At 41.4% G+C, this 250,456-nt stretch overlaps 1 protein-coding gene across 36 annotated transcripts; it reads left to right on the top strand.

Annotated features, from left to right (window-relative positions):
- Window positions 1-11,101: 11,101 nt before the first annotated feature.
- On the top strand, window positions 11,102-236,587 carry DTNA (dystrobrevin alpha). Of its 36 annotated transcripts, none has more exons than XM_038127890.1 (26): window positions 11,102-11,340; window positions 64,963-65,036; window positions 66,352-66,477; window positions 138,985-139,052; window positions 144,828-144,908; window positions 167,959-168,172; window positions 175,256-175,341; window positions 176,836-176,990; window positions 181,185-181,290; window positions 183,272-183,438; window positions 185,890-186,014; window positions 189,171-189,179; window positions 190,634-190,714; window positions 192,595-192,684; window positions 198,176-198,253; window positions 198,889-198,981; window positions 205,583-205,670; window positions 208,134-208,231; window positions 209,629-209,742; window positions 212,996-213,092; window positions 214,377-214,394; window positions 218,350-218,509; window positions 221,311-221,400; window positions 221,907-222,075; window positions 222,809-222,941; window positions 233,045-236,587. In XM_038127890.1, exons 4-26 carry the CDS (start codon window positions 138,986-138,988, stop codon window positions 233,198-233,200), a joined length of 2,475 nt encoding a protein of 824 aa, XP_037983818.1. In that variant the 5' UTR covers window positions 11,102-11,340; window positions 64,963-65,036; window positions 66,352-66,477; window position 138,985; the 3' UTR covers window positions 233,201-236,587. The 36 variants fall into 36 exon arrangements, with proteins under 36 accessions (XP_037983818.1, XP_037983815.1, XP_037983817.1 ...); XM_038127888.1 differs by lacking the exon at window positions 11,102-11,340 and adding an exon at window positions 53,611-53,909; XM_038127887.1 differs by lacking the exon at window positions 66,352-66,477.
- Window positions 236,588-250,456: the final 13,869 nt, after the last annotated feature.

Genomic DNA, 250,456 nt, shown 5'->3' on the forward strand with positions numbered 1-250,456 from the left:
TGTTTTGCAAAGTGAATAGCTGAAGAGGAGAGTCTTGCAGATGGAAGACACAGATATAGCTACAGAAGAGATATAAAAAATAATTTATTTGATTTATAGTCTCTTCCTGCTTTTTTTTTTTTTTTTTGCATTCTTGTAGTTTGAGAAATGCTTGGCTGAGTGAAGTTCTACAGTTCTTTATTTTGGAGAAATACTTATTCTGTTTTAATAAATCAGGATTTTCCCATTTCCTCCATAAATCAGGGAAGTGAAGGAACCTATTACTTTTCTTCCATGAACAGCAAGATGATGGAGTCTCTATTGTCTGTGTTATGACTAAAGTCAACAGTATTATCCATGAAAAAGTTGCTTTTTGAGATGCACCCAGAGACCAGTTCTCTTCTGCAGCCAAGAGGTGTGGACTCAGTGCCCCTCAGCACAAAGGAGGAGATTGCTGCTCTCAGCCAAAGCTGCAGAGGCTGGGGGGGACATTCTCTGGGGTATAAGACTAACCAGCTCCTGTGTGATTAGGTGTTAACCTCCTTGTTAACCAGCTTGTTCCCCCTGCTGACAGACATTAATGCTACTCAACCCCGGGACCTCCACTTTTCTGTTTCTGTCTCTGTTCTCACAAGAGAAAATATAAAATGCTGTGCACTTCAGCTGACCTTAGCTTTGTGAGATACTGAATGTTCACCCCATTCTGTTATAATCCTAATGCAATTTGTTAGAGAAAATAGAGCCTTCTTTCCACTACCCACCAATAATGCACACCTAGCACTAGCATTGGATGGGGAATACTCTAACCATTTTCAGGGCAGATGTAACTACCCAGTCTTTCCCCCAGTGAGCAGTCCTGCGTCTCCATCAAAAGCAATCTCTTCATAAAATTAAATCCACTTTGTTCAGTGACTGAGCCAACTGCTGTCCAGAGCCAAAGAGTTGCTGCTGCTAGACTCCCACACCTTGCTGCTGTTCTCTTTCTTTCACAGAGCTGCAGATGACTTCTTTCTTACATACCATATGATTGTCGTGGAGATGATAAGGGTTAGCATGGTTATCAGAAGACTGGATAAGCACATCTAGACCAGCACTTACCACCCGCACTTAACCAGACTTGACTCTTGAGACTACAGTAAGAAAGAAGGTCAAGATGAAGGAAGGGAAGAGGCAGACAGAAGAGGCAGAGGGAGGGCTGAAGGCAGCCCCAGGGTACCATCCTCAGGCTACAGAATGGAGTAGGGTGGTTTGCTGGGGGAATATGAGAAGTGGAAGCCATGATGAGATCTGGGCTCCAAAAGGAGCAGCACCTTGTTTGTCTTTTTTGCTCATGTCCTCACAGCTCGCTCTGCCAGCTTCTGTCATCAGGGTTGCAGAAAGGATGTAGAGCAGAGCCCAGGTTTCTGCAGAGTACCCTGTGGAGCTAACCACAGGATCCTGCTCAGAAGGGACTGTTGTTCCTCCTTCACAAAGCCCTAATCTCAACCTTGCTTCATGAGGCCAGGAAAAACTCAAGCCTGAGCTCTGGGCTCCTTCCAGCCACCCTCAAATTACTACTTTTTCCCAGTCAGCTTTGTCCAAAGAAGCTGGGTTCTGCTACACCTCCTGTCCCAAGGGCCAGCCACAGCCCTCCCAGAGCACCTTAGGGTCAAGCTTAGCTGTGCCCCAGACAATATATTCCTCATGGGAGAATTCCTCTTGCAGTCCTCAGCTTCCTTTGGTAGCTGCCTGCCAGCCCCCCATATCCACTATCACTCTGCTCCTGCTCATCTTGCTCTAACCTGAATTCCAGCTAAAACTGGCCCAGCCTCTGACCAGCTTCCCCTATTGCAGGAGGTAATTCTGTGTTTTTCCCTGTCTGAACCTGGAACCTAAACCCCTAACCCTAACCCTAGACTGACCCCTCAGCCAGGCACCTAGCCATGGCCCAGACTGCCTCGAAGGAGAATTGACCTTACTGCTCTCAGGTTCTGGCCCTAAATTAAAGCCTTTCTCTCATTTCCTTTATTTGCTCTCAAGGATAAAGGGCAAAAATTAAACTTAGGGTAAGAAGAAGGCTTCTGGTTGAGGACCTGACAGACTTCTTTCCTAGCCCAATACTCTGCATAACCAACTGGGAATCTCAAATCTCTGCAGCAGTCTCCAGAGACTCCAAATGTCTCTTGGTACACTCACCTGGTCTCCAAAGCCCAAAGAGCTGATAATAGTTAAAAAAGAAACCAACCAGTGAATGAATAAGCAGCATTTCATGACATCTTGCTTGGTTTTACAGCATTTCCTGTACTCTCAAATCAAGGATTCTGGGAATAGAAGAGGAGGCAAAATGCTAGAACAGAGCGTACACAGCAAAAATAAATTGGGTCCTTTCACGATGCTATTATCAGAGCTGCACAACAGTACTGCAGAGAGGCTGCAGGTCAGATCCTCAGCTGCTGCAGCCCGAGCAGAGCAGGGCACAGCAGGACGAGCTGCCCACGCAGCCTGTGGGCCCCTCTGTGCGCAGGGCAGCAGCTGGCACACGCCGCTCGTGGGCAGCAGCAGCTCGCACAGTGCCCCCGCCACACGTGGAACTGGACCGAGGTTTGGTTTCAGATGGACTCAGTCCACACCTAAAGTGAAAAAAAGCCAATGACACACATCACCAGATTGAGAAAGGTTTCTGTGCTGTGCACATCTGTAATACACAAAGAGGCGAAATCCTTCCATTTTATACCGATGTGAGGAGCTTTTTTTTCTCCAGAGTAAAGATAAGATAATTATACAAAGACTTTTATGTAGATTCTTAGGACTGTGCCCTTTAGCGGAAGGAGCTGTGCCATAACAAAATATTATGGTATATCAGCTTTTTGGTTGTGTACACCATCATGCAAGAGTCCAGAATTTAATTGATTCACACTTTTTTGTATTGACTACACACTTTTATACTGAATTGCAGAATTAGGCAATTAAGAATTATGTTATCTCTAGCAATTGAAGGTGTTAGATGCAAATCACAGATACATAAGGTTGGAAGAAACATAAATGTCCTATCTCCATTGAGGAAGAATCGATTCTGTAGCACATTCGTGAATGAAGTTTGTCTGTCTTGTTCTTCTAAAACTTTGACAATGGGAATTCTTTAAGAAACCTCTTCAAATCCTGACATATACTGAGAAAATGATGATCTAACATACATCTCTCTTGCTGCAAATCAATTTTCATTTTTTTGTTGGCATGGAGACGACTTGATGTTTCTCTGCAAATCTTTTACACAGGTGAAGAATGCTACCAGGTCATCTCTTATTTTTCTTTTTTTCTAGATTAAATAAATATAATCACTCCTTTTCCTCTTCTCTAGCTAATTTTGCTTTATATCTTTTTCTATAGTATTCCAAACCGGGCACACAACCTGAATAATTAGTGCTGAGTAGCACGGAGCAATTATCCTTATATTCACCAGAATTACATTTGTTCAGCTCATGGGACAGTGAAGTCATTATGGGGGCGAATGTTTTTCCAGCAGCATTATACTGTTGACTCATCCTCAGTTCATGACTGACTGCAGGACCCAGAGCCTTGGCTCCAGTACCACTGCCTGGCCAGCTATTCTCCATTTCACACCTCTGCATTTGACTTCTCCCCCCTAAGAGGAGTCCTTTGCATTCTTTATTGAATTTGATCTTATTGATTTCAGAGCATTTTACCAGTGTAGCGAGATTGTTTTAAATTCTAATCCTGTTCTCCAAAGTGCTCACAAAGCCTTCCACCTCAATGTCATCCACAAATTTTACCCTCCATACAAATCATTACTCCCATTCAAGTCATTAATGAAGGCACTGAGTAAAACTGACCCCAGACAGACCCTTGTGGGACCTCACTTGCAGTGCTCCCCTGGTTTCACAGTGAATCATTGATAATTACTCTGAACAAGTGGTATTTCAAGCAGTCGTGCTCCTACCAGCCTGCAGAGCGATTTTAGCCTGGCCTCTTTTCTTTTTTCTTTTTTAGTTCAGCATGTAGCAACGTCATGCAGGACTACATCAAGAGCTTTGAAAAAGCCTTACTCACATCTGAGCTTGCCATATACCAGCAGCTAGGTCAGGGATGCCCAGTGTACACAGTTTATCCTTGCAGTATACTTGCAGTTAGATTGTGCAACTACCCTTGCAGTTAGATTGTAGTAGATTGAATCTGCCTCATCTATGCAGGCAGCAGATTATCTTCTCCTAACAACACACAGCAGGGTTTTAACTGACCACCTTCCCCCACACACAATCAAAGGGTAGGGAGGGATTCAACAGTATGCAGGATCTTTGTAGCACTTGTCCAGTAAATCCAGCACCCACAGAAAGAGGTGAACTTAATGCGCAGACATTAAGTGTTTCGTGGGGTAAAAACTTCTCAAAACAGAAGGGGAAAGCATGGCACCCTCCTGCATGCCTCTCAGAGACATCATGTCACCATCAGCAATAGAGGTAGGTGCCTATGGAACTAGGTTCTTTGTCCTAAAGAAGGGCTTAGATCAACTTAATTGGATTTATTTGTCAAAAGTCCATGTTGCCTCACTGTATTCTGCATGTTTAGGAACAAACTGTACTTGCTTCAAAATGTTTCTTAGTTACAGTCCTAGCTTGACTCCCCTGAAAGTCACCATTTTCTTAATTTTCACCTTTTTAATGACAGGTACTACATTTATCCACTGAGATTTTTCTTCTAACAGCTGTCAAAGATCACTGTTAGTGCTTTTAAGACCACTACAGTGCTTTAAATTTGCCAGTGTAAAGCTCAGTGGATGACTTCTACATTCCTGAAATGTCTAAAAGGTTTTCTGTCCTTGATTTTGGACTTTTCTACACACCTGTTAAAATGAAGCATGCTAAGTTTCTGGGTACCACCTTGATTGTGACAGGAAACCACTGAATGTGTCAATCTTCGTGTCACCTCCTTTTTTGTCTTGTTTCCCACTAAGCAGCAGACCTTTCTTTGGCCTTCCCCCATTTCTAACATCCTTTCAGACTCGTCATTACAATTTGTTCCCTCTGACTCATTTTGTGCCTTTCTGCATCCTTCCTATTCAGGCAGCCTTTGTCCCTGTGTTCCTTTCTGTGCAGTTGCTTTTGTGTGATCCCAGTACTGTTTACTCTGCAAGGTGAACCTTTAGTGCCAGGGCTCAGCGCAGTCACAAGGACAGGAGGGAGGCTGTTCACTCACACAGCATCTCCCTGACACGCAGCATAGTGCACACAACTGACAAAGCAGTTCCAGCTTCTTTAGAGCCACATGTAGATGAGTTCATGGACTTGTTATCCTCTCAAAATCGTACAGCTTCGCATTCACGTTCTGCATGTGCTCGTGTTTGAAGTGTGGGCTACCACTGTTTTAAGAGTCTGCTCCCAGAAATAACTGTCCTGTAACTATTTTAGGCAGGTATGGATACACCTGCTTACTACAAGGATAACTCCCATTTTTCCCTTGTAGGTCCTATGGCATTTACAAGGGACCACCACCTTTTCCTGTTGCAGGTGAAGGTACAGAAAGTAAAGGGCTGTGCCAAGGGCAACACAGCTCAGACTGGTTAGGAAGTCAAACCAGTTGCCAAATCCCCATCCCATATTCTTGCATGCAGCAGCATCACAGGTGAACCACTGACTTCTCTCAGTATGTGTAGAGGTCTAGGTGATACACAGGTAACTTCACTTCCATTTTAAAATGCTGCATAATATTTAGCTGCTTGGCACAGACTGCAGCAACGTGCTAATGAAGTTTCTGTAAAAAGCCTGTATATTACTCCATAGTATCATTACAATAGCCAGCTTCCAAACTCTTTAAAGTTACGCTTTACCATTTTCAGGAACACAACAGCACAGTAATGCACCATGCGACTACATTAATGCAAATAACACCCATAAACTCACTTATATTGGCTGACAATAATGGTCTAGCACAATGTTTTCACTTTCTTGAAAGATGACTTCCAGCTCTAGAATGTATAATTTATTTAATATTAATAAATAAAAGGGAATTAAATATTTTACTATTGTAACTGGTGATCTTTGCAGTTTTATCCTCTCAGACAACCTGAAATCCAATTGTTTGTAAGAATACTGTTTGGTGAAAAATCACTCAGCTTCCTCACAGCCTCCCATGGAATGCATTTGTCAGTCTTTTTCTCTCACACTGTTGTAGTCCTCTCAGATTCTCTTCAGACCCATTCTTTTCTTTGGCAGACGGGCTGGACTCTTAGGGTGAGGGTGGACGCCCATTGGAGCAAGGCAGGTATCTCCTGGCATTCCCAGCCATGAGTAACAGCCAGTCATACTCGCCACTGAAAACATTTTAAACTCTTCTTGCAGTAGAGTAAGTCATACTCTCAGAAGGTGCTTTAGAAGTGGAAGATGTGAATAGTCTCCTCATTTTGCCAGCAAATAAAGGTCTGTGGCAACATACTTCTAACACAGTGTGACGTCTCTGGAACTGCCATCACATTCTGAATAAAACTCACGCAACTACAACAAAGCTACTAATTTAGTAACAGACTTAATCACAATTCTAACTTCCAGGTCATTAAGAAAGCCCAATTAAACCCATAATCTGGTGCTAAACAGTCAACACAGTTTCCTTCTTCCAAGGAGCGCATAAACAAAATTATTAATGAAAAAAATTACAGTAAGACAGTGCGTAAAGTGTTTTGTAGTTCTCTGCCTGCTAAAATCTTCCATTTCTATGTAGCAGAAATCCTACTTCTTCCTTGTTACATCGCAGTGTTAAGCACTGCATTTTTCCAGAGTGAAGTATGGACTTTATTCTCTGGCTGTAATGAGTCAAGGAAACCACTAATGCACAGTGTCAGTATTTTTACCATTATTATCTGTATTCTGGCATTTCCGACAAGTCAAAGATCATACTAATGATGATGTATCCAAAGGTCCAGTTCAGATAATGTACCCAATGGAACAAATTCAGTTTACTATTTGATTTCATAGGTACTTAATCATACAAAACGATGCCTAGTTGGCACAGTGATAGATGAACTGGGAACAGATTAGATTTGTTAACACTGACATTAAGATCAGCACTGTCTGGTGTGATTCCTGCTCTCATCACACTCTTGGATGTAGGAGGTGTGATCTCTCATTCTTCAGCAGTGGGGGGATGTGAAATTAGGAACCCCAGAAACTGGCACTGAATGGTGGGAGTGCTGCTTGGCCAAAATATGTCATTATCATGTCTGTCATCTTTGTTGTTAGAAAGCCATTTATGTTATCCAAGAGGAAATCAGCTGAGCATGGAAAACCTGAGAGGACTGTTACAGATCTCACGGTTTTTTAATGTTACTAAATGCCAATTGTAGGAAAGACAGTAAAAGCTTTAGAAATTCCTTCATAAACTGGTGGCTGGAAAGAAGAGCTGGTCAATGTGTGATAGGACAGATTGTTTAGAAGTTGTGACAGAAAAAAGTTTAGGAATAAAGGAACTATTTTGAACTTCAAACAGAACAACAGCTAGCCATACCTGAGACACTTGCCTTGTGCTGGAGGGAACAAGACAAGCCACACAGTAGAGGTGCAAATTGGACTTCTGTTTTTTTATGGATGAGACCTCTATAAAACTCAAGGTGAAAGATAACAGGGCAACTAGGAAAGAACCTGTTGTTAAATTTGGTCTAGAATTACATTTTAAGTTTAAATTACTCCCAGTCATTCCCATTTTCCAACCTTGTAATTAGAAGCTTGACCTTATGCCTGACTGGATTGAACCTCTAATTTGATTAATGTTTGTACTTGACTAGTGTTGATGACAAGCCCAGGTGAAGTTAATAAACATGAGAGTGGTTTGTGAGATAATCCAAATGCATCTATATAAAGGGGCATAAAGGGTTTTCTGGAGAAATGGCTCCCCAAGATATTTATAAAGACTTGGTACATGGAGTGTGCTGCTTTGCAGGTACAAATATAATGGGGGGTAGGGGCATGTAGGGTGGGGACCAGAGTTTTCTCATCTTTGATTGCAGAAAGCATCCTGATCTGGTAGACACAGGCCAATGTCTCTGTGTCTCTCTGCAGGAGACGGAGGGCTGAAATATATCTCACGGTTGCAGGAAGCACTCAGACTGCTCCTTAACAACCCTGCATTACAATTTGTCCCACCAGCATGTCCATGAAACTGTCCAAAAAGGAGGATTTTCACTTTGCAGAGTCTTCCCCTTTTGGCTTGGTTTTCATTTAGTTTTCATCAATTTCAAGCAAACCCAGAAACATGTTTTTCTCCATCAAACTGGACATTTAAGGAAAGCTTCACTTAGAATACGTTGATTTACCCCGTACCCTAAACCAAACAACCTTCCTGATGCAGTAGTAGCTTTGCCAGGCAGGTACACTTGTCTGTCTCAAGACTGCTAACCACACTTAGAGCATCATCAACTCCTCAAGTCTTGTTCCTTGGTGCTTTGACAGGAATCAAAGCATTTTTCTATGGGAATTCTGCCTCCCATGTGACAACAGCTTGATGAAAAGCAGCTTGCTCACTGTAGTCTCAATCCCCCCTGAAAACATTTGTTCTCCTGCCACGCACAGTCCATCCCAGTCAGGTCTGTGACCTGTGGAGTCGGGAGTCCATTGCTCACTCAGCCTTGGAAGGGCATGTTCCAGAGAATGAAAGATTAAGATTTATTGTGGCAAAACTGCCTATAAGTGCAAATAATTTAGCACTACGTTAAAACAGTGATTAATTTAGCCCATAATTTCAAGAAATGAAGCAACACTCCCTGACAAAGCCTCAAAGCTATAATTTATAACAGCTCTCCCAGTTAGCAGCCTAGAGAGCTCTCCTCAGTCCTGTTAATGTCTTCACTGGACTCCCTACTGAGCATCAAGGTCTCCTGGTATATTCTCCTGTGAGCTGTAAACAGAGATTTTAAGGACAGGTTCTCCCGTGGTCTGATCTGTTTTACATGTCACTCTTCCTTTTCAGTAAGGTTACTGACACTTAAATGTCCCTGCTGGAACACAAGTCTTCCCTTACCTCATCATTACAGGGACAAAATCCCTGGTTACAGGCTCATTCATTTCATCCTCTGTGGTGCTGCCCTTCCGCAGCAAAAAACCTTCCGTGTTTTTCTGTTACATTGTGATAATAATAATCAGTTTCCATAACTGATACAATCCACAGCACAAAGACTTCCCTGCTGGCTTTCCATCGCCACCACATCTCATTCCAAGCTCCCATTTCAACCTCAGTGTCCTCCATGACCTCATACCTTACTTCACCTGTTGTGTCACCTCTTATACACTCCATCCCTCCCACGTTCCCAGTGCATCTCACCAAGCCAGAGGGTACCAGCACGCACTCTCTGTGGTACCAACTATGCCTGAATCAGGTTTCCATCCTTTTCTCACCTCTCCTTCCCACTGCTCCAGCACTGTGATGAGGCCAGTACCCAAAAAGTGCTATCAGAATGAGAATCCAGCATTGCCTGTGCCTTTCTCTTAAGACACTTTAAATGAGGATTACTATGCCTAATGTTTGCATGAAGGAGGGTAGTGTAATGCCCTAGCTATCTAACCAGGCATGTTTGAGCTTCCAGTATGATCCAACCTTCCCCTTTTCATTTTCTTGTTTGCTTGGGTTTTTTTGTTGTTTTTTTTTTTTTTTTTCCCAGTCAGAAATGCAGTCTCTTCATGTTGCTTTCAGATTGGACAAAGCATTGGTCCCAATACAGGACTATATCCCAAAAGCCTTCAGCCTTCCTGGCACCATGTGATTAGAAGCATTTAGACCCTTAGACATTATCCCAGCTCAAGATTTTAAGTATGCAGCTAAAGAGTTATACATATTGTTGGGTTTTTTTAAGTGGATGGGAAAATCTGTGAAAACTGAAGATGAAAAACCCCACCCAGCTTCCAAATGTTGTTGTTTTAAAGACTATGCATTGCATTTCTCATGCAGATAGTTGTCTTATTTAAACGTGATGATGGTTGAAGATGAAAGGAAACCTGAGGCTGCTACTCTGAAAGGTGCTGAATTTTCCTCTCAGGTACCTGTGTGTTAAGCCTACATGGTTAATCCCTATGGCTTATCTGACCAGTTAGGGAAAAATAAGTGGGTCACAGAAACCGAGCGCTGGAGACCATCCGGTTTCTCCAGCAAACCTAAATGCGCACATTTTGAGAACCGCAGGATGAGCAGAAGCCTTTGCTGCTCGTCACTCCCCGCAGCCGGGCTGCCCGATGCGCTCGGGAGGCTCCCGCACACCCACCCACACTCCAACCTCTGCTCTCAGCAGCGAGCCGCGCTGGAGCCCAGCATGTGCCCCGCCGCCTGCACCTGCAGGACGCGGCTCCCGGGGAAGGGCAGCAGCCGCGGCTCGCATCAAGGACTCTCTCCCCGATATGTCCCTGGCCGGCTGCGCCGCTGCCAAAGTTGCGCTCCGCTCTGCGCCCTGCAGCGGGAGCGCGGGGGGCTCCAAGGGACCCCCGCCCGGGGCTGGGACCCACAACGGGGACTCCCGGGGACCCCCGCCCGGGGTTGGGACCCACAACGGGGACTCCCGCCGGGTGGGGGGGGGGGGTGCCTTCCCCGGTGCCTGCCCGCGACCCGCTGCTGCGGCACGGAGCTATCGCCCCCCGCCGCGGGCACGGAGCCCATCCGGCCCGGGGCAGCGCTGGTTCGGACGCGCGGGTTCGGCACCGTGAGAGGCTGGCACCGTGCGCATCCCCCTCCCACCCGCTCCTGGGGGAGCCGCGGCGTCGCGCCCACCTCCTCCCGCGGACAGACCCCGCCCTCCCCTGGAAAAGGGGATGACATCATCCCTCTCGCCCCGCTCGCCCCGCCGCTCCCCCGGCCCGCCCGCCACTCCGACGGGGATGGGGGGGTCCCGCCCGCACCCCCTTGGCGGAGCCGCGCCCTCGGGGGGCCCGGAGGGGGCTCCCGGCCCCGCCGCCCGGCCTCGCCCCTGCCCCACGCCCCACTACGTCATCCCTCCCACCGCCCCCTCTCCGCCGGTGCTGGCGGGGGAGCGTCTCCCGAGGGGAGCGCCGGGGCCGGGCAGCGGCTTCGCGGCGGCTTCAGCTTGCGAAGGGCGCCGGCGCACCATCGCGGCGCCGGCGCGGTGCGGCGGGCGCGGCTGCGCATCGCGGCGGGGCGGGCGCGGCGGGCGGGCGGCGGGGCAGCTCCTGCGCTGACACCTGCAGCATGTGCCAGGAGCTGCAGCGGCAGCGGCCGCCTCTGCCTCTGCGCGGCGCGGCCGCCCCGCTCCGGCGCCGTGCGCGGCGGCGGCGGAGCAGAAGCAACTCCCGCTCCTCCCGGCGCGTCCCTCCTCCTGCCTGGCACCGTGTGCCGGCGGCGGGTGCACGGTGACCTTACGGAGCGTGCATTACCTCACAGGTAAATATCAGCTGATCCGCCCCGGCGGCGGCGGGAGCAGGCGGCGGCGGGAGCGCACGGAGCCTTCCCGAGGTAGCGATCCCGACCGGGGCAGCGGGTGCGAGGTGCCGGGCGGGGGGCGCAGCCGCCTGTTGCCCTGTGCCTGTGCGGGGCGGGGGGCGCCGAGGGTTCCCCATCGGCACCGTGGTCAGGGGGTGGGGGGCGGCCTCCGGAGGGTGGACCGGGCGGGGGGGCAGCCCCCCCTTGTCCCCCACCCTCCCGAGGCCGCCCCCGGTGGGGTCGCACGGCGCTCCCGCCTGTCCCCAGGCGCCGCTGAGGCGCTCCCGGCGTGCGAGTGTGCACAGGCATGCGGCACGGCACTCGCTCCCCGTCGCCCACCCAGCCGCTCCGTGCAGCGGGTCCCGGGGTCCCTGGAGACCACCCGGGGACCCGGTGGGCTGCCCCTGCTCGCCTGCTGTCGCCTCTTGCAGCCGGCTGAGGTAAAAGTGACGAGAGGACGGCGCCCCGTAGCGCAGCAGCGACTGCCTTTACCTGTGCGTTCACCGGCTCCTTGGCAAACTTTGGTGTTGGGCGGTGAAAATCTCGATCGTTGCAGCCAAACTGGCTTGTTCTACTCTCCTGTGCTAGAGACCAGCTACCACCCAAAGTGAAATACTGCTGGCGACCGCTGAATGACTGAATCCACTTCCCAGCATGGGTGATGGTTTTTTTTGGTAGTACTTTAGTAGTACTTTAAGCATGGGTGGGAAGCAGTGTGGTCTGGTAATCCTTGATAGTTACTGGTGACCCATATGTTAAAAGGAGAGGTTCACCTTAGGTTCAAGTATGTAAGCAGCATCACAAATTTGGTGCTAGTAGGCTTTAAATATATCGTGTTGTGTTTGAAGTTTTGTAACTTGCTGTTCAGTTCTGAACACTGTACCTCTGCTTCTCCCCTTGCATTTTGGATGTAGAAGTATTTTAATAATGGGGGTAAAGGTATGGATTCTGTGGTTTAACAGTGCCATTAATTATGGGGCTGTTTCCATAACTTTTACCTGGATACCAGATTGTGTCTCACACCTGTGACTGCCACATGACCAGACTAATAAATTTATGGCAGCCCAAGAGTAGTAAGTGCTAGGTTTTTGAGTCAGCCTGGTTTCTGGTTGTCAGAGGCTAAGTGAGCATAAGAGCCAATGCTATGTCTATTTTAAGTTCATTTCTTTATAGTGCTCCTCAAAAGAGAATGATCCTACTGACACATTTTTGGGTTTCACCTTCCTGTTGGAGTCAAGGTCCTGCATTTATTCAAAGTCTGAGTTCATTGCAGTGGACGATTTTATGGGGTTTTGTGGATTTGGTTTTTTCTTTTTCATAAGACTGAGGTAAAACTCAAAGAACTGAATGCCTCAGAATAAATCTTGCCTTCCTGTAGAAAAGCACACATACAATACCATCTCCTGCCTTGACCTCTCAGTGGGATATAAGTGTAGTCAGAATGAGATGCTGTCATCTTGCAGTGGTGGTAGTAAATACAAAATTACATACATGTGCCCTCTGCCATCACAAGCAAGTGGATGGTTTATGTATGTAATGCTCAGTATGTGTGGCTTCCCAGTGGTGTGTAATCATTTCCACGAGCAGTTTTCAGTGTGTTTCTGGTTGTGTGCAGTGCAGGCTGAACTGTGCAGGATCAACCATCATAGATTCAACTCTCTCTGCAAAGCAGCTCAGGACCCAAACCTGAACAGAAACCTGTGGCAGTGATGTCTGTGTTCTAGAGTAACCCATTGATTCTGTGACTAAAGAACAGAAAAAAAAAAGCACAAGGTACGTTATGGTAAACTGCTAGATACCAATCCCTTAAGGTTTAGAGCAAGGTGAAGGATGAATTGTTTTGTTTGGCTTTTGAAGGTTTATACCTTTATTAATTATTTCCTTGATTTCCACAGTTGTATGCTGTCAGACTGTCGATTGTCTCCTCTTACACATTTTGCCCAGTATAAATCCATTCAGAATTGCCTATAAGGGTCAGCACTGATCTGACTTCCATTCCAGGCAAATAATCAGATATAATTGCACTGAAATCAATGAATATATACAGACGTGAAGCTGTGAGAAGAAAATGGGCCTCATGGTGTTTTATATTTGTATCGTTGAAAGCTAAAAATAGCTGTCGTAAACACAGCGTGTCCTTTTGGAAGAAACAGTCAATGCCTACCTTAGAGTTGTTCGAAGTTTCTTGCGTTTCAGCAGCCTTGGGTTAGAGAAGTGAAAGCAGCAGTCTTGCAATGAGAACTTTCAGAGAAACTTTTTGTTCCAGTGACTAATCTCCTTCTCCTTAATTCTATGTTGTTAATCTTAGTGCCCATATCGAGACTACTTACATTTGGAAAGGACTGCTTTCTCCAACAGGGTTCCTTGACTGTTTTGCCAGGTGTACTAGGGTTAATTCCAATGACTACATTTTAAACTGCTTCTCTTTACATTAATTATATATATTCCTATCTCTAGGCTTAACAGCAAGATGCAAGTGGTATGGAATGTTATATTCCAATTAGTTTTGCAGTGCAAATGGGGATTATAGTTGATGGGTAAGTCTGACATGTACTGCATGACTTGTCATGTTTTTCCTGGAGAGAGGGGAGTCTTGGGTCTGAGTCACTACGGAAGAACATGGAGCCCCGTAGGCATAAAACTGGTGCAGTGGAGTGATGAGTCAGATCTCTTATCATGAATTTCGGTATTATGTGGTATTCATGCATGGGCTGCCTCGCATTCATTGTGCACCTAGGCAAGTAACTAACAGGCAGGAAACTCACCTAATCAGACCTCTGACTCGCCTTTTCTTTGCAAAGTTGGTCCTACTTCTGTGGAAATAAAAGGCTGCTGGTTAGGATCATGTAGGAAATCATGGTGTATTAACCTGTAGAACAAATCTGCTCTGCCAGGCTATACCCCATCATTTCTTACATTGTTTCAAGTCCACATAATACAACCTAATACTTAAATTTTCACTTTTAGTGCTTTAGAGTTGAACCAGCTTTTTCAGACTTCTGGAACTGGATAAAGAATAGTAGAGCAAGAGCGGTAGACGTAGCATCTTCATAGACCCCAATATTTGTTAAGCTAAATGATTTTTCATGAGCATTGCTGTGGAATGTCAGTATTGTTTCTTTTTTCCAGAGGAAACTGAGGTAACTGCTAAGCTAACGAAAATAATTGATATTTCTTAGAAGTGGTAGCCTCAGAAATATGTTAAACAGCAAGAGTGAAAATTTGCCCACGCAGCTGTTTTTGGAAACAAAACAAAGCTTTACATCAGAGGTGTCTTCACTTAGACACTTACTGTGAACTTCCTTGAATAGCAGCCATTAATAACGCTATCTTCTCGAGCTAATGGAGCATGAAGGTTCCTTGATTTATAATCATTTGGGAGCAGATGCTTGAAATTCTGTCCACTTACACAAACAGCACAAGAATGACACTTTTGCTGAAAATCGGGAGGAGGCAGGGGGGAAATTATGTCTGGGACTATCAGAATGGTTTGAAGAGTGTAATGCAATGTCTCCCTCTCCAATGTCATTACAAAAGCTACTAGAGGGACTATGGAAAAAATTACATGAGGTTTCTGTTTGAAAATCGTAGCAGAACATTATTGATCTGTATATTTTTAATCTCCTGTGTGTAGCCAGTTACCATATTGTGATCGCTACAGATGTTAGCGCTGGTTTTAGGGTAGGGGGTGTGTGTGTGTTCACGGTCTTGCAAAAAAAAGCTTCTGTCTTCTCACATTGCCTTAAATTGGGAAACTGTTACAATGAAGACATATGGAAAACCATATAGGAAAGATGTGCATATTTAGATCTAAATTGTACAAATTCCAATTAAAGTGTAAATGCTTCATCTGTTTTTAAGTTAGATGCATGTATTATATTCTTTAGATGTATAGATATCTAGTGTCATTTGTGGAGAAATCAGCGTAGGGAAGGTTTAGTGGTCTCAGCAATTGAGATAAAATGCCAAGCCACTTGTAAGAACTTGGAAATTTCAGTGGTCTTTGTGTGCTGGTGTGGAGGTTACCAAATCTGAGACTAATTGCCCTGATGCCGTTCACTTCAGTAGAGCCAGGTTTTTGGCCTGCTGCTTAACACAGACGAGGGGCACATCTGGGGGCATGTGTTTTGTATGGGGCAAAATCCTTCCCTCAAATACAATGACATAAATCCAGTCTTTGTGTGTTTTCTCTGTCCCACTGAAGAGAGGAGATCACAACTATTCACCTTACCTATGGCATATCCTCAGCTGCTGCTAGGGACTGTAATTGTTTCGTGCAGTGCCTGTACTATGAAATGTGTGACGTCATCTCCTCTTGGAAGCGCTGTATTTGTACTGATTATGTGAGAAGCACCACTGACAGTTCACATGCCTGTGCATATGCCACAAGGACCCAGAGGGAAATCCTGAGCAGTACCTTTTATTGTACAGAGGCTGCTGCATTTTTATAGGTATGCTCTCTCTGTATAGGCAGAGCAGCCTGTAAAGGGAAATACAGAGATTTCTATAATTGTTCAAAAGAGATTACAACTTAACAGAATTCCATCCTATAACATACAAAGTACAAAAATAAAAGCTCTTTTCAGTTAAATCTTTCACCAGATTGATGTCAAGAAGCAATGCAATATCTCAAATGATTTGGTCTTTTTTAATCTTCTTAGCTGGAAGAGATGTCAGAAGAGCCATTCAAAATTGAAGTAGAAGATACATGTGGAATTTCCTCATGTAGTGGTCTGGATGTCTGCTTATTTTGCTTAAGAAGAAATTCAGACTTTGAAGCACACTTGATTTTCTTTTCTCTTGGCGCTGACAAGCTCTGCCTTGGCTTAGTGTCTAAAGAGGTAACAGCAATTAAAATGTCATGTGACTGCAATGTCTATAAACTGTTTTGTGATGTAATTATCATAATGTAAGATTTTTTTGACCTGATTAATATCAGCAGGGGAAAGAAACTTGCAGCATTGTCTCCGGCTTTTCAAAAGTTCAGCTGGGACTTTTTCCTGACCACTAAGTCCTCTCACACAGTGGGTGTAAGTGGAGGCTCATTTAACTGGTCAAACTCCTCCATAGTGAAGTTGGACCATGTTGGTTTAAATAAAAGCATGATATAATTTTGCCCTTGGGCATTCCTGGGGAGCAGAGGAGCTGCTGGTTTAGTGCCAGAATTTGCTTGTCATACTTACGGGTGAATAGACCCATTGAACAGTGAGACCACATTGAACTGTTCATCTTGGCTCGTGCAGGGAGGCAGAGCTGTGTTTGCATCCCACTTAACACCTGTGAGGGTGGGGTAAGCTGATTCCAGCCATGAGGAACAGCCACATTGAGAGGTTCTAAAGCAGGCTCCTAGTGGCCAAGTTCACAGGTGACTGGAAGAAAAGAAAAGCAGAAGATAATGCAACATTTTCTGGCATGTTCTTATTGTCATTGAGAGATTAAAACCCCAAAGCAAACTATGATCCACCTGTGTCTTCGTGCAGTGCAACTGTAAAAGTAAAGGTCAGCTTTAAACAGAAATGTGAGCAGGAGCAGCATGTGCAAGATGATCCTCCTGGAAAGAGCTGGGCTGAATTGAAGATCTGATGCATGTAGTTCTGATCTTGACTACTGGTTCCCGGGCAGCTGGAGTTACTCACCATGTCTGCTCGCGTGTTGAAGGAGCTGCCTTTTGTAGGCCATTTGTCTATGCCCTTATGCCTCGCCGAATCGCCCTGTATAGTGGCTATTTACATCTATTGAGTTGTCTCACAATTACCCTGTTGTACTTGATTGGTGCCAAAGTCAACGTTAAATGATGGCTGGCCTGTGCTCAGCCACAGCAGCATTGTCCACCATAATCACCTCCACAAAGTAGGGCTGGATCACAGTCTGAAGTACCAGTCAGCTCTCCTCTTTTCTATCCTCTTTGAAATCTTCTTTGCTTTGGCGTGCGTGCCAATGGACGTGCTCCCGTGGTGTGCCACACAAACTTGAGTGGCACTGGGAGGCTTTCGTCCCTGGAGAAAGGAGGGCTCTTGGCTGCCCACCAAACTCCATCACCGCCTGACAGTTCCACTTTAGTGAAATGGACCGACCAACGTCCCCGTGGGCACAGTGCCAGCCTGGCAGATGGGCCTCAATGTGGGCAGCCAGCAGAGCACATACATGTGTGTAGATGTAGATAATTGTATGGATGGGCATAATAAATAGGGATCTCTGCAATTTGGAAAAAGCTGCCGAAGTGAACGGCTGAGTAGCAAAGCAACGAGCCTGAAGAGAGACTTCTTTTGGACTGGGGGCATGTCAGAGTGCTCAGAGGAAGGATCTGTGCTTTCCTTGTTGCGCTCTGCTTGCAGTTCTGCAGATTATGTAATAAACAAAGGAGGCTATTTAGTCTTTTGAATCTAGGCACTCTTGTAACAACTGGGAATGTGGAAAATGACACTTCACTGCAGTGAATTTCCTTACAAACCACTTGGAGCTTGCTACCAGCTCAGATTCTACCAACACAGTTACTGGTACAGCGTGAGATCAGTGGCAATTGGTGCATGCCACACTTTTTGTTTTAAATTGCCTTTTAAAGTGTGAAATACTATAGTCAACGAGAGCTGTGTGGAAATCAGTTGTGAGTACAAAATGTACCAAACTTCCTTCGTAGGTGATAGTTCTGAAATCTTTGTGTAGTTAGCTAGACGCCCTAGCTAAGCCCCTTCCATGGATGGCAGTCAGCTAACACATGCATGCCATATATTATTTGATAGTTGAATATGTAGAAGTCTTTTGAAGATGTTAACATTAGCTGCATCTCTGCAGAAAGGACATAGGAAAGCTAGGTGACTTGAACTTGTCTGCACATGGATTTGGTTGCAGCAGCCCATCTCCCTTGAGCCCATTTCCTTAATTTTACAGATGTGATGCTGGAGAATCACCTGGCCTTGCTGTCTTAGGTGCAGACAGGGGCACACAGCTGGACCTTGCTTGAAGGTCCAGCTCTCACTAGGAGAGAGCACTTGTGGATTGCAGGATGAAGAGCATCACATACCAGCTGGAAATTGCTGTGGTCTTCTCTTAAAATTCTGGGAGGTCTGTAAAATTCTCTTAAAATTCTGGATGCAGTATTTTTGAGCTGGTAAGGCAAACCAAGGATCTATGATTTTTGGCAAAATCCGTAATGAGCTCTGGATACTCTCAGTATAAAAGTAGAGATTCAGCTTTATCTTTCTAGGATCCTTAAGTTAGGTTATCTGGAATTACTGGGATAAGAAAAATCTTTTCTCAAATCCTGGAAATAAATGACATTTGCCAGATCTAATATAATCCCTTTATGCTTAACCCAAAGATATGGCAACTGCCTGTGTGACTCCCAGATCAGGTACTGCTGATTTCTAAGTGCACACAGTCCACAGAGAAATTTTGCAAGCCAGCACAATAAATGCATGGGGGCAGACCTAGGGAGTGTGTTTTGGCTTAAAAAATAGGACCAGGCTTTTGTTGGGGACTGACCTACCTGACAAGGTGTCCAAAATGAGTGTGAGGAAAGCACTATTCTGAAGAGGGGAAATAATGAGATAATTTCTTAGGGCATGGATTTTAAAAAGTGATTAAAACTTCTGCAGGTTTCAGAGGCAGGTGTTTGCTCCTGTAATGGAAATGATAACACCATTCCTGGTCTGGGTATGATGTCTGATGTGTATACACACTTTTATTAACTTCTTATTCTTTTTTTTTAGGCTTCCAGACATGTTTGTGACTCTGCTCATTTTTTCCCTTCTTAAATATTAACCAGAACAAGCAGTTTAATGGTGGTGTGCACTAGTTAATGGGAACTACAGAAATTTAAATCCCCTGTGTTGGAATTCTGCAAGTTTTGACTCATTTAATCCCTCTCTCCTTAGCCCACATCTACCATTTCCCTTTGTGCAGGCTAGTAGGAATACAGCCTTTAAGTCTCAAGGGGTTTTTATCAGTTTCTTATCACTTGCCTTCAGCTGCTTCTGGTGGGACTGTTAGAAAAACACAGGTGTAGTCCTTCAAAGGACTGGGAGAGGACAAAGGGATAGGAAAACAGGATGCAGGAGGAGGAGGTGGATTGTTGAAAGGGGAAAGTGGGATGGAGAAAAATAGTGTGTGAAAGAAAAAAAATGCAGAAGGGAAGGGTAGAAGAAAAAAAGCCTGAAAACAGAAAAAAGAAAAGAAGGAAGGAGAGGAAAGGAGAAAAAAACTCCAACCAGATCATCTGGTGAGAAGGATGTACTGTTTTAATTAAAATTAGTACATGTTCCAGCTAGGTTCCTTTTCTCTTAACATGACAGAGCAGAACTGATTTTGCAAAGGCTTATTTGGCAAAGAGTCTCATTTGACCTTACAGGACTACTTGCAGGAGGAATTCTCTCGAGAGGACCAGTGTTAGCAGTAGCAGGGTCAGTTTGCTGGGTTTTTCAAGCCCACAGACAGGACATTGGAAGCCGAATTGCATCAGGCTGTGCTCTGTATAACCTTCTGCAGAGAAAGGTGACACATATTGTAAATACTGCAATATTAAAGTGACTCAAAAAGTAGTCCCCGTTTCTCTAGACAGATGCAGAAGATTTTAATGCAGTCAGTGTTTGTGAACACTACAGTTCTTCAATGGCACTTTGCTATTTTTTCCTTCATGACTGCTCTTCATCTAGTCATATCAAGACTCAAATTATTGTGGACAACTGCATGGAACTTTTTTGCTCAGAAAAGGTACACAATAGCTATTGTACAACTTAAAATGCAGCTTCTTAGTACATTTCTCTGCACTAAGCATTAGCCCATGATCCTTAAGCAGAAGAAGAGGTTTCACCTTCATGTTTTGGTGAGAGTTAAGTTTCATTTGTCCCATTGTAGTGGTCTTCTGTATTTCCACAGGGAATGCTACCTTTCTGATACCCTGGGAGCCCCATATTATCCCTGCTATTTGCATTTAGACATAAGTGTTACCTGTCTTCATTTTGAAGACAAGCTGGCAGAAAGATAATTATTCTTGCACAATTTGTGGCTTTTTTTTTTCTTGCAGCGTATGAAAGCACATAGCAGAGCTTACAAAACTCTCTTGATTTGTTGTAGGCAATCAGACTTTTGATGGTGCACTTGACTATCAGAACAAATTACTTCTTTACCATAAGCTCCGTGCCAAATAATGAATGTAATGTTAGTGGGCTTAGTGAAGCAGTGGGTTATATTACAGTGACTGCAAAGCATGAAAACCTACTGTGTCTTTCTGTCATAAAAAGGCCCTGCCTGTGCTGTAGATCCTGTGAAGAATTTGTAGAGATACTTGAAAGGATAAAACACTGTATAAATTCCTAAAGTTCAAAGAGAAAATACCACTCAGGATAAAAAAGGGAGCTTAGCCTAGCAGCAGCTTAACCATATATGACAGATCTAGTGCTAAGTCCTGCGCCATCAATGCAAATGCTTCTGGAGTTCACCAAGTAGCCAAATGGAAAGACAAGAAGAAAGGCTTTGAGGATACTGACCTGGGGAGAGGGGCAGAAATAAAAGGCACCTGCTTCCCAATAAATGACTCCTGTTCTCTAGGCAGGGTGCAAACAGGGAAGGTTTAAGACATGCACAGCTAGATTTGTATTGCATTTCCTGTGAAAATTACTTTTGAAGGAATTAATGTGTTTGTCTGTATTTCTGTGCAAGTATTATGCTATAAATAAAATTTGGAACCATGAAGGTTGGGCATCCTGTTTGAATAAGATAGGGAAAGGTGACACCAGGCCTAAACAGTGTTTTTGAGTGTTGACAGTTTAAAAAAAAAATCATTAGCTATGCCTTCCTTTGGTTGCCATATAATGACGTGAACATTTGATCAAACCTGATCACACTTAGGCCATAAGGGTAATCAAAAATACAGTAAGAAGGCTGGGTTAGAGGTCACACTACATCTAGATACCTTCCTTTGACCTTCAATTGCCTCTGTACATGTCCTGGACCCAGCTGCACACAGAAACATCCCATAGTACAGTCATGCCTCACGCTGGCCTCCCTCCTTCCCCCTGCAGCTGCTTCTGTGTGTTCTCGTCCTCTACAAGCCCAAGGATCCTCTCCTGTCCTGCCAGTGGCACCTGGGTTTCATCTGCTCTGTCCTAACCACTGCTGCACACTGACTGTGGATGGCCTGTGAACATGCAAATCATCTCAGTAATTATTTGCATTGTTGTCACACAGAATGACACGAACCCTGGTGGCTTAGGCAGGTTGCTGTTGCCATAGATGTGCAGGGACAGCTTGTATGACTGTCCGAGGAGAGGGATGACAGAACAGCGTTTTAGCAGCTCTGCTGGTACCAGGTTTCAGACTTTTTACCCAGTGCTCAGTCTTGTTTCAAGTAGTGAAGGCAGGAAGTGATGTATCTGGAAGACCTTAATGCTAAATAAAATGATATGGACACATTTCATGCTAAGTGCAGTCCTAGGACAGTAGATGTGAGGTGCTGTGAGATGAGCTTGCTTGTTACAGGCAATATTGTGGCTTTCTGGCCCTTGCTGGTGACCACAGGGGTAGAAGTGGTTCATACTGCTTTTGTTTATTCATAGGAAAAGCAAGAAAGATGGAGCTGCATCTCTGTTCTGAAGCTAAAGTATAGGCTAAAGGTGTTCTTTTTTTCCCATGGATTTAGGGTTTTTTTAGGAGACTGCAGCAGTGTATTCTAAGCAGTCACAGGAGCTTTAACGACAGCTGTTTTGCTTGAAAGCCTGTATCTGTCAGTGTCTGTAACATGGTTTGATGTAATCCTTTGGATTTCCTCATGTTTAAAAAAGCTGCAGAGTCTTCTTTGCCTACCAAAACACATTTAACAGTTGAAATTTTAGCAGTGAATATTTCTAAAACCTGCCATTTTGTACATACTGTGTTTGATGATCCTGCTGTTTATGTATTTTTAATACATCTCTCACCTTAATCTGAGCATCCAGTTAAGGACATGGATGAAGAAAATAGGGTAGTTTTGAAGAAAAAGAAACAGAAATAAAGTAATACTAGCAGAAACCTCAGTAGTCCCATATGTCTATGCCATTTGCTGCTCAAAGCCAAGGAAAAAGATTTAAAAACAAAGTTGTCTTTCAGAGCAGACCTTATGCCAATGAATCAATGTCATCTTACTACTCAGGTGTCAAGAAGATTTGTCCTTGAAACCCAGATTTCCCTTACATACACTGACGTGTGTTTTGCAAGACCTTGAAATTACACAACGGAAGGAGAGCTGGAAGCTGCTGCCAGAGCTACAAATGGTCACTATTATCCCATGAACCTTCAATTTCCTGAGCTCTGGTGCTGCAGATGGGAACCCTGGGGCTGCAGGCAGGGCACTGCTGGAGTGGCTGCCCCTTTGGCCAGGTGGGGAAGTGCAGGAGTACCACTGAGGGCAGGATGCAGATGTTATCCTTCCTTTGACATCAGCAGCTAGGCTGTTGCTCACCTCCCTTTTTTTTTTCCTAAAATTCTGCACATTTTCTCAAGCAGGAATGCTTGAGAGGGGATGGTGTTGAATGGTATGGTGGGTCCTGTGGCTGCCTGGTCGCTCAGAATGCAGAGGAGAGTGGGGATGTAGGACCTGACCTTAGCACTCCTGAGTTGGCTGTTAGGAAACCAACCAGGGTACTTTAATTAACTGCTGTTTTTTTTCCAGGGGATTCTCTGTGGCCTCTGCTTAACAGAGAGAAAAAGTGATGTTGACCCATTAGTGTTAAGACCTACATCCTAATTTGTTGAAACCAACATGTCAGGCTACAAATAAACTTGTTTCATCAGATCCAGTTACCCAGTATTATCAGAATCTAGCTGGATGGCTCTCAAGGGGCTCTGGGAGGCAGGAAAAGGTGTTTGGTTTTTCATGGTGGTATTCTTCCTCTCCTTGCTTTTCTTTGTTTTAACTTATTTCTGCTGAAATGACAGCAAAGTTGGCATGTTGTTGTAGTTAGCTCTTCACACATCCATTTCCATTTAAGGAGTGCAAGATACTGGGTCAATCCACATTTTTCAAGCGGTCTTCAAACACAGTAATCAAGAACAATGTGTTGCTTTGTTTGCAAAACCCCAAACCAAAAGTTTATCACTTCCTTGTCTCTGACAGCCTCATAGCAGTGGAACTTCCTGGACCTCTTGCTGTCTGCTTGGCTAAGTCCAAAAAATCCCTTGTTAACATGGGGTTAAAAATTCATTAAGAGTATATTTGCTCTTTATGCTTTACTTCAAATTGTATTATACTTTTATTTGGAAAGAGCCCATCAGCAATTGGAACATAATTTAGGAAGAGTTTTTAAATGGTGTTAGAGTGTATAAATTGAAGCTCCAGCATACACTCATACACAGTCCTTGAATTATCAAAACATTTGTTTGTGCTCGTTATGTGAGCAGTGTGGCTGGAAGCTCAGACCTTGAAAAGACCTCTACTATTTTTTTCGCAGCTTATTTTCCAGAGTTTATTCCTTTTGTTTCCTTTTATTTTTGTTTTTAAAGAAGCCGATCTTCCCCTACCCTGCAAGAGCTGAGTGTTTGATGTGACTTTGTTTTGCAAAGTGGTAACACCCACTTGCATGCTATTTGTCAGTTGTCAATGTTATTATATATTAAGGTGTTTAGCTTGATTTGGAAATACAAGGTTCTGCTCTGTGTTGTCTGTGCATCTGTATTAACAGTCTCCTAACTGTTGTGTTTTTCTCCTTGGTAAGTATTCCTAGCAGCAACTCCCACAGCAGTTCCTTCTAAAACTTCAGCATTTGTAACTGTACTGTTACCATTAGGTTTTTTAATATTCTATTTTTAAATCACCCTTTTAAAAACAAAATACATGGAACAGTTATCAAGAAATGTAGCAAAAAAACCCTACCCTAGCTCCTAAGCTTTTTAAGCAAAATACAAAGCAGTACAGCTAATCTGTGCCTTCTCATACAAAAGGAGAATGTAACACACAATCTAGGCAGTAGATCCTTAGCTCCAGAAATTCATACAGCTCCAGTAAAGTCACTCTTAAGGGAATCTGCTATGCCTGTTCCTTGTGTGTTTCCTGTGAAGAATCCAGTGTGTGCACTGGGGCAGGATCAAACCACAGCTGCGCCAGAGAAGGGAAATAGATGCCTGAATATATACAAAAACATGCATGTCTGCAAAGGTGAGGTGACAGGATTTCTCAGCATACTGGGGAGAGTTGGTGAGAGAGGAGCCAGTGGTAATTAAAAAAAAAAAAAAAAAAAACAACCAAATAAAAACCAAACCTGAATGAACAACAGGCTTTCTGTAATTACTTGTAGAGTGTATCACAAAAACACAACTGTGAAGAGTAAGTCAGTGTCCTAAGAGCAAGGATTGCAATGGTCAGAGTCCCTTTCAAATGGTGTGGAGTCCATGCCTGCCTTAGTCCCAGAGAGACTTGTTGCAGTAGGGGAGGATATTTTGAAATCCAAGAATTGTTCTTCTCAGTGACCTGTCTGAGGATGAACACACTTCCCATTTGTAACTGGAGTATATTAAGTCAGCTCATAAGTCAGCCAGTGTCTCACTGTGGGGCTTTTAAGGTGGGAGTTCATCCATTGTTTTATTTACCAGCCATATTTATTTGTCTTTAGTATTTAACTATTGCATTCCCAGATAACACTGGTCACTGCTAAAAGTAAAGATTTGTTTTTTTCAGATTTAAGTGTATTTAATAACACTGTCAAACAACAAATGTTTCTGTTTCTGTCAGTACACCTCCTTTTTAGCTCTTGCAGCACAAGTAGGAAAATATGCTATCCTGAAAACTTTGGGAGCTGATATTAGAGCTGACTTTCTGTGGGAAGTTTTGTGTGCAGTCCCAGGTGGTTTAGCATGACTGAGATGCCAAGTTAGCCCCTGGGTGCAGAGGGAGGCTTCAAGGCCAAATGATAAGAAGTTATATCCTTCCATGTTTTGTACATTTACATCCTCCTTTTTTCCTATCTGAGCATTTCAGATGATCAAAATAACTCGCAAACATTTTTTCTTGTTTGTTTTTTAAGTGGTCTTGAACTGACAAGACAAGAGATCCTTAGACCAAAGGACAGTATTTTTGAGAAGGTTGCAAATGTCTGAAAGTAGAGATGCAGAATATATTTACCTCAGCTGTGATTTTACTGCCATAATAAGATTTTTTTTTTGCTTTGCTGCATACACCAGGACTTTAAGATTATGCTAGCTTATGCTGAGCTAAATCCAGATATGGGATTTGGTTGTAAAATGTACAAGGAGAGGTTTGTGCCTGCAAAAAGTCCCTACAATCCCCTTTCCATGAGAGGATATTAGCGGGTTGAAAGGAATCCATTGCACAGTGCTTCCATGCAATCCCGGCTGAATTAATTGTGACCTTGCTTTTCACACCCCTGCAAGGCTCCTGAGGAGCCAGGGGGTAACTTCACTGGGCTTCTTCCAGATGGCAGTGTTCTTTCCCTGCGGGTGTTCTGGTGTTGCTGAAGCTTGTGTTGAGCAGAACTATGTGAACATGTCGGTGAGCGATGCTCTCCTCTGCTTTGTGCTTCTTTGCCATGCTGTCCATGTGCAGGGGCTGCAGGAGAGGCACCTCCTGTGCCTGGACAGCCCACACCAAAGGTCACCACCCACCCCATACTCTGCGTCCTCCTGAGCAAACCCTTGTGCACCCCCTCCGTAGGAGCATCCACAATGGCTGGAGCTTAACTACTATCATTTGGTGATTCATTTGCAGTGCGTATTTTCTAAAAATTGCATAGCCTGTTCCCAAAAGCAAGGCGAAGAAAAAAGCAGCTGTTATGAAAAGAGAGGAAGAAAATCTCACACATACAAAACACAGAGCTTTAAAGAACCAAACCCACATTGTTGAGGAGGGGAAAAGACCCAAAATTTACCATGTCTTATCTTTGAAAAAGACCAGAAAGATTTTTGAGGCGGGATTCATATTTTAGACAATTAACAGCTATACTGGTGAATCTAATAACATATGGATTTAAAATCACTTCTGACTTATGTTTCTTACTTTTGTGGGTTTTCAGAGAGAATAAACCAGGAAATGTTTCCCTCTTGTAAAAAAGATGTGATTTAATAGTCAGTACTAGTGAATTTTAGACATGTGATACTGATACTGAAATAAACACTGCTTTGTAAGTGGCGTAAGAAGCATCAGAACAGACCAGTTCAACTTCTATTCTATCAGTGGATACAAAGAGCAATTTCATTGTGCCTCTCTTTATTCTAGCACAGCTTACATAGAATTTGATTAAAAAAGCAGAAAATTGACATGACTGAAAAAAGAAAGGAAAAGTTAATCTTCAGTGCTATGGAATGTTTTGCTAAAAGCTTTTGCTTTCTGCATAAATTGATCAACAAAAAACTGTAGCCAAACCCAAACCTTCCCATTCAGAAATTTAAAATGTTTCATTGAAAAATTCTTCATCAAAATATTTTAATGTTGCCAAATTCCTTATTTTCTTTACCTCAGACCGAACTTTTTTGTTTTCCTCCTGAGCCACTGCAGCACTTCATCCTTTCTGTCTCCTACTGTGTCAGGTTTCCCAGCCTGAAGATACTTTTTTTCTTGGCATGTCATCAGTATGCAGCTTCTGTGCCCAGTGGGGAGGTTGTATTTTGCTGTCCAAAAGCAGCTCCATAGTCCAGTCTACAAGTCACCAAAATTAGAAATCCGCTGAGATCCTCCAGCAGCCCAGAGAGACACAGCTTATCCCAAAACAAAAACACTCAGTCTGTTTTGAAAGTGATGCATTTTCTCTGCATGAATTAAACTTGGCTTTTAATGAAGTACTTCATTTGATTTTGCTGATGGAAGATTTCAGTTTTCAGCTCAAGTTAAAGCACTTCCGTGCTAAAATTTCTGCTGTTTGGTTTTGTTCTCCTGAACAAGTCTCTTCCAAGACTCTCAGTCTTTGTTGGCATGGCTTGCAACTGGGAAATATCCTTGTTGTAAAGGCTTCTCTGCTTCTGGGATGCATTCCCTGTTCTTACAAGCAGTGAACTATGGAACCAGTACTCTTTCTGAAAGTGGAAGAACCGTGTCAAGGTCAGATGATAAATTTCCTTGCAGGCTAATACACAGATTTCTGTTGAAGGTCCTGACCAGCTTGAAGCCCAGTGAAACAAAAACTCGTGCCTGTGTGTGTATTTAAGGAATAAGCCACAGATGAGTCATGAGTGCAGCATTACTAATGACCCTACCCACACCACAGCTGCTGAACCTTTCTGCGAGGCAGACCTCCCCCAGATGCCAAGAACACCTCATCAGTACTCTCTGTGTCTGATGGTTTCTGTCAGGCTTTCAAAGCTGGCCCCCACCTTCTAGCTAAAGAGATTGTGTAGAATCCCAGAAAAAAAAATCTGTTCCCTGCCCTATGGATGATGTGACCCACCCACATCCTTCCCTTGGCCTCCCCTCCTGGGTGATGAAATCTCTCAACCCACCAGTAATCTTGTAGCTCTGAATTTACCTCTAAGTCAGGAAGCTGCAGCAGAGAATCGCTGAATGAGTGAGTGAATGCATGCAAATACATGTAAACAGAAATACATGAAATTACATGTGGTAATTTGTGCAATCTTAATAGTCTGCCTAGATGTCTATTAGCATTTTCTTTGATGGATTAGCTTTCCTTTGACATACTTTTTAAAATGACCTCTGTAAAGGCATTTTATGAAAGTAAGGTAGGAATAGTTCAGTGTTGTTTTAGAATAGGCTACAATCCTTTTGTGGCTCTTCTCGTTAAACAAGCAATTTTTCTCCCAGGGCAACAAAATGTGAGTTGAAAGTAGGATGAGAGCAATTAAGATCCAGGAAGGGGTGTGTATAAAGGTAGGATTAAAGAAAGCTGAAAAGCAAAATTTCAGCTGAAAAAGAAAAGACTGATAAATATATGGAAAGTTTTTGATGGCTGCAAAGTATGTAGAAGGGCAGTTCATTTAATTTCAGCTTTTGTTTTAACTGCCAGTTTACTGCAAATGAAGATTTTGATTTCATTCTAAGAACGTTTTGGGGAATGGTATTTCTTCTGCCCCTGAATGTGATTGGCAAAATAAATTTGAAAGATTTGCCACATGAATGTGATTTCTCTCTGTTTTCTTTAAATCTAGATTTAATAGATTTTTGGTTTTTTAAATGAGATCTGTCATTCCTTTTTCTCCTATTTTTCTCCTTTCTATTTTGCTTTTCTGGCTGGCTACTGTTGTGTCTTCTTTTGGGCCATTGCAAGCCCTTTTATTAAAAAAAGCCATTTTCATAAGAATCTTTCTGCTTCCCGGTTTGGAAACCTGTACATGAGAGCTGCTGCCTTTTTAAGCCTTGTGCTGTCTCACAGTGGTGCCAGGAGGAGAGCTTGCTCTTGGATAGCTCCCACTCTCCCACTGCTAGAAGCTGCTCATCTCTCTGAATGGGAGGCACCTGAAGCTTTCAGGGAGTTGCTTCTCAATGGTTGTTTAGATGCTTGACCTGATAGATGCTTCTTAGAGCTGCTCAATCTGCTGCTGCATACTTGGAAAAGTGAGGGGGGTTTTCTGATGAAACTCGATTGTTTGGATAAAATGGTGCTTTGTTGCCTTGCTGCTGTGTAAACGAACAGTTCTGGGAGAGTTGTAGTGGTGAATTGGAAGTATGAGCTCAGAAATTTTGGGCTTTAGGCTCTTACTGATTTCTCCATAAGGGAGATGGAGTTCTGAAGCCCTGTTTCAACACTACCAACCCTCAGAATGCTGGTGCTTTTTTGAGTCAGTACTATGATTTCAGGGTGATTCGTGTTGATACTCTTCTCCATTTTCTTTTCAAAACTAGGTTAGTCTTAAAACATTTCTTTTTTTTAATTTGGAATTATATCAGGCACCAAACAAGCTCATCTGAAACAGTTCAGGAGTGCTATACCATAGACCTGTTTGATGTCTAGGGCTTATTAAAGTAATTTTTACCAGTTAGAAGTAGGAGTTACGATTAGAGTTGCCTATCCAGTAGTATTCCTTAGTCTGAATTAATTAATTCTAAAAAGTGCAGGTCAGGTGGACAGATTTACTTTATGAGCAAAGAGAGTGGATTTTCAGTTGAGGTGCTGGAGATACAAGCCAATTTACATCAGCATATGCTTATTAGTGTTTTTCATACTTTTGTTGAAAATTGTGTGATTTTATTCCTTTCTCTTCTAGCTTGTATATCTGAAAATGGGAATCACGTTGGTTTTCAAGCAGTGTTGTTCACTGAGCATCCAAAATCAAAAAGTAATAATCGTATTTTAGGAAAAAAGGGAAAAATCACTGCTAGCTCCTCCTTGTAAGTTATGTTGTGAATGGGATGGTTTGCATTGCAGAAATTTATGATGTGTATTTGAAAATTTTATTCAAGAAAGAAAAGCTGAAAACAGATTCAGCCAGCTGATTTGCTTGGTTTCATTCTGCCTTTATCTTTTGCTTCCACAACAGGAGGAAGTATTTGTAGTTAATCATGTTCTTCAATATTTGACAAAATATAAATCTGCTATGACTTCCAGACTTAGCTGAGGGTGGATTAGGAGTCAGAGAGCAAGAAGAGCTGCCACGCATGGTGGGAGTAGTGTGGAGAAGTTTAGCGCAAACTTGACCCGTATCATTCCCAATCTATCACTGTTCACAAACATGAATTAAAAATATAGCAGATTACATTGACAGGTATCCTAGTAGAGTCTTTCAGTGCTCAAAAAAGTTTATTTAATTCCTTTTGGAAATACTTTCAAGAATTTATAGTTCTCGTTGTCCTTTCAGGTATAATTAATTATAATAATTATAGCTGTGGACACAGATATTCAAGAACAGATGTGAGTAGGACAAGCAATCTATGGCAGCAATAACTTTATGCAAAGAGCTGTGCTGTCCTACATAGTGGAGTTTCTTGCTCTAGGCAGTTCAGTGCATGTGTCTATCCTCACTGGCTCAAATCCTGGAATAAACACCTTGATCTTCTTTTTGGACAGATAAAGTGGAGCTTAAAAATGTTTTCTGAGACCTTTCAGCAGAAAATCTAATACTAAATTGTTTCTGCTGTGCTTCATTAGAGGTGCTTGTGACTGGATTGGTATTGATTGCTTTTTGAATGTGATTCTGCATTTTAAAAAGTTGCAAGAGAAAAATGACAGTGATGGATGTGTACCTTAATATCCTTCTGTCAGATGTGAAGGAAGCTGCAGTTCATCAATGGCCTGTTAACGGCAGAAAAGCCAATGACTATTCACAACCCGAAGGCTCTGATCCTACAGCCACTTGAGACTTGTGTGTCTTTATTAGTGAAAGCAACTGCACTGAACATCTGGGATTACTCACATCGATAAAACAACCTGAGTTTGAGTGATCAGTACCTTAGAAGCTGTTCATGTAAGAAAAAGCTATGATCAGATAATCAAAGTCAGAAATGTAGGTATGAGAAGGGTATCAGTGCTTCTGACACGTAAGAGTTTCCCTGGGCTTTCCAGCTCACAGTAGCAAAACATGCAGGGTTGATAATGTAGAAATAATACACTTTGTGGTGTTAATCACTAGAACTTGCTTTGTCACTTTTGTGACAGCTCATTTCTGAAGGCTGGCTAAGGCCAGTGGGTTATGCCACTGAGGTGAGACAGAGAACTTCACTGGTTTTCACCCCATTCTGTGCTGCTTCTTTGCTTTGTGCAGACCTCACTTTTTTAGAGAAACATTGTTGATACATGTGAAGTTTCCTTGTCTTCTTTAGCTTGATATTTATATCAGACTGTTCTAGGAAGTGCTGAGGCATCTTCATATCCCGCTATGGAACAGGAATTAAAGGGGTGTTTAGATGTCATAGGGGTATTGTGGTCATAGATGCCCTGCCTTCCCATATTCTTTAAGCAACCCTAAACCACTCATTTGCAACAAGTACTCCCCATCTTGTACATGTGAAGTTGTCCTGGTGTGCTTGTGTGTACAGCAGAAGTCCACAGTTCACGTGAAGGGGGACCTTTAAGGACTGCAGCAACTGGAGTGAGAGCTCTGATGATCACACTCCTCATCCTCACCCTCCTTTTCACCCATCCTAACCCCACCCTGCTCTTCCCCTCATTAACCCTTCAGGACCACCCTATGGATTTGGTCACCAGCCCAGCATTCCAAGGTCCTGGTTCCTTGTGCTGTAGGAAGACAACAAAGCACTCTCTTCAACAGTTAGTGCCAGTCAGCCATAATGATAAAAGTTATTCCGAGAGTTTAGCAGCACTTGGGGTGACAGGACATCAAGAAATGTGTTTTGGCTTTTTGTGCCTTTCCAGATTTTTCAATTTTGTTATGCCTCCTGTCTTCCTTTATATTAGCTTTACCCCTTCTTCAGTCATAGTAGTTAAAAAGAGAAGAAACACAAAGTATGTTTTTGAAGGCAAATATTTTGAAAAGTGGAAAAGAATAGGAACAATTCATACAGCTTTCACTGAAAATAAAATTATTATCAGATAGTAATGTTTATCATTTCATTGACTGTGCTATGCACGTGTTAGGAGTGATCCTTTAACTGACTGTCTCTCAAGACATGTAGCTGCATCAAACCTCAATTCTCTAGTCCATGACTTTCTGTTCTAATTAGAGAAAGGAACCCAATTGACTCGGGCCAGTGCCCTAAGTGAGAAGTGATTGTCTTCAGGGACTGGAAGTGTTTGCTTTATAAATCTAGACTGCTATTTGCAATGCAGTGGATATCCACCAACATCTTATGTGGGTAAATATCTTTGATGTGCTACTGATTTTTGTGTTATTTCAGTTTTCCTGGGCTACTGTGAGAATGCAAGAAGGAGAAGTTACTATGTGCTGGTACGTGTTTTCCTGTGGTAAAGAAAACCAGAATTTTGTACTTTATGCTATATTACACGCACAGTATTACCCCTGTGTCATCTAAGCTGATTCCAATACCAAACCTGAATGTATAATTCTCTGATCATGAAGTTGTTTGAACAGTGACACACAGGCATAGCCACTCAAGGTGATTGGAAAATAATATTCCAGACAGCTTAGACTCTTTGGGAAGAGACTGCAAAGGCAAAGTAACCTGCTGGTAAAGGAAACAGATTGTTTCCAAAGTGCAGTAAGTAGCACTTGTTACTCCTCTTGTCCTCATTATTAAGCTACTTTCCATCCAGACAACATGTGATAGACCATCTTCTGCCTGCTCTAGTGATAGGATCTTTGAAGAAATATGGAGGTTGCTTTGTTTGTTTTTTTAATGAGCTTTTTTTCCCCAAAACTTGTGAAATACAATATTTAAAATTATTTTAATATTCTCCTACTCCTCCTAATTCCTAAATGGTTTGTGGAAAATTGCTGCCTTTGTTCTCTGATACGTTGTTTGCAAATTTGTAGTTGGAGAGGATTATTTAAAGAGCAGAATAATCACCACAGTAAGTTTTACTTTCTGTGATCCTTGACAAAAAGTGCTTTACAGTACTCTTTTTTATGGACAATCTCACTTTTAAAAAAAAATTCAGGCACATTGTGTTAGATTTATCCAAGATGCTGTCCTATATATAGTTTAAACTGTTGCTTTCCCCCTCTTTTGGTTTGCAAACCACTGCTGCAGTGGTGAATGTTTAACCCCCAGTCTGTGCTCTGAGCAGCACGTCACTGTCATGGCACAGCTCTTGTAAGGGCTCGATGTCACGTAGTGGCAACAAGGCACACGGGTCAAACAGCGAGGCCTGGAAAGATTAGTTCAAATAACCCTTGTTTCTCTACAGTACTTGAGAAAATATTGGAAAACGGAAGAATCAAATAAAAAGCCTGTGTTTCATTCTTTCTCTCAACTTTGATCAGGAAATATTGAACTTATACTCCGCAGATCAAGTGTTTGTCTTAAATATGCCTTCAAATAGAGAATTAATTGAACTCAAGTAAAATATGGTGGGATCTGAGACCAAAAATTCTTACCTCTGGTTACATGTAAAACACTGAGTTCAAAAAGTAGCTCCAGTAGCTTTTAGCTAAGGAATTTCAGTCCCAGCAAAAGAAGTGTGCATGCAGTAATGAAACTGGCATTGCTTTTGTTGTTTGGGGTTCAGGGGATGGTAAGTAAAGCATGCTATATGAAGTCTCTATAGAATTTAGGCAGATAGCCTAATAATGTGCACTCATGGTTTATGGTATATGATGAATTGGATCTTCCAACCATTGCCAACAATTACTGTGTGAGAGCTACCAGTTTGCCTTCCCATCTGTGTATAGAAACTCCAGTTTCTATACAAGCCACCACTGCACTTGTATGATTCATAGCTGTTTGAAAGAAAGACTTATTAGTCACCTACTTCATTCCCCATCCTGTATGGAATTATTTTTTATTGTGCTGTACTTTTGCTACTTTTTTGTCAGTCTAATTTTAAATTACCGAAGTAATGGAGCTCCCACTGCTTCCCTTGGGAAAATGTTCCAGAGCATTAGCAGATCTGCGGTTAAGAAAGATACTAATTTCCTGATATTATTTTTTCTTTTATTAACTTTATTTCATTGGTCTAATTACTGTCTTCTGTGCATTTTCCCATGTTCTCACTTTGAAACTCAAGCCTTGCACTCTGCAAACATGTCTTGTTTGTTTTCAGCGATTATAAACATGTGAACAGGTAAAACTTAACTGATACAGGCCTGTGTTTGGTAGGAGTAAGGCCATAAAACTGCTAAAATTGGTTTATTTTAGAGCAACACATCTTTGCAAGAGCTCCAGAAGTAATTACAAACAACAGCTAAAAGCTTCATGTGAGCTGAAAGTTGATTTCCTAGGCCTCTTTGTAAAAATAATGGTTGCACTTACCTGAATTAAGTAGACAGAGTTCAAGTAAAATCTCGTGTAGACATCGATTTTGATTTGAGTTTTCTAGTTTATCTAGAGGATTGGTTGGATACTTCAGCTGATTGAAGAACTTTCCATTTTCCAATGGAACTTACAGTCCCATGTGAGCTTCCTCAAGCTGTTTCAGTACAAACTTTGAACCAAAGACAGTGTTGGCTCGTGCTGCCGTGCAGTTCTGCCCTGAAATGGATGAAGAGCAGTTGCTACTCATCACAAGTGCATGGTACAAGATGCTGATTTTTGGTATTCCTTTCTGCTTTGCATTCCCATGATCATTGTTACCTCAGATAAGAGACAATAGCTTAGCTCAAGTTGTATCAGGACTCATCAGACGATCATTCACCTGACTACACTTTAAACCTATTTTCAGTGGGTATCAGTTTAATGAAAAAAGTAATTCTTAAGTGGAAATAACTCACAACAAGTTTGTGTTGCTGGATTCTGCATTCTGGAATAAAATCTGGCTTAAACGTGCAGCTTTACAGTACTTTGTTCTAAGTACACGTACTTAAATGGCTCTACTCAACAGAATGCTGAGCACGTCTTGTATCCACACTTCTTCTGTGAAACTTGCCATCATTTTTTATTGCCATCAATTAATTTCCTTGCAAACTTTAGATCACATGAACAGCTTTCAGATAGCTTGCATGCTTCCAGCATGCATCTCTTTTCACTCTCTCTTGGACTTGGACTGTATTGCACTGACCTTGTCCTAACTGCCAGCCCTCTTTCTGCCGAGTTTCTTACATAGTTCCAGTTCACAAAACTCCATCTTCTGCATGGGACGAAGTTTCAGCCATGATATCTTACCCTGGATGCCAGCTGGTATAGCAGGTTAGATTGCTTGTTCTAAAGTGTTTAGTTTGTCAGTTTTATGAAGGATCTGTCATTCTTTTCCAGGAAGTGTCAATGTTTTATATGATAGTATTTCCCTAGGAAATGCTTACAGTAGAACTCAAAGATTTTGAAAAGGAAATGTTTTCTGAGGCTAAATGAGGGCAAGAGCATAAATAGCACTTGATTTTACAGAACACATTCTGTAGTTGTGACTATGGAGAATGAAATAAATACATACAATGCAGAGAGTAGGATGGCAAACGTGGCTCTGCTCCTTGCTCAGCAGGAGCAAGGAGTGTGTCACTTCTTGAAATATTTGCATCTCAAATGGCCAGCCTGTCAGGCCTTTGAAGCCAGTGAGAAGACTGCAAATGACATCTCCTGTTGTTTTGGTGTACTCAATGTTCCTGTCTAAACATCCAGGGAAGACATGAGGGCAACAAGACAGAAGATGATCATACAGATCATACATTAATATAAACTGGCCATCCTAACTTCTGGCTTTGCCAGGTTACTCGTGGGTAACAGAAGGGAGACACTGCATTCTGAGACAGCAAATCCTAGTGTACTTTCTTAGCTCCTTTTCTAGAGTCAGTGTGTGATTTTGTTCTGTAAAATGGAATAAAATGATAATCAAAACCAAATCAGTCTTTTGGGGTTTGCCCCAATATTTGCTCAAATTGGCATTGCTGAGGTTACTGTGAATATCTTATGAGAACTGCAGTCAAATGTTGAGTGTTTGAACAGGTTTTTCCATAGCTTAGTTGCTCAGGCTGTCTTTACCTAGAATATGATCTTACTGCCCCTGAGTGATGAATCTGTTCGTTTTGTTAACTCAAGCTGTTATTTAAAAGGTAATGTTTTTTTTTAAAATTATAATTGAATCTTCAGACTTTATCTGATAAAGCTGACTGCAAAATGCATGAACCAGCATTAGGATTATTTTGTGTAGTATAACTGACCATGCATAAAATTCATGTAGTAAATTAGGCACTGACAAATAAGTCTTTTGTCCCCTTTATTCTCACTGGAGTCTAGGTGGGCAGAACACATGGACATTCCCTATATTTAACAGTCTTAACAGGATGTGTGCTGTAAAGGTAAAAAATATGGACTGGGTGTTTTGGGAGTATTTAGTTCTAGCTTATTGTTGTCTCACTTGAATTTGTAGATTTCTTGCCAAGAGATAGGTCCAGGTTGAAAATACCTGGTAGGAAGTAGCTGCTCTGCATGAAAAGCAAATATTAGTACAGAGAAAGGAAGTTTTCTGACGCAATCTAATAGATAGGTTTATTGAGATGAACGTCACTTTTGGGATTGTATCAACTAAGGCAAGAAGCAGGGACTGGCTTTGCAAATCAGAATGGAAGCCTTACTGTAAAAAAGTAGCATAGCAGAGAGTAGGCTGGAATACTGCCCTACTCAGAGTTTGCATTCAACTTCAGTCCTTCTATGTACTGCTACATTTGTGGTATATTGTGTCTTTTGCTATGCAGGTTTAATGATCTATAAAAAGCTTTTATATGAATTTGTCTTTGAATGTCTGCTCTAAAATGGTGACTTTACATATTTATGTGATGAACTCTACATTTATGTTGACAGACGAATTATTCAGTAGCTCTGAGAAAACAGTAAAAAGTCAACAAAAGCAGAAGACACGTCTGCAAGACTATAGAGAGCTGAGATTTCTAACCAGGAGACATAGCTGTCGTGTTCTGATGTCGTGTCTTGATCCTCAGATAGATCCCATGGTGAAGCTGGGTAATAAAAATGTGCGACCTCAGAACAGTGAGAAATTAAGATACAAGACAATGACATCAGTGGAGGTATGAGGAAGAGGGTCAAATTGAGAAAAGCAGTTGTGAAGACATGTTTATCTACAATCTAAAATACAAAATGGTTCAGGAAAAAATTGTTTATAAAGTAATTTTTTCTCTTAGTTTGCCTCCAGAAGACTTCTTGAGAAATTGTAGAACAGCTCAGTGAAACAATGAAAGCAATTGCCAACCTGGTCTGTAGAGAAAAATAAACTTTTTTTAAAAAGGAAAAAATTAATTATGCCACTTACTAATAAAGTATCATATTTTTGGATAGAAAAAACCAATCTCTTCACCTATTCACTTCCTTCCTCTAAACTTCTATGAATTTGAAAACTCTTCTGAACTCTTACTGGGAAGTTGACATGCAAGTTCTTGAGAGTTGTGTGGTAATACATAGACTACAGTTGCAGAGTTTGGGAAGCTATTTTAGTTTGACCATTTGGTTATTTTATGTGCAAACAGTCTTTACAATTAAGTGTATGCTGGTACTTCTGTCATGTCATAAATGCAATGACCCTCAACAAAAGAGGTTAATGGCTTTCGTGTCCTAATGCTGTTTGTCCAACAGAGATGTAAAACAGAGCACTAAAGTTGAATTTGTAGTGTTCTTTGTCTTCTTCATAATATTTTCTTAATAAACGGCAGCTGAGAAGGTTTTAGGATATAGGATACAAATAAATCTCTAATTGCCATCTTCATTATCTTTTAAGTGAAAAATACTTGTGTTCTTTTTTAATCATATTAAAAGTATTTTGAGAATAATTTAAGGGTAAGTAAATACTTACAAACTGATGCAGAATTTTAGTAAGCCACAGCAGAATTTTATTAAGAAATAACTTTATATTTAATGATTATGTTATAAACTTAAAAAAGCAATAATAGACTTTCAGAATATGGGTCTGTGACTCTCATTGCAAAATGGTAAAGGCTCTTATATAAGAAGATGTGGAATGGGCTAAAGGGAATGCTCCTGGGACCTGGCAATTAACACATTCTGAGCACACAGCTTTCACAATAGTGCTTACACTGCATGTAGCAGAAGCATTAGGAAAACTTGATTGTTTCACAGGGTTTTTTTCTAGTAACAAAACTCACAGAAGTTTAGTTTATCTGTGTATTAGAGGGAAAAGCTCTAGGCATTTGTGCATAAAACTATAGATAGTTTTCCTATCTATGAAATTTTCAGAGAGGGTCACCACTCCTGCATGATAGAATGTGTGCAGAGTAGTACTTCAGCAGGTCACTGACCAAGGGCTAGAAGAGATTTAGCACTTTGGGTTGGCTCTTCCACTGCTATTTTCATGGTTGGAGCCAGCTGCTGCTGGGAATGCTGTGCTCAGGACTAAGGTGGACTGCTGGGTTCTGTGATCCCTAGCCCGCTCCCAAATCATCCTCTATGGCAGTGTGTTTGCAGAGGACAAACTATCTCCTCGAAGCGCTGTTTGAAAGGCTGCAGAGGAGTATCTCTGGGTAGCTCCTCTGTCCTTGATGCTCCTTTGCATGTTTGTTGTCTTCTGTGAAGCCAAGGCTTTTGTGCTGGAGTTGTGAATGCAGGGGTGAGTCTCAATTCACCTGTAAATCCAGTAGTATTGCTGGGAATGGCACATGTACATTCCTTGTATGACTTAATGAGAGTTCTGTGGAGAAAATCCTTAAATACCAGGGGCCAAATATATCCTTAAGTATAAAGTGTTAAATTTAAATAAGCCAAAACATTTTAATTCCTCTACAGGTTGTTTCTAGCCCTCATTTTAGCCCCAGTAGCCTTCATCTTAGATCTGACAGCAGTTTAAGATACACAGATAAGTATTTTTGTGCATTTTCAAAATCCAACAGTAAGCAGAGTATCGTATATCTTAGGGAGCAACTGAAGAGCTTTGTTAGCTGAGTATCACTTGCATAATGCAGACATCTTTAGTCTCTTGGGTTTTTAAAGCTCAGATTGTTGTTTGCAGTTTTCCATGATTCATGCCCAGTGGTTTTGAAAAAATGTATCAAATGGATGTCAGCAGTACCTGTCCTGCTATTTTGTTAGCCCCTATGTGTCCTGAGGTTCAGACTTGCAACATCTTGTAGGATAGGAAAGGGATGGGCAAACTGGGGATATTGGTACCACTGCCCCTGGGAAAGTAAAAATTAAAAAGTAGCAACCTGTATTAGGTTTACAGTAAAGCTCCCATAAATTGAGCAGGTTTCTCAAGAAAATGGACCGCCATGCTTCTTGGTTGACAGGTCTCTCTAGAAGAGCACCACCATGAAAATGGGCTGGCAGCAAGATGGAACAGCAAAACAGACCATCAGCTGCTCCAACCAAATGGCCCGAGGACCAAGAGTACAGGCATGGGTTTTGGCACTTACCCCACAGTGACCTCCCTCTCAACAAACCTTCTCTCAGGACAAAATCTAGTAGAAAGAGCCCAAGCAGAGTTGCAACCTCCCTCCATTTACAGGATTTGCTGTAGGGGGGAAAGAGCAAGCCTGCAGCCATTATAGTCCTATTTTACTGCCCTGTTAAAAGTGATGTAATACTGCTATTTTTAATTTAATTCTTTTGTGAGAGTGGAGGCGATAAAACAAATTGTTTCTATGCTTCGTTCACACACCTAATGGGAGAACAGTGCAAGGAAGCTGCAAACAGTAATCTGCATGAGGAACAGTGGCACGAATTTCCAAATGCACTTGCTTGGAGTATGCTGAAAAGCTAAGGAATCCACTTTTCATCCCCATTTCTGGTTGTATCCAGGTATAATTTTTACAAGGGTACCTTGCATCGTGAACCCTTTCAGGTTCATTTGTGCTGTCCTGTGGCTTTCATTGTAAGCCAAAGAACACCTGACTATAAGGCATGGATATACATGACCTTGTAAAAGGCTCTTCGCTGTTTCAGCAGAGGCAGGAGAGACCACAAGTGAGAGCAAAGATCCTTATCAGGGGCTAGAAAAACAGACCAGGGGTTGGGCAAATTGTGCCCACAGCCATCCAGATAGAAAGCTAAAGGATTAAAGACCCCCACAAGCAGAGAGCCAAAGGGCTCGAGTTGCAGGGCTCACAGGGAATGATGAACAATGTGAGAGAGATTCACTAAACCAGACAGAGGATTGATGGGTCTTATTTCCCTCCAGATTCTTGCAATGTGAGCAGAAGGCTTCCTGGGTAATGTGAGACTACATGTGCTCCAAGAAAATGAGAATGCAAACTACCAAAAGGCATAAAGGGTAGACTGTTGATGAACCTCCTGGTAGGTAGGCAGTGAAAGGAATTACATATGCTTGCTGTGGATGCCTGATACTCAAGATTGTGTGCAAGTGGTATCACTGAGCCATGTGGGTCCCTCCCCTTTGGTGCTTCCTTTGTCACGCCACTGCTGTTCGAGAGGAGAAACTAAGGCAAGAGATGGGTGATCTCTTTATGTAAATACACCTAAGACCAGAGATGGGTGATTTCTTAATGTAAATGTACCTTTCTACATATTATATTGATGTTTGTTCACTGCTTCATGATTAGTTCTGCCAGCTCCTGGTTTCTGTATATTTTAAGAAATGACAGAATATTATCAGATTTACCTCTATTTATAATTAAATACTAGTAAACCTGTCTACCTGAAGAACAAATGATAAATCATTTTGCCCTCAGTTCTGTGTTGGACTTCTCTATATTCCTCACTGTTAAAGCTCCTATATTTTTTATGTTCTTCTATCTTACAAACAGTTATGTAAGTTTATAGTCCTGCATAATTTAGCTGTGCACCTCTTGCATTGAAGTCAAAGAGAGGAAATCATGACAAATTCTGTAGGAGGAGGATTTCCAGTTATTCAAGCCTTGAAGTGATGAAATTATATGGAGATTTATATTTTTATTAAGCAAAATCATGGTGTCTCCAGAACATCTCCATTGCATACGAGCTGAAGAAAAATCAGTATCACGGTCATGTAACTGAATTTCTTTTAAAAAATGATTATACACAGTTGGAAAATAACATTTAGCACCATAGCACGTAACAACAGAGGAAAAACCTCTTACGGTGTCCTACCATTCCAACTGAGCAGGCAGAAGACTCTTTCCAGGGGCTGCAGGTAAAGATCTGGTGTTGTGGACAGTGGTCTATTACCTATTTAGTGCAACTGCAAATAGAGTTGCTTTTTCTCCAGGTATATGGATTAATTCAGGGAGGGCTCCTATGTGGTTTGCCATGCCACAAAAAGTCAGGGATAAAGCTAGCAATGAAAGGAGCCGTCAGGCACTGAGATGACAGAGGGTTATGTGCCCACCTACCTTGTGCCACTGAGGCTGCCAGCTGGCTCTGGCAAAGAGAGGGTGGTTTTGTGCTTAGCAACATGCCTGAAGGTGGAACACAGAGCACGTTTCGTAGCCCTGGCTGTGAGGAAGAACTTAAACAGTTCTATCTGCTCAGTTACGACTCTGAAGCAGTGATGTGGTCATGGAAATATGGTAGAGGATTATCATGCCAAGTGCCATATGTCCTCATTGGCCTTCATGCTAAGGAGTTGCCAGGCTCTTGGAAGAGAGTTTTATCTTATCCTGCAAAGTTGTGTGGATGGTGCTGTAGAAATTGTTACTGTATCCAGGAAGGGCTTGGCATTGTCACCTGTTAGGGTCAATTACCCCACAATGCAAGGCAAGCTGTCCCTACCTGGCTTTGAGAGAGAAACACAGTGTTGGCTTTGCCTTGAACAGGCGAAAGCCTAAAAGTACAAGTCAGAATTATGGGTAAAAATCTTTAAACACAGGGTGCATTCTAACAGCCCATTACATTCACATTTGCCTCCTTCATACCTTTGTAGTCTTATTTCAGTCTCTCCCTGTAGCTCAGTTCTGATCCCAGAGGCCTGAAGTGAATAAATCCAAACATGCTCTATTTAGACTTCTACCCCATGGCCAGCATACACGATATGGCATTTCAGAGACTGAGGGAAGTGAGCCACATTTGCTCATGGGAAAAAGAAAGAACTGCAGCAATATAGTGACGTAAGGTTTACCCTGCAGGTTCACCTCGGGTTACAACCGGATCTAATTCAGCATGCTCTTGTCAGTACAGCTTAGTTCAGCTAAACCAAGAAAATACAGTTCAATTCTGCATACAGCTAATTCCCACATAAAGCATCAAAACATTTCCAATTGAATTTTTTTATTACAGGCTTTTTTTTCCTTGTTTTGAAGAGCTGTTGGGCCTGAATAACATTGGTTTATTTATCTGTTGGGTACCAAATGAAAGTAATTTTATGAGTTTGATAAAAGGGCCATTTCAAGGTAGACAGGAAAATCACACATTGAAATTAGATGTTCCTACCCATGAGATGCTAATGAGGTCACCAAAGAGAACATTTTATTGGGGGCCTCTACTTGTCCCCAGAGTGCCTGTGCTCACTGGGAAAAGGTCCTGCCATGCAGTCTTAATCTAGAGCATGTTTTGAAATAGCTCTTTCAGCCAGTGAAGTGCTAAACTGCTTCTTTATTTTCATCTTAGTAGACTGAGAAAAAAATGCATAACTTTCACAGCAGTGAGATTTTTCTGTATCTGAAATAACTTTACAGTTTGACTCTTATATGTGTGCAGTTGCAAGTTTAATCAGCCAGAGTACTCTGCAACTTCCTAGAACTGCAAATGTGCCTGGTACAGTGGCAGACCTGAAGTCAAGTTTGTGCTGAACACACCAAGCAGCTCAAAGAAGTGAAATAGTGTATCTTGACCCAGATCTAGACCAAAGTGGTTTTATACACCAAACCAAGTAGAGCTGATGTATGCTTGCTGCCTTAATCTTCAAGTGCTTCTAGCTACTGGCAGTCAGAGCAAAAAATGGTTTAAAAAATAAAGCTTTATGGTACACTCACAATGCTGTCATCTTTTTCCTAAAACAAGCATTTTAGACAGAAATCTTTTGACTGAACTTCAGTGTTAACCAGGCACTGGTGTGTTGGATCTGGGCCAGTACACTGTTCCTGACAGTGCTCAGGAACTGGCCAGCTGACAGTTCCGGAACAATGTGACAAGAAGGGGATTTTCTTAATCCTTGGGGATTCCCCTTAAGGGTGATGTCTTAATCCCTAACACTTAATCATTGTTTGTGTCAGGAAGTATAAATGTTTGTCTTCTATTGCTTAAAAAAAGCAAGGTTCATTAAGGATTATATTCTTTCTTTTTAAAACAAATGAGTTTCTAATGGGAACATGCAGGTATTCATTAACAGTCTAATTAATATTTTCTTTTATGGTCCTTTCTGGTTCCAATTATATTATGTGGCAGACAGCTCCACCGGGTAAACTTACATTTTAAGTTCCAAAATGTAGAAAAGAATTTTCCTTAATCTCTTTTAAATTTCTCTGTCAGCTTTAAACTCCCTGTTTAAATTACCTTTTGTATCTCTTAATTAATTTGTCTTCTGGCTTCAAGGTGTTCTTTTTCTTCCATTTTGAGAAAACAAATAAGGATGTTTATTTTTCCTTATTTTTATTATTTATAATTTTTTATACAGCTGTCTTGCATTGCTTTCTCATTTGACTCTTTTTTGAGTCTGTCTTCATACAGCTGATTTTCTGAGGCCCCGAGTGATTTATGTTCATGGGATCTGAACCCTTTCTGTGGCTGCTCTTTTTGCAGCGCTGGCTGCCTATAAGCATTCCGCATGGCAGATTTACAGGGTTTTTGCCTTTTTTTGTTTGTTTGTTTGTTTGTTTGCTTTGGTGGAGAGTGTTCCCCTGCCCCGCTTGAATATAGAGCAATTTGCTTGACATTGCCAGTGTCATCAGAAGTGGTATGAGCCGAGTTCAAACAGGTGGTACCGTCGGGCTGCTGTCACAGGGGATGAGATCATACATTCATTCTGTCTCTGTGATGGATTTGTCTAACTCTCTCCAACTCGAGCTGACTTTGATCCCATATAATGAAAAGCCTTAAAATAGAAAGTGGAAGGGAACAGAGAGGAGCTTTAATTATTTACTGGCTGGGTTGAATCCATACCTTTTGTAAAGAGACTTCTTTTGTTGTTTTTTGGTCTATTCAGTTTTCATTAAGCCAAATTTAAATCTTTATGTTCAGCTTTGGTTCAGATTCTGCAGCTGATTAAAGAGGCTTTTGAAGCAAGGTGCATTTTTCTTTGAACTCAGTTATTTTTTCCACTCACTAAATGGAATAAAAATGTTACTTGAACTGTGTTCAATATTTAGTTCCAGTAGTGCTAGGAGGTCAGAGGTACTCTCATGTTTTAGTTGCTCTGAGCACCTAGAAACATGACACCCACCTTAAAACTACTGAAGGCTATGCAGACAAAGCAGATGAGAAGTGGGAGGGAGAAAGTAAACATGTCAATTCCTAAACTGACAAAACAAACCTGTGGCATAGCTAAGACCTGGTCAGGTCTCTAGCACTGCTAGTGTGGTGTTTGACGACAAGCCCTGTCCCACTGACCTTTCAGGTAATGCCTGAGCAGCATGGGCATGATGTGGTGGTCTCCTGCCTGCACTTCAGAGTGGTATTCCCAGTTAAAAATGTGGACCCTGCCTCTCTGAGAATTTTGCTAGTGTATGTGTCTTTGCCCTTCTCTGGAAACAGCAGAGATGTCATCTCCCTCGTTGAGCAAGAGGAGTTAATGCAGGGGCATGAGCAAGCTCCTCTGTGAGCATCTTGCCCTGGCAGGTTGTGCAGGAAGAGGCTGGGTGCCATCCCAAACCCATCTTCTCTGGAGGCTGGATGGTACCTCCTGAGGGCATGAGGGCCAAGGAGAGGCTTTAGGTGCCCCAATTCCTTGCATCATTACACCCAGAACTAGCAATAACCTTGCAGTTACCTCTGTAGTCTTAAGCAAAAAGCTTGCCTGATTTATTTCGGAAGCTACTGTCTTCATGGTGTGCATGTCTGTAAAATCTGCATGCTTGAGTTGAGGCTCAAGGAACCCCGGTGCCTATCAATATCACTGCATCCACAGCTCCCTCACAAGAACAGACAGTAATGTGAAAGATGGTGATCGTTCAGAGAAATGTCCTTGCTTTATCCTCACTCTCTCAGTGCCTGTGGATACGTTAGCAGACTACTGTACATAGGGGAAAACATGCCTTTAATAGTTCTGTCTCAGCTGCTGTTAATTTGATTTCCCTCAGGTAGTCAGTGTTGTCACAAAGTCCTGGAGCAAGACTTTCTATAGCAAGAAGTACAAATAATTTACACTGGAATGTCTGGGGCTCTTGGATAAAGCATGTGCTTTTTTGAACAAGAGAAAAAAAAAAACCCCAGTAATTTCTTTTATTTGGGGATAAATATGATGAATCCAGTGAGATGGAAGGAGGTGCTGTAGAAAGGAACAGCTTTGTGGCATCTGTCAGTGAGGTTATGACCGGACCTGTGCTTGGTCTCTGTGCCTCACACTTGGTATATTTGTGGCTGTTCATCATGAAACTTAACAGGACAATGTCAAAATAATCTGTAATTATTACTGGTTTGCTACAGATAAAATGTTTTACAGTATCTCAGTTTTCCATTGAAGGTTGTTATATTTCAGCTCCAGTCCAGCTTCTTCTTGCCATATAACTTAGGCAGTTGGAATTAGGTACATTGTGTCAGTTCTGAGGTCAAACTGCATTTTTTTGCATTTATGAAAATCTGGAGTGCTGCCCTTGAAAAGAATGGGCTTCATTCTGCCCCAAATTGCCATGTCCCATTCTTTTGCTGGAGTCATTCATTTAAGGGTTGAATTTTTCAGCAGGACTCACCACTGCTGCAGCATTCTAATACTACTGTAGTATTGCATGGCTCATACAGCTGCGCAAAAACTAAAATTAAAGAATTTAGAGCAGAATTAGGTCATGAATTTGATCAAGTGCATTTGAAAATGCCATGCTAATTATTCGCAACTTTAAAATTACTGAATGGATTTCTTCCAAATTTGCTCTATTTCATAGATTCCATTGACATTTAAATATAATTCATTTTATCACCGTGCTATATCATAAAGTCTGGTTTCCCGTATTTTCATTAGCTGGTAGATGTTCTGTAATATGAGGAAGTAATACTTGGGGCATGGAGAAAAAAGTGAATGCAGTCTTCTCTATTAACACTGCCTTTCTGGAACTCACTGATTAATTTTTTTTAGTCTCATATTGCTATAAGGAAGGGTTGTTTTGTTTCTGGTTCAAGTTGCGTAAAGTTCCTAAGATTCTCCAGAAGGTTTAAGATGAGTGTATGGCTGAATTTTCGAAGCCCTAACCTGGCACTCTAGCCTTTCATCCCCTCTTTTATTATGGAAAGTGTCCACTTTTCCTGAAGATGCTGATTCTTCTCATCATTTCTCCCTATTCTGATGAGTGTGCACCTTCTCAGAGAAAAAGTGCTTGAGAGACGTTTCTTCCTTTGAAATGGTTTCTTCTCTAGCTTGGATTTCCATAAATTAGTGCTAAGAGGAAAGTGTGGAGTGACTGAAATATTGCTATGAAGATTGCGGAAGGCACATTGTAATGTTTGAATGTCTGAGAATATGTACTTTCCTTGGGGTACAAGTTTTCTCTGTGCTCAAACCAATGCTTTCATGGCAGCTGCTAATGTCTTCCATAGGTGGTATCCAGTTCTGCTAAATTCTCAGCCCTCAGAAAAAAGGTTAGGGTGGAAGTATTGACTGCAGTTGTGTTCAGGTGGTTTTTGGTTAGAAAAAGAACATTCTCTAGAACAATCAGATTGTTAATTACCACATGATTAATTGACTTCATTACCATAAGCCACTTTTCCTCTTTCCTTTCTGCTTTTTTTTTTTTTTCCCCTGTGTTCCCTGTTGTTTAGATGTGGCGTGGCACTGATGTGACTCGGGGTGAGCTCTTTTCCCCCTTTGCTGGGGGTGTTGCTGCCAGCATTCCCTAATGTGGGATTTGGCTGCTGCCCTGCCAAGGGAGCTTCCTGGGCCTTTCTCTGGGGCTGATCCCCGGACACCCATCCAAATCCAAAGATGAGATCACGATCTAAATACGTGTCCCAAAGCCAGGTGATGGTGCCAAGGAGAGGCTTTGTTCCCTGTTCTGGAAGCACAAGTGAAGCCCTGGCAGGTAGAGAGCCAGAGGGATTTGCTAGGTGGGACACACGAAGGTCCGTGCTGTGCCATCTCCCGGCAGTGGTGACGCTTTCTGCCTCGTCACCGGCGGCTTCATCTCTTCCCGGGGCCTGTGCTGCCTGCAGGCCGCGCTCAGAGCTGCCGTGCCTTATCCCAGCTTTCGGCGCTGACATTTGGGATTTGTGCGCAGGATGGGTACAGCAGAGGGAGCAGTAGGACAAGCTTCTCCCAGGCTGTCTCACCCTGCGTGCTCCCGCCCCGGCGCAGACCCTCGGGCTGAGCAGCGCTCCCTGTCTCTCGCTGTGCCCCAGCAGCTCCGGGACCCCGAGCCTGAGGGATGCGGGCATCCCCCGAGGGATACGGGCTGCCTTGGGGCCAGGACTCGGGGAAGGAGAGGCTGTGCGGCCGGGACACTTCCCGCAGCCCTGCAGGGCACTGGTGCATTTCAGAGAGCAAGTCAGGCGCTGCTGGCTTTTACATAACTGATCTGATGGGATTCGTGATGCTGGCCTATATATTAATGCTCCAGCTCTCATTAGCACTTTCTGAGACTTCCAGGCCTCCTTCTATGTTCTTGCTCTGCATTTTTTTTTCTTTATGGAGGAGAAAAAAAAAGTAATTTCCTTTCTTTTTCAAATTTTTCATCTGGAGAGTGAAACAAAATGAGTTTTATTTGAGAGCAGGAGGGTTTTTGGTGGGATGTGGGATGAATGAAAGGGAATTGTTCCTACCTTTAGCTCAATTGAACAGAGAATCGGTTTCGTAGATTATCCTCTTCCAGTTCTGAAAAAAGTGTGTGTGTCACTCCAGCCACAGTCATGTCTGCCTGCATGCTCACTTCACACAGTGGCTGAATTTCCACAAAAACTTGGAGTTGCCTGTCCAGGCAAATATAAGAGAGAACGCTTATGGCATTTTACTTACTGGAAACCAATTTCAGTGCAGAATTTAGCACTCCAATGAAACCAAGGTGCTGCAGTGAGACAGGCTAACAGAGCCATTTCCATAACAAAAATATCAATATATAATAATTTCAAGAATAAGGACTTTGTTTTCGAGTGAATGTTGTGACAAGACAGGTTTTGGTGTTGTGATCTTCACTTTCGCAAACATTTCACTTTTCCTGTTCAAGAACAGGATGCAATGAGTTCTGTTAATTAGCACTGTGTGCTACCTTTTGTATTCTTGGTTACACCAGACATAAAGCCTTTAAAGCAGCAGAGGGTTCTTATAATTGAAAGAGCATCTTCTGCTGGAGTAAAGACTGTACCACGAATGTTTGTAGCTGGCGTGTGGGCTGTTTGTTTATTTTATTCTCAGAGTTTGGCTTTTTAAGGGAACACAATCATTCCATGTTTGTTTGTCTCACAGTCCTGGCCACAGCCAGTAGTTTTGAACTCACTAGACACCTTCTGCTAAATTAAACACCTAGGAAGAAATCTCATCTATGCTGATTCTCCTTGATTCTCCTGAAGTGGAATCCAAGGTATCAACCAAAAAAAGAACAGGACATGCAACATTCCCCTGCTAAAGCAGCTCCCACCTGTGCTGGCTGCTCAGTCTGAGCACACAGAGCTCTGAATCAAGCTGTACAACCTGCTTGCTGCTTTTTCCACAGATAGGGAGAAAATACAGAAGGGGAAGTGGAAGGGAGTTGGGAATACTGATAACTGAGGGCAGTATCTAGAGGAACAATCACGGAGGCCTGGGGAAATTAAAAAGATAATTGTGAAGGTGGGCAGTGCAGGTTGGTTGCATGAAGCTGAATACATAGGTGGGCAGCTCCTGTCCTGAGAGGCAGGAGTGGTCATGAGAGTCAAGAGGAAACAGAGATTACTGTTGTTGGAAGCAATAAATAGCAGAGAATCATAAATCCTGAGGAAGACAATCTTCATTAGGTGCACTGCTCACTGAGCGACTTAAATGAACTATAGCTGTCGCTTCAAACCTTAAAAGTTCAGCATTTTCAGGTAGAGGACAAATAATAGATGAAATGAGGAAGTCTGAAAGCAGCCTTTTTATTTATCCGGGAGCACTACAAGTTCCAGAAAGACTTTTCCAGGCCTCAGCACTTTGTGGGCTTAGGTTTACCTGGGTTTTTTTTTCTTTTTAGAAAAATATTTTTCAGTCTGGTAAAACTATCCATTTACCTACAAAACTTCATTGTTTTAAAAGTTGCTCTTAATTTTATTATATCTCAGATCCTAATTTTGTTGATAATTTTGGGCACCCCACAAAAAAAGAGTAGTTTTTAGAGTAAAGATAAATGGAACCAGAATTGTTCTAGTTCTCCCCTTAGGTATTCTTGAATTGAGCTTGAAAATGCATCTGGTAAAGGCAAGGGTACAGAGTTTTTTCAAAAGTTGCTTAACTCTTCATAATTAATGTTAAAACTTTGTTCTTGTGGACAAAAATAAAGCCAAAGTCTTCATATCCTGGCTCGTGTACATGTGACATGCTTATATATGATGATAAATACTGGTTTAAGCCATGAGTTCATACCAAAAATTTTTACCAAAAGTATAAATGCAGGACATAGCAAAAAGAAGGACATGTTTAAAAGTAAATAATAGATTTTTCCTTTATTTAGTAAAATCGAATGACTGAAAATATTATTTATTCCTGAAGCTTCAGTTTGTGACTGTGGATGATCTCCTTTCTTTCCCTATGTCTTGAATCACAGAAACATAGAAATCAAGAACAGAAAATCCAGCACAGAAAATCCTCTGTTGCTGAAAAAATGATCATGGAGTATGCATTAAGTGTATTCCCTATTTACTTTATTAATGCTTATTAAGAGTTCACACAATTCGCATGTGTTTTACAAATAGCAGAGCTAACCCATCTGAACATGTTCACTGACTGAGCTGCCTGCCATTACCCAGTGAGCCTCATGGAAATGGTAGGAGTGTTGTGCCCAGACACTGGGGGACCAGGGCAGTGTTTTTCCCTAAGCGAGCCCATGCCCATCCCTTGGATTTCCTTCCAGGGCAGGTGTATCCTGCTGTGTTGGAGGCTGCATGGTGGGGGGGCAGCAAGGGAGTGGGTGCTTGGGAGCTGCCACCAAGAGCCCTCTGTCCCCACTGCTGCAATAGCTGTCCCCCATCTCTTTAAGAAAAAAAAAAAAAAAAAAAAAAGCGGGGGGTAGGCAGGAGAGAAGCAGCACATGGATCAACACTTGGCCAAACCTCTGCTGGACCATTTTGGGAAGGGCTGTTGGTGTAAGTACGTAGCAGAGTAGGCTTGGATGTAGGTCGGCTGGGGCAGTGAGGGGTGTGCAGGCTGAGTAATACTGAATAAACCGTGCTGAATCCATTGTGACAGGCAGGAACTCCGTGCCTGCCAGTGCAATTACAGTCCATACTCCAGAGCTCTTACTCCTGGACAGATCTTTGCTGAAATATCTGCAGAGGTTAACAAGATCATTCCAAAGAGGAAGAAATACTCTTGAGTAAGACCTAGAAAGATTGAGCCCGTAGGGTAGAAGATGTTGCTTGTCTCAGTAAGCCCAAATCTTAAGACTGCCAAGACTAATGAATTGAAGACACTGACAGACAAGGGGAGACAAAGAGCAAATTCTGTGCGTGTTAAAAATAGCTAAACATGAAGGGACAGATCATGCCTCTTAGGCACTTGGCTAAATTGGGAATGGGTAGGAAGTCACATGGCTCCAAACATGTTACCTCTTTACACTTGTCACTGGTACCAAATTACTCTTCCCCTCTCTGCCACTCCCTTGTCTGCTCCCATGCCAGCTCCAACTCGAGCTCCTACTCCTCCACACCTCCACAAGAACTTACTATTAATATGTTTTCATAGATCTCAAATCCAATGCCACAGAAGTCCCTGCTGTGTTTCACTTGATGCTGGCTATAAGCAACAGACCCTGTTGGGAGAGTAGTATTCGCTGTCACAGCAGTGGTAAATCCTGCAGCTGTACACTTTGTGTTACACATTAGACCCTGGTATTACTGCACAGCTCTTCATCTGAGGAAACTGGACACCTGTCTTCTCTTTTTGCTTGTGTGATACGGTTTTTGGACATATGACCTCTGGCTGTCTCATTCATGGGATTGGGATCATGCTGTCCATGTTGACATCCAAGGTTTCCCAGTCACTTCCAGCATCATTTTTCAAAGCTCTTCCCCTCCCCATACTCTCAGGTTTTTAAATACCCTCTTAGGAGGCACGGGAAGCAAACAGTGGCCTTTTAGAGGATTCAAAGCCAAATCTCTTTTCCCTCTGTATCTGCTAAGGGAAACGCACAATCTTAGATAAAAGTGTGGATGTACTTCCGTGGATTTCCCTGCCATTGTTTTTCCCAACACTTAAGCACTCTCTAGAGGTAGTTTGAAGTCCTATAAACAGCTCAGTCCTAATCTTTCCTGTTCATGACTTCATTTCTGAATCACCACATTTGTCCATCACACCTTCTTCCACGGGGAGCTTCTTTCTTCCTTCCTTGTTGCCCTAATTAGAAGGGAGCCCTCAGCCACAAAGGCACAAAGACTTTTCTTTGTTCTTTTGTCTCTCTGAGCATCTTAAGCACTGTACTTTTCAAAACCTAATGTTAACAGTCGGTCTCTGCTTCTAGTGATTGTCTGCCCTTCAAGGTTGACATCTTTAAATACAGTTGGGAAAAAGAATTACTTGATGTACATACTGCATAATATGAAGTTGCACCATTTGAACGGGAATTCTCTGGCTCTGATTTTCTGTGCTCTGAGGGTTTTATAAGCCAGCAGTGTTAGAGGTGGCTCTGTCAGAAAGCAGTGCCAGACAAGGCAGCTTTCCTGCATTTTGCTGCAGCTCCTCAACCTGAATAATAGACACATGCCCTGAACTGTTGGATCAGGAATCCTGAGAACAAGCAGTGAAGTGACTTCTTCCTCGACCAGCAGGAAGTCCATGGCCTGTTTAGCTGGCATGTTTAGCTGAAGTTTTAAACACGCTCTGGAAGGCAGGTAGAATGAGGTCTGGCTTTGCTAACAAATGTTAGTGATTCAAAAGAAAGAAATCTTTCAACTTTCCGGGAGTTGTCAGCTCATTTGTTATTTAATGTTTCTGTGTTGCTGGCAACACTTCCAGGCTTACAAACCTGAGCTCAATCCAGGTTAAGAAGAGCTCTTGCCTTTTAGTGTATGCAGAGTGACCATGACAATTGCTGTGGAGTTACTGTTTTTCATCAGACTATATATGCTATATGCGTTCTCAAACACACTTATTTTTATGCATGTTATCAAGCAGGCAGGAGATGTGGAGACTTTCTTAATATGCCCTATGATACAGCTCTTTGGCTGATTTTTTTACTCCCCCTTGAGGCCTTTCCAAGTTTGACCAGTTTCCTTCATTAGCCTGAAGTAAATGCTTGATCACTTTTACTACTGTATCAGTCCAGCCTCTCAACATTGGCATTCTGAAAAGTGTAATGCCCCATGAAATTGGGCATTGGCAAGGCATTTTTAAATCATGTTTTCAGCCAAGGGATTCTGGGCACAGCTTGGCCTTGCCCCCTCTGCCCCAGCCTGTGCTTGCTGCTTGCTTGGCCGCATCCCTACAACCCCCTCTTGGCAGCAGCTCAGACAAAGGCTGAAGATTCCAAGAAAAGAGACACATTTACCAGGTTATTCCGTTTGAATTGGTGCGACTGGCAATTGGTATTTTCCTGTTGCAACTGAAAGTGTTCAATAATTCATACATTTTACATAAAGTCTTGTGGCTTGTTCTGCTCCCACCCATGTCTGAGATAAGGCAGACTTGATGGCAGGCAGTGTTCAACAGAATACGCATTTGAGCATTAAAATCTGCTGCTTCAAAACGCTGATCTTAAGAGTCAGGGGTTTGTGTCAACACTAGCAACCTCTGGTAGGGATACTGACTTTCAGAGTTACATGGAAGGGGCTTTTTTCCCCACTTCAGTCACCTAGAATTCTATCATTAATCTGTAGTCTAGTTACTTCACAGTCTAAACAACATTGCAATGCATTGTTACTGTAAGGAGCCACTAACTAAGAGTGAAGTTTAGAAGCTTCGTAGTCAAGATCTGGTACAAAGTTTTTTTTTATTCTATATTTTATTTTGCGTTAGGTTTTTTGGTTTTTTTTTTTTTTTTTTTTTTTTTGTTAAAGTGGCCTTCCTCCATAAAGCTCCCTGTGCAGTCGGAAGTGCTGTAAGCTTGCAGATACGAGTCTCTGCCGAACCTCGTGCAGCCGCGGGTGAATTGCTGCCTTGCCCCAGCCCTCCAGCTCGTGTTGCCCGGGATCCCCTGCGGGAGATGCGCCCCGGGGGTCCCGCTAAGGACCGCGGCTCGGTCGGTGGCGCTGGGGCTCAGGGACCCTGCCTGGGTGGGCACAAGCTGTGATTTCAGGTACCTGCCCCGATTTCCGAAGGCTCCGTGAGGCGCTGCTCGCCGGGCCGCTGGCCCCGGTGCCCGGCAGAGCGGCGGGCGGGCGGGCGGCTCCCTCAGACGTGGGCGGGCAGCCGAGGCTTGGAAGCCCGTGAAATCCTGCCAGCCAACCCCCCCTCTGTGTGTGTGTGTGTGTGTGTGTGTGTGTGTGTGTGTGTGTGTGTGTGTGTGTGTGTGTCTGTGTGTCTGTGTGTCTGTGTGTGTCTGTGTGTGTGTGTGTGTCTGTGTGTGTCTGTGTGTGAGGGAGTGAGGAGAGGTGGGGATGGGGCAGATGGGGGTGGAGTGGCAGCTTGGGAGGATGGGAGGGAGGGACGGAGGTGGAGGGATAGAGGAGGAGAGGGGGCAGGGTGCCTGCGATTGGTAAAGCTCCACGGAGGCATCTGCCAGCAGGACTTCAGAGGAATGTGAAACCAAATCATTTAGAAGTTAAAGATAGACGCAGAATACACAGCATCTTGAGCCAAGGTTTAAATTCATCCCTCTCTGCCAGGCTTCTCGCAAAGTTCTGCTTGTCAGCTTGCCTCTGTCTCCTCTAGCAGCTGTAATATTCCCTAAAAAAAATAACATCATTCTGGATTCTTGGGAATTACTAAGGTGGCAAAAGAGATCATGGTGCATACAGTGGGGTAAGTAGGAAGATTGCCTCTGCATTTCCTAGGGTTGTTCCTCTGGGCTTTCCTGCTGCCTTCAGAGCACTCTGGCAGTTCCTCTAGCCAGAGGTGGATACTTAAGTAATGCGTACCCCGGGCGATTTAGTCTCCCATTTTCCCCATATGAAATGTTTGAACTTTATTCCTCAGCAAAGTGTTAACTCACAAGATTACTTTTCTTGGCATACCTAGGGAGTCTTGGGCTTTATTTTGCCATTATAGTTTGGAGTGCTGTTTTCCTAACAGATGATTTTTGTTATATACCTTTGCTCTTTTTTAGTGGGACATGCTGTTTGAAATGTTGCTTATTATTACAAAGTTGAAAAGTGAGTTGTTTTCCATGTTAGAGAGGATGTAATCAATATTTGCTTGCTTGTTTGGCCATGGTTTCATTTACAAACTATTTCCTCATAGGTGAATTTGATCATGGCACAGGGTTAATTAAATTTAAACTTCTTTGTTTGTTCCCCAATAATGCTTTGTTTGTTCCCCAGTAATTGATTGTTTGTTCCCCAATAATGCATTTTACTCAGAGTTTGATTTTTTTTTAAAGAAAAAAACAACAAACATTTTGGCTATCATTTTCTTTGACCAAAGTCCTTCTAGCAGTAATTTTAAAATCTCTGCATTTCCCTGGTAGTCCTCACTTAGATAATGAATTTGTGAGTTAAAAAAATGGAAATTCAGTCATGTTCTTTCTAGAATTTATCAGAAGTAATTTCAGTATCTGGCAGATACATTGCCTCATTGATCAATGTCTTTTTCAGGCAGTTTCTGAAACATTTCTAGTGAAGTTGTGGTGTTCCTATACCCAAAAGGATTTTGAAATACAGCAACTCATTTGGAAGTTAGATGTACTATTTGTTATATAGCAAGAACTTATAGTCTGAGAGTTTCATCCGAATCTGGGCTTTGAATGTGGGTCGTCTAAATGCCAGCATTGTTTTTATCTTTTTTTCTGGGCATGTGTGTTTTACACTCATAGTAGAGGAGCTCCTAACTTAGGATCTGGTGTCAGTTCACCCAAACATACTCAGAATTCCTGACGTGTTAGTACTGCCCATAATAACCATAGGAAATAGGTGCTGTCTGCGGATAACTGAGACGCCTGACATTTTTGGTTATAGATATCACTGCTGAAGAGATGCATATAATGGCAGTCTGTGTCATGCAAAATATGTGAAAGTGGGTGAACTAAAATAGAAACAGTTCCTCTGTTTCAGGGAAAGATGATGTGTCTGGTATCTTTTGGTATCTTTCTGGCATTTGATGGAGTTCATCCCTATTGGTCAGCTTGCCTGGATTTTGCAAAACATTTGGGTGTGTTTGGGTGAGCAAATCTGCTGTGAAGTGGTTTTTGTGTGATTAACTGTAGGGGATGGAGAAGAGACTGATAACCTTTAAGGTAACTCGGGCATAAAAAACAGATGTAGGGATGAGAAATGAAATCCAAGCCAGTTCTTTTACAGTTTGTAGTAGCTGGGTGTTTTTTTAAGTAACTCTGACTAGCTCAACACTTCAGTCCTCGGCTAAATTTCCAGGACAGCAGTTGCTTACATGAAGGAATTTTTTTACATTACATCAAGGAATTGCTGTAATATTTGTTTAGGTGGAAGTGGAAGACCTTTGAGACAAAAAATGTCAAGATGAGTAAAACTTGCAGTGAGTCTTGGGTGAAGTTGTGGTTAGTTTCTGGCTCTTGCCCAGGGTCCTGTGCAGCTTCAGGCAAGTCATGTGAGCTCTCAAAGCCCCTGCAGACCAGAAGGGGTTGGAAGGGGGTGAAAATACCTATATTATTTCTCTATGTTTGGTATCTAGGTAACAGTTCTTTGGGCTAGGCATCGCCTCTGATAAGGTTTAACACACTAGGCTTCTGTTTGCAGATGCACTCTTCCCATGGCTATGGCCTCCCCAAGAAGGGAGGGGGGATCCACAGATTTAGAAGTAGGGGTTCACTGCACCTTTTATAAGCTTCCTAAGCTAAAAGAGAAAAAATAGACTGACATTCAGAGGTGAGCAGAAAATAGAATTAATGTTCCATGGGAAATTCCTGAGTCAGTTCAAAATTTAATTGCATTTCCCTACCACAGTGTATTGCTTTTCAGAAGTTATAGTTCAGGAGCATGATGTTCCCATTTCATTATCTGAGACCCTTCTCCCATAATTAAATGTCCAAGAGGCACTGGAGAGCTTTGTCACAAAGAAGCATGCTTTGAATTCTGGGAAGTGAAGCTGCCTGAAAAACCTCGCTCCTGGAAGGGACTGAGCGTCTGACCCCGGAACAGGATGTTCCCAGGGTAAAGAACTACATTGTGGTATTAGATTGACTTTTAAAAGTGTTCTGGTCTACCTAATTCACCTGAAATAATATTTTCCAATTGTCCAAGCAATAAATGGAAAACGTTCAATAAAGTGATATTTTCCCACAGAAAATGTAGTTCTATTTGATACAAATTCAAAATTGTTATAATGTTGGCATATTTACTGAAGTGGAAAATCCTTGGCCAGCTGTTAGGATGAATTTTTCCTGATTAGGGTGAGTGTGGTACTGCACTCAGTGATAATGGTACTACACAGCAGTTGTGATACTGAGTGAGGTTTTTGGGTAAGAGTGTGGTCGCTTTATCAGGACATGACACAGGGACTAGAACCTTTTTCCTCTACTTGCCCTCCTCTCCCTGCCCCATTCTCCCTCACTAGCCTTGTGCTCCTTAGGTGACTGGGATTTGTTGGGAAGTGGGGAGGGAGGAAGGAGAGAGAAGCAGACATCACTTTCTTGAAGGCTTTTGTAACAAAGTGTTGCTAGGGATGGTGACACACTCTTCTTGATCTTCTGGTCTTCCTTCCTCACTGCAACTTTCCCTTCCCTTCCTCACATTTCCCAGAAACCCCAATAATCCCACACAGGGGGAAAATGGAGAAGTGCTGCTGAGACATAGGGGATGGGACGGTGAGAGGGAGCCTATCCCCTGCCCTTGCCTCTTGCTGCTGTAGAGAGAGGAGAGATTATGAAGGTGCTGATCTTCAGGGAGATCCAGCAGGGGTTGGAACATTGGGGAAACTGGTGGCTCCTGGTATTTGGTACTGTGTGAGTGGTTGAGGTGCTGTTCTGATACTAGTACAGTAGCATTGTCAGCATATGCCATGCTTTCCTGCTCTGAGGAGCTGACTGGTGTCTCCTAGGGAGAAGCACTACTTTGTCATGACTTGTAGCATGTGCCATTCTCAAGGAGGTTGGTCATGTCCCTCCCTTTTTGTACCACTTTGTTGTGGCTTTGTCATGAGAGTTTGAAAACATTGTTTTTTCTGAGGTGAAAATGGGTTTGCAGCATTTTTTCCCTTTAATAGATCCTACAATTTTTTTTTTGCAAACCACGCTAAAACAAGTAGCAAGCATATGCTTATGGGTATTAAAAATCCCTCTGCTAGATTTTACAATTACTGTACAAGATTCCAATTTTCTTTCTGTCATGATCTTTTTTGCCTTTGTAAAACTTTGCTTCTAGTCTCATCTTCAAGCTTTTTGCAGTAGTCATTTTGCCATAAATACAGAAATGGAAGTGTCATTAGGAGCTGGTTGGTAAGGACTTTAAGGACTGTTTCCCCACATGTGCTGGTGTTTTTCTGAGCTCCAAAGAAGCAGCTAATATTGATACAATTTCCTTTATTTTCCTTTCCCGATTCTTCTCCCAGTGATTTGTTTTGGCAGGGTATGACAGTTGTATGGTGCACCACACTGTGGAAAGCCTCAATTCTGTAGTTTTGTAATTCTGTAAAAAAAACCCAAACCTACCCAACCCCCACACTAATGCAATTATTATGTCATATGCAGCCATATTATCACCTCTGAGCCCATGAGTAGAAGCCCAAGGAAATTGCCTGTCCAAGTGATATTGGATCTCCTGCACTTGCTATTCATTCCGGCTCCTGCTGTATCGGGGAATAAAGGACTTCCTGGCTAATTATTATGGTATGCAGTGATTTACCTGGAAACACAGTGATACTTCCCACTAATAGGATGCTTAAAAATGCATCTAATTGCAGCTGTGGTAGTTGAGAGACTGCCCAACACCTAACAGTCTTGAAAAACCATCATTCCTGGCAGGGGGTGATACAGGAAACTGAGTTTTACTGTCTCCTTCCTGTGTCTGAACCAATTATGTGGCCTCTTGCTCTAAAAGTTGATTTGGGGATTATACTCTGAGTAATAAAGAGATAGGAAAGCAGTGGAAATGATGAATCTTTCTTTATTAATTCATTTGCTGCCGTGGTGCTAGCTGTTTGCTGAACATAGCCTTCCCTGGGGCAGTGGAGGGAACAAGTCAGCTTCTCTGTCTGTGATCTTTGATCTTTGTCAAGCCTTGGAGGGAGAGGGTTTGGCGTATCCCATTCTGAGAGAAGTGATGATGATACTGGCCTGGTTCTGTGAAGTGCTCCAGGATCAAGGGATGAAAAGTAGTACCCACATGCTGCATTCTTATTTTCTTTTTATGGTAAGAATAACACTAGTCTGGCATGAAATACTGAAATACCTCTTTGTAAATTTTTAAGAAAATTTGCACTAAGTGGAACCTTAAAAAAAAAAAGGAGAGAAAAATGAAACAGGGACAGAAAAGTCTGTCAGCAAGAAGCCTTTCAAAGCAATTTGATGACAATTTGCGACTAGTTTTTTTAAACACAATGAAAGTAAGCAAAGGCAAAGCACAGAGGAGCATGCTTGGAGTGAAGTTGTCCTTGAGTACTCTTTACCAACTAACAGCTGCAAATAGAATCAGTAATCTTGGGCTTTCCTGCTACATTTTAAAAATTCCTCCTATAACGGAAGTATGTGCTTTGTAGTAATTACTACCTTTTCAGTGCATGTTCATTCTTAATGCAGCATTGTTCTTGGAAGAAGATCAGGGAACACTGATTCTTTCCAGATTCATAAAGCAATGATTATTTCACTATCACAAGTTTCTGTCCCCCTGTTTCTTTCTAATTCACAGTTCATTTATATTGGATTAAGAGACCTACTGTATCATTTGTGTAATACAGAAATACAATCCATTCCCTGCTTTTAGATAATTCTTTTTTCTCCTATGAATTGACTTGAGAAGGACTACCTTTACATCTAAAAAAATATGTGAGTTGATAATTCTGAAATCTTGTCACTTCTTAAACATGAAATCCTAACTATCTTGTATGACTGAAAGCTCCCTCACCTACTTGAAAAATTAAAGTAAGTCTAGGAGAGCTGGCCAGTCCTTTATCTTGGTATTTGATGTACATTTTTAATTGGTCATATGATAGCAAATACTTAACTTTTCTTTGAATATACACCAACAATCTTGTTTCCAAACAGATCACACAAATTTCCAACCAGATCAAACAAAATACAAAGTGCTTTATGATTTTATTTTTGTTCTTAAAATTTGGGTCAGTTTTTCTGTCTCATTGGAGAAAATAAATCACATCAACTTAATGCAGCTATAAATTGTATCATGCTGATTGGTACAGGAATGCAGGGAGAACCTGACAAAGCTGAGAGTAAAGCTATGTTCTCTGCCAGGCTATTCTGTAAACAAGCCATATTTTTTTTCCTTAAAACTCTCACTTCTGATAATGCTGTCTATCAGGTTACTTTCCCACAACTTTTTCTGTGTCCTGGCTTCCCGTCTTTCTTTCTCTGCCACCTTCCAGGCCTCTTCATCCAAAGCTCTGAGTTGTCTTCCCCCTGATTCCAGTCGTAGAGTTGGGTGACCCATCAAACACAGTCACTGCAAGTGGGGCAGGCTGGCAGCACATTCAGAAATGGAAATTCAGCAACAGTCCTTGCTCCATCTCCTCTGCTTGCCTAGGGAGTCTTGGGGAAGAAATTTCTGGAGGAGACACCTCTTCAAATACAAAAGGTTGTATGTGGCTTGCAAGGAGCCCCCCGAGCATGTCTCCCATAGACCCGTGTCAGTTCAAAACAGAAGTCATCAGCAAAGGTGCAGACCTTCAGCTGCCAGAGCAATCACTTGCACTTGTAAGCTCTGAAGCTTCCTGTGAGCCATCCTGGGGGATGGAGTGTGACTTCTGTTAATAAACTCGGCAGCTGTTCAGTGATAGGGACAGAAAGTAACTGTTGTATCTGCCTGCGGAATTTTTGTGTGTGGTACAATGGAGGAATGAAGGCTTCTCAGCAATGGAATAATTAAAGATTTCTTTTAGCACAGATGAAACTCTTTTCATTACTTTGGCTTTGAAACTTGCTGAAAATGTGTAAATAATGCATTCAGCCTCACTCTGATATTTCATATATAAAGTTTCAGGTCAGCCATAAAATCTAGCAGAGCAACTGAAAAAATGGTTTTATAGTAGAAAGTGGGCGTAAACAGAGGAAACTTGCTAAAATGATAATGGCAAATAGCAATTATGTGACCCTAGGTGATAGTAAATAAGATTTCAGAAATCATACAGTTAAATAAATAAAGGTAGTGGATCGTTAAAGAGAATCCAAAATAAAAGTTTTTCATCTACATTAAATCTGGTAATGTATTCCTAAATAGAATTAAAAGTGTTAGAGATTAAAGACTTTTGGAAAATACAATAGTTCCAGGCTCATGTGAACTCTTTGCAGGACAGTACATTTTCATGGAAGTGGGAATAGGTGGTGGCTGATTGTCATGTGCAGTTACTCTTAACTTGGTGGTAACTTGGACTGAATGGGCCTAATCTTTGCTGCTACACTTTTTAATATCCACTTTTGTTGGAACAGTCTATTCTCTGTGAAAAAGGCATCAGCTAAGAAGATAGATAATTTTTCATGCCACTCATTTACAGGAAGCAAAAATAAATTCCTTGTGCACAAATCCTGAGCTTTTTGCTCAGTGCTAAAGTACAAAAGAAGACATCCATTGTGTTATGTCCAAGAGAAACCAAGCTTTGCCAGAAAGGAATCCCAGCCTAGCCAGGTTTGTTCATACCTATTTCACAGGTCACTGGTCCTGTCCTTTCGTGCACCACTGTAGATGAGTGCTTGGGTTGTACTAGCTTGACTGCCTATACTGACAGGCTCTATACAGGGCAAGGACATAAAATTGGTATTTCAGCCTTGGAAAAATAGTCCTACCTGGTTTTCCACCCTGCTTCTGGTAGACAGAGCAAATAAAAAGCGGGGAAGTTTATGCAAATACTGGCCCAGTCCTTGATGGATTTCCAGTGTTTTGCACTGTGTGCTGATGAAAAACTACCCACAACTTGGTGCCTTTTGTGAATCAGCAGTGCAAGGGCATTTTTGTCTTCTTAGGTGCACAGAGGCTGCAGTGGTGGTGAGTAGTTCCAGAAGGTTCACTGAGCTGTATCCTTGTAGCTGTTGTCACCAAGTACTGGGTGGGGAACATCCATTGGGACAGCAGCTCTTCGGGAGAGGACAGAGGTTACTGTGCATCTCTGGTTGAGCATGGATTGGCAATGTTGAGCTGTTGCACAATAGAAAGGGGAAACCGGAAAGCACAATATTGGGCTGCATGTGGGCCCACAGCGTGCAGGGAGCAATCCCCACATTGCTGAGCGCTCAGCTGGAGTTCTGTGTTCGGTTTGGAGCACTACTCTTGAAGAAAATGCTGACCACTTTGGATGTGGAGAAGAGGGCAGGAGAACTGACCAGAGATCCATAGGACATAGCCCAGGGGGAAACTCTGAAAGGGTTACGTTTTCTGTGCCCAAGGAGGAGCAGTCTGCTGAGGAGTGAGTAGGAGAAAGGCAGGTTTTCAGCACAGACAGCACAGTACAGGCTGTTGCCAAGACTGGCTAGTAATCTTTTTTCTGTGCCGTGGACAGAGAGAAATGGATCTAAAATGAAACAAGGAAGAGGAGGTAAACCCTACAAAAGTTTTATCCACAAAATACCCTGCTGGTGGATCTTGTGGAGTCTCCATCACTGGAAGTGTTAGGAATGACTTTAATAAACATGAACAAAATGTATCTGACTCTGTCTCACAGTGGGAGGTGGATTACATATCTTTCCTACCATCCCTATGATTTGATGATACTGGTGATAATACTGCTCATGGAATTATTTTAATGACAGACATTCTTTCAAAATTTTGGTTGCAAAGACCTCTGCCGAGTGGAATGTGTTTTGCTGAGGTGGAAGAGACACTTAATCATCATATAATTTCCTCATTTTGAAATGTTCCTTAGATAAGGCATAAACAGCTGGCCTTGCATTTCATCTCGGATATCATTGTCCTGAAATACTTGGGGACATCATTTTGTCAGCTGGCACTTGACAGTCCATCCTAAATCTGAAATATGTAATTGGATTCTTCGGATGAAATCCGAGTTTCCTTTGAAGTCATGGGGTTTCATAGGGTAAAAATTTCACACTGAGGACAGAGTGATGTCCACTTGTATTTGCTTAGCTTTGCTGTCCTAGGCAGGCCTGTTGTTTTCAGGACAAGGATACAAGGAGTGGGTTGTAAGAGCATGTAACCTTTGTTATGACAAACATTTGGCTGCAGAAGGGGGCCTTTGGAGTTCTTGTGTGGGTGAGTGAGAGCTTGCAACAGGCATTACATGAGGTGAATTAATTGTTTTTCTTTTTTTCAGATAATGTGAATAAAACTAATTTACACCATCTGTTCTGAAATAGACAGTAGAAAAGCAACATCCTTTTTTTAACATTTATTTTGATAATACTTTAGGCACTACATATTCTCTTTAGTGTAATGTAATTTCTGCCCTTTTTTCTCATTGAGGAGAGGGGTGTTCTCCCCCAAAATGTTTTTATTGCCATTTAGTATTTATTACTTATTTATTAGTTAGTTAGTTAGTTAGTTAGCTAGTTAGTTAGTTTGCATTTAGTATTCAGGTAACTACAGCTGGAAGTTGAATGTTTCTCCAGCTACTGGATTATCCTTCCTGATGAAATAAACGCAGAGAAATCTCCGGGTGCTATGAATTGAAGTAGTTCCATTAGAAATATTCTGGCTTTGTTTATGCCAGTGCTAATTCAGAGCAAGTTCACTGGTCACAGATTTGAAGGAGGTGATAGTCAGAATGTCACCCTAAAAAGGAGATCACATTGATGTAGAAGCTCAGTGTCAGTCTCAGAGCTGAGAGTTAAATTGTGCCTCGTAATGCATTCCATTTCACATCCAGATTTCTTTGCAGGATTTTCTTAACTGTGCCACGATGGGCCATGTATAGGAATTGCATGTGTATACTTAAGGCTAAAATAAGCCCACATAAGAAAGCACAAACACAGACTTTAGGACCACCAATACATCAGTTGTTAATAACCTTACAGTGTTACTATGCTCACACTAGAAACATAATAAAATTGGAATGATTTGAAACTGCCATTAGGGGAAAGAAGATGGAGGAAAACAGTTTCATCCTCACAAAATCATGTTTTCATTGACCTACTTAGAGTAGGGAGGAAAATGTGTCCCTTCCCTTTACAGCAGAATAGGTTTGTTCAGCAATTTTCTAATGCAAATGCACAAGAGAAGACTGGATTTCCTAACCACTCCAGGAAGATTTGGAAGGGAGAGTAATGTTATTTCACACACTTACGACTAAGATGTGTACGTTCCTGTTCAAGCTGTTATGTTATTAGTTTAATCAATTTGGCAGAAAGTGCTTAGAGGAAAAAAAAAAGGCGGAGGGAGGGAAAAAAATTCTTGTATTCAAAGGTGAGAAGAAAAGGGCAGTGCTTGGGCTGCAGCTGTGCAGAGGGACCTTCTGTGGGCAATGACATTTCCTTTGTCTTCATCTTCCCTGTTTAAAAGCCTTTGGGACTGCTGGGCTGGAAGTGGAGGGGTCCCAAACATGGGTGCAAGGTGCATCTCTGCACATCCAGCACCCCTGCCCAAGCCACCGAGTGAGGAGCCATGGCTGCAGCTAAAGCACCTCCAGAGAAAAACCCTGTGTGCTCTTCCTCCTCCACATCTGTGCCATGAGCAGAGAGCAGGATGCAGGTGTCTGGGTTACTCCAGCCATGGGACATGGCAGTGCTCATAGGGTGGGCAGCATGTGGGATTTGGGGTGCAGCCCTCCTTCTCTAAACCTAGGCATTATTGTGGTACTGCTGAATGCCTGAGTTACTAAACCATCTTTATCTGAAAATAAACACCTGCGGGTAGTCCTTTCTAGGCTGCTCAGGTCACATTCCTCCACAAGGTGTTGTTGGTAATTTAGTATTGTCAGAGGCATTAGTCACTGCCATAGTAGCTTAATAATGCATGGTAGGAGCCAGCTGGTAATTAACAAATTAGAGATATCATCTACATTTTCCTCAAATATTTCACATGTAGCAAAAATAATTAAACGGAGAGCGCTTCAGTGTTTAAAGCTGTTACGTATATTTAAAACATCTCATCGTGTTAGGAAATTATTCATTGTTTTAAAGGTCAGCTAGGCCTCATCTTGCTGCTGTCCTAGGATTGTAATTCACACTGAAGAGTTGTGAAGCAGGGGAAGGGCCAGACCCCTGTCTTTTCCTTTAACACTTTAATTCTGCATCATTTAGCAAATTCATGCCAGTGCCTGACTTCTGTGCCTGTTTTTAGGAGTGGCATGACTTTGTAGGTCTCAGCTGCTCTCTTTTGCACTTAACTTCCTTTCATATGAAAAGTGTCTTGAAATGGAAGGTTATGTTTATGTATATGTGATGGAAAGATGAAATTGGCTTGTAGTTGAAGCTAAGGAGGGAAAAAGTTAACACAAATTGTATGAAACTGCAACGCTGGGACAGACACCACAGTATGAATGAAGGTGATGATGGGTTTCATTATGTAGTGTAACTAAAATATGCTGGTATGCACAAGCTCGCGTTAACTCACTTGGCATCTCCATATTTTATCACCAGATGGTGACCAGCAGTTTCAAACTGAGATGCTCTCAGTTACCTATGCGTGATGATTGAGCAATAGTATACTTTGATACATCTCCCATCCATGCTGCTTCAGCCCAGTACTCCTTGGTCCTTCTGCAGCCTGGCTCCAGGACTCGGCTCTGAGTATCACAAGCCTTTGACTCTGCTTTTTCTCTGGGGCAGGATCTGATCTGGGCACTCTGAGGCAGACGAAGCAGGGAACAGAGCAAGCGATCGGAGGAGCATCATTTCTACGGGTAGGGTGTGGTGTTACCTGTCTTTGTGGGGAATGCTTGGGTGCTGGCAGTGGCTTGGAGAAATACAATTTATGTCTGAAAACATTCTTGGAGTTAAAAACTGCTTTTGAAAATGTGGTTGGGTGCTCTTTGATATGCAGTGCAGAGTTTTTGTCAGACAACAACAGTTTGTGTTCAAGCTTTGAACTCATGGTACAGATGTGAGCAGCTGTACAATGTAATGAAAAGCAGATAAGAGTCTGCCTGTAATACCTTTGCTCTTTGCTACATTTAGTCACCTCCACATTGACGGAAGAGCACTGGGGATTTCAAAGCATTCATTTCTGAAGCTTAAAAAAAGAAAATGAATTCCATATGCAATTTCTCTTAAGATTTTTAGCCTCTTAGAGTTAAGCTGAGATGTTTTGAATGCTTCCTAATACCTTTTGGTACTAAAGCTCAAAGGGTAGAGGTAGAAAAAGGCTGGTAAGTTGTTTACATCACTGTTAACAGTGTAGACTTGTTTTGTGCACCTTGAATTCTCTTTTGTTGTTCTGGGTGGCTTTTGCTTGGGGTCTTTCTAGTTGCTTTGTACTGACTGTTGCCTCAGCAAAAAACATTCCCTGTTTGTACTGTATAACAGCAGAGCATGAAGGTGCAGGCAGCACTGAGTCCCACAGCATGCAGACGTGGGGAGAGAGGGATGCTGCTGGGTGAGCGCTGACACCCAAGAGGGCAGGCAGAAGCACAGCAACATGCCAGCCTTTTCCTGCATTCCCACAGCCTCCTGAGAACCGGCCTCACGTGTCCCTGCCTGGTGCCAGCAGCACAGCAGGCACATTTTGCACATTTCCTGCTCCTTCCACTATCCACACCAAGGAGCCTGTTGAATGCACCACTTTTCTACTTCTGTTGATATTCCTGGATTTCCCTCAGTGCAGCACAAGGGCAGGGTGTAGTGGTTGTCCTACCTGGTTCTGTCCCAGGCTGTGGGGTGGCAGCTTGACACACGCACAGGCCTGGCAGGGCTCCTGGCATCCATAGCTCAGAAACGGCTGGGCAGTCTCACCTGCATTTCTCTCCCAGTGACAGGACAGTATTTCCTAGTGTAGGAGCTGTTCCTGCAGGCAGGGCCTTGCAGTTCATCCAAGGATTACAAGGCACATCAAATTTTACTACAGTTTTCATCCCCCTGAAGCCCTTCATATGCACAAACAATTACACAGACTTCATCATTATTATGGCCTGTTAAACTGCTGTATAAATATTGGTACTACATTTTTTGAATTATTTTTTGCCCTTCGTGTTAATTCAGTTCATGACCTTCACACTTCAGGTTTTAAAATGCCACTGTATCCATAGAAGACTAGATTGCTGTTGAGAGGAATGAAAATAACTACCATAGCAAGGGGAAAAAAAGTTTTATTTCTTCAATCTGATACAGTTCATGTAATCATGGAAGGTAGGTGATGTCTTTAATACCTGTCACTCCTTTGTGCTGATGCTTTCAAAATATTTGGACACAAGTCATGGAGCTTGCTGTTCACCTGGGAATGAAGAAGGCCCTTCTGTCTGAATGTCCTTAGTTGCTGCTTTTTTCACATTACATTTTGGGTTAGTATTTCTGCAAAGAGGCTATGCAGAAATCCCAGAGCAATTTAGGCCTCTAAGATTTCTCCATTCAGTAGTTTATTTTGACAAAATAATAGCCATATAGCTCTGTATTAATGGATTATTCTGATACTTGGATATTGCATTCAAAACACTGCCTTTCAGTACAATTGCTCAAACCCTAACTTTATATAGGTAGAATATGTTATTTGCTGCATTCCCTTTATTCTGAATAAATCTACAACATCTAACTCTATCATTTTATGGAAAAAAGGCCCCTTACTTTTGACACATTTTGCTCTTTTTCTCCACTGTTAAAGTCAGAATTAGTCTGTCCTCTTTGTGTTTTATTTTTATTTGATATTTGGGAAGCAATAAGCTAACCTGTGTGTTCTGTGTTCTGTCTGGAAGAGTGACTAATTCCACAAAGACTGCTGCTCACTGGCTGATCACTGCACTTGCAATTTACTTTTACTGTCAAAAATGCTGAAGCCCTGCAGCTGAGCATTTTGGTTCCAAATGCAGATGGCTAAGCTGAAAACCCTTTTTTTCGTAGTTTTTGGGACTGGTAACTGTGAGGCATTTTGGTTAAATTTGGGGGTGATCTGCTGTTAAGAGTTGTTCAGTGCTCTACTTCTACTTACTCCATGCTTGCAGAAAATAATTCCTTTTATTTCTGACAGCAAAGAAAAATTTCATTCTCAGCCACTGCCTCAATGTCTTCCCTCACTAAAACTAATCAACAGGTGACTAGATCTTGAAGTGTCATATCTGACTTATTTGGCAGTTGTTTCCTGCTTCTTGATAGTGCTGGGATATGAACTTGAGGTTATCCCAGCTGCTCTGGCCACCTCTGTGCTCACTGAAATAAAGACTGCCTGGTTTGATCATTAATATTTGCTGAGGCTGCTTTTACATGTGCATTTACTCTGTTCAGAGGATCCCAAACTCTGTGTGTAAAGGTCTGTGTTGGCATCTTGCAGTGAGATTTTCCCTGTCTATGGGGACCCAGGCTTGTGTATGTATGTTTTTGAATCAAAGGGCTGTGCTGGTATGTGCGGCCTTGTCTGCTCAGCCTTTTCATCTGAATGGAGCCTTCCACGATGAATTGACAGCATGAAAAATTCAGTCCATCCTGTTCAGAATTACATGTGTTTATTCAGTCCTTTGTTAAAGCTGGTGCTGTTATTCATGCACAATTTTTTGCTTCCATGTAAGTTTTATTATACTTTGATCTCCTGTAGCACCCAGCAAACTTTTTAAAACCACTTACCCAGAAACCATTGTTTCACTGCAATTATGAAAGAACATGCAGTGAATCACAAATGAGAATATTACCCAACAAGATATTCCTAGAAACAGAAGAGCACTTACATGCAATACAATACATTAATTATTTATAAGGAGTCAGTTATTAATTATTTTTTTTTTAATACTCTGGATGTGAGGATGTGGAAAGCCTGTTCATTGAGGATGTTTGTGGGCTTTTGAAACTTTCTTAAGTTTCCATCCTCACATTCTTGTTACAGATTTGAAAAGCAAAAGCTCAAATATAGGAGTTTGGGTGACTGCAGGTTAAGGTAGTTCTAGACTATGAGTGTATATGCCTGCATGTGTATATACACATATGTAGATGTATGTGTACAGATAAATTCAACAAACTTTTGTCTTTAAGAGAAATCCACAGTGTGCTTGGTGCTTCTTTATTTCTACAGAACTGCTCATAATCACAGACTTTGTCTACTGAGACACTTTCACAGTCAGGATCTGTGGTCATTGTAAGCAGATCTCTCAAATGAATGGAAGTCTGATAAATCTAGCTGAGCTACCACTTCTTCTCTGGGGTTGGCTTTAGACATACATTCTTATAAAGGACAGGATGGGGAAGGAAAGGGAAGGGAAAGGGAAAGGAAAAAAGCCTCAAGAAATCTTGGTTTGAATTACTTGTGTGAAGGTGTAATGTCCCCACGCCCTATTCAGACAGAGGACATGTATCAGCAGACAGCAACATGAACTGCCCTCTGTCCCTTCCCCAGGCTGGTGAGATGTGCTCCAATGCCAGTCATGAGCTGCAGAGTTCACTTAGCACCACACTGTGCCCAGTGATGATGCACAGCATTTCAGCAACTGCTGAAGCTGAAACCGACTCAGAGCTGCCTTGTACCTGCACAGCTCAGGGAGGAAGCAGAGAAATTGAGGTCTGTCAATCATGGCCCGTGGAGACATTCCTGGGATGGTGCACATTTGTGGTGAAACCAGTAGAGTGGGAGATCTTTCCAGTGCAGTGTCTGGTCTGACTCCTGCTTTTGGAGCAGAAATATTATCATTAAGAATTCTGTCACCACTGGGCAGAGATGCACTCTTCCCTGGGCATCTCTGCCTCTGCTCCCCTTCTTTGGAGGGGAAACAGAGCAAGGGAAAGGACCAGCTGCAGACTGTAATTGTTTTGAAGCAGCTTTCTACTCCATTAGTAGAAAGAAGGTACAGTCTGGGTCATTTAATTTCCCATGTTGATGTAGGCAACAAATCAGGTAGATGTGTTGGGGAATTATTCACCATGTCTGATAACTCAGCTTTTAAATAAAGAGCAGGACTTTCCAAATATTGCAGGAAGTGGCAAAAGCAGCAGCAGATAACAGATTAAACACTTCTTAACTGTCTTCTTTTTAAGTGCTAAAGTTTGGGCGAAAGAAACTGCCATTTTTCTAGAAAGAAAACTCTGTGCAACAAGTAAGTTGGTTCCAACCTAAATCCATTCTACTTGTCATGGAACAACTGCTGGAAATGCAGCAGTTGTGATTCCTGTAACAGAATTTAAAATGGCAAGCATATTTAAATGAGTTTGTCTAGTGAAACTTGGCTAAAACTATCACATCAGTGGGATGATACTGTGAGAGCTTTACAATTTAAACCAACTTTCTTTTGGCTTTGATGCCATCCTCAGCCCCATTGTGGTGAATACCCCGCATGGCTCATGCTCTGTGCTTTCAGATAATTTTGTAGTGATTCTTCTGTTTCTCCCATTTTCATGACCCCTGTATAGGCCAAAGTGCTGTAGGTATGTGCTGTTCACAGACCCTCTGCTTGAGGAGTGGTGAGAGAAAGACATTCCCTCTTGTTTTCACCAGGCCAGCTGCATTCTTGAATAAACTGGATGGTGTAGTTGTGGGGCAGGTAGGGGAGATGGTCTTTGACAAAGATCAAAATAAAGGTATTCCAAGATGGCTTTGTGGTTTAGCTTTCCTCATGGGATCAAATCCTAAAAGAGATCAGACTGTCTGAGTGTTAGGAAAGGAACCCCCCCCTTCTTCTGACAGCTACTGCCCTCTGCCCTAATGGCTTTTTGGAAAGCATGTCTGTTCATTCATAAATGCATTCCTATTTACTCTTAAATAACCCTGTTTATGCTCTGGAAGTATTGGTGTTAGGACACAGTGCATTACATACATAAACTTTCTATGCCTTTAAATGCAATATTACTCTTTGTGTCTTTTTTCAGAGATGTTGAGCATCTCTAACTCTGAAGGCCATGGAAAGTCTACATGGCAGTCACACATTACTCTCTTTACCAGGTATCTCCTGTTCTATTTTCAATGCCAGACCTTAGTACTCACAGTTCAACCGTTTATTGAAGGTGAATTCCTTATATTCCTTCTCCTATTTATCAACTCTTGTACTTGTAATTTATCCTTGTTTTATGCTGTCGTATGCATTATCCAGAACAACAGTTCTTTTGACTCTATAAAAAAATTGATGGGTAGAATGGCTCAAAAAATAATCTGCACTGGAAATCTTATTAAAAGTAAAATTCAACTCGTTATTACAAAATTGACAGTCCAATTCATTCACCTGTCCAGGACAGAATGGAAGGTCAACTAAAATTTAAACCCTTGGTAAGGAAGTGTCACTTCATATTAGTGTTAACAGGCACTCCAAAGATAGGATCACACATTACTGAAGGTAAGAGGTGCAAAAATCCACTTACAGACATAAAAGCAACATCCTGTACAAGTATAGTTATTGTGTAGAACATTGGTATTATAATCTCACAAATGACAGCTTTATCTGACTGTAATTCATCATGAAGTAGAGTTTCTGGTGTGTCAGGAGTTCTCTTGACCTGATGCAAGAACTTTACAGCTTAACTTTATGACCTCAGGAAATTAAATAGGTTATCACAATCCTAAATCTAGTCTTTCCCAGCCTGAAGATGCTCAAATTCCTGTAATACCCACTACTTATTACAATAGAAACTTAAAAATTCTAAAGCCTTGTCTTTTTGTCATAGCTCACACAATTGCACTGAATTGTCAACATATTATAAGGTACTTGCTTGTTGGTTTTTATTTTGGAGTTAGCAGAAAAAAAGTCATGCTCTTAAATCTTCACCAGTTTTCACTTCATTGGAGTTGTTCTGAGAATTGTAAACAGTACATTCAGAAATAAGCTCCTAGGTGGGATCTTTTGTGTCCTACATGTGTCACTGCAGAAACATTTTAGGTCTGTCCAGTGAATTTGGAAAGGAGTCTTCAATGCCAAGTGCTCTTTGTAGTCACATGGATAGATCTGAGGTACAGTCCTGACCACGCTGTCATCACATGGCTCTGAAATACTCATTTACTGCCTCAGAAGAAGGAACTATTTTGTTCCTCTTTCTCCAGAGGTTGGTTTGTGTGAAACTTGCTTGAGTGTTCCTTACAGCATGCTGATAGGATTGCCTGTTGCTTGGCCAGGGATCCTATTTCTTGCAGCTAATCTGAACATGCATCTCAGGTTTCTTTTCAATCTGCTGAAATATGACTGTGATAATTTTATCTCGACAGCCTGTACGGCTCCACTCGTATTCAAGCGTCAGTCTGCCTGGCTGTGGGTTTCAGGCACGTGACCCTGGGAGAGGTACAGACTACTCATGTTGTGGAAGCCTTGTCTGTGAGGGTGATGTGCATGTGCATGTGTGTGGTATGGCTTTGTAATGCCATGACACACACAAAAACTGTCCTTCGGTGTCTCTCACTGGCTAGACTGGCCCCAGAACCATTTTACTGGGCTTGTGCAGGTTCACCTGCAGCTCTGCCTGCTCTCTGATTCCCTCCTGGTTTTGTTTTACTGCTTGTTTTCAGCTCAATGGTAGTTGATAGTGTAGTCTGTGATAAATGAAATATATAAATTCCTGACTATGTAATAGATTGGTAGCACCACCAATTAGAAAAGTTGGCCAGCAGTTCCTATTATAGTACCTTAAAGTTTTTCAGAGTATTTGTAAAACTTTTAATGTCTGAACTGAAATTTTTCTAGCCAGCTGTTTTCCTCAGCCTGAGTATTTTTGGAATATTTCAGCAAAAGTGATTCAGTAAGACTGAGAACAAGATTGGCATAAAAATACGTTGGGTTTCTTCACATTTAAAGAAAACCTTGGGTTATTTTCTTTGGTGTACTTCAGTGTTCTTTTACATTGGAACAAGGATGTAAACTTCAGTAGAACACATGGCCTTTGCATGAGTAGTACTTCTTTTATTTGTCCCTGTGGAAATCTGCCCGTTTGGCCTATACAGTAGCCCTCAGGGGAAAATGAAACCAGAGCAGCTTATCCACGTTAAGAACCGGCTGCAGAGGAAGATCCTTGATGGAACCAGTCTCTCTGCAGGTGTTGGGGAGTCTTCCAATGTGCTCGTGGCACCCAAGTTGTTCCTTGGTCCTTGAGCAGTTGTCAAGGTTTCTGCTGTATTTGTCTTCACGTGGATTTGGGTGCACAGGGGTGTGTACTGAGAAGTCAAATGCTGTACCCCTAAGTCATGCACACACTGAGGGCAAAGCTGCAGCTTCACAGGCAGCCTGAACTTTGACATCTCCAGTCTCTTAAAACACTGAGGCTGCTAAAGCAAAGAAACACATAGCATTCTCTTTCCTAAATTCCTCAGGAATAATTCTGCAATATAGTGTGGTATTGTCCTTGTTTTGTGGAGTAAAGGTGACAGAACTCCGGTTTCTTAGTAGTAATTACACTGCTCAGCATTCAAAACAACCTTGATAGAGGATCCCGAAGCACACTGGGCTTTCCCATCTTTCTCACATGAAGTATGCATGACATCTACACTTCTGGCAGCATTCTGGTAGGACAGGCGGGGGGCGGGAGAGGAGCTCTGCTTGTTCTTGGACAGCACTGTCTCAGGGGAAAGAAAGTGGCTTACATTCTAAGTTCATTTCCATTTTAGTTTATGAAGCAACGCTTTTCAAAACTCCTGGGTTTTACCATACTTCCAGCCCTTAGCTGAACAGATGTCAGAAAAAGACAAACAGAAGGAAGAAAAATATGTGAACATTTCAAAACTTTTGTTATGGCACATTGGCCAGTACCAAGTAGAAAATAATCCTGCTGTCATTAGTGTGTTTGATGTTAGGATTACACCTCTGTTCAGCTCTGCATTTTTTGTTGTTGCTGTTCTCTTTTAGCAACCTCCCTTTTCTTCAGAAAGAGCCTTTTGATTCAATGTCTGTTTTGTTCAGTGTGGTCAGATGAATGTTATTTTCTACTTTAGTAAATGCCCCATGCTTACTGTATTTTATTCACATGAGTAGATTTGCTTGAGATCAATGTGAATGTTGCATGGTCAGGTTAGCAAAGAGTTAATATTTTTGACCAAGCTGCATAATACTTCTGGATACATTTCTCTATTGATCCTCCAATCCTCTTAGGTCTGCCTAAATAAGTTCTTTATGGTGGAAAATAACTTTGCAATTTATAATACTGTGAGATCACTTTCCCCTCAAAAGATCATCTCTATATAGTACTTCTTACTTTTAGACTCACTGGTCCTGCTCCACTTTCCTCTCTGATAGTAATTGTTTAAGGATAAATAATAAGCAAAGTTTGCAGGAAATCATGTTTTTTACAAACTCAACTTGTACCTGATGAAAACACAAACAAAATTCTGGCAAGTGGGAGTCATGGCATCCTAAAGAGATGCATAAATCAACAGGTCCTCCCCCCAGCTGTCTGTAATAACAAGGCTTTGGGATTTTTTTCTGATCTCCTTCGTAAGATTTTCTGTATTTGCTTGTCATGCATTTTGCTTCACTGGACCCCATGTTTTTGACTGCTCCGTGAGAAATGTTCTGGCCAAGGCATAAGGAGCATGGAGAGAGTATATCTCAGTGACTCCACTCTACAAACATTTTCCAAAGTTATAAAATTCACCAACTGAACAACTAAAAATACCATAGCTGAGTGGTTCATTAAAGAGCCTTTTATTAATGTGAGGCAGATTTTCCCACTACAGAGGAATATATGTTTGGAAACAAGTGAACAGATGACATCCTGCATCCCAGCAATTTATTCCAGACAAAGGTTGCCTTCCTGACGTCTTCAGGAAAACCATCAGTTTTACATACTCTAATTTGTGTTGTGACCCACAGGCTTTGGTATAGCAATGTATTAAGGGGTTCAGAAAGCTGTGCTGAACTCAGTCATTATTTCAGTTTAAATCCTACCTGAATAAATGGATTACCACCTGCTTAGACAAAAATATTTCAATTAAGGCAGGAGAGTAACCGCTAAATTCCATGGAGAAACATATTTTCCACGTAATAATGCAGGAAAATTGTTAACTTCACGTTACAAAAAGGAAGGGTACTGAACAGCATGAGCTGATGTGCAGATACGAGCAACTGTGAGTTTATATTGCTGTTGCAAGTGGTTTCGTGTGTACAGAAATAACTGCTGTGCAGGCCAGGCTGGGTGCCAGAGTCGTCATCTCTGCTTGTATGGTGCTGAGGTTGCCAGCACTTACCCTAAAACTGATGTAGCTGTTGGCATAACAGAGACTCGCAGTGTTCTCTTTGATGTCCGAAGTACAATGCAGTGTATAGGCAGTTCCTTCACAAAAGAAGCAGCAGAGATACAAATCTTCGTGTCTGTGATGAGAAGTAGCAGCTGGGTGTTTGCTGGAGGCCAGAGAGAGCAGTGGGAGAGCAGAGCACGAGCAGGATTTTTCTGTTTGTGTCCACTCACTTCCCAGGTGCTCTGACCAGAGCCTGACCACAGCATTTTGTTGGAGTGAGTCCAAAGAGGGGCCACAAAATTGGTGAGGGGACTGCAGCACCTCCTCTATGAAGACAGGCTGACAAATCTGGAACTGTTCAGCCCAGGGAAGAGAAGGTTGCATGGAGACCTCACAGCAGCCTTCCTGTACCTGAAGGGGGCCTACAGGGAGGCTGGAGAGGGACTCTGCATCAGGAACTGTAGTGACAGGACAAGGACTAATAGGTACAAATTGAAAGAGGGGAAATTTAGGTTAGATACATGGAAGAAATACATAGATGATGAAGCACTGGAACAGGTATGGGATGGAATTCTCTCCCAGTCGGCGGAATGAATTATGAGGAGGACTCCATGATATGAGAAGGGTAATTATTTACTTTATTATACTATATTTTTCTATACTATATTACACTACATCTAAATGAAACTGCACCAGCATTCATCTGAACCAAATCTCATGACTGTCTCCTGACCGACAGTCCAGTGATTGGCCCTGATAGGCCAAGGAAACAAAACACCATCACTTTGGGTAAACAATCTCCGTATTGCATTCAACTTTGGCACAACACAGGAGCAGCAAATGAGATAAGAATTGTTTTGATCATTCTTTTCTCTGCTTCTCCCACTGCTTCTCTCAGGTTCAGAGAATGTGAATCCCACAAACAGGTTGTCCAGGGGGGCTGTGAATCCCATCCCTGGAAGTGTTCAAGGCTGGGTTGAATGGGACTCTGAGCAACCTGGTGTAGCAGAAGGTGTCCCTGCCTTTGGCAGAGGAGTTGGAACTAGATGGTCTTTAATGTCCCTTCCAACCCAAACCATTCTATGATTCTATGATTTTGTTAGCAAACAGAATTCAGGCTTCCATCTACAAATGGGTTCAGAGAAAAAGGCTTGAAAGAAAGAAAGGAAAAAAAAATCTTCAGTCCAAAAAGATTTAAAATCTTGGCTGTGCAACTGAAAGTAAAACTCTGTGACAGAGTCATAGAGTCATAGAGTCATAATAATCTCTTCAGTCATATTAATCAAGTGGCCTTTAAACAACAAAACCATTCAGATTATCAGCTGGGAAGTGGAGTTGGGATGTCAGCTGAATAGACTCATTCTACTGACATAGACTGTCTACTGACATAACTTTGGAGATGAAACTTTGCCTCTGCATGATAAATGAACTAAAACTCCTGCTCTCTGAAAAACTATATGGTTCTCAGTATATGTGATACCATGAGATGTGCTCCTCATCCCAGGAATTTGCACCTTACACAGCAGTACAGAAAAAACAATATAGCACTGCATGAAGAAATGAGATACATCTCATTCATAAAAAGTGCCATGGCATATGTCATCAGTTCATAGGCAGCACAGCATGTACCAAAACTACTTTGAAAAATACTGTGGTTTTGAAGTTTTTCTTTCTAGCTAAAAGGTACTTTGAGTCCTTCGTGATCAGAGACAGAGCAAAGCAGGCCTCCACTTGCAAACAAAAGGAAAAAAAAACTTTATTATTACACAATTACAATAAAATTAACACACAGAGCAGAATGGAAAACCTTTTAAAACATTTCTCCTCCCCCCACTCAATTCTTACAGAATATTACAGAACCTTAGATCTTAATCCAGTCCATCACCCTTCAGATAACTCAACTCAGTCCATCTCCACCCTTCAGATAATCACTTCTCATTTCATTAAGGAGAGAAGGAGCCCTCCTTGTGCCACCACAGGTAAATCCCCGTCACTCAGCAACTACACGTCGTGACTTCTTCCTTCCATGTTCAGTGCTCTCACCACTGCACATGGACCAGAGCTGCTCTTAGGGTTTCCCCTTTCAAGGACGCCTTGCCCAGTTCCAGAAGAGAACGACAGTCTCTCTCACCTCATTTTGGGACACCAGTCCCCCCCAATATTTCACCCCCTGGGGCCGAGGGGTCTCACCATCTCTTCATCACCTGTCGTCTCCGCACACATCACTCCTTTGGCGCAGCCTCCCCCTAAAATGCAGTCTCTGTATTACAGGAGAGGTTCTATCCATGGCTAATACAAGAAAAGTCCAGCCAAAAGCCACTCCATCATCTCCTCCACCTAGGATTCTCTCAGCTTCTCCCAGTCTTTCTTCACTTGCACCCCTCTGCATCACACTTGCGCATTCCTTCTTATCCGTCTCTCTCCTCTCTCTCAGCTCCCGGAGGATCAACATTTGCAAGGTTTCCACCTTCCGCAGAAGGGTTAAAATCACAGTCTCTGCTCATTACGAACTCCCACACCAGTTCCGCACTCTTCACTGGGCACGGTTCCCATTGCCTCGGCCCGGCCGGTGCTATCACGTCCAAGATAGCACTGGCACCTCTCTCTCACTCTCTCTCTCTCTCGAGGAGGGGGGGGGGGGCTGCCCACTGCTTCTCTGAGTTCCTCCACCCCTCTGTCTCTGTGGGGAACTCACTCTTATCCAAGCCATCGCCTCCCGTCTCCGGCCCATGGCTCCGGCCTACCTCCCCCGGCCGCGTGGCCTTCCCCTCCCCCACCCAGCCCGAAGCTGGGCAGGGGAGGTCTGAACTCTTCCATCCACCGGAACCAAGAGGACGTTCCCGTTGGGAGCTCTCGCTTTTAACCCCCTGTGTTCTCAGAGGCGGATCCATATCCTCAATGGTCAAACCAGGTGCCAATATCCACATCTGGGCACTTATTGGTTTGACCATTACCACCTCCCAAAAACTCATTTCCTCTCAAACCACGACATTCCACCCTTCGCCTCTGAGAACACATTAAAATTCTATTAAAACAACATTAAACACACTCCTACCAAAACCATAACTTACACTACATCTCTATTCTTAGAATTCTGTTACCAATCTACTTTAACCTACTACATGCTTTGCTCTTATCTCTCTTTGATCCCATCTCACAGTCTCATCTCATCTCTGACCCAAAATTCGATTTCCCGGTCAGGGAACCAAAAATGTCATGGTTTGACCCTGGCCCAATGCCAGTGCCCCCATGAAAACCCATCCTCCCCTGGTGTCTGCTGTGAGATGTGATCAGAGACAGAGCAAAGCAGGCCTCCACTTGCAAACAAAAGGAAAAAAAAACTTTATTATTACACAATTACAATAAAATTAACACACAGAGCAGAATGGAAAACCTTTTAAAACATTTCTCCTCCCCCCACTCAATTCTTACAGAATATTACAGAACCTTAGATCTTAATCCAGTCCATCACCCTTCAGATAACTCAACTCAGTCCATCTCCACCCTTCAGATAATCACTTCTCATTTCATTAAGGAGAGAAGGAGCCCTCCTTGTGCCACCACAGGTAAATCCCCGTCACTCAGCAACTACACGTCGTGACTTCTTCCTTCCATGTTCAGTGCTCTCACCACTGCACATGGACCAGAGCTGCTCTTAGGGTTTCCCCTTTCAAGGACGCCTTGCCCAGTTCCAGAAGAGAACGACAGTCTCTCTCACCTCATTTTGGGACACCAGTCCCCCCCAATATTTCACCCCCTGGGGCCGAGGGGTCTCACCATCTCTTCATCACCTGTCGTCTCCGCACACATCACTCCTTTGGCGCAGCCTCCCCCTAAAATGCAGTCTCTGTATTACAGGAGAGGTTCTATCCATGGCTAATACAAGAAAAGTCCAGCCAAAAGCCACTCCATCATCTCCTCCACCTAGGATTCTCTCAGCTTCTCCCAGTCTTTCTTCACTTGCACCCCTCTGCATCACACTTGCGCATTCCTTCTTATCCGTCTCTCTCCTCTCTCTCAGCTCCCGGAGGATCAACATTTGCAAGGTTTCCACCTTCCGCAGAAGGGTTAAAATCACAGTCTCTGCTCATTACGAACTCCCACACCAGTTCCGCACTCTTCACTGGGCACGGTTCCCATTGCCTCGGCCCGGCCGGTGCTAGCACTGGCACCTCTCTATACTCAGGAGCAGAAGCTAGTATTTTTTAGAACGTCTTTGTTTTCATATTCTCCTAGGATGTATCCTACCTTATTACCACCTCTTTTCATTTGATAACCTCTGTTTGAAATTAAGGGGACTCGAATGTAAAATACTGATGCCTAGAGAAGCTTTAAAACTGAAGTTTACTTTTTATGAGGCAAAGCAGCCTACATGAGTTCTGGTTATGCATTGCTTTGGCTTGCCAAACAGTTTTGTTTGTATATATCCCAGAGCATGGCAATTTCTTGGACAGGGGTGATTTCTGCATTTGTTTCTTGCTCCAAGGGTATGGTCAGTGCTAGAGAAGAAGGCCTAACTTTGCCTTAATTGGGTCAGATTCTGGCTTCTGAGAGCACCTGAGTATTCAGCTCATTTAAAAAAATAGCACAGAAACAGTGAGTATAAAGGATATAATCTCTGTAAAAGTAGCTTTAGGTCTGAGCAACCTGTCAGGATTCTCACTTATGGCTATGGACAACATGTATTAAAGACTGCAAGGAAAGCTGCAATTCTTTCAGATAAATCAGCTGGTCTGATTACCATTATTATCAGTGGGAAAAACCTGATTTGGAAATGAGCTTTTTTAAGCAATATGTCATTTTTACATCATTTTGGAAAAAGCTCTGGCATCCAGATTCATATATCTGGCTGAAGAGGTGGAGACCTCAACATACTGAATAACTCACTGACGGACACTCTATTCTAGTAAACATACCAGAGGTTTGCCTCTGGCCCCAGGACAAACTGGGATGGCACAGCACGTGTTCATAGCACTGAACTCAGTCTCTAGACTGGGTGGCCACAAGCAAACAGCCTGCTGGAAATGTCCCTGGACTCTGCAAACTCCCAAGCTCTGCCCAGGAGCCCTCTGGAGGAAGGAGGCCCAAAACTGTGTCAGGGACACTGTGGCGTTGTAGCCGTGCAGGCAACAGCTCCAGCTCTCAGTGTCTTCCCTAGTGTCACTTACTAATATAGACATATTCTTATCAGGGAGATGGGACCAAATAAAGAAGCAGCTGTGGTTTGGTTGCTGTCACTCTCCATTGTGTTGCAAGACGTGGTTATGAACTCTGTTGAACACTGTAATAGGTTATTGAATAACTCTGGGCAACCTGCCCCCCTAACAGCTCCGGAGTTAAGTTGGAGCAAATCTGCCCTGGGAAAAGCCAGAGCCCAGCATGACTGCTTTTCTTCTGCTGGGCAGGATCTTTCTGTCAACAGGGTTTTTCAAGACACATTCTACACTTGCTTTCAAAAGCCATGAAAATATTTGCGGGGAAATCTTGACATTGGCTACAAAAAAGTTTGTCTCCTGGGCCCAGCACTCTACTCGCTGTGCTGCAGTAAATCACTGAAGCCCTAAATTCTGGCATTAAATTTTTTTCCAAAGTCTTCTATATCTGGCATTCTGTTTTCTCTGTTAACAAAGAAGTATTTTTATTGGTACCTTTTATTGGTACATCAGTATACATAACATGGTGATATTACTGTGGATTGGGTAGCAACACGTAGCTCTGTTGTCCCAGAGTTGCCAGATATTACTGATGCATGTGTGCAAACAGCTAAACAATCCAAATGGGAAAAAACTGGGTTTGGAAGGAGACTGAGCTTCCAGGGTTTGTCAGCATCAGTTCCAGTAGGTCCAAGTTGTGTCAGGATGTGCTTGTATGTAGATGTGAGAGAAATCACTGTCAGGTGGTGAACTGAAGGACAAGCACTGCACAGCTTTCATTCCTTTTCAGAGCAGTTTTCCTGAGTCATGGCTGTGAAGGAAACACTTGTTCATATGCATCATACTAAGTGTACAATTCATTCCACACAGACTGTTAAAATTAAGTGCCCAAAGTTTGTATCCATTTCTAGCTGTAACATGAAGATCTGTTTTCTGGTTGCCCAAACTGTTGTTTTCAAATACCATAATAATGGGCATTGTAGGAAAGCTTAAATGTAGTAGATCTGCCCATCCTGTTTCTACCTGTTTCACTGATTATCACAGGGGTGGAGCACCTCTCATATGAAGACAGAAAGAGCTGGTATTGTTCAGCCTGGAGAAGACTCCAGGGAGACCTTGGATCAGCCTTCTGGTACCTAAAGGTGACCTGCAAGCGAGCTGGAGAGAGTGAGAGTTTTTACAGGGGCGTGCAGGCATAGGACAAGGGGGAATGGCTTTAAATTGAAGGAGTGTAGGTTTAGATTAGATATTAGGAAGAAGTTCTGTACTGTAAGGGTGGTGAGACACTGGAATGGGTTTCCCAGAAAAGTGGCAGATGCCCCATCCCTGACAGTGTTCATGGCCAGGTTGGAAGGGGCTGTGGGCAACCCGGTATTGTAGAAGCTGTCTCTGCCCATGGCCAGGGGGTTTGAACTACATGATCTTTAGGGCCCTTTCCAAGACAAACCATTCTGTAGTTCTGTGTTGTCCACAATATCCAAAGGCTTAAGGAAAGAAAAATTCACTGCTGGTGTATCACTGGTGCATAGGCCAGCTAAAACTGCTGAGCGCTCTGCAGTTTAATCATAACAATAAACATTGTGACATTTTTAGGGAGGTAGATTTATTTCTTTTCTTAGAAATAAATTCTGTGCTGAGTAAGCAGGGTACTTCTGTAGTTTCCTTGACATAAATCAAAATTTTGATATGACATGTATATGAGATTTATGCTTTGGAGTAAAGTTTCTAGTTTAATTTGCAAATATTTTCATTTTCCTTGAGCACAAGAATCCTTCTGCTCATCCTCCTTCAGTCTGGTGATGTGGGAGATTTGGTTTCCAGTTCAGTGTTCATAGTTTCATGTTTCTATAGTTAACATGCCTATAGTGTGATCAAATAAGTTTTTGGATAATGGTTATTCTGCATGTAATTTGCCATCATTGGGCTTTTAAAGTCTCAGGCAGAGCAGAACTGTTGTATCCAGCTCAGGACTTGATCCACAGCCTAATATGGATGTAGAATGTCTCTGGCCTCAGCCTCTCTGAGCACGTTCAGAGCCTGCCAGGATCTCACTTTGGACTGTTTGCATGATGAATTCATCCTAAGCAGTAAACAAAATGTCGTTAATGCTCTAAATAGAATGCCCTGTTTCCTGGGTTCTCTGTGGTTCAGCTGTTATTTAACTTCCACAACACAATTTTTTTCAAATCAGAAAATTAGCGCTTCAGCTTTTTGTTGCGTCTGTGCAGGGACATATAGCTGAACTGTGGCACCGTGAAGCATCTGCTTTGCTTAAAAACTAAACTTTGAAGAGCATTTTAGTTCTTCTTTAACGTTGCTGTTGTTCCACCATTTACAAATTCCTTGCTTTTAAAATTTACCCTGAGAATGATGTTGTAAATGCAGTTCTATCATGCTAGAAAGAACTGACAAGTTCCTGAGTAGGCCATCAGTAGTCCTGGGCAAGGAGCTCTGAGTGGCCCTGTTGGAGCAGGGGGTGGGAGCAGATGACCTCCAGAGGTCCCTCTCAACCGCAGCCATTCTGCAGGTCTGTGGCACAGTTCAGTTGCTGCCTCTGCAAGATAGCTCCTTTTCCTGTGGGAGCAGACACCTGAACATGGATGTTAACCACCTACTTCATTTTTCTGCTGTTTATAGTTGTCAGAAAGAAGATTGAAACTCAAAGTCTCTCTCTGGTGGCATTGTCTCTGGAGGAAACCGTGGATCTGCATTCTCTGACCATGGTGTGTGACCATATGGGTCAGTTGTTACTGGGGCATCTGGACACTGCAAAACAGCCCACCTCAGTAGTTTTAAAAAGTAATAGTATCTGTAGGAAAAGTCCTGTGGGGTCCTAGAACATAAACCAATTTCAACAAAAATGTAGTCCAGAAAGAAGAAAAAAGACATTCCCTCTGGGATGTTATTTCTGGCCCTTGTTTGTTTATGTTAAATGGAGGAGACTTGTTTCTCCATTTTACCCAATGCCCTTGAATGGGTGGGATTCTCTTGCTAAGTTTTGTCTCTGCCATCTACAGCTGGTAATCTGTTCCCCAGGTCTCCCCACTTGTGCTTCAGTGTACTGAACCTGAGAGTCATCAAAGAATTACACAAGCTGCCTTTTTTGTTTGAAGGTCTGAATTACCTTCAAGGAATTGCTGGGCCTTCCCAAACAGTAAGAAACTCTTTCATAGTTTCATGTGGCTGATCTCTGACCACTGTTAATCATGTGCTTTAAGTGTTCTAGTTGCTTACCTTGTTATGGAATTAGTGACCACCGAGCCCTGTTGGTGTACTGAGCATTTCATTTTTAATGGCTTTAGAGTCATTACCCACTTAATTGCTATTAAGGCCAAATGCAAGGAGGGGATACACCCAACCATCACCACTACTCAGAGAGTGAGAGTTCAGATTGGAAAAATCCGTGTATATTTTTATGATTAAGATGGAATTAGTGCTGTTTCGGCTGCTATCCCCACCAGATTTATCCAAGTTACTGTTTAGAAGATGGGTAATGTTGGGGAGGGGGCTTGTATGAAACTCCATCTTCTGCTAGAGTTAATTAACTCTTGAGGACTAAATTATTTGGTAGTGCGTTTGGTTTCCAGGTTTTTTTGAAACTTAATGCATCTTAGATAGATCTAACTAAATCTTAGACTATTTCTCCCATCATTTCATTCTTTCCTGGTGTACCTCTAGCTCCAGACTAGACACCACTGAACATGCAGCACTGGTAGCAGATAAATACTTTGGAGAGACACCTAGTTTACTGTGAAGACTGTGAGACACTCCTGAAAATTAGCAGGAAAAAACATTTTAAAAAATTATTTTAAAAGTATTCAAATATGTTTGTCTGTGTAGTCCTTAAAAACAGCAAAGTAGTTCTTGATTTTATCCAACCATTAACGAATTCTTCTGTAGCACTAGGGGTATCCATGGTGTTGTAGGTATTTTTCTTTTGTTCTCCCCAAGGATCTTGTAAACACACAGGTATGTGCTTTACTCTGTTCAGGTAATTAACTCTGCTAGTAAAGAAGTGCTCAAATGCCCTTCCTAAATGTCATGTTTTGCCTCAGTTTCCTTGAATTAGAAGTTATTTATTTAGTACCCTCATTCACTAACCAATTGGAAATGAAAATAATTTATTTTCTCATTTTTAATATCAACTTTAAGAGTTTTTTTCATAGGCTGGGATTTGGGGCTCTAGCTCAGCCTTGGATATGCTTGAATGGTCTTACAGATTAAATGGACCAGGTCAGTTGAATATTCAGTGCGCAAAGCTAAATTTACCAGTCCCTTAAGTAATATGACATCTTTGAAAAACACAGATAAGGTGTTTTTGTAATTCAGCCTTTTCTCTTGACAGCATACTTTTAAAGGACAAAATAAATAGGCGATTAGGGAAAATCGTTTCTGACCGATGTTCAGCCTTGGAAAGCTTCTTACTGCCCTGCCTATGAATCAGGAGGGTACCAGGGTTTATCTGCTGGGAGCACACACGGACCTCCGCCTCCTCATAAATCTGCTGCTCAGTAGGTCGGCTGCCTGGGAGCTGGATCTGTCCTTGCGGAGCTGTGGCTGGCAGGGCTGCCTGGTGGCCTGGCTGTTCCTCTGTCCTGCTCTGGGGTTGGTGTGCCACAGCTCTTACCTTGCCTTGACCTTCTCCTCCCTCCCACCGTCACGGAGGAGATCTCCTAGCTGGGATTTCAGAAGGCTTTGGTCCTGGCTGGATCCTGCTGGCTTGGCAGCAGTAAGCCAGAGCATACCTACAGCTGGCTCCAGCTCTCCTCACTGCCCTGGGCTCTGCAGGCAGGCAGGCAGATACTCCTGGAATCGATGCAGGCAATCAGGAGACTCCCCTGCAGTGTTTCAGCACAAAGTATCCACACTCAGCTGCACTGGCGTGCTGGAAAAGGCTTCATACCACCATTTTGCATACAAGTAAGGTTTTACTCGTGGGGGAGAGATATACCTGGTGTAGGCTAAGGGGCTGGTGCACAGGGCAGTGTCCAGCTCTGGACACTAAAATGCCCCCTGCCTTTTTGGATGAGGGATGTGTCAGATCACCTACCAGCTCCTGTCTCGGGTGTGTGTGGAGAGCAGTGGGCATGGTGTGGAGGGAGGGGAGCCTTGCCTGTGTTAGATGCTGGGGCACTGGCAAAGTGTGTGCCTGTGATGGGGAACTGGATGTGCTTTCTGCATCCACTGATATGACAAGCACAGCAGGAGTTATTTGTTGAGGTGAGAGGGGCAGTATTTTCCATAGGTGGCCAATACCCCACACCAGTCATTTTTTGAACTTTCTGTACAAATTGCCAAGGACTGACAGAAAATAAATTGGAGCGAAGGATGAGTTGTAGCACAAAGCAGTGAGACACTGTTTCAAGTAACTGTTTGAAGGCTTGTTTTAGCGTCTTGAAAGGAAGCAGGAATTCACGTGTTTTATTTTTAGCTTGCAAGGGAAGACTTATTTAATGTTCCTTTGTATCTCATCTCTGAAAATGTTCTCACTGAGGCAGGATCTGAAGTCCTGGAGCTGGTTAACCCAAGACTTGCCTGCCTGTGGAAATTTATATTTTACAAAGGGCAATTACTGAAATTGTTTTTCCCATATAAAATTTTAAGTAGAGCTGAGTCCAAACTCCAAAACCAGTAGAGTGTTGAAATACTTTCTGCTGCTGGCTGTGATTTGTGATTCACAGTATATAGTCAGGTGAGTTTTGCTTTCAGGATGTATAAGCTTTTTTAGGTTTTCATTGTGCAGTTGCTTTTGTTGCCGTTTGGTTTTGGCTCCCATTAGGTTATGGGAGTGCTAATTTTTCTAAAGGAATGTTTTTATCTGAGATTTTAATGGTATTGCTGTGACTGGGCCTTAAATCTCTAAGCAGAGATGGGACAAGCTACTCACAGCTAGTGCTGAAAAAAACCTCTCTTGCATTTCCCTCTCCCCTCCTCCCAGGTCTGTGCATGTCAGTACCATGGCTCATGCTTTAGGTCCCTGAAAATCAATGAAATATTTATGATACTTGGTTTTCCTGCAGCTGGGTAATGAATGGGCTTGCAAGATGTTGCTGGTCAATACTTGCCCCTCTTACCTAGTACTCCTGGGTAAACAAACGTGCATCTTAACCTCTTTGTGAGACTGCTCTTATTTTCCTTGATTTTCTTTCCTGTGAGGCAGCAGAACAGTGTCAGCAGCCATGAAATGAGAGCTATCATTTCCTCGAATGGGTAAGACAATCTGCAAAGCATGTATTAAAAATAAAACAGGAAGTCAGTGATTATCAATTTTTAGCAAACACATTTCTGCTGATCTTCAGACTGATGCCTAATAGTAACAAAAGGAGAAGCTCTGCATCTGGGCAATGTAATTTGTAGTTATTTGCAGTATCTTTTCCCGTCATTAGACATGGATGGTTTTTATTTTAAGCCCCAAGACCTGTAAGAATAAGAGGCCTAGTGTTGTTGCTTGTAAACGGCGTGTGTTGAACAGCATGTCTGGGAAAAATAGGTATCAGGTTAAAAAAAAAAAAAAAGGCAAAGTCCTTTTTTTTGTGCATTTACAGTTTTCTGAAGTAAAAGGCAGCATATGGCACCCCTAGCAAGGAAGAAGTCCTGCCTTTCAGAGACTCTCCCCCAGCTCAAGGAGTTAGTGATTGCTTCCCACTCTGATAAAAGGAGTATTACCAGCATCCATGTGGGTGACGGGAAGTGAGGCTTCCTCCAGACCTGGCACCTGCTTGTGGAGCAGCGATGGTGGTGGGAGGGGAATGCATCTGCCAGCAGGCCACGAGTCCTGATGGATGTCTGTTCTCACTGCCAGAGAGGAGCCAGTGCTCTGCTGCACGGGTGGCTTCTCCTTATTGCATCTCTTTTTTCCTCGAGAAGAGTCAGGAGTGTTCATTTCGACCCCTCTGCAGAGGAGAGGGAACAACCTGCACACCTGCCAGGAAAGGGAATCCTACACAACTGCTCCTGCTCGGAAAAGATTGGGAGCTGGGCCAAACATTTCATACGTGGGTGATTAAAATTAGACTCCTGCATCCATATGTACGTTCTCATTTTGAAAACACTGCCTGGCTTACTTTTCTCTCCTGTCTTTTATGTATTCCCCTAATGGGAGAATGCTTCCACCTTTCCTGTGGCTTTGACAGTGGCCCTTGCACTCACTGAAAGTACATTTATCTTTTCTGTCTGTAATCATACCTGATCACAGGCACAGGAACACAGCTCTGTCTTTCCATTTCCCACTAATACTCCCTTGACAAGTATCTTCTTGAAAGGGGAAAAAAATGTGATAATCTCTCCTTTGGAATAACAGCCAAGTTCTGTAGCGGACTTGGCTTTCTGCCTGTATTCCTGTGCTACTTCAGCCTGAGCAAACTGAGACCTTCCTGCAACCCACGCTGGCTGATCCAGAGAAGTCCAGGTCTTGCTGGAAAAGCATCCTGAGGATGAAGGGGAGAAGGTAGGCAGACTGGCACAGCATTCGGCTGTGATGTGCTTGTCTGCAGCCTGTTCTGTTCAGAAGCACCAAAACCACCAAAGGATAAAGAAGCAATAGGGCAGTGGGTGCATGGCTGCATCACCTCTGATTATGAAGGATGGAGACATGCACATACTAAACTGTGTTGGTGCAGGAGGACTTGGTGCAGAATTCCAGCTTTCAGTGTCAGATGCATAAGATCACAGAGATGCTTATCATCATTTGATGATAAGTGATTTGTTCCTGAGAGTTCTGAACCATTCCAAGGCCTCAATACTTCCAGAAAGAAATCCTTATATTTCTAAACACTTTTGAGTATTTTTGATGTTCTCCTCATAATGACTCTTCATAGGAAAAAGAAGAGACTTCCTGGGATTACCAATTGCTAGGAAAACCCTATTAATGCTGCTACTTTATAAGCAGCCAGATGTCCGCATTCTCCTGCTTCACACCATGTACCCACTGCAGTCTAAGGGTTACCAGTGGGGAGAGAGCAGTGGGGATCCATGTTGCCCTAAAGGCTGATTAGTTGGGTCAAGTCATGCTTCAAAGACAGAATTATTCCTTGGGTAAACTCCTCTAAGCAAGGAAGTAGCAGAGCCTCCACTGTGCCATGTGTGCTTGGGAGGTGTGGGCTTGCTCATCACCCTAGTAATTGCAGCGCTGTCCTGGTTCTGGCCCTTGCCCATGGACATGTGCTCCCATGCATTTCAGCAGCCACCCTGTACCTTTCCTTGGGATAAACCTGCTCACACAGAAATGCTGAAATATTTTCCTTGTTGGAGCACATCTTTGATGGTAAATCAAGGCTTGAATCCTCCCCACATGGTCCCAGCTGGGGCTTGGTGAGGGTGCGTGGGATCTCCCTGTGCTGGGTTTCCTTTCCTTTCCTCTGGAACAGCTACAAGCTGCTGGGTGCAGGCCAAGGCAGAGGCAGAGGAGGCAGCTGATGCACACCCTGTTCTTGCCCTAACATGGAGCGAGGACAAGGCTGCAGGGCACACGTAGATACAAAAGCTTTTTTTTTTAATATCAAGACTAAGAACAAAGCACCTTGTATAGCAAAGTGAATTTTATAGCTTTTTCCAGCCTGGAAAAAGGCTTTTCAGAGCAGATAGTGCTGGCAATGTCTCCTAACAAGTCTGCAGGCTTTACTCGAGGTAGTTTATCTCAAGCTGTTTTTTCATTCCTGCAAATTTTAAATTGTCCTCCCACACTCACAAAATTAAACAAAAGCAGTGACTTTAAAGCAAAATATCCCAATAAAAAAGCCCAAGTGAAATTTGTACATTTTTACAGAGCAGCTTCAAAAAACTTGCCCATAAATGTAGTTTTAAGAGGACTTGCAATTTATGCATAGCCTCTAAACATCTCCATCAGTTAGTTTTCTGGTGCCATGTGGAGTACAGGAGTATGGCACTGCTAACACTAGAGATGCAAGAATTCACTGTGTACAAGCAAGAGGACGAGGTATGTATAAAATACTTACAGAATTATGCAGCAGCTATTACTGTCTTAAAAATGTTGGCAGCTGAGCACAGGGGAGAAGCCAAAATATGTTCCCCAGAGAGCAAAAGAGGAGCAGTTAGATGTTGGCTCTGGGAACTGAACCATCCCTATGTGTGTAGCCACCGTGCATGCTGTCTCTTGCCTGGGAACGCTGCTGCAGCCTGTCCCCCCACAAACAAAGGTGCAAAAGCCCTTACATGAATGAGAGGGGAAGATGGAAATTAGCTACAGAGGAAGGAAGTTTTTTGAGAATTACATCTCACTGTTTCAGCTGTTTAAGGAAAAGCTTGTTTATAATAGTATCCTGTCAATAGGAGGTGTCTGTGTAGGTGGGTGTATATATGCACAGAATATATGTGTATGAGGAAAAAGAACTTTCACTGTGGTCTGTCAGCCTTAAGCACATGGCTTCTATTTTTCCTTAAACCCTGCAACTTCATTAAGAAATGAAAAAATAAGACATTAAGAAACTCCCATGGTAGAGTGCCTGTGAGTGTGTGTGTGCGAGGGAGTATGAGTAATTTATCTTCACATTTAGCTGGAGCCTTGGTATTGTCAAAGCAGCTGAATCACTGCCTGAGAGCTGCCATCTTTGCCATGGTGATAATTTGTCAGAGTGCCAGCACTGCTGCCTACTGTCTCTGAAGAGCTGACCTTGTAACAACATCAACACTCTTTCTTTGGCTTTTGCTGACATACTCTAGGCTCTGGAAACTGTTTTCAAAACAAATATATAATCAAGTGTTGTGCTTGTAAAAGCAATTGTGTTTCTGTCCGTCAGATTATTTTAGGGTGTCTCGCCTGCCAAAGGGCAAAGCAAAGGAACAAACAGGGAGGACACAACTCCACATAAAAAGTGAGGGGCTTTCCGTATACAGGAATGATGGGAATAAAAATTAACCATCACAAAATCAGAAGTTAATGGTAAAGGGGCAGCTTATAACTCCTTGTGCTGTTCCATAGTAAACTTTTGTTTCTTAAAGCAAGGGCAAGTGAGCAGAGCTCTACAGACAACAGGAAGAACACACAAGGGGCCAAAAGCAAGGAAAGCTCTGGATTTAATGCATGCTATTCTGGCTTTCTTCACACAGGAAAAAATTGCTATCTAAAATACGGGTGTATACTTTGCATCTAGACATTTAATGTGGAGACATGAGAGAGGCTTAGCTTAGCAAGTAGGTTAAAAGCATTGTCAGTACCTGAAAATATCAATCTTCTTGGCTCTAGGTTTACACTACTCTGTACCAGGTAACCTGACAAGTTCAGGCATCCTGCAGTTGGGGGAGTATCTGAGCACGTTGTATTCCCACTGTTCATGCAGATGTACCAAACTCCAGTGCTCTCTGTGTGTCCAATGTGTTTGGCAGGGCACAGCTGCAAAGGAAGCAGAACAAGCCAGACACATGACTCAATTCACCCCACACTTGCTGTGGTTTTGATTGTGGGGGCCAGTGGTCGTGAAATGCTGTTACTGATCTCTTTTCTTCTTGCTGTCTTTACTAAACTAAATTAATACAGCACTCACTGATGTACTAAATGACATTTCATGGGAAAGCTGCCATGCAACATACAAAACCCATACATATGGTTAGGTAACAGCAGTTGTCATTTTAGATATGGGATTGGAAAATGCAGTTAGATTAAACCTAGTACTCTGTTGGTTAAGACCAGAATGAAAGATGTAGCTGGCCAAAGTTTGGGGGCAACATCTTCATGAGGCACACCAGTTTTCACTCCCCCTCAGAGATCTATTTTCAGGTGTTGCCAGAACAGAGAACACTATAATTTATACCAACATGTTTCCCCTGGAACCTTCTGAAAGTGCAATCCTTTGGATTTATTGAGGTCAGGTGAATATTTTATACAGCGGAAGTTTCACTTCTCCATGTAGAAGTAAAAGTTACTCTTGATTTTGTGTAAGAGAGGATAAAAACTTTGTTGCTTTTCCACTTTCTGACTTATTTACTTGAAAAACCTCCAATGTAAAGCACTCTGAATTCAGCTTCTTCTGACACTTAGAGGAGCTTTGAGATTTGTGGGATTTGGTTCACATGCATCAATGTATTGCTCTGTCTTTATGTGTGTGTGTGTGAGTATATGTACATTTATATATACACATATATGGCCAGCAAAACTGCAGAAAATTGTATTTGAGAAAAACAGCAAGCAAATTATGTTTGACTTAGTATTGTTTTCCAGCTTGCTTGTGTTTGCAATTTAGTGCTGGATTTTAACCTGCAAGTTTTCTGTTTGGGCTACATTTTCTTTTCACATTTCTTCCTGTTTTGCACTTGAATCAGTAGGCCAAAGAAACAAACTAACAATCAGGAAAAGACTGAAAGCAGGATTCTCAATGACATGGAAATAACTTGTCATGAGAGTTATTTTCAAACCTGTTGGCCTTTTTAGAGGCAGAGGGCTAGGCTGATGTCTTGGACATTGGAATGATACAGCTCTGGTATGATACAGCATCTCAACTTGCAATGAGTGAGTGCTGGAAGTTGCTGGGCCCGTTGTATGTTGTCCAAACGGAACTAGGAATGAAAATCTGAATGGTCTTCATGCTATGGTGGACAGGCAGTGACTAAATATTTTTAAAAATGGCTACCCATATGTGTTCAGATTTGGGAAGGCTCAGGAGCTTATTGGGTGGGCCATGTCTAAAATGTTTGCCTGAACCAAGCTTATAACAGAAATTTGGTGCAAATTAGCCTCCTGAGATACTCCTGAAAGCTCAGTTGTCTTTGCAATGGAAACATGATTTTTTTCTGATAGTGAGAAAATTTAGTTGTTTAGTGCCCAAAATCAGCTCACAATACACATGGATTATAATTCATTCAACTTTATATTAAAAGCAGACACTAGGCTTTAGTGAACTATTTTTCAAGCTAAATGTCAATCCCCTGTACCACAGAAGCCTGCTTCTTACAGGTTTAGCTTCTTCAGGATGAATGGCAAGGACTTTGAATGACTTTCCAGGGGACTGTGTGCTCTTACTGACAGTGCATGATTTTAGCTAATGGATTTATTAGCTTATGCTGGTTTTTTTCCTTCCTGTGTGAGTGGGATCACACAGCAGAGACCCTCCCAGCATGCAGTCCTTAATAATGGGTAAAGAAGATTTTTCTTTTAAAAAATTAATATTTATTGTTTACTTCTGAAAACGAGGTAGTCATACATTAGCTGTTCAGTGAGCAGAGTATCAAACTGGACCACAGAAGGAGAAGAGGAAAATACCATGGAAAATAGGCCTGTAGGCTGAGCCAGATTTTTTCCTGATTTTGTTCATAAAAAGGTCTTGTTACAGCCATATCTTTTAAGCCCTGTGGAGTCAAGATGCATTGCCAAGAAAGGCTTTTGCATCTCTGATCGCATGCTGCCTCCTCCACCAGCCTGTATTTTTCTAAAAATAATCCTGATTTCATACCTTAGCTGATGGACCTTCTAGCTACCATAGTAGATGCAGCCTCCCTGGAAAACAGTCAGTAATATGTAAAAGCATTGGATCCACTCTTTGAGGGAGGTTGTACAGAGCTTTTGAAGAGGCATCCTTTGTATTTTGAGCTTTGCTAAAACGTACTAAGCTTATCCCAAGCCCCTTTTGCTTCCTTGGCACAAGCAAGTCACTGCTGAATATGAGGTATCTAACTCAGCAGAAGAACAAAAATTCCTTTTTTTCTTTAAAACAAACAAAGTCACTTGGCAGGGGGCAAAGAAAGGATTTGTTTTCCTATCCATTGGGAGATTTGTCAGGCAGCACAGCCTGAAACGTCTGCTCAGGGTGTGTGACAGTCACTAACAGAGCAGGGAGCGTCTCAAGACAGGTGTCATATTCTCCATTTGATAAGCAGGGAGAAGAGCTGCCCTGCAATTGGCAGCACAGCTTTCATGGACTCTGGGTCTGTGTTGCTGCGCTGTCAGTGGCAGATCCCTTCTCCCACACACTCTGCTCAGCCCTCTTCGTGCCGCCATCCTCACAGCTGTGTCAGTTTCTTTATCCATTTGGCTCCCAGGATGCTGCTACGCCAGATCTGCTGCTGGAGCAGCAGTAATGCACAGCTGTGCATATTGTGGATGTAAGAGCTTGCAGGCAGCCCTGAGGTGTCATACATGTTTTCATCAAGCTGCCAGAGGTAGGGAAAATATGCTGATGGTCATTCCCAGCACAGAGATGACTGTGGCTTGGTGACTCCTTGAATCAGAGGTGAGGTCTCCACATTTAACAGCATTAGAATATGATGACATGCTGGTGTGAATGTCCCCAGCCTTCATTCTCTGGGCCGGGCCTGTCTCTCTGTTCTAAGTAGTGCTTTTCCTCTCCATTCTTTTCTCCACAGCAAAATACAAAGAAACTGGTGGAGTTTGATATGTACCTTGTAGTCATGCTGCACCCAGGGCTGCTTAGGCCCGACCAAGCAAAGCTGGACCTTAAAATTCACTGTGGATGTATCTGTATCCATAACATTTCCCAGGCTATAGCCAGATGGCACCAGAGCAAACCATGCAAACATTGATATAGGAGAGAGCACTTCCATGTGGCAGATTGACCCTGAATTGACTCCAGGTGCCCATCAAAGCTTCTTTGTCACTTTCCTCCTCAGCTGGACAGGGAAGAGAAAACACTGTGAAGGGCTCAGGGGTCAAGATAAGGACAGAGGGAGATCGCTGGGCAGTTAGTGCCCTGGAACACTTGGGGAAGTTAGTTACATTCATTATCCAGCCAAATCAAAGGAAGATAATGAGAAATAAAACCAAATTTAAAACCACTTTCCCCTTCCCTTTTCCCCAGTCTTAACTTCATTTCCAATTTTTCTGTGCTTTGTCCCTCCCAGCACCACAAGGAAGACGGGGAATCGTAGCATCAGTTAGTTCACACACATTGTCTCTGCTGATTCTTCCTCCTCAAGGAGAGGACTTCTCATACTCTTCCTCTGCTCCAGTGTGGAGTCCCCATCATGGGAGACAGTTCTCCATTAACTTCTCCAACATATGTCCTTCCCACTGGCTGCAGTTCTTCATGAACTGCTCCAGCATGGGTCTCCCAATGGGTTCACAAGTCCTGCTCCAGCATGTGCTTCCCATAGTGTCACATCCTCCTTTGAGCATCCCCCTGCCTCTGGTGTGAGGTCCTCCACAGGCTCTAGGTGGATATCTGCTCCACCGTGGACCTCAGTGGGCTTCAGGGGAGTCTCCTCTCGTGCTGAAGCACCTCCTCCCGCTCCTTCCTCACTGACCTGGGAGTCTGCAGAGCTGTTTTTCTCATATATTCTCATTCCTTTCTCCCTCCGCAATCATTTTTTGTGCTACCACTGTTGCTGGTGGGCTCAGATTTGGCCAGCATCTCAGAGCGAGATATCACAGACTCCATTGGACATGGGGGAAAAGGTTCCAGCAGCTTCTCCCAGAAGCCAGCCCTGTAGCCTACCCTTTACCAAAACCTGTCCACACAAACACAACACGCAGCATCATGCAGAGTTGTCCTCTGCCATTTCAAGAGATCAAGAAACTATTAACAGAAGAGCCTCAAATAGTTTCTGTCACCCAGGAACACGTACGGGATCAAGAGTAAAAATCAAAAAGCTGTAGTGCATCAAAGAAGGCAAGCAGCATCAACGGCATCCTTGTGCAGCTGTTGGCCAGCTTATCCCTGACTGATGTTTGACAGTAAAGCACAGCCTGATGGCTTTTGGCTCCTAGAAGCAGCTTCAGGGTATCTAACACCTAGCACTGGGAGAGGAGGTGGCAAAAGACTGATCCCTGGTTTGCAGGCTCAGAGTCACTCAAAAAGCAGAGTGATCTCCTGTGCGCAGTGTCAAGCCCACATAAGCTGTGCCTTGTATGCTGAGGCAGGTTTGACACCAATGTGCTTGTGTGACAGTCTCAGATTCAGATCAGGTTCGTGCTGCTAAAGTGACCTGTCAGTCACAGGCTGCTTCAGTGGCCATGGCATCCCAGCATCAGCTCAAGTGTGGAGCAAGCAGGTTGAGCACTTTGTGTTCACACACAGCAGGAGGATCAAGTGGGCTTTGTGGAAAAAAAACCCACACAGAATGAAAGGCTTTCCCTTCATCTTGTCCTGGGTCTTATCACCAGCAGAGAAACGTGTGAACTTCATTTAAACATTTTTTCTCTGATTTAAGAATCCTGCTCTTCAGTATTATATCTAAGTCGGTGTATCTCAGTGTCGTCCTGATGCTACACAGTTTTACAGTGTATCAATAGTACATTTCTCACTCACCATCGCACATTATAAGGGGTTTCTCCTAGAATGTTAATTGCCCAGTCTAATAAACACAGACATTTTTACTCTGACTTACTTCACCTTTAGAAAACACTCTGGAATTTAGCAGCCTTTTGGCTTGGTTGTGCTGGACCAGAAATATCCACAGCAAAATCAGTACCATCACCATGTTTATACCGCTGTGAATAAGGAGCCAGGTCCACGTGCCTTTGGGTGTGCGTTGGGACAGCAGGTCCTGCAGCCAAGTGCCCTCTGAGATTTGGAGAAGAATCATAGTTTTGCTTTCACTCTGAGGCCAGGATTCAGTGTAATTTTAAGGCCCTAGTGGAAATAGCAAGAACGTAATAATATGTGTGTGAGCAGTATTTGAGACTCTGGGGGTTGGGGCAAGGGGAAGCTTGGTCTGTAAAAATATTGGCAAGTACTATTTTGCCCTACATTTGAAGTACTGATGTGTTCAGTAGTTAGTGAAACGTAGAGCATTTGCAAACAAAGAAAACTATTGAGAGTAAACAAAGATTTTCCCAAGGGCATTTGTGGCTGCTCAGTTTAGAAATTTAATCTGAAGGTCTCTTCTCGGTGAAATGGGCTTTCGATTTGTGCCTTACCATTTTGTTTTTGAGGTGATTGGATTGGAAATCGTGGTAAGATACTGGAAATTACTACAAAATCCTGAACCATTTAGAGGTCCTCTACAACAAGAGGTCTGCAAAAGCCTATACTGTTGAGAAGGCCTATACAACAATGCCAGAGCTGTATTTATTGTTTTAGCAAATAAATTTGTCAAGTTGTCAGAGTAAACAAGAAAGAGATTTCTCAAAGACACACACATTGTATTGTATACCTGGGTGAATTCCTTGGGGAATCCTTTCCTTCCTCAGAAGATGGTGCCTTTCATGTCACTTGGGTGAGGATTAAGCACTATTAGGCAGAAGGATGAAAACTGGTGCAGTTGCTTTAGTGAGACAGTGGGATGTTTAGACTTTTGGTTCACTTGATTTATTGCTCAGTTATTAGACTGTGCCCTGACACTGATGTGTGAGAGACAGGGAGAGCTATACATTTCTCCCTGATTTCTATTAACAGCCTCCCAAATAACAGCCTGTGTTAACAGCTGCTTAATCCTTTTCATGTTGAGGGAAGAAATGTCTGAAAGCTTTTCTACTGTCCAAGTGAGTTAGGGAGAGAAAGAAGGAGCCTCATCTCCAGCTCAACCTTTATATGCAGTCTATTTATTTTTTCACAAAGACCAGTGAAATCCAAGGCATGTTGTAATGCTCTTTGCTATTTTCTTGTCTCCTTACTGGTGCAAGTTTAGAGAAAGGCTAACAGGTATGTAACTGATGAACTGTTAAGGGCTGAGTGTTCAGGACATGTGGTTATCACGTGAGTCATGAGTGAAAATCAACCAATCAGTCTGTTTCCCTCATGCTCTTCACAGATAATCTTTTTGTTGGTCCTAGTGGAGGGAGTGGTGTCTTTGGTTAAGAAGGAATGGTATTTTACTCTGTGCAGCTACACTGGAAGAAGACTGTGTGATATGTGAGATAATTTAACTGCGCTTCTGCGTGTTTGCGTGCAGTGAGAAATGTGAAGTACTCGGGCCGCTTGGAGGTGACACTGTTGGTGCTGTTACAAGACACAAGGAACACAGGAACTGAAAATTCTGAGAAAATCTCCATTAAGACCTGAACTGACTCCAGGCTGGGTTTACTGAACGGCTCCAGAAACTACTGATAGGCTCATATGAGCATGAATAAATGATGGTTATTAATAGTTATGATTCATAAGCAAGGGATGTGTGCCTTGCAAGAAAGTTTTCTTTATAGCTGCTACACCTTCCCCTCTCTATTTTAACCATCATTTGCCTCTGCTGTGTCCCTTCTCTCCTGCTCTGATCCTATATTTCATCATGTCTTTACCTGTTACTCAGGCCACTTCTTACCTTCTCCTCCCCAATGTTTTCTGGTGTCCCAGGCCACTCTCCTGCCCAGGAACTCCCCTTTCTCCCGACTGTCTGACTGGTCTGGCTTGCTTGCAGTCCTCTCGGCTGTAACAAACACTGCCCCGGGGCTCAAAGGAACAAGGTAGTCCTTGTATTCATATCCGGCTGGTGCTGAGCCTCTTGGGTTATTGTGCAGACAGTTCTCGCAGGAGTGGTCTGTCTTGGATATTTCTAAGCTTCTTGTCTATGGGATCTCATTATCACACCAGGCTCATGAATGTCTGTGTCCCCAGAAAAGTGCTGTGAGATAAGATGTGCTATTAAATCCTGTTTTATAGACAGGGGACTGGAATCAGAACAAGCAGGGAATTAAGCCAGAATCCTCCTGAATGACAAATTAGGAGCATAATGCAATCTTTATGAATATGCTCTTTGTTTCAATTTGCCTGGATAGTTTTTTAAGTATGATTGCAAAAGAATGTGGTTATGTGGGACATGAAGAAGGCTGAGGTACTCAGCTACTTTCTTTGGTTAAATTTTCACCAGCAAGCACTCCCACCACACCACCCAAGTCACAAAAGGTAGAGGCAGAGACTGGGAGAATGAACCACCCACTGTAGGAGAAAATCAGGTTTTAGACCATCAGAGAAGCCTGAAAATGCAGAAGTCCATGTAACCTGATGAGGTGAGTCCTGAGGGAACTGGCAAATGATGTGGCTAAGCCACTATCCATTGTACTTGAGAGGTTGGGAGTGTCTGATAAAATTCCCACTGACTGGAAGGGGAAGGGGAACCATAGGAGAAGTATAACCCCCATTTTTAAACAGGGAAAACAGAATGGACTTTATGGATGGACCGCTCGGTGGGTAAGGAATTAGCTGGATGGTCACACTTGTGGTCAGTGGCTCGATGTCCAAGTGGAAAGCAGTGACTTGTGGCATTCAGGGGTTGGTGGTGGGACCAGCACTGTTGAATGTCTTTGATGGAGAGGGGGATTGAGTGTATCCTGACCAAGTTTGCAGATGACAGACTTGTGTGGTATGATCAATACACTGGAGGGACATGGACAGGCTTGAGAGTTGGGCCTGTGCAAACTTTATGAAGCTCAGCAAGACCAAGTGCAAAGTCTTACACCTTGTTCAGGGCAATCCCAGGTACAAATATGGGCTGGGAGGAGAATGGATTGAGAGCAGCCCAGAGGAGAAGGACTTGGGGTTGCTGGTGCATGAGAGGCTGGACCTGACCCAGCAGTGTGCACTTGCAGCCCAGAAAGCCAGTTGTGTCCTGCCCAGCATCCAAAGCTGCATGACCAGTAGGGTGAGAGAGGGGATTCTTCCCCTGTGTCCACCTGAGGGGTTCCCAACACAGGAGCAGCTTAGACCAACTGGAACGAGTTCAGAGGAGGCCGTGAAGATGATTAGAAAGCTGAAGCACTTCTCCAGTGAACACAGGCCATGAGAGTTGAGACTATTGAGCTTTGAGAAGAGAAGGCTCCAGGGAGTCCTTACTGCAGCCTGTCCATACCTGAAGGCAGTGTGCAAGGAAGCTGGAGAGAGACTTTTTAGAAGGACTGATAGTGAAAGGACAAGGGGCAATGGCTTTAAACTGATGTTACATTGGATGTAAGGGAGAAATTTTTTATTATAAGTATGTTGAGGCACTGGAACAGGATGCCCAGAGATATGGATGCTCCATCCCTGGAAGTGTTCAGTGCCAGGTTGAATGAGATTTTAAGCATCCTGGTCTAGTAAAAGCAGGAGGTTGGAGCTGCATGATCTTTAAAGTCCTTTCCAACCCATGAATCTGTGTTGGGAAAAGTCCCAGCCCACTTGGCTTTTCACAGTGCTCTCTAAGTGTACTTACACAGTACACTTTTTCTTACAGTACACTGTGAGAAAAGGTCTCATATTTCAGGTGCAAGTTTTGAGCTCTCTGAGCAATGCTTGCTGCAGTGTCTAAGCAGATAAGCTGATTTCAATTATCTGTCATGTGATTGCTTCCTATTTGTTTTCAGCACTGTCATTAAAAAATAAAAGAAAAAAAAGACCCCAGCATTTATTTAAAGATACCAGTACTGTATTTAGCTGTAGCAAAAGTTAAGTGAAGTTAATCTCTGCTGAGGAGAATGGAGGTTTAAACTGACCTTACAGGAGAATAAATCAGGAGCTGAACAAAGATTTTGAGTTGCCCTCAAGGGAAACAGAGGTTGCAGCACTGAGCTGCAAATAGTGCCAGGTGTGAGCTGACTACACAAAGGAGAGAGTCCTGATTGCCCTTCTCTCAGTTGGTTCATTCTCCTTCCTGCCAACTGTACTAAGCAAGAAAAATGGACCAAACAGAAGAACTCCTAGGCAAGCTTCCCATTTGGAAAATCAGAGCTACTTGGGCTTTCTCATGCACTGTCTGTGAGCCATTTGCTTTCTGCAGACAAGGTGAGGTACCCAGGTGCCTGGCATATTCTCAAAAACTGGTCCTTTGCATCTGTGTGGTGAGAAACAGGTCCTGGAAACAAGTCCTAGGTACATCTCCCTACTCATTCCTCCGGGCTCAAGAGCATCTGGGCCCAGGATCCCCTGTTAGGCTAGCTCAAATAAAGAATGGCAGCAGAACTGGAAAGTTCCCTCCACACTCAGCTACTAGTTTTAAGTATTTATTGCAAATACTTGAGTACAAGTGATTTCTAACATGTGTCCTTTAGTAATTTTTTTTCTAAAAGAAATTTCTTGTTTTAAACCAAAAATAATACACCCAGTTATGAATGATGTTGCTTTTGCTGTACTCCTTAAGGCTTTACAATTTGCCTCTCATCCCATGATGGAACAATTCTTAAAATATGATGTTCTCAGTGATACCAAAATATGAATTATAATTTGCTATAGTTTTAAAGATACATTTCATTTTGAAGTATTTTTGCAAAGTGTCTGGTATGTTTTATTATTAAAATAATTTCCATATGGAAAGCAACCATGTTGCTACTGAACTGGAGAGAAACAAAAGTTTTGGTGCCAGGTGGGGCAAGTTCAGGAGTAGAATTTCAAAGGAAAAAGTGAAAACAGAAATCCACAGTTTTCTCTGATCATCAGTAGCTTTGATTTTCAAGTAACTGGTTGAATATGGTATTTTCAAGGTAAATGTAGACAAATCGTTTAAAAACCAATTTTTAATTACAGTTTCTCTGAAAAGTTTGTCATAGTCAGTCATAATAAGACTCTACTGAAGGCAAACAGATATGATGGACTAATGCTACCAGAGGACAGTCAGAATGGATGTAGAGTCATTGCTTAAGCTGTGGGGTATATTTGCCCTTTCTCCTACAGTATAAAGAGATAAAAATATTGCTCTGTGTGGTTTGCATTTTGAGCCTTGCTTCCCCCACCCCAGAAAGCTTCCATTTTACAGTGTAAGAGTCCATATCCATTTCATTATGAATTTTTTTACCACAGTTGAGTGACCTGTCATGCTCATGTTGGCTGTGGTTGCTCTATGATCTGCAGACATTTCAGCAGTTTCTGTAGTGGCTGCTGCCCTGGCTGCCCAGGCCAGATGCCCAGGACATGCAAACACTTTCTTTGCATTCTTGCTCCCAAGTGCTGACTGGCTCGGTACTAGTTAATCAAAACTGGTTTAATCATCTGCAGCTGTATTCAACTTGATTTCTTCACATACAAATTCCTAGCTATCTTCCCCCAGCATTTATCTGGAGATATGTTAATAACATCTGTAAAGATAGATAAGGATAATGTCAAGATTATCTCTGTTTATGCAAGTGCTTCTTTTGGAGGTCCACAGTGTGATGCACCAGTCATTCCCAAGGGCTTGAATTCCAGGTGGGCAGTCACCTCCATTTCCTGGGCCAGACTGCACTTAACTCTTCAGGTCATAGAGGGTTTTCTCCTGCATGTTTGATGTGGAGAATCATCCCTGAGAATGGACATCTGTTAGTCGCCTGACAGGCTCTGCTGTTTCTGCTTGCAGGTGAAAATATAACAGGATTCTTGTGTATCATGAACATCCTCTCCCCCTTAAACAAACATCCCGTGACTCAGGTTTCCTTTTGTCCAAAATTGCTGAAGAGGTGCTTTAGAAAGGAGAGCAAGTTGCATTGGGATGCAAACAGACAAAGTTTTTAATATGTTCAAAGCTGGCTAAGGAGCAATGGATCCCACAAAACTCAGGATAAGTACAGGATTTAGAGTGTCTTTCTGAGGTACTTTACAGCTTCCATCGCAGGTGAATAGTAGCTCAGAGAAATCCTTCCTGTCATATCAATGTGTTTCATTGATTTACATCTGGAATAAAGGCAAGATCAGGGGTTCTTGCATGAGCCTGGGAAGAAATGTCACTATACCTTGTATATCCATGTATCAGGAAAACAAGAGCAAAGGTGCAAGCACAGCACTAGCCTGGAGACTAGAAACTTCTGTCTTCAGAAAGGGCTGGGTCTGGAAGGGAACAGGTGTCCGTGTCCTCCAGCCCCCCTACACAGTCGGGGACTTCCAGTGTCTCTAAGGTGTGAGGAAGTGAGTGCTGGAGTCCTGGACTCTCTTCCCGCCTGCCAGGTCCACATGAAATAAAAGAGGATTTTGCAGAGCAGAGGCAGAAGGGGAGAAGTTTAGTCAGGTTTGGTGGTGCATTCACACTGGCAAGCATCTTTTTAGTAGAACTGGAGTGGGAAATTTGAGGCTGCAGGTGAAGTGAGACTTGATTAGATATAGCTCACTGATCAGGCAACTGATAGTCAGTGAAAGAGGATAGTAGCACACAGTGCTAGGTTTTAGGGTTTTAGGACAGCTATAGGTGAAACGTGTCATTGCACTGGGAGATCTGGCTTCCCAGATGTCTCTGCTGATCCTTCATATGCAATCAAATAAAAACTCTCCCTATTTTATAATTTTTGTCCTCTTTCATCTTTTGTGCTATGGATGGCAGTCCTGTGTATTCTTCTCAGCGAAAAATTCAAAGACTTAGGGGTCATGCTTCCATTTAAATGCTGAAGTTTAATGTGGTCAGGGGACCAGATGAAAAGGAAAGAGGGATTCATCATTTATCTTTTTAACTTTACCCAGAAATTAATTTTAATTTTAATTTGTTTTGTTTTCAGGGAAAAGTATGGGCCGAAGTATTGCCGTAATATGTGGCATTTTCTAAATTGTCAAATGTTTCAAAAACTATTTTGATAACACTCAGTTCTGTTGGGTTCACAGTTACAGATACCTTCTTGCTATGGTGATTGTCTGATACAAATACCAAATGTTGCTATTGAAAGAAAACCAGCTGTAGTTAAATTTAGGTAAAAATGAAGGAAATAGACTGTTGTCAAAACAAAGATGATGAACTGAGAATACTTCACTTCTCAACTGATACTAAAGCTAGAGCTTAAAATAATAACAGTGAAATTGCTAAAATATATTTGACCACATTCTTCAAAATAAAATTAAGACATTTCCTTGTTCAGTGAAAATTAATTAAAACTACTGTTTTACTTAATATGAATGCAGTTTGGGTTGGTACTCTATTTTTAAATGATCAGGAAGCCAATCCTGAGAGTCACTTTTCCAATATGAACGTCCAGGCCATTTTATTGTAGTGGTTTAAGAATTGTATAGGTCTCCTCAGGAAGGCAGGGACTGTTTTGCCTCTCTTTTAATCAACATCCTTCGTTTGCTTTCCCTCATTGGCCTCTCTAGAGCAAAAGGCTGCTTATCTACTTGAATGGAATGGGAACTTCTCTTCTTTTGGAAAAGCACAGTGAGAAGATTTTCTATTTGAGTGTTAAGTAGGAAATGAATCCAGCCTGTCAGAGCTGAAAACCAAACGTATTAACTCTTTACAGACTTTTCTGCCAGAATGCTTTATGCCAAAACTCTGTATGGAATGTTTTCAAAGGAGATCAGTTGGCTAAATGTCAGGAGAAGGCAAACCAGACAGCTGGCTTCAGCAGCACTTGTGCTACCCACAGCCTTGACTCCATCCAACAATCCCAGATGGATTCCCCAGCAACCCAGCTCAGGGCTGATACCTCTCCTGGCTACTTTCATTCCTGCTCTCTCTCACCATCTTGTCCCTCTATTTTCAAGCTGCTCTTGACTGTGGTCTTGAGTCTTTTCACACACTGTTAAGGGGGCAGCTGCCCACAGCTTCTCTCAGCCTTTCTGAGGACCCCCTCCACTGCAGAGCCATGCACAGGGAAAAAGAGTGGACACAGGAAAGGGTCTTTTAGGTGAGTTCACCAGATATGGGTGGAAACCACTTGCCCACTCGAGATTTGGGAATAGGTTGTTACAGTAATTGTGAAGTTTGTTTCAGGCTTCCTGGCTGAAGATTGCAACAAACTGGTTGCAGCTGAAGCCGGAACCCTGTTCAGCCACCTGAGTTGATGGCAGGCATCCAACCTGACTAATTTTAGCCAGGACACTCTTCCGTTTCCTGCACATTTCACACTTCAGTGAGTCAAAGTGAAAGTAGGTGGGGATATTATGAACGAGGTCCCAACTTGCACTTAGAGCTCTTTGGACACTGGTATGTCTATTGTATGGCCAAATGAAAGCAGCAAAATGTCCCATTGCAGTGCCCTCAGCTGGAGAGTGCTTCATGTACTGCACAATGACAAAGCTCACTGAAACATGATGGTCAAGTTTATTTCATTTTGTCTTCTTGTGCCTTTCCTTTTGTCCCCCATATAACTGCGCTTCAGCATACTCCCAGCAGGAAAGTCAGGCTTGCGTTGGTAAAAGTCATGTAAAAACCTGCACTGTGGTTTACCTACTGTTTATAATCACATTTTCCTCAAAAATTTCTCTAGGAAGGCTTTGACATTCATGACGGTTCTGTGCCTTGTACTTACCTTCCATGCTGATAGCAGATAGATACAGTTATACTTACGTATTATTGTAATTGTAATTGTTGATAGTGCCCTATTTGGTTCACACCATTTCTTTCTGTGGAGTAATAGATTTGCTGAATCTGTCCATTTTTGCTTTTGCTAAATTAAAAAGAAGACACATTAACATGCTTTCAAAGAGATTTAGGGAGAGGGAAACCACTACATCCCAGTGCATGAATTAAAAAAAAAATGCTAATCGACCCATAAATGAAAATCAAGAGTTGTTTTTATTTCAAACAGCTGCATCTCTGTCAATGCAAGATTTATTGGTTACCAGTCCTCCCAAGACTTAGGAACGTGCTTAGTTGGACTCATTGAATTCAAAAGCAGGCTTTCTTCTGCACAGCAGAGCAGGGGTGCAGGGGCCAGCTAAGTTTCAGCAGATCCTGTGAGCCTCACTTGTGCTTTGGCTGCATGGGAGCACAGTGACCTCCAGTAGTGAGTCTGTTCAGAAGTACTGGCTCTGTTAGATGTAACGCAGGGCCTTCAAAGAGCCGGTTTATGTCTGATTTGCCTTCTTGAAGTGAACCAGGTGATGGAGATGTGTTCTGCAAAATACAGTGGATAAAATGGCAGAGGATTTAGGCTTATGCATACAACCATACCTTGTGCTTGGTTTCTCAGTGGTGTGGGTGGAGACTGCCTCGGACCAGCACAAACAGCAAGGTGGTGACCAGGTAAGGCAGTGCTGAATCTTTTGTTTCTCTAAAGCCTGTGCATGAATGTGTTTTTGGATCTCCTCCAGAGTTCTGGGGCTCTGATCACTTACAGGGAAACATTCCCTCAGTTTAGAGCAGTAAGGAGGTGGAAGCATCTCAGACACGTTGCTGCTTCCTGCTGATCTCCCAGACTTATTTAGGCAAGTTGCTAAAAAGGGCAAAAGATGGTTATTGACAAAGAACAGTAAGTAAAAGCACTGGGGGTAAGATAATAAAGCAATATGTAAAATCGCAGCAAAAGCCTACTTTTTGCCTTTCTTCAAAAATATAGATGAGTGCCATGAAGTGTAATCAAATATTAAAGTAAGAGTTAAAAATACCTTTAGCTTAATGCATTTCTCTTAATTTCTTGTCTGTGTTACTTTTATTCTGTTACTGCTCTCCTCTCCTTTTATATTAAAAAGCTGCAAAAATAGAAGTACAAAGTGCTGTTCAAACTATAAAGCAAACAAAAGGAAATAAAAATATACTTACTTGCAGAATTTTTTTTTATTTGAAGTCATTTTACATACTGTGTAATAATAGCATATTTGAAAGTTGAAGATGTGATTATTTGAAAAAAAGTAGTTTATTGTATATTTTAAGGACTGTTCATGTTAAATACTATGGTTCTTTTTTTAGCGAGAAGCCTTGTCAAACAAAATTGTGTTGGGTTTCTGTTGCTTGAGGGCAAAATAACTTTCATAGCATTGAGGGAGGCATGCTGTTTCAGCCCCACAGCAAGAATGCTCGCGCTGCCTGGCAGCACAGGAACACAGCAGCAAGCTTGAGAAGATATGTGTGAAAGCAGATAGATAGGAATTTGTTCTCGTTGCCATGGTGTTGGACACTGTTTACTTCACCTATCAGCTGAGTCTGGTTCTTCCCCTCTCTTCTGGAAACCTGCAGACCTGACCTGTAGCCAGGTTCAGCTTCGGAGAGGCAGTCAGCTCCCAGTAGCATATGGACAAGAAATGTATACATTTTTGCTTTTCTTTGAAATAAGGTTTCTGGCATTTGTGGTTGAGGAGGAAAGCTCCAGATGGTGAAGTGTGTATTATCTGTGCAGTGGTGTTTCAGGTAGCCTAAGCACACAGTCAGCTGGCCCTGGGTTAGCAGCAGGAGGCCCCCAGAGATGGGTGCTGTTGCTTCTGTCCCCAGGGCTTGGGACTGGTGGGTGAGATCAGGAGTAGTCCTGAGGTCTCATTTAGCTGGTGGTCTCTTTGCTCCAATCCCACCCTACCTGCCAGACCACAGGATTGCTCTCAAATAGAGATGCTTAACTGTTATTAAATTTGTGGCAGCTTAATGTTTATCACAGATGAGGAACGGGATGAGCGCTGCACATCACTTTCCCTCATAGTATGTGCCAAGCTGTAAATATAGAATGCCAGGTTGTGGTTATAAAAGCAGGCTGTGAGATAGATAATGGCATACTTCCCTTGGTACTTTTAAACTAGGTAAAACAAAACAGGCCAGACATGCATATCCATTTTAGCTTTTCAGCTGCTAATATTATGGTGCTATCTTCAGTGACTTTGGTTTTATCATGGTGCTGTAACTGCTAGTGAACTACTGAACTTAAAAGGTTATTGGCATATCCTTTGTAATTTTGAAAATAAAATACCCTTGTCTCCCTCTGGCTGAGTGGTTAAATCACACTGCAGTGGCCCTACTTGATAATTTTCTCATGAAAGACTCAAATCCTAGGGTTAATTAAAGCATGGAATAAATATCTAGGGAGGCATATGTAAATGCTAACAGGATTCCTACCACATATCCACAGAGGCAAACATCATCATGTATAGTTTATGCTAAGCTGAAAAAAGGAAATCCTTAGATCTCTTACAAGACAGAATTTTTATATTTTGTGACAGATGTAGGCAAAAAAACCCCTCAAACTTAACAAAACAAAATTTGATAATGACAGTATTTAAATATATCCCTAATAATCATAAGGATTAAACATTCTGGGAGACTGTATAAAGCTTTGTATTTGCAGGAGTCTTAATACCTGTTCCTATCAGAGGAACCTGGATCTGGGATCAGAAAGCAAGGAAGACTAGTGTGTCTGACTGAAACTGCTGGGGAAACTTCAGCAATCAAAATTATCTACTGATAACATAATCTGGCCAGTACTGCAGGGCAGAATATTATGGAGAAGAACTGCATGATAGGTGATCAGAAATATTGCTCAGCTCCTTGTCTAAAAGCCCTGGTTCTGACAACATCCACTGTCGCTCACCATCCACCCCTGGGACGAGCACTGACTCCAAGGGAAGGGTGGCACTTGCTGACTTCCTCCCACCTCCTTGGCTGGCCTCCATTTTGCCCACAAGGTTTGTTTTTCTGTACTGGGTTGACCTTCTTCAGTTTGTGCTGGTTGGGTGAGGTAAAGGCAAATTATATGGATGAAGTGACCTAGAGCTTCAGGCAGAAGCCCTCACCGCTGTTCTCTCAGCAGCTATAACCACGCTGGCATAAGGGGATTCTGCAAAAGGACCCTACAGCCCCTGGATTACCTGGATTTCAGTCTGCACTCCAGTAATTTATTTTGTTCATTTTAAAAGAGGTTAAGGTTTGTCTACTTAGAGCAGAACCTTAGGAGATGTACTGATGCCATCTGCTTTAAGCGTGCAACTTGGATGCATTTCAGACAACAGCGTTATGAGCAGCAATTCCCAATAACTTCATCGTAGAGAGGCAGGTGTCTCCACATGGGCAATTCAGGTCATTCATGCTAGATGCTTAAAATAGAATGTATGCAAATTCGGACTGTCTGCTGCCTTCACCTCATCCATTGCTTACGTCTGTTTATGTCTTAAAGGCGATTTATCCTTGAACTGCTGAAAGAGACTTTGCACTCTTTTAAAATTGTCTGCCCAATGTGAGAAAAGGGCGTCTGTGTTGGGCCATGACTGCATGCCTATTACAGCATGTGTGCCCACACCACACACCTAAGCTGCTTTGGGGGTGCACCTTGGAGGTGCTGATGGGTGAGCAGTGGTGGAGGACAAGAGAGCAGGAGGTCTGGGCAGGACCAGCAGCAGCCCCATTGCTTTTGGGTGAGTGGCCAGAGGCCAGTGGCTAGGCTGATTTAGCCCCGATGGTTTTTTGAGGCAGTTTGAGCTCTTGCCTTTGCAGAAATATGTTAAAATATAAATGAAGAAATGTGTTTCATATAAAACTGTCTCTGCAGGAGTGTAAGCAACTGTGGTGGTAGCGATCCTAATTGCCAGTTTATTTGTGGATGTTTTTTTAAACATATCCTTTTGAGAACCATTAGAAAAAGGCTGTTTCATCAAACTGCTCCCTGGCCCCTTGTGTTTGCATGTTTGCTCTGCTGCTTTGGAAGTGCTCGAGCTGTCACTCTGCTGTAGAGTTGTAGTCCAGTCTTCAAACATTTGTTCCCCGCAGTGTTAACAGTGCTGCTTCATGGGGCATCCCTGGCCTTGCATTCAGTGCCATAGTAACTGTTCTCTGAAGGGGCAGCAGGACAAGACAAGGAACATGTCAAGCACCTTGAAGAGAAAGAAAAAATGCAAAGCCTGACTTGACAAAGTCTTGACACAGATGGCAAATATTTGGCAATGTTTTGTGGTGGCCGGTGAGTTCTCCCCAAGAAGGAGAAATACAGAAACAATTTGGAATAGTAAGCAAAAATTCCTAGTGGCCCACCAGTAGTTAACAAGGGGATTGCACAGACCATTCCCGTGTTCAAAAGAATGTGCTCCTTGTAGCAGCATGGGGAGCACAGGTCAAACCCTCCAGTTCCTAAGCTGTTCACAGGCACTCTTGGGGAAGAGGTAGGAATGATGAAAAGTAGGCTGGAAATTACATATATCCTCCTTCCTTGCTTGCTTTTTTGCTTTCTTCCTCGCTTTTTCTCTTCCCTTCCCCATGTATCTGCATTTTCTCAGTTGTTCAGCAATCCTGTAGGAGCCAGCTGAGAAGCTGGCAGGCATCTTGCAGGCATCCATGGAAGTGTGTGCAGGCAGGGTTGCTGCACTTGCTCTCTGCCAAGGTAGGGGTCCCTCGTTTGGCTTGGTGTGGCAGTGTACTTGGGTGCACACCTGTCTTCCCAGCCACCCCAGGAGTCCATTGCTGGTAGGCAATAAGCGAGGCTGATCCCAGGCTTCAAAGAGTTTTTGCTCATTCTGACCTATTTTGCCTTAAGTGCTTTATTTTGCATTCAGAGTTTAATCTCAACCAGAGGCACACACTTTATGAGAAATCCAGTTCATCAAATAATTGGAATAATTTTTTGGGACACTAGGGGTTCTTGCACCATAGGGCTTAAGTGTTTATTTGGCTGCCAGTGGCATGCACTGCCAGTTACCAGATAGTTGGATCCGCAGGGAGGAGGGAATAGGGGGAAGGAGGAGCGTTACAGACTTTAGTTGTCACAACCTTTTTTCAGCTATTACAAGATAAGGGCGCAGTTTCATAACACAAACTCTGCCTGCCTTCAGTGCAGGGTCTCTCATGTGCCAGTCCAGGGATGCTCTCTTCTCTCCACCTTCCCAGCAGTACTGGAACTGGAACAAAATAGTTGCAGTGTTGTGAAATGGCTCAGCCACAGAGAGGATTCTGCATTGTATTTCCACCACTGTAGCCTGAGGCATTTTAATTTGAGAAGGGCATCTGGGTCAGCTGGAGCCCAGACAGGCTTGTTAGCGCTGGTGCAGCCACAGCCGTGCCCTCTGGCTTGCCCTGCCCTCCCGTGCAGTGGCTTGCATGAGGCTTGGAGGCTATGCAAAGCCAGCTGGATCCATGCTGTTGGGGCTTGCAGAACCTTGAGGTGATGTCCAAGTGCTTGCAAGATTTGCCTGGGTCCAGCATGGCAGGCTGGGAGCCAGAGCTGGCCCAGCATCTTGGGGACACCCCTCAGGAGCCAACTGGGTGCCCTTGCACTGTGCCCAGCAGCTCTGCTGAGACACCGAGGCTGGCTCAGCCAGGATGCATCTTGGATCGATGGGACTTAATGGTCCTGGCTCCTTGTGAAAGCAATTAAATGAGGAAAGAAGACTGGGCACTGGTCTCTGTAAAAAGGAAGCGTAAAACTCTGATCATCTCTGGCTCAGAAATCTGGCAGCAAACAGAGCCAACCACAGGTTGTTTCCTTTTAGTATCTCGCCATCTCCTGGGTTTGCAGCTCAACCTTCAGCCCTTTGGGCAGCACTAGGGAGGCCTTTTCTGCCTATTGACCCAAGCAGCTGCCTGGTGCCTGGGCAGGGGTGCTGTGAAAGAAGTCATGCAGTCTGTCAGGCAAGTGGAGCAGCGAGATGTGATTCCCTTTGCCATTTCCTGCTTTGGTTTGGAAGTGCTGGAGCAGTCCCAGTACTCCATCCCTTGTGCTCACACTGCCTTCTAAAGGGAAAGTCAAGTCTCGGCAGCTGCTGCAGGCTGAGTTCATCCAGAGGGAGTCAGAGTTCATCCAAAGGGAATCAATACCCACAGGAGCCAAGCTTTACCTTTATTTTGTATGGCTCAAGTATTGTGGAAAAGGATCAGTTATCCTATGGCAGTAAGAACAGAGCGCTCTAGAAGGTTCAGTAGCATTTTGTATGAGAAAATATTTTGATGGGAAAATAGCCATTCATCTTACAAGTGCACATGTGCTTGATGCCATCTGTGTCAGGCAGCCCCTGGCCAACAGGTGTTTAAAGAAAGACAGAGTAACCTTCCTGTGAGTACATTTGACATTGGCTCCTTCTCCTGTTGCATTTCCCAGGTAGTTATTAACTGACTCTGTTCCAGAACAGTGAGCATGCGATGATGCTTCAAGCCGTGCCCGACCCTTTCCATACAAAAGTAACTGCCATCTGGAAGCTGGTTTCCACTTTTCTTAGCACATTCCAAGTGCCTACCTGTGTTTAAAAAAATCCCTGAAGAGTTCAGGGCTATCTTCCATTACTGACAGGCACAATTTCTAAAACTGTCTGGATTTTCCTGCAGGTCTCCTGAAGATTTTTACAAATCCATGGGATGAAGGAGATCTGGGGGGAACACAGCAGGAAAGATAAAGACTGTGAAAGCGTGAAATCATGAGTGACACGGGAGGCTGCTGTTGGCCTTGGGACATGAGAGAAGACATGAATTATTGAAATTATGGCTCTGTTAATCTGTGTGTTGTCAGCCCTTCTATAAACAGTGAGCAGGTGCTGTACAACTGCAAGTCCTGTTGAGTGGGAAAGCCCTCTGGTCATGGAGTGGGGGGGACTTCTGCTCGGGCTGTAGCCTGCAGCTTCAGCTGCCTGACCTGGATCGTTTGTTGGTTCAAAGTGAGGGATATTGCTCTTCAAAAGCCTGTGCTTCTTTCTTTTCTAACAGGTGATGTTGTTTAATACTCCGTTAGAATCCCTTAGTAGGTTTTCTTTTTTACTTCTTTTACTCTACACAAAATGCAAGTAAAGCCACTAACAGTACTCAAGGCAGACTGTAATATTAACAGATGTGCATGGAAAGTTTGCTTGCCTTTCAGCTTTTGGGGTTCTTTTGCAGTTATTGGTGGGCAAAGTACAGTATTGCAAACAACTGTGTAGCAATTGAAACTCAAACACATTATACAACCTCAGGATGTGCTTTATGGCCTATCCGTTCTGATCGTCAGCATCAGGGGAAGAAAATTCACTGTGTATTAAAAAGAGAATGGCATTGAGTAACTGTAGAAATTATTGTGAGGAGAATCCTCTTGCACCATGTGTTTTTGACCCAGTATCCAGAGTGCCAGACAGAATTTTAAATGTGAATCAATAGGTAAATACCTATTTCAAGGCAAAGTAAGGTGACTCTTTCAGGAGCCTGCATTGTTATTTTCCATCTTCAGAGGTCTCTTGGAACAGCTACTACTTTGAGCATCTTCAAAACTGGAGATCTGTGGACGCCAAAGCCAGATTTTGACAGATACAGCAAGATGCAGATTCCACAAACAGCTTTGGCAAGTCTTTTATGAAAATAGAGTAAAAAAATATTATGAATTAACTTGGATAGAATTTGACTCTACTTATAAAACAGTAAAAGAGAATGAATTAGTAATTAGGGGTTTATTTTTATTTTGGACTCTCTAATGGAGTGAGTTGAGGTCCATGATAGCAGTAGCTGTTTTTTCTACATCTTCCATTACATTCAGACAAATTGAGAACTTGATAGAAAAGTTGACTCTTTGATGATGTAGTTGCTGGACTACATTCTGGAGCAGTAGTACCTTTCACACCTTAAACAGGCTTTTAATCCTGAAAATGAGAAGCAGTTAGTCCTAGTCAAAATGCCTAGCATGTTTAGGGGAAGGCAGGTTCCTGGGTCCTCATTAGGACCATTTCAGAAAAGCAAGAGCCAGTTCATGTGGCAGGTATCAGGTTGCTGCCACTTCAGTCCCTTCTCTTGCAGAAGCTGTCTGCAGCGGAGAGGCTTGGCCACATTACATGTTCTATCCTTTTCTCTGCTGAAACTGCTGGAGGAAGAATATGGCCCTGCTTTGCAGGAAGAATTGGTTCTCCAAGACTCAGTTACAAGATTGGGACCTTAGTGTGGTAATTCATGTGTTCTAGTACACTTCCCAAGGCAAACTTTGAATGATATTCATAAGATGTCTCAGTAGTGCAAGAATACATTTGAAGCTGTAAAGCATCAATGTTTAACTCAAAAGGCTCTGTCATGGTTAATCCTCATGCCTAATCTGGTAGGACAGTATTAATAATGATTATTTAGCAATTTCCAGATAAATTCATTTTTTTTCCACAAGCAACAAATTTTGTAAAAATCTTTTTCCAGACCACAATGGTGAAAGTGCATGGTTGTTTTGTTTCTGAAGGTGTAAATCTGGTGTTCACCACCTGTACTGGCTCTGTACTGGTACTGTATCTGTACCTGTATTACCAGTGAATTTCTGACTGCTGAGCATGATTTTGTGATTGCAATTCCTATGGAGGTAAGAACCTAAATTTTGAAACCCGTGAATGGCAGGAGCAGAAAAATAATGATTATCTGCTTAAGGGGTGTTGATGTCATACTACTGACTCATTTGTTTTATTAAAAATAAACCCCAAATTGTCCCCCAAAGCAAAACCTATAGTTTATTTGTGTCTTTCTTTTCAGACTTTGCCATTACTTAGCTCTCACAGGTGACATGAGCCTATCTGGGTTAGATTTGCTGCATGAGAAAACAACCCTGACTTTTACCGGGTGGGTGGACAGGAAAAAAACCCAACTTTTTGTCAGTCTTTTGTGTTGCAGCAGCTGGATTCATTGCTGCTATAGCAACACACCACATGATGAGGTGTATTAGATTGCTCTGCGCAGAACACGGGGGGGAAAAGGAACACAGCTCCTTGCTGAAGGTAAAGGTTGCGCTGGAGTTTTTGCTGGAGAGCTGGAGAAGGTCAAATGCTCCAGATCCCAGTACTTGTTGTGCACAGAGGAAGGTAGAGGCGTGTGGAGGTGTTAAACTGCAGACCCAGGTAAGGTACACCTGCATTGATTAACCTGAGATCTTAACCCTCCCTTGCGTGGCAGCTCAACTTCCCAGAGAGTTTTCTCTTAGCTTTTCCAAGTGGTTTTTTTTTTGAAATTGCTTTGCTAATGTGACAATATGAAGACATTGACAGCAGTTGGAATAATTAGAGACTTCTACTGCAGAGAGACCAGTCTTACAGATTAGGAGGTGATTGTCTTCAAATCAATGCAAAAAGTATATGTAGGGGGTTTTTGTTGTTTGAGCTTCACTTGAAGGTGTTGAACAAGTTTTGATTTTGTTACTGTCTGCACAGTGGTTCACAACATCTGTTTTCAGTCAGAATTCAGGGCTTTATCTACTTAGTGATTTTTATTATCAGTACTTTTTAATGATCTGCTCTCTTTAGCATTTATTAACACTTCATCCTCTCTCCCTCCCAGTCTGCTTCATCAGGTTGGCTGAGTTTTCTTGGAAATGAATTTAATATCATTTACTCCTTCAGGTTTTATGCTGCCTCCTTAAGTCTAGCAGTGTTGTTAATGCAGTTAAACAAACTTAACTGCACCTGTAAAGACATGAAAGTGGAAACAGTGCCACAGGTTATTGTGGTTTTTACCCTGTTAACCATTCATCCACAGAGGTAAAGAGAAATAATTAATGTCAACCTTGAACTTAAATGTTTATTCAGACCCATGTCAAACTCAAAAAACTATTAATTCCCCCATGTTCCTTATGCACCTTTTTTTTTTTGCTTTTACCCATCACTAGGTTAAATGTGACAGGCTTTCAAGTGGCATCATGAGGTGGAGGAAGTACTTTAGAAGGGGAAAAATTGAGGAACCAAAACAATAAGAGAGAAGATAGAGAGCCTTCCTGAAATTCAAGTTGGACAGTTTAGTACTTTTCCTGCTTCCCATCAAGGGTTTCCAACATTTGGAATGCTTTCTATTACCTACAACTTACAACATATTTCTTTCTTAGGACTTACTACTGCTTTAACATCAGGCAACACATCAAGGGTGTTGAAATGTGCAGTCCTTCTCCACTGCACTAAGTAAAAGATTCCAAATAACCTTTCTGTTTCTCCCCATACATTTATACCGTGGTGGTCCCGTGTTCACAGGGCTTATTGCCACTGTCAGCAGACTGGAAGCATTCCTGTGGGAACTGAGGGATGGTGCGAAGGCCAAGCCTTCCCCTCACTCACCCCTTTTAGTGACAAGAAGGGGCAGTCTGAGTTAGGGTATAATCAAGCCAAGTCTGAGTGGTGGGCAGCTTTTTCACGGCCCTGAGCAAGTGTCCTTTGTGTGGCACTGTGGGGACTGCACGGTCATAGCTCAGGTTTGAGCGAGACTCCCCTGGCTGCAGTGAGGTGACTTCAACGCTGTTGAAGAAGGAAGCAGCCACTCTGCCTGGGAGAGAATTTGTGAAATAAAAAAACATATAAATGTGCAGCCCATTAATGATCCCTGATCCCAGAATGGGACAGGTTTGCAAGAAGTTGAGTGGGGGTTCTTGAAAATGAGGATTCAGAAAAGGTGGAAGTCTTTGCAGGGGAAGATTAGCTGTACAAGGGAAAACTCAAGTGAAGTAGGACAGTGATTTAGCTCTGATTACACCACTTTGAGCAGAGCAAGGGAGTCCAGATCAAATTATTTAAGCAATCAGGGGAGCTTAATCTGTCTAGATTTAGGGACCTTGGTTGGTTGGGTGAATGAGGACCCTAATTCAAACACCCGAGAGCTCTTTCACTAATACAGCCCATCCATTGTGGCCCAAAGTATAAGGCACCAGGGATGCAAGTGATTCATAGCATAGTACCACTAACACATTATCTAACTGACTGTCACAGAGGTGCACTAGGAGTGAGTTTGTCCAGGGAATTAAAAAATTAAGGAATCTAGATAAAAGGAAACAAGGCATTTTCCTACTGAGTACTACTCCTCTCTGTGTTTGGAATCACAGATGTGATAGTTTATCACACAGAAGGGAGAAAAGGAAGTGAGAGTTTTATTTAAAACCTTCATTATTAGGCAGAAGCAGTGAAACAACACTAAAAAGTGTCCAGCTAATCATCTTTGCAAGACTAGCAAAAAAGTAAGAGATTATGGAAATATGGGTATGGAAAATCATGTTCTCAGTGAAGCCTCGTGAACAGAAGGAATATGAGAACTGTCAGGAAAAGGCAGTTTCCTTCACCAAATAGCATTCCATTGCATATATATTTTTTCTAGAACAATATTAGACTATAAAAATGTTCTTAAAGATTATAAATTTGGTCATGATTTGGTGAAGAATTTGGTATGTTTTCAAATACCACATTTTATTCATTTGTAGGATCTGTGGGTACATATGAACCTTCCCCTTGGACTTTTGTTCCTCTTACTTTCTACTGTCTCATTAGCCCACTGAATCTTTTCTAAAACCTTCAAAACAAATAATACTCACTGCTAGCTGAAACCTCTGAAATAAGCAATAATTCTTCAGCGTATGGGTGCCTCTTGTACGTGAACCAGCTGAGAAAGTCATGGAAGACTGCTAAAATGCACTACTGTGCCATGAGAATAAATTTACTGCACAGTTTTGCAATTCAGATTTTATTCAGCATTAGAACTGTAACTCATTAATAATGTCAACAGATTTGCAAGGGAGATCTCATCTGCCCACTCCTACAGATTAAATCACACAATTTATTGATATGATAATCTTTTTACCAGATTTGGATTTATGGAAAACAGCAGAAATACCTAACTGACTTGACTGCTAAAAAAGAATTAACCCATTCAACTGACGTGACTGTGTGTCAGCCTCTGAGAAGAAAGAAATCCGGACTCTTGATCAGTAGGAATCAAAATACACACAAAATTGTAAGGCTACGTGATACGATGTGTATATGCCTTGTATGCAAATAGTAACGTAGGCAAAATTCCAATATGGAACAACTTGCAGAGACTAATTGATATAGGAATATGTGCACCAGTAGGAGCAGGTCAGTCCCTCACTCAGCTATCAGATGGCTGAGATGTTTTTCTAGGGATAAATATGTACATGGGTGATTATAGTAGCAGATGCTAACTCTAGGAGCTTGAGCTCCATATCCAAATGTTCATCTGGCTCAATCAAAATGAACAAAAGCATTTCCAAAGGGAGGACTAACATCTCCAGGGCTGAGTGGGCATTGGCAGCAGTCCAGAGTGTCTTCTTCACATGCAGGAACTGTGCTCTCAGGAACAGTTATTTCCAAAAGGTCCAGCCACCTAAAGTATTGAACATGGAAAATTAAAGAAAACTGTTCTCTTTGGAAGAAGGCTTGCTATGAAATCATCCTGGGAGAAGTTGGTTCAGTTCTTCATAGAGTACAAGAGCTTGTGGCATCAGGATGTTCATCTCAGATGTCTGTAGGGCTGGCTTCAACATCCATTTCGGCTTTAAGTGTGTGCTGAAACAGGTCAAACACATTCAACAGCTTGTGGAAAATGAGGCTCTGGTCCAGGACTGCTATAGCCACTGAGCAAGGAAAGGGGGCTTGTATATTAATGCCTCAAGGACACATGTAAAGCTGCCATTTGGCCACATTTGTCTGTGGTCAGACTTCCTGTAATTTTTCCTCTGAGGAGCTTGTTTTCAATACTGCCACATCCCAAGTGCTCACAGATCACGAGTCTATGCTACAGAACAGTCATGAGATGCTAGAGCTCCCCTGCTTTCAGGCTTGCTGCATGTTGTTTTCTGCAGCTGTGAACCATGGAGAACTTCTTTGTTCTTTTGCAGAGCAAAAGAGTCTGTTCAACCTCCTGTTTCCAGTAGTAGGGTCTCCTAAGGAAAAAATGCCAAATGCTATGACACCCTGAGAAGAAAATTCTCTTGTCCTGATGGAGTGGTAGAGGTACAGCCAAAAGAAAAGCTTTTTAAGGTGGGCATATAGTGCAGAGCCCTTAAAACTTAGAGATGCTTTTGTCAATATGTGCAAACTATTATTTTCAGTAGCAAAAGAAGAAAATCAGCTCCTTTAGCCAGAAGCTTAGGGCCCCTGGTGGCTCTTAGAGAAGTTAGGTCTTTGAGCTGAAAAGGGAGCACAGCTTCTTCCAACAGATTTGTCACCTGATCAACCTGTGCTAGGGTATTCCGTAGCTCTGAACATCAAAGACTAAAGGTCCTATCTAGATGCTGAGCTAAGGAAAAGGTCTTCTCTGTGATTCTGCCACCTCCTTCATCAACTTCAGGCTATACTAATTAATGAATCTATGACAGGAGACCTCCCTCCTGCCTGCCTGTCCCACGTAGCCCAAGTGTCATGTACTTGCTTTTGTGTGTGTGAATATGCACCAATGCACACACAGACACACCTGAAGTAATTCATGGCTGTCATTAGACATAAATTATTGGGTTGAATTACTTCATTTCTCATGATTTCTAGAAAGAAAAATGACTAATTAAAAGATGAAATTTCATGAGCTCTATTATTAAAGTAAGTGACCTAAGAAGTGCTGTCAGACTGGGTGAAGGAGGATAAAACAAGTGCTAAGTGCAAGTCTCCCCTTCCTTTTGCTGGGCAGGTAGTCTGTTAATGGTGTCAAATTGTGTGCTGTTCTTCTGAGATGCTGAAGCAGCTCTGGTTGCTTCTGAGGTGTCCCACCCCAATCTCACTGAGAGCTGCAGCTGAGCACTGGACTGAAAGCAGCTGGATTTGCAGGGCTGAGAGGCACTGTGCCACCCACCCACCTACTAACTGTAATTAGGAATGTTCCTTCTCACACATTTATGTCACAAGGTGAGGACTAAAAGTCTGTTAGCTGTCTCTAGTTAGGGGTATTTTTGTGTGTGGAGTGCTTCTTAGAACGGAAAGAGGCAGATTAGACTTTCAAGCACCCTCTGACAACAGCACTGAAGATGAGGGTGCACTGAGGAATGCTAATATGGGAAAACTAGGAACATCTTGACTGTTAATTCTGCTGAAGTTAGCAGAGCAAAGCAAAAAAAAAAAAAAAAAAAAAAAAGGGGCTGGGTTTGTTGGTTTTGGTTTTTTTTTTTCATTTTTGTAACCCCTAGGCTTCATAAATACATCACCCTTCTTTATTGTCAATTTGCTCGGGAAATCGTTGCTGACATCTCACCTAAGGACTTATTACCATTCTAGTCAGGCTATCCTATCTTTCACTTATATTGAAGATTTCTTGGATTTTTACCAGTCTTAAATTACATTGAAAGTAGGCAGATGAACATTTAAATTAAAAGGTTAATTGAAGCAGAGATATTGTGCTGGCACAGTTAATTTGTTTCAGTTTAAATGTTTATTAGCTTAATTGAATATTTACAGAACCAAGACAAAAAGAAGTTGTGCATCTATTTCCACAGACACAAAAGTAATTGTACTTGTATTCAAAAGACAAATACCCACTAATAACACTTAAAAACAATAGTCTGTAAGAGCATATTTCCAAAATAAGGAGTTTTTTTTCTGTAGTTAAACAACAATTATTTTATGCTTTCTTATCTGTCACCAGTTTCTTTTACAGTTCTTTAGGACTTATGAGCACAGTGAAGTTCTCAAAGGTGTCAAGAAAAAAGAGCTTACATTGTACAAATGCTTGGGGCAGGAAGCACTGGTAAGATCTTCTGCCCGACAGGAGATTACCATATGATTCTCTTGTCTTCTTTGTGGGCTGTTTGAGAATGATCATCAAGGTCCTCATGAGGAAGAGTTGTTAGAGAAATCTGTCTGCTTTTTCTTTTCCCTCTTTGGAGAGGGGTCAAGATCTGCAGAAAAGGGAAAGTGTGATCCTTTCAAGATCTCCTGGAAGAAACCATATTTCAGTTAGTTGGCTTTCCTAGGGTGCCTAATTTAGTAGCACGGTCAAACTGTATTCCTAATCAAGGGGAAAAATTCAACAGCAATAGTAACACCAGAATTGAACTGATCAGACTTCATCTGTATGAATACAAATGTGGTTTTTAGACAGAACAAATGGTGCAATAATTTCCAAAATAAGGAGTAACACATGTTATTTGGAAAATGTTTAAACATGGAAAAGTGCTTTAATTGGATTATTTTAAAGAAGTTTATGTTTGAAAACATCTAAGCTTAATAGAAATGGCATTGTGTGATTCCCTACTCAAAGAAACATTATGGCCCTAAATAGCAACACAAATGGATTTCCCCCCCCAGTATCTAATAGACAGACTATTTTAAATTCTACTTCATCCCCTGTATTAGTTTCCTGAGAGGATTTTCATCATCAGGCTTTAGGGAATACACTTAAGCACCAAGATCTTGAAATTATGGTAATTTTTAATCTTTAGGAAGTATCCAGTTAGAACTCATTGCCTTTATGGCATTCAAACTTCTCTTCACATCTTAGTAGGCAATTTTCTCCTTATAGCATCTGTCCCAGTTATACAGGTGGATGTACTGGGACAGTATTATACCAAAACCACCAGTTTGTGACACATGGGAAAGGGGCTCTCATCTCAATACATGATTTTGTGAGTTTATACATCTTAGCAGCACTGCAGGATGGAAGACGGTTTGTAGTCTTGGGCAATGATACAAAGTGGATACAAAGGTGAGGATATGCCTCCTGTTTCACTAGAAGTGTGGCCATAGCAATCTTCAAAGAATATTATCCTACCCTGTAGCTAACTGCATCAGTCCTGAGCATCTTAAATGTGCTGCTTCCTGTGGCTTGAGAAACAAAGCCCAGGCCTTTGGCCTCTAAGCAAAAGAGTTACTGTTTGATTATGATCATTTCCTGCCAGCCATTTGTTGTTTCCTGAGCAGTGCACACATGGCTCCCACGTCAGCAGCCATCCAGCAGGTGCCCAGATGCTCCTCTGGTGCAGTGCTTCAAACTGATGTGATCTTCATCAGTAGGCTGACCACAAATACCTGTTGTTCTTGTTTTATTCCATAAGCCCTCTGTGTTTCTCTGTATGCAGAGGTACAATTCGCTCTCTTCTGTGGGCTTTGAAAATACTTGCAGTATCTTAACGTGAAGGGCACTGATAGGAACCCCTTAGCTTCCAGGCTGCACATTCCCTTCTCCTCTAGTATCCCTACTGCCTTCCCTTGGCTGCAGTGTCACTCCCTTCTCTCCCATCTTATTTCTGAAGTACTCTTAAGTGCTTTTGTACTGGAGACTTGGAAATCCCTTCCCTAACTGCCAAGATAAAGTGTTACAGGGGAGCAGTGGTGGTCTCTGCACCTTCAATGCTTGACAGTGATCTTTGGAAAGGAGCATCCGTGGGTTCATGACAGAGGGGGATGATGGGCCATTGTGAGCACAGAGACAGAACTCTGCCTGCTGGTGGAAGAGGAAACCTTTTGTTACAGCTGGACCATGTATAAAGTTATGAAACCAGCTCCTGCCATGCCTTCTTTTTCGTGTTGTTGCTGCACCTCAGTGCTGAGTGTCCTTTACAGAGTGAATTTATTAGTGATGTATTAAATGCAGGAAAATTGAGTAATCCTGAACCGTGATTAGAATCTAAAGAAGGAGTATGTTTTAAGCTAGCCATTAGTAGGGGTTTTTTTCCTCCAAGTTGGTAATACAAAAGTCTCACATAAATAACTTAAATCACATAAATAACTTAAGAGACTAAAAGCAGAATTAAATAATTATTAATTTTGGGTCAGGTTTTCGTTTTTAAGAGCCTAAGTGTAATTATTCTGACACAAGGGACCTTCTAATGGTTTTAAAGCAAACAGAAGTGGCTGCAACAGGAAACATTTGTGCCATCAAACCATCAAACACACCCAGCTGGGAGAAGCAGTGAGGCAAATTCCCATGAGCTGGAGTATCACCAGCTTAGGCTTGCAGTGGTTCTGGGAAGTTTCAGGTCTTGGGGATCTTCCTTGCAGGAGAGATTGTGACTCCACACATGTGGACTGCATATGGCTAACAGTGAAGCATTTTCTTTGTAGAGCTTTTTTTTTCCAGCCTGCTCTCTGTTTGCTCTTAGTTAAACAAGGGACTCATCTCAGCACGTTTAACTGACCTGCATGGAGAGAGAAATGTGATTTTAAACTATTGAAATTGTAGTTCTTTTTCTGTAAGGCGGAGAATGTATCAGGTAGGTGCAGAAATAGCTCTTGCGGCTCAGAAATATATTTTGAATAGCAGAACATCCCCGGTCCTTAAGTTTTGGATGAAGTTCAAATAAATCCTTCCAAAAGCAAATTCAGAATGTAGCCAGGCCATTCTGTTCCCGTTTGTCTTTCCAAAGCCTAGGAAATAAAAAGTTTTTTCCAGCAGTCCACCAGTGCAATTAGTTCAGAAAATTTTCTTTGGTTTGGGGTTTGACTTGGCAATACAGAGAACAGCTACAGATCTGAAAACAGTGAGACAAGGAGCAGAAAGTGCTCTTGCTCCCTTTTACTAAGTTCACATAACTGTATTTTGAATTCTGACCAAGACCAGGTTAAGGTTGTAAATAAATAATAAAAGGCTGTAAATAGTGTAAGGACAGCATTGCAATGATCTCACCAGTTTGTTTAAAAAAAAAAAAAAAGTATTGCATTTTCTGTTTAGCTGAAATGCCCTCCCCTTGTCCATAAACCTGAACTTCAAAGTGTAAATTGTAATTTCTAACAGAAATAAAATACTCTACATGGTGTATTTTAAATTGAATGCTACCACGTGAGAGAATATGTCTTCATAATGATGTTTCTGATTTTGAATAACTGTCAAACTCGGGCATTTATATTGTTTAATAGTACCTATTGGAAGGGAATAGTAAATATCTGAAGCCTCATTCTGGTTTCTGAAACTGATCTTCTAGGCAAGTAATACCAGGGCTTTAAGTACCTTCTGCCTGGGAAAATGCTTATCCATCTTCCCTTCCACTGGCTGGTCAGATGGGAACAGAAAGGGCTCACTGATGTCCTGAAGGCAGAACAGATCATCACTGGTCCCTAAAAACTCCTGCAGGCCAAGAAGAAGAGTTTCAGTTGTTATGCCCACATTTTAAAATAACTTCCCCCTCCCTTCACTGATTTATTGCATAAGGATGGAGAATATTTTAAACCTTTCTCTTCTGGGAGTGTCCCATGCAAACTGTATTCACTATTTGCTTGTTACACTTTTCATGTCAAAATTCTGGACAGCTAAGTGATAGATTACTTCCATTGGAATCAGTGACTGAAGTTATTACCTGGAGGTCATTAGGCTACTTCCTTGTCTTTGTAAAAACAGCATATTATTTTAAATCCAAAGTTAATAAAGTGAATAAAGATGTGGGAAAAAAATGAGCTGATTAAATGGTTTATACAGTCTCCATTAGTGACAGTTTCACATCTGCCACTCTAGGATGAACTAGATCCTGTGGTTTCTGACAAATGCCACTTTTTTCATTGAGAACTTCACAATGACTAAAGAGCAGAAGTGATTGTTGATTCCCACATTGCTGTCATTCATCTCTTATGGGTTGTTATTTCTGAGGTTGCTGTTCTTTTGTCTTGGCTCCCTCTTGATTTTGAATCTGATCACATTACAATTTAACCTTGCAGCATTCTAATTTTAACACTGCAACACTATAAAATAAACAAACATACAGATGAGATTGTTTTCAAAGGATGATGTTTATTTTCTTTGCCCAGCTTGATCTTTTGGGATAGAATGAAAACTCTTCCTCCTATGGAAGTGGACATCTAATGGATATCTTACAATATATCCAGAAATAGAGGTATCCTAAATCATAGGTTACTTTTGAAAACACAAGATGTTATGGCTAAAATTAAACACAGGTAAAATCCTGGCAAAATTGACTTCATTGTCATTGAAGTAATTGCAAGCCTTTTCGTTGATTTAAGTGGAACTGAGATTAAACTCTGTATTTCAGAAGATTTTTTTTTTCTCTTGCAGACATATGCCCCCTTTCTATTTCCTTTTTTTTTGCTCTAAATGAATGTACCATGCTGGAGAAGAGCCACTCTAAAGTTCACGACCTGAAGGAAAGTTGGCATGCCAGCAGCAGAGAAGCACCAGTCAGTGCAGGCCAAGCATGGCTGCAGACGTCAGCCAGTGCCTTTTGTCCACAAACAAGAGGGTATTTCACTTGACAGGGCTGCAGTCAAAAACTCCAGGTGGATTTCAACAGGCTTCAGTGCCTGCTGTTAAAGGGAGAGATTTTAGACACGTTTGCTGGGACTTTGAGATCCCCACAAAACATTTTCCATAAGATGTTGTGCAGTTGCATTTGTGAAAGGATGTTGGTATAGCAGCCTGTGTTGGATGTCAGCTCAAGAGAGTAAGTCTACAGCAGGCTAAGGGATAGCAATACTCAGAGTAAATGGCTTCTGACTTTTAGAAGTGTTTGTTTCTGTGGAGAGATGTTAATTTTGCCCTTTGTCTCTGTGGCAGAAATTAGAGGAGCAGTGTTGTGTCTGCCTTGTCCCAGGTGTTGATGCTGAGGGAGATTACCTGGGGGCATGCAAGGAGTAGAGCGAGTACTGTTGCTCTACAGTGGACATCTTCAAGGGAGAAGCAGGGGTTGTACCACGATGCCGTGTTTTCAAAGTAAAATTTGCAGTGTTTGTTCCAGACAAGAGATATCCAACACAATCTTTTGCTCCAGGACTCATGGTAACTCTAGCTAGGAGCCACTAAATGCAAATCTAAGTGCCTGCTCTTCTATCATTCAGGTAGCTTTGCCTCAGCTTCTGAAGAAACCTAAACCCTTTCTTTTCAAGAACTAACATTTACTTTCCCATACAATTACCTGCCTGGAATATAAGAGGATTGTTTACAGAGGGAAAAAAGAAAAAAGACAAAAAACAAGGAAAAAAAGACATTTTTCTTTTTTAAAGTCACACTGTAAACAGGCTGAAAAGTATACCTTAAGGTCCCTTTTTTTTCCAAGTCTGTACTTCTCCCCCATAAATATCAGCATAAATTGATGCATATACTGGAGTTTGTTGTTTGATGCTTCAGGACTTCAGGAACAAGCAAAATACCTTTGTACCAGATCAAAGATGGTCCAGATACTGTATTTTGCCTGGAAGGACCAAAAATGTGTATAGAATTTTTTTTCATGTGTAAAAGTAGAGAAGAAAAGATTATTCCAAGTAGATGTTGCCTGTGGGAAGCTTAAAAAGTTTAATTTTAAAAGATTTTCTATAAACATTCAGGTGTTAACCTGTTTGGCAGTCATTGTTTGTAATACTAGGGAAACAAATGTAAAATAAACACTTTCTTTATCCTGATGTAACAACATGTGCAGATGTGACCACTGTTTGTTTGGTGTGCATGAGGAGAATAGGAACATCTTTCCCTTAGACATCTGAGAGAGTACTGTATTAATTGGTTTTTCTAATCCTTTGCCTGTCAAGGACTGAGCAGTCAGGACTAAGATTAGATGATGTGTATTTTTGATTGTAGCAAATACAATATTCAAGTTGGATGCAGTGCCGACTTTTTTTAAATGTTTGTACCTGGCTTTTCTGTTGAGATTTCAGAGGTGAACAGAAAGCATTCAGATGTGAAGCATTTGATTTGGTGCTCAATATTTTTCCTCTTCAGAGCAGCTCACCTAAAACTGTTCCAGTATCTGAGTTTTTGGCAGTGTTCAAGAATTCAGCTGATGTCACAAACTGTTGCTAACAGATTCAGCAACTTCCAGGACCTTAAAAATGTTGATTCTCCAGCTCTGTCTTTTTAAGTACATTAGCTTATAATTTTTTATGTGTATGTATTTTTACAGTTTTATAAATATATAATCTTAAAAACTTGCAGGCTTTTTGATGTTTTCTAATATCCCCTTCAAGAGAGCAACACTATTTCAGTCAGAACAATTTCAGCAGAACACTCTGAAATCATCTGATGAATTTTAGTTATTTGTGTCTCAACCTTCAGTGTGTTTCTTACACACCTAAGATGATTATAAAAAAAAGCAAAATCTTAGATGAAACTAAAAGTGTGAAGGGATCCTGTTACGGTTTCTTTTCCCCCTCATTATTTTGACATTATTAATGCTGCCAAGTTATTTATAAGCTACTAAAACCTTTATTTATAAGCTAAAACCTTTGCAGGCTGACTGACTCTATCAGAAACTGACTGACTGCAAATACTACCTACAGAAGTGCTACCCTGTAATGCTTTTCTGGCTCTCCCAAACCTCTGTGACGCTGTGCATTAGAGGGTACAGGCTTAAATAGTTAGGATAATAGTGAGGGATGACTGGCACTTTATATAAACAAACCTCCTGGTGCTGGAGATTGCCATTGGAAATCCTTTGTTCATCTCCTCAAGTGCAGAATAAAGACATGTATGCAAGGGACTCTACCAAAAGGCCTCTGCCAAATATTTCAGCATTCTGCAGCAGAAGTGTTTGTGCTCTCTAGCTGCTCTGAAAGTAGGATTGAGTGCCAAAACGGTTAATAAAAAAAAAAATTTAAGCAACTGAGAATAATATTCCTCTCTGACTCTTTCGAATCCCCTTTTCTATTCATTTGTGTTGTAAAACACAGTTTCACAGGATTGCTTAAAACCAAGCCTGCAGCTAAATATTTACCCAATGGATTTTGTTAAATCTGTTTCAGTGCCTCTGGAAATGAATTCACACCTCTAATTCCTGAGTACCCTTTGCCTCTGGGCATCTGTAGTGAAATGCAGGTATTAGAAGAGCTGAAATCAGTTGAGATAACTGATAACCTGAGTCAATAAGCAAAGGATTGAGAAGACAGAATGATCTTTTGTCTCTCTGGGGTTTGGAAATGGAAATTTTTGAGCTGAAAAGTGGTTTTTCAGATAATGCTTGAAAAGTATTTTTTGGGCCTGATGTCAGCCTTCCTTGCATCAGTTAAGTAGCAGCTAATTTAGTCCAAAAATATTGCCCACCAGCACTTCTTCTACTAGCAGGTGAAGAACACCTGAGGAGGCATTTGTGCCAAAAGGCTTTGGCAGCCCCCTTTTCTAGGGGAGGTGCAGCTTCCTAACAGCTCTAGCACTGCTCACAGTCAGCTTGTGTCTTTAATGCATTTCCCTGTTTTATAGGGTGTTGCTGTCATCTCAGTCACAGGTCGTAGGGGAGTTTGCCAATTCTTCTGTATTTTTCATGTGTCGGCCTTTGGCATCTCTTTAACACATGGAAATGTGAGCCCAGTGCCCAAAATCCAGCTGGATGGTTTGCTCCCTTCCTTTGCTCTCTGTGTAACACTCACAGGACTAAGGCAAGAAGCAAAGTGGGTAAGCTGACACTGAGTGCTCTGCTGTTGGACATCACAACCCCATGACCTAAGACAGGGCAACTCTGAAACATCACAAGTCAGTAGAGGCAAATAGATGGTTTGGGAGACAAGGGACAAAACAAAGGGAATAGTGAAGGCAGAAAGAGCAGTGGGAGAGTGGAATGTGGCTGCTGAAATAATCTATTTTGAATATTCTATGTTTAAGAAACTAAATTATGAAATATGTAGGAGGAAAAAACATATCCACAAGTGAGGAATGCAAGATGAGCCTCTGCTGATAAAACTCTACTACATGTTTTTATATACCACTGAGATTCTCATCCAGAAATACGTCTGGAGTCTCCATTTCACCTCATTGAAAATAGCACTGGGCCTGCAGTATGTTTCAAAAGATTTATTGGGATAGTTTTAAAAGCCACAGACTGTAGGGCATTCACTGTATCTCTTGAGAGACTGTCTAGAGCCTCGTACATCTTTCACTTCAGAGTTCCCCTGTTGAGATCAGACATTTTCTGTGTTTAAATATTATTCCTGTTATTCCTAATTAAACCCTGTATATCACACCTTATAATTCTCTCCCCAACATGAACAGCAGCTAGCATTTTTATTCCCAGCTCATCAGCATTTAACAAAACTGCATAGATTTGATGTCACTCTCTTCCCAGAAATCAGACTCTCTGCTCTCAGTCCTTGGAGTGTTTTCCTATCTCTCTGCCTCTCTCCTTGCACTGTCAGTGGATTCCAGACAACTTGGTGCCTAAACTAGAATGTAATAGTTGAGTGTAGTTGAACCAAAGCCAAAGAGGAGGAGGAGGAGGTCTCTTGCTTCCTACTCTAATGTGATGCATTTGATAAGGCAGACCAGAAATACACTGTTGCTTTCTTGCCAGAATACCCAGAAGAATATTAGACATGCTCTCAGAATTAAGCAAATGACACCTGAGGTGCAAATGTACTTATTCTTGTTTGCAAATATCATTAACCAGCTTAGCTCAAATCTGCTTATTACCAGCTCAAACACCTTCAATTTAGATGCCTCTGCACCAGTTTAAGGATTGTCTCCACTTACCAACAGGGTCAAATTGAACATGGTTTTGTCCAGGCAGTGGTGTGGCACTTGTAACTCACACAGATTTCTCCTTAGAGCCAGTTTCTGCTGCTCTCTGGGTTAGGCTGGTGGCGTCTCCGACAGCAGTGGTTCGGCGTGTGGCTGGAGCATCGCTCGGAGAGATGCTGCTGCTGCTGCCTCAGAGAATGGGTGCTTGTACAGGGGCCCTCTGGGGTGGAGGGGGCTGTAACTGCCCAGCCAAATTGTCACTGTGGCAGTGAATTCATGTCTGTTTTTCTTGTCAAAATCCAGGCCTGTAGACATTACTGCTCTCTGCAAGGATTCATATAATGCTCTCGCTTTCGCGGCCTAATTGAAGTGCCCCTGCAGCAGCCACAAGTACCTGGCCACTGGGCTGCTGTGGTAATGGCTCTGTGTGGTCAGTGCTTCACACTGAAAGCATCTGTAGAGTGTTTTATCTGCTCAGAACCAATGCATTTCACATAAAAACTGGCTTGTAACAGTTTGCATTGGTATTCTCTGTCCAAGGATATATTGTGTCTTGAAAGCTGCTGGAGGCCTTAGTGCCCCTTGCTTTTCTGTAGGATGTCTCTCTACTGTCACATTGACCACCCCTTCTTCTTCTCCTTCCAGCTGTGAGGCCTTCTCATAGTTGATGGCTGTTGAGTTTTGGTGCCTGGTCTTTGTGAAATAACACTTTAAGTGTGCTTGATCTTGGGAATGGCACCTTTACAGCTCATGCTTCAGTGGCTGAGTTTCTCTCTGGAGTGGTTTTTAAGGTGGTTCTCCTAGAACTGCTGTATTAGAAGGAAAATGAGATCTTTTCAAAGGAAGGAGGTGTTGAAAAATTAGTTTGAGGACATTTAGTCTTCAGGGGAACGTGACATACAGACATAAAGTGCTGTGTGACATTGTCTTGCCTGTTTTGGCACCTCTTATTTCCTGTTGATAATGATACAAATGTCATCCTTCCACAAAAGTTGATGCATTCTGTGCATCATAGAGCAATGCTTGTGTAGGAGTGTCTATTCTGTCTTGACTACCCTTAGTGTTTCTAAGTGATCTACTTGATTTTACACTAAGAAAAATCTTTAGACAACCATTTGGGGATTTCAAAGCACATCAGGAATCTTTACAGCCATAAGTGCCAACCTGCTTAGATGTGCTTCTTCTGGGCTTTCATGTGCTCTCCTTGGCTTTCTTCATAGTCTCTTCTTGCCATGGGAGAGGTACATTCAGGACAGTGAAATTTCTCCAGACGAGAGTCTGCTTACAAGCCCATTTCTAGTAGCTGAAATATTTATGTTGCATTGGAGGGATTTTTATAATCTAAATGTTCTTTTGCAGTATAATTAAAACTATTTTATTAAAAATGTTCCTTCTCAAGCACATACAACACTAACTCAAGTTTAGCAGGGTCCAACCAGTGTTGGAAGTAATGTGCGTTATCTGAGAGGAGACACACAGAAGAGTGAATCACATGTAGCAGCCTGTTTCTGTTGTGTCCATTTACAAGCCATTATCTTTGAATTCAATATTTCAAGCATTAGCTTTCTGTTCTGGCTTAATATATGAGACTATTTGCTGCATAATTATATTGTATTTCATTTTCTTCTGTATGCTATTGTAATAATGGTATTGCCTAATAAAATAATGTCAGATTTTAATTAGGTTAAAAGTAATTTGTTATATTAGGTTTTTTATTTGAGAAAATGAACTAGCTGATAGTGCATATCAAGCTGTCCTTTTTTTTTTTGTTTGCATTTGCTTTCATTTCCTGTCGTCCTTTACCTGTTGAAATAAGGGTGAGGTTATTCTTTCAATTGTTTTAAGTTATTACAGCCTTCCACAGCCTTAAGTCTAACACATTGATGTTCCAGTGAGGACATAAGATGCCTTTCTATTTATTAAAAGGACAGTTTTGCAAAAAAATCTGCTCCTAGTTCATAGCTGCACCTTTTTAGTCATTGAAATAAATTATCTAGACTAATGTGAAAGGGTGTGATAATACTGTGTGAGAGTACTCCAGCAAAGGCAGGCTTAAATTTGGGAGGCAAAGAGAATACATTTGAATCAAAGACAGTTTTGGAAAAGAAAAGCTTGTGCTAACTTTTGTTGTGGGACACTTTAGGAATAACCAGTGATGTAGGAACTGGCATAAAGTGTATTTCTCTTCATAATTAATAAGAGGGTCATGAATATCATCTCAACATACATCCAAATAATGACTAGAAGGATAAAGGGGTGAAAGGTTCCTCTGTTTCCTAATGCTCTTCTCTTTAATTCTTTAATTCTTTTTGCTTTCAAAGTGACCTCAGTACTCTGTAAACTTCCACATCACATGCAGAGGAGCTGTTTTCTCTGTTACGTGATTAAAGTTTATCTTTATTGGGAGATACTGACTCCTCCTTGAGGTGCTATTTCCAAGTACATTCCTTTTATGTAATGTACTGATTTTAGGCTGCCCTTTTTTGTTAGACATTTATAAAGAACTAAATAGAAAACTTTTGAATCCAGTTCAGCAGCCCATTCCTCTTTGGCTAAGTATGGTAATCACAATGGAATTCAAGCATATGCTTTGGGTTCAGTGTGTATGTAAAGGTTTTGCAGGATAAGGACAGGTTAAAGAGAGCTTTTGCTGAACTGGAGCCCATATTGGCTTTTCTCTGTATTCATCATTAGAAGACTCAGAAATTCTTGTATTGACCTGTAATTTCTTGTCACTTAAGTTTTATACAAATCAGACCTCCCATTGCTGTTTTTTTCTGCTGATTCCTCTCTCATCACATGGTACTGCCAGCCTACCTGTTCTGCTTCTGCAGTGTATAATGACTGTATTGCTGTATTGCTTGTGTTATTGATGGGTGTGCAGGCAGGCAGTTACAGGACAAGAATGTACAGACCCTGATTTCAGTCATTATGACTTCAGGAGAGTTAGTATCTTAGAACTGAGCTTTGAATCTTGAACTTTATTATAACTGAGGCTGCCTAGTGAAATCATTTTAACAATGCATGTGAAATTTCTTTTTCCACCATAAAATTAGAGACATGAAGGTGTGACCTTCAATGAGATCTGGTCCTTGAAAACAGAATTAAAGTTAACAAATTGACATCTGCTTTCAAAGCATCATCATTTGAATGCAGCCACCAAAACAATCAAGCTGTATTCCTGTTACCCAAGGGCCACTCACAGAAGGGATAAGGCCAGGTAAAAAAGATAAAATCTTACATTTCTTTATGCCCTTAAAGCAGCTAATTGCTAAAAATGCCTTCTTCAGATATTAATTAGATGAGCCTGGAGGCTGCTCCTGCTTGCATTAAGGATCTGATTTCTCTCTGTGTGAGATTCATACAGATGCAGTAATAAAAGCTTTTTTTGTCTCAGAAGGTATATACTTAACCCAAATATGCTCCTAAATGCCTTCATTCCCATCCTAGTACCATTCTTCTGTCCTAGTGCCTGCTCTCACTGAGCTTCAAGACAAATTAACAGCTACCACTATGAAAGAGCATATGTGAACAATTTCCTCAGTGCCTCATCATTCTTTCATTTGTAATTTATTTTCTACCTTTCTGGCAAATAGATCTGGAGAGACTTGAAATTCCATTGGATTGTTTTTAGGGATTCTTTTTTTAAGTTGTGTTGTTTAGATATAGTTCAGACTTTCTTTTCAGTAAATGTATTTGTTGTAACATTTCAGAAAATTGAAAAGTGAAAAAAACCCAAAGGCATCCATTTCAGGCATAAAGGTAAAAAGAAGCTTAAATACTTCTTGGTTGTCAGTTGTATAATGGAAAATATTCTAGCTGATAAAATTTTTTTCAGCTTCTTTGGATCAGTGGCTATTTCATTAGCTGCTTGAGTGCCAAAACTTTTCATCAGGTAAGGTTAGAAAAGGCAGTAGCCATTCTATTACCTAATTTGTTTGCCTACTCACAGTACTTAATTTTAGTAGAGATTTTCCCAGTACATGTGAAGGATCGCAATGACTTCAGCTTCCTAGGAATGCATTTTCTCCTGCAGCTACCATTTGGTTTATTTAGTTGGTTTTGTAATTCTGAGGACATGAAAGTACCTACTGTCCTACAGCAAATAATCATCAAATCTGTATTTACAAAAACTGACAACTTGTATTATTCAAATTGGCAGAAGACAAGAAATGCTTCCTAACACAATTGTATCACTGACAGCTTACTCTCAAATGAATTTGGGTTCAATTATGGCAACAGAAGAAGAACTGAAAGATCCCTTTGACTAAGTAGGATTTTAATTATATTTGATATCCTGCAACCTCCTTTTTGCCTCTACAATGGCAAATAAAAAAGAAAGAGGACCAGACTACCAAAGTGTCAGATTATCAATTAAATGCTTCCTGTGATAAAGTCCTTATAATTTTTTATCCCTTGAGTTTCATTACAGTTTTCTCTATGAATTATGCCTTCTCTAACTAAGGGAAAGGAGTAGAACTACATATTTGAATGTTCAAAGATCATCAGTTCTTTATTGATCTTGGCTTTTAGAATAATAGTTTTAAAAAATCATATTTTGAAGGAAAAGCTACAATGCCAGTGAAATACAGCTCTAAAATGAGTTCCTGGTAAAATTCTGTAAAAATATTTACACATCAGATAAATCAGATTTGGTATTGTTTATCATCAGGTTTTGTGTCTGAGTTTTGGGGGCTTCTTCTTTTCCTGGAATATGTTTTGAGTGTTATAAAAAATAAATTACCATTAGTGGAGGTTATTTCTAGCTACCGCTTAGTTGAACTGAGGCTCTAAAAGGTCATATGTCAAGGAAATCAGCATCTTCTTTATTGTTTTAAAATATTTAATATAATTTATGTTAAATACAACTTTTTAATCGCATTTGAATAGAACTTTGAAATGTAAATCTGTAGCAGTTAGCTGGAATCAACCCCTAATGTTTATCAGAAGTGATGGCAGTGAAGCCCTGGAGAAAAAAATTTTGGAGTTGACCAAAGTTATTTTATTGGATAATCTTATGCTCTTAAAAGATGAAAATGTATTTGAAGCACTGAACATTAGTTTTCTTTCTATATTTCATCTAACAAAGTAGTTTCTTGTAGTATCAGGAAGGCTGACTCAAAAAGAGCATGGCTAGAAAAATTTATCTAAGCAATGCCTGGGAGACAGCTTTTTAAAGTTTCACATGTATATTTTAAGTGTCAAGTAGTCATTTTCTTGAATACCTTTCATGTCTGGAGTAGTAAAATTCTTTAAGAGAAGTTCTTCTTCATGTTGCAGAGAAAAGCTGGAAATAATGCTGTACAAGTACCTATGAAAAGGACAAAAATAAGGATATTGGTATATATTTAGGGCTGGTTAGGAAGATTTTTAATTCCTAAACTTGATAATGCCTAGTGCACATGGAAAACAACTGATGTTTCCTTTGGCATGGCATCTTGTAGTAAAGTGCTGATTCCATACAGTATTCAATATTAAATGAGTATATTTTTACTCTCACATTTTCTCACAATCCCTTCACACTTGTTTTTTAGACCTGTGAGATAAGATTTGCAAAGCACTCAAACTTCCTTGAAGACTGTGCATTATGGAAATAAGTTGCATTGGGTGCCTTATTAGGCATTTTTAACAGTTTCCCACTAAAGATACAAAACTCCCAAAAGGGGGAGCTGATGAAAAGTATGTTGGAAAATTCTTTCTTAAAAACAAAACCACATTTCACTAAAGGAATAAATCAAGACAGAATTTCAATTTTTTTTTGGTATTAAATTGAAAAATACTACGAAAATCAGAAGAGTTAGACTTGCTGAGGCTCATGTTGGAGATGAACTTAGCAACAGCTTTTGTTTTCTTTCTTCACTGTAAAAATCTCATCTAGATAAAATACAAGCACACTTTGTGAGTGCACTGCAATTATAGCTAGCCTCAGGAAAGAGCACTGACCAATTTTATTACAGTGCCAAAGATTAGTCCTGGAATGTAAAGCTGAGAGAGGCCTATTAGGGACTTGGTTCATTAGAACATGTGGAACAAGACATTCATAAGGCACCAATAAATCCATTAAGGGGAAGAGGGCTCTGAAATGGCCCTTCGGGATTTTTATTATTAACTACAAGGATTGCTGAGGTTGGTGACGTCAGAAATATGGTTTTAGCCAGCACTTACTGTCCCTTTTAACTCACTGTTCCCCCATCCAAGTTCACTTTGAAATAAGCAGCCATACTGTTCTAGTTAGCCGAGCAGGTTCTCCCTAACACGGCTGAATTTAGAGAAAATAGGAGAAAATAAAAAATCAGTGGAAAATCTCATCTCTCACATTGCCACGAGTCCTGCATGAACAGAATCCTGGATGTTGACTACAGCTTTTAAGTTCCTCATAAAGTCACTGTTAGATAGACTCTAGCAGCCTCTTTCATTTTCATCAACTGAAATGTCTGATGCTGGTAAATCCTGAAAAGAAACAGCAGTTTGTTATGTATGAAGGACATTTTGATAAAACTGTCCCGAGCAATGGCAGGCAAGAAGCCTGTGCTGCTGAAAAATGTTACTGCTGTCTGCTCAAAGCTGGGTTTAAATATTGACCAGCTGCATAGAAAATAGATTTGTCAACAGCATAAAAAAATAGCCACTGAGAAACCAGAACATTTCTCTGCATCCTAATGCTTCTAATTCCCAGAGATATCGGAGCTTCCATCATTTTATGGAAGAAAAAAATAGCCTCTGTATCAGGAGTTTAAGATTTCCTCACTGGGGAAACACAGACTGCTCAGATAAAGGATGCTTGATCCTGGTTGATATTTTCTACCAAATGGGGGTGCTCTTTCCAAAAGTGATTTCAAGATACTCACTGTTGGGTTTACCAGTTTTGTGGTACAAAACTTCCAGCTAGTTGGGTCCCAGAATGCTTCCAATAGTTTCAGAGCCCCAGCACGCTCAGCCGGACAAGACTGGGGCCGAGAGAGGTGTTTCTCTGTTTCCTATGTGCCTGCTTCGACAGAAAAGCAGCTTTTGTCCAGCCTGAAAGACTGTCACAAGTGTCACTGGCTGGGATTCGGAGCCTCTTTTTCCAAACGCCTGGCTGCATCTCAGCCATCACATGGGACTTGATAAATTTTTCATGCCAGAATTAATCAATTTCAGTGGGCAGTTTTCCTCACTGGCATGTATCCTGCCTCCCTGGGGCACTTCATCTGTCGCAGACAAACGGGATGGGGATTTGTGGAAGTGCTAGTGGGGTGGCTCTTCTCAGACCCATCAAACTGCGTGCGCATGCGTCACGTCAGGAATTTTTGGGTCTCCTGGGACATGTGTGGCTTTCCAGAGGGGAGTGCCTTCTCCAGGCATATAGGCAACTTCTTTTTGATGATGTGGTTGTTTAACTCCAGCTGTAAACTAAGTCACATGGCAACTGCTCGCTTATTCCACCACCAGCCCCTCCCCCAGTGGTGGGTAGAATCAGGGAAAAAAAAGTGAAACTCATGGATTGAGATACAAACAATAATTGAAACAAAGTAAAATATAATAATAACAATAGTGAGACAGAGAGAGGTAACAATAATGAGACAGAGAGAGGTACAGCCCAAGATAAGTAAGTGGTACCCAATACAATGGATCACCACCCACTGACCGAAGCCCAGCCCACCTCCGAGCAGCAATTGGCACCTCCTGGCCAATTGTCTCCAGTTTATATGAGGGCAAGATGCTCTGAGGTGTGGAATATCTCTTGGACTACTTTGGGTCAGCTGTCCTGGCCATGCTCCCTTTCTTTGGTGCACCTGCTCACTGGCAGAGCCTGGGAAACTGAAAAGTCCTTGACTTGGGGTAAGCACTACTTAGCAACAACTAAAACATCAGAGTGTTAGCAACATTATTCCCATATCGAATTCAAAACACAGCACTGCACCAGCTACTAGGAATAAAATTAACTGTATTCCGGACTAAACCAGGATGGATAGTTTTTTTTGGAGCTAATGATTTAAATGTAGCATGCATTCCTTTTATCAGGCACAGACATAGCTCGAGAAATGGAATGTAATGGAAATATACTATTTATGTAAAGAATGACATATAGTAGGGGTTAATAAAAGATATTATTTACCCTATAAATACTGAAACAAGAAAAACACTTATTTGTGAGAAAGATTATTGCAGTGCTCATAATCCAAGCAGCACAACAGGAAAGGAAAGATAAATGAGGCATTTAGTTCTCATGTTATGCATATTACGTGATATTCCCACCCACATTTTATAAACCAGAAAAGTATATTAAAAAATAGACCAATTATCATGTATTCTGATACATGATAAGCATGAATATGAAATTGTAGTAAAAATAGTTCCAATCAAAATATATTATTTGTTTATTTATTATTTTCTTTCTAGCACTACTAATGTCATAAAAGTTTTCAGCTTGAAATGTGGGTGAAAATGAAACATTCACAGTATCTTTTTCAGAGGCTGGAAACATCACACTTGGAAAGATTTCTGCTTTGGAATGTCTGTAATATATTGAAGCCTTAATACCACTCTAATTGGTACTTTACTAATTAGCTTGTGACTAGAATTTTAATTAGATGCACAATAGGCGTTCTTCTTACCTGCAGTGAAGGAGGTATTTCCTGGGAAGAAAAGGGAAAAAGATAGTGAAAGGAATCTAGAGAAGACAAATATCATCTAATCCCTACTATAAGAAATGTATACATTAATTAATATTTTTCAAAATTATGTCTCTGGAATTGTATTCTGTTTTTCAAAGCACATTAAAGTTTGCTTTGTGGTTTGCTTTTCTCCTGTGAAGAACAAATTGTACTTTTTTTTTCTGTGACGTGGCTTGTGCTGTGAGCAAACTGAGAAATACTGGAACACAACTGTATTAATTAGCTCAGGGCCAGCCCCAGGGGCTGAGGTGGACACATCATGGGCTCAAAGCAGGAGTCTGTAATCTGAGTTGAAGAGTAGAGCTGTGTACCTGTGATCTGGGTCACAAGGGATAAGGCGGAAAAGGGAGATGCCCAGCCCCTTGACAATGGCATTAGTTGAGCCTGGGCTGTAGCACATTCTGGAGTTAAAATGCATGTGAAAAGCTTGGAGGATGCAGCTGAGTGAATTCCTGTCAACAGCGACTCAGAAGTACCAATACTCTGGTAGATGAGCATCATCTATCATTTTTCTTCTATCAAGAAAAGACAGGAAGGAGGGATAGAATGTATCTGTCTGAAAATACTGCCACCACTAATGTTCTCATTAGCTTAACGGCATATACCCTTACTGAGAATGTTAGGATTGTCATTTGGATGAAGGCTGTTTTAAAATCTTCAAAATACCTACTGCAAGAGTCCTAAAAACATTAATATGAAGTTCCTTCCTTCTCTGAGGAAGCCTGAGTTGTGTGTTTATAAATATAAAGTTATTTGTCAGGCCTGGTAATCCCCATAAGCCCCAGCGGTGAAAAGGGTGATTCAATTTCAGAAGATAATGGGACATTCTGAAAAATGATGATCAGGTCCAGGGAATGTTTTTATATGAAGAGATATAAACAGCAAAAGTAAAGGGAGGATGAATTGCAGAAAACAGAAAAGCAGTTAAAGAATTATTCTTTTTCCCCCCACTAAAGGGACACTTTTACAACAGGCTTTCTGAAGGAAGTGGAAAACATGCTGTGCAATTTGCATGATTTGATAAATACTTTTTGTTACTAAATTTTGACTGGGAAAATTCTTCCACATGGTGAATAAGGTCACAGGTGAGCCACATTCCATGCTCTGCAAGATATTGAAAAGCAATAGCTAAGGAATATTTTTCTCCAGGTGTCAATATGAGGCAAGTGAGAATAAAGTTGCACCCCTTATGTTTTCAATAAAATTTGTAGCAATCACTCTGAGAGCAGTAATTACTTCACAAATGTTAGAGAACATTGGTGGAATGAAAACAGCAAATTATTAACTGGAGAAACATCTGTAAGATTTAAGTGTCAGTTGTGTCAAGAAGTGGAAGATGATGTCATCCTTGTGCCAAAATCAAATTATCCCAATCTCAGTCAAATAAGTAGTATGTGGTCTGAAAACAAGTTGTACATTGTGGAATAATGCTCAATATAGGAGAAGTCAGAGAAAATTATGATGGCCTATAACCACCTCTACAAGCAATAAATATTAATCAAAAATTGTGTTTGCTCTGAAGTATTCACTCAACTGCCCTGCCTAGTAAAAGATACTATCTTTTCAAAGGGCTTTATTAACTCACCTGTGCTATGAGATCTGGTCATTTCCCATGGCAAATTTGTCTCCTACTATGACTTTCATTAGAAACAGGAGTGGGGAGCTCAAGCCATGGTTAGTGGAATTATATTGCTTTGAATTTTTTATGGGAAGCGATTTAAGGCTGATTCATGTAAAAAAGATATTGCTTCTTGCTGTCTAATTAAGATGCTAGTTGGGCCTGGCATATCTTGAGGTATCTCATTTTGCAGGGAGGTTTGAGTCTTCCCTGACCACCTCCAAGACACGAGCTACCTCAGATCAAAGGCTGAGTGACCACTTCTGTGAAGCACTGTCCTGAGAGCTGTTACCTCTGCAGAAAGGGAGGATATATTAGCTCTGACTTCACGCCATGCTACACACATCCCTATCACTCCTGGACAAACGGGAGCGTACTTGAATATGAGGTGAACTTGAATATCCCTGCAAAGAGGCTGCATCCATACCCTTTGTCCACTTCCTAGTGGGACTGCTGCTCACATCACAAAACATCCACCCTAGACAGCATTTTATCAGAGTCTTTATCAGTACTCTGAGAATTAAATAGGCTACTTGGAAAAGGCAATTATAATGTACCACCACTTCATTTGAACAGTGCAGTTTGAAAGGGGGGAAAAAAAACCCACAACAAAACACCTCAGATGTGATTGCCTTTCTGTCTTTTTGAAATAAAAGGAAACAGGTTTTCTGTCTGGAGTTCTTTGGTGATGGTCTTTATCCAGTACTTTTATCCTTCCTGTTGTATACGTATGGAGGTTTGCTATGGGATACAGTGCAGTATTTTTGATTGCAGGCTTGTATAGAACATCTGCTTTATAACCTGGGTAGTGTGATGTTATTTTACACAGTCAAGTTGACGTGAGGATGGAGATTAAAATGCAGGTCAGAAGTTCTAACCAGACTTGGCAGGCAGGAAAGGATATTGGTTCGACAGGGTAATTACCCATAGGAAGTGGTGATGCTGACACTAGTTTTAATTTTTTGAGTGCTGCTAAAGATGTTTATCTTCACTCTGAAAACTTTGGTCTTTTATGGTTTGAATGCTGGCTGTGAGAGAAGCTGTCACTTTTCTCTCTGCTCTATCCAGCAGTAGTGCTCTTCAAAATAGTCCAAAGATTTTTTTCCTCTGAAAACAGAAGGAAAATATATTCTTACTTCTGAGCCTTTCTGTGAAACTCATTTAACCAGAGATACACTGTCCTAAATTTGAATGAATATTGGGAGAACGCTTGCTTGGGTAAATAACATGTATTATGTTATGGAGTAGAGATTTAATTGCTGTTGTTTGGTTTGGTTTTTTTTTAATCTCCTCCACATAGAATTGGCTAGAACATAGTTTTTGAGACTATAAAATAATATCAAAATCTTTTATGATTTCTTCTCTCTTACATAATTTAAACTGAGGATTCCTTATTTAAGAAAAACCTAAAATGAATTTCAGAGCTTGTGTTATGTAAGCCAGTTAGTTACATCAAGCAGAAAAACTGAACACTGCCTTTGGGAGAGAGGGGCGGGAGGGGGAACAAATGCTTGAAAGCAGAGTCCAGAGAATGGAGGACAGTTTGGGGACCAGGTTCTCCACAAACCACACCACAGAGAGGCTGGCAAAAGGCATTGGATACACGTGGAGCACCAGTCAACCTCAAAGGTTCTTCAGGATCAATTTTGGATGCTTATGTACGTATGTTCAGTCTGGGAATAATACTTAATGTTTTCACATGATTTTGTCTTCCAGAATGATTGAAGATTGTGGGAAAAGAGGAAATACCATGGCAGAAAGAAGGCAGCTGTTTGCAGAAATGCGTAAGTACTTCCTGGAAATGTTTTGCTGTGATAGACCAAGCCAGTTGCTATGCAATGTCAGTAAAATTTATGCAAGCTTTCCACCTCAAATCTCCGTTGCACAAATGAATATCATGAGACCAAAACCGCACGAAAATGGGCTGATTTGACCAAAGCAGGAAAGAGGGATTTTCTACATCAGATTTTTTAATTGAATTATTTTAATCCGTAGTTTTCTTAAGACAAAGATGATGGAGTACACAGGTTGCAGTGAAGAGGGATAAAGGTCTCCAAAAGCTACATCTTTTTTTTTGAGGAATCTGTAGTGGGTTTACCCCAGCTGCCAAACTCCCACATACTTGCTTAATCCCTCACCAGTCCCCAGCAGAATCGGAGAGGATATAGGGAGAGCAAAAGCAAGCATACTCATTGCTTGAGATAAAGACTTGATTAGGTGACAGAAAGAGAGGGAAAAAATTACAACAGAAACCAAGAACCGGTGTTGCAAAGGTGGCTGTTCCCCACTTCCCAAAAGCAGACTGATGCCCAGCCACTCGTGGAACAGTGTCTGCCTTGGAAGACAAAACTCCCCACCCCCTTCTTTCCCTACCCCAGTTTTATTGCTGAGCATGACATTATGTGGTGTGGACTAACTTTTTGGCCAGGTGGGGCATCTGTCCTTGCTGTGTCTCCTCCCAGCCCCTTGCCCATCCCCTGACAGTCCTGGGAGGGGACAGAGTGGGAAACAGAAAATCCTGGGTGCTGTGCAAGCACTCTCCAGCAACAGCTGAAACAGCGGTGTGTTAGCAACACATTTTAGCCTCAGATCTGAAACACAGCACCATGCAGACTGCTATAAAGAAAGTTAACTGCATCTCAGCCAGACACAGTACAGGGACTCATGTATTTCATACTCCAGTGTAATTTTTTGTAGTTCCTAATGAGGTCTTGTGTTCCCTGCACGATAGCACGTCAGGGATGTACCATACCGACAAAGTTCCTGCACTTCTGACAGTCATCTCTAATTTCTCTTACAATCCACTATTTCTCCAGGAAATTCTCTTACATGTCAAGTTTGAGACTGTCACTCTGTTATTAGATTTACCTGAGTTTTGTGTGTAATTACTAAGCTTCCTGTTGTTTGTCCCCTGCCTCATAGTAAACTAGGACAGAGCATCTCCCTGATCTTTGGTGGCAGACTAAGATGGGCATTACTGGGACTGGAGTTATTATGCATAATGAAAGTACAGGTGTGTGCTGGTGAATTCAATGTGTGTGAGCCCTACATCTGAGCTCTCCAAATTAAAGACTTCCCACTCAGATGGCCTACCAAGAACTGTTTTGGCCCATTCCGCAGTGTCCATTAGCTCTGTTGTGCCCTGTAATTTATTATCACACAGCGCTTGCTGTTGTAACTCATGAATATTTCTCACTGGTCTTTTCTCTCTGGTGCCCAGTGAGAGGACCTGAGGAAATGGAATGAAGCTGTGTCAGGGGAGGTCTAGGTTGGATATTTAGAGAAAGGTTCTTTACCCAGAGGGTGTTTGGGCACTGGAACAGGCTCCCCAGGGAAGTGGTCACAGCACCAAGCCTGAGAGAGCTCAAAAAGCATTTGGACAATTCTGTCAGGCACATGGTGTGATTTTTGGGAGTATCCAGTGCAGAGCCAAGAGTTGGACTCAATTATTCTTGTGGGTCCCTTCCAACTCAGGATATTCTTTGATTCAGTTGTCTCTTGTGTACAGCACCTTGGAACCTTGGAGGGAGGTGTTGTATTTTGGCCAGAATCAAAAAATGTATTTGTCCATTATCAGAACATACTGTAATTTTAATTACAATTACAGAGGGGCCTTGATTTTTATCAGCTCAAGTCATTGGCATAGGTACCATTAATTTCAAATAGTTTGAAAAAGTCCTAAAATATTTAGGACTTTGCTGTGAAGATTTGTGGTTTGTTTCCACAGTTTTGAAGGCTGTTTTGATGTTGTATTGTTTTTCAGGAGTTAAGGAGGTATTGGCAAAATCAGCAGCTGGAGGCAGAGGAGGGACTGTTTTCCTGTATTATACACCAGTAGTTAGAGACTACTATTTTCTTCTTTCACATTTTAGTATTTTGGCATACTTCAGCCTGGTTTATCTCACATGTGCTTCCCTCTTCTGTTTGCCTGCCTCTGTTCCTCCACCTACCTGTGTACGCAGAGAACTGGACACTCCAACTAGGTAAAATGAGGGGAAAATATTAAGTCTTTGTGGAAAAACTAAATGTATTTTAGCCATATCCATTAAACACTGAACTTTGCATTCTGGGAGCCCCTCGGATACCTCTGTGTGTGTAGGGTGTGCTTCACTGACACCAAAATTCATCCTGGGATTGCATTCAGCTGTGTGCAAGCCCACACTTTAACATGTGTAACAAAAACCATGTGCTCCTGATGCCCTACATATTGTGGGCCATGTGAAGCTTCTTAACATTCTGATTGGCATAAGCCTATGGTAATAGGTAAACTCCACAACCTGCCAATATCAGAGGAAGAAAATTTGTAATATAAAGGCTTTTGCCAGTGGTTTCAGTTCTTAGGACCTACATCTGCAAGTCTGTGATTAAAACCCCACAATAACTGTACAAAGTGGGTCATGTTCCAGACTACACAAGATAGAAAAGGGGGGGGGGAAGAAGTCCAACTTTTCAAGGCTTTTTAAGTGGGAAGTTTGTCCTGAACAAGGAATAGAAGGATTTGATTCTAACTTTAAATTTGGACCACTGTGATTTCCCCTGTATTTTGAGAGGTCCAGTTTGACCTTTTTTGTTGCCTTTTCTTCAGAAGAGGCATCCTTCCAGTTCTAAATTACAAACATTTGTGAATTGATATCATAATCATTATCACCTTCTATAGAGTCCCGTGGTTAAAGCTTGTCCTATAACTCAAAATGCTCTATTGGACATCAAGCCACTAGGTCTTAGTCTTACCTTAGTCTGACCTGACATGCCCAGGTATATCCACACTGATGAAGAGTTCAAAATGTACGTCACTCCTGGCACATATTATCCAGCAAGAAAACAGCGGCCAAAGTTGCAGTGTGTCCCTTTGTTATTTTTGCAGACTGCCAACAGTGTTACTTGACATGAGCATATTCAAAGCAAACAGAGTGAGGCACTGCCAGCAGGCAGAAGGAAGGAGAGGCAATCCTGTAGGGAAGTTACAAATTTGCTGTCTCATTTGCCATGCTCAGTCCTGGACATCTTTCCACTTGTTAATCAGGACTCTCCATCACGTAAGTGATGGCACTTTTTAACAGAAGTTATTTGACAAATAGATCTCTGACTGTGGCAAAATGTGAATCATGTCAAAATTAAATTGTCTATTCCGGGGTCTTATCAGCAACACCTACTTCCCAAATAATATCAAAATAACACCATCCACTATGTGTGCAAATAGTAAAAAAGAAAAAAAAAAGGCAATGTTGCCTACAAATTTGTTTATTTGGGATTATTACTGCAACCTCAGAAGCTCAATGAGCCAGAGTCTCACTTTGCTTTCACTCTTTAAACCTTGTTATAAGGCTGAAGTTTTATAAAGGAGCACTGGAAATTTATTGATAGCTTTCACTGAAGTTAAGAGGGAAAAAGTTACATTAATTTTACTTACTTTTCCTGTTAAAAAGGAAAAGCTTAGTGTTGCAAGCTTTATCCTCCCTTTCACCTGTAAAGAAATTTTCCTAAAGCTGTCAATGAGATCCTAATGGAGAAGGAAAAATCCTTTATAATTTTAACAATAGAGGATATGATGGAAAAAACTCACAGAAACACTTCCCATACCTGATGTTAAGTAGTCAAAGGTAATTTCTCCTGGGAGCAGATGGTGTCAATGGCAAAAGGGAGTAGCTATGAGCCTTGGGAAGACAGTGTTGGGAGAATTTGGTCAGGAAAAGAGCAGTATTTGGGGAGAATAGAGAGTATCATTCTCATTTTCATGTCATAGGCAAGAGCACATTTGAAAAATTTGGATCCAAAGGACGACCTTGTTTAAGAAAGTGTGGGTGAATGATGCTGCCACAGGCAGAATGAAAGCTTCAGGCAAGATTTATCAGAGAAGGAAGCCCTCCAATTGAGTCACAAGGTGCAAAAAGGATCCCCCTCACTCTAGAAACTCCTTCTGAGAGAGTAGTCTGAGTAGAGCTCGATCCCATCCTAGTCCCAGACTTGGTCAAGAGTTTGTTTCTTAAACATTAAATAAGATGTAATTGATACTTTATATGACTTCATCATGCAGGATTAAGGATAGCAAACCAAACGTATTTATAGGAATAAAATAAAATAAATCTTTATTTTACTTGGTGATAATGTAACAATTAAACTGAAATATTTTAATCAAAATTGTTTACGAGATAGAATAGATATTTATAACTAATTATATTGGGCAGTATTTATTAAATAAATTATTTCAAAAGTAGCTTAATAATTACTAAGTACAGATTGGTGTTACTCACCCATCTCAACACTGTGGGGAAATCTCTTCCACTTGGCCTGAAGGAATAACCTTGAGGGGTGTCCCCAGTCAAGGGAGGAATTGCCACGTATGTATCCAGAAGGAAAGTGTTAGAAGTCCCTGCCATTAAAAAATGGAACTGAGCTTTTATAGTATAAAGTCACTGTCAGTCAGTCAGATGTTTCTAGGCTCCCCCTGCCAGCTCAGCAGCTTCAGATAAGTTATCACTACTATCACTTGTTGCTTCCTTTATCAGGAACTTTGTGCCACATCCTCACCAGTGCTGATTTCCGTCAGGCAAGATTGTTTTTCATGTCCCCAGAAGGTTGAGCTTTGGGGTTGTGGAGTCAAGCTGGTCTCAGCATTCCTGAACACCTAAAGCAGCATGATCCCCCTTCTCCATCCATCACTGATAACTTATGCAAATGGGAGAAAATTTGAGCTGTTTTACCCCCACTTAGACAGAGTATCCTGCTACAGATGCCAACATGGCCATATGTTCTGCAGTTCAGCTGAGAAATCTTAAAACATTTAGGAAGATTGTGTAAAAGCAGGGCTGTATTCCACTCCTTTTACATCCTGGCTGTACCTTGTTTGGATGAGTTTGTTGGACACCGTGCCAGGTTCTGCCCCCATACTGGCCCCTGTGTCCTGTCCTTGTTTGTGAGGTAGCTGCCACTTACTTTGTTCCCATCTCTTGGACAGCTGCTTTGGAAATGTTACCGGATCTTTACGTTGCAGCAGCCAGGGTCAAGCTTTGTGTGGAGCACAGAGCTGACCCTCAGAGGTCTCCATTGCAGAGAACATACATCCACATAATGGACAAAGGCTCCACACCCCTTGTCATTGCCCCCTTCTGCAGATTGCCATAAGTCTTTATGTTACAGCACAGTATGTTTTATGATTGGGTTTGCTGGCAATACTTTGCCCTGGTGTGGCATGTCAGCTAAAGATACTTGTTACGAGCTTTTTTTGCTGAATATTAAAATTCGACTGAGGTTTTCCTTGCTGTTGGAGCCTGGCCAGTGTGTCTTTTAGCCTGCAGCTTGACCAGATTGTTCTTCAAAGTGACAGACACAGTGGGCTGACTATTCCTTACCTTCCTTTCTAAAATTCTTTTAACACTGTAGCTACTGACATTCCCCTTGTTACTCCTCACTCTTCTCTACTCTCTCTGCAAAGGAGTGAGCCTTGAAAATTGTTAAACCGAGGCAGCCCATGTGTCCTCTTTGTTCTCTGGCTTCCCTGCTAGCAAAGAGACGCACAGGTCATATGCCATACAAATGTCACCGTTATTCTCTTCCACTAGGGGCTCAGGATCTGGATCGCATCCGTTTGTCCACCTACCGAACAGCATGCAAGCTTAGATTTGTTCAGAAGAAATGCAACTGTAAGTATGCCAGCACTTCTTTCACCTGCCATTGTTACCAGGTTTCCACTGCACTCTCCAGTCTGTCCTTGGCACCGCTGACCAACCAGGGCTGTGTGATGTAGCATTGCAAAGGATACTAATCAGAGTGCCTGGGCAGACTTCAAATATTAACCTGTTTATGTAAGGAACTTACCTCAAATATGCCTGTGGTTCAGTCATAGAAGGGTGGGGCAGGATACAGGCCACAACTTTAATTAATAAGTATGTTGACTGCATTCTCCAATGTTCTTGTGAAATAGCATTTGTGAGTTTCAGAAGGGCCCTGCCAATTAAATGCTTTTATAGCAGCTCTGTGAGAAAAAATCCTGCTTTTAGTCCTCTTCAATTTAGGGTGCAGCAAAGTGGGTGCAATGTTGGTCAGACTCCTCTATTTCCACAAGGCCAGCTAGACACAGCTCTTCTGAGAGAGTGAACCTGCTTGTAATCTCTGGGTATCTGTCTTAATCCCTCTAGGTTTTATTAGGAAATTTCCCACTTGATTAGTGACCTTTTTTAACTTCTCTTCTGAGATTCAGTCTTTTTCCCTTTACAGCTGCATTTTCTATTAGCACAGTCACGTGCTGTGAGCTTTAAAGGCAAAATACATGTAAAATCTGTAATGGAGTGTATCCCTTGTTCTCCATCCAAAATAGTATGCAAATACTTAGAAGGGCAGAATTTGGGTATATCTGCTTTTCTGAACCTTTCCACACCAACTTAAAAAAATACCCTAACCAAGGGCACTCTTGTCAGCAGTAGGGAGAGGGCCAACACAGAGAAAACAAGTGAGTTTTAGTCCTCACATACAGACTAGAATGACAACCTGGCTATGCTTGTGCTACACACAGTGGTAAGTATGTTAAAAACTGCTCATTGTAGATAGAAATTTACCACCCTGTTAAGTTCCTAGTTTTGGGTTTACATCTGTCTGTGTTACAGAAATGTTTATCTTATGCTGTCCAAACATACTGGAGAGGCCAACTTGTAATGGAAAACATTTTGAAGAGTATTTACTGTGTTATTAGCCACGGAGCTGATAGTTTAATCACTTTTGTAGCACACTTCTCATATTTTTAATATGCCCTTAGTTGAAGTATGAATTGAAGGTTTGGTATTGCATTATAAGCAGTCTGACAGACACAAAACCCAGGGGGGGTTTAGTACCTGCCCAGCAGCTGCTTCTCCCATTCAGGAGCAAATGTGTTGAAAGACGCTATTATGTTGCATTCATTTGTTTGGTTTTTTTTTTTTTAATCTTATGTTCAGGAAGATGACATTTTCACTTCATTTTCATGGTAACAGAATACAGTAGTCTGAGGTGACAAAAGTATCTAATTAAATGGACGGTGGTAGCAAAGTATGTATGCAACTGCATGCAAAGCAAATGAAAAAAAACCCAAGGGCTAACAATAGCCTCATTGCTGGGAGTGTCTGTCTGCCTGAAAATATACTGGTTGTTAATTTTAATTTTGTGCCTCTTATTTATCAACTGCAATCTGCTTTTGTGGAACTGTTGGTTCTCCTCATAAGGAATTAGTACAGATGCCCTGCAGTTTGCCAGCTTGTGCCAAGTAGCTCATGGGTGGGACTTAGTTTCTGATCTCCACTGCTAACCTAGGAGGAGTAACTTGCTGATCTTGTTTAAAGATTTATACTGTATCACTCTCTTCTTAAGGAAAAAAAAGTAAAAGGAGAAACTTATAATGTCATCCTAAGTATTAGGTTCTGTGCAACTTAAGAAATAGTGCCTGCTGCTCTGGAACAGGCTGGATTGTGTGTGTCTTTTCACCATCAAGTATAGTTTTCTTCTCATTGTTTCAAGTAGACTGCTGCTCTCCCAGATGTGTTTCTCTTATCAATGGGAAAAGAAGTCATTCATTCACCTGGTAGGTATTCAAGCAATGACTGTCCAAGAAAGAGCTGCTAAACATAGAGCCACTGAACTGAGCACTGCCCTTGAAATGGTTAATATCAGACCTCTGGCTCATGTCAGCTACTGTTTTGGTTTTTTTTTTTCTCCCTACAGATACTGTCATTATGCACCACCCAGCAGTAATGAGACAAAAAAGAAAAAGGGGTCATGGTGAAAAAAACCTTTCTGCTGCATCTGTGCTGCTTCATTTAGGGTAGAATATAACAAGAAAAAAGCTCAAAAAGACAGTTCTGCTCCACTCCCAGTGCATAGCACCTCCTGTCACTCAAGCCATCCTTGTCTTCTTTCAGCTGTGCCCTCCTGCCCTGCCCTGGCACACTGGCCCAGACTTACTAGGGGAAAATTGCTTGGAAAGACTGTATTTGAGGGGCTCTTTTAAAGAGCTAATTTAATAAATGACTGAGAGCTGCTCTTGGCTACAGGCTGAAGGTATATGAGGATGGAAGCAGAGAGCTGCTTTGAGTGCCAGAAGTGTTTGTTCCAAGGAAAGCAGAGCAGAGGCTTTATTAGCACCATCTTTTTTACCCGGAGGTGCCCATTAGCATAGGCAGTCATGGGATATCATTTAACAGGCAGCTACACTCATCACACACTGTTTGTTTCTGCTGCCTTTAATGCAGACACAGACACAGGTTCATCTCCTGGCCTCCCTTTGAGAATTCTCTCAGTACAAAAGCAGTTTTTTACTGAAACCTTCAGCAGCAGGCCAGGTTTTACTGGCAAAGTGAGTGGGCAAAAATCATATTCTGAGAGCCATTCTCTCTTGCAGAGTTTTCCTGAAACTGGTAAATTATCTGGGTAAAAATAAGAGAGAACATGACTGTTTACCTCCTTTTACCAGAATATCACTACATATGTTGCACCTTGAGTACTACCACTGTTGATCAAATAATTTGCTTTGTAAAATTATTTCATTTTCATAAGAAGAAAATTTCTTTGCAGATATTTAGCCAACAGTCTTCAAAATAGCAACTGTATGTCTTTCTGACAATTCTATACAACTTTGGGAAAATACTCTGTGGAAAGTACTTCTTTTATAAAAATGTCTCTGAGCATTTTAAAGTGATAGTTCAAATACAATCATCAAAGTGTGAAAAAAATCATTATCAGTAATTTCAATTATTTGTCAAACAGGATGGAATTTAATCCAGTCCAGCCTTGTTCTTCAGAAAAGCAAAAAATTCTTCTCAAGGACTCATAAAAAAGTAGATAAATTTGAAAAATCTCTGATGTTATCTTTCAAAGAAAAATTCTGCAAATTTAAGTGTTCCTCTTTACCTAAGTTAACACTGCAAATAAATAATAAAAACATTTACAAATTATTGTTGCCACACCTCTGAATCTGGTAAGTGCCCAAATGTGGGATACAATGTGTTACAAAAATCCCAAAAGCAGGAGACATGCAAAATTCTGAATGCAGAAACCCTAAAAGCTGGGAAACCTTTTTAATTCACCATGAATATAAACTAAATTTATGCTTTTTATTTCTGCTGACAATTTCTAAAATTGGAAATAATGAAAAGAGAAACTCTGTAGGTACTTTTGAGGATTTGGTGGTTATAGAAAGAGATAATTGCAGACTACTTGCTGATTGCTTTGCAGAATTCCTGTAGCAATAGACCTGTTGCAATAGCAATAGTCTTCCCTTAGTTATAAATACCAGCACAAGACATAGATGCCTTTTTTGGGGGGAAGAAAAAAATCAAATAAATACTAAATTCTGGAGAAGATACTGAGATTTGGGCAGGAACATTCCCAATGAATGTGAAGACTTGTAGACAGATGGACCTTGGAGAACACATTGCTGGTGATTATGCATCTTTAAATCCCAGAATGTAAAGCCAGGAGTGTATGAACTGACTGTGGCCGTTTTACTGGTGGATGGTCTTGGGATATAGTCTTGGAAATCTAGCATCCTAATAATTTGAGATTAAGTTTCATTATTTGGCGTAATAAAAGCAACTAGGAAGCAGGTACAGGAACCTGATGAAACATGCTGCATGTTTATTCCAGTCTGTACTGTACAAAATATACCAAATGGGAATAGCTGACTTAATCACATAGATTTTCTAAATGTGCTTCAAAGGTGTTCCTAGATAGTGCACACTGCAAGAATCAAGGAGGGACATGGAAAAACTACGGGAGAGCACCATGAGGTCTGAAATAGTTGCAGAACTTGAAAACCCTATGAACCAATGTTGCTCTCACCAAGTCAAACAGGAGATAATTGTCCTTTACTTCACTGCAAGTGCCTCAGAGCAGGTTTTGGAGCTCCTGAGTACATTCTCAGCAAACACAGCTCCTGCTCAGCCCCCCTTACTGCCAGGAAAATGCTGTCTTGGCAAGGTTGATTTGGTGCTGTTTATCCATGGCATCCAGGCACAGAAGCATCTTAGGCCTTCCTAAAACAAGGATGAAAGACCAATGACAGCAGTTAGACCTACGGCTTGACATTCACCAGTGTCCAGAAGCACCAAACCCCACAATTTATAATTTTTCCCAGGGATCATTGTGCCATTGATTTATCTTAGTACTTCTTTCTCAGTGAATTTATTAACATGCTGAGATGAAATACCATGTTCACATGCAAATTCCTTCTGGGGTATGGTGACAACCAGGAGTAGGACATAACAACATACCATAATAAAAACCATTATACCATTAAATATCACTCAGTAATACAGAACTGTATGGCTGGCAAGCTGCTGCTGTCCTTGATGAACACTAAATGTGTTGTGAGATCATTCTGTGACTGTGACTGCAAAAGCAGATTTTGCTGATTTCCCTAGATCAGAATAAATCATTGACAGTTGAAAGTGTGAATCAAAAGCTGTGCTGGGGATGGTAAGATGTGGCTTAATTAAAGCCAACAAAAAGGGAGCTTGTTTTTCTGGCAGTTTAATCTCAGCACTTTAGGGTGTTGGTGTCTTTGTTTCTCCCTTTAATATTGTTCAGTGTGAATGATTTTTTGTTATTGTTTAGTTCTTTTGGCCTATCCGGGCTGTAGTACAGCACTTTGTTTTCTATTCATAGAGAGCACAGCTGCCATGACTGTGATGGAAACCTTATGTATGTCCAAGGCAGTTTCCTCCACCTCCACCTCCACCTCCTCTTTGTTCTGCTTCCTCTGGGCTTGTGTAGTCAAGCTGAGGCATGTAGGCACATCAGCTTAATCTCTGTACATGCTTTTGGGTGCTTCCCTGATCTGATCTGCCTTTTTACATTTGTTTTAAGTTAGGATAATTTCTCCCCTTCTGAAATGTAATAATTTCCTAGTGAAAATGAATGACAGTTACTGTAATTACATTATTTTTAGGTGCTTTTCTTAAAGCTCTTTTCTGTCTGTACTCTTAGACCTCCTGTAATGCTACAGCAAACTGCTGAAAATGGGTTTGTCCTAGAAACTGACTATCTGGGTATGAAATGATGAGATCAGCCTGTGTGAGCTATGGGCCCCCATCATCACAGCAAGCAGTTTTTTAAAAATTACTTGATTTAACCTAAATAAAATTGCTAGGGCTTGGGGTTTGACTGTATTTTTTCTATGCTGGGCTGACACCTAATGTATCATTTTATCCCATCCCATTCAACATGCCATTCACCACAAAATGAAAAGTCATATTATCTGGTACTTGCAGTAAAAGGAAAGGATAAGTAAGTCTTGATTCCACTGGAAATGGTGTGTGACCTTTGTGTTATCCAGTGGCTGAGGAAGTTAACAGGACATCCAGGTTCAACTTTCTTCTTCTGCATAAGAAAATCTGCACCAAGTTTACACATCCAAAAGAGTTCCCTAAGCACAAAGCTAGAGGACACTCACAAGTGTTCCAGTCTGTACTACTGATGTTTAACCACCAAATCCTTCATATTTACATGTTGATTGATTTAGGACCATGTAACTGCTTCTCTTCACTCAAACGAGACCTCTTGCCAGTGCAGTATACAGACATTCATCCTTTGACTCAGTGAGTATTGATTTTCTCAAATAGAGTGCACAACAAATGTGCAAAGGCACAAGAATCCCGTGAAGATCCCTGCCATGGCAGGAGGTGTTCACTGTCACTGTCCTGCCTTTCACAAGAACTGTACAGCCCATGCAATTCTGTGCTTGCCCTTCTTTTTCTTTTTCTTTTTCTTTTTCTTTTACTCAGGATGACCATCAGAAACAGAGACTTCAAATTACGGTGATTGCAGAATTGTTTAGATTAAAGAATTTAATCCTTCATCACTGTAGTTTCCATGGTTAGTGCTCTATTCTCATTGTTGGGTTTTATCCTGTTTTTCATTCCATCTTGGAAGCAATAAAGCACAAGATAGTTTCAGGCTGGGTCACAGAGCAATCAAACTGAATGACAAGCAATGTTGCCTACTTGAGAAGTGCAAAAGGTCTGCTTGGCTGCAATTTGAAGCAATCTGCCTCTTGAATTTGTGATCATGGGAGTCTCATATTCTTCTAAACCCTGAGTGATCAGTCTTTTATGAGATTTGCTTAAAATCCTATGATTTGGAAAGAAAATTACCATTTTGCATTCTTATTTTTGTTCTTCATTGTTGACCACCTTGTATATTCTATGATCTGCTTATTACTATTACATAAAGGTAGAGGCTGGAAGTATTAGTTGTGTTCTTTGTTCTCTATTTTAATGAAAGCTGAGTCTTACAAGTTCCCTTACAGTGAGTAACATTATTCACATGGCTCCAAGAGATAAAGCTTTAAGAAAAAAAGCCATTCTGTATTACTAGAGTCATGATACCATTGTGTAAGTTACTAATTCTGGTATCCTGCAGTATTTGAAGAATGGAAAGAGAGATGAGTTAATGATTTGTAAAACTTTTTTGTTCCTTTGTCTTCACCAATGACTTAAATGCTTCTGGAATTGCTAGTACTGTTCCATATGGGTTTCCAGGCAACTATGGAAAAAGGATGCATATATTATACATTCTGCATTATGCATCAATTATTTAATCAAAAGTTCAAAAGGGCTTGATTTAGCATATTCCCTGCAGACAAATCCTTAGTCTGTAAGTGTTCGCTCAGAGCACAATATCCTGAAAATAGGTTCAGATTTTCTTTTCCTTTCAACTGTAGAAGTTTATTAATATGCTTGACAATCATAATAGCTGTTAGAGGGCTGGCATATAACCTGTATATTTGGCATGTTCATTGAGGGACTGCTGTTCAGCCTTTTCTTCAGTGTTAGCATGAAGTGTACTCTTGTTATATAAGAGGGTTGTGTTATCTCAGATGTCCCTGAGTATTTGCTCTTAAAGGCTGCCACTGCAAGACTGTCATCCAAGACTGAGACAAGAACTATTAGTGGCTATTTGGAATTAATTTTAATGTCAAAAAGGAGTGAAACAAGGATATCTACCTTAAAACTCCTACATTTTCTGTTGCTTAGAGATTGATTTTTCAAACATACCCATGATTCCAAGTGGCTGCTGTTGAAGGCAGGAGTTGCAGAAGATTGTCAGCTAATATTATTTTGTCCTTTAAAGAGGAAAATGACTGATTTGGCTTTCTTTAAGTCAGAAGTTGACAGACACGTGGCCTAGGTCACATCACAAGTATACCTACATGCTGCCCTCTGCTACACAGGTGGCACAGCTCTGCCTGAATGCAGACAGCTTTTGTAATTGGATCATAGCTGAAAATCTCTTCTTACTGACTTCCTGAACTCTGTGAAGACTGCCATTCACTGTGCTATTTCTGATGGCTTTCCTGATGAACGTGTAAGGTTGGACAGTCTGTTCTGTTCCCCGCTCATGTCTCTGAACATCTGCTTCTGGTAATAGGCATCACTCACCTTTGTCTGGCAGCCTTTGGCTTAGTTTCCTCAAGCTAGAAAGTTTTTGTATCCTATTTCACATTGGTCCTCTTAATAAATTCTTCAAACAAATGAAAATTTATTATTAATTATTACTGTTACTATTATTATCTTGGCAATCTTGTAGACAGTCTAAAAATTGCAAAATGTATGTAGACATACTGTTTAGTGGAAACAAACCAATGCCTTGGTGATCACAGAATCACTGGATCTTCTGATTCTTTGTGTGAGAGCTTTTTCTTCTTTCACCCTCATGTTTTTCCCCTCAATCTGTAGCTGTGTTTTTAAGTCTCCTTCACTATTCCCCTGTCCCTTCTTCAGCTTCATGTCATTATCTGTGGCATTTGCTTTATCTCTGACTTCTCTGCAACCCTTACTCCCTTGTCTGCTCTCTCTTTTCCTGTTATTCTCTTGGTTCCAAGAACCTTTTTTCGGGCAAACCCTTTCTTACACTTGAGCCTTTTCTCCCTTTCCTTGGACTGTTCTGATCTGTCCTGTTTGGGTCTTTTGCTGGGTCTGCCCTGATGTCACATGAGCACCTCCATAATGTGTCAGAGTGCATTAAGCAGTGTGAGTTAATGCCTGTCATGTATGGGTCATTCTCTCAGGGTTTTTTCTGTATGACATCCTGTTTATGTGGCAAGGGGGGAAAGAAGTAACAAGTCATCTTTGGAGCAGTTATCAGTAAGTTTGGTGATTGTGGTCCTTTGTTCCTAAGGACCTTCATCTTGAAGCCCTGTGTCTCCATTCTGGACTTGAAGCAATTATTCTTGAGGAGTCATACATGAGCTCAGTCCATACAAACATGTTTTCTGTAGAGACTAAGGGACAGTTTTTAGGTACTTGCAGATTCCTGACAGGATAAGCTGGACTATTTTGCCCAATATGTGTGTTGTTGCACTGCATTCACAGAATCACAGAATTATTTCAGTTGGAAAACATCTCCAAGATCAAGTCCAACCTTTGACCCATCAGCATCTTGTCAACTAGACCAAAACACTTAGTACCACATCCAGGCATTTCTTGAATACCCCCAAGGATGGTGACTCCACCAACTAACTCCTTGGACAGCCTGTTCCAATGCTTAGCAACCCTTCCAGTAAATAAATGGAAGGGTTTTGTTTTGAACTCCTCGTGGTTTTGAACTCCTTCTCCATTGCATCTGCCAAGCTGGGAAATTTGCTGAATTTTTACCCTGTCCCTGGTTTTTAAGCCATCAGTCAGCTCAGGAGAACGTGTAGGTACTACACAGCTTTCCTCCACCTTAACCACACAGTCTGCATCATCTTCCTTCCTAAACAGTGGTTTCCATCACAACCTGACACAGAAAGTCTGATCTGTCTCCAGCCATTCCTCATTCCTGTCTCCAGTACCTTTTACAAATAAGCCCGCTGTGGAGCCAGCCCACTGGGGAGCCAGACACAGCCAGTGGTGAACCTTCTCAGCAATTATGGGATTCTTCAAGGTGAAGACAGCAAACAGTCCCCAGAAGGAAAATCAGAATGTGGGACCTGATGTCATTTCTTTATAATTCTCTCCTCCTGTAATTCCCAATGAGTGGTTTTTTTGCATGCTCATTTGTTTTCAGTTTCATTAAAAGTTTAACTCTAAAAAGTGTAACTCTAGTAATATAGATCAACTTCATAACACTCAGAATATTCAGAGAGAAGCTTTAACTTAGCCATTATATCATATTTTACTGCATCTAGTTTTATTTTCATTAAGTCTTACTGGAAGATTTCATACAGCGAGTATCTGGTATGCTAGGACAAATTGTGAAAACAGAAGATGTTGGCTATAAAAATAATTTCCTGCTTTTATAAGTGTGAAGAGACTACACAATATAATGTCCTCAGTGGGTATTGTTATTAATACAGTTCTGGGTCTCTGTACAATGAACATTCAGCTTCCTGACATTAATGTTTGTGATATACAATGGCTTTACAGAGGCCTTTTTCCTTGGGATGAATCAAGGCACTCCTTGTCTGAATTGAGACTGAGTTGTAGCTGTGAAATTATTTTTGGCTGCAGAGGTTTTCTAGCAGAGTGTTTGGCCCTTTAACTGAGAAAAGTGTAGGCTAATTCCACAGAAGTTCTCTGTCTGCTCAGCCTTTTCTTTGGTCCATGTAGATGGATAGATGGATGTCTCCTTTCCTGACAGGGAGTAAATTGAAAGCAACTCTTTTGAACTCATTGACATCACTATGGCACAAAGGAAAGAATGAATCAGTCTCTCAGTGTGTATTGTTTGAGGAGGTTGAACTCAATTTCTGATAAATGAAGTTGACACTAGTATCATACTGCATCTCTTGTAAAGGTCCTGATCTTCCCCAAGTTTAATTTTCCACAGTTCATTCATCTATATTTTGCCTTGAAACTCTTTTATTTTGTCTTGGATTTGCAGGATGTCTTTAAGGACTGAGTGTGTAAAATAAAGGATGACAGATAAGTGGCCATGTACCTCAAGACTCTTACTCCATCTAGAGGCCCTGACAACATCATTAAAGAGCTTCTGTCACACAGGGGGGGAAGGATGGATGTGTGAAACTTCACCTAAACCTCATTTATCTGCCAGTTCACATTCTGCAGTCTTGTCGCCTTTCTCAGTGTAGCCGATTTTTGAGCAATGTTTGTATCAGCTGTGACTTTTCTCCTTGGCCTAGTCTTTATTTCCTCAAGAGATGGGAAGTTTTAGAGCATGGTATTTTAAGGGGAAACACTGCAGTTGCCTTCTGGTTTGGGAGTCATGTTTTCTGAGGGAATGAATCAGCTGGGGAAATGGAGCACCGACCTACTCTGGCAGAAGACATGGCTTCGAATGTGAGTTTTGCTTTCAGGAGAGAAAATCTGGAAAGATTGTGTGAACACAAAAACTGAGTTTAGTCAAATATTCTGGATAGTTTTTCTGAATAAGAGGCTGCCTCTTCAAATGAAATTGTTACCTCAGAAATGAATATTCCATATACCAGGATCCATCTTTCCCTCTTTCCAAGCTGATTATAGCTCATATTCCAGAAGATTTTGGGGCAAATAAATTGCGTTGTTTTCAAATGTAATACATGATTAAGTACCTGTGAAAGCTGGAACCTGTGACAGTAATTGGTAACTTGATTACCAGTCTCAGCAAAAGGTTAAACAAGATCAGTCTGAACTGTCCTTATGACTTCAGGCATAAGATGCTTTTTCACCAAAGTCCTGTGTGTCACATGAGTGTCCTGTTTCATAGCAGTGCTTTTACTCTCAACAGCTGAAGCTGGTACTGGGATTTTGTCCCAGGAACCTTGTGGACTGAACCAAACTCTTCAGAAGAGAGAAGCATATGGTAATAATCTTTAGTATGTCTCTTCTGCTCTGGGGATGAAAAATGCAGTTGTGGTATCAGACTGTTTACCCAAGCATTAAGTTCAGCCTGAGAACTTCTCTAATTATTCTTAACAGATGAAAATGTTTTGGGTCAAATTCAGTCCACATTACATAAGAAAATATTTAAATTAATAGAATAAGGATCAGGTTCAGAATTTGCATATATGTAAAATATCACATATTTTGTATTCAAGAAAGTGCACGATTCATCTTTCATTAATATTCTGTACCTTGTGTTGCTGTTTACAGTCTGGCCAACCCTAAATGATTTTTAAAAATATTATTACAGAAAACAAAGTAACCGTGGATCAAACTCTGAAAAACAGGATATATGCCAAGGAGGGCTTTTGTTTTCCAGCAGTTCTAAATGTATAATAGGTGCTCATTCTTTTTCATTGACCTTTGTGATAGGACTGAACCTTGAAGGTTGATAATGTAATCTCAGCTTGCTTTCTATAGCTATTAGGTAAGAAATTATTGTAAAGAACTGTTAAATCACATTTTCCCTTATCATCACAAGCTGTTTTTTAAAGGAAACAGCAGTTAATATGAGATTGGGCATAACACTCTGGATCCTTAAGCTGGTAACACGCACTGCTTCAGAATTAATGAAAAACGTAAATAACCCAATTTGTTAACATTTGCATTCCCTCTGTGGTTGCTTTTGGCTGGTAACAGTGCCAAGCAAGCTGTAGTCTGCCTGTGGCATGGGGAGTGTTTTGGGGGGGGGGGGAGATGGATAGAGCTGGCAGCGGTTGTATCAGAGGCCAAAAAGGAAACTATTGATGGAAGAAAGACGTGGTGTAAGTCAGACTTGGCATTTGAAGGAGCATACTGCTGGAGAAGATGTTATCACTGTAATGAGGGCATCCAGCATGAAGACATTCTGCCTTTTCCACCGCACGGCTTTGGCACTGTTTGCCTGCCCGCGCAGGGCACGCACGCAGCCGGATCTCCGCGCACCCAGTCGTGATGCGGCTGAGCACGGAGACAGGGCCGTTTTCGGGAGACGGCGGTGGGGATGTACCGTGCTGATCCGTGCTGTCTCGCCTGACACTGCGCCGGGAGAGAGTTAAAATGCTGGAGCGAGCGTGGCTGCATTTAAAATCCACCCAGGAGTGCCATCCTGTGGCGGGCCCCGCCAGGAGCGTGTGCGGCTGGCGCGGCTCTCGGCTGCCGCTCCTGCCTTCTTGCGCTCCATCCGGGCTGTGCCCGCCTCGCACACTGGCGCTTCCTCCTCCGGGCTTCAGGCGTTCCTGAGCTTCCAGGGGGGCTCACACGCGGCTTCTGGTCCTCCTCTGGGAACAGTCTTTGGAAGTCTCCGTGATTCAGTTGCTGCATTCACTGTCAGGTTCATCAGATCTATATTTTACAAACTGACCTGACAACTCAAATGTAAGGCAAGCTGACGTTTTTGAAGAGAAGTGAGAAAGCTGTTGTGTATTGTACATATCTGTCGACCAGGTCTTGTTACCTTGTGAGTTCTTTGGCTCTTGGAGAGCTGACACTTGCAAAGCCCTTCTGCAGGAACTAAGTGAGACTGGGGCCTGATCACACAGTGCCTCAAATAAAGCCTTTCTCATTAAAGGAATTCTGTAGTGGGATCACAAGAATAATAGAGACACACAGTCTTAGAAAGACCTTTGTCTTCAGCTGTTTAGAAAGTTTCTTACTATGGAGTACATGTAAGTAGGTCTGCTATTTGCATGTTGGTCTTTAATTCATAAATACATTTAACTCTTAAAATAAGAAAATTACATGTAATCAGTGGATTTAAGCCATTGTTGTTGGCTTCTTAGCAACAGAGTTTTAATTCTTTCCTAGTTGTCATCAAAATACTAAGACGCTTAGAGTTATATTTTTTATTATTTCATTTTATATATGTCATACTTTGTTCACCATTTCAAAGAAGTTATTTCAAAGCACATTCTTAAAAAAAGAAACACTTTTCCAGCATCTGGGTGACAAGTAGATGACAACAGTTCCCCAACCCAGCACTCAGGGTGGATCACCTGCTGTTCCCTTTTGCAGAATTGACTGTCATTAGTGCTGTTCCTCAGAGAGACTGATGGCTTTTGCCACCCACAGAGAGCTCTTCAGTCTTAGGTTAAATAGAGGTAAGACAAGATGGTCAGGAGCTGATGGCAGGGGAAGAAGGAACTTCTATTGTAAATTAAATTACTGTATAAAAGAAAAAATTTACTGGAGATCTTTACACACTCATACACTTTGGTGGATTTGTCAGGTACCATATTGAAATTGAAAAGACCACATTTCAGTGTATTGTTAGCCTATTGATTACTCCTCATTATTAACACTTGATCAAACTTCTGTAGTGATCAGACTCCCAGGAGGTATTAGGATAACTTGTTTTACCTTCTGGGTGCAGCACAGGTAAAGTATAATAGGATGCCACTCCAAGTTTGCAGACAGGGGAACCTTTAAAACTTTCCCTAATTTTTCAATGCAGATTGTGTCCTGCAGATTTCCAAACAGCCAGCAGCCAGGTTTGGCACCCACTCAGGAATCTCTTCTGTGCATGCAGTGTGCAGCTGGCTGTGATATGCACAGACAAGCCAACTCCTGAAGGCTGGGACATCGCTTGTTCCATGTGGCATCACTGGGATAGGTGATCTGTGTGAATCCAGAGAGTCCAAATGCAGCTGACTCCATGTGCACGCTGGTTCAGGAAAAAGCTGCTTCTGTTGGCTGGTCTAAATATTTAGTTCCTAACCCGGGCACTCCTCCTCACCACTGGGATGGGCAGGTAGAAGTGGATAGCTTTATTCCAGCTTTCTGCTGAGCCAGTGCATGCCACACGGGTGTGCAGTCTCACAGCACAGGCAGAAAAGTGTAGAGGAAGAGGAATGCATGCAGCTGACAGGGGATTAAATGGAACCATGGCCTCTCTCTGAAACCCCTTGGTCTTCAGGGGGGAGCTAAAGGGGAATACCTGAGTATGCACCATGCTGTGAAGGCCCGCAGCACACCTCACACAAAACCTGTTGAGGATGTGGAGGACTCTTTCTCAAACATTCAGGAGGCCTCACAGTAGGTTCTGTAGTTTTTTATTTACCACATGTGTTAGAGAAGGCCCTTGGAGCACAGCTTACTTGAGTAATGATTTTAGAGAAAAGTCAGTGAGGCAGCACTGACTCCTTTCCAGTGAGAGTTACTGTGGGTTTGCAGTATAGGTTCATGATCCAACAGGGACAGCACAGAATCAATGAAGTTGGCAGGGACTTCTGGAGAGAGCAGGGTCAGCTACAGCAGATTGCTCCGGGTTTTGTCCTGTTCAGGTTTCATTGTTTTCTAGGATATAATCCACAGCCTTTGTGGGCAATATCACACAGTTCTAAAATCCTCACAGGGAAAATCTTTTTCTTACGTTTAAATGCCTTCCTGTGTTTTAATTTGTGCCTGTTTCCCTCAGTCCTTTTACTGTCCTATCCCTTAGAAGAGTGTGGCTCCATGTTCTATACTTCCTTGCATTGGATCATAGAATCATAAAATGTCTTGGGTTGAAAGGGAGCTTAAAGATCATCTAGTTCTAACCCCCTTCCATGGGCAGAGATGCCTTCCTCTAGACCAGGTTGCTCAAATCCCCATCCATGGGGATGACCCATCCCCAACCTGGCCTTGAACACTTCCAGGGATGGGTCATCCACAGCTTCTCTGGGCAACATGTTCCAGTGCTTCACCAACCCTACAGTGAGGAGTTTCTTCTTAATATCAGATATTTGGGCCATGAGCACTCTGGGTGTGCCAGACTGTGTGGATTGACAGCTGTCACCAGATGTACCCTGCCAAAGAGTACCTCCTTTTAGCCCTGAGCAGAAGCAACACCCTGGTACATTTTCTTTTTCCTGTAATTTGGTATCCAGACAGTGTAAAAAACTGCAAGCCTTCATCGCTGGCACTTGGATCTGCATGATAGTGGGATGTGCAGGTAAAGCTTTCAGTGATCACACTACAGCTGGCTGAATTGAGGGGTAGCTTGGCCACCAACAGGTGTCGTTTAGAGGAAAAATATGCCTCAGTCAGTCCTCTGTTACCTGCTTGGCAGCAGGAGAGAGGGATCCAAACAGAAAATGTGAATAACTTCCGAGGCCTTCTTAGCAATGACGATGACAAATGGCTGCAATACCCTAATTTGTGATGGGTTCATAGATTCTAATAAAAAAAGAAGAATCTCCTAGCATATGTTATAGTATTCTTAGGATTGCTAGACAAGGAAGCATTAATCTTTCCATTTTAATGAAATCCACCTGAAATACCTGACATACAGTCAAGTGCCATTGATTTCAAATGACAGTACAAGTGTGCTTAAACTCAAGCATGTGTGTAAGAGCTTTGCTGGACTAAAATCTTCATGAAATGTATAGTAAAATTTTGAAAAGAATTTAAACCAATATTTCAATTTAAAATTTCTTCTTGTATTTACCAACAAAGGAAAATATAGCAAGGAGAATTTTTGATCCTAACTATCCCTTGGACATGTTTCACTTATATTTACTTAGACCTACTATATGTTAAGTAAATTTGAATTGATTGTTAAAGACCTGATTTATTCACTTCCTGTATTTGATTAAACGTAATCTCCTCTTCCATGTTCATTTAGTAATAAGTGGAGAGATAACTTTGTAATGTTCATGGTTAGGGTGTAATAGAAAAAAATGAAATAGGACAGATGAGGATTTTTGTATAAATAGAACCATTTAATGGTAGGAAAGCTTAAGCACAAAGCTTAAGCTTTTTTAAGCTGTTTTTAAGATTTTAAAAGACTTGCCTTTTTAAGACTGTTTTTAAATTTTTAAATTTTTTTTAATACTTAGAAGATAAACTTTGCTACAGTTTTTTCTTTTTTATATTTGCTTAGGGCAACATCATTTCTTGACAGCTGATGTTTGAAGTAATCTGCCTCCTTTGAGATTAGTGATATACCAAGATTATCTATATCTCAGAGCCTTTCCATAATTATAAATTGCGTGATGGAGAGAAAAATTCATTTTTCACAGCATAAGTATATATTAATTTTGTTGCTTTGAGTTGAAAAAAAGGAATGTAGTACATCTCTTCTCCCCCCTTTTTCCTATTAAGATACTGTATCTACCAAACAGAAAATTACTTATTGCAAATAAATTCAAGTTACTAGTTACAAAAAATTAAAAGTACATTGGTTTTTTGAAGATGAAGAATGAAGAGCCTAGAAAATGCTTGAATGAAGGAGAGCTGCTCAAGATCAGTAAAACTGACATATGTGTGTATAATAAGCAATCTAAGATTGCTAAATTGTGTTTTCTCTGAATGTATCCGTGGTACATCTCTTCCACAAATTGACCTGTTGACAGAGTTGTAGGTGATGGAATTCTGCGACAGAGTTGTAGGTGATGGAATTCTGCACTGTAACTACTAATTGCTCACTTTTGTTATAAAAGTAGTAAAATGTAAAAGGAAAAGGTATTCTGAACACAGGTAAAGGCACAAGAGCAGGATGTAAAACTTGAAGGTATCTGAAAACTTTTTAGTGTGAGGAGAATACAAAACTCCTTTTGAACTGAGCCAGCCATCCTCATCCCCCTTGCATCCTGCAGGGAGAGGCTGATCAGTTCTGTCTCAGTGCACTGGCAACAGGCACTCTCCAAATGTTGCTTTAACAGCTGAAGAAGTCCACTGAAGGAAATAACATTTGCTATTTGGAGTGTATTTTCATGCATTAATCTCAATTCTCTGCAGTTCAGACCAGGTCTCCTCAAAGAGTGCATTTTTTGGTAATGATTGCTGTGGAGTGAATGGCAGCCATCTGTAATGCTCCTCATCTGTGTCGTCCCACTTCTGTCTGGACTCTGAACTTTATTTACATTCACTCATCACTGTCTGTCACTGAGCGTGCTCAAATGTGAAACCTTCTAGGATGCTGTTCAAATAGTACATAAGAAGCTAAATTAGCAGACACTGTTCACCATAGAAGATGTAACAACACAGAGCTTTAGCTTAGCTGTGACTTCAAAGATCACTTAACAGAAAATCTAAAGGGAAACATAGTTTAGCAATTGCTTGTGGAGATGGTCTGCATTATTTTCAGACATCAGGCAAATGAGTGAGATCTACACCTGGGTAGCTGTGTTGTTTACAGAGTGTGAGGCCTTTCTGAAGGGTCCATGAATGTTGGCTCAGCTTCATGGTTTTTGATAACCTTATACCACACAGGCACTAGATACAAGCAGCTTTTACTCCTACTGCATAGTGTTCATCTGCTGGCACTGAAGGAACAACTGACAGATTTCTCTAGTTTTCCAAATCTGTTTCCAAAGGGGCATCTTTCACATGCTGAGGCATAATTTGCTTTTCAGTGGGAAATGTGGGCAAGGCAACAAAAGCAGCAACAGTAATTAGAAGTTAAAAACAAACTTTTGGAGATTTAGTCTCTTGAGGGAATTCAAGGCAGATTTTAGGAGAGAGAAAGCTTTCCTGCATTTATATGCTGCTTTGTTACTCTGCAAACTCTTCTTGTTAGCATCCTGTAGCATGTAGAAATCAGATTTGGGGTTTATTGCACTATGTGTTGTGCAAACAAAGGAGATATGCCTTCTTCAGTGAGATTAAAACAGTCTCAGGGGTGGATAAATAAATAAATGAGCATAACAGGTATTATGGAAAATGAGAAGATGAGGAATGTAAGCTTATGCAAAGTTTGCGAGGTTGCCATTCTGTTATTACATTGAACAGAATATAGATACCACATTAGCCATAGGCATCAATTTCTATTAGTACAAATGAGTGGAGCTTGTGGAGTCCTGTGTTTTACTTCCCTTTTGCCAATACTGACAGTTTGACTTGGCAGCATGCTAGAATATGTAAAAGTTTGCTTACTGTATGAGTAACCTTAAAAAATAATAGAATTCATGGTGATCGGTAGGGCACTACACCTGAATGTAATCTGTGCAAGGTCAAGTGATGCAATGTAAAAGGTAGTGACTATGACAGGATCCGGTAGCTGTTCATACAGATTGAAGTATTTATTATTCATATTTTCTATAAAACCTGAATTATTCTAGGTCATGTAGTAGTCATGCTAGAAAATACATATTTTCTTAATGTTTAAAGAAGAAGGTGTGGAATTCAACTCAGTTAACTTTACCAGCTCCAAGGTTACGTGTCTCATGCAAACATGGTGCTTTAGGCTTTTTCTGTAGTCACTGAAGAAATATGGGCAGATTCAAAGCACTGCTCATCCCACCTGTCTCCCAACAGATGCCTTAAGGTGCTTTTTTTCTTTCACTGACATGAGAGGGAGCCCTGGTCACCAGTCAACAGTAGACACTTAATTTTTTATGTTTAATTTAGCTGCGTGATTCTTGTCCATGACAACTGACGTGAGTAAAGATCAGAGACTTCAGTCATCTGTCCAGCAGCCTAACAAAATGTCCTTGTGATTTTGAGCTAGACATTTAAGCAGGTATTTTCAAAATCAGTAGTTCTTGTTAAATGTCTGGCTCATGTCCATCTTCCATCTCCAGGAAATACTGCTTTCCAGCCTCTTAGATATATGTACAATTAATTAATAAAATGCAAAATAAAATAGTGCAGTATGATTGTTGTTTATTCAGCGTCAAGTAGAACCAAAGTGTTTCTGGGGAAAAGAAGAAAAGCCCAAGTAAAATTATTTATAGCATGAATACACAGCAGTTTCTTGAGACTAATATTTCATAGTGGGTAGGGAAGTCTTACAGCTCTGTAATTTCCAATAAGTCATTTTCTTAGTCTTGTGCCCTACCTTTCTGGCATACCAATGAACATCGGGAGAGCTTATGAGTCTTTCAGGTTAGAGTTAACAATAAAATGAGTAATTTTCTCTCAGATGTGTTTAGTATACTGATGTTATTAGTCCCACATCTGCTAGCCTCTGGACATTTTCCTTCCCAAGACCATCATCAAAACTAACTCTGGATATGACTATGTTATGAGAAATATAATATCAGCAGGAAAACAAAACAACAAAAACCCCCCACATTAAAATCCAACAGCCGCACAGTATCCATACTACATCATGTGAACAATAAAGGCACCAACTCCCATTTCAGCCTTACTCATAGTGCCAGCTTTTTTCCTCCATATTCAAGAATTTTCTACTACTAGGCTACAGCAATTAAAGTTTAATTACAGCATAAAATTCTCACTGTTAGGGAGAATGGGTATCTGGTTCTTCCTCCCTGGGTAACCTTTTCACATTACAGTTTCCAATGATTGCAGAAGTGTACATGTAGGGTCAAAACTATTCCTTTACAGGGTGCTTGAAAAGTACCCCATCAGTTCTGATGGCATGATTTCTTACACTTCAAATTGCCCTTTTCCACTCTCATGCTTTTTTCTGCTACCACGCTCATGCACTCCCAGATAAACAGCCTGTCTCTGTTTATTCTTTTCCCACCAACTCTAATGTTGCTGATTTTACGTCCTTATTCAGTATTTATAATAAGGTTGCCCTAGTAATTTTTGCCTTGGTCTGTAGTGCTGGTACCCCTGTTTGTCCTGTTTCTTGGATTGCTCTCTTGTTAGTGTAGCCTCAAGTCAAGGTGAGCATCTGCATATGTCATTACTCTTTCTTTTGCAATTTGTTGGGCCTGGTAACTTCTCACATAGTTATTTTTCTGTAGTTCATGTTTGATGATTTGCACACATAACCAGAAGCTAACTTGGTGAAACTGCTGGTGGAAGCGTCTTCTTCATCTGCTTGGTCTAAATGATCAGAGACAGCCCCCATGGCCGGCGACAGCCTGCATGGCTATGGACCTTGATGGAAACATCCCACTTCAGCTTTTGCTTTCTGCCTGTCCTTCCCTCTTAAGAGCACCCCAAAATTCATGCACATGGTCCAGCCTGTTCCTGCATCTTCTGGCACGTTGCTCTGTACTTCTGGTACTTTCCTTGGCTGCCTTATGTGGTGGAATGCTCATTAACCCTTCTCTCCTGGACCAGACAATGGCCTGTTCTCTGATGACTTTCTCCATTCTCTGGCCTCTGAGCCATGTGGAGAAGCTGCCCAGAAAGAGTCAGTTTTTACGTGCCAGCTGTCTTCCTGGACATCGTTCATCTTCCATTTATCCAGATTACCTCTGTGACAGTGAAAATTGATTGAGTGGGAATGGGCATGACTGCATTAAAAGGATCTGAGACCTATGCCAGATTTTTTGTGGGGAAGTTGCTCTTCCACCAGCCAGAAAACAAACAGAAGAGTTCAGAGTTTGTGTACTCCACCCACCCAGCTGGAGTGGGTTGACTCTGGTTTTATGCCAGACAGCCACCAAAGCATCTACATCACTCCCCTCTGCAGCTGGTCAAGGGGGAGAAAATACAACAAAGGGTTGAGATAAGGACAGAGAGAGGTCACCAAAGGCAAATCAGATTCTAATTAGAGATATTAATTGAATTTATTACTAACAAAATCAGAGCAGGATAATGAGAAGTAAAATAAGACCTTAAAAATACCTTTCCCACCCTCCCTCCTTCACAAGCTCTACCTCCTCTACCTCGGTGACGCAGAGAGACAGAGAAGGGGGATTATGGCCAGTTCATTAGAGGCTGTTTCTGCTGCTGCTCAGGCAGAGGAGTCCTTCCCCTGCTCCAGCCTCGGGTTCCTCCCACAGGAGACAGTTCTCCAAGAACTTCTCCATCCTGTGGACAACATTTCTCTGCAAACTGCTGCAGCACGAGTCACTCTTGCACAGGATGCAGTCCTTCATGGACAGGCTGCTCCAGCATGGGTCCCCCACAGAGTCACAAGCCCTATGAGGACACTGCTCCTCTCTCCATAGGTTTGCAGATTCCTGCCTGGACCCTTCTCCAGCATGGGACTCCCACAGACTCAACAGCTTCCTCTCAGGCATCCACCTGCTCTGGTGTGAGCTCCTCCAGGCACTGCAGGTGGATCTCTGCATCCCCCTGGATGTCCGTGGGCTGCAGAGACACAGCTGCCTCACTGTGGTCTGCATCACGGGCTGCAGGGGAACCTCAGCTCTGGAGCCTGGAGCACCTCCTCCCTCTTCTTCTCCACTGACCTTGTTGTGGAGGACTTGTTGTGTGCAGGGCTGTTGCTCACACATATTCTCACCCTGCTATTCTTTGACATTAATTACAACTGTGCAAAACCTTTTTTTTAATTCTTCCTACATACGTTATCCCAGAGGCATTACCACTATTTCTGGATGGTGCAGACTTGGCCAGCAGTGGGTCCATCCTGGAGCTGGCTGACACTGGCTCTGCCAAACGGGGAAACTTCTGACAGCTTCTCAAAGAAGCCACCGCTGTAGTCCCCAGCTACTAAAACCTGGCTGTGCAAACATCAGCTTAATTCAGGGTAACATTTTGAAGACAACCTGCCAGCATACAAGTTTGCCTGTAGAAGTTTCCTTTTAATACAAAGATAAAATAAATAATTTGGTGTCACAATGGAACTGTATCTTGTAGGTTTTCACAGTTATTTGCTAGGGAACAGCAAAAAGTGGAAAAGTGCCGTGTCTAGTCCCTAAAGTCCCTAAATTGCTGCTACTGCTACCACTCATCTGTATGGAGTATCTTCCTCTTTGGGCTTACACATGTGCCGGCAGGGTGTTGGTGGCTATTTATTCCTGAGGCAAAAGAAGGGAAACCCAATCATAGGGCAAAATTCTAGACTAAGTAAAATGACTGTATTTCGTTTCATCATCCGTCTGCTATCAGCTTACATTTCCCTGCCATCAGACGTCATGTCACATTACAGTCTGAGACAGCACCTGCAAACCAATCAAATAAAAATATAATGAGGAGGATTGTAATTAAGTTTCTCTATGTACAAAAACAAGGATCTCCTTCCACGTACAGGGGGCTTTTGATGCATCATAAGACATATCACCATGCTGTGTAATGAGAACTGTGCAGTCGTTTGTCTGGCAAAAAAAAGAGAATTTGCCCCCTGAGCCTCCTGATTTGTTTTTTATTGACACTTCAGTAGGACAATAGGTAATACTTAAGATAGAGGGATGAACCTTTGAGTTCAGGTTTGAACTAAATCCAGTTTTTAAATTTCTGTAGGGGTTTCTTTATTTTTGGCACAGTGCACCTCTTCTGGAAATGGCAATCCACGGCAAGCCAATCATACTGCTACAATAACAGTGCTCTGCAAACAAGATTTCTGTTTGGGTGCAAGGTGAAGGGTGAACAGGGATTGTTGTTTAAGCTGTCCTTGTAGGTAAAAAACAGGCCCCATCAAATTCAGCTTAGAGCAGGACTTCATCAGAGAGAGATATTTAACAAATCATTTGGCAAATATATTTAGAAGACATAAAATATGACTTTCAGATCACTTCATTATGTGTTATTTGTTTAAATGTACCCTGACTCAATTACTATTCTGTTTCTGTAAAATATTTTGCTTTCCATACAAATTGCTGAAAAGAATTTTCAAAATATCAGTATGTGATAAGCACTTAGTATTCGTAGGATCTTCTGAAAAGCCCATCTGCTATGCAAATTAATATCTAAGAGTAATTTCTGAATGGGGATTCATAAAGGCATGGTTCAGAAAAACAATTAGCGTATGTTTACCTTTCAGTGATTTTTGTAAAATACAGACTTTTATTTGAATACTTTATACAATGAAGAATGATTTCCCAAGCTGAGGTTGTACTCATTACAACTAGTAATATCAGTAAATTGTTTGCTTATTAACGAATTTGAATTTTATTTGCTCATTCCTCCACCAGATTCAATATACGATGATGGAAAATGCATTAATTCATTTAATTATTCATGAAGCATGTTGTACTTGGTTGTGTTATTCCCCACCCTGTGGGAGGAGGTGACTCTTTTTCTCAGTAGCTTTCAGGAGCATGTTTTCCCATCTGAGTCCTTCTGTCCTGTCCCCTAGTGCACCTGGTGGACATCTGGAATGTGATCGAAGCCTTGCGGGAGAACGCCCTGAACAACCTGGACCCCAGCATCGAACTGAATGTGGCTCGCCTGGAAGCTGTGATTTCAACCATCTTCTACCAGCTCAACAAACGGATGCCCACCACCCACCAGATCAACGTGGAGCAGTCCATCAGCTTGCTGCTCAACTTCCTGCTAGCGGCCTTTGATCCGTAAGTCTGCCTTTCCTCCCGCCTCTCCCAACCGCTGAAAGGATTTTACTTCCTCCAGAAATATCTCTTGAAATCAATTGAGCGGGCTCAATTCTGTCCCAAATAATGAGCATGTGAATAGTGCTAACTAGGGAGATAACCTAAATTAAGGGCCTCTGCTTTCCTTTCTTTCAAGCCAAATTCAGCACAACTGTGTTTTCATCCAGCTACTCAGACTTGTTCCAGTTTATATCAAAGAAGAATTATCTATGGAAACAAATTCACATGCGCTTCTAATTTGGCTTGTTGTTTATTGACACACCAGTGGCTGACACCACTGCAATGCCTCTGCGGCAGTGCCATGGGTTAATAGCTCATTATTTTGAAAGAGCTCATTTCCCTGCAAGTTCTTGCAGCTGTAAGCAATTTTTTTTCTGGCTCATGCCAGTGCAGCATGATTTTGAGACCATGACAGAAATAGGATTAAAGACCTGGAGGTGATGAAATTCATGTTGTTTATTACTGCATGGGACTCATATTACAAAAAGAACAAATTTTAGATAGAGCAAACCACTTACAGTAATGAGTATTCTGTGTATATCTATTGCAATTTCTGAATACATACTTTGCAACCTGTACTGCAGTTTTGCAGTCCTCAAAACTGAGCTATTGGAGAACAGCGGTTAAGTCTGACAGGTGCAGATGTTGTCACTTTATGGCTTATTTTTTGAAAATTCATCAGCAGAAAACACTGGCCATTAAACATTAAAATAAGGACGCTTCCCCTCTCTCTTCCTAGTCCTCTCTCTCACTGGCCTGGTACTGGATGTCACTGAGCACCTCTCAGTGCCAGACCAGCCAGTGGCTCAGTTGCCATGGCAACAGGGAGGAAAAGTAGGTGTTCCACATGAGAAGGCTGCACTCAACCTCTCCTCCTGCCCCTCTGAGAGGAAGAAAAGCCAATCCATTGTGAAATCATAGCCTTCAGGAATATTTTCCTCCCCTCAAGGGCAATAAAAGAAGGAACAGGCATTTTAATTCATACCATTGTGGCTGTGACAAGCACACTAAAGGAAGCTGGAAATGACCTGATGCATTTATTGCTGCATGCCACAAGTAAGCTGCTTCCTGGCTGGTAAACATGTGGAAAGACCCTGGTCTGTGGAAGCAAGACCTGTGCTACTGTGCTTGTTTTGTAGCTCAATGTAAAGGGATTAAGATCTCAACTACACAACACAGCTACTTGCAGTGTAATGGAGTAGAGGAATTTAGTCCCCTGGAGGGAATCAGAGAATGTTTTTAAGGGGGCAAGGGTTTGCTTTCCCTGAAAACATCCCATGTGCTGTGGTTCATGATCTGTTTCTGAGCTCCCATCAGCCCCCCGCCAGGGTAAGGAAGCTGTGACCCTCACTCTATTTGTCCAGCAGCAGCTCTTTTGTGCTGTCTCTGAGTGTAGTGCATGGGATGCATTACCCAGAAGGGCAGAGACGCCCAAGGAATCCTTAGGAAGAGGCTCTCAGCTCTGAGGTCAGAGATAGGGACTAGCTGCCTATCCTTCCATATTAAATACTCCAAACTTATTAGATGAGGTTCATGTGCAACCTGAGATACCTAAGTTCAGGTTTCATGGAGATATGTGTCAGCTAGGCGTCTCTGTACTGTAGTGGAAATCTAGACACCTGTCACAAATAAAGACGTACCAGTTTAGCATCTGATTCTCAAAATGTTCCCTACACTTTAGTATGACTTATATCATTGAAGTTTTGTGTTGGGTATTGGTTTAACAGCCACTGGTGGTTCAGGTTTCCTGGTTTCTGGTGGCTCTGCATGCCACAGAGACAGTGTGAGAGCTGCTGGGGTCTAACCAGAGCATCTGTCTCTGCTTCCCATGTTGCTTCTTTCTCTCCCCTCCAGAGCAGCAAAAAGTTGAAAGTTAGAAGTTGGTGGAAGGAGGAGCAAGGTCTTTTCTTGTGGTCTCATGTTCAGAGAGAAGCAATGCTTTGCAGGCTATCCAGAGGGACTCAGCAAGCTGGAGAAGTGGGCCCATGAGAGTCTCCTCATCAGGTTCAGCAAGGCCAAGTGCAAGGTGCTGCAGATCCAGAGGAGGTGGCACAGTTTTTCATGTCCCATTTGGAATCCAAAGAAAGTGGAGAAATGGAGTCTGCGACCTAACGTGTATGAAAGGACCACAAGGACCAAGTTATTTCATGTTTTAAAGTCTAATAAGCCTGCCACTGTCTCATTTATTTAGTTCTGGTTAATATATATGTTGCTCTTCATGTACTGTACTGGTTGAAGATCCTTCAAACTTTAAACAGAGCCCATTCCTTCTTTTTATAGTCTGCTGAAAATGTGGTAGGTTTCTCTGCCCTCTGGCAAGGAGTGTTTCCTTAGGCCTGCAATACAGATGTCTTCTCAGGAGCTAAAACTTGGCTAGCAAAACACAAAAGGAACCACAGTGTGCTGCCATGGCATGTGGGCCAACTTAGCCACTGCCGGTGCTGACCTTACATCCCGTTTTTTTATGGGTTTTTTACGGCCTTGGGGATTCATTAGGCCCACAGATATTTCTCTGCTGCTCAACCCTGAAAGGAGAAAAAGTGGGGGAAAATTATAGCGTATAGAATTTCATGTGAGACTGAATGGGATGTTCCTTTATGCTGCTAAAAGTAAACTGAAGTACGACCTTATGAAACTGCAAGCCAACAAATCCAAAATTCATGAACAGGAATACTTCTCCAATTAATTTAGTGTGTGGAAGTCAGCATCATGTGGTAGATGACCCTGACAGACCAAAACCAGTGAGCAGAGTGAGGTGGTCAGACTTTAAAAAAATCTAGGCAGAAACATGCCTGATCTATGTTTTTAACAGCTTTTGCTTCAAGGCCTAAGGTGATTAATTTATGCTTTATGAAACAATAGCACATTTCCTTCACTGGCACACCAAGTACTACGTAAAAAGTTGACAAGTACAAACCTCTCTGAAAAATTCCTCCCAGGCTGGTATCAAAGCCTAGGCAGCAAGGTGGAATGTCAGCCTCATTCAGTCGAGTTGTTCTCCAAAAAACTCCTTTTAAACAGGGTGTGAAATATTCTGTGCTAGATCATGTCCAGCTATTCCTGCTGCAAAGTTTAACTGGTAAGAAAGTAGCTGAATTTTCTCTGTTCCTTGATGTACACTGTCCTATGAATGGAGTTGTGAGCCCTGGGCTATGAAACCGACCCTGCTTGGCTTGGAGGGGTGGGGGGCTTGAATTCTACAGAGAAATGAGGAAATGCTCATGCCCTTGTTTAATCAAATGAACATTTGAATTGTACTGATTTCAGAACATAAAGATGATCAATATCCATTTTGGAAATACAACTTCTTGCTCATTCATCTATTCAGAGCAATAAAGTGTTCAATTCCCTCTCTTCTCTACCTTTGCTACTCATTGAAAGCCACAGAGGCATTGACAAAGAAAGTCCAGCAAAAAAAAAAAGGCATTTCAGAGATTTGGACATTGTGCATTTTGCTTTCCTACATGAAAGAATCTTGCTAAATGTCAATAAAATTTCATCTCTAGAACCTCGTTGTGAAAATGGGAATTTGTAATTACAGCCTCTGACATTTCAGTATTGACTGCCTTTATTACAGTGGGTAGTAACCAATAACTGAAGAACTTTTCTTACTTTTGCAAAAAGTAAGATGTCCTTTTCATGGGACACATTTGCTGTTTCTAAAGATGTGATGCTATTTCTAGATGGCTCTCCCCTCCCTCTGACTGTCTCAGTATGGGTGTTGCTGGAGATCCTGACAAATGACAGTGTCATCTATTTGGTACCACTCTCCTTGGTGACCCAATAGGCAAAATCAGGCCCTGGGGCTGGACTCAGCCTTGTATGAGTCTGTGGATTTTGTCAGACAATCTGTGGGGTTTCCTTGCTCTGGGGAGATGCTGTCTCTCTCTGCAGCTGTGTAGTGGCAGAGAAAACCTTCTGCTCTGCTCTGGTGTTTAAAAGCAGCTATAATTTTTTGCCCTTTTTTCCCCAAGCCAGCGGGAGATAACCTTCAACCCTGGTCATCATTCCCTTTCCTAAGTACTCCATCCTCTATTGTTGTTAAGTGCACATCAGCTTCAAGGTTTGCTTCTGACATCATTTATGCATCTTGCTGAAGAGTAATCTCAGCAAGAGAGGTGCAATATAAAATCAAAATATTTGCTGTCCTCTCCTGTTTCCACTAGTAAAATTTATTTCTCTTTGCATTAGCCAGCCCAAAGCTGTTTTCAGGGAGCACTGACTTCTCCCAAGATCTTCCTGCTGCTATGAGCCACTGCTTCAGCATTTGATTTTGCACAGCAAAGCCTGTGAGGCCCCAGTGCTGCCAGTCAGGATCATCTGTAGTGCTTAGACACAGCTCAGGGCACTTCTGGATATCCAAATGATATTGGCAAGTCTTAGGCCCTATTACTCTGTCTGTTCATCAGTCATGTGTATTTAAATATGCATGTGTGTATATGCACACACACACACACACAGAGACATATATATTTGGAGGGCAAATTTGGTTTATGCTGGCTCTAGTGATGCTTTTAGGAATACAAATGACCGATGAAAAATACAGTGTCAAAATGAATCAACTCAAATGGAGAGATTGAAGAGATAAATGATATATTTTCTTTTTCTGTTCCTCTCTTCCATAACTATTTGAGTATGGGAAAAGCCAATGGCTCTAGGGTGGAAAGCTTAAGCCAAGTTGATATGTGTCTGCAATGCAAAAATATAATCCTGTTAGTAAATGTAACTAAACCTCCTGGGAAAAATAATCTAAATTTGAAGCACTTCCACATTTTTTCAATCTCTAAATCTTCCATTGCTTCTTAATAATGCCATTGCTTCTACTTAGCTTATTTTTTTATATATAATGTAACAACTCTTTTAAAGGCAGATGGAACCCTCATGATGAAACAGTGCGGAAAATTCCTAAGGGTCTAAAGGGCAGCATGCACAAAAAGAATACAAAAGGACCACATGCTCAGCCATAACAGTGCTAAGTCTGGTTTACACAAATCAGAATCCAATCAACAAAGAATGGAAGTACAGAAGCCTGGAATTCCTGTGCTGTGATTTTAATCTTATGAAGCCAGTCAAAGGGAACTCACATAATGAAAAAGTGCACAAAAGTCAGCATTAAAGAACACAGTAAATATTTCTTTCTTAAATACTGACATAGTGAATTTGTTACTTTTTGCTTGTATTTCTAATTGATTGTCTGGCAAAAAGCAGAATTTTAAATGAATGGAAAGGATAATTAGAATTTATATTTAGAATTATGGGTTATACTGACGTAGAACTAAATCTAATTCAATGAACTTCAAAGATCATTAGCTAGTCAAGCTTAGGGAACTGACTAATTTTCTAAAGTCTGAGTGATTTAATGAACGTAGCAGTGAAGCATGTAGCATGCATTGATGTACAGATGTGAGTGTACCATTCATGTCTGTCTTCCATGTATGTGCATGGAAGTCTGGTTTGGGATTAGCAGAGAACGAGGCACAGTCACAGGCTTTGTGTCTTTCCACAATCAGTTCATCTTTTAGTACTGCTCAGATGCAATTTTCTTCCTTAAAATTGTGAGTGACAATGAACAGAGTAATTTTAGAAATATTGATTAAGAGCTAAATTTCTGTGTACTGCTATTGCCAGTGCAGTTAGACCATCTTATGTAGGACGTGATTATATACATGAAACAGGAAATCCCTTATAAACATTGTGTTCCCTGGCAGAGTAGACTGAAGATCACAGAAACTCAGTTTCCAAAAACTTAAAGAAAACTTCATTATCTAGCCACATCATTAATCCTGTCAGAATTCAGAAGGAAATGTGCCTGCCACTTTGCTAATCTCACAAATATTGGTTGTCTCTTTTTTAAAGCATGATGACATGTCCTCACTGATGTCATTAATTAATATCATTAATTCATGTGGGAAGCCGTGGAGTAATGCCAAGGAGTTTGGATGATGGATTGACGTTGCTCCTGTGCAACTCTGGACTCCTAGTGCCTTACAGTAAGATTCAGAAAATTCCAAGAAAAAACACATTTCACCTTCTGGATGTCAAGAGATTAACATTAAGAAGCAGATGAACTTAGGAGAGCATTTTCATCTTTGGAAAGGGGCTGAACACTAAGCTGGGGCTGAACACTAAATTGGGCTGATAGGTGTTTTAGGGCCTAAGTGTGCCATGCAGTGTGTGAGGTCATGTTTTCCTTATGCAGCTCAAATAAACCAGGTTTTCTGTGATGGCAGGTGATCACTGGGGACCATCATGGCTGTAAAAGGAGAACGAGGATAGTGGAATAATAAAGTTAAGCCATTGCATGCTTCAAGACAGTTGGGGGAAGAGCTGGCAATGTGCCTTTTTGCCCCAAGACAAACTCTTGGGTGAATTTGGGGTTTATTAGCACTTATGGATTGTAAATTGAAAGTTGAGAGCCAAGTACAGCTTCCCCTTGAACAAACCAGGAACAAAACTTTTCTCTATATCACAACATATGTCCTTCACTCATTCTGGATGCGGGCATATTCCCCTTTTTTCAGCAAAGTCCTTCTTCAAGGTTCCTGGGGGCCAGGTGTATCATTTAAAATGCAGTTGTCAGGACCTTCTGACAAGTACAGATGAAGTTTGTGCAATGATGTGAGCCTCGTGTGCTTTCTCACTTTTGTTCCCAGTGCTGATTTTTTCGCTTGCGTGCAATCTTCTAGGTCCAAAAAATTCCCAAAGCACTAAGGATGGGGAAGCCATGAGGGTAATAGGTGTCTCCCAGTGCTACTGTATCACAAATAGCAGTAATAATTATCACTGTAGTGTATAATGAGATAAACAGTTTAATACTGAGCTTCATATACATAATAAATCTGCTCTGAGATCTTTACAGAGCAGTATACTGATGTGTGTTCCCACAAAGCAAACCTTCTTTTTAAACCTTATTTTATTTCTCTGTATGTCAATCCCCATATATATTGTGCATTACAGTAAGTGATGTCAGAAATGTGCATTTCAATTGAACAGGTTCTCATAAAATGGACATGTAAAATATGTCTACTTTCTACTTTTGAACAGGGAAGGACATGGTAAAATTTCTGTTTTTGCTGTCAAAATGGCCTTGGCAACTCTTTGTGGGGGAAAAATCATGGACAAATTAAGATGTAAGTATTATTTTTTACCTATTAAAAGTTGTTATTGTTGGAGAATTAACAGTACAAGTAGAAAAGAGGGAATTAGGATAAACTACACTTTCTTGTCTGGGTTTGGGAGTTGCCCTATGTATATCTCTAAGTAAATCCCACTAAATGTTTGGTTAAACTTCCCACTGAGGTTTTTAAGGACAAATTGCATACATTGAGGTTCTTATTGGTGGATTTTTTTTTCCATTGGGGTTAGTGAACTTGGAATACAAATAAGTGCCTCAACATCATGAAGCATAATTTAACCATTTCTTATTATTATTTTTAGTAACATCTACGTCTTTTCACACATAGAAGACCAATATATTTGTGTACTACTTATATTTTTTTCTATGGGGGATTCTTCTGCCATGTATTTTGGTGAACACATTCCCATTTTGTGGGATTTATTCCCAGTTCACCAACAGTAAAGACATCATTTACTTGAGCTGCAATGGAAGACTTTCTGTTTAGTCATATGATGTCAGGTCCAGAACACCATTTTCCAGACTTTTTGACCAAAAACCTTCAGTTTCCACTGAGCCTTCTACCTGAGCCTAAGAAAACTGAGTTTACAAATTACAGTTGTTTAGAGTAGACAAGTAGAAATCCCAAGTGCTGATTTAGTCTTCCAGATTCGGTGCCATTTTTTATGTATTATTTCTATGTAGAAACTCAAATACAGACTGAGCTAAAGTTATAAATTATAAATTGAGCACCATTTATTCCCTAACCTGCTTTAAGAATAGGAACTGGGTCCATCCAGTGGAGGGCTGAAGTACAAGGATGATTTTTTGGGTCAGCAGTCCCGGCGTCCTGTTGTCAGAATTTCCCTTCCAGGTTCCTGAAAATGAAGCAGCTGACATGACAGCCTGAAAAACAATAAATGTTCCTTAGTCAGAGATCTCCTGCTAAGCAGAGGATAATTTTAAACAAGCAGAGAAGTAAGGGCTGACAAACTGACATCACTGCAATAATAAAAGTGTGATATTTTTATGCATAAGAAAGGGGGAAGAGTGAAAAATAACGCATTGGCAAGACCTTCATTGCTTTGTGTGTCCTGTCCAAGACAATAATAACTGACTTAATGAACCCATTGTCAAGATTTTGATTTGACATGGTAAACTGGCAGTAGGCAAAAAGCTGATGTAGCGTATCTTGTCAAATCAGAGCCTTCTTATCTGATTAAATTACTGCTTCATGCCATGCATCAGGCTTTGCTTAAAAATGACCACACACAAAGAAAAACAAATCAGGAATATTTTAGTATTAAAATCAGCTAGTTCTTAATATGCAAATAATTCTTCTTGTTTTCTATTGAAAGAGGTCAGAATTAAAGATGCAGTAATTACGGAGGTTTCCATAAGCCAAACGTGTTTACTACTTCTCTTTCAAATCAGATGATACTAAACTCAGAGCAATTCTGTAGCTCACACTGAAGCCACTGTGATCTTTCCTTCTCTTTTCCCCCCTCAGATATTTTCTCCATGATTTCTGACTCCAGCGGGGTGATGGTTTATGGCAGGTACGACATGTTTCTGCGCGAGGTTCTCAAGCTGCCCACCGCTGTCTTCGAGGGGCCTTCATTTGGTTACACTGAGCAGTCGGCAAAATCCTGTTTCTCACAACAGGTAAATGAAGAGACACAGGGTCTCAATCACCCCTCTGAGCAGGTCAAAACTCTTCCTGTCTTACACATAGGTGCATATTTGCCCAGGAAACACAGGGCTGGATGAAGGAAAGGTCCACTCCGCTGATTTCTGGTGTGTAGGTTTGTTGCCTTCAACAGGAAGCTGGTCTCCATAGGTTCCCCATACAACCATGAAGAGAGGCTTTGTCAAAAAGTGATTCAGAGCAGTCTCACACATTCCTAAATTAGGGAACTTCCTAATTTAAGCACCAGTTACATATATACCTTTAGGTATTCTATATATATATACCCCAAGACATGCAGTCTTCCACTCCATTTAGTTGGTGTTGGTATAAGCATACAGAAGACCAATTTCTGCATACAAACCTGAAGTTCCACCAAAAAAAATAATCAAACTTCAGGTTTTCCCAGTGATAGACACACAAGTTTACAAGTGAGAAGAAAATCACTTTAAAACTTTTTTGTAAATGGGAATCAGTATGTATTAGAAAATCCTTAGTCTCTTACCAATAACACCAGTGAGATAGGGTCAGGAAAGCAATGAATTTATCCTGAAGAAAATACAAGATTTTTCTGCAACTCAAAAGACTCCACAGGTACACTAAGTACAGCACATTGGCTTCAGCTAATACATAGCACTTCAGAAGATTCTGTAATTGTGTCTGGTTGTCCATTTCTCCAGTGGAGACAGAGAGAATTCCTCTGTCTCTTGCCACACATCACACTGTATAATTTCATAAATATGTAGTAAGGGAATATGCTGAAACTGGGACAATGTTAGAAATAAAGTTGTATTTTCCTTCTCTTTATGCTTTCATTTGCTAACTGAATACTGTTGAAGAAGTGAGTTCAATGGAGCAGGAATAGTGTCATTTTCATGCAAAATAGAGTCTCATTTTTTTGTGTTCTCTCAGTTTCATCACTAATCAATAGGCACTCCAGTCAACCGAAAGGAGATGTTGAAATTCATTTATTGAGTCATCTCCCAGTTCATTTTACATGGTAATGTTTGCATATGTGAAACTAGTCTTGTTTCGCAGGGGGAGACTTAAAACAGCACTTCATCTTATGTTGAAGAATTTACGTGCTGAAGTGATTTCTGGTAGTTTTGTGTAAAAATAATGCATAGAAACAGGGTATTCAAGCTTTGCATGTTGGACATACTGTTATTATGCATGAAAAAAGGAATTCCATTTCCTGAAAAAATGCAATTCAGGCCTGATTTTTTATCTAGGTAGCCATCAGAAATTGCACTTGCTTTGAGATGGCATCCAGCTGAGTAGACCAGATGCATTAAGGTACCTTTAGAAACAACATCTTCAAGCAGTCATTAGATGGTTTTGTTTACAAGCTCCACTTAGAGCTAACAAGAGTTAAGTCTCTGACTGATGTAAGTACACAGCAGGTTTACAAAGCTGCTGTTATGCATCTGGAGGCAGCCAAGTACTCTTGCAAATCTAGTCTGATATTTCACTTAAATAGACTTTATGTAGTTTTTATTACACCCTCACTAGGGATGAACCAGAGTTTTGAAATGAAATTCAGATCTTTATGACACCATGATAAATGGTATTTACAGTCTTAGTCACACAGAAGTAATTCTTTCTCTCTCTTATACTGCATATAGCATTATCAGAAGTTGATAGCTTGGAATAAGTTTGGCACTCTCACTCATTCTCACAATGGGTCACTTTTGCTTACCAGAAGCCTTTCAACCCGCTGTTATCTAGAGATTCTTCAATTTCAGGGAAATAAAAAATTCTGAGAATTATCTGGTCATGGTGTCAAATCCATTCAGTTTACATTTGAAAGGATTTTTCCTTTTGCAGAAATGTTTTATTATTCCCAATTCTACTGGTTTGCTTGATGCCACCATGTATTTTCCTCTGCCTGTGAACTGCTAGATTGAATGTCTATTCAAAGTAGAAAAAACAGTGTTTCCTCATCAGCAAATTTGTGGGACAGAAATGCTGGAGCAATGTTTCAGAATACAAATCTGTGGCTCAAAAAGGAGTTCTGTCATCACCCCTTTCCCCCATAGGTAGGACTGATGTGATGTTATAAGCAGTATTGTTATTATTGTAAAAAACACTTAAAAAAAAAAAATAGCCCAAACTAAAAAGATAGACACTAACTTCATTTTCTTAGCACTTGTCTAAGTGTTATTCCACAAACCTAGACTCCATCTGTGTGTAATGTATATTTAGAAAACAGCTTTTGGTTTAAACTTTCCCAGCAGCTGAAAGAAAATTGCAGGAGGAAAATGTATGGATATTGTTCTGATGGTGTCCTTTTAAGGGACACTGCTTTTTTTTCTCTAATCCATAAAATCAGTGATCACCAGAGTAGTTTGGCCATAAAGCTGTCACTGAAGCTAAGTTGCCTTATTTGGTGCCAATCAGATTTTAAAGTTATAGCAGCTTTCAAAAGCCCACTGCATTGTGGAAGAGCTTTTCTTGTCTCCTTATCTATTTGCTTATTAGACTGGTTGTGTGTCTCCCTTCAATAGCAGACGGAAGATCTCTCACCTCTGCAGTATGGGGCACTGGAGGTCCCTTCTTTTCCTGGGCTTCCTTCCACCTTTTTTTCTCCTGTGCTCTCAAGTTCTGCTGCAGACAACAGAGACATTTGCTGGCATCATTGGTCAGCAAAGCTGTGCCGAGCATCCACAGCAGAAAAAGAAATCCACATCTCCAAAAGAGAGATCCTTTTCTCTGAGCTGATGCTTACAGCATAGGATGCCTGTTTGGGAAGTGGTTATCTGCTCTCCATGACTGGGAAGATAATGCATACAACAAGCAGGTGGTAGTGTTTGACTGGACTTTCACACTGCAGTTATTGTGGGGAAAGGTAGTACTCCAGTGAGATTTAGAGCTCATATTCTGGCTATTTTTGTTCATTAAAGAATCAAGCCCATTTTCACAGTAGCCTGAGGTATTTTCTCCTATGGACAAACATCTTCATATCTTTCCAAATATCTTGCTGTGTTTCGTCTCTGAGACTTTTGCAGATGTTGTGAGATGTTTTCCACTGATCATTCAGTGTATAAGAGAAATAATGTTTTTATTTACATCTGATGGTAATTGGGTATAAATGGAGCACAGACACTCCATCTGGAAACCTCAGCTCTGAAAAGAATTTGTCAACACGGAGAGATGATACATGTCACTGCATAAGTGCTGCTTAGCTTCCTCATGGGGTAACCATAGTTCTTTAGCAAGTTAAAGCAGCAGCTTATGCAATCAGATATGAAAACTTAGCCATCCCTTTGGATATGGGGATACTACTTAAATATGTATGTCTGTAAAATATATCTACATATATTCTCAGCAGGGCTTGATATTTTTGCATATTAAATTTTATTTAAGGAAGGCTCAGTTGCTGATTGAAAAAACAAATGAACTAGGATTTGTGATTACTTTTTCCAGACACCTAAGAAATTTAAGGCCCTAGATTGCATTTTTAAAATCAAGAGGGATATCTTAGAGTTTAAATCTCTTTGAAATTTAAGGGGCATAAATCTCTGAGTGATTAAAGGCATGAAGAGTTCAGGAGCAGTTGCAGTCCATGAGCATATGCAATCTTGACATCCCACAATCAGAGCTCACCCATAACTAGTTGCCATTGCTCCTTAGACAAGCAAAGTTTCTTAAATTATGGTAACAAATTGCCTGTTCTGATCTCTCCTTATTCTATATTTCTTTTGAATTTGTACTCCTTTGCCAGTATTTTCTCTCATTTTCTTTTTTCAAGTACTGTCAGCAGTGATTTTTCATTCGCAAATTGGTCATACACAGTGATAGCCTACATGCACTTGTACTTGTCACACGATACTCAAAACAGATGAGAACATGCAGAGTTGAATACCACCCTTAACCACAAAGCATCTTCAGGCAGTGACTCTAGAAGAGAGTCTGCAAGTGAGTGGGAGCTAAGTGTCTCCAACCCAGCCTTGTGAGAATGACTTCTAGTCATCAGTTGTATCATTGTACCGACTAAAAATAGTCTGGAAAAGCTTTGCTAGTATCACTTGTTCTTTTTAGTAATTCAGGGCTACAGGCAAAAACAGTGTTTGAAACTTATTCCCAAGTGTTTCTGAAGAGACAAGATAAAATAATTTTGAGATGTCTAATTACTAATTTCTTTGTGCGTGTTTGTTTGCTTGTTTGAGCAGAAAAAAGTCACATTAAACACTTTCTTGGATACTCTCATGTCTGATCCCCCACCACAGTGTCTAGTGTGGTTACCACTTCTGCATCGACTGGCAAATGTTGAAAATGGTAAGTAAAGAGGTGCTGCCAAAACACTGTTACAAGAATAAACTTTGCTGTGATGATTTCCACACTCTGTAGATGGTTTTGTAAAAGCTACTGTACTGGGTTCATTGACTCCATGTGCTATTTTTTACAGTGACTGATAAAATATTTGAAGTCTGCGGGTCATTCAGCCAGGAACATGGCTTAAATTTTGCTGTGCTCAGGAAGTTAACCTGATCATGTCTCCTCTTGTGCTCTGGATAAACAAAGAGCAATGGGACTTCATCCATTCACACACTTATATTTGGTAAACTATCAAGACCACAACTTTTATTAGCTATGACATATGGCAGCAGAGAGGGAACAGCTTGGCAGTTTCCGCTCATGCAGTATTCCTGGCAGGAGATGTCCAGTGCAGTGCAAAACACCAGCCAAAAGGTCATTAGCAAGGATCTACTCCTAAGTCTACACTGCCAGACCATATCCTCTGAAAAGGAAGTTCCCTGTGGATGGTGTGCATCCATTTTTGGTGATAAAAGGAAAAGGAGGAAAAGTTGTATGTGTTCTTGTGCCAAACAAATCCCTCTTCCACTGAAAGGCACCATGGTGGGTAAGGTGATGTTCCCAAGTCTTTTTTGGCTACAGAGCAACCCATCTATCCCACCTTCCTCAAGTTCTTGTCATCCATCCCTGTTCCTCACAGTGTTTCTTAGCCTAGAGCAGAAACCCTTCTTGCTGCAAAATTCTGGCAAGGAGTTAAACCCCTGACACATTCAGCACTGATCCATATTTTCCCAGACTGAACCTTATGACAGAAAGGCAGAGGGTGCCTGGGAACAAGGGGATGTTCAGTACCCTGTGGTAAATTTGGTACAGGCTGTAGCAAGGAAAGAGAAACAGAAATAGCAGTATTGCTCGGAAGGTGCTTCCAAATATCTCAGTTGGTGCTTCAGTGTCCTCAGTGATTTGCTTCCTTGTCACTATCTTCTTCTGAACAGAGAACATGTCCCTCCAAAGGCCAGCTTTACAAATCTGGACACCCAAAGCTATGTGTTCAACCCCATGTATAGGTACCTAAATGACACCACTTGTACAGATGAGACAACAGTAATTAAGAGACAATAACTAAGTACACTTTCACCCTTTCAGTAGTCATACAGCTGAGTTTGACTTTTCCTCCAGGATGCCTCACATCAGCTGCTTAAACACATCAAAACATTCAGCTTATCCCAGTGGTGCAGCTGCAGTGGATTTTCCTACATACAAATTTCCTCTGTCATAGAATGGTGTGGATTGAAAGGGACCTTAAAGATCATGCATTTCCAACTCCCCAGCAGGGACATTTTCCACTAGACCAGGTTGCTCAAATCCCCATCCAACCTGGCCTTGAACACTTCCAGGGATGGGTCATTCACAACTTCTTCAGGCAATGTAATCCACTGCCTGACCATACTCCCAGTAAAGATGTTCTTGCTAATACCTAATCTAAACCAATCTAAACCTACCTTCTTTCAGTGAGCCCCTTCCCCCTTGTCCTATCCCTACATGCCCTTGAAAAAAGTCCCTCTCCAGCTCTCCTGTAGCCCCTTTAGGTACTGGAAGGCTGCTCTGAAGACTTCCTGGAGCTTTCTCTTCTCCAGGCTGAGCAACTCTCAGCCTGTCTTCATAGGAGAGCCCTTATCTTCATGGCCCTCCTCTGTACTCTGTCATGTATTCTGCTAGACACTGGACACTGAACACACACACATTTTTTGCTGCTGTGAGCAGGAGGCATGGATACCATCTCAGAAGTGAAGAAGGGTTTGGTGCCCAGTGTAGGAAGTGTTTCCTATGGCTTAGCACAGGTTGCTGTATTTTCTCGGGTCAGAGCTGTCAGCAGCATCCAACGCTGCAGATTGCTTTAAACAAAAAAGGAAGCACCCCTCAGTTTGGGGTTTGCCCATAAACTTTTTCTGGGTATTCCTTTGTTTTGTTTTTAGGCTCACCATTTCTTTCTCCCACACAGTCTTCCACCCTGTCGAGTGTTCCTACTGCCACAGCGAGAGCATGATGGGGTTTCGCTACCGCTGCCAGCAGTGTCACAATTACCAGCTCTGTCAGGACTGCTTCTGGAGGGGCCATGCCAGCGGTTCCCACAGCAACCAGCACCAAATGAAAGAGTACACGTCATGGGTAAGGGAAGGCTCCTGCCTCGCTGCAGACTGCTTTGCCCTCCAGCCATCAGAGAAGCCCCCAGCCACAGTTCTGGGCAGCTGTCTGACTCAGGCGAGCTGGGAGCCGGGCTGGCACTTTGGATTAGTGACCCTGTCTGGGAGGCTCCAGCCCTGGGAGCCATCGGGAGAGCGTGGAGGTGGGAATGGTCTTTCCTGGGTGAGGATCTGGGGCGCCTGTGACGGTGCGTGCCGCGGTGAGGGCAGCGCAGGAGGGGCTGGCAGCAGGGCAGCAGGCTCATGGCAGCTTCTCCCATTCCCGCAGGACTCACGGTAAAATCGTCATTGGCTTGCTCTGTTTGGCTACGTGTAAATGAAATGATGAATACTTAATGCTCATTCATCAATATTTTCAGTTGAGTGGCTGCAGCATATGCGTAGCATTTGGGATGATCCTGGCACTGTAGATTTGAGCATGGTCACAGGCTTAGATCCACAGTAGTGTTTACTATAGAGAAAAGCTCACTTCAGTCTTTTTGTTGTTAATCAAAATAATGCAGTGTTTTTCCTAAGCTGAAAGGGAAGTATCAATAGCTGCTGGAACATTAACCTTCTCTGAAGGGCATGATACCTGGGGACTCAGCTTTCCATGGAGCGGAGCAAAGCCCCAGTTGACCCCCTTGTTTACAGAGCATCAAAATCCTTCAGGATTCAAACACAAATAGAAAATACATAATTAACCTCAAACATTTCAAAAGTATATTGTTTTTAAAAAAGGAAAATTACGCATACAGCAAAAGCTCCCATTTTTATGGTACTTTGAGTTTATTATTTAACAAAGTTCTGAATTTTAATACTTTTAAAATGTCTGGTTTTCTGTTGATGGAACAGGCGAGGGTTAAATTTGATGTGGTTTGCTCTGTATGCCAGTCATACAGCCCCGCACTGCATCCCAGCAGACCTGGGTCTGTAATTGTTTTTGTGGGTCCTAATTGCTGCTTGTTGCATAGACACAAATGGCCAGAGTTTAGTATCTGAATAGGAAAAGTGCCCACTATGTAGCTCAGACTCCATTCCTAACAGCAATTTGTGCTATAAAATCCATTTTTTGCTGTAGCCAGGGAGCTGTAATTATAGGTAGGAAGTAATTGGAAAACTTAAGATTTCTGCTCAGCAGAAGACAAAAATATGACCACATGCCTAGTGCTTTCAAATGTTTCCTTGCCAGAAACAAATGTTTTGCTTCAAGTTTGAAGTTGCCTTTCTGTACCATTCATTAGCATTTGTTCAAACCTGGTTATAGCATTATCCATAATGCATCAGTATTGAGCTCCACATGCAGATTGGAAGTGTTTATGGGTGCAGTGGAAATCAACTGTTTTCAATTCAGATTGAAATTGCATTTATAATGAAGGAAAAAGAGCTTGAACTTTACGTGGTTTTGGTTGGATTTCTCTAGTAGAAATACTTCATTATAGACTTGGTGACAATCATATGTCAGTGCAGGATATATATGCTCAAATACAAAACCCTTTCTGTCAAATTCCAGAAAGATTTTTCAATTTCAGCCTATAGAGCTGAGTTTTGGGGAGAGGAGACAGTGTAAGGGTCAGTAACCCTTTTTTACTGGCAGAGAACTGAATTAGAGAGCTGAGTTGAATTCCCTGAGAATCCTTCACACACCCTGGATCTCAGAGATCCCTTAGAAGGGAAGTTGAGTTTACTCCTCAAGTGCATAGTCTCCAAACAAAACGGAAAGCACAAAATACTGATTTTTATTTTTTGATTTTTTACACATTGATGAAAATTACGCTTCTTGCACAGACCCTCCCTATCTTTTGGGGACAGTGACAGTACATCAGTCTCTTTTGAAGTGCTGTTGCCACAGTGGGTGAATTCCTGGCAAGCCTTGTCTCAAATTTCCATTCTCCAGTGGTCAGTGGCCATAGGAGGTGGAAGGGAATATCTGTAATAGCAGCTAAACAGTACAGGGTACTGGAGGTGAGGAGGGAGATACTAGTGAGGGGGAAGAACAAAGCAGCCTAGTGCCTGGCCCATATCTGGGAGGGAAATGATGTCCCATGCAGTGCATCTATAGGGACAAGCATGCTCAGATCTTTTCTCCTTGCATTCCCAAGCTGGTGAGGTACAAGCCAGCACCAGTCCAGGTGACACAAACTGTGCTGTTCTTTGTTCAACAATGCCTGAGTGCAGCATTGCAAAAAAGCCAAGACAACTGTCCCTATAGATACACCCCCAGCCTGCTCTAAAGGCTGCTGGAGGTAACAGTAATTCTTTCCCAAATGGAGCCCTAGTTGCTTTACCAGACTCTCGGGGTGGGAGGGGGGCAAGGGGGATGTCAGTCCATAGGTACCTGAGCTGTTAGAGCTTCTTGGTGTTTTGTGCTTCCTGTAGCAGAAACAGTATGCACCTTACTTGTCCAGATTACCTCTACCTTCCTTGTTCCTCCCAGAAATCACCTGCTAAGAAGCTAACTAATGCACTTAGCAAGTCTTTAAGCTGTGCTTCCAGCCGTGAACCTTTGCACCCAATGTTCCCTGACCAGCCTGAAAAACCTCTAAACCTGGCTCATATTGTGTAAGTATCTGTGTGCTGTAGACAAAGTAAGCTTTGTTGTAGGAGTTGCTTGCACCAAGTGTAGATACTACAGCTTTGAACAAAGCAGGAGGCAGATGTGGCTTGTCCAGCTCAATGCATCACAAGTGCGAATTTTCTGGTGGGGATATTTAGTGTAAAAGTGTTCTTCTGGTGTGACTTCAGCTGTAAAAATCAATGGGATATATAGGTACAATCAACTACTGGGACACAACATTGTAATGTCCCCATGCTCTTCAAGAGATGTCCGTGCAATTTCATGGAGTTTCAGCACTTTGGGATGTATTGATGATGAGAACATCAGTTCTGTCATCTAGAGATTATTAACTTCAGTGTATCACAGGTATGCCTTGACACAAGGCACCAGAGAAACGTGAAATCAGACCAATTTTGTAAAAAAAAGGTGTCAGAGTTCTCACTGACTTTAGTGGAGCTGTGGCTTCACCCAGCCTCGAAGAATTGTGTTAGTCTGTATAAAAAGGGGGCCTTCAACTGCCAAGTCACTTGAAAAGAGTCTTTTATCCTTATGTTTGGATATGTTGAGAAAGCAAGATTATTTTTTGGTATGGTAGCGTGTCACTACTTTTTTTCTGCATGAGTCAAGAAACCCAAAGCAGAAAGAAAATGTATTTGTGCAGGGTGAGGAAAATACCACTTTGGATGGGTTCTATGCCACTACCCATAGTGGCAGACACTCTGATTTTCTTATTTATCAACTTGGCTTACCTTTGCTTTTTGGGTCCATTAAAAAGAAGAAAAAAAAAAAAACAGAAAAAAACCCCAATAAATTCCCATAAAACTAAGGAAAAAATAAGACATTGTTTGAAAGAAAGGTACAAAGAAACTAAGTTGGAAAAAATATTCAAAAAATACTGCCTTTAAAGTATTTATCTTATTCTGGTGTATTTCTTAAGAAAATATCTTTCTTAACCATCAGTCAGGGCTCCTGGCTGAAGCATTTTGGGCAGCAGCTATTAGAATTGTATTTCCATGCTGCATACCTATGTTACTGGCTGCTGGAGCTGCTCTAGTCTGTAATTATTACGCATATCTGCCTTTGTCCATCCTGAATATTTTTATTTAGCATCTCTAAGGGCAAGTGCACTCCAGCCGTTGTGGGCTGTGCAACACCTGGAAAGTTAACCAACCTGCCTGGCATTTTTAGGATGAGTTATGCTGATGGTCTTCCTTATGTGGTTATAGCACAGCTTCTTCAAGGTGTAAGAGAGTGCTCTGGTCTTCAGAAACAAGGTGCCTCTGACAGATACATAGTGCCAAATCCCTGTCATACTTAATTGTCAGTTAAAACCCCTGCACCTCTTTATGGAAGAGTACTGGGAGGATGTTGTTCTTTGGCAGAAATGATCCGGAGTTGAATCTGCTGAGCTCCCTCGCTGCTGTCCCTGGCCCTGCTGGCAAGTCAGTGATAATTTCACAGGGCAGATTTTGGCCATCCTTAAGGGAAATGGAGAGAGACAAAGAGCTTGAAACTGAAAGAGAAGCTTCTGTTCCCTGTTGGCAGGGGGATCTTGAAGGCCTGGGGATGTGTCAGAATATAAAAGGTAGTAAAAACTGGGCTACTGTGAATGGATTAAATGCATTTAGGCAAGGCAAGGGGAAGGTACCATAATTAAGTAGGAACTGATCCAAATTTTTGCTGTGAAATTAACACCTTCCCTTATTCCTAAATATACAGACAATTTAGAGTGATGGGATGTGAGAACAAACCACCATCTATTCTGGTTTATGACAGTTTCTCTTTATTCATAGATTGATGGTAATATAACTTGGCAATATATATTGGCTACAAGGATGCATGAGTGAGAAACCTGTAAGTTGTGGAGGTATCATGATCTACAGCATAATTGACACAAATTAACTGAGGGGAGAGGTATGCTACAGAACCTTGTCGAGAATATCTTCTCACTGATGCAGTTTTTATTTTTAAGCATAATGGAAGTTGAGAGAAACAGCTCTGGGCAGGAATCCAGGCAAAAAAGGGGCTTTTTATTTGCATTAGATGGAAGAATTTTGGCAACAAAACAGTATCCTTTTCTTAGCTTCTAGCTTAAATGGGGACAAGTGCTCCCTGCATTACTATAGAGACTTTCCTTTTGTTTGTTCTTCCACCTTTGCCTGGCACCAGACAAAAAGACTGCATGGCTTTTTTGTGTTACTGGTGCCACACAAAATTTTGAATTAAGCAAGAAATACGTCTAAAGCCTTGTCTAGAGAAGTAGTTATCAACATGTCATAAACCTGATGGTAGAACTCCTCCCACTCATGAAAGGGTCATTTTTCCTCTCTGTACATAAGAATAGCAACATAAAAGAAAGTCCAGACAGCAGAGATGACAAATGGCATAGCCATTTGTAGGCCATGGAGGTATTTTTCAAATCTATTCTGCACTGGCCTGACTTCATTTCCATCTTAAGCCTGTGAGAGCATTATTTTTGACATCAGTGTAAACAGGTTGGAGCAGCCTGGAGCACTTTGGAAAATTCCTCCTACTTAATTTGGTTTATTACTATGGATATATGTTGTCCCATAGCATGCTTTTACTACATAGCATATTTCAATAGCATCAAATGTTTTCTGTCTCCTTGAGTTAATTCAGTATCACTTTTATCAGAAAGCTTAATCATTCACTTTCAGGAGTTTAAAAATAACCTCAGAAAGGTATAATTTATTGTTAATAGCTGAGTTTTCCTCTGATTTGCAATCAAAAAAAAAAGTCTGTTGTTCTTGTCTTACCACATCACACAACTCTGTGTGTTTGAACATCCATTTGATACTCAAGGGGAACCTCAGGACTGTGACAGTGGGCATCAGCCTTCAGGAAACTTGCCTTGGGAAAGCTCCAGATTAGTTTAATATCATTTTTTTCGTTATGAGAATTGACGAAGTGATGCTAATCAGGAAACCTTAGCAAGGTCTTGAAGTTTAAAGACATTTGTACACAAGAGTAACTTTGCTTTTGTAAACAGATTATTGACCTTTTATGCATAGAGGCTCTCATGCTTTTTCAGATTCAGGGTCATAAGAATGGAGTATGTCCAATGTATTACTCAGACCATATACATATTGAACTGACAATTTAATTAATGATCTCTTTTCCATTTTATTCTGCTGCAAAAGAGATACTTGGTGAGTATTTTTCTTCTTTAGTACACTTGTTGAAGGAAAAGCTTGGAAAAATTGGAATAATCTCGGTATTACAAAAAAAAAAAAACAACATTAAAAACTCCTTTGTAAGTACATGGAAGATGAAGGACTGCTTCTCAAATTCATGACTGATCAGAAACAAAGTTTTTTATGTGGTTCTGCAGATGCAGGGTTAGGTTAAAACTCTATTTTCATATAAATAAATAAATAACATTCTACATCCTCTTTCTTTTCACAGTTTTAAACTTCTTATAATCAGTGTAGCATTATCATGCTGAGAAATTCATTTGAATGTTTTATATACTATATTTTTGCCTGTTTTATAAGAAGTTGCAGGACAAAATATATAGTAATAGTTTAGTTCCATGCAGAACTGGGTTTCTTGGAAATGCTTTGGTTGACCAGTTGTCTTGCACAATCGGAGCCCAGTGAATATTTTGCAGATGGCTACCATATTTCAATTTGCACATCTGCAGAATTCAAAAAGCAAGATAGGTCTTCCACAGAGCCTAAAGAAAATACAAACCAAATTGAGGTCCAGATTATATGTGGCTTCAGATTCTGCTCAGAACTGATTGAAAGCCCTGTGATTTTAATAGCATACCTTTTAGTTGTTCCTGAGCAGATAGATCTTTTGCCCAATGTTCTATAAGAAGTCTGCTGAAAAGGGGAGGTTTCTCCTTAATGGATACAGAAGGAGAAAATTACACACAGATTATTTTTAAGAGTAGACAGTAAAAGAAAGCAGAGGAAAATTCCCTCTTGTTTCATTTTTTTTGTAAAAGCATGAAATAAAGAATGTAATAATAAAATCATCATTACTAATGGGTCCTCTTGAACTAAGTATTTACTCTACATTTTGTCTTGGGTGTTTGATATACCAGTTAAAAAGCTTTGCCATCAAACCAGTTTAAAATGCCATGTGTATTTTATGAGATGCTGAGGGCTTGGGTACACTGTGGTCACTATGTAGATGTGGCAGCATGGAGCTTAGCACCAGGAATAACTTCATGAAAAGATGTGTCATTTACTGGCAGTTTCATGCTGCAGACCTCCATGCTGCCACAGGAAACTGACTGCCAGTGCTCATCTTGGCTGGTTGAAAGCAGGGACTGCACCCTGGACTGTTGCCTCTGGAAAGGAACAATGGCATCGTGGCTGTTCTACCAAAGCAGGGGGGGAAAAGTTGGGCAGGTTGCTTAAAATTCACCTCAGAGCATGCAAAGACATTATTTCCCTCCAGGCCTAAGCACCAGTGTGTTTTTATTGACTCCTTGAAACCACAGCATCTATAATTTGAAACTATTACTGTGTAAAGCAGAAGATGCCAGTTGCAATGTTACTTTAAACAAGCTCATTCTGTTCTACATAAATACTGTTGCTGATGGAGGGGGTTTTGGTGCAAAGTTAATGCAGCTGGATATTTTGCCTTTCAGGCCCCCCCGACCTGTAACCAGCATGAACGACACACTCTTCTCCCATTCTGTTCCCTCAGGAAGTCCCTTTGCAAATAGAAGGTGAGTTCTTACCCTTATTTATATCAAACCATTATATGATAGTGGTGGAAGTTTCAATTTTCAGTTCCCTCACAGGGGTGAAAAAAACCAAACCCTCTTACACAGTAAAATTGAGAGACGTGAGCAAATGCCTTGGTTAATTTGGACTGATACCCAGACATCTAAACAGAGGGCTGGAGTTAAGGCACCCCAAGCTCCCCACAGCACAACACTGAATTTCAGCTCTCATTTGAACCATTCTGACCCACTGAAATGTGCTCACATGCAGCCCCAGGCACCCTCTCATAGGGACCCAAAATGGGCTATTGATGAGAAGCCATTTTGTAACAGCACTATGGGAATAGGAACTGGGATGTGTCGTTGCCTACTGGGAATGCCTGCATCATACCACAAGATATGGATGAACAAAGATGTCCTCATACTTCCAAGACACAGCAAGACATCCTTTCTCCTGTTAAACCATTCTGATTTTCATTAAAATCAACAAGGAAGGAGTAGTCTTGGAATATGGTGACTGACCCTTCAGTAAACAAACCAGGGAAGTCTCATCAGAAAAAAATCCCAAAGAGGAGGTGCTTGCAGCTGACTGTACATTTTGAGTCAATATTTTGGCTCATCCAGCCAAAATATGTGTGTAGCTTTTGCTAGCTGTCTGACCCCATCTATGTAAGCCTACAAATGCACATAGGTAAGAAAGTGGCAGGAAAATAACTTCCTGCTGTCTTAGGGAAGATGAGCAATGTGTCTTCCTTGGGTGCATTTTATTGCTTGATTCCTGCTGTGTGTATCGGTGCTTCAGCATTCCCAAATGACTAAACACAATCTCTGGGTATGCACAGCTCTACATATTTAAACACAAAAACTGAAACCAAACCTGCAGTGTACACTGCAGAGTCAGAGTGTAGATGGTTTACTACTTCTTTGATTTATGAATTTTGTTACTGCAAGCTATAAACTGTAAATTCTGTGTTGTCTCAGTGCGAGTGGGTGTGACTGAGATGATTTTTGAAAGCCAGTCCCAAAGCAGCCCCCAAGGCCAGATCTGCTGCCTATACAGAGACTGCAAATGCAGATTCATTTCTGTATGAATCTGGAATATATGGGGGTTTATGTGCAAGGCAGGGAAATGTATTTGTAGCCTCTCCAGGAGAGGTCGCTAAGAGCAGCACTCTTTGGGAGTGTTGCTGATGCTTCTGCTTATTCCCAAGACGTCCCTGTGCTCAATCAACAAAAGTACACTGCTCCTCAGGCCAGGGACCTGCAGTAACACTCACAGCACTGTCTACTGTGCTGCTTGTCTTTCTCTGCCTGTAAAACATACCTGATTATTTTACTTTTTTTTTTTCTTTTAGTAATTGACTGTCTTTAACTATCAGGTTTAAATGTACATGCTTCCTGAGCTGTTAGAATTCTTTTTTTTTTCCTAGGAAACACTCCTTTATGAGAATCCCTGAAGGCAGGTGATAGTACTACCCCTCTCAAGCATAGATACCCAGACTTCCTTATAAGTGGCTAGTGTGACATCCCTGTACAGTTAAAAGTTTCCATGATGCAGCAGTCATTCTGGCTTTTTTAAAATTAACTGTACCCTGATATGTAAAGTAATTACATTGATTGTATATTAGAAGTTTTGTCACTTTTGTTTCATTGACATAGCAGGATTTTAGGAGTTGGACAGCTTATTCTCAGTATTTTTATTTTCAGCTTTTACAAATTTAGTTTGCATCTTTTTGTTGGAAAGAAAAAGCACCCTACAAACAGCCAAGTCAATACTCTTTCTAAATAAATTTGATTTGTTGTTACAAACCCTCTCTGAACACTCTGCTCTCTGTATATTCTTTTTGAGGTTTTAACAAGGTTTCATTGTTTGAATCATTCAGGTTACTTGGGGGTATAAATGCAGCCAGTCCTGTGGCTGATGAGCATTCTCTTATAAAGCTGTATGTAAATCAGCTTCACAACAATTCACGGTCAGTATGAGAGCACTAACCTACTAATCGCAGTAGTTCTGTAGCTCATGCACTAAATCATTAGCAATTCTGCTAAACTACTCAAAAAATTCTTTAAGGAAGGCTCTGATGGGCTAGAGGGTTTCTGTGGCTCTAATTAGTCTTTTGAATAGATTTCCTGCTGGCTGTGGGCTTTGCCAACTTCTCTTGCTTCTGCGCAGCACAACTCTCCTTTTTTCCCTTTCACATAGGATTAATATTAATATGTCCAGTGGAAGTTGGAAACACTGCTTTTGTAATGTACACCTTTATGGTTCCATCATCAGTGTATGACTTGCCTGTTGTGTTCTCAACCAAGGAATGAAAGAGGCTTGCACAAAAGCCTGGAAATGATTTCAGGTCTCACAGCCAGCCTCCTCTGCCTCAGCTCTCGCTGTGGGTGGCTGCTGTTCTGCCCTAAGCACTGCTTGCCAATAACCCTCCCCAGACCCCTCAGCTTTGCTTTTCAAAATGACCACAGGAAAGGCGGATCTAAGTCCTCCTGAAGCTAATGAAAACTTCCCATTCACACAGTGAGCACTGGATTTGGACCCTGCCTCTCGTTACTGAACCCTTTTTCCAGCATTCCCTCACATCTCAGTGACCTAAAGGAAGATCCTGTTTCACTCTGCATAACAGAAATACACAATTACATAAGAACAGTTTCCCCACCTTTTTTATGTGGAATTATGTGGAAATTTCCTTTTTTTTCTTGTTAATCCATGAGCATTAACTATAACTCGGTAAGAATTATCGATATGAAGGTACTTTTCTGCTAAATGCCAAGGTCTTCAGTCTGGGTTAGACTAATAACTGTAGCTTCATTCATTCTTTTAGTTTTACTGTTACTATTGCCCTGGGAAAATCAGGCCCCATTAGTGGAAGTTCACCCTCTTGAACATAAGAGAAACAGACTTTGATGGCTCTGTTTGCAATTGTGCTGGTTTTATATTAAATACTCCATGATTCATATTATAACAAGAAGAGTACAAACTCAGACTAAAATTTCTAGCTGGATGTAATCAACACTAAAAGCTCTGCTGGCTGTGTTTTCACTGCAGATAACTTGTGGTTACTTTAATTTGTGTTGCAGTCTAGTCCAGAGGTTTTAGATAGCTTTAAGTGATGTTTTTATGTAATTTGAATATTTATTCAAAGGAGAATTGGCAGAGAAAGTCATTCATAGCATTCCCATGGTATTTATTTCAGCCACTTGTGTTCACATAAGAACACAGCCATTCTAACCAGTTCCTCCCTGTGGCAGCAAATGCTAAATTCAGCACACCAGCTCATTCTGCTGCTGGAAAGGGATCACATCTCTTAAGTTCAGGACACTACTATATTTCTGGATACAGGGGTGAAAATTGGAAACTAACTGGGAGGATGGAGAATCTTGTTAGAGGAAAGATCTTCGATAACTGGTAAATGCAGTGACAAATTGCAGGGAGCATCTGAAAGGAGATGGAACATTATATACTATTTACACTTTAATTGCATCTGAAGCACTGATTTCAGGTGGGTATACAATTACTCCAAAGCTCAAAGGAAGCTGGGTTCAGGCTTTCCCAAAGATGCTTTATAATTTCTTCAAACTGCTTTAGAATTAAAGTCCACTTAAAATTTCTGTGCTTGTTTGCTTAGTTTGAGCCAGCAGGTCCATAAGAGAGCTTTAATGAGGAGGTTGGCTCAGCAATTACAAGCACCTTTCTTCTTAATGTATGCAGTGTGGAAATTGGTATCAACAATATGCTCTCTACAGCTCAAGAACATCTTTAAAGCACTTGTGTTAGAAAAGAAGAAACAAAAAAGTCTGTGATCTTCTCCCAAATACCAAATCATGGTCATTTGCTGTTGACAGCTAACATGATTAAAACCACAAGGCCTGTAATTCTTTTGCTGTAGCTAATATTCAGGGGGTTTCTCTCAATTGTTTTTGCAATTTCCAAAGTCCTAGAGGGCAGCAGAACAAGGGAAGATTACTGCAGAATAGGGAATGGCCTTACAAACCCAATGATTTGGATATGTTACATCAAAACAAGGAAAATTAGTATTATAGAAACTTCTGTCTGGTCAAGAGAAATATCTTGGTACACTGAATTAATGGTTTTTTCCTTATTTGAATAATTTTGTTCCCCTGCTACAGCCTGTCATGCTGACTTAAAGTATATTGCTGCCATATTAATGGGTACAATGTCCTGCTCTTTCTTTATAAATGTTTTCTGTCAGCTATTGAATTACTATGCTTAGGTAGGATAAGATGAAACAGAATGTTTTTTCTTGCATTTTTCTTAGCCCCTCCTTCACAGCTAATGCATTTAGTTCTTCTAAAGGGGTAATAAACTGGAATAAATGGTGTAATGCAACGCATTCTGGTGAACTTGGAATGACTTGGCAATTGTGTGACAGACAGAAAGAATGCGTTGTGATATCAGATACCCATAGCCAAGGAGAAATTGCATCTTATTTAATGCTGAGTCACAATGGCTGGTGCCTTTTTTAACTCCACATAAAAGGAATTGATATTCTACCTGGGCATAACAAAAGATTAGGCCACATTTCTAGTCAACAACTAACTTGGAGCAAAACATACTGGTTGCAGCTGTTCTCCATGTTCCTGTCTCTAAGGAGCATGGTAGACTTTAACTGCTTGCTGTCTTGGCATGTTTTTTTCAGAACAAGATGAGAAGCCTTATTTCAGCTGAATATCAGCAATATTCTGCCTGGCTAAAGGAAAGGTTTATATGTTTGATTGTTTAGTAGCCAGGTAGATACTAATGAGGGCATAACATTTACATCAATATTATTAGGTCTATGTCTTTATAGACATCTGCTCACAGCTGGAAGGTTTGTCTCTAAATTTGGATGGAGAAGCATTACCTAGGATCTTACAAGATGTTCCATTTTAGCAGGAATATATCTTTAAAATATCTGTTCCAGTTGGAAATTCTCTGTGGCCAGAGTGATCTCTGAAGTATTAGTTGTGTTTTGGGGAATATGCAGAGGATGTTGGAAGATATGGAAAAACAAGGACAAATGTCAGCTCTTCCAAATGAAGGAGGGTTGAAAGTGGAATCAGGGACAAAGGTGAAAGGGATTATAAAAGAGGCAGCCTAACCTTGGTATCCAAAGATACTGAAATTATAAAAGAGTTAGTAAGCATCTGGAGGATAATAAACAAGATATAACCACCATAGATTTGTCAAGAACAAATTATATCAGCCAAACTAATTTATTTCATTGACAGGTTGACTGATCCAGTGGGTAAAAAAAGAAGCAGCACATACAATACAGGTTGACCTTAAAAGGACTTTAAACATAGTCCCAGATGACACAGAAGTACCCAAAGGAAATACAGACATAGGGGAATTAGTAAAAGAGCAGCATTGAAAATGAACAATGACATTTCAGAAGTTTGCTGTCGCTTTAGGAGAAGGACATCTGCTGGGATTCTTGAAAGCTGTCCTAAATTAGACAGTGCACTATTTCTCATAGTGACTTAATGGAAGCAATAGAGTGAATACATCCAATTTGCAGGTGGTACAAAGGTTGAAATAGTTGTGGAAAGGAGTGCTTGGAGAGCAGTTTCTAAATAAAAGAAAAGTAGCTCAGTAGCAAAGATAGTAATTGATGTCTAAATAATCTGAAATCAATTACAGGAAATTCAGTAATTCTAAGTGAAAAGTGCTGTAGCAAGGAAGCAAATAGTCAAATAAAAGATGGGAGCATAATTGGATGGATAGAAATATTTTAAAAGAGGACCTAGCAGTTGCAGTGAACCACAAACTAATTGAAGTCAGCAATACAATTGTTAGATTGCATTTGACCCTGGAACATCATGTGGAAAGTCATTAAAACTCATTCCCCAGAGGAGGAGACATCTGCCTAGAGGTTTGCTTGCAGTTTAGGGCAGCAGCACGGGGGTAGATATGCTAACCAGCATATCTGGAGTCCAGAGAAGACACCCAAACATCAGAAAAACAGAGAAAATGTTACTCAAGAGAAAAAGTTGGAAGATTAAAGTTTGCTTAATCAACTAAAAAGGAAAGGGCCATGGTATCAGTTGCTCAGGGAGTTATCCTTGCTTGCTTATCTCTCCACACTAACTGTGTGGCCTCTGGAGCATAGGAGAGGGGAATTTGTGGTTGGTGGAGGGCACACTGTTAGCAAGCAAGGCGCAAAATCTGCCCTGTGGCCTTCAGTCTCCCGCTGTGGCAACGTATTTATCTGTACTTTTAGAAGTGAAAGGTGCATTTTTGGCTGAAGTGGCACACCCTGTACCCCGTGAATGCATTTTCCTTCTGTAACGGGGAAGAAAACGTGTGGAAAATGCATCCTTCTAGGTGGCATGACACATATTTATCTGCATGGATTTTGCCCCAGTGGAAGTGCAATACACATAAGTAGCATGCTGGTGGGCAGAGAAATGTGAAACAATCATTTTTTCTTGCTGTGCAGTACAGCATTTTATTCAGCTATCTTAAAAATTAATTATAAATCAATAGGCTTGAGTTGTCAGGGCAGCCTTTGGTCCTATCCTCTTCAGAACCCTACTGCCAACCTTGCCCTCCCAAAAGGAGAGGAATTGCACAAAGCTCACTTCATTGAATTCCTTCTTTGTCCCAATAGTGAAGGTTTTGAAGATTACCAGGCACCACATTTGTGCAACATTGCCTGCCTACACACACACACACAGATCCATACACCGCTGGATGCACAAGTCCATCCATGCTTTTGCACCCATGAGGTGCCAAACAAAAAAAAAAAGGTGATTCATTTTTAAAAAGAGGAAAGTAAAATGTAATTTTGTTTTGCTTTGTTGTTTCTTAAAAACAAAGAAATGCTGCAGCATGAAAAAAATAAAAGAACATTTTCAATGTTTCTCATTTTTAGCCAGTGGTAGCTTGTTAGCGTGGATATTTAAGTGTTGGGAAAGAGGCAGTTACTGCAATCCATTAAATACTGTAATTAGGAAAAAAGTGTGTTTGGTGAACTATATGTTATTTTAAATCAACAGAACAACAGTACTTCTGAAAATTAAACTGCTGTATCCCATCACTGCATCCAAATAAATGCCTTTCCGTAGATTATTGAAACCATCTTACAGTTAATGTGGAGAAAAGCAATTTAGCTGTTATGGTAAAGCTTTCCCAGCTCAAAAGCAGCATTTGAGACCATGTTTATCTCAGACTCCATCTGGAAAATACACAGGCCTTCATCTCTCCATTTGTGAGAGAAGCACATTTTGTTTGTCAATTCTGTAGTGGAGGCTTTAATAGTTTGCTTTTGGAGAACAAGAGGGGAAACTCATCATTCCTGATTTTGCATTTCCTGATGTTTTCTAGAATTCCTTTAAAGCTTCTATTTTTTTTATTCAGTTCAGGGCACTCAAATGAGCTTCTCCAACCTCTGTTCTATAATGAATCTCAGACATCAGTGTTTACCCTATTCTTAGTTTTCCTGTCTTATTAACTAGCTCTCCTTCCAAGAATACTGAAGTAGAGCAGAGCAAACTGCTGGCTAGGGCTGCTCCAGCTTTCTTGAAAGGCAAAGGGTAAGTTAAAGAGAGAGTATGTTCTTAACTTGCACTAACACAGCTAAACCAAAGCATTTTCCTCTATTCCTCCCATTTTTAATGTATTCTATATACCTTTTCCCTGAGAAAATGTGATAAGCAATTAACCCAGTGAGCTAAGTAAGGCATGTTTAAATATATGTATGTACACCTGGATGCATAAGGTCTTGATCAGACACTTCCAAGCAAATCCAGCTTGTGAATTCAGTGTGTCAATCATGTATGTTACATAACTATATTAATGTTTGTGTGCAATACATAGTACATTAAACCAAATAATGTTGACCTCACAATTTGCTGTATTTTGTAATAAATGCTACTGTGCAGCTCCAGAGCTTCAGTCCCTGGCCTGATCTGGCATCTCACTGATTTCTGAGGCTGGCTCTGTCATCAAGTGGGATAGTGGGATGCTACCATCCTAAATCTAAATACTAAAGATATAAATTACAATAATAACAAAATAATTTCTGCACTTGGCATGTTGTTTCGTTTAGATTTTTTTTTGAAGAACACCGAAGTATTCATTCCTAGATTCCCATTTCACAATCTTACTTGCTCCTGCTCTCTCTGTTTGTCTGTGTGTCTGTCTGGCTCACACCCTCCCCCTGTTCCAGGTTACAGTACAGCCTGGATGTTGCAGACAGGCTGGCTGATGAACACGTGCTCATCGGGGTCTATGTCAACATGCTACAGAGCAGCCCCGCACGGTTAGTGCAGGTTTGGCACCTGTCGGGGACCCAGCAAAGGGACCTTGCTCAGCCAAATGCTCTCACTGTTCCCTTCCTTCCTGATGAGCTGGAGCAGCTCTTCATAAGCACTAACCTGAAGTGAATGTGTTTGAATATGGGCTATGTCCTCCCAAGGTTGGTGGATTGTGGCACTGGCTGCTATTCTCTCCACTGAGGCTTGCAAGGTATTGCCAAGTATTGCAAATAATTGCTTAGTTAAGAATGGCTATGCAAATTGTTTGGGATACTGAGCTCTAGGCAGTGCAGGACTTGGTGGTAGTACAGAAGTCTTCACACAACAATGATTGAACAAGCCCATGTTTTCAAGGTAATAATTTTTGAGATCATATATAATTTGTAGCTTCACCTTCCTTGAAAGTTAGAAACTGTAATAGTACATAAATAATTAAATCATTATAATAATTTTCTTACTAACCTAGTGAGAGAAATTAATTTTGATTTTTACATATGTCAGGCATTGCTTTTAAATCTGCCTGATTTCTGCATTGTTTGAACCTTGTATACAAATTTTCCCTTCTTTCATTTAGATTCAGGGGTTTTAAATGGGTGTCTTTAACATAATTAATTGTTAGAGCTTTGTCTCCTGAACCCATCGGCTGTCCTGGCACTTGAGATGCTGGCATTGCAGCCCACCACACCAGGGAAGGGAAACGCTGCCTCAGCTCTCCAAGTGCAGCAGAATTCCATAGACTTTGCAGCCCTGTACCAGCAAAGTGGTGAACAGTGTATGGCCGTAGAAAATGTGGTACTGAGCAGAAAACTGTACAATGTTTCTACCAAAACTATGATCAGGAGGTTTATTTTGCTCGTAGCAAACCCTTCAGTTTGCTGTGCTGCCACTGCAGAGTATTTCCTGGGTTAGAAGAAAGTCTCCATTTACTCCAGTATGTAGGAGGCAATAAGCAACTTCATTTAGGAGAGTGAATGCAATGGTTCTCTGCATTCTTAAAAAATTCACTTCTGAATGTAGCTCCTGTTGAAAATGGGAGTAATTTGTCATGCCCAGTAGATAAAAAAGTCTGCCTCCATTGTCCTGGATCTGCTTCTCTACTCTGTAGCCCACTGGAATGTGACAGTGGTGGAGGGTTGAAAAGGCAAGCTAGGTTTTAGTCAGGAAAATTAAAACCATTTATCCTAAACAAAAATATTTTCAAGGGTAATTTCATTCCTGAAGAAGCACTTCCAGAAATCAGGCTTATTGGGGAATATTGACATGTGGCTGTGAAAGCTGGTTCTTGGGGGCATGTGTGTGACCAGGCATTGCCCACCCCTGACTGAGGATAGGAATATGCTGCCACTCAGTCTGGTGTGACAGGGAGAAGGAAATGTGGCCGTGGCTACCATGAGTGACTCACTTGATAGAATTGTTCAGGAGGGGAGTGAAGAATGGACATGGTGGTGCTAGGCTGGTTTGCCAGGCATAGCATTTTAGGATTCATTTAGCTTCAGTGAGGGCTACCAGTTCCTCCTGAGACCTCTTTGTGGGTGCCTCTTCTCATCTGTACTGTTTTCATCCTCCAGATTTTATTCTTTATATTCCAACCTGTTCCCTCAAGGCTTTGAGCCAACCTCATCAAGTCATAGCACCTTTGTTTCCAAATATACATACACAAATCATATGCCATGATATTCAACATTTATTTGGTTTTGAGAAATGGATGGGGGAGTGACTGACAACAACCTTAATTGTTTAAACAACTGATGCAAAGCATGGTACATAACATCTGATTACTGACATTAAATCACTGCAGTCACAGCATCCTCAATGAGAAACAATCTCATGAGAAACAATCTCAGTTATTTGTATAATTAGATTTTGACAGAAACATAACCTAGAGGGACAGTAGTCTTAGTCAAGCATCAGACCATACTGCATTGCCATTTTGTGCTTTGTTGGACTACACTGCTAGTAGAGAAATAGAATGGTTACATTTTGGTAAAAACAAGAACAAAATCTTGCCATCTTAGAGCTCCTGTGTGAAGCCAGTTTCCAGAGGAGTAGGTGAGACCTCTGCAGGAAGCTCAGCTGCTGCATCTCAAAGTCTGGAGTGGCATCTTCAGGCAAAGCTGACCTCCTCCTGCCCATGCCCCAAAGTGGCTGGATGCACTTTACTCAAAACCCACACACTTGTGTCAGGATGGTGCTGAGTTCAAGTTCTTTCACCCTGCATCTTAAGGAGATTTGGTAACCTGAGTAAAGGACGCAGTTAACCAAAAGGAGGTAACTTCTGATTTAGGGGAGACTGCAGCTGGCCAGCTCTGCTGTTCAATCTGCCTGCAAAATGCTACCTGTACCTACCCAGACATCAGATAATTCAAATGCTTCTGGCAGCCAAAGCTGAAAAGAGAAATGATTGTAGCTGGACCTTTATCTGCAAGAAAAACCTTCAGAGATACTTCGTGAGCATAATACATAAAATTATCTGAAGAGTTGCATAGTAACATTTAAAAACAAAACAAGATATGGAGTTTTTTAGATACTGAGGCTAATTTATAGCTCATCATCAGTCTAATATAACCCAGTATAACTTTTTTTTTGTTTTAAGTGCAGCTACTATTTATATTTTGGGCTTTATAGGATATTTTTAATTCATTTAATTAATTTTCACTGTTTATTTTTCATCTCCAGTTATTTGATACTGCAAGTAAAAGTACAAGTTCTCCTTTTCTTCTACCACAGGCTAATAAGCTACTTGAGGGTTTTTTAGAAGTCAGTGCTCCGGAACAAATTAATAAACAAGAGGAAGAATTAATTCATTATTTATAGTAACTATATGGGTAGAAAAATTAGCCCTTAGCCAGATGTTTTTAATAGTTTAATTGCAAAGTCTTTTTTATTATTCAAAACCAATATTTGACACTTACTTTAGTTTATCTTTAGTGTCTGATTCTTAAAAAGAATTTTTAACTGCAAATAGTTTCCATTTTTGTAAGACAGAGACTTTGCCTAGCTTTGAATAATAATTCCATATATTTCGGTCTTTTTCTTTTCAGGTATAGAAAAAAATAAGATAAATTAAAAGAAAGAGGCTCATAGAGAGCTGTTTCCTGGGGATTTTATGTTATACTGCATAGTACTATGTGAATCCTATTTCTATTAAAAAAGTGCCATGCTATTCTAGGGCATGTTTAAAAATGTTTATTGGGGGGTGTGCACAACTCTAGGTTGGTAGGCTGGTTTAATCTTATTTTGAAAAACAAAAAGCATTCAGAGACCAGTTGCTACAGAGGAAATGTGTAGACATTTAGCTCCCTTGAACAGAGTTCATTTTTGTGATTATTCCCACATAGCTGAGTGTTATAATATTTTGGTGGTGAAATCTCGGTGATTCTAAAGCAAATGGCAGATTAACAGTAGTAGAGGACTCAGATGATTTGTCTTGGTTTCAAGTGTTGTAAAACCAAGCCAGTTTTCAAAGTGTGGCAGTTAAACAGACCTCAGAGAACATTTGGTGTGTTGCTGTTAGGCCTTTTTTTTTTTTTTTTACAGCCCTAAGGCTTAGAAACCAACCCTTTAATTTGTCCGTATTTTCTATAGCAAATTATTTATTAAGGAAGGGTTTGTAGAATAAGAGCATGTCATGAAGACTGTGCTGATACTTGTCTTGCAAAAATTTCACCAGAGACTTTTCTAACCAGCAGTGTTGTAAAACCAGCAGGGAACATCCACATCAGCTATTGCCAGGTGGCTACTGCAGAACAGGCTGGTCTGACACATCTGAAGCCTGAGAAATAGCAAAGATCCTCCAGAGTCACTCCTTTGCTCATAGGTTATCATGTTTTTCATCCTTTGACTGCAGTTTTGAGATCCGTTTTTTACATGGAGCTACCTTAGACCACAGAAGTCCTAATGTGCAGGTGCTAATATTGGATATTCACTCTACATCTGAATGGTGATGGGTGCCAGAGCAATTATTGCTAATATTTATAAGGTCTTTAAAGAAATGGTCACTAATGGAGAAGCACTGATTTTTCGCAAAGAAGGAACAACAGTAGGATATTTGTATGCAAAATGTCCAGTTTCTCTCAAAAGGATGCCTGAATCATTCCCCGGGGTCCCAAATTCTGCACACACATTCATAATATTTTGAACCTTTTTGTGTACGATTGTCTTACTGTATCACTGTATGGTTTTCTGTGAAGTTGGTGAAGTAAAACTGAACTGAATTATGGTAAATCTGAGAACTCTGAGACATAAAATTCTTGGCAGTCGAGGCTAATGCTGCTGTGCAAACTTCTGTGCTTAATGGTCACATGGAATAGGTATATTTCAGAAGTCCACTTATCTCAGACATTGAAATTTAATTTTCAAGGCTTTGGGGTTAGTGATTTGCAGCACTCATAGACTGAATTTGACGCATTGCTACATCTACTTTATTACATCCTCCCACACGTAAAAATATATAAAAGGTATTAAATACAAGACTCATAAAGCTGCAGTGGCTTGGTTCATTCAGTAAAGCAGTTGGCTTAGGTGTTAGCTCACATCTCAGAACTCTGGTGCAGATTGGGTTATGCCAACAAGTGGAACCATATTCCAATTTTTTCAACATGGATATGGCTGTACATTGCCATAAAAAGGAGAATTGATGCTGAATGCTTGCTGTTTTCACAACCATCTGTTAGGATGCAATGTTTTGGTCATTATGGTAAAATTAAAAATTAATTAAACTGTCATAAAAGTAACCCTTATTACCTAGTTTACATAATTTTATGTGTCTGCAAGAGTTGCTCACCCCTTTCTTTCTCTGGATGACATATTAGTACAGTAAGCATGAGTATGTATGAAGCAGAACTGTATAAATTTAGAAAAATGCCTTTAGCTTTGGTCTTTCCCAAAGGTATATCAGTTACCCCACCAGAATCTCAGTAAGCATAAAATTAGGCTGTGTATGTAACAAAATAAACATAACCAAAACCAGAAAGTCAGTGATCATCTACCACCAGAAGTCTTACATGCAGTCTGCAGCACGAGTTTTATTTACACAGAACCTCTCTGTGTCTCACTTTTCAGAGCTTTACTGTTTTTCTAAACTTCATGTTTGTGGTCTCACAGGTTATTATCAGAATGAGAAAAAGATGATGTTTGTGTCTTTTCTCTTGCATCACTAAGCTGTAGCAAATCCACATGACACCCAGCTTTCATTTCATGATCAGTGAATATCAACCACCGCTCATCTTTCAAACATAAGTTTAAAATCCCAGTGGATTGAATCAGGCCAAACAACATATGTGCACTGTAGTTCCCTGAAGGACACAGGGATATGAACTCACTGAGAAGTTTTAGAGAAATATTCCTTTTAAATATATCAGTTCTTCAAAAGCAGAGCTTTTGGTACAAGTGTGATTTTCCTCTGGAAGGCTTTTCAAGTTCAAGGTACAACTTCTGGGGAAAAAATCAGAATAAAATCCCATGCCCAGACTCTTTTGAAGCTCATTTGCCAGCACAGTTACATGCCCAGAAGAGCCCCTGGGCTGGGAGGTTTATTCCTGTTTCCCTTCAGCCAAAAACCATTATAGAGTAGCCAAAGGACAAGAAAAGAGGCCAGACTTGCCTCTGTCTGGGAGAGTCCACAGGCAGCTTTGTATTCCATGTGGCAGTTCCACATTCCTCTCACCTCTTCTTAGGGACTTCATTTTTTCTCTCTTACGTATACTAAAAGTAATGCAGTATAGGAGTCTAAAGCCCAGGACTATGCGGGGTCAACTAAGTCCTTTTCAGATTTCTGGTTTTATTAATTAGTTTTATTGGTTGTCTGCAAACTTCTAAACGTTTAGAAATAGTGAAGGTTCTCACTATATTACCTTTTTCCTGCTCGTCTGACTAAATAATAGCTTCATTTTAAAATAAGGACAGTTGGAAAAGCATTAACCTGTGAGAAATATTTGCATTTTATGTTCTTGGGAGAGAAAAGATAATGAGTTGCAATATTTTAGAGGAACCCAGCATATTTGCTGTTTAGTTTTTACACTTGTTGATCACAGTCACGTGACACTGTGAAGTCTTGCTCCCAGATAGCCAGAAACCACGGATAAAAGAGAAAGCCTGATTATAAATTCCTAGGTCAGTGATCCATGAGACCTTGGTAAGTGACCTGCAAAACTGTCCTAAACACTGTTTTCTGGTGCAAATATGACAAAGCTTCTAAAGTTTTTCTCAAAAAACACTGAGGCTCCTGTTAATCCACTGACCCAAAAGTAGTCTTCCAGGTGATATGACAAAGCTGAGTTATCAAATAAATGTGGACTGATGGTCCTAACCACTTCCTGACCCTTTTTGTGCAGACTAGTCTGCAAGCTGCATCCTGTAAACCTTTACTGTGGGTTGCAGAGCACTGCTGTTTTCTCCCTAAGGGAAAGTGCTGCCCAGCCCCTTAGAGCTGCTCTCTCCAGGGAAATTCTCTCCCCTTTGCTCAAATTAACATCAGCTGTTCCTACTTTGGTGACGGTTTGCTCCTTTGTTCTGACCTGTGGGGGTGTGAGGTGGTGGCTGGCTGAGGCACAGGGGGTTTTTGCTGTGTATAAACCTGTCTTCCCGTTTCCCCCTCCCCCTGAGCAGCGTCCTTGACAGTGCAAGTCGGCTGGATGAAGAACACAAGCTGATCGCCAGGTACGCAGCAAGGCTGGCAGCAGAAACTTCTTCATCAGTAAGTGTTTTGATTAAAGGAAGGTACTTTCCTTCTGTTGTGTTCCGGGGGCTTGGCAAGATCAGGGAAATTACATCTGACAGTCTAATGATTAATGGATTATTTTTCCCCATTCTTTTCATCAGAGGCTGTTATGCTTTAATAATAACACTTTTATGCAGCCCATTGAATCCAAAGAATCCACATACTAATGCATATAATCTGTATACTAATGCAGGGTCATTTAAATAATTGCATCAAAGGGAGTCTGACATCTTGAACTTAGGAAAGACTATAAAATATTGTCTGGACTAGCTTTGGTTAAAGGTTAATGATTTACTGCATTGGAAAAATGGGGTGGTGAATCCATTTTACTCTCTGGCTCAAATATCACAGCCACTAGGGCCTTAAGTACTAAGGATATTAAAGAATGTTCTTCAGCAGGATGACTGTAATGACCCCCTGCATTAGCCCTGGCTCCCATTTCCATTTCAGAGCAATGATTATTCTACTCTCTGTGTCCAAAGATAGAAGGTGATGACAGGCTAAAACCTTACTAACTGCATTCAGAAACAAGAGAGAATGAAGCAGGAACCCTATCAAAGTATATAAAATCTTAAATGGTTCATAAAAGGTCAGCCTAGCTACTTTTTTTCAATCTCAGACCATTTGGTAGAACAAGGGTCCTTGAATGATGGTTAAGTGAAAAGCAACACGTCTGGAGCGCCCAGAAACATTTTCACACTGAGATTTTCACACTGTGGGGTCAATTGAAAGGGTGAAATTGGGCACCACACATCGTGTAAAGACACTGAGTCACATTCAGACCACATGAAGACAGTTCTGCTGCCCCGTGCAGATGCTGTCACGGAGATTTCACACTACCTGCAGCTGCCTGGGAGGAGTGGGGTGCCCTTGTTCTGCCAGTCCCACCCAAATCAATCCTTTCCAGACATGTGACGCAGTGTTTCAAATTTAAGGCAACCTGTACATGACAGTCTTATTTCTGAAAGACAGTAATTCTTTATGGGAACATGATTTTCCAGTAATAATGTCTCTGGTTAAGAATCAGTTGACATCAGTTCCATATAACATGTGTCCTTGATGTAGGGGAAAACAGTATAAACAGAGCTGACTTGAAGGAAAATACTGAATTTTTCATTGCCATCCATCTTTGCTCTTTGAACAAAAGAGACAGAAGGAAAAGGGGAGGTTTCTATAAAGAGAAGTCTTTCCAAGCAAAAGAGTGATGCCCAGTAGGGGCAGTGGAAATTTTTAAAGCTTTGGTGCTAGTCATTCTGGATTTTAAGGAACTAAATATATTGATAACAGTGGGTATTCAGGATAAAGATCCTGCTTCCTCCTGTACGAGTGATGGCATCCACCAGCATGTATCAGTTTTTTATGCACTGTTCTCCTTCCCTGTGGTTGATGTGTTAATGGGAAAATGTATCCATAGCAGAAAAGATAGTATGTGGTTACGGGGGAAACATACTGTCCTATTCCCACAGACAGTCCTAACCTTTGTTAGGCTATTGAAATATGTCTTCATCCTTTTTGAGGGTTCACCTCCTGGCAGAGGAGATGCCTGGCATCAAATAAAATAACTCTCCAGAGTTATACTTCACAGGGCTTTTTGTGGTGAGGAGCCCTCAAATCACAGCAGTAACTCAGCAGACTGTTTTTAAATACCTGATTCTTTCAGGTTGAAGTTAGAAATAAATGGGTATCTTTCATAGTTGTGAAACTTCTAAATGTCCTGCTCTGTGTTATCATTGTTACAATACTGAAATACAGAAGTGTGAACAAGGAAAACAATGATTGAATATTGCTGATTTACATGCAAAAAGGGCATAGTCCAATGAAGATGTAGTGAGCACTGCCTAGTTTGGTGAGAGACAAATTCTCATATCATTTTACTGGTGGAAAAAAAAAGATTTTGCTGTACCTGAAGGATTAGGGAAAGAGGTTTCCTGAAGTATCGTGAGAGCAGATAGGAAAACTTGACCAAATGGGCCATAGAGCCAGACTGAAAACAGAGCACTGCTTTCAAACTGAAAGTACAACCGTGCTTTCAAGAGAGCATCACTGCACTGGAAACACATCCCATCCTTTCTGGAGGCAGACACTGGTTTTTGCTTCATTGTGCTCCTCTGGTCTGTAGCATCAATATCAAGAGCCACATTACAGGAACTGCCTGCAGCAGTGTCATTGCCTTTTATGATTGGTTCAGAGGAAGCTGCGTGAAAAAGCAATGACTGACAGGATGGTAAACACTGAGTCTTATTTACTCTAGCACTTACTCTGCTTTTACTAGCAATGGTTCCATACTGGTATGAGCCCAACATGAATGTTCTTTTTTTAGTGTAGGCAAGCTTGGTACTGCACTTTCTGTAAACAGATTTCACAGAACAGATCTGTGTTAAATTCATGGTGCATGCTGGCTATTCCTCTTTCAATGCAGCCTTCTCTGTTTTACAACAGCAGCCGAGTCAGCAGAGAGGGGCATCAGATATCTCCTTCACCATTGATGCAAACAAACAACAAAGGCAGCTGATTGCAGAGCTTGAAAATAAAAACCGGTAAGGATGCACTAAGTACCTGGTTTTGTTCAGTGCCATATGTTACATATGTGTTTGTTTCTTAGCATTTACCACCTGTGCTGTGTACTTATACAGGCACATACGTTTCCCCCTACAAAAAAAAAAAAAAAAAACAGAGCACAAAAAGGTTCATACAATAGGATAAAGGCTCTGAAATCCATAGCCACCCCTTGTTTTCAGATGTGTACTGTCCAATGACATGATATAATCATGGATACTTTACTGTTTGCAGCTGCTGTTTGTTAAGAGTTTTGAAAAAAATGCCTGTCCTGTTTCGAAACCAGATTAACTTTCAGTTGGATTCTCAGTAGCACTATAACATTAAATGATAAAAGGATCAGTCACGCTTGTAATGTTATGCTCCCCTGCTTTTATTCAGAAAAAAAGATGATTAAAGCTCTTCAGAACACAGGCTGCCTGGAAGAGGTTAGCAGGAAGATTAGCAGCAAGTTAGGCTGCTGATCAAATGGGACAGGAGGTGCAGATGTGACCTGAGAGAGAGTGAGACTGAGAGAGAGTGTCCAGGGGAAATAGGCCAGCCGGCCCAAAAAAGGAGTGATGCCTGTTTGTTAACAGCAGAGAACCTGGCCCTGGGTACCAGACTGCCTGATGCCATGAAATGTATGGCAGCAGAGCTCTGCTTTTAGTGCTGGACCATAAAACAGAGGCTAGCCTAGACCAGATGGTTTCCTATTCCAAACTCTACACTGCCTTCTGTCACCGTGTAATGAGCACCACCAGCTCCAGTCTCGATTTGCCTTTCATAGTTCAAGGCTGCCTCCTGACCGTCTGCTTCCAGCACATTGTGAAGAAGAGACAAAATTCACAAAGGTTTCAACCTTCTGCTGTGAAGCTTTGTATTAGCCTTTTGACAGCACTCCAGAGCTCACAAGCCAGTCGTAACAAGTCTTGTTAACTTGCTTTTCTGTGAATTGTCAACTGCTCTCACATCTCTGCTTCCATTAAAAGTATTTTAAAGGGCTAAATATTTTCTCTGATGATACTCCATAATGTCCAGAAAGATTACTTCAATTTTTTTCTAAGTTCGTGAGGTGCTGGAAATTTTCATGGTGAAGAATTAAAAGGGAGCAGTTCTGTCAAGCATGGAGCTATTTTATGTATACCTGTGTTTTTTGTGGGGCTTGAAGAATGATTTCCCTTTATGGCGAAATCCTAAGAGTTTATTCAGAAAATATCCAGAGCCCTCTCCCATTGCTGAGGGCTTCTTTGATTGGCTGCAAACAAGTCATTTTACTTACATCTTCACCGATTAAAAGCTAAATACAGTCATACTTTTTCACCTCTTGCAATGTCCAAGGAGCTGCTTTTGTGGAAAATTAATGACTTACAGTCTTCTGCTTATTCTCCTCCCCAAGAGAAATCCTGCAGGAGATCCAGAGGCTGCGACTTGAACATGAGCAAGCGTCTCAACCCACACCAGAGAAGGCCCAACAAAATCCCACTCTCCTTGCAGAGCTCCGGCTCCTGAGGTAAGCTCACAGCAGCAAAACCTCTGGCCTTTACAGGGGCCAGCTAGTCATTCTCAGCAAGAAAAGAAATAAAAGATAAGCCTGGCTTATGGTTTTGGAGGCTTTTTTAAGTTAGTCAGCCAATGTGTATTTTTTATCCATTTTTGGTGCAGCCCGTTGTCCTAGAAGTAATTAAGCTTATGCTTTAAACTGTGTGCATGAGAAATCTCACCTATTACTCCTCTGCATTAAATTAAGCCTATGCATTAGTATTTACAGAGTTAGGCCCTTAGGTCATTTGGAACAGGTCCCCACAGCCTGGTCGAAATGCCATTAGTTATATGGGAAAAATGTTCAGAACAAATGCCTTTACAAAGATATCTAGTTTATGCTAAAGAAAATAGAGAACTACATGAAAATACAGCCAGAATTAGATGTTAATCTTTGGAAATTTCCCCCATGTGTTGAACTCTAAGGAGAGGTCAGTTCTCTTTGTGGTGCTAAACCAGGCTGCAGAATGATCCTTCTTGTCCCATGGTGGGAGTGAAGAGTAATGTCATCTGTAGCTGCGGAAGATTTAGAGGATCCTTCCTCCAGTTATCCCACCAAGCTAAAAACATTAATAAGGATGTGGCTGCATGTTAGTTACGATACTCTACATGGATTTACTAATTTCCATGTACAACACACCGAAGAAGTACAGTTGTCATTGGCACAGATCCATAGGCTCCCTGGAAGTCCTGAAGTTCATGTTGTGAGAGCCAGACAGAGAATCCAGTAAGAACTATTCAAAATACTCTGTATGAATAGAGAAGAGAGTGTATGCACTTTCTTTCCAGTGAAACAATGCTAGATTGCTCTGCCCCCTGACTAATGAACATTTTTTTGCCACTTAGCCGCTCCTCACACAACTAATATTTTAGTGGTCTAAATATCCATGCATATCCAAAGGAAATTACTATAAGAAACTGTGCTAAATTTTTTTCTTTACAAATACTTGATAGTTTTATTATGGAGTTTTCCACACAAAAATATTTTTCTGATTCACAAATCATTACTTTGGCTTTCCAATCTAAATACAAATTAGCCTCTTCATTTCTATGAGGGATTTTAATGTGTAATTACTTCTAGAGATCTACAGGCAAGTGACGTTGTGGGAGGCATATAGAACTGACTGTCATGAAAATGTGTACACTGTAAAATATACCAATAATGTAGCTCTCATCCATCAAACCGAAAGTCCATTTTCAGCAGGTTTAGGAAATCAGCTTTCTATGTAGTCGACTAACAAAATTCATTATACTTTTAAAAAAATGAATGACTGTGCAGTGTTAGGAGGCCAACTATTTAACTTTTCCTTCTTTTCGGTTTTGATACCTATATTAAAGCATAATACCCTTATTTTAATTTCTTGATATGCGGTGTCCTTAGGGCAGTGATACTGAATTCCCACCTATACCTTCCCTGATTTAATATGCAGTGTGAGAATCAGAAAATCACTTTTAATCTCTGGGTCTGAACTACTTTGTCTTCCTTCTGAAATGTTCACCATTTGAAAGGCAAAAGTCTTGACTTTGGATTTACTGGGGAATTTTGACACCACCTCAAATTCCTAGACACTTAAGATGGCACAAGGCTGATCTTACGTATAAAACAGCAGGACTCAGGGTAGCAGCCCTGATTTATGTCTGTTACCTTGCTGATTTTTCAGGCTTGAAGCATTTAGGGCTGTGGAGCAATTTAGTTCACATTGTATTAAGAAATGCTGGACTCTGTAAATCATGTTGTGGGTACCTGTCCCACTATCTTTCACAATGCTGTAGTGTGTCACTCACTGAAACGAGGTCCTGAACACCGCATTCCTTCACATTACCACTGCTGTCTTGGAGGCAGGTTGGAAAACCCCTTCCAAGAATTTGCTCTGGAGTACCGCAGGAGAAAAACCTCAGAGGAGTAGAGTAGTCTGTACAGAGCACACTGCTTAGCTCCTCTCTCCCCGTGGAATGAATCTAAAACCCAGCAGAGCTCTGTACTAGGACCTGCCACTTTGAATTACATGGACCTTATTTTTGTTAAATAATAAAGTCTGCTGCCTTTGTACAGTTCATAGCATTTCCTACCATTACCTGTCTGGAAAAGAAAAGCCAACCAGGCATTTTGTAGCAGGAAATAGATCAATCCTTCAGAAGAGTAAATGCAACCTGGCAGTGTTACTATATGATCCTATTATACAGGTGAGAGACAGCACACATGAGCAGCCCTGTAGAAATCAATGTTGTCTGTATCTGTAGTTGCTCACTTACAGTGAAGTTTCAAAATCAGGGTTTCATATTGTCCTAAATACCGGAAAGGTACTTAAGTCTTGTTGGTTCCAGTGATTTTCCATTTAGAATTAAATTGTCATATTTTGTAGGTAGTACAAGGCTAACAACATAGTGTTTGTATGTTATTTGCAATGCAGTAGAGTATAAAATATATGTATATTTTTCAGTCGTAATGTAATTATATCATAACTTCCAGAAGGCAAAAATTTTATTTTGTTTTTAGGTGGAGACCTCCCACAATTTTGTGGTTAAATGTGTGCACATGCTGTTCCACCATCCTGTGCAGTGGAGCTGTGCAGAATCAAAGCTGTTGAGATTTATGGGGGCACAGAGAGACTGTCACACTTAGAGTGGCTCAGTATTCACACTGTCATGCAACCAGCACTGGACTCCAAGTGCAAAGAGCTAACTTCAAGCAGTTATATCTGTACTATGTGATAGTCTTTTCTCTTGCTTTCTGGAAAAAAAAATAGAAACAAAAGCAGATCACTATGGGTTTTTGTCTGAATCTCTGAACACTCTTAGCTTCTCTCATATCTCACTGTGTTCAGTGCCCCTGCTGTAATTTCCTGTCCTTCAGGGCATGGCTTTAATTTCTCCTGACAGCTAGTGAGGTTATTGACTAGAGTTCCAAAGCTAAAATTGCCAGACATTTGCGCAAGGGAGTATAACACAAGCTTGTTTGAACCTCATTTGTTCTTTGAAGAAGGGTCTGTGTCAGTGTGTCTTTTCCCTAATCACTATTCAGTCCTATGAGGATTCCCAGTGAGAGGGAACTCCCTAGCCTTCATGTAGCCACATTTAGAAGCCCTGTGGTGAATTCATATGGTGTGTTTGCTTTCCTGTGGTCTGTAGGCATGTGTCCCCATAGTAGGGCTGGCAAAATGATGCAGTTAAAAGCTGCTGCTGCTGTGAGGGGTAAGCTCTGATCAGGTCTGCTTGTTTCTCAGACAGCGGAAGGATGAGCTGGAGCAGAGGATGTCTGCTCTCCAGGAAAGCCGAAGGGAGCTGATGGTTCAGTTAGAAGGCCTCATGAAACTGCTGAAGGTAAGGAGCTGCACCTGGTACTGCCAAGGAAAACACAAAGTGAAGCAAGAGAGGAGAGGGAGGATATGTAACCACAGAATTTTGCAGAATCTGACTGTTTCTACCCACAAAATTTGGCTGTGTCTCCCTCCCTTTTTATGTTTTGCCTTGGTCTTTTAATTCAGGGGTTTCAGATGATGCTCAGATGATGTCATTCCTGTAGCAGTACTGCATCATCATTGTCACCTGCTGCTAGGAGCAGTAAGAAAAAGAAAAGAAACCTACACGTAAAACAAGTTAACTGTTAGGTGTAAGGAAAAAAACTCAGTACTGTGTACTGTTATTCACTGCAGCTGACAGTATAGAATCACTAGGCCTTTAACTTTGCACTTAAGTTAAAGTTTCTTTAATTTATTCAGTTGCTGGATTTGTCAGATGAGTCATTTGACAGCCACATCTACCTCTCTCAACTCAGAGATGCTTCCCATACACCACTTGTTTCATTTTCAGGGATACAGAAGCAGGCCCTTGTTAAACAGATGAAACATGTCTCAACTAGGATCTCAGTTAAGAACCAAGATATCAAAAAAACATGTGCATTTTTAAAGACAGGCCAGGGTAAGATGGAATATGTGGTTTTACTTGCAGCCTTATTTTACCTGATGTACTTCAGGACAGATGATGCCACAAATTCACATTCAAAGAAAACACCCTGAGTAGCACAGGAGTCTGTTTTGTTGTTGTTCATGGCAGGTCAAATGAATTCGTGGAAATTGAAGTGCAACTTGGGTCAAATATGGCTCAGATAAGAGCAGAAGGGATTTCACTGAAATCCATTTAGCAACATGCCTCCATTTAGATCCATTTGCTCAAAGGATGAGTTTGTCCCCTTATGTCACTTGCCCCTCCTCAGACACAGGCTTTGCAGCCGCAATGCATGAATTGGTGGCACCTCAGTGGCAGAGCCCACTGAAGAGCCAGCAGATTTCTGGGAGCTGGAAGTAGGCGGGATGCTTTTTGTTCTACCCATGAAATGCTGCAGTGCCACAACCAGCAGTGATGGTTGCCTGTTGTTAGTCACTGCCTGGACAAAGAAAATTTGGGGTAGGAAATGACAGCAGCTTTCTGTCATTTCCTTTGCACTGTTCTGGTGTTTCAAAGTGTGCAGAGGTGGGACCTTAACCTGGTCTCCTATCTTCAACTATCTTGATTGCACCTTTAACCCTGTGCTCCAAATTTGGCTTTGTGTTTTGTTCTTCGCTTACATCCTGGTTCATCTCACATGCTGATGCTCTTTTTCTTTAGGAAGAAGAATTGAAACAGGTAGAAAGTTACCTTCACTTTGGATGCCTAACTAACTCCTAAATGTGGTTGTGTTCCTGTGATTTGTGTTACTTCCTTTGCTTGAGAAGTGTGTGTATTCTTTTGATCAAAATTAATATTTTGCAGTTCTTTCCCACATTAGTGTCTTGGAGCAATTTTCACAATGTGCTCTAGAAAGTGAGTCATGGCTGCAAGGAATCTTTTCCTCACTCCTCTAAATTAAAACATGTAAGGTATAAAAACCACACCTCAAATGTAGTGAAACCAATCTAGAATATGATTTCAATAGATAACATTTTGAAAATTTAATGAGAAACTTTGTACTTTCAAGAAAAACATAACTGAGCTTAAATTAGACAAGGGCAATGAGTTTGAAAGCTCATTTTATCCAGAAAGTCTGGGCATAGTGTGCACATCTTTAAAAGCTGGCACTGATGCTAACAGTCCCATGAGTCTTCAGGGAAATAAATGTTTCCTGCAACCTAGATCAAAAAGAGGAAGTATTTACATTAATAATAGTAAATTTTAGAAGATTTAATTGTTTCTGAGCTTTTCAGTATTGTAATGAATCTTGGAAATATATTGGACTTTAAAAAAAGGCATTTTTCAGATAGCAGTCTGATTTATGAGTTCAGCAAAAGTGTTTCATTTTAACAAAACGCACTTGCTCCTGCTTTCATCAGCAGTCACAAGTCTGGTGTGTTCTGTCTGTGGTACAGCATGCAGAGTTTGTAGGTAATGCTCACCTTCGTAAAGCCAACAGTGGCTAATTTTTGTAGAATTGCACTCAAAAAAATCTGTCCAAATACCACCTCTGTATAAGGGCTGTCTTTTTTGATTCTGAAGATCTGTTTGCAAAAGAGAAGCTTCCAGTGTGACAGGAGTTACCTTCTCATATAAAATGTTCACTGGACGGTGTAAGTGGAAGCACATTTTCAGGCTGCTATCAGGTATTTTTATGGCTTTTTTTTTTGCCAAGAGTAATAGCCTCACTGAATACCAGGTGATGATGCTAAAGAATTACTCTCACCATTTCCATTTAATGATCCCCATTATGCTATGCCATTTCATGATCTGTTGAGAGAAACAGGATTAAATTAATTTCTGTAGGAATTCAATTGGAATGAGCAGCCTGGCAATTCATCTAATGCTTATGAATTATCTATTTCTCCATTGCCCTTCCTTGAGAAAGGATAATGAGTTCTTCACATCCCTGTCGTTTGATGAGGCTGTGCCATTTCCCCATATGTCATCCCAGTTCAGTCCCAGCAGAGGGAGCAATGGGCTAAAACTCCTCTAAAGCCAGTTTTCATTTCAAGTATTTTGTGCTAGGCATGCATGACACTTGATAGTGAGGAAATTTTCCTGTCTAGCAAGAGTTAACTTAAAAGCTGTAGCAATTTCACTCGGGGTGGTGAATTAAATAAAATACCGGAAAATATTCCTGGGAGGCATGAGAACACTTATAGCAGCAACCAAGTACTACACAAAAGCTGAAGCCTTCCAAATATCCACAGTAGCTGTGGTAGCTCCCCTTTCAGCATGCTTTAATCCTTCCTGGTAGAGCTGTCAAGGTTTGAGAGCAATTCAGTGCTTGTCTTCTTTGCTGTCCTTACCAAGAAAACTGGCTGTCATAGCAGATTTCAGACCTTTAGATCCTTTCAGACCTTTAGATCTTTAATTCTCCTGATAACCACTAAGTAGGAATCCAATCCTAATACCACTTCATTCCCACAAACCTGGGCTGAGGTGGATCTAAATGAGTAAAACAGATTGAGTTTTCACCTCTCTCAAGGTGAAATGTCCTCTCTAATATCCTCCTATTTTAACTTGCCGTTCATCAGTTCCATCTCGTACTGCCCAGATAGTTTAAAAAGTGAGGAGATTTTTTTCTGGACAAGGAGGTCTGAATGCTTCATCTTCCTGTGCTTCCCAAACATTTTGTGTTTATCATAAACACAAGATCTCAGTCATAGCTGCAGAGCAGACAGAGGGTAAGCACTGGGTGTGCAGCAGTTTCCACATCTCTTAAGGGAAAATTCCAGCCCAGGACTACTGGTGGGCATCTGTTACTTTTAGTAAATAAAATGCCATTCTGAAGTTCATTCCTGAATATGACTTGAGGGCAGGAAGCAAATTTTGTCCATTTTTTTCCTCATCTTTCTCTGAAAGTTCCCACTGTTATTGGTGTTCCCAGAATAGAGATCAAAGGCAAATGGGAGCTAAGGAAAAAGGCAAGGGAAAAAGGGCACTTGTCTTTCAGAGAGCTGAGAACCAAAAATTCTTCTGCAAATGTGTTTCAGTGAGGAGGAAATGTACTCTGTCGGGGCATGAAAGAAGAAAGCTGTAGATCCTGGGTGCCCTGCCTGATGTGCAGGGGTTATGGCTAACAAGGACCTTGGAGCATCTCCAAGTTTCTCTGGACCCTTTCTCTGGATAACTAAATATCTCCATTTCTGCTGGAGCTGGTATAGATGATTCTAGAAACAGGAGAGCAGCTGGCCTTTATATATTCAATTTGCCTTTTCCATCCATCATGTAAATGTTCCAAAACCAATAATTAAAGAAATTATAAGTATTGAATCCTCCAGTCTTCCATCCGTAATGTGCTTATTTCTCATAAAACTAATTTACCCTTGATGGCTTTCAGGTGATAATGGCTCTTAGAAAGGGGTGATAGGAAAAAAGAACAAATAGCTTAGTATTCTGATACATTATTTATGGTCCAGATCAGGAATTTATAAAAATCTCAATGACAATGCTGCACTCAACATGCAAGGGCCTGCTCTTGTCTTTCTTAGAACATATTTGCCAAACATAATCAGAGCTGCAGTGGCAGTCAATACCAGAGTCAAAATAAATGCCATGGGAAGAGTTAAGAAATCCTCCTGTATTTTTAAAATAAGGCCAAGATAAGGGAGTCACCACCTCTCCAGTCACTTTTGACTGAAAACATCCAGGAGCTTGTGTTGCAGTTCCCCTTTAAAAGCACTCGGGCTGCCTCTATCCATGGCATCTGCTAAACACTGGCTTTCAAAAGCTATGTGCAGTTTGGTGTGGGTTCCAGCATTAGTTTTTTCTTATATGGATACACATTCCCAGGACTTTGAAACAGAGGGTGAGAAGAGCGCTGTGTCTTGATATCATTCACCTAGCTGCGTTAGTAAAAATTGCATTTTTTTTAAAGTCTGCTTGAATTTCAGCTAAGTGATCCTAACTGTGAGGTGCTAACAGCATGACATTTATATGACTGGTGTTAAAACATTTTCACTTCCAGCAGCTGAACCCATAGCAGGAATTTATATTGCCCTATCCCCACAGTGTTTTGGGAGTGTCTGAGTATGTGGAGCAGATAATTTAATAGTGGCTTAAATAGTTGTCTAGCTCCAAATAAAAAGCAGAAATGTGTATTATTTATTGCGAGTGTCAGGCTTTATGTGACTAAGAGGTTGCATGTGCCATGATCTTGTCCTGCAGGCAGGCAGAGGGCATGGCTGTGATCAGCTCTGGTGGCAGGGCTCTGCTGAAAGGGGCTGCTCCAGTCCCTTGCCCAGGCTGAAGCCAGGCTGGTGCCAGCAGCTTTCCCCTTCTCACAGCCAGAATGGGTTACAGTTTAGCAGACGTGCATGTGAACTGGGGGAGTGAGAGGGGAGAGGGCAGAGAGCTCTGTAGTGTGGTCTTTATTAACTTGGATTTTTTTTTTTAATTTAGCTGCCTGACATTTTCCCATGTTTGAAGGAAGTCAGATCTTGACTCATATTTTCCTACTTACTGTTTCTCTACACAGAAGCCTTGCTGTCAACTAACAACTGCCTTTGGTTTATTTCTTCTAGCAAAATTAACATTACCCCACCGATCTACAAATGGCACGATGCCTTTAAGCTGAGGGATGGGTGCCCAGGACAGCAGGCAGGCTCTTGCAAAGCCCCTGTTTAACGCCCTGATTGTTTTGCAGACGCAGGGAGCAGGCTCCCCACGCTCCTCGCCCAGCCACACCATCAGCCGGCCTATTCCCATGCCCATCAGGTCTGCCTCCGCCTGCTCCACCCCCACCCACGCACCTCAGGACTCTCTGACCGGGGTGGGAGGAGATGTGCAGGAAGCCTTTGCACAAAGTAAGTATCAATGAACAGCTTGTCTGAGGCACCTGGAGACTGAAGAATCATTATTTCTTGTGGTTACTGACTTAATGTACTTGAGCTTCTGAGTTGCGTGCAATGAAACAAAACAAAAAATATCTATGACCACTGCATTTTGCCATTGAAAATCGACTTTGTCAGCCATCAAAGCAAGCTGTTGAAGCAAGCAGGTAGGCAGAAACTGGACAATGATGCCAATTAATGGAGCTTGGGGTAAGAAGGAATTTTGATGCAAGAGGGTGAGAACAGTTATCACTGCTCTGTTAAACCAGAAAAATTGCTATTGACCTCAGCAGGCATTGTCAGTGTGTTTTGGATAAAGACTTTGCTAGAAGTAAATGATGCAATCATAGAATTAGTTCAGGTGGAAAGGGCTTTTGTAAGTCACTGTGTCCTTTTCCCCCAAGAAAGAGGGCTTCAAAGTGAGATCAAACCATTCAGGACCTTTACCAGCTGAGTTCTGGATGGCTCCTGTCACTCATTTCCTCTGTTGCAGTGTTTCACCATCCTTATTGTATAAATTTCTGTCCTTCTATGTGATTGGAACATTCCTTGGTGCAACTTGTGACTGTTGTCCCTTGTCTTTTTGCTTTGGGCCTGAGAAGGGTCCAGTTAGACTAGACAGGAATCAAGTCTGAAAGTCTAGGTAAACCTTTTCCTTGCATTTCCAGAAAACTGTCATTGCCTTCCCACTCTTTTTTCAAGTAAGAATAAATTTTAAACTGTTTTGAATTTCTAAGGCCACAAATTAAATCATTATGTTCAATAACACAGAAAGGGAGTAGTCTATGGTATCTAAATGAAGAAATATTCCTTATTTTTTTTAATCTGCTCTAATATTTGCAAAATTGAATTCTATTATCTGAATAAGTTTTTTCCCTCTTTCTCCAGCACAAAATAAACATAAGTTTAAATGTGAGCTCAGAAGTTCCTCTGCTACAGTGGAGGCATGCTTCTTTCCAGGAACCCAGTTCAACTCTTCCATGCACCCTTTCCCCTTGATTTTCCTGGGAATTGTGTCTTTGTGTGTATTTTTGGACAAGATTGAATCTGTAATGCAATCAAGAACTTTCTCCTAAAGCACTGGTCAATTCAAATATTGAACATAGGCATAATTCCTGGTCCCAACATAATGGGCTGCTGCTAATCTTATTTTCTGTGCAAAAGAAAAACAGGCAATATGTTTTCCTTTTTTTTCTGCTATGAGAAAAGTCAAAGACAGGCAAAAATATGGAGCCCTACCTCCTATGCTGTTATGGGACAGCTTCTTCTAGAGTTAAGAGTAAGATAAATAATATAGTGGCCACAATAAAATATCCATAAGCAATGCTAAGTCTGCCTCAGGCAAATGCATTTTAAGTGTAAAAATGTGTTCTGTTCAAGATCAAAAGCAATATAAGACATTATAAAATCACATTTTTAAACTGCTGCATTTGATAAATAGCTAGGTTTGTGTCATTATTTGCTGTAAGCTCTAGATGGGAAGGTCAAACCCAAAGAACTTGAAGCCAGCATTGTGTCACATCTTGACATATGACTTTGTGAGGGGGGTTGGGCTGAGATTTTATGGCTCCATTCTCTGCTGCACCAACAGACATCTGCCTATATACACATAATGCAGACGAGCCATGGTTAAAGGACTTTTTCTCTTCATTGTTTCAATTTCTCTTTCACAGCATTTGCAATAGTTCAGAGGCACAAATTTGGGAAGAGGGAGTGGTTGTCTGTGTGTGTAAGAGAGAGTTTAACTGCCATAATTTACATTCCAGTAACTATTTGCTAATGGATACATTAAAAAAACCTCTTCAGGGTTTAACTTTTTTAAATGTATTGGTTTGCATTCAGCAAGTTTTAAAAATCTACGGTAGCCAATTCCTGTAAATAATTCCATTTGGAAGACTAGTGATTCTGTGGAATATATTGATTATTCGGCTATTCAACAATAGTATCTGTGTTTGGGATTTGAGGGAGTTAAGCGCATGCTACCCACAGACCCCTCCTAAGGAAGGAGTATTCCATGCAGCTCACAACAATCTCCCATGATTGATGGTTAAGGGAATATTGCCAGGTTCAGCAGGGAAACACTTCTAGATGCATTATTAGAAAGAGTTTAAAAGCAGCCTGGGGCTGTTTAGAAAGGCGGTAGTGCTTCCTTTATTAAAAAAAAAAAACAAGGGGGGCTGGGGGTGAGACAGAGAGAGAGAGAGAGAGTGAGAGAATGAGAGGGACAGTAAATTATAGAATATACAAGAAAGTCCTTGAGCTACAGGAGAGGCTGAGAGGGAGCAGAGAAGAGAAATCCATATAGTCTTGATGAGGGATGAGGTCAAGTGTGTTCCTTCAACATTTGCCATAATTATCTGGCAAATATCTGGCAATAATGGTGTCATTAAACTGAGCTGTGGGAACTTAGAGAAAACACTTCATTTCTTCCCTCCTCCCCCACAGGCGCTGTAAATGAGTTCACGCTGGATTTAATCTTCCGGGCCTGGTCTGCTGGTGTCACCACACAAATGCAAGCTTGATGGCAATGAATAATCTCCACATATCTGGCATTGTGATTAAATGAAGCATGAGGATAGGCTTCTGCTTTTGCATACAGCATAAGTAAATGAGGCCATTCTGCAGAGAACTCTTCTGCACGTGCCCCTCGCAAGGACTTTGATACCCTGAATTATCACAATGACAGCTTTCAGCGGGGTCACAACTGCTTTCAACAGTAAGACATATGTTGTGTGAATAATAGTAACATGTGTTTTGTCCATCTCTTGCTTCAGGTGCAAGACGAAACTTAAGAAATGATTTGCTGGTGGCAGCAGATTCAATCACCAACACCATGTCTTCTTTGGTAAAAGAACTAAATTCTGGTGAGTGAGGCATATGAGGGGGAATAGTTGTTACAGTGACGTTTCACATTTGTATGAAAAAAGTGGGAGGTAGGAAGATATGTATCTTCAAAGCTTTTTATGCTTTTGTTAAAAAAAAATCCCTAAGTAACAGCTTCTGGAACTCAGGAGTCCTCAAAGCTATGGATGTAGAGGCGCAGCTGGATACAGTGAAAAATTTGTCTGTGATTCCACATGGAGTGGGATTTCACTCTTTAGAAATTAGATTTAGCATAGATCATACAGGACCTGTTGTAACGTGCAGTCTGTAGTATTACCATTAAAATATCTTACCTAATAACTTAGATAAGCAAAAGTTTCAGTATTTGGTCTAAGAAGAAAACTATAAGCTTTGCCAATATAAGTAAAATAATATGCTTTTAATCACTCTGAGGAGGTGGCATTCTCGGTTGGAAAGGCAAAGAAATGCTTAAAGAATTAGGCACATATACTTTTGTGGAAGTTAAATGGGACTTTTTGCTTCACAGAAGTGGGCAGCGAGACAGAGAGCAATGTGGATTCTGAGTTTGGCCGGACTCATTTTGATGATCTGGTTCCATCCCCGACGTCTGAGAAGGCTTTCTTGGCACAGATCCACGCCCGGAAGCCAGGATACATCCACAGCGCTGCTGCCACCGGCTCCATCCGCAGTGACATGTGGGTACCTGCCTCTTCCTAATCTCATTCTTCTTCCTCTGAAAACAGTGTGCAGCACACAGTATTTCCTCTCCCTCTCAATTATTTGGGTTAAAAAAAAAAAGGCATAAATCTAAGTGAGGACTGCTTCGTGGTTACATAGTAGTGGGCTCTGTGAACAATAAAGCCTGGACTCCCTCAGGAGTGAGCTGTCTCACATCCAGCCTGGAACACTCAGGCAGCATGGAGGCTGTGGGACAACTGTTTTCCCAAATATGCCCTGCAGTCCTATTCCCTGTTTATCCAGACTGAGGGACCTCACTGGAAAAGGAGAAATGTGTAAATGGAAAAGACAGAATGCTTTTCATTGACCTACTCAATTGATGAACACACGTATTGATTTTTACAACCTGATCCTTCCTTTCAGAGACAATAGGCATCTTTCTAGTTATTTTTAGTTCAGTCTCTTTGTACGAAGTTATTGAGTTATTGAGAACTTTTGTTACTCATTTCCTTAGGGGAGTGCCTTCAGCAGAATATGCCCTTTGGTGTACTTCATGAGAGAGGGAAATAACAGAAGTGTTCTCCACTGCCAGGAAAATACTAACTAGTGGAGCATGTGGTCAAACTAAAAGTATCCCACAATCCTCATAGATTACAATAAAGGGAAGCTTTATTTGCTCTGAATGTCATTCATTTCAGGAGATGAAAACTTATTAATAATGAGAAATTATTTATTAATAATTGTCTTTAGGGTTACAGAAGATGGAGACCCTTATGTCAGAGCAGATGATGAAAATTATGAGAATGACTCTGTCCGCCAGCTGGAGAATGAACTGAAAATGGAGGAGTACCTGAAGCAGAAGCTGCAGGATGAGGCGTACCAGGTGGGAGAAGGACACCAACTGCCCCTGTTTCTCCCTAAGTGAGAAAGGATGTTGGCCCTCAAGTGCCCAGGGCCATCTAACCAGTCCTGGGCTCTGGGGTGTGATCTCTTCTGGGTTACCAGAACAGCCACATTCCAAAAACTGCTGCCACCCTTACACAGACACACATGCATCCAGCCTTTGTGCATATCCAAGAAGACCACACTGCCTGAGGCACACAGCAGTGGTCCATACAGGTACCAGGGAACCATGTGAGACAGAACTGCCTCTGAGCTTGTTCTCTGCCTGTGCCTACCAAGTCACTTAGAGCTCATTCCCCACTGCCATGGGTGCTGGTTGGTGGTGTCAAGATGTCCTGCTATTTTCTTCTTTTTTTTTTCTTTCTCCAATAGCAAGAAACATCCATAAGGGTTTCTCCAGTTTGAACTGAAGCTCAGGTGCAGTCTGTGTTACTGTCATTGTCAGAATCTGGAGGTACAGAAAAGGGTCCGGAATGAATTTTATCCCAGAGAACCAAGTATTTAACAAGCATCTGGTGCAGAGAAGCCTGTGGATTTGTTATTAAACACCTCCCTGAGGAAGCTCTCAAAGGGCATTTATTTAAGAGTCTGAACAAAGCAAATATGCCAGGGGGAGCTGGAATTCTGTAGATCCCCATATTTGCATCATGGCCTCCACTTCTACCTGGTGTTGCAGATTATTGCCATGTTGTCAGTTATTCTGACTTGGAATATATGAATTTAAAATACATTACTTCTTATAAAGCTATAAGTAGTGTCAATAGGAGGGAAAACCTAGTTCAGTTAACTGGGAGCAGAACTGAAGCAAGCAAAAATAACTTTGTTTCCACATGGTGACCGGCTCAAATTTGGACCTGGCCCCTAAAGAACATACTAAATGGGGTACAAAAACCAAATTAGACATGTTCTGAGAGGCCAGATGTCTGCAAATGAAGTTCAAAATCACTTTATGGGCAGCAATTCTTTATACTGATGATTTCTAGGAGCTAATAAAATCTAGCCTTCTTTTCTGGTAATTTTCCTCTACTGTTCAATGCTGGTCACTTTGGAGGCAATCTGTGTCTGACAGGCTTGTGTTGTAATGAAGATTGGCTTCTGTTTTGGTCTTCTTTTCTGTAAAGCTGCTAGGATATGTTAATCTTGTGAAAGTTCATTGAGTCTTGTCAAAATTTTAGGTAACTTTGAGGTTGATGTGAACATCTTTTTGTTGTTGTTGATGTAGACCTGCTACATGCCCATGGTAGGTTGCCAAAAGTCATTTCATTGCAGAGGTCTTTAAGGACATGACAAAAGGAGCAGGATTGTTCTAGATCATTTACTAAGGCAACAGCAGGTGATGAAGTGGGAATTGTCAGAACTTTTTATCCAAGATAGGAATTGTCAAAAATCACAGCTTTTAAACTTCTGAACAGGATGAACAGCTACTGCTGATGTAATGAAACGTAGTTGTCAGTTTAGAGAAGGGGTGCCTAAATAGTCAGGCATCAAATAATAAATGTTATTCTTGCTGGTAAAAATTCCATGTTCTTCAGAAAGAACAACAGACCAGTTTGACTGTGTTTTGATTACAGTATGGAAGTGCAATATATGGCCATAGTGTTACTTGAGTTTCACAAGTTACAACAGGATTTTGTACATGCATAAAATTCAGTGTGTATGTGCACTGCAAATAAGGGCAGGAGGAGTTATGCATGTCACTTGATGGCACTCACTGTTACACTTGCTTCAGTCAAAATAGTTTTTCTGCTGTTTTCCACCAACATTCCCAGGAGAAGGGGAGGAAATCCTCTCCCTATTAATATCGGAGTAAAACTCCTGAATCTAGGTGAGCCAAGACTACACGAGTGAAGTTTATTCACCATTGTTTTACATTATTTGTTTCCACCAGGGGACAAAAACAGACAAAAAACCCAACACACACACACACACCCTCACCTGACCAAAAAAAGGAAAAACTTTTTTTTGTCAAAAATATATTCACTGAGGGAACAGGAATTCCTCATTCTAGGCAAGTTCTGCTTAACAGCATTTTTTCAGAAGAAGTTTCATTACGTACTTTACTGTCTGTGAGATTGTCAGCTCCTATCAGGCAGTGATTTGACAGTAGTGACTTGTAAGGAGAATCTATTTTTAGTTGCTACCACAGCCCCAAAGCATGCAATGGCAATGCATGAGAAGTCCTTCCCAGTATGGGTGATGCCATTTAAAATAGGGAATGGGTTTAAAGGTAGCAAGGAAAGGTATTAAGTTAATAGGGACTACTAAGATCATTAGGAGCTGGTTGGAGAGTGTCATATATTGACCCCGAGACATGTGCTTTGGCATTGGTTGTTCTCTGCAATTTGCTATTTATTTGTGGTATTTCACTCTTCTATCCCTTTTTCTGCTAATATCACTGAGTATTCTAAAAAAGCCACAGTCTACTACTTGGAAAAACAAAAGAAAATTGGAAAATTTCTGTTTAGGGTATCCTGTTGAGCAGAGGCCAGGTCAACTATTCTCATTTGCATCAAACCATTGGAATTTATTACAAGCTGCTTTACTGTTTGTACTCACATATACACTGCATTCATCTGGATTGCCAAAGAAAGCCAGAAGCTGTAGCTATCGTAATGCAATTGTCAGCTGAAAAAATCTGCAAGGAGGAACTCCTACTAAGGGTGCAGAATGGTCACCTCAGTAACAATCTGGTAACCATTTTTATATTATTAAATGTCTCACTTTGTGTAAAATCAGCACATTTAGAAAAACATGTAGATGTAGTGTAGCATGAAAGATGGTTGGCCCAAACCCACTCATGTTATTTTGTGTCACCTTGTGTCCAAGAAAGATTTTTGTGCTGAACTCTAAATTAGTGTAAAAAAAGCCAAGATACATAGGGAAATCAGGGACATGAAACCTTAGAGGAGGCTTCTTTCTCTCTTTTTTTTTTTTTTAAGCATGTTGTAAATAACAAGTATCTGTATCAGAAAAAAACTCAAACACATTTAATGCACAAGTGTAAATGCTAACAGCGCGTGTCCTCCCACATCTGTTTCCACTTTTGTTCTTGGTACAGTCTTTCGCTGCTATGTTGTGTAAGACAGTTTTCACTGGGTTTATTTTCTGGGTCCCTAATTGCTCCCTTTATTTCTAGGCTTGTGCATGGCTTTTTTCAGAATAATACACTGCCTGGCTGCTCACGGGCTTAATTTGTCATCTTCCTGTTTTCTGTCCTTTGTTATCTACAGGTCAGTTTGCAAAGTTGAGTGCAATATTCTTCTCTCTCCTCTCAAGTAAGTATTATTATAATTTAAAATAAAGTTTGGAATTAATCCTCATAATATACATTCCAGTTGCAATGCATCTTGTGGCACCTGAATGTATGTGACGATGCTGTTTCTTTCTCCTTTTAACCTGTGTTGGGATGCCTTGGAATCTCTGTGAATCAGTTCTAACTTATGGATCTGTGGTCCTAGTCGCCAGGATTCCTGTTAAGCTGTCACCCTTTTTATGTTTTTCCTTTGTTGACCATCAGAGTGAGAACATGGGCTTTTCATCCCTGGGGATGATGACAAATATATTAACCAGTACAGAGAAGCCTTGTCCAGAAGATAAGGAATTAGATTACATTTCAAGAGACCTGAGTTTAATTCCATTCAACGCTTTAGTCTTCCTAGGATAACTGAAAGAAATAATTTCTGATCAGATCAGAACATCTACTCTAGTGTGTGAAACAAGACTTATGCAAACATTAAAGAAAGCAATCCACCAGCTGCTTAACCACAAAGGTGTTCTCAGATGTGTTGTGGAAGTTTTAAAAGCCCCAAGTGGAAAGCACTCAACTACTGGATAGGAGCTGGCAGTTCAGAAATATGGCAATATCTATAAATTCCCTGCTGTCCCATTGATGCCTTAGGGTATTAGCTCTTATGTTTTTCTTATATTTGTAATCCTGCAGTTCTTTAGTGTGTAACTCTAAACTCCATATAGAGTGTTAGCTACTGTCTTCTCATTTTGGTCAGACAAAACAATTCCTCTCTAGTCCTGGGAATCAAGGACACCTCACTGCCTCAGGCCCCAAGAGATGTAAACAAAAGTGAGTTGGTACTGAGCAAACGTGGGGTAAGTGGCTTCATTACCTGAAGCTGTAATTGGAAGATTAACCCTCAATATACAAATGGACCAAACTTATCAAAGTGTGAAAACTCATGACCTGTCGTCCATTTTTTGGGTGTAGCCCCTGGGGGGCTTCATCTGCCTGAAATGTACCTGAAGGGCCTTCAATAAATATAACAGCTTTTTATTCACCTAATGTTGTCTGACCTCTGTTTTTAGGTAGCCCCAACAAGGCGTCACCATATTGAGGTCATGTTTCTTAGACATGCCAGCCTCACAGTTGCAGCACTGAGGTTACTGCCAAGTTCAGCAACTGTGTTTTTCCTCAGGAAGACAGACAACATATATTTTTATGAAGTAGCCTGTAACTCTGAATATTTGCCCAGGAAATGGGAGACCACACATTTCTTTTTGCCTTATCTGAAGCCATGGACTCTGCATTTCTGGCTCTCTAGGAGCGTGCAGTGCCCAGCTGTGAGGATAGCAGTGAGATAGTGCTGTCCATCCTGCTGAGACACTGAACCATGGGCTAACGGGGATAAAAAGGGAGGAGGAGTCAGAATAGGGATCTCATTCTGGTCTGCAGACTGAGCCTCTTCCTCAAAGCCAGAGCTAAAAGCAAGCAGAGGTCAACAATCAAATGGACACTGGAGCTTGGGAGCAGGGTCATGTTCAGATGAGCAAAACCAGTGAACTAGCCTGTGCCATCTCTAACAGGAACTCATATTGTTAGTTTTGTGTGTCACGTTTTATGCTAAACCTCCTCATTTATATGGCAGTTTTGATGGTAAAACTTGACCCTTATTCAAGGGGTTTGCGTCTTCTGATGACAGTAAGATTTGACTGTTAAAATGTGTACCTTGTGAAAGCAGCTTCTAAAGGGTATTTCAAGGCATCTGTCTCAGTGTCTCTTGCAGCTGAAGCAGAATAACTGGATGTGAAAAGCAAATAAACTGCAATACCCAGAGTACTATAAACACCAAATAACTGCTCATAAAAATTCTCCGAACATTGCTCCTCGGGTTACATTCATTTTCTCAGTAGTCTCGTTAAAAACATGAGCCATGTAAAGTTCCCTAAACATTTACAGCCAGAAAAATAAGTTTCCTTACTCTGTTTTGGTACAGTTGTCAGTTTTAGATCAGGTCATGTGAAAAAGAAAGTAGATAAAGTGTGTGTATAACAATGTATATAGTGGAAATTTTGTATATAATTGAATATAATTACAATTTGCAATAATAAGTCAAAAGACCCCTTTTTAATTAGAATTACAAAACTCAGGCAATTCTATATAAGGTTTCCTGTTTTATTGGGAAGCAGTGTTAACGTAGTGATGTGGGGAAACATACTGCACTAAAAGCCTGGCTTTCTTGAAGGTATGCATCCTGTCTCAGATTAGCAGATATCTGAGACTGAGATACTGTCTCATCTCCTGGATGATTTCTGAAACCTTGTCAAAAAGAAAGATTTTCATAGTGAAATTCTTTTTAGCTCCCAGGGGAGTCCTCTGGCCCGCACCAAAGAGTGTAACATTCTCAGGAGCTATAAAAGCCCAGCCCTACAGAAATTGGCATCCAAAACTGGTGGCCTTGGCATTTCACCTATATCCACAAGAACAAAATGCATTATGGTACATTATGATAAATACATCTTCACATGCTAAGTGAATCTTCTCAAGATTCACTCTGTTGGGAATATGGAAGTCTGTCATATCTTACGTATTTTATTTGGTACTTATATTTCACAGCACTGGAAAAATAACTTCAAAATAGCTTATACCAGTCATAGTATCAAAAGTGCTTTTGCAGTTTTCATTGGGTTCTTGCTTGAAGCTTAGAAGCTGTATAAAGAGTTTTATTTCTAAGCTGTTATTCAGTCAATAGCGATACAAATACACCTGATATGGCCCTAGATGGCCATAGAAAGTAGGAAGCAGACTTTCTCACACCAGTATTACATTTGTGCTTATTAAAAAAAAAAAAGATGGGGGAAATTAGATCAGTTTATTGTAGCTCCTTGTGAGTGTTATTGCTGCTGCTGATGGCCAGCCACAGAGTTTTGTTCATTTCCTCATTACTCTGAAGTTGATGTTATTTGATTGATGATTTTTTGCAATCTGTTTGCATTTGCATCTTTAAAAGTGCTATGTACAATTTTCCAGAATTTATTTGAAATAACATCTAGTAAAACAAATTCCCAAGAGAGCAAGTGGTTCCAGTAATATATAAAACATAATTTGTGTTTTCAATTTACTTTTTATTTTAAATATACTTTTTTTTTAATAAAGAAGCAGAGTGAATTCGAGCTTGTTTTCAACAGGTGCTAGGCAGATCTTAACATTAGGTGAAACTGCAACTCTGATGTTATTTTACCTTTATCCCCTTGATAGCATTTGGTTTTTTGCCAAGGGCAGACATCGGGATCAGAAATCCTGCATTTCAGAAACTGGTTGAGAAGTTGTCATTTTCAATTAGTTGCTGTTAGCTCATGCAGTGGACGTGTCCTCATGAGACCTACAATTTCCTGGATTTTTCTAAAGCTGTGCTTTCTTAGTGCTGGCACACATTTGAGTTGGTCATGCCTAATTCATTTACATGCATTATTGTAACAGGAAAGAAGGTGTGAAAAGCTAATAGAAATCAGACTTCAGGCATCCACTGAGAGGGAGTACAGAGAGGAGGCTTTATTGCAGGTTTTGTTCTCAGATTTTAACTGTGATTTTCCCTGTCTTGACAAAAACGTAATAATTTCAGTTAAAGACTCAGTTCCATTTGCACTCCAAGCACCCTTACTCTCTCAAAACCTTATAACATGAACTGTTGTGGGATCTGAGGCTTTGGGTGTCTTTGGGAAACATTTTCCATTGCAAAAGTGACTGAGTGGTCTCTATTGAAACAGTTGGATTTTTTTTTTTTCAAACACAGAGACCCCAAATCCTCTCAAATTTTTGATATGGATATTTTCTTTAAAAATACCATGTATTCAACTTGACTATTTTTCTAGGACATAATTCGTGTTGAAGTACTATTTTCTTATTTTTCTCATCTCTTGCCATTTTTCCAACCTCTGTTTTCATGTTTCTCAGCAGAGATTAGGAATATATCAGATATCAGGTGGTAACATCCATGGGCCAAGGGAGGGTGTGGTCAGTCTAGTCCAGTCTTTTTTGGGTTTTTCTTGAGCAAATACATAAAAGCTAGCATTATCTGGACCATTCCATTTGAAAATAACAGAAGGATAACAGCACAGTAATTTTCAAAAATGTCTGCTACATTCACTCATCTATATTTTGGCTTTCTTCTTGGTTTATTTTTCTCCCTAAGTCCTCCTCTTCTTAGCATGTAGGTGTAAAAAACACTGTAAAAAACTGTGACTGAGTTATCAGGGAAGAAGGAGCTTAAATTTGTGAATTCAATTCTAAAATTACACAAGTGATAGGGATATTTTTTGAAAAATCACTGAATGACAAGTAACAGAAAAGAAGCTGTGGATTAAGTAACAGAAGAGGTCTAGAAACAGTTTTATATCATGAAAAATCATAAGAATCTTAACTTGGAATTAATTTTGGCACTTCCAAAACGTTGCAGTGAATTTAGAGCTCTGAGGTTCATTAGTACTCATTATCTCTTGTAGGAAAATATCTCTATCCCAGTGCTGGCTGTGGAACAGAGAGAAGCCTGGGGAGAATTTAGAATAACCCTTTCCCACAGTCCACCAAAGGGAAGTAATTTATCCAGAAAATATGAAGCAAACCCAAATACTTAACATCACTGTCAATGCATTTTAATGCATCCCATGTTTCACAAGCCACTCTTATTTTACTCTTGCGGCTTATAATGGTACCATCACGAAATATGAGATGTTCCTATATTTTTGTATGTTAGGAAAAATTTTGTCACCAAAAGGGTTGCCAAGCATTGGAACAGGCCGCCCAAGGAAGTTGTTGAGTCACCATCCCTGGAGATACTTGAAAGGCATGTGGATGTGGCACTTTGGGACATGGTTTAGTGGTGAGGCTTGGCAGTGCTGGGTTAATGGCTGGACTGAATGATCTTTTCCAGCTTAAAGGATTCTATTATTTACATAACCCTGAAGCTGATTCAGTAAAAGTCAGTCTCAGGCAGCTGAGAACTGACCTCTTCCACGCCTTTGATTTGCATTTTTTTGTCTGAATTGTGAAGAGCAGAGCATTCCTTTGCTAAGATTACCAAATTAATTTGCAAACTTAAGAAGTTCAGGTGCATGCCTGTTTTTTAAAATACATCATTTAAGATGTACCTCAGAAATTTTTTATGAAACTCTCATTAGATTTGCACTGCAGGTTTCCTTTACGTTTATAAACAAAATATTAGTGCTTGTCTTTTGTAACCATCTGACACAAGGAGACACTAAATTAAGATCATCATACCATTTGCCATGCTTAGGTATTAAGGAATGGGGTGGAAGTGTTTGTGCTTGAATAATTAATACAATCAAATGGTCTCAGGAAGGGGAAGCAGCAAACTAAGCTACCTGACCTTTCCTCATTCATCAGATTTAACTATTTTTGTCAGAGTAATTTGCATTTTATCTCCCATCTTTTAGGCCAACTTTATGCCTGAAAGGAGTAGAAAAGAATTCACGTGTGGGAGGGGTATATTATGCTGTGATTATCGTATCTCATGCAATGCAGATTGGTTTTCTCTCTGAAGAAGTTCAAAAGAAAAAGGAATGAGTTCCTTAACTTAGGAAGGGTCAAATGTGTAAACAGTGCCTTTACAAGAAAAGTGCCAGAAGCAGAAGTTTGGAGTATTACCTTGATATAAGGGTCTCTTCGAGCCAGGTCTTAAAAGCTCTTGGAGATTTATATCACACCCGAGATAGCTCAGCTACTTCAGATGGCATAAAATAGCAGGATGGCTTCTATGGCAGTGTTGGAAACAGAAAAGTTTTAATACAAGGCAAGATAACAAAGCTCTTTACAGAGGAAAACCGAGTTGGGGCAAGACATTCTTGCTCCTGGTGAAACACCTCACAAAACCTCTTAGTTTCTTTGTTCTCTTCTTTTTCTAGTAAATTGCTTAGGCGGGACTTTTTGGCTTCTGTCCAATTGTCTGTCCTCTAAGTTTGAGGTGAAGTCTCCCAGGTCTTATGAGGTGTCTTTTTACTTAATTGAGGAGAGAAACTTCTGGGCTTTTTTCCTTTTGTAAGAGACAAAAGATAATTTTGTCACTCCATCAACAGGGGGCACATTCCTACCTTACCTGACTGTAGATCCTGACATTGTTCTGCGAAGGAGCAGCAGTAACCTATCAAGCCTTTTCCATTACCAGCTAAAACTATGATGCCTGTTCTGTAGGAATTTAACACATCCACTGATGCTTCAGCATACAGAGGAGCACCAGCAGAAACTGTGCACCAGTGGACTAGGCTGTTGATGAGCTTTAGTGCCCAGAATCATCCTTTCAAGTAACTGGAGGTTTTCTTAGGCGCAGTAAAACATACAAGACATTGACATGTGAGGGGAGGCTCATGATGGTGAGTGGCTGTAAATCAAGTGGCTGAACACTGCACAAGGTGGATGAACCATGGTTTCACTTTCAACAGTCTATTTACAGAGCGAGCTGGAAGGGGAAAGTGGAAGGGAAAATGGGAACACTGCAAATCTGTTTCAATGCAGACTGAGTTACCCCAAGGTCCCACAGCAGAGCAGGCAACAGTCTTCTTGCCCATGACAAGGGAAGTTTCCAACTTCCCACATGGCCTGTAAGTTTCTATTTACAGCTCAAATACCTATGGCTCACCTACGTAGAATGGCTTTTATCCTTTTTTACCTCCTTGAGGGATAACCACAGGAATTGGCCAGCTCCCTTTTTCTCTCAATGAAACAGCAGTCAGAGGCTTTGCTTGCTCTGCCTGCGTGGGTGCAGCATGTTAAAACAGCACTCTCTAAAAGAAAACCTTCCATAAATTCTTGAAAAACCTTCCATAAACGTTTCTCAACAGGGAAGCTGCAGTCAGACAGACAATGAAAGCTACGTAAGAACTGATGATGAGGAGAGCTGCTTTCGGACAGACGATGAAGAAAACTCAGCTGCGAACTTCACAGAAGAATGGAACCAAGAGGTGCAGCGTCTCTTGACAAAAAAATCACATAACTAAAAGTTCTGAGGACTGTAGCACAGTACTTTTGTTCTAAGAGTTGTAGTTTGTAGATGTGTGTTTTTTGACAACAAGACTTTTGTTTAAAGCTAACTTATATTAGCTACATCTTCTGTAACATGGCTCATTTCTGGCGAAGCAAACAGACTGACGCGCGTGCTGCTGTCACACACGGCGGCGCTGTTAATAACTCACGTAAACCCTTTGCACATGATATTGAACCTGTTCAGTTTACAATGACAATACTGTTTATAGTTAGAAATTTGATTTCTGAATACTTTGAGATTTTAGTAGATCGGTTTACTATACACTGTACATTTTTTTTCCCCCACGGGAGAAATAAAAAGCGACAGTTATGCATTTAACACTGAACGATGATACTCCTGAGTGTATATATCTAGTAGCCCAAAAAACAAAGTACCAGACTATATTTGCAATTTGTTTGCAAGTCTTTAAATTAAGGCTTATACAAAATGTACTAAAATAATAATAATATAATTAATAATAATAATAAACTTGTCTAATTTAGGGCTAATGTGTAACTTAGGAATGTTTCTTTCAAAATAATCTAACAAATCAGCCATAGAAGTTAGTGTAAATATTTTTTTTCCAAATAGATATCATATACAAAAGGTGACATTCAAATGATATAGAATCTAGTTTTTAAATCAGCACAGATCTTCTTAAAACTGTGAACTATGTTTTGAAATACTCGTTGCTAAAGCTGTTTATAAACCACAGGTGCCATAAGATCCCTGAACTGACTGATGTTACGTATAATCCTCCATGGTATTGTTTCATTGATGTTTTAGCTTTAGTAGGCATGTGTTCAACAAACCAGCTCTTTCCATCTCTCTGCCCCTCCTCTTCCTCCCCGCCCCCTTCCATTATGTTCTTTTCGAGGCCTTCAGCTTTAAATGTACAGGCTTAAAGTGCGCTTGCAACTGTTTTCTTTTGATTTCCGAATGTGTACTGCCTTAGCCAGCCACCAGATGTTCTGCATGCCCTCTTGGAAATGTGTGGTGAGACTCTTTCAGAGCTGGATGGAGAAATAGCGATCAGTGAAAAGCACAAGAAGAGCAGTAGATTCTTGCGAAAGGACAGGCATACAGTTACAGAATTGGAGTTTCGTCCAGTTTAGTATTTTTCCAGTATCAAGGCATTTCAGGAGAAAGGGGACTGACGTGGCCATTAGGCAGGGTTAGGCAGTGAGGCTGCTGGCTAAAAAAATGTTTGCTCTGCTGTGACTACAAACCTACAGATACTCCTGAGTGGGCATTGACACAAACTATCATTAACGTGCTCCCCTGAGCACCCTGCTCTGAAACAGAGGTGACACCTCTGTGGCACATGGCACTGCCCTGCAGAGGAGCCAGAGCCAGGCCAGGGACAGCTGGAGCAGCAGCCAGGCAGGGACACCAGGAGGTGTTCCATGCTGGCTGCCTGGCCCTCCTGAGCTGCGCAGTGTTAGCTCGGGGCCGCCTCTGTGCCAAGGTAACTTTACTGCCCTAATGCAATACTGGGCTTCCAGTACCTGGCTGACCTGAAGTGACACTGTCTAACAGCCCTGAAAACAGTGGTGTTTCATACAGATATTTCACACCAGCACAGTTTGCCTACAGCAAGTGATGAGATACCCGTCTAAAGCAGGTTAACGTGGCTTGTCTGTCCTTGCTTTCATGGTGACGTGGATGTGTGCTGCTGTGTTTACATGAGATTGCTATGTAGCTCGACCCAGTAAGTCCACTTGTTTGCATGCATTCTCCAGGCTCGTGGCTGTTTCCCTGGGCACTATGTGTTAGGGAATGAGTATCTGTATGAAAGAGCTGCTGCCATGTTTCACTTTCATACCATTTTATTGTGTACGCAGGTCTCTTGTCTGTAAATCCTTGCATACCTGGGCTTGCTCTCAGACATCCAAATGCATACTAAGGGATCCAGATATCTTCATACAAGCTTTTCATTTTTTTAGTCGCTGGTCTTTGCTCCTGGGTATGTGCCATCCTGGCAAGGCAGGCACCATATCCTCCACTGTCCCTTCCTCCAACCTCCTCTCAGGAATGAGTTAGCCTCCACTAGTGCCTAGCACTCCATGTTTTAAGCTACTCCAGTGAACCTGTAGACATTGCTGTCAGCTCAGGATTCCAGGCAAGCATTTCCTGAACAGGGAGAAAACAAGCTAGAACACAGCTATGTGCAATGGCTGATTAATTCAACCCATGTCATGTTTAACTGTACCCAAAGTAATAGATCCCTCTCATCACCTTAATGTCTGCGTGCTCATTATCACTATGCTTAAAATAGATGCACTAGACTAAATCCATTGCAAGAGCTTCCAAACTAGGAGTAAGAGCTGAAGTTGACTAATCAAGCACCTTTCTTTTAGGCTGGTGTCAACAAGATGATCCCTTCAGGAGTTCTGGGTCCCTTATGCCCTGGAGCTCTGAGATGAAGCACCTCATACTTAGCTCTGCAAATGTCTATTTTAAGCATTTTTCCAACTGTTAAGCTGGCTGCATTTTCTCCCAGCTGGTCTTTGTCTGTTTGTTGACTCTTATTTTGGTTGTGGTTTGCGGTCATTAAAACAACCGCAGTTACAGAAGAGGTGCCAGGTATGGCCCTTTTCTTAATTACCAATGGCCCACCGCAACCGTGAAAACTCCGGGTGGTTTTACTGTCACTGGAGGAAAACCAGTGGTTTGGAATCAGGAGACAGGGATGTGAAGATGTATAGGGTCCTTGAATGTCCAAAGCGAAGGTGGAGAATGGGTTGTCTGTAAGTAGTAATGTTAACTAAACTGCATAAAAAGGTGTGTGGCCTTTGTTGTGATATAATATGTATTTTCTTATATGCATGAGCCAAATTGTTGCATCATAATTTATCATAAGTGTGTCCGCCTTTACTTTCAGTCATCACCTTCTCCCATTCTTACTGGTTCTTGGCAATTACTGTAGATAGACCTTGTAAATATTGCAACCTCGGGTTGCTGTAATCACATTGGTTCAATTCAGCAGATGGAGCTGTGAACAACAAGCACTCCACAGTGTCCTGAAGAATAAAGGGCATTTTTACCTTTGAACCAAAAACAAGAAAAAGTACGAAGAGTTACATCTTGAGGCTACTAACTGCAACGCATTTTTAAAACACTGTACTTGACACCACTTGAGACAGATACAGAGACACTAAAAATGTCACGATATTCATTGGTATTGTAACAGAACTGCTATTGTATGGGGTTTTTGTATTGCTGTTAAGTATTGTTTTGTGTGTGTGTGTGTTGGAACCTACTGGGGACATGTTATATTTTGAAGTGATTAAACTATTTAATTGTGTGTCTATATTTTGGAATGGAATTATTTCTTCATTAAAAAGATTTTTAAAAGGAATTTATGGAGCGTTATATTTGTGGCTTATTTTGGTTTTTGATGTCCTGTTCCATGGAGTCCAAACAGCATTTCTTTTCGTTAGGGAAGGAAACTGTGGCCCTGTGGTGCAGCAAGTAGTCTTTGTCTCCTCCACCATTTCATGACAGAACTCCCTCCACCACCTTCCACAGCACTTTGAACTTGGTATCAAGCAGCATCTGCTTTCAGTGGCCCAAGCAGTTTCTTCTTTCTTCCTTTCTTAATTCTCCATATCTTTAGCAGTTTTACAATGTAAAAATTAAGTTCCCCTTCTGTAAAACACCTGCCCCTGAATCCACTTAACAGCAGTGAAAATGACCATCAGCGCCTGACAGAGTGCCTGGTACAAACTTAGAAGGTGGTACGTGGTTCTCAGGAACCTAAACTATCTGCAATAGTGTCATTTTTTTCTTAACCACTGTGTTTCTCTGGCCTTAGAAGGAAGAAAACATTGGAACAGGCACGTTTAAATGGCTTCACCATACACAGTCACACATTCTTCTGTTGCAGACGAACTCAAAGTCTGTTTTTCCAATTACACTTTTAAGATGTCTTTCCTTCTAGTTGTTGGTAGTTGCAACTTGCTGCTAACCTGAAAGAGCATGGAGTTGCAAAGCAAGAGCTTGCACTTAAAGCAGCAAGTTTGTGCTCTGCTGCAGGTGCTGCTGAGGGGCTGCCTCATCAGGATGTGGCAACATCTGGAGTGCCCAGTGGTGCAGCTGGGTGTGGTGGCAGCCCTTCCCATCTGCACTGTAGCTGCTGTCCTAGAGTGTGTCACTGACATCCAAAATATCCCCAGCTGTGCACTCAGAACTGTCAGCTGCCCAGTGAGTTACACCAGGGAGGCGTCTGTTAGATGGATAGCAGCAAACCAAAAATACTCTCTCTGTGCTTAGCAGATACCCCAGTGTGTTGGGAAGCAGATAAAGCCCAGCCTGATGCCTCCTGCAGCACTGACTGCTGTGGTAACCTATAAATCACCAGGGTTTATTTGCCCTAATTCTCCTGTCTACATGTTGACATTCTTCAATAAAGATGACCGTTTTACACTGTAAATGGTTTGCCAGATCTGCTGAACTTCACCTCCGCAATCCCAGACCAAATTCATATCCACAAGACTGTAATGTATGATGACATATAAGCTCATGAGGATAACTCTGTTTTATCCATGCATAATCCCAAATTGCTGTGTTGCTTCCTAACCCACAATCGAGTCTATGGCCCCTGGGGAACAAAGGAGCCAGTGAAAACTAATTTATAGGCAAGGGCTGTTTTTTCTCTTTGCCTCTTGGTTACTCTAACTGCTTTTTGCAAGGAAAATAGACTCATAGAGGAGGAGATAAATTAGGTTCATTTGCAAAAGGAAATAGAATAGCACATAAAAAATTAAAATAAAATAAAATAAAATAAAATAAAATAAAATAAAATAAAATAAAATAAAATAAAATAAAATAAAATGTGGTCTTTAGATCTGGGTAATTGTCTCCTTAGCTGCATCAGCACTGAACTAGGGGACTAATAGCATCTGGAATTTTCTGAAAGCACCTGAGAGTTTAATTCAGCAGCACAAAATTCTATGGCTGCTCTTCCAAAATTTGTTTAGGCCTATTGCTCAGCAGTTGTATATTCCACTGCAAGCAGCCCTTAGGTCTGGGTGAAACTTTTAAGCAACTGTTGCAGGAGTACAAAGCTGAGTTTATGAGAAAAATGAAATATGTTGGGTAGGAAGAGCAATCTCTATTGTTCCACTAAGAAAAAAATGTATTGAAGAATTTCATATGCCTGAGGATCATCCTGTCTAATACCCCGGATAATCCGCAGATTAAGGATTCCCATTTGCTTTCTCCTATGTTACTCCACCAGTTGAGTTGCCTGTGGATTAGGACAGCTATCCCAAGCTGCCAGCCCTATATCATGAAGCCTTTGGCTGCAAAAGGCAGAGCAGCAGAATTAGGCTACACTTCTCCCAGGCCTCTTATTCCTCAGGAAACGGGTGAAGTTTTTCTGAGGGCCCAAAACTCTGGAGCTTTCTAAAAAAGCTGCTTTAGGCTAGCAACCTCCTAGGACAAAGCTGAGGGATGTGCACAGGGGAGGAGGGAAATTGTGCAACAACATCATACAAGGAAGGTTAATGCATAACATAGGTTCATTAATGCAGCTTGGAGATAATAAAGACCCAAGAGATGGGTGATGTGAAAGAGTAGTTGCTTTTGTGTGTCTTGGCAGGCAATGAAGGAGGCCATGGTGCATTTTGTCATTGGTATGTGATGCTGCAGAATGTTGTTTGCTATTTAATGCAAGATAATTTACTACTAGCAAATTAATTACCTCATGGCTTGCATTTTTTACACAACACTCAGCAGTGGCCAGATGGCAGATGTGTCAGGCCTGCTGCTTGCTATGCTAATTGTCAGCCCTAAAGGCTGCCCAGTTAATACTTCTCCCTGCTTGCTGCAGCCCAGCATTGCTGCTAGACCCCAACATTGCCGGCAAGCTCATTCAGAGAAGAGGCACCTTCCAAGCTTTGCGTCCTGACTGATTTTCTTGTTACTGCTCAGTTCAGTTTTGGTCCCTTTTGGTACATTTCTGTCAAAAGAAAAGGGGGGTCAAACTGGTTTCCAGTGTGGAGATGTGTCTGTGCACACGTGCATTTCTCTGCTTTTGGTCTTTCAGCCCCCAGATCCCTTGCAAGCCTCCCCTAACCCCATACAGGGGGTCAAAGCACCCATCCCTGCTCCTCCTGCCTCCACCTCATGCACCCCAGTGCGATTTCAGGACAGGCTGCTCCTCACCTGCACCATTGCTTCTCTTTATGTTTTGGTGGTGCTATTCAGCACCTCCTGATGGAGCAGGGGCTGCTGCTCACCTGGGAAAGAAGTTTCTCACTGCTGCTTTCCTGTCCCACTTCCAGTTGGAGCTGCTATGGGGCCCCGACCAAGTTTTTTCCCAGATGGGATCCATTGTTCAGGTCCAAAAGTTCCTTTTTGGACGCCCAAAATCCTTTCCCGGTTTCACCAAACAACCAAATGTCTTTATACTCCTGTGATCCACAGAGTAACCTCCCCTCCTGCACCCCTCAGTGGTGCCTAGTCCAATTACAGTCCTTTTTTTCTTTTTTTTTCTTTTTTCTTTTATCTTTTTTTTTTCTTTTTTCTTTTTTTTTTTTTTCTTTTCTTATTTTGCTTTATTGTTTATTCAGGCTTCTGACAGTAGCCTTAAATCCCCTGTTTTGCACCTACACTGCTGCTATGAGTAGGAATCAGGTGCTTTACAGGTCTCTGCACTTCTTTAACATCTGTCTTCATGTGAAAAAGCAAGAGATTACATGCTCTGTAAGAAGCACTTTCATCATCATATTCATCATGTAGGTGCAATTAAACTTAGAAATCCCCCTCAAGAGACCTCAGCTCTGATAAACGACCCTATTGGCCTCTCCACAAAGTAGAAAAGTTGTCGTTTAGTCCTTTCACGTGGCACTGTGTGCTGTCTGGAGTGTTTTCCATTTGCTACCTATAATAGCTGCACCCTGGCTCTCAGCTCCTTTGCCCGGAGACCCTCACAGCCCCCAGCCCCCCAGCACATGGGGGGGCTCAAATAATCCTGTTTGCTTCAGCTGAAAGGCTGATACTGAAGTTAGTGCAGATGGTAATTAGTACTTGAGGGAGTGCTGTTTCCAGGGAATCCTCTCATCACTCGCTCTGAGTCACACGCTCAGTGGAGGACGCTTCACCAGAAATGTGTTTTCTGCTACTTTTGGATCTAAGCTCCCACAAATTAATTAATTGAGTTCATGTATAAATGGAAGAAGGAGGAATGCAGAATGCTTTCGTAAGGTCACAATCATGAGAAATCCATGCAGACCTGTTCACCAATTAAAAACTGGGTTTATGGAGGTTATACAAAGTCTGCACAGCTCTGGTATTGATTGTTTGTCTGGCAAAGTGATAATCAACAGAAAAATTAACTGGGTTTGACTGCAAGCTGGGATTGCCAAGGCGGATGGTGCCCGGAAGCAGAAAAATTAAACTGTTTTATGTTTAGCTGGGGATGCCTCACTTAACCCAACGGGAGCAAACCCGGAGGACTAAAACCAAATGAAAACCAGATCACTGGTTGAGTTCAGTGGCCAGCTACTGCTTTCCTTGGGAAGCAATTCATTAGTCCCCTTACATTTTGCACTGCTGGGAGTGAAGCATCTCATCTGCTCAGCCAACACTGCTGAGTGGCAGGTGCTTTTCCTGCCACAAGGACACAGGAGGCTCAGTCCTGCCATGGCTGGGCCATTAGGTACAGCTGAGGTACAGCAGGCAGAAATTTGCCCTAATAGCTCTCTCGAGCTGGTAGCAGGACTGCATTTGGTCATCCCTTTACTAAAATGTGATGAATGACCATGGAGTGTTTTCCCTGGCAGCTGAAACCTTTTCCAAGATGGAAATAATGTTCATGTCTTTAGCCACCTAAGAGATGAGACAAAAAAAATTGTGTCTTGTCCAGAAAATGTGAACCAGCCTAATTCTGGGGGGAGGTTTCCTAACAAGCTGTGAGCTAATTCAGAAAGCAAGAACCCTTGTGTCAGATCCTTCCCCTTTTCTTTGTTATAGACTGTCTGTACTAATATCTATAATGTTTATTTTCTTGCCTCTGAATATAGAACTGGCCAACACATTCAGAAAAAACTGGGAAAGGCAAGGCTTTAGTTGTGTCGAGTATCTGCATCATGGCCTGTTGCCTAGGTAGCTGCATCTAGCATTCTGGGACTTGTTTCTAGGAATTATGAGCTGGGGAGATAAACAAGCTCTTTTAACGATGCAGAAGAGAAGAGGACTCAAATTTGGTTTGCTGTGCTCATTTAGACATTCATGGTCTGATGATGACCTAGAAACAGAGATGCCCTGTGGAAGTGTTTGCCTTGCTCCCCCCGGGCAGCTCTGTGTGCCCAGCCCTGTGCAATCCCTGGCACGGACACACGCACGCGCACGCACCCCAAGGAGATTGCTCTTGCTGTGTGGAGAAAAGAGCAACATTCCAGATTGCTAAGGGTGAGTCAGATGTTGTGAGAGGCTATGCAGTTTGCATGGATGTGGCTGCTCTCCTTTTCCCTGTACAAGAGGATGAACAGCCCCAGCAGGGAAAGGTGAGAGCTGCACTGCCTGTATCCTCACGCCAGCACTGCTGGCCATTCCCACCCATCCATATCCCAAGAGCTACCTCTTCTTGCCTCAGAACTCAGGCACCAGTTCTGCTTTTGTGAGATCCCACTGGTGTGAGGGTTCTGATTTTACTGCACACCGACCACCAAACCTTTTTGCCTCGGTTTTGTGCCTTCAGAGCGTGCAGATGCTGCGGTGCAAGTCAGGGTCCCACCCTGCCAAACACAGGCAGGTGTCTCTCCTCCTCCAGAGATGAGATGCTCCAGGAAAAACACATGAAGGAAGTATAAAAAGTTGAGGTGGTGGGAATGTTCACCTGCTAACATGAAGAATCAGCAGACAGAATTGGCTGGCCTCTAAGGTGCCAATAGACAGTGGCTCTTCGGAGTGTCAGCAAGGTGCTCTTGCCCATCAGGCCTTGTCTGATTGAAGCAGCACCAGTGCAGCTCCCCTGATGCAGACAGGGCCTTTCTCAAAGGGCACAGTAGCAATGAAAATATTTATTCTTCATAGCCCATGAATGCATTTCATTACCATTTAGCATTACCACAGATGTAACTGCAGGAAAACCTATTTTCAATATACTGTATGAGCTATTCAAGCTAGCTCCAGAATTTCTGGGCTGGCTTCTGGCAAGTTCAGCCCAACTCAGCAGTTCCCTCATCTAATTTCCCACAGAGACATGTGGACATGTCTTTAGCTGCATAAACCTAATTATGCCCCCACAGCCCCAAAACTGACAACTAAATTACTGTTACAGAATACTTGCAGAACAAAGCTTAACCAGAAGCGTCACAGCGTGATTTGTTGGACCAGCAGTCTGAAAAGAAGGATTGTTATGCAAATCTAATTTGGAAATCATTAGCAAGAGCAATGCCATAGAACAGATTCCTTTTAATTTTTAAAGGGATTCCACCTTATTATAACCACATTCAGTTTCTGGATACATTAGCCTAAATAAATTGCAGGAATATGAAGTATTTTTTGCGGGGTAGATGGGCTTTCAAAGCTGAAGTCTTACTCATATATTGCAGTCCTAAAAGCAGTCTTAAATATTTATTAAAATCCAGCTTCTGTGGTAAGCGTGATTTCTTTCCCTTGCAAAGCTGCAAAATTGTTGTTCAGGAAGCACTTGTTTTCAGCAGAAAGTTGAAAGTGTTCATAAGTTAACTCACACTGAAAATTAAAGGTACCCACCCAGGCTGGTCCCAGCCCTTACTTTGCTCCATCCAGTGCTTTTCCTCCTGTATTTTCTGTCTGGCATAAACCTACAATTCATGAAGATTTGCTGCTACACAGGGGTAATACAACATAATCCTGGAGGAAATTATCTCTGCATGATTGAGACTTCATTTGTATGTCTGTTTTTCATGGTTACATGAACCAATATAGACTCCAGCTACAGAAAGATGAGAGTCTTGGAAACCAAGGCAAGGACCCATGGGAAGATAAAGCCGTCTTTACATGTTTTATCTATCAATAGGGGTTAAGGTTTCTAACTTAGTTGCAAGTAACACTCTTTACACTCTATTGACATTATTTATACTTGTTTACATGTGACATTGTGAGGCTTGGAAAAATAAATTAATAGGAGCCAAGTCCTCATGGAAGAATATTGGTCTAATCCATTACCCAGTGATGTAAAAGACAAAGATCTTATTTTTGGAAGCATGGAATCAAGGCCGATGTGCTGGTCTGTTGCGTTCTAGAATATGGAGAACTTTTCATCTTTTCGTTACGTTTCTAAAGAATCCGGGAAGTAGCATCCGACAGATATGAAACAGGAAAAGGAGTAGTTGATTCTTACAAACTACAAACGTATAGACATGAAAATCAGAAACAGTAAATGCAAAACCCGTTCAAATAATTACAGAGAATGCAGGAGGACAGGAACATGTATGTATTTTTTTTTTTTTACAGCAATCATCAGCACTTCTGTCTTCGAAAAAAATCCACTGCATTTCCACTAACAGATTTTTCTTGTAGAAAAACAGAAATGAAGAAGGAAAGTTGTAAAGCTAGAAGAATTTTTTTTTTAAATGCAGTGAAGTAAAATCAACAGTGTGGGATTTATTTATTGCAGATAAGGACTTTCCCAGAGAAAATAACTGTAGGAATGAAGGAGTTGTGCCACACTTTTCACGACAAACAAAAAAAAAAACACAGGCACAGATTTTTGGCATGACACCACACTTCAAATTTTCAACAGTCCTTTTCACTGCGTGTAGAGACAATAATCCTGGTGCAATGTGAGCCAAGCCACTGGCATGCAGCATGATTTTCAGCCAGCTTTTCCTTCCACACTGCAGCTCCAGCTACTGTACTGCTTGGTGAGAAATCTTGGTCCCATGATTTGTTCTGCATCCCTCCAGGTCTTCAGTAGAAACAGGGGAACTCATGAGCAGTGGGGAATGAAACTGGAAAGAATAAAATCACTTTGGAATTATTCTGAACTCTTCCCTGAGTTTTTTTATGGGCAAACAGTTAATTAGGACATTAGGGATATTTAACACCGTGTCCTTAAGCATAAAGTCATACCTAAAACCCCACTGTTGTCTTATATTTTCAATTTATGACCAAAAAGCATAATATTCATAGCCACTGCTGCATTTCCTCTCCTCCTTCATTCTCTTAACCCAAATATTTTTTTCTTTTCCAAGGCCTGTTCCTGCTCCATGATGTCCTCCTCCAGGCCCTAGTCAACCCACATGACTGGCATTTTTTCCCAGGGGACACATTTGGGTCAGAACCACTTCTTCATGCCTCAGGGACAGTAACCCTGGTCTTTCCAGCAACCAGAAGGCCTGATGTGCTGGTCCCCCTGTGCTGCCTTTGGCTTGAGGATAAATATCTGCCTGGAGAGCACCACCATGGACTCTCCAGGAGGACGCTCTGCACGCTGGCTCTAGGAAACCTAGTCCTGAGTCACAACTTTCCTATCCTACAGCAGAGTCTGCTGCCTTCTCCAGCACACAGTTTAACTTAAGGTTGAAGTTCAGTGAGACTCACAAGTCATAGACTGTGACCTCCAAAAGAGAGAAGAGGAATTGTTTCTCCCAATTCCCTTTTGCTCTTACTGTGGTTCAGCAAAGGCCTTTACTTCCATGGCTTTGAATATTTTCTTCCTCAAGAGTGTCTTTGTTTTCTGCATGAGACATTTACCTTTTGTGTAACCTCAAAAATTGAGATGTCTGGAAATTTGGAGAAATTACAGCTTCAGAGAAGCCTCAAGACTAAACAATGAAGTAGGAGAGGAGCTTCCAGACAGCATGTAAATTCCTGGGGCAGAGACTGTAAACTTGTCCAACTTCTGTTTGTTTGGGTTTTTACTCAAATACCTGCTTTAATGCAGTGATAAATTAACATTTTATGGTGCCTTTGGGTACATTTGCAGCTCACAAACCTGTGGCCTACCTGTTATGACCTGTGTCAGCCAAGGTTCCCAGCTAATCGGCACCTGCAGAAGCAGAGGAGGGCAGATCCAGCTTCACCACTGTTCTGAGGTCACAGGAGAAAAACTGGGAGAGACTGTTCTTGGTTTTTCAAGTAACTTGAGCTTTAAAACACATCAGAAAGAATGATTACAAAGATCCACAGCACCTCTCTAAAACCTTTGCTATGAATAGTCACCATTAACATCTATTTGAATGACACACATACTAACTCCATTTGTTCAATTTTGCACACATATTTTAGTATGAAAAAATAATGGAGGGTGGTTATTGTTGGTTTTGGCTTTGTTATTATTATTATTATTACTATTATTATTATTGCTGTTGTTATTCCTATTGTTTTTATTATTAATAATATTAATGTTGTTGTTGCTATTATATATATTTTTTATGGATTTGAAATTTATTCAGATGAAAACCACTTGTAAGAGAAAATTTCTTGTTTGGAGAGGTACTGCCAACACACACACTCACATACAGTGAAGGAGGTAGCATTAACTCATTCGAAACTGAGAGCTTTACAACTACTCCGTATACTAAATATTTTAATAAACTGCATTTGAATGCATGCAATCAGTCCAAAACTTCACAGATGTTGGACTTGGGCAGGGTGCATGTGCACACATGGCTGGGGAGATGACAGGGGGACACTTGTGTGCCTTCTGCATTTCAGATTTATTTCAGCTTTAAAGAGAAACCTCTAATTAACAAAATCGAGTTGCTGTCAAATATGTTCTTTTCTGTTGGTTTCTATTTATAATTCCCACAGGAAAGAAATTAGGCTGAAACACAAATTGCAAAATACAAGAATCAGAATATGTTAGCTCTAACTCTGCCTGCTCCCCCGAAGAGCTCCTGTGAGGAGGCAGAGCAGGTGTCTCCTCTCTCTGCACTTCCACCCATACCTCTTCTGGCTTTCAATGGCTTGGAAGGCAGGCTGTGGGAGCTGTGCATGTGCTGTGCACCACGACCCACAGCAATGTTGTTGTGGAGGTTTTCCAGTTCCTGTGGGACTGCCCAAGTCAAGCAAATGCCTAACTGCTGTTCTGTGAATACATTTCTGCTGGAGAGGGCAATTTTGGGAGTCTGGGCAGCGCTGGGGGCTGTTGACAGGCGTGAGGTAACACGCTGACAGCTTTATTCCCATCTGTTAGTAGCTGTTCTAGCCCTGGTGAAGCTGCTGCAGGACACTTGCTAAACCTGCTCATTTTGTTTGTGCATCCACCAAGGCTTTCAGAGTTAGTTTATCCCCTGTTGTGGAATAACATACCAGCTGGTGAGTAAGCCGCTAGGACTGTAAGTTATGCATAAGTGAATGAATGGTTTCACCTCTGCCAGAGGAGGTGATGTGCTGCTGTCACACTTTGCAAAGCTCAGCCCAAGATCACAGAGATCAGCTCCCTAGCCAGCTATGCCATCTTCTTACTTACTCAGCGAAATTGCTTTTATACGTCTGCCCTGGTCACATTTCTCCTTCCTTAGCTCATAAAGAAACCCAAATAAATCTCCCTTGAATCCAAATTCACAGGTTCTAGAAATTGGTTCAGTCAGCAGTATCTGTGCTCTTCTCTGCTGGGAACATGCCTGAATTATCCACCTGCTTCCTGGCTCTGCCTGTACTCTCAGAAACCAGAACAACCCCAAATGCTAAACCCTCAGCAGCAAAATCCCACTGCACTTTTCACTTAATCCTTTACCAGAGACATTCCTCACCCTTTGCCCCATGCAATGCCTTTACATGATGCTTGCTAGAAGAAATTGCTGTAAAACACTCTGAATTAAGGACTGTGACCCCCATACCTCCAGAAGGCAATAAAAAGTCTGATTAATAACAAACTTGATTGATGGGATGAGAAGGCATTGGTAAGAAAATTTCTCATTCATTAGTTGACTAAGAGTTCTAGGAACCACAGATCATACTTTGCTCACTGGGGCTCATCCAAAGAATGAGATGAAGTTGGTGACAACTCTACCACAAAAAATTGATTTCAGCAGCACTTAGATCATACTTTGGACCAGCTGTGGAAAGGATTAAAATTTTCTAGTAATAGATGCAAATGTATGGGCTATTCAGGGATACAAAATTTAATAAGTGTTATCATCATACCATGAAACCGGATTTGTGTCCCACTTTGTGCTGCCCTTCCCTGGTGTTGTCATGAAAATCTTTCATAATACCAAGCTAAATTAAGTCCATCCTTACACTTTATCACACAAATAATGAGGTTTTTCATTCATTCATGGTGTCAAGTGCCTCTGCCTTAGGGTATCTCTACCAAGCATGCACCAAACCTATCGTGAGATCTCTCCCTTTGCCCTCCCAGACTTGGAGCCATCAGTGAATAAGGCAACCAAAAAATCCTCCAAGCCCTTCATCAAGCTGAATTTAGCCAAACAGCCCCAAACCCTGATGTCTCTGTCCTTTCTATGGCCTCTTGAGACAGATTACCAGTGTATTTTTAGCTTGGGTGGTGTGGTTGCACTGCACCTACTAATCATTTGTAGATCCTGTTTCCCCACAATAAAGAGCACCAGGTGAAGTCGTTGAAGCAAAAGGCAGCCATTTGATTTTGACTATTTTAAGGGTAAGTTATTTTCTCAGCCAGGCTACAATTTTAGCTGATCAAAGCATCAATTTCTGTGTTTCTTGCAGAATTACAGCAGGAGTGGTTTAGCCACTTGTATGCTTGAACAGTGATTTTTATCCTGCGAGAGCCCCATACTCCGTGTTGCTGCGGCATCAGCTGCTGTTACAACTATTTCAAGGCTTCATTCCCCTGAGGTCTCATGAGGGACCCTGGTTACCACCTGCAACCCATGACCACAAGTCCTAGGTGATGCCCTCAGCCCAAATCTCTTGCTCTGTGTTCTCCAGCTTTTTTCTCTTTATGCAGCTCTATTTATTTCACCCTTTGCACTCAGTCATCTCGCTGCTGGGGTGACTTGGAAGCAGAAAGGTCAGTTTTGTACAACCAAAAGTAATTAATTAGATCAGTCTCTTGAGGCCTTTTTGGAAGGGAAAAAATACCTCCTGGTACTAAACTGCTTCAGTAATATGAATTATGTATTTCTGGTTCTTCTTCTCAGATGCTGTTTCTACTCTTTTCACACATCTACAAAGGGAATGCACAGTGCAGCAAACAGTCCAGGTTAGGCTGTAAGTTCCTGCTTCATCATAACCTTGGGATGAGATCCAAACTTTCACCCTTTCCTGTCTACTCTAAATAATGCTCTAATTTTTGTATAAAAGTCCATCAATGCCAGGTAAAATTCCACACCATGGAACCAATCAGGCTAGTACATCATAAAACTACTGCTGTATCCACAGGTCTTTTTAGATCCTCCTCCTCAGTGGATCTTTTTAAAGTAGCAGCAGTGGGGTCATGAAAGCAGCAAGGTACAGTTCCTGTAGAATACTGCCAGAGTTTCAATATCTACTGGTTTCTGACTGTGCCTTTACATTCCAGTCGTTCTCCTTCTTCTGCTTTCTGTCTTTTGCTTAGCAAATCTACTTGGCTTTGAACAGGCAATTTGCAAACTAAACATTGTATGGAATAGGGCAGGAGCCCACAGATTCTTTTTATAGCTGATGACTTGCACCTGTTTTTAAAAACATTACTTCATAAATGTAAAATCTAACATAGTTTTTTACTATAATGAATATTTTCACTTAAAGGGAACACTTGGATTCTGGGAAAATGTTCACATTTTAAGTGCTTGGTAGCTGTTCTCATCTATCATAGCTCCTTGTATACTGAGCATATTAAATGGTAAATACTTATGATCTGTGGTTCATCAAGTTCAAAATCGTACAGCAGGTGGGACACACAATAATACTGCAGAGCTTTGGTGTCCACCAATTCCCAGCACACCAACAAAATTCAAATTCAGTTTTACATCCATAAGGAAATGGTCATGCAGCTACTCTGACACAAACACCCCGGTCTCTGGCTGACTGAGCCCCACACAAAGTCTGTCTGTCTCCTGCATCAGAGAGAGCAGAAGAGGTCGATACCAGCACCTCAAACAACTGTCAATTTATAGCGGGCGACATCCATCAGATAAAATGATTAAGAGATCAGCTTTCCAAACCGTGGCCCCAACGGCCAACAAAGATGCAGAGTGCAAGCCCTGGTATGACTGCATCTGTCAGGATGTATTAGCTCTGAGAAATCGTTACCCACCCTAGGGAGGAAAATTAGCAAAGAAAAGCCCCCACATTAGTCTGAACTGTGTGTAAATGGGGCTTCCAACAAGGAGGGGGGGGAAACAAAGCAGAGCTTTTCCTTATTGCTGGGCAGGCATTAACTTTCTACATCTATTCCTGATGAAAACATAAGCAGATCTGGGAGAATAAAGTCCAGGAATGATGGGATTTTATTAAGAGAGATCCTTCTGGCCTCCCTAGCCTGCTTTTTGTGAGAAGTGGGTTTGGCAAGACTGGGAAGTTTCTTCTTCCTTTTATTTTTAACATCATGTTCCCTGAGCGCTGACGGCTTTACGCTCAAGTGATGCAAGAAACACTAGTAATACATAAACTAAGAATTGCATTCTCTCTTCAGGGTGTTCTCTGTTCTCCTTGTTGTTACCATTACAAGTTTAGTTACCTACTAAGAGCAATTTTTATGCCAGAGGCTGTCTCTGGGGAGGCTAGACTGTCTTTAAATGAGTAGATATATAGATGTCTGTTATAGATACAGACAGGTATAGATTAGTCTTCAGGAATTTTGTTACATCTGAGCTAATCCTTGGTACTTGTTGTTGCATGGTGTGCTCTACACAGGTGCATATGATAATCACCACAAAGTTGTCTGGGGACAGGGATGTGAGGGGAGGACGGCTTCACTCTGTGAGTCTAGGTTTGATAATATTCTGAGCTCGTAGGAGGTGTAAAGTTTTTCTTTAAAAGGATGGAATTTTTGGTAGATTAAGCTGTCAGACAAATGTATATCTTGTTCTGAAATACCTTGTTAATGTCATTTTCTTTTTTTGTATTTTAAAATTTAAAAAAAAAAGTGGGCTGGTTTTGGAATGCTTTTTTTATTATTATTATTTAGGAGCTACAGTAGAATACAAACAGTAAGGAAAAATCTATCTGGGTCACATAGTACAATGGAGAACTCCTTCCTCTTGACAGACAGACGCAAAGGATGGAAATAAGCAAGGAGAGGAAAGTTTTTGAAGCCAAAACTTTACTTTTCCTCCCCAGTCATGTACCAAAAGAAAGGCAGAAGAAAGGTGTACCTGAG

This window comes from Motacilla alba, chromosome 2 (assembly GCF_015832195.1).
Source record: "Motacilla alba alba isolate MOTALB_02 chromosome 2, Motacilla_alba_V1.0_pri, whole genome shotgun sequence".
Classification (NCBI taxonomy): Eukaryota; Metazoa; Chordata; class Aves; order Passeriformes; family Motacillidae; genus Motacilla; species Motacilla alba.

Bases quoted from the DNA above. Each gene is read 5' to 3' on its own strand.
- DTNA (XM_038127874.1), top strand. From the start codon at position 138,776: ATGCTTGAAAGCAGAGTCCAGAGAATGGAGGACAGTTTGGGGACCAGG. The intron at 208,232-209,628 runs GTAAGGATGCAC...CTCCTCCCCAAG, and splicing joins GAGCTTGAAAATAAAAACCG to AGAAATCCTGCAGGAGATCC. The intron at 221,401-221,906 runs GTGAGTGAGGCA...TTTGCTTCACAG, and splicing joins GGTAAAAGAACTAAATTCTG to AAGTGGGCAGCGAGACAGAG.